Source organism: Dendrobates tinctorius, unplaced genomic scaffold, assembly GCF_039654945.1.
Source record: "Dendrobates tinctorius isolate UK_male_01 unplaced genomic scaffold, ASM3965494v1 ptg000250l, whole genome shotgun sequence".
In the NCBI taxonomy this organism is placed as follows: domain Eukaryota; kingdom Metazoa; phylum Chordata; class Amphibia; order Anura; family Dendrobatidae; genus Dendrobates; species Dendrobates tinctorius.
The window spans coordinates 52,620,461-52,908,818 of NW_027361917.1; the positions used below are offsets into that span (position 1 = coordinate 52,620,461).

At 44.5% G+C, this 288,358-nt stretch overlaps 1 protein-coding gene across 1 annotated transcript; it reads left to right on the forward strand.

Annotated features, from left to right (window-relative positions):
* Window positions 1–20,357: 20,357 nt before the first annotated feature.
* MYCT1 (MYC target 1) lies at window positions 20,358–163,384 on the forward strand. Its single transcript, XM_073557691.1, has 2 exons — window positions 20,358–20,568; window positions 158,505–163,384. The coding sequence occupies exons 1-2, from the start codon at window positions 20,478–20,480 to the stop codon at window positions 159,032–159,034; spliced, it is 621 nt and encodes a 206-aa protein (XP_073413792.1). The 5' UTR covers window positions 20,358–20,477; the 3' UTR covers window positions 159,035–163,384.
* Window positions 163,385–288,358: the final 124,974 nt, after the last annotated feature.

A 288,358-nucleotide genomic window follows, 5' to 3' on the forward strand; every position in this document is an offset into this window, starting at 1 on the left:
CCCTTGCTATGACCTACCCAGTCGTCACTTCTTTTCTCGAAAAGCCATCCCTGCCCTACCGGCATGTGAAAGACCGCATTGTCCATGCACTAAAACAGTCAGTGAGTGGAAAGGTGCACCTCACAACGGATGCAACCAGTAGGCATGGCCAGGGCCATTACGTGTCCATCACTGCACACTGGGTTAATGTGGTGGATGCAGGCTCCACTGGGGACTGCGGCGGTGGAACAGTGCTGCCTAGCCCACGGTATAGGAAACAGTTGGCTGTAGGCTTTCGCTCATCCTCTCCCTCTATCAGCGAAAGCTCGTCCACAGAGCGCAGTCGTACGAGCACTACATCCGCATCTGGCAGTGTTGCACACGAGGTGTCCCACTATCTAACAGCTAGTGGTAAGCATCAGCAGGCTGTGTTAAAGATGATGTCTTTGGGCTACAAATGACACACTGCGGAGGTACTGGCCGACTACTTGCAGCGACAAACAGAGTCATGGCTGGGCAGTCTACATCTTGAGGCTGGCAAGGTAGTCAGTGATAACGGCCTTAATTTTGTGGCAGCCATAGCGGTGCAAAACTCACACACATACCTTGCCTGGCTCACACTTTGAACCTGGTTGTGCAGTGCTTCCTTAATAATTATCTGGAGTTAACATCCCTGCTCCATAAGGTGCGAAGACTGTGCTCGCACATCCGTCGCTCGGCCGTGCACTCCAGTCATATGCAGAAGCTGCAGCGATTGCTCCACCTCCCCAAGCACCGCCTAATCATAGACGTTGCAACAAGGTGGAACTCCACCCTGCACATGGTTGAGAGGCTGTGCGAACAGAGGCAGGCTGTAATGCATTTGTGGGAGGATACATGGGCAGGCAGTTTGAGAGAAGACATGGAATTGTTGGGTGTGCAGTGGTCAAAGCTGAAAGACCTCTGTAAAGTCCTTCAGTGTTTTGAGGAATGCACACGGCTGGTAAGCGCAGACGATGCCATCATAAGCATGAGCATCCCACTTATGCGTCTGCTCATGCAAAGTTTGACGCACATTAAGGATCAGGAGTCTGCAGCTGAGGAGGAGGAGGAGGGAAGCCTTGATGACAGTTAGCCATTGTCTGGTCAGGGAACTGTACTGGACGAGGTGGAGGAATAAGAGGAAGAAGAGTAGGATGAGGGGGATGATTATTTTGGGCAGGAAGATGTTTCTGAGGGGGCAAGAAAAAATGTTGGCATTCCAAGGCCAGGGGCAGTGTTTGTGCGTGACTGTAGGGATGTGGATTTGCCAGAAACTGCTCCTCCACCCACCATGGGTAGTGCATCATTGACACCTGGAACATTGGCCCACATGTGCGATTATGCCTTGCGGATCCTAAAAAGGGACCCCCGCATTGCCAAAATGATGAGGGATGATGACTACTGGCTGGCCAGCATCCTTGATCCACGCTACAAAGGCAAATTACACAACATCATGCCACAGGAGAACCTAGAGATAATATTGGCAAACTAACAAGCAACTCTGGTAAACCGTTTGTTTGAGGCTTTCCCAGCACACAGCAGCAGTGCTGGTTCTCCCACAAGCCGTAGTGGGCACAATGGAACAGGTGTTTGAGGTGCACACAGCAGAAGTGGCGTCGGAGACAGGGGTTTAATGACCATGTTGTGGAATGATTTCTCAAGTACCGCTCACACGACTGCTAATACTGCATCGATTAAAAGTGACAGGAGGCAGCAGTTGTCAACTATGGTTACAAACTACTTTTCCTCCCATATCGATGTTCTCCCTCACAGGTCATTCCCCTTTGACTATTGGGCCTCTAAACTGGACGCCTGGCCTGAATTGGCACAATATGCCTTACAGGAGCTCGCTTGCCCTGCTGCTAGTGTGTTATCTGAAAGAGTCTTCAGTGCTGCTGGATCAATCCTGACAGAAAAAAGGACCCGTCTGTCGACCCAAAATGTGGATGATCTAACCTTCATTAAAATGAACCATGCATGGGTTTCAAAGGATTTTGTACCACCTTCCCCTGATGACACATAGGTTACCAGAAAAGTGCCTCGGTTTTTCCCTCCTCTTCCTCGGACTTGCCCAATTACGCCCTTTGCAGCAGCTGAATGTCCAGCCAACACATCTACATATGCCAATTTTTAAACCTTCATAACTGCGCTGCCCACCCCTCCCCCAACGGCTGGGGTCAAGACCTGGTGCACCCGGGCAAGTGCCGTTGCTCTGAACAGGCGGATGGGCCCACTGATGGCTGACGGCAATGGCACAGGGCCCCTCATAGTACAATACAGTGTCTCAGACGGTGGGAGGGCCCACTCACCGTCAGACACACCAGCGTACTATGAGGGGCCCTGTGCCAGTACCGTCGACCACAATTGTGCCCCCTCTGCTTGGTCATGGCCACAGCACTTGATAGTTGCAATACTTACCTCTCCCTGCTCCACCGCTGTGTAGTCTGGGCAGTTAAATCCTTCACAGGGAAGGCCACTAGAAATTTGGTGTATTGATCAATGATGGTTAAGATGTAGCTATGGCCTGTCCTGCTGGCCTCTACCTTCAGATGATCAATGGCTACCATTTGAAATGGACGTCAACTTACAAGCGGATGCAATGGTGCTTTATGATCACCTTTCATAGTTGTGATAGTCACAGACGTGTGACATTCCTGCCACCATTTTTCAATGTGTCCTCTCATGCCAATCCAATACAATCGCCTATGGCCTGTGGCTTCTGTTTTTTGTACTCCAAAATGACCAGACACATCATGATAGGCATTGAGAACCATGGGTACATCTTTCCCTGTGATCACAATTTGATGGAGACGAGTAACGGTGATGTGATCCACGCTACTGCGATAAAGCAATCCTTTCTTCACAAAGAACCTTTTTTGCTTTCTCCACAGACACAGTAATTGAGGGTCTGCATCGCCTCTGCAACATATACCGGGAGGTTTTCCCATGATGAGTAATTCCAAAATTTCTGCTAACACTCGACTTTGCATCTATACTTTTATCCATGTAGTTTCCAGTAGCGGAGATTCTTAACTGGCTTACTGAGATTGAAATATATACGAACATTTAAAAGTACCACAACACTGTATACTGGTGTATGCTATGAATACCTTTCCCTTTTTCTACTTTTTGAATTTTGGTGTAATACATAGTGAGCCTGTGAGTGTCTGTGTCTGACTCATGAAGTATAGACGGAAATTAAACCCTAGACTGGACACACCTGGTATGTGCTGATACAGTACCTTTTTTCAAAACTTTGTATTAAGGTATCATCTGTAGGATAACCAACTGTGGGGGGGGACCCTCTTCTTGCCGCAGACAAACATGAGACTGAGACAGAGTTTGTATTAAACAGGTCCGTTTTTAGTGCCCATCCTTCTGTCGACAACAGCAATTCACCACAGCCGTTTCACATTTCTCTGTACACAGGCCCAGGTACCTTCACTTCCTTTTTAACTATAATCGTGGCGTTCTCTGTGGCTCTTCCACTGTGGCTGGCCTAGGCCCAACCACCACAGCGCTGCACCAGTCTGAGCACATCGTCCGTATGATAGCCCCAGGCCGTCTTCATCTGCGGCTACCGTCCTCTGGGCCACCCCCCCGTGACCGCCTCAACTGTCAGTCCTCTCTGGAGCCTTTCCACTGTCTCTATTTCCTCAGCAGAACTTCCTCTTTACTGTGCTCCCTTCGCTGACTGACTCTTCCAGAACCTTCCCTCAGCCTTTTATACTTCCAGTTCGGGTAACCCCGCCCACCATCACCTAACAGTTTCTCTGACCAATGGCAGTTATTCAGTCCCACTCCTACACTCTCCACTGCCCTCCAATGGGCAAGCTAAAACACTGCACCCTTTCTCTTTATCTTTGTGTTTTCACACCTACACATCTGCTTCTCACTACAGGCTGGTTTGTCTGCCAGTCCACCTTCCCTACATCATCCATAGTGAGTGAGCGTGTGTGTGTTACGCCTTCTATATATACGGTGAATCGGAGAAACCAATTTTTATACTATACTCGATACAGCTTGTATCTTGTTATACAGTACCTTTGTTCGACATTTATCATTACGGTCAAATCCATACTGTGTAAGCGTCTGAGAGTGACTACGGGACTATTTATGCGGAGATTTCAGTTGTACCCAAAAAAATATATACGTGCTATCTTGTTAGCCAGGAACTTTTTTACAACATTTTTTATTATGGTGAAAACCAAACTGAGTGAGCGTCTGAGGCTGACTACGGAAATATATACAGATATTTTCAATTTGGCCAACACTGTATACAGCAGAACGCTTCTGATACAGTAACCTTTTTAGCTATTTAGATTCTGGTGAAATCCATAATGAGCCTGTAAACGTCTGTCTGTTACTCCGGCAATATATTTGAAACTTTAAGATTACATCAACTCTGTATACAGCTATACACTTGTGTTACATAACCCATTTACAGTTTTTCATATTCTTGTGTAATCCATACTGGGCCTGAGAGCATTTGTGTCTGCCTCCTGAAATGCATACGGAGAATCAGAATGTTTACACTATACTATATATACCTTGTATCTGGTGATACTATACCTCTTTTTCAACTTGTTATTTTATTGGGTAATCCATACTGAGCCTGTGAGCGTCTGTGTATGCCTCATTAAATATATACGGAGATTTACTGTTATCCGTTTACTGTATAGAGCTGTATGCTTCTGATACAGTACCATATGCTGTTATTTTGGATCCATTTTAAAAAACATGAGGAAGTATGGTGGAAGAGGACGCGGATGTGGGCATGGAGGGCCACTTGGTACTGATGGTGGTGGTGGTGCATCTGCTGGTAGTGCCAAAAACACAATAGCAGCTAGGGCAGGAGGTGATGAGCCAGCGTCATGGTGTAGCTCTGGAAGGCCTGTAAGGCTCCCTTTTCTGGAAGTAGGTAGACTGCTTTCAAAGCCGGAGTATCAGGAACTGTTTGTGGCTTAAATTGCTGAAACAGCCTCCAGCTCTATCGCCTCCTCTTCTGAAGTTGTAAAAAATACAAGCACTGAGTCATAACTGCAGGCTTCTGGTCAGGAGTAACCCCTTTCCTTGTGTCCTTCACCCACACTGAAAGTGAAGGATGTGGAAGCACACACCTCAGATTACTCCATGGAGCTCTTTTCACATACCATGCCTGGGTTAATTAAAAATAGGGCCCATCATGTACTGGAGCAATGTAAATGGGGCAGATCACACACTGGAGCAGCATCTAAGGGGCACATTATACACTAGAGCATTACAAATGGGGCCCTTTATATATGGAGCAGTATTAGAGCCCATCATACACTGGAGCATCATCCATGAGGTCCATCATGTACTGGAGCAATTTAAATGGGGCAGATCACACAATGGAGCAGCATCTAAGGGGCACATTATACACTGGAGCATAACAAATGTGGCCCATTATATATGGAGCATTATTAGAGCCCATCATACACTGGAGCATCATCCATGAGGCCCATCATGTACTGGAGCAATGTAAATGGGGCAGATCAGACACTGGAGCAGCATCTAAGGGGCACATTATACATTGGAGCATTACGAATGGGGCCCATTACATATGGAGCATTATTAGAGGCCATCATACACAGGAGCATCATCCATGAGGCCCTTCATGTACTGGAGCAATGTAAATGGGGCAGATCACACACTGGAGCAGCATCTAAGGGGCACATTATACACTGGAGCATAACAAATGTGGCCCATTATATATGGAGCATTATTAGAGCCCATCATACACTGGAGTGTTATGATGAGTCACCGAAGGAGGAAAAAACAAAATACCAGCTAAGTCTAGAAAAACCAGAGAGGTTGGCAGCTATCGGATTGCAGACCCCTGGACCTATCCACAACAACTAGCAGTAGCCGTGGGGGATTCCTACGGTGCCCTAGACCCCTCGATCACAGCCGGAGAACTACATAGCCTAAAGACAGAAAGGGGAAAAACTAAACTGCCCCAGAGCAGACCCCAAAGCAATAGGCAGCCCCCAACATATAATGACGGTGAAGCAAGATGAAAACACTAACACAGATAGAAAGATAGGTTGAGCAAATGATGGGGCCCAAGCTAACTACATAGGACAGGATAGGAAAGCTGCTGTCTGCCATCGGCAAAAACCCTATCAAAATGAGCCAACCGACTGATAGGAAAAACAGGCCCTGAAGCCGCTAGGCTTCAAAAGACTATATCAGCACTCAGGTATATTCTGAAGACAGAGCAAAAGATCAACAGATCAGAGACAAAAATGGAATTCAGCTCACCCCCGGCCGGGGATGGCAGAACTCCCAAAAAACAAGGCAAAACAAAAACAAAACAGAAGAGTACAAAGCAGAGCAGAAAAACTTAGCTTTGAGATGCAGGAATCAGACTGGTCTCCAAGAATCCAGCAGGAAACTCACCAGCCAGGAAGAAGGGCGTCGGCAGCCTTATATCCAGTCCTCAATTCCAGCCACCCAGTCATCATCTAGCTGCCCAGGTGTTTGATAATCAGCCTCACTACCTTCCTTCACCAGAGGAGGGAGTTCATCAGACCTCAATGGTAAAGGGAAAAATGAACTCACAACACTGGAGCATCATCCATGAGGCCCATCATGTACTGGAGCAATGTAAATGGGGCAGATCAGACACTGGAGCAGCATCTAAGGGGCACATTATACACTGGAGCATAACAAATGTGGCCCATTATATATGGAGGATTATTAGAGCCATCATACACTGAAGCATCATCCATGAGGCCCATCATGCACTGGAGCAATGTAAATGGGGCAGATCAGACACTGGAGCAGCATCTAAGGGGCACATTATACACTGGAGCATAACAAATGTGGCTCATTATATATGGAGCATTATTAGAGCCCATCATACACTGGAGCATCATCCATGAGGCCCATGATGTACTGGAGCAATGTAAATGGGGCAGATCAGACACTGGAGCAGCATCTAAGGGGCACATTATACACTGGAGCATTACAAATGGGGCCCATTATATATGGAGCATTATGTGGAGCTCATCATATACTGTATGGAACATTATATGTGACTAATTATTTGGTATGGAGAAATATATGGGGCTCATTATTCTGTATGGTGCACAATGTGGTGGCCATAACACTGTATGGAGTAATATACAGTTATGGCCAAAAGTTTTGAGAATGACACAAATATTAATTTTTACAAAGTCTACTGCTTCATTTTTTCTAATGGCAATTTGCATATACTCCAGAATGTTATAAAGAGTGATCAGCTTAACAGCAATTACTTGCAAAGTCAATATTTGCCTAGAAAATGAACTTTATCCCCCAAAACACATTTCAACATCATTGCAGCCCTGCCTTAAAAGGAACAGCTAACATCGTTTCAGTGATTGCTCCATTAACACAGGTGTGGGTGTTGATGAGGACAGGGCTGGAGATCAATCTGTCATGATTAAGTAAGAATGACACCACTGGACACTTTAAAAGGAGGCTGGTGCTTGGCATCATTGTTTCTCTTCTGTTAACCATGGTTATCTCTAAAGAAACACGTGCAGTCATCATTGCACTGCACAAAAAAGGCCTAACAGGGAAGAGTATCCCAGCTAGAAAGATTGCACCTCAGTCAACAATCTATCGCATCATCAAGAACTTCAAGGAGAGAGGTTCCCTTGTTGCCAAAAAGGCTCCAGGGCGCCCAAGAAAGACCAGCAAGCGCCAGGACCGTCTCTTAAAAGTGTTTCAGCTGCGGGATCAGGCTACCAGAATGCGGAGCTTGCTCAGGAATGGCAGCAGGCAGGTGTGAGTGCATCTGCACGCACTGTGAGGCGGAGACTCTTGGAGCAAGGCCTGGTCTCAAGGAGGGCAGCAAAGAAGCCACTTCTCTCAAGGAAAAACATCATGGACAGACTGATATTCTGCAAGAGGTACAGGGAGTGGACTGCTCAGGACTGGGGTAAAGTCATTTTCTCTGATGAATCCCCTTTTCGATTGTTTGGGACATCTGGAAAGCGGCTTATTCGGAGAAGACCAGGTGAGCGCTACCACCAGTCTTGTCTCATGCCAACTGTCAAGCATCCTGAAACCATTCATGTGTGGGGTTGCTTCTCAGCCAAGGGAATGGGCTCTCTCTCAGTCTTGCCTAAAAACACAGCCATGAATAAAGAATGGTACCAGAATGTCCTCCAAGAGCAACTTCTCCCAACCGTCCAAGAGCAGTTTGGCGATCAACAATACCTTTTTCAACATGATGGAGCACCTTGCCATAAAGCAAAGGTGATAACTAAATGGCTCAGGGAACAAAACATAGAGATTTTGGGATCATGGCCTGAAAACTCCCCAGATCTTAATCCCATTGAGAACTTGTGGTCAATCATCAAGAGACGGGTGGACAAACAAAAACCTTCAAATTCAGACAAAATAAAAGCATTAATTTTGCAAGAATGGACTGCTATCAGTCAGGATTTGATCCAGAAGTTGATTGAGAGCATGCCAGGGAGAAGTGCTGAGGTCCTGAAGAAGATGGGTCAACACTGCAAATATTGACTTGCTGCATTAACTCACTGTCAATATAACCTTTTGCTACTCATAATATGATTGCAATTATATTTCTGTATGTGATAAAAACATCTGACAAACACACATAAAAACCAGAGGCCAGCACATCATGTGAAAATATAATATTTGTGTCATTCTCAAAACTTTTGGCCATGACTGTACTGTCCTTTTTTTTGAGCTATTGTACAATTTAAAATAGATCAGTCATGTCATATAAGCAGTGAAGTATGTGTCATTGTACTATACCTATATTTCTGTGGGGAATCGGAGCATCATGAGTTGTGGTATGTGTTAAAGGGTTGCACTGACACTCTTTGGCCCAGGGCACACGAAAACCTGGAGCCAGCCCAACCCCCCCACAACTTTAGCCAAATAACCCCCAGTTTTCAATGTGTTACTATTCTTAGGAAGTAAATTAAGGTTGACAAGCTTCAGTTATAAGAATTGATGTTTTTGGCATTGAAATGGGCACTGTAGGTATGTTTACGGCCTTCCACTCCCTGCCAACTTTGCTTCCCCATTGACTTGCATTGGGTTTCGTGTTTCAATCGGCCTCCGACTTTTCCCTATAGTTGGTCGATTTCGTTTGACCTGACTTCTGCGAAAGTCGGGTTTCATGAAACCTGACTCGACCCGAAAAAAGGCAAAGTCGCTCATCTCTAGTGGTTACATTCTTACACAGTAACAATGAGTTGTCAATAATTATGATTATGATTTTTTTGTGTGCAGCAAATAGATAATTTCACCTGACTAAGGGGTATTTTGCTCTTTAATTGCGTGCACGGCAGCCTGTTTAAACTCCTAGATCATTCTGAAAAGAGCGTTCCTAGGAATGTCTCTTTACAATAATCTTGCAGTGTAAATGGACCTTTAATTTACACCACCTAATAGTTGTCTTACTTCAGAAAATGTGGTCCATCTTTTGGCACAATTTCCACATGTGAAGCCATACCTTTTTTTTTCAGACCAGCCCCCCTTTTACAGTCAGGCCCTGTCAAGGGCCAGACAAGTCCTAAAAACTGTTGAAAGCACATTATATTGTGCAGGTCATGAAACACTTTTTTGATACAAATTACAACAGAATGTTCCTTGCTAAAAATTATTTGTTTTTGTTGCGCCCAACAGTGACACACGTGGACCCATTGTGCCACAGGGCTGGGCCTGCCTAGGAAGGGACATAGCTAAGTGGCTACCTGGTGTTCACTGGAGCTTTTGATGGTGGAAACTGGCTGGGCTGGAGGTAGACGCCAGGTACCACTACTAGCCACATCCCGATACTGCAGCGGCTGACCTCATGGCTGAGGTTTGCTGACAGCATGTAAACATGCACTGACAGTTCAGTGCAGACAGGTGAGCGACATGGGAAGAGGTGTGGGGACCTATGCGGAAATTTGGCAAAAATTTTGAAAATTTTGCAATTTTCCAACTTTGAATTTTTATGCTCTTAAATCACAGAGATATGGCACTCAAAAAACTTAATAAGTAACATTTCCCACATATTTACTTTACATCAGCACATTTTGGGAACCCCCCACAGGTGACCCCATTTTGGAAACTAGACCCCCCAAGGAAATTATCTAGATGTTTGGTGAGAACTTTGAACCCCCAAGGGCTTCACAGAAGTTTATAACGTACAGCCGTACAATTAAAAAATCATATTTTTTCCACAAAAATGATCTTTTCACCCCCAATTTTTATTTTCCCAAGGGTGACAGGTCCCCAAAAGTTATTGTGTAATTTGTCCTGAGTACGCTGATACCCTACATGTGGGGGTAAACCACTATTTGGGCGCATGGCAGAGCTCGGAAGGGAAGCAGCGCCATTTGACTTTTTTGGCTGGAATTGAGATCGGACGCCATGTCGCGTTTGGAAAGCCCCTGATGTGCCAAAACAGTGGAAAAACCCCAATTCTAACTCCAACCCTAACCACAACACACCCCTAACCATAATCTCAGCCCTAACCCTAGCCCTAACCCTAGCCCTAATGGGAAAATGGAAATAAATATATATTTTTTTATTTTATTATTTTTCCATAACTAAGGGGGTGATAAAGGGGGGTTTGATTTACTATTTATGGCAGGTTTTTATATTTGGCAGCTGTCACACGCTAAAAGACGCTTTTTATTGTAAAAACAGTTTTTGCATCACCAAATTTTGAGAGCTATAATTTTTCCATATTTTGGCTCACAGTGTTATGTGAGATCTTATTTTTTGCAGCACGAGGTGACGTTTTTATTGGTATCATTTTCGGGTAAGTGACATTTTTTCATCGCTTTTTATTCCGATTTTTGGGACACAGAATGCGTTTACACCGTTCCGCGTGTGGTAAAATTGATAAGGCGGTTTTATTCTTCGGGTCAGTACGGTTATAGCGATACCTCATTTACGTCTTTTTTTATGTTTTGGCGCTTTTATACAGTGAAAACAATTTTATATAAAAAATAAGTATTTTTGCATCGCTTTATTCTGCAAGCTATAACTTTTTTATTTTTTCGATGATGACGCTGTTTGGTGGCTCGTTTTTTGCAGGACAAGATGACGTTTTCAGTGGTACCATAGTTATTTATATACGTCTTTTTGATTGTGCGTTATTCCACTTTTTGTTCAGCGGTATGATAATAAAGCATTGTTTTTGCTTTGTTTTTTATTTTTATTTTTTAAGGGGTTCGCTAAAGGGATTAACTAATGGGACAGTTTTATAGGACGAGTTGTTATGGACGCGGTGATACTAAATATGCGTACTTTGCTTTGTTTTTTTTTTATTTCCAAAAAATGAATTTATTACAGAATTTTTTTTGATTATTTATTTAGCGATTTTTTATAAATTATTTTTACACTTTTTTTAATTTATTACATTGTCCCAGGGGGGGGGGACATCACTGTCATGTGTCAGATCGCTGATCTGTCACATCACAGATCGCTGTGACAGATCAGCGATCTGACACAGGCACTGCAGCAGGTTTCGTCATGTCTGCGCTCTGGCAGGGGCTTATCTACAGCATTCTGTAATGCTGTAGATAAGCCCCCGATGAAACCTGAAAGATAAGAAAAACACATTAGATTATACTCACGGGGGGGCGGAGTCGGGTGCGATGGGTGTCGCGGTCCGGCGCCTCACATCTTCATACGATGATGTCCTCCTCCTTGCTTCTCCCTCGACTCCTGCGCAGGCGTACATTATCTGCAAATCCAAAGAAAAAAAGAGGGGGTCTCCAGCACCAAAATTAGTGAAAAAAGATAAAACTCACATTTATTAGGAAGGTTTTAAAATCATATTAATAAGCCACCATGACAGGCAAGGCTACTTACACATTTCAGAGAGATATTACGTGTCCTTATGTAATATCTGTCTGAAACGCGTAAGGTAGCCTTGCCTGTCATGGTGGCTTATTAATATGATTTTCAAACCTTCCTAGTAAATGTGAGTTTTATCTTTTTTCACTAATTTTGATGATGGGAGGCGCCGGACTTAACCGCAACACCCATCGGATCGGACCGGACCGAACGCGGGGGTGATTATAATCTAACTCTTTTTTCTTATCTTTCAGGTTTCATCGGGGGCTTATGTACAGCATTACAGAATGCTGTAGATAAACCCCTGATGGCGGTGGCTGCAGTTGATGGGGCTAAAATGGGGTGACAGATCCCCTTTAAGTGATGAAGAGAATTGTTGCCAATTTTTAAGTCCAGTAACATTTTTTATGTTTACATTTATGGAGCTGTATAAGGGTTCGTTTTTCACAGCAAACTTACGCTTTTAATACGATTTAGGGTACATACGTTTTTATGACTTTTAATTGCAGAATTTTAGGAAGGTATGACAACTAAAATTCCACGTTTAACTTTTTGATTTTTTGTCTTTATGGCATTTACGGATTTTATGGATCTGGTCATACCAAATCTGAATAGTTAGTTGGAAGTATAAAGTATTGGTAAGAAGTTTGAACACACCTGTTAATGCAGTTGTTTTCCTTGTTGTTATTGGAATGTGCACATTGTAAATTTAGACTGAAGGAAGCAAAATCACAAAAGGATATATGGTACATGGTAGCTAGGAGTAAATTAACAAATGGGAAGCCAACCAGAATATGTGTTTAACCTTAGATTACTTCATCTAGCCCCCTTTTACTGCGATGACTGCTTTACAGACTTTTGACTTTCTTTCAAGCAACTTTATCAGATAGTCAACTGGAATGGCTTTAAAACAGTCTTGAAGAAGTTCCCAGATGTGCTTAGCACTTATTAACTGCTGGTCCAACTCATCCGAAACAATGTAATTTGATTTGAAGCCATGTAATGTGATGCAGCTCTCTATTCTTTTCCTTCTTGGTCAAATAGCTCTTACATACCCTGCAGTTATATTTTGGGTCATTCTTGTGTTGCAACTCAAATAATAGTTCACTAAGTGCAATGGGATGTCTGTTATGAATGGGTCACCGAGGAGGAAAACAAGTCCAGGCCAAGTCACAGAAAACCAGAGAGGTTGGTAACTATGCGGATTGCAGACCCCTGATCCTAACCACACAACTAACAGCAGCCGTGGAGCGTACCTACGATGATTCTAGATGCCTCGTCACAGCGGGAGGACTAAATAAGCCTAAAGCAAGAAAAGGGGAAATATAAAACGGCCCCAGAGGAGACGCCAAAGGAATAGACAGTCCCCACACATGTATTGAGGGTAAGACAAGATGAAAACACGAACACAGGTAGGAAAATAGGCTGAGCAAATGATGGGGCCCATACTAGCTAGAAAGGACAGGAAAGGAAAGATACTGTCTGCAATCACGCCAAAAAACCCTGCAAAAATGTCCAACACTTCTGATAGCAAAAAATACCCTGAAGTCACTAGCCTTCTCCCACTATATCAGCACTCTGGCATATTCTGAGAACAGAGCAAAAGGAGGCCAATCTAATAAGGGGCAAAAAGCAAACTGGCACATACAGTGACATAAGAGTGGAAATTCAGCACAGCCCCAGCCGGGGCTGGCTGACCACACAAAAAACTGAATAGACCAAACCAAATCAAATGTGAACATTAGTAAAGACAACTTAGCTTGAGAAGGCAGGAACTGAGCTGGAAACTAAGACCTTAGGGGGCAGGAAAAAATCACCAGCATGGGAATAGAGAGTTGGCTGTCTTAAATCCAGTCTGAGATTCCAGATGTCCAATCCTCTTCCTCATTATCAGGTGGCAGGTCTCTGTTAATTAGATCAGCTTCACTACCTCCTGCCACCACCAGAGGGAGCCCGGAAAGAGAACTCACAACTCCTCTGTCAGCACAACCAGCTCCCTCACCAGAAACCAGAGGCAGACCAGAAAATTAGTTCTCAACAGATGTCGTTGCAGAATGAGGTGGTAGCCTTGCTGGATAAGTGTGCCTGATTTTGAGTAAATCACCAAAAGTATACTAGCAAAGCACCCTAACACCATCAATGCTTCTTGGTGGTGCTGCACATATAGAAACAAGCTGCTCGCCTTTCTGCATCTCAGGAAATTAAGACATTTGGTACCAAACATCGCAAATATTGATTAATCAGACCACAGTACAGATTTCCACTGATCTTATATTCAGTCCTTGTGTTTCTTGGCGCAAACAAGTCTCTTCTTTGCGGTCCTCAGTAGTGGCATCTGTGTAGCAATTCGATCATCAAGGCCTGCTTCTCACAGTTCTCTCTGAAAGATTGATGTTGAGATGTCTGTGCGCCATTTATGAGGGCTGATATCTGAGGTGCTGATGATGAACTTAACCTCAGCAGAATAGGTCATGTACAGCAGGGGTTGTTTGTACAAGCTTCCCCTTTTTGGGCTGTTCATTTTGCTTATATAGCCTTCCATGGGAAGGTGTCTGATCAATCAGAACCCAGTCCTGCTTTGCCCTTATCTATTTTGATGTCTGATGATGACACATAGTGAGGTGAACTACAAGAGTTTGGAACTTTCCCGATTGGGTACACCTTGTGGGATGGCTTTTACGCTTTTTTGATTAAACAATGTGAACTAAGTACCTTATGTTATGTACTACTGTATATATTAATTTACTTTCTACAGGGTATTTTCTCATTTTCTATTTATCTTAGGTTCTGTCTGTTAAAACGTCCACAGTGTGAATGCTTTTGACATGAAATTCTTCCCAGATATCGGTAACAACCCATTCAATCCACACAGGCAAAGAAGCAAAGAAATCAAGCCATAGATGTGCATAAATAAAGATATAATATACCAACTTCCCTTTGTCAAGACAATTATGCAAGAACTAGAGAGCTAACAAGTTTTAGCAAAAAACAAATATATTTTATTATAAAAGAATTAAAAACAGAGCATCATTGCTAATGCAGGCATAAGCGGGCATAAGTAACAACAACTGCACCTTAACAGATGTAAGCAATCAGTAAAACATCTTATTATAGCACACAAAAGAAGTAATGACAAAAAATCCCCTATTTAATATTATAGCTTACTATGGGCAATTTAACAACAAGTGAAAAACAGGGGATAAAGTATCTGTGTGCTAAATAAAGTGCATCTGTGCTATATTATATATGTAGCTCGCTAATTAACAAGATTAACATAAGTAAAGAGTGCACACAAATGCAGGGATTAACCCACTATTATAAATGTAAAGGCAAAAATGCCATAGACAAGGAGTGCATAACATAGTGGGAATTATCCACCATCAAAAACATAAGATGCATAGTGAAAGTCAAATAATTGAGGTGCTAGAGTTAACTTACATGAGATAACAGAGAGTGCTGCCCCAGCCTCCCATGACTGGGGGATATTTTTGTACTTAAAAAATAAAGATATGTATAATAATGAGAAATGACACAGGAAAAAAAAGCATTTTTGGTAATGACAGCTTCAAGATGCCTCCTGTATGGAGAAACTCGTTGCATCCATTGCTCAGGTATGATTTGTCCCATTCTCTAACATAAACACTCGTCAAATCCTGAAGGTTCTGTGAGTTCCTTCTGTGGCGCCCCTGAGGGTTCAGTTGCCACAGAGGTACTGCACCTCCTCCTGAGGTGTGGTACCCCACCATTCAGGTAAGTTGGAGGCTCCTGACCACACTCCAACACCTGTACCCATCATCACAAAGTAGTGTAGCAAAGCCACATTGCGGCTCCCTGCTTGGAGTGTAGCAGAGCACCTTTGGTGGCTCCCTGCTTGGAACACGAAAGGTGCTGGGAGGCGGGTGGAGTTAGAATACATAAAAGAGTGGGAAGGGTTAGGAGTTCAGTCAGTCAGTCAGTTCAGTTCAGTTCAGGAGAGTGGAGTGGAGAGAGGAGATCCCTGAGAGAGGGATGAAGGAAGGAAGTGCTGCAGCAGATCACAGTGACCTGGGTCTGCTGGCACGGGAAAGGAAAGAAAGAGAAAGACATTGAAAAAAAACCTGATCTTCGATAAGGAGGAAAAGACTAGTATGGAACGTAGGAGTAAAAGGGAACAGAGGACGTGGGTTAGAAGAGAACCCTGCCTAGAAGTTCTAAGTGCAAGGCCGAGCCCGATCCCCGAGGTTGTATGGATACTAAGGGTCCTACAGCAGACACCGGTGGAGTATTGGGCTGTAAATGTACTACTCCCATCTAAGACTTGAGGGCACAACAGCAACTTGGATAGTGAGCCGGGACTTAGGAGTAAGGAGTCCCCGAAGCAGGCTACAGCTGTCTGCCGTACAAGTATATTTCTTGGGGACATCTGACAGGAGGAACTCCAGTGTAACTCAGTACTGGGAGTACTTCACTCAAAGGCGCTTTAGAGGAGACGTTCAGAAAGGCACATGTTGGCGGAGTGTTGGAAGGGAGCATTCCATCTTGCTTGGAGGTTGACTGAGCCCCTGACCCGGAGGACACAGCACGGAGGTAGGCACCTGTTTGCACAACAAACTGTGAGTAAAGCTTTGGAACTACAAGCCCTTGTGTCCTCTACTCATTCCAGCACCAACATCCCCAACACTGCTACATTGCTGCACCATTCACGTCTACCAACCATCATTTCCTTTACACTGCCCTGGGACTACAGCTCCACCTGTGGGGAGCTTCAACATCTTTGCTGCACCACACCACCAGTCCCAGAGGATCTGCATGCAGCGTCAGCTTAACATCTCAATTGCCGAACACCACAGGTGGCGTCACAAACTATTCATCTAATCCATTGCATTTACACCATTCAATCTCCCCTATTAATTGGGCGCCCAGGGCCACGGACCAGGTCACTGCTGCCGTGCAACCTCCCGCTGATACCGGCCCGGTACCATGTACCCCACAGCCCTGGGAGGGCGACACACTTCTATGACCTCTGATCTAGAGGTCCTTCCATAAATTTTCTGTAGGTTTCAAATCAGGTGATTGGCTAGGCCATTCTAGCAGCTTCATTTTCTTTTTCTGAAACCAATTGAGAGTTTCCTTGGCTGTGTGTGTGTGTGGAAACATTGTGTGGATGAGATGTTCACCCTCAATTCATTTTTGTCATCGTGATAGGTGGCAGATTTTTATCAAGGGGACAGTACAAAGACGTTTCTAATGATCTTTTTACTCTTAGACCTGTGACGGGGACAAGGGGGCATCCTCTACATCTGGAGGAAAGAAAGTTTAATCATAATTACAGATGCAGATTCTTTACTGTAAGAGCAGCGAGACTATGGAACTCTCTGCCGTATGATGTTGTAATGAGTGATTCCCTACTAAAATTTAAGAAGGGGCTAGATGCTTTTCTTGAAAAGTGTAATATTACAGGTTATTATATACAGTAGTTTCCTTGATATTGCGTTGATCCAGGGAGCTAGTCTGATTGCCATATGTGGAGTCGGGAAGGATTTTTTTTCCCCAATTTGAAGCTTAGTGATTGCCACATGGTTTTTTTTTTGCCTTCCTCTGGATCAACATGCTAGGGAAGGTTAGGATAGGATATGGGTTGAACTAGATGGACTTAGTCTTCCTTCAACCTTAATTACTATGTAAGAATGTCTGTGGACATTTGTCCATTCATCCTTCCAGTAATGCTACTGCCTGTGCCTCTGCATGGTGACCCCTTCCCCCCCATGCAGGGACGCTAGCTTACTCACCACCCCAGCCCCTCGACGTGGTCTGCTGGAATGTCCCTCCTGCTTCCTGGTGTATGCACCACAGTTCACGGTGGAGTGCCTACCCTGTTCTTAAAGGGGCTTGTTGCTGAGAGACATTTAGTATAATGTAGATCACCTGCAAGATGTCTCCCACCCAATAGCTGGGAGGCAGCTTGTATAAAAGGCACACTCCCGAATAGTCAGGTGCCTGAGCAAATCCTATAGTTACTGTTAGGTTGTTTAGCATGTGCATCTGTATGATGCCAGGTCCCCCGTCCCTAGTCGGTTAATGTTTCCCGTATCCTGTGTCCCATTAGTCCAGTATAGTTTTTGCTCCTGTCAGCTTGGTGGTGGCAGTGCCTGAACTGTTTCTTGAGATCAATTTGTCTAACCTGTGCCTGTGACCGTCGTGTCAGCACAGTCTGAAAATGTGCCTGTGGCCGCCCTGTCCACTATATGATGACTGCACAGTCTAAACCTGTCTCAAGTGGCCCTCCTGTCCGCACAGTTTGAACCTATCCTAGTAGCTGTCCTGCCCTGTCAAGGAATATGACTAAATGGCTTAGGTTCTTGGGGTCAGCTGCTGCTGCCGGAAGTCGCATGAGAGTGGTATCTTGCCGCTACCAGTCGCACAAGCTTGACCTTATCACTAGAGGCTCCAGTGAACAACAAAGTTAGATGCTTAGTCACGCCACTCCAGGGTAGGTCTGGTTTGTGGCACAGTGGGTCCACCTTTGAGTGTAACACTTCCTTCAATTATATGGAGTTTACCCGTGCCATATGCTGAAAAGCAGTCCTACACCAACGGCTTCTCACCTAAAAATTTCAATGTTGGTATGGTGTTTTGGGGTGATATTCCATGGTGTGTATTATTGCATCCAGAGAGTTCACTTTTGGTCTCATCTGACTAGGCTATATTCTCCAGATCTCACAGGCTTCTCTAAATGTTGTTGAGAAAAAACTTTAAATGCACATGAATATTATTTTGGTTCAGCAATGGAGTCTTGAGTGGTGAATGTGCCATGGAGGTTGAGCGAATTACTAATAGTTTTCTTTTAAACAATTGTACTTGCTGATTCCAAGGCTTTCTGTAGCTCTCCACATGTGGTTCTTGGCTCTTGGCCAACTCTTCTGATAATTATTTTCACTCCTCTATTTGAAATATCGCGGGTAGTGCGTGGTTGTGGCCGGTTAATGGTGAAATAATGTTCTTTGCACTTCTGAATTATGGCCCCAGCAGTGCTCACTGGTACCTTTAGTATTTTAGAGATTCTTCTGTAACCAATGGCATCAGTATGTTTTGCAACAATAAGGTTTCAAAGGTATTGGTATAGCTCAATGGTTTTACCCTTCATGAGATGTTTCTTGTGTGGCACCTTGGTACTGAAAGACCTTTTTATAGGCCATCAGTTGAACCAACTGGTATTATTTCTTGTCAAAAGAACCTTTAGAAATACATTTACTTAGAAAATTGGTGACATGTTCAATAATGAGTCCTGCTCTGCCCTTATCTATGCTGACACACAGAGAGGTGAACCACAAGCGTTGGGTACCGTCCCAATTGGGTACACCTTGTTGCAGTAGGATGGCTTTTACGAATGTTTGATCAAAACGATGTTAACTATTTTATTTACAAGTACTATTACTATTTATTAATTTACTTGCTACATGGTATTTGCTCATTTTGTTTTTATCTTAGATTCTTTCTCTTTAGTTGTGTTTTTTCCATATTCTGTCTTTCAATAATTGTCGAATAAGCCTCAACAGTCAACAGTGATCGTCGAAAACACTTTTTGAAGGCCGATGGGTCCACAAATTAACTCCTAATTAGTCATACCTATTTAGTCAAAGCATTTCAAGGTGACTACCTGATGAAGTTGCTTGAGGGAATGCCAAGGTTATGTAATTCTGCTATCAGAGTAAAAGAGGGGGTTCTTTGAGGAACCTATGGATTAACACTTAATTTGGTACACATATACTGATGTGTTTCTTTACCACTTGTTTCCTTCATAAAAAGGAAAACCACTGCATGAACAGGTGTTTCCAAACTTTTGAACAATACTGTAGTCACCCTTTAAATATATTTAGTTTTAAAATAACATTATATGTATTTAATTTAGCAATGAATAGTAAGTGGTTTCTCAAGCCTTTTCAAGATTTGTTTGCCAATCAATAAAAATGAAAATAAAAGTTGAAAAGACTATTTGTATACAAAATATTTGTAGTAATATAAAAATTTTGATAGTAATAAATGGTAAATGGTTATTTTGAATTTACAATTAGTCACATATGAGATAAGAGAAAGTTAACATTTGTAAGGAGACGTGATAAGGAAGAGATATGTGGGAACACTGGAATATACAGTAAACAAAGGAAGCTGGTTATTTCGGGAATGGAATTCTGTAGGTCATCCATTGTAAACTTTCACACTGCACCTCCTTCATCTCATGTACTCAATCTCCTCACTACAGTATTGAGGGCCACTTCATACACCCAGAGAAAAGACACTAAATTAGAGTCGTGCTCCAGGACCTTAGAGATCACAGCCTAGTGTAAGTCCAGCATGTTTGAGAATGCCGTGGAATTATGCATTGTTTAGAGTCCAGTGCAACTGGGGAAATGACGAGAAGGAAATTGTTCCATGTCTCAGGAACTGAGTGGTGTCCTGAGATAAGAAGTGGCTTGTTCACTCTGAGTATAAATGCAGGAAATGTGCTACACTCATGCTTCCTTTGACACAACCAAAGTGCACTAGGGATGTAGACTAACTCACTCAGTCTGCCACTGAAACCTACTCACCTTCTCAGTTCTTGCATGATTGACTTGGACCTACTTGTCATACAGTAGATTCCTACGTTGGATATGGGTAACATCACGGTTCATCAGAACTTCACGTGTTATGCTGAGCCAAAGAACATGACGTGCTTTACGACCCTACCGGACAACTTTGTCGGTAAGAGCATCGATGCAGGTTGTACGTGTAGCTGCTAGATTGTCCAAAGATCAGATCCAGGCCTCAGATGTGCTTTGTCCTTTAGTGACTGGTATTACTAATACTGTATAAAGCTTGAATTATAGTCTGGCAGGAATGGATGGAGTTCTGGTTCATATAACTACTTTGCCTTAACCGAACTGATTTACCTTTATTCTAAGACTTTACCGTATATTTATATGTATCCATAGTTTCCTATTTGACCACACTGTCTGTATCACTGATCTTCATCACGTCTTTTCATTGGATAAGAAGAGTATATTGACATAATAAGAATAAGTCAGTAAATATTGTCATTGATAGTCATTAATATAACACTGATTGGTGGAGTTGTGTGCAATATTTATATATGTTAATAAAAAAGAAGAAGCGGGCGGCACCGCTGTTACCGTGCTAGGATCCGTGGCTTGCAGCAGGCGGTGAGCTCACATGGAGGATTCCCGGGTGCTTGACCTCATAACAAATCACTTGTGGTTTCCAAAGAAAGAAGGTCGCACTCTGCGAGATAATAGTGAAGATTTATTGACACATAATTACATGTCACGTCGGGGATGTGATAACAAGAGTGTCAAATGGCTGACAACGGCCGTTTCGCGCTACTCGAGCGCTTCCACGGGTCCGTGATTTCTAACTTTCCATGATTTGGAAAACTTCCTTGTTGCAATAGTTATAGTTTGGCAAAAAAAATATTTTCTTGAATCTTTTTTTTAATACATACCAGAAACAAATATTGACTATAAACTATCAATGCAAAGAACTTAAAATAATATTCCTCTTGGTATATTCTTCTCACCTTGTAAATGTGTTGCAGGAATTCATGCTCATGCTGAAGAAACAGCTCAGTTGTATTGAATGGATTTTCTGAATTGCTATATTCCATTTTGTCCTCCTATGGGTTATGGTAAATAAAATGGCACATATAGGGCAAGCTGTGGTAAAAACAGAAAAAATCCAGAATGCTCAAAAATGGTAACATCACTGGAACATCACTGCAATAACAATGCAGTGTGTGTGTGTGTGAATGTTCACATAGGCAGCATGGTGGCTCAGTGGCTAGCACTGCAGCCTTGCAGCGCTGGAGACCTGGGTTTGAATCCCACCAAGGACAACATCTGCAAGGAGTTTGTATGTTCTCCCCATGTTTGTGTGGGTTTCCTCCCACTATCCGAAGTCATACTGATAGGGAATTTCGATTGTGAGCCCCATTGGGGACAGTGACAATAATGTGTGCAAACTGTAAATCGCTGCGGAATATATTAGTGCTATAAAAAAATAAAAGATTATAAAATAAATTGTCCCTCTTAAGATAAAAATTGCAGCAATTAGTGTGAGCAAAGAACAATGTCCCCTTAATATTCTTTAAGTTTTTTTTGGAAAGAATATACAATTAGTTTTATACTGTATCTAACTCATAAACATTTTGACTTTCCTTTTTTTTTATTTTAAGATGTATTTGGAATGTTCTCTTAAAATTAAATTTGGCAGATTTTTCAAGAAGCAACTTGGAAAAAAATAGTTTCCTCCATTTGCCATGTAAGAAAAAAAATGAATGCAGTTGATTTTCTTATCAGGTATTTAATCTGGATTTTGTCAGCCGGTGTCTGGTGCTTCAATAGTAACTCGTGACTGATTAAGACCATGATCAAGGCACTCACAAGATCGTATAGAAAGACAGACTCCTTGGCTAAAAGCACTAGACTTACCTGCAAGGAACAGTAGACCATAGGCCATGTTCACACGTTTTCACATGAGTGCGCATGAAACATCAGACTGCACTCGGATGTCATCTGAGTGCAATCTGATATACCCGCATAGAGGCAATGGAGAAGATGGAGGGATTACATCCTCCATCATCTCAGCACCTGTGCTGTGATTCTCTCATGCGAGAGAATAGGCTCACACTCAGATGACAGAGTTTGAGCTGAGTGTCAGTAGCATAATTGGCCCGATTCTCTTGTATGAGAGAACATACGCCAGTGTGAGTGAACTCTTACCCTGCAAATTCATTAATAGCCAGTGCTACATAGGCAGAAATTTAGACTGCTAATGGCCTAGAATTTATATTCTCCGGAGCATTAGCAAATGTATTTTGAAAAGAATTTAATTTACTGCAATAAATCAAAGAATATTCATGTATTTGGGATGCGGCACCGGTCGTGGAATGCAGGGCATTGTAGTAGTCTGTGATTTTGTATTGTTCTATAATCTATTTGTTAACCTTTAGCTTAATTTTTTATGATTCTGCTTAAACAGGATGCTTAATATGAGTCTGGTTTGTATTGCAGGAAACCAGGGAATTAGAATGAATACTTATGTGTAGAACCTAGAATTCTTAACCCCTTCACTACCAAGGGTGGTTTGCACGTTAACTCCCGGGCCAATTTTTACAATTCTGACCACTGTCCCTTTATGAGGTCATAACTCTGAAACGCTTCCGTGGATCCCGGTGATTCTGACATTGTTTTCTCGTGACATATTGTACTTCATGTTAGTGGTAAAATTTCATTCATATAACTTGCGTTTATTTATGAGAAAAACGGAAATTTGGCGAAAATTTTGAAAATTCCGCAATTTTCCAACTTTGAATTTTTATGCCCTTAAATCACAGAGATATGGCACACAAAAAAGTTAATAAGTAACATTTGCCACATGTTTACTTTACATCAGCACAATTTTGGAACCAAAATTTTTATTTGCTAGCAAGATATAAGGGTTAAAAGTTGACCAGCGATCTCTCATTTTTGCAACACCATTTTATTTTTACGGACCACATCACATTTGAAGCCACTTTGAGGGGTCTATATGATAGAAAATACCCAAAAGTGACACCATTCTAAAAACTGCACCCCTTAAGGTGCTTAAAACCACATTCAAGGAGTTTATTAACCCTTCAGGTGCGTCACAGGAATTTTTTGAATATTTAAAAAAAATTAACATTTAACTTTTTTTCACAAAAAAAATTACTTCAGGTTCAATTTTTTTTATTTTACCAAGTGTAACAGGAGAAATTGGACTGCAAAAATTATTGTGCAATTTGTCCTGAGCACGCTGATACCTGATATGTGGGGGGAACCACTGTTTCGGCGCATGGCAGAGCTCAGAAGGGAAGGAGCGCTGTTTGACTTTTTCAATGCAAAATTGGCTGGAATTCTGATCGGACGCCATGTCGCGTTTGGAGAGCCCCTGATGTACCTAAACAGTGGAAACCCACCACAAGTGACCCCATTTTTGAAACTAGACCCCCTAAGGAACTTATCTAGATATGTGGTGAGAACTTTGAACCCACAAGGGCTTCACAGAAGTTTATAATGCACAGCGGTACAATTAAAAAATCATATTTTTTCCACAAAATGATCTTTTCACCCCCAATTTTTATTTTCCCAAGGGTAACAGGACCCTAAAAGTTATTGTGCAATTTGTCCTGAGTACACTGATACCCCATATGTGGGTGTAAATGACTATTTGGGCACATGGCAAAGCTCGGAAGGCAAGCAGCGCCATTTGACTTTTTGGGCTGGAATTGAGATCAGACACCATGTCGCGTTTGGAAAGCCCCTGATGTACCAAAACAGTGGAAACCCCCCACAATTGACCCCATTTTGGAAACTAGACCCCCCAAGGAACTTATCTAGATGTGTGGTGAGAACTTTGAACCCCCAAGTGCTTCACAGAAGTTTATAACGCCCAGGCGTGAAAATAACAAAAAAAATTTTTTCCACAAAAATGATATTTTTGCCCCAAAATTTTTATTTTCCTAAGGGCAACAGGAGAAATAGGACCCCAAAAGTTGTTTTGCAAATCGTCCTGATTAGGCTGATACCCCATATGAGGGGGTAAAACACTGTTTGGGTGCATGGCAGGGCTTGGAAGGGAAGGAGCACCATTTGACTTTTTCAATGCAGAATTGGCTGGAATTGAGATCAGATGCCATGTTGCGTTTGGAGAGCACCTGATGTACGCAAATAGTGGAAACCCCCAATTCTAGCCCTAGCCCTAACCCTAACCCTAACCCTAACCCTAGCCCTAGCCCTAGCCCTAACCCTAGCCCTAACCCTAGCCCTAACCCTAATGGGAAAAAAGGAAATAAATACATTTTTTAAATTTTATTATTTTTCCCTAACTAAGGGGGTGATAACGGGGGGTTTGATTTACTATTTATGGCGGTTTTTATGTTTGACAGCTGTCGCACGCTAAAAGACGCTTTTTATTGTAAAAATAGTTTTTGCATCACCACATATTGAGAGCTATAATTTTTCCATATTTTGACCCACCGAGTCATGTGAGGTCTTATTTTTTGCGGGACGAGTTGACGCTTTTATTGGTATCATGTTCGGGCATGTGACATTTTTTGATCGCTTTTTATTTCGTTTTTTGGGACGCAGAATTTACAAAAACCAGCGTTTCATGAATTTCTTTTGGGTGGTGCGTTTACGCCGTTCTGGGTGCGGTAAAATTTATAAGGCGGTTTTATTCTTTGGGTCAGTACGGTTACAGCGATACCTCATTTAGGTCGTTTTTTTATGTTTTGGCGCTTTTATGCAATGAAAACAATTTTATATAAAAAATAATTATTTTTGCATCACTTTATTCTGCGAGCTATAACTTTTTTATTTTTTCGCTGATGATGCTGTATGGTGGCTCATTTTTTGCGGGACAAGATGACGTTTTCAGCGGTACCATGGATATTTATATGCGTCTTTTTGATCGCGCGTTATTGCACTTTTTGTTCGGCGGTATGATAATAAATCATTATTTTTTGCTTCGTTTTTTATTTTTATTTTTTAAGGAGTTCGCTTAAGGGGTGAACTATTGGGACAGTTTTATAGGGCGGGTCGTTACGGACGCGGCGATACCAAATATGTGTACTTTTATTGTTTTTTTTGTTTTTTTATTTCCAAAAAATGAATTTATTGGGGAATATTTTTTTTTTTTTTTAATTTATTTGGCGATTTTTTTAAAATTATTTTTACACTTTTTTTTTATTTTTTTTTTACTTTATTACAATGTCCCATGGGGGACATCACTGTCCTGTGACAGATCAGCGATCTATCACAGGCACTGCACAGGCTTCCTCATGCCTGCGCTTTGCAGGCACTGAGGAAGCCAGCTTCCTGCAGGCCCCCGGAGGTCCCCGTCGCCATATTGGATCCGGGGACCTGCAGGAAAGGAGTCCCCCGCAGCAGCGCTGCACATTGCGCTGCCGTGGGGGGCTCAGGGAAGCACGGAGGGAGCCCCCTCCCTGCCGATGCTTCCCTTTAACCCCCGGTACACCGCGATCAAACACGATCGCGGTGTGCAAGGGGTTAACGTGACCGCCCCTGACACATTGTGCCGGGTGTCAGCTATGATAATTAGCTGACACTCGGCCGCGATCAGCGGCGCTCACCACGTGGGCGCCGCTGATTGCGATGACGTAATATTCCGTCCATGGTAATTAGGTCCATGGTCACATGGACGGAATATTACGTCAATTGTAGGTAAGGGGTTAATAGGAGAGCACGTTTCCATACACAATGCAAAATAGATAGTTACCCAATGACGTTGGAGAAAACAGCCATAATAACGGCTTTAGGCCTGTTAAAGCAAAAAAGCTCATATATAAAGCATACATCCTGTGAATGCACCAAACTGTGTAATACTGAACCATGAGGACTCACAATTTTAGGCACAAGTAATTTGCATAATTGCTTTGCAATTTTCTGTGTTCACACACTCAGGCAAGGGCTTACTGCTAATAGCGGCACACTACCCAACTGCTATGGGGCCAATGAGTTCGGTGGATGATGCCTGCAGGTCCAGTCATTCGATTTCAATGGTACAGTTAGGATGCATATACCGTTGCAATGGCAAAGCACACAGCCATTGACTCCCGCTTTCACCATTCGGCCTGCGCATCTTAGTCTCAGCACAGCAGATGTGAAGACATCACCAGATCGCGCCTGCAACGTAGAACCTCCATCCATACAATGCACAGAGTCAAGTAGCATATTGGAAGAACAGGGCGAGAAAAGTAGTTTTTGTTTTATCATTCAATACTTGTGGGGACTGTGGGAATTCATAGTGTGGCGTGGTGTGGCTGTGCAGATCCATCCTATTGTGTGTACAATGCGGGAAATAAGTATTTGATCCCTTGCTGATTTTGGAAGTTTGCCCAAACTGACTAAGACATGAACAGTCTATATAATTTTAAGGGTAGGGTGATTTGAACTTTTATATTTTTTAATTTTTTAAACATTTTTAAAGACATTCTTTTTCTACTTTTGGCACGCTTCTAGAAGCTGCCATAACCCGACCATCGGGTGGCGCTCACAGCAAGCCGGCGCTGACAACCATAGATGTCTCCAGGAGATTTCTGGCTGTCATGCCAACGAACCGGTGACCCACGATCACGTGACGAGGGTCACCGGTGGGCGGGTTTCCAGCCTATGGCTGGAAGTGCAAGATAAATGCTGCTTTCACCGTTTGACAGCATCATTTAATTAGTTAAAGATGTGAGCACAGCGCGGGAGCTCACATGAAAGGGAGTTCGACGTTGGTGTACTATTACGTCGGAAAGGGGTTAAAGTGCTTCTTTTTGAGCCACTCCTTTGTTGCCTTGGATGTATGTTTTGGGTCATTGTCTTGCTGGAAGACCCATCCATGACCCATTTTTAATGTCCTGGCAGAGGGAAGGAGGTTGTCACTCAGGATTTTACGGTACATAGCTCCATCCAATCTCCCATTGATGCGGTGAAGTAGTCCTGTGCCCTTAGCAGAGAAACACCCCCAAAACATATTGTGTCCACCTCCATGCTTGACAATGGGGATGGTATTCTTTTGGTCATAGACAGCATTTCTTTTCCTCCAAACACGGCGAGTTGAGTTAATGCCAAAGACCTCAATTTTTGTCTCATCTGACCACAGCACCTTCTCCCAATCACTCACATAATCATCCAGGTGTTCATTGGCAAACTTCAGATGGGCCTGCACATGTGCCTTCTTGAGGAGGGGGAACCTTGCGGGCACTTCAGGATTTTAAACCTTTACGTCGTAATGTGTTACCAATGGTTTTCTTGGTGACTGTGGTCCCAGCTGCCTTGAGACCATTAACAAGATCTCCCGCTTAGTTTTAGGCTGATCTCTCACTTTCCTCATGATCAAGGATACCTCATGAGGTGAGATTTTTCATGGTGCCCCAGATCTATGTCGATTGACAGTGATTTTGCATTTCTTCCATTTTCTTGCTATTGCACTATTGTCTCCTTCTCACCCAGCCTCTTACTTATGGTTTTGTAACCCATTCCAGCTTTGTGCAGGTCTATGATCTTGTCCCTGACATCCTTATAAAGCTCTTTGGTCTTGCCCATGTTGTAGAGGTTAGAGTGTGACTGATTAATTGAGTCTATGGACAGGAGTCTTTTATAAAGGTGACTGTGTAAGACACCTGTCTTTAACGCAGGTAACAAGTTGATTAGGAGCTTCTATCTTGTCTGTAGGAGCCTGAACTCTGAATGGTAGGTAGGGGATCAAATACTTATTTATCATTGCAAAATGAAAATAAATTTATATAATTTATACAATGTGATTTTCTGGATTTTATTTTTGATATTCTATCTCTCGATGTTAAAATGAACCTATCCTTAAAATTGTAGACTGTTCATGTCTTTATCAGTGGAAAAACTTGCAAAATCAGCAGGGGATCCAATACATATTTCCCCCACTGTAGGTCAACTTGTACTGTGAGGCTATAATACTGTGGGGGGGCATCATACATCTGTGTGAATCATATTATGTGGTGGCATAATGCTGAGGGGACATCATAATGTGGGGGAATCTTACTGTGTTGAAGTATAATACGGTGGGGGAGGAAGTGAGGTGACACACTGTGATTGCGTGGGGGTCATTTTAGGCACAATACTATGGGAATATTGGCGGCAAAATGTTGGAAGTGTGTCACTGTGGAGGCAATCATACTTTGGGGGTAATCATGCTGTGCTCAGGGTCACTGTGGAAGCCTTATGTGTGTGGGGGGGTATCGGGACATTATAGTGTGTGTAGGTTCACTGTAGGGGCAACATAATATGTATAGGGGAATTGTAGGAGCATAATATCATGTGGGAGACACTGGTAGGGATTCATGCTGTGGTTGGAGCACTGTGCATTTAGCATACTGTCTGTGAGGGGAACTTTTAAGGAACTCACTATGTGGGGTTACCATACAATTTGTGGGGTGAATTCCGAAAGAAGAGGTGATCAAACTCTATGGGGACCATGAAAGGATATAGTAGTGAGTGACACTGACACACGCAATAAGAACCTCTCCCTGGCTTTAAAAGTTGGGAGGCATTCCCTTCTTTGACTGTGTCAATGTATCGTGACCCCGCCATTTTTTTTCTTGGTTTCTTGGAGGATGGGGGAATTAAGAATTTTGCTAAGGGGTTCTATTATTTTTAAATATGTCCCTGCATTCAGGATTTTCTTATAGGAAATTCAACATGTTATTATCAAGTGGATCTGCTTGCGATTTCGCCCCATTATAATTTAATTTGGCCTATCCATATCTCTTCTGTACTTACTGTAAAATAAGCACGGTGCATATTTTAACATCTTCTTTGATCTGACTATTTTGTATGTTTTTTATTGCATGTGATTGGGATTTGAAAATTTGTAATTAATTTGCATTGCCTGCAGAACACCAGCAGATTGGAGGAGGAATTAAGTACCAAATTACCAGTAAATCCTGGAATCTCGACGTTCCATCAATGACTGTATGTACTGCAGGCCTTGTGCTTCCAGGTGCAGTATGTGGACTATCGTCATGAAAAACATCCTGTGTTTTGTACAAAATATGGGAAGTTGTATATCTTTTAAAACTTACAGCTAGCATTGAAGTCAGTGTTACGGAATCCTGATCCCATAGCTGTGTCATTTCCAATTAGGTGGATGGACGTTATAAAGGATTGCACATATTATTTGCCTGACAGTGACACAGTTTTCTGCTCTTTAGTTTTACAACTTTCCATTAACCCTGGAACATATAATGGTCTATAGTTCAGGGCCGGACTGGGACTAAAATTCAGCCCTGGCATTTGAAGTTACACAGGCCCACTAGTCACATGGTGACTATATAATATCTTTGTACACTTGTAGGTTACAAGAAGTGAGAGGAGATTACCACGACTATATAACATGTAGTCACAGCTGTGCCCAGTATTTCAGCTCAGTCCTATTTATTGCTTTTAGGTACAGTACTCCTCCCAAAGCTCTGTCCCCTTTTGTACGCACGGCGACAGAATTCCTGGCAGAACTGCTATCCATTGGGCAACCAGACCCCCTGGTCATAGCTGCCCTTATCATACCTACCAACTTTTGAAGACGGGAAAGAGGGACAAAGACTGCGGCGCGCAGCGCGCCGTCTGCAAATTTTAGGCCACGCCCCGGCCACACCCATTTCGCAACTAGTCACACCCATGTCCACGCCTAATCGCACCCATTTAGCACTGCTGATCACACTGACTGTTACTGAGGGCACAGTGGCTGGCATTATTGGCACCAAGGAAGAGAGAAAACAGAGAGAGAGAGAAAAAAGAAAAAAGAGAGAAAGAAAGGAGAGCAAGAGAGAAAGAAAGAACAGAGAGAGAAAGAAGAAAGAACAGAGAGAGAAAGAAAGTAGTAAAGAAAAGAAAGAAAAAACAGAGAGAAAGAAAGAGGAAAGAAAAAGAAAGAGGGGAAAGAAAGAACAGAGAGAGAGAGAAAGAAGAAAGAAAGATTAGAGAGAGAAAGAAAGAACAGAGAGAGAGAAAGAAAATGAGGGAAAGACAGAACAGAGAATGAGAAAGAAAGAACAGAGAAAGAAAAAGAGAGAAAGAAATAAAGAAATATTCTATAAAGATACTATAGCAGCCCGGCTCCCATTGTAGTGCCCACCTGAGCCTCCAGGTGCAGGACATATCATGATCCGCTCACATGGCCGGCATCCCCGATTCCAAGGCGATCCTGCTGTCTGCGCTGTCAGAGGAGGACACGGTGATGGATCTGAAGCATTCCTGGTTCCGTCACAATCTCCTCAAGAAATTATCTAATTTCCGGTCAGCTTCCAGCACATCACTTCAGGTGAAACGTCATGTGTGAGTTTTAAAATGCTCCTCGGGGCTCTGCCATGTACTCCTGCGGCCGTGGGAAAAGCCCACTTTGTATGCTTCGTACACACTTGGCTCCGCTCCGTACATTCCGTATACATATGGCTCCACTCCGTACACACACGGCTCCGCTCGGGATACCCCATACACACGCGGCTCCGCTCCGTACACCAAGTACACACACGGCTCCGCTACGTACACCTCGTACACGCGCGGCTCTGCTCCGTACACCTCGTACTCATGCGGTTCCGCTCTGTACACCTTGCACACGCGCGGCTCCGCTCCGTACACCTCGTACATGCGGCTCTGTTCCGTATATCTCGTACACACACGGCTCCGCTCCGTACACCTCGTACACACACGGCTCCGCTCTGTATACCCCATACACACGCGGCTCTGTTCCGTACACCTCGTACACGCGGCTCTGTTCCGTACACCTCACACACACACGGCTCCTCTCCATACACCTCGTACACACACACGGCTCCGCTCCATACACCTTGTACACACACGGCTCCACTCCGTACACCTCGTACACACACGGCTCCGCTCCGTACACCTCTTACACACACAGCTCTGCTACATCTACCCTGTTAACTCCTCCTGACCCCACACATACTTACCTCATCCAGCACCATGACAACGGCACAGCAGAGTCTTGCAGACACCAAGGCTGAGCGCACAGGACCTGTGATGAGGTCACAGGACTGGCGGAGTCAGCAGTCACATGATCAGGGGTCTGGACAAAGGCTCCTGATCATGTGACCCCTGAGAGAGAGAGCAGGCAAGCGACTCTGTGAGTGGCTGCGGGGGGGAGGTCTCATGCTACGGCGAGGATGGGGTGTGTGGGGGGGGCGTGGCGGCTTATCTCCCTGCAGTGCGGGAGGGTTGGAAACTATAACCGCCATGCCCGCAAAGGGCAGGTGGCAGGAGCAACAGCCAGGCCAGTGGCCGCATCAGCTGGCAAGCGGCCAGATGATTGGGCGCTGCCGCCTGTGGCCCACATGACAGCGGCCCAGCGGGAAAATGCCCGGTTGGTTATATTACCAATCCGGGCCTGCTACAGTTTGTACAAATATGTTTAAAAATAGATAAAGGGCAGATTTGTTAGCAGTTTTCTGTCAATGTACAGTGTACATATAAAGCTAATAGTCAGTGGTGTGGGCAGGATTATACAGGGATCAGCATTCTGGGCCCTGCTATATCTGCAGCATCAGGGGCGTACACAGAAATCACGGGGCCCCATAGTAGAAGTCCTAGCCCCTCCCAAAAAATAAAAATAAATTATAATATTCTCATGGTTAACAGAAGAGTATATCTCACAACTTTGCAGTCCTTACAAAGTAATTTTGCTCTTACAGTGGGGAAAAAAGTATTTAGTCAGCCACCAATTGTGCAAGTTCTCCCACTTAAAAAGATGAGAGAGACCTGTAATTGACATCATAGGTAGACCACAACTATGAGAGACAAAATGAGAAAACAAATCCAGAAAATCACCTTGTATGATTTGGCAACATTTATTTTGCAATTTATGGAGGAAAATAAGTATTTGTTCATTAACAAAAGTTCATCTCGATATTTTGCTATATATCTTTTGTTGGCAATGACAGAGGTCAAATGTTTTCTGTAAGTCTTCACAAGGTTGACACACACTGTTGGTGGTATGTTGGCCCCAGGGCCGGCTCCAGGTTTTTGAGGGCCCCGGGCGAAAGAGTCTCAGTGGACCCCCCCCTTTAACACATACCACGATACATGATGCACAGATACAGCAGAGAAATATAGGTATAGTACAATGCCAGATTTCACTTCTTACATGAGTGATAGCTATTGTAATTTATACAATACCATACAGCAGAGGGACTTTATATAAGTCAACCCCTTATATGCCAGGTTCCACACCAGTTCCGCCTCCACCGTCCCACCGCCCACTTTTGGAAAAACTCACCACCACATCCTCACCGATCAGATATTAACAGTTCCCATCAAACGCCAGGTCACATTCATAACCAGCAGCTTCTGTTCTGGCCAAAATAATTTTTAAGCTGATACCACGACACGGTAGACTCTTTCGGCCGGGCTCTACTCTACTCTAAACTATTAAAAATAAATGTATATTTATGTATTTTTCTTTAAGGGAATGAGTCACATACATTTACATTTTTTTAAACAACCATTAATACCACCTACAAGATACAAATATCATCACACCATGACCAGACCACATATTACCACCACGTAGTCACCGAATAATACCACATACAAGGAACAAATAAGGCCACACCATGACCAAACCACATATTACCACCACATAGTGACTGAATACTACAATACTGATCATTAATTGAAAAAACACAATACTAAGTGCCATTGTATACAGGAACTTTGTATTCATCATTTGCAGTCCCCCATCCTCTCCCCACATAATTTGTAGTCCCCCCACTTTGATTTGAAGTCCCCTTACTTCATCCGTTGCAGTCCCCTATCACCCCTCACTTCATCTGCAGTGCCCCTTCATCATTTGCAGCCCCCTATCCCCCTTCCATTTCATCATATGCAGTCCCCCTTACCCCCACTTCATCATGTGCAGTCCCCCTTACCCCCCACTTCATCATGAGCAGCCCCACTCCCCCATCATCACGTGCAGTCACTCTTACCCCCACATCATCATGTGCAGTCCCCTTTACCCCCAATTCATCCTGTGCAGTCCCCCTTACCCCCCACTTCATCCTGTGCAGTCTCCCTTACCCCCCACGTCATCATGTGCAGTCCCCCTTACCCCTCACTTCATCATGTGCAGCCCCACTCCTCCCACTTCATCATGTGCAGCCCCACTCCCCCCACTTCATCATGTGCAATCCCCCTTACCCCCAGTCATCATGGGCAGCCCTACTCCCCCTTCATCATGTACAATCCCCCTTCATTATGTGCAATCCCCCTTACCCCCATCTTCAAGTGCAGCCACACTCCATCATGTACAGCCCCATTCACCCCACTTCATCATGTGTAGCCCCACTCCATCATGTGCAGCCCCACTCCCCCCACTTCAACATGTTCAGCCCCCGCACCCCCCTCCATCATGTACAGCCCCATTCACCCCCCTCCATCATGTGCTGCCCCCTCAACCACTGAATTCATTTTAGAAAAAAAAAGTTTCCCATACTTACCTCACAGCCTCTCCCCAGCAGCGCCTTGTTATGAATGAGTCACCGTAGGAGGCAAAAACAGAAATACTAGCTAAGTTCAGAAAACCAGAGAAGTTGGCAGCTATCGGATTGCAGACCCCTGAACCTAACAACAACTAGCAGTAGCCGTGGGGGGTTCCTACGGTGCCCTAGACCCCTCGATCACAGCCGGAGAACTACATAGCCTAAAGACAGAAAGGGAAATCTAAACTGCCCCAGAGCAGACCCCGAAGCAATAGGCAGCCCGCAACATATAATGACGGTGAAGCAAGATGAAAAAACACTCACACAGATAGAAAGATAGGCTGAGCAAATGATGGGGCCCAAGCTAACTAAATAGGACAGAATAGAAAAGCTGCTGTCTGCAATCCACCAAAACCCTCTCAAAAACAAGGGCAAACAGACTGATAGGGAAAAAAGCCATGAAGACGCTAGGCTTTAAAAAGACTATATCAGTACTCCGGTATTTTCTGAAGACAGAGCAAAAAGGAATTCAGCTCACCCAGCAGGGGAAGGCAGAAATCCAGAAAAACAAGGCAAAACAAAACCAAAACACAAATGCAAAAAACACAGCAGAAAACTTAGCTTTTGAGGAGCAGGAATCAGACTGGTCTCCTAGAATCCCTCAGAGAAATCACCCGCAAGGCAGAAGGGTGTCGGCTGCCTTATATCCAGTCATCAATTCCAGTCACCCAGTCATCATCATTCTGCTCAGGTGCTTTGTAATCAGCCTCACTACCTTCCTTCACCAGAAGAGGGAGTTCATCAGACCTCAATGGTGAAGGGGAAAACGAACTCACAGCAGCGCCTCTCTGCATCCAGTGTCCAGGTACATGTCAGCATGTCAGCGCCTGAGCAATGACATCATCGTACAGGCCCGACACCTGACCCGGAAGTAGAGAGGGAGCGGGAGCTGTGCACCCATCAAGGTGACGGCTGTGCACAGCTCCTGGCCTCGGCGTGATACACTGTGACGTGGGGGGCTGTGTCTGCTGCCAGCCGCGTCACAGTACAGAGGGCACTGCCGCGTACAATTTGCTGTACGGCCGGGCCGGCCCTGTCCAGGTGCTGGGGAGCGGCCCGGGGGGCATTTGCCTCTCTGCCACACGGCCCAGCCCGCACCTGGTGGGCCCCCTGTCTCGCCAGGGCCCAGGCAGTTGCCCAGGTGCGCCAGGTGCTGACGGCGGCCCTGGTTGGCCCATTCTTCCATGCATATCTCCTCTAGAGCAGTGATGTTTTGCAGCTGAGGGTTGCACAACAAGGTTGCAACCCTCAGCTGTTAGGTTCAGCAAGTTGGTTATCAAGAATTCAGGAGTCCCCATGCCATTTTTTATTATATAAATAAATAATTTAAAAAAACAGTGCTGATTCCCCTCATTTTTTGATGACCAGCCAAGCTAAAGCAGACAGCTGGGGGCTGGTATTCCCATGAATATTGGCCCAATCAGCCTAAAAATAGCAGCCCAAAGCTAGCGCTTTGCCCAGCTCTTCCCACTTGCCCTGTCATGGTGGCAAGTGGGGTTTCATATTTGTGGGGTTGATGTCCCATTTGTATTTTCCGGTGGAATCAAGCCCACAACTTACTAATGAAGAGTGGTCAATAAGTTGAAGGACTTTCTGCTGAAGTAATTCCAGAGTCTTTAAGGTCAGTCACATGACCTGAAGGTGTTTGAGTTAATTCAGTGGAAGGTCCTGTAACTGCTCAACTCCTGCAACCTCCATGGAGGTCCTGACCAGAAATTGCAAGATGTGGTAATTTATAGTGTGTATCAATATGTCTATATGCATGTAGTGTGCATGTAGCAGAGCTGTGTATATCTATGGACATGTAGCAGAGCCATATATGTCTATGTGTATGTCTATGAGCATGCAGCAGAACTGTGTATGTCTATATGTGCATTTAGTGTGCATGTAGCAGAGCAGTGTATGTCTCTGTCCATGTAGCAGAGCCATGTATGTCTATGTGTACGTAGTGTTCATGTAGCAAAGCCACGTATGTCTATGTGCATGTAGCAGAAATGTATATCTATGTGTATGTATTGTGCATTTAGCAGAGCTGTGTATATCTATGGGTATGTAGCAGGGCTGTGTGTAATACACACTGCAGACAATAGATTTATTGCCCGCCTATTTGACCGTAATACATTAAAATTAGTGATAATGACTAGAGATGAGAGAACTTGTTTGGAAAGCTTTCGCCAATGTCAAATTTGGCATGAACGTTGCACATTCGCACATTTGGATATTTGTTCAAATTCTCGAGCTTTTTCCTAAAAATCTGGAAAAGTCTGCCAAAGTTCAGTAAATGATCGAGTTCACTAAGGGCTCTTTCATATGTCAGTGTTTCTGGTAGCAGCACTGGCCGCAAAACATCCCGCACACGTGCACACTGATAACACTCGTGTGTCATCAATGTGACACGTACCGGGTACCTGGAAATAAGCGGTACTGTTTGCGCTGTTTTCCGGCGCCGTGTGCTGAAGTGAAGACAGCTTACATCAAAATCCCCTGCTCGTGCTCCGATCAGTGCTAGCAGGGGACAATGTTGAGAGTTCTAATCAACTGTTAACAGTGAGAGCAGGCGGCAGCTGATGGGAGCATTCATTTGCCGCCGTCTACACTATAAATAAATAAATAATAATAAAAAATAACGTGGGTTCCCCTGTATTTTTGAGAAAACCGACAGCTGCAGGCTGCAACCCTCAGCGGTCAGCTTCAGCAAGGTTAGTTATCAAGAATAGAGTGGTCCCCACACAGTATTTTTTAATGAGTTAAATAAATAATAAAAACACGGCGTGGGTTCCCCCTCATTTTTGACAACCAGCCATGGGTAGTGGTTGACATGTTTAGCAAAAACAAGTGCATTTTGTTCCCTTGGCAGGAATACCTAATGCTGAAACACTATCTAAATTGTTTATTGAGTACATTGTACGGTTGCATGGCGTGCCTCTGAACGTGGTGTCTGCTGACAGAGGGGTGCAATTCGCACCTAAGATTTGGAGGGCGGTTTGCAAGAGATTGTGGATTAGTTTGACTTTCTCCTCTGCCTACCATCCCAAGACCAATGGTCAGATGGAGAGGACCAATCAGACTCTGGAACAGATTTTGCAGTGTCTTGCCACATCTCAGCAGGATGATTGGTGTTCCTTGTTACCCGTGGCTGAGATTGCATTCAATAATCAGGTTAATCAGTCCACTGGCACCTCTCCGTTTTTCTGTAATTACGGTTTTCACCCCCACTTTTGTGAATTTTCCAGTCTGGATTCGGGGTGTCCAGGGGCTGATTCGGCGATTCAACAGTTGGGGGAGGTTTGGAGGGAGGTTCAGAGGAACATTGGGGTGGCCCAAGGCAGACAGAAACATTTTGCTGATAAGCAACGATCTGTAGGACCTAAGTTTCTGGTAGGAGATAAAGTGTGATTGTCTACTAAGAACATTCGTCTGAAACTTCCTTCCGTAAAGCTGGGTCCCAAGTTTATTGGTCCATACGAGATCATTGAGGTTGTCAACCCAGTTGCCTTTCGCTTACGCTGGCCTCCGTTGCTTCGGAACCCCAATATATTTCTTAGTAACCTTCTTAAACCGTTTGTACCTGCCTTTGCTGAGTCTCCACCTCCTCCACCTCCTGTTTCTGTGAATGGTCAAACTGAATATGAAGTTAAACGTATTGTCAACTCTCGGATTGTTCGTAGTTTGCTTCAATACTTGGTACATTGGAGGGGTTACGATCCGGAGGATCAATCTTGGGTCCCGACGTGATCAGTCCATGCTGATCGGTTGGTTCACGCTTTTCATATGCAGTTTCCTGGGAAACCTGGGGGTCCAGTGGCCCCCCTTGAAAGGAGGGTACCTTCATGATCCAGTTCGGGTTTTGCTTTGTCTCTCCTTTCCCTGGTCTGGTCATGTCAAAGGTTAATTTTCCCTGCCTCGTTTCTTTGTCAGGTCTACTATATATTTGTGCTGCAACCTGTGTGCAGTGTCAGTGATATTGCTTGCCTTTGGTGTGTGTAGCTGGCTCTGGTGAGTTCCTGATTTGTCCTGCTGCGTACTTCTGACTATACCGGTGTCTGTTTACCTTCCTTCTGCCATCCTCTGCTCCTTATCTCTCTGTGTGTTTGGATTCCCTGGTATATGACTTTGGCTCGTCCCTGGCTTGATTTGTCTCTACCTTCTGATACCTCTGCTACTGACCGGTACTGACCTGTTGCGCTCTCCTGACACAGTGTTTTGGATTCCCCCTTTGTACTACGTTATTTCCTGATTACTATTTGGCTCTCTGACTATTCTGTTGCCACCTAGTGGTTATTTCGCTGTATTACTACTGGTCAGCTTGTGAGCTGGACATTCAACTCTCATCTCTGCTGCCATCCTGAGGCGTTGGTGTACTCTGTTTAACTCTTTGTAATACAGCTTTTAACAATGGGTTATCCTAGGCACCACAGTTCCCAGAAAAATGGAAACAATTTTAGTTGCAAATAGGGTACCAACACCATGTTAATGCCTACAGATTGAGAATGGGAAGTCATAAAATTACAGGTGGGTGTAATGTGTTGCTGCCCCACTGTACGTTTGACCATACAGTGTATTATAGCATTCAGCTCTCTGGTAGCCGCTCGGATATGCAAAGGGTGTTTATAGCAAACTAGCATAAAGTGTATTGTCATAAACTTTACAGCTCCAAAATGAAAACAGCTTTCTCCAGTACAAATGAATAACATAAACAGTCCTTTCTTCAGGCACAATGAAGCAATGTAAATGTAGCAGCCTCCTCTATGTCGTTATCCCAGGTAGTATCAGCTCTTGCACTTTTAAATGTATTCATCAACCATATACACTGTTTTTCCTTAAAAGCAATGTTTTTAGGTAATAATAGCAAATACATAAGATAATCCTAATGAGCTTTGCCATAAATGTTTTTATTTGGATTTACTGTATATAAAATCCTTCAAAATTGAAATTGACTGCAGTATGTGGTAGTTAGTTATCCACATGCAATACTAGGTTATGGAATGCATTGAAAATAACAAAATCAAAATGGCAGAGTAATCAAGGAAATACATAAAGGCCATGTCAATAATAACAAAATAAAATGTCAGGATACTTTAGCGTTCTCTTTTTGCTAGTTTTTTCAGCAGTTTTTGTTGCTTTTCTAATTGATGTACATGTGTTTTTTTGTTTGTCTTTTTTAACATCACAAGTCGTGTGAATTATAGATCATGTGATTTCAAGGTTCCTAAAAGAATCAAATGAGCTGTCATTTCAGAAAGGCAACAAAAAAGGCTACTAAAAAGCAGCATAGAGTAACACATGAAGAGGAAAAAATGTCTAAAGTAAAAAAAAGCCCACAAACTGGCTGAAAAAATGTAATATACAGAATATATTAGCAAAAAATCCAGAAAACATATAGGACTGGCACTTCAAATGAACTAATAGGGTATGTGCACACGCTGCGGATTACCCTGCGGATTTTTCCGCGTGGATTTTTCTAAATCCACAGGTAAAATGACTTGCGTTTTACCTGCGGATTTAGTGCAGATTTCCTGTGGATTTTCTGCAGATTTTGTGCGGATTTCACCTGTGTTTTTACACCTGCGGATTCCTATAATGGAGCAGGTATAAAACGCTGTGGAATCTGCACAAATAATTGACATGCTGTGGAAATGAACCCGCAGCGTTTCTGCTGCGGATTTTTCCGCAGCATGTGCACAGCGTTTTTTATTTTACATAGGATATAATGGTACTGTACACCGCGGGGCCAAATCTGCTGCGGATCTGCACCAGAATCCGCAACGTGTGCACATACCCATATATCCCACAATCTGATGATAGCAATCAACAGACAAAAAGAAGAGATCCAGAATATTAAAATTTAAATATTTATTGATAGTCTATTAAAAAAGCAGTGAAAAATGTAAAAAAGCAGTAATGTCTCGACAAGAGAGCCGCCGCTAAAGAACATGAAACTTCATAATAATAAGCAGGTATACAATATTTGGATAAAGATTATATATCATATAAGAAAACAATCTGGCACAAGAAGTGTCCCCTAATGCTGTACTAGCATATAGAAAAATAATATGAAAATAATATGTAATTATCCAAGGAAACATACTAGCTTGGCACCACAAAATTCCCAAAATGTTATGTTAGCATGTAAACTTATCAATGAAGTGGGAAACCTATGAGTTACCAGAAAATGGCCATAGAATGACAATTATGTAACAACCAGGCATAAAGATACCTAATGTGCCGTGATCGTCTGCATAGTGAAAAGGGGAAAGCACATAAGTAGCCAGAAAATGTCCATAAATAAGCAACCGGGCATTAGGAATCCCCAAAAATGTTGCACTAGCATAACAACTTAACATTAAATAGGAAAATACCCAAATGGCCAAAAAATATCCATGAAAATAATGTATAACTACCTGGTAATCAGTCAAGTGACAGCTCCCCACCCCGACGCACATTTCACTGCTGGCTTCTTCCAGGGGCGTCAACCTATACACTATACACTATAGTAGTGTAGAGCAATAACACGCTGCCGTATATGCCAAGCTGAACAGTACCTGCTATGAAGTGGAAAGGGGGGGTCATCAGCTGTCCTGTGCCTGCGTCCACCCCAACGCACGTTTCGGCATCTGCCTTCATCACCCCTAATGAAGGCAGATGTCAAAATGTGTGTTGGGGTTGACGTATCCACGGGACAACTGATGACCCCTGTGGCATGTAGTTCCAAAGCTTTACTCACAGTCTGTTGTGGTATAGGCACCCGCATCCGTGCCGTGTCCTCCGGGTCAGGAGCTCAGTCAACCTCCAGGCAAGATGAAGTACTCCCTTCCAACACTCCGCCAACATATGTGCCTTTTCTGAACGTCTCCTCTTATAGCGCCTTTAAAATGAAGTGCTCCAGCACTGAGTTACACTGGGGTTCCTCCTGTCCGATGTTCTTATGAACTCTACTTGTACGGCAGACAGCTGTAGCCTGCTTCGGGGACTACTTGCTGCTAAGTCCCGGCTCACTATCGTTGCTGTTGTGCCCCCAAGTCTTGTGTGGGAATAAAGTGGTCACTACTTCTATTCCTCCGGTGTCTGCTGCAGGACCATTAGTATCCATACAACCTCGGGGACCGGACCCCGGCCTTGCGCTGTGAACTTGGGAAGGGTTCTCCTCTAACCCTAATCCTTAGTCTTCCTTTTCTCCTTACGTTCCGTACAATCCTTTCTTTCATATGGAGAATCAGGCTTCTGTTCTAATGTCTCTTCCCTGTGCCAGCGGACCCAGATCACTGAGGTCGGCTGCATCACTTCCTTCATCCATCCCTCTCCCGGGGATCTTACTGACTGACTTCCCTGTCAGACCTCCACTCACTGACTGAATGACTGAATGACTCCTAAACTCTTCCCGCTCTTTTGAGTGCAAACTAAACTCCACCCACCTCCCAGCACGCTTCGTTTTCCAAGCAGGGAGCCACCAAAGGGTGCTTTGCTACACTACTATGTTATGTGGGATGCAGGTGTTGGAGCGTGGTCAGGTGTCTCCATCTTACCTGGATGGTGGGATACCACACCTCAGGAGGAGGTGCAGTACCTCTGTGGCGACTGAACCCTCAGGGGCGCCACATATACATGTGTACTTTGTCTTTGAGATTTCTTATTGAGATCCATAGGTGTGCATAGCATTTGATTTTTATGGATACATTTCAATCCCTTAATATAGAAAACTATTTGTTCTTTCAAATTTTAATAACTGCTGATGTATGAAAATAGATTATAGATGACAATACAGATGAAATTCGTCCATTTTATTCTGGATGAAAAAATATCGCCATGTGTGAAGGCACCCTTAGTATGTATTTTGTGGAAATTAATTAATATCTGATTTTCTTTTGACTTTTCCTACACCATGTTTGCAGCATAGACTTGTTTTGTTCTCCATTAATTTCATTTTCAGCCCACAGTGTAGAGATGGAATGCGAGTGCTCCATAGTCACGTCTATTGTGCGCTAATTATAGAGAAACAATTTGCCTCCAATCTTGTTGAGCTGCAGGAAAGGGCAAGGTTGGTAAATAATCCTATATTTGGTGATCAGTGATATCGCGTCTGAAGTTCTTCACATTATAGATACAAGCATTAATCAATTTCCTGTTTGGAAAATAAACATTGCTTTGGTGTTGATAATCTTTCTGTATTAAATCTAGTCGCTTTTTTTTAGCGAGATAATTTAAACATCCTAATAGTTTCCATCCACTTATCTTTTAACTTGTTTTCTTTTTAACCTTCGCCCTATGGTGGGTAGAACTGTACCTCCACCACACTGTTAGCTAATTGCTGCCATTTGTTATCGTGATTGGAAATTTCCATCTGAACCAGGGAAAAATGTCCAAAGCAATAAAAGCCGCAGAGATTATTTCCGATCAATATTGGTTTATTAATGGGTGTAATCCTATCTAAATATATTACTCGTGTCAATGCTTAGAAGTTTTAGGTCAGGTTCAGAAAAGCGTAGTACGGATACAAGTCCCATCTTGACTAAGGATAGTTGCACACGCAACGTTTCCAGAAAAAACGCCACATTACTGATGGTGTATTTCATGCTGATTTTGTGTATTTATTTTAATCTTTCAGCTTTAAAAGATGTGGCCTGCTGTTACATTATAGGGGTTTTCCATCACCTCTCACCAGAGAAGTAAGAGGAGCTGAAGACCTTTTTTTTGTTGGCCACCTGGCTGTCCTGTATCGTTCATTTATGCTATTAGTTAAAATACGATTCATACATGATATCTTCTGACACCTGGAGGTTTTTTCTATAGTCCTCCGTATGGGACAATAAAAAGAACCCATAAATATGAGTAAAAATTCATATTATTCTCATAGATTTATAAATTAAACTCCGGCGTTAATCTGTTCATTTTTCCTGCATGTTAAGGGGGTTCTCCAAAAATTAGATAAATGGAGTCCCTTATAGAATTCAAACTGCAGGCAGACCTATTGCTTTGTTAGTGTGGCCTGCAGACTTAGACATACAGCTCCCGAGACCTGAGTCTCAATGACAAGAGCTGTATCACACATAACCTGTCAGAAGCACGGCTGCAATATGGGAAAAAATATATCTCTTCCTCGCAAAGGGGGTTATCTACAGCTGTCTTTGGTACAGAGCCTCATATAGTAATAGGTTGGTACAGAAAATGACAACAATGAGCCTAGGGGAAAATATGTTTTGTTGTGTTAACAACTAACTCAGTAATAGGAAAGAGAAGTTGGTTATTAATGGAAGACACTCTGATGGGTCGTAGGTAACTGTGGGGGCACTATATCGCACAACCTCCCTCTGTTAATTGGGCTGACAGCTGGAATCTACTTTGATTTACAAGCCCTTAAAACCTCAGGATTCTGAGCCTGGGAATGTAGCAGGCATGTTGGTAGATTAGATCTTTGTGCAGATTTATGATCACCAGTACTACAAAGATATAGTGACAATCAGCAGCTATTTTATACAGTATTAAATTAGCAGAAGAAAGGAAGAAGGAATCTACGTATTTTGCTCTCAGCTTTTGTCTGAGATTATGTGAAAGGTGAGTTTTGTAATTTTCTTACATCCTTTCACTTGATGTTGATGCAAAGTAGTAGCCTAACAACGGCGTTAGGGCACAGTCTGAATGCTGTATAAATCGGACCACAATGCTGGACTGGCCGGCAGATCACCCAACCCGAGAATGACAGCTTCATATATTTCTATGCATGGAGAGAAGCTGGCCAATCCATGTGCTGCATTATGATATTGGTCTGATTTATGCGGCCATCTGACTGTGCCCTTACTCTGGTGCTTAATCTGTGGTCTGAAGTGACCTGGACGTATCGGGCTGTGCCTTGAAGCATGGGTACTGTGGGGCACTTGGGTCGTCCCCTTTTCTGGTGCGGTATCGGTATGGTGTAGGTTTGCACACGTTGCTACTCATATAAAGTTTGGTATCCACTATACGTGGAAATGGGTTTCATATATGGATTCATATAGTTTGATTAGGAAAGATGCATATCTTTGTACCGTGTTAGCCAGTAGATAGAAAAATATTCAGAATTGAGAGTCGTCAGTGGTTGATACCTTTTTATAGCTAACTGAAAAGATGGTAACACATTGCAAGCTTTCGAGACTACTCAGGTCTCTTCATCAGGCATAGACTAATACAAAATCTGAAGAGTCACATATTTATGCACAATACAGCACAGAAAAAATGCAATAGATGAGACAAGTGACGTGAAGCAGAAATGATTATGGGAGAGGGAGAAACATAAATATTGGACCAGTTCATTGATAAGGAGTTCGGATGTTTTATTGTCCTCTAATTGGGGTCTCCTAATGTGTTGTGATGCCCCCACAGGATCTTAGGAGCAAATTCCTTAATTGATGTAAAAAGACATAATTCATGCGACACATTCATTCCAGCATTGAGAGAGTCAAAGGTCGTCATAAATTTATACTCACAGACTCTTCTCTCTCTCTGAGTTGTGAAGTTACCTTTCAATACCAGTAATTTCATATCCATGGTGTTGTGGTCCATCATACAAAAATGTTTTGCCACAGGTAGATCCATTCTTTTTTCTCTTATTGTGTGACGATGAGCATTCATCCTTGTTCTAAGCTTTTGCCCTGTCTCCCCCACATACAGACCCCCAGTTGGACATTTAGTACAAATAATTAAGTACACCTCAATAGATGTAATGCAGCTGAAAGTACCTGGGATCTTGTAGTCCTGATGTGAATTGGGGATCTTTATCTTGTCCGTGGTCATTATAGATGGACAGGTTTTACATTTTTTCTGGTTCCAAGGAAAGGTTCCTCCAGCTGTTGGGGAGGACAGGGAGCTTCTGACAATGATGCTTCTTAGATTTGGGGGCTGCCTAAAGCACAGTAGTGGGGGGTCTGGAAAAATGGATTGTAATCGGGCATCTTTTTGTAGTAAAGGTTGTAATTTCCGTGCAGCTCCCCTTAGCACTTCCAGATTTGGGTTGTAGGTGACTACTCGAGGCACCCGGTTATTTTCTTCCTTAGCTTTGTAAGGTAGCAGGTGATTCCTTGACATTCTGGTGGCTCTTGTAATTTGGTTTTCAATTGTTCTTGGATGGTAGCCCTGATCCAAAAAGGTCTTTTGAGGTGACCAAGGTGTTTGTCTCTATCCATGGGGTTGGAACATATACGATTGTATCTGATGGCATGGCTATAGATAATAGAGTTCTTTATGTGTTTTGGATGGAAACTGTCCCATTTAAGGTATGTTGGATGGTCGATTTGCTTCTGATACAGGGATGTCTCTATTTCATTGTTCTTTAGCTTAATGATGGTGTCCAAAAAGTTAATCTCAGTGCTGGAGTAGCTGAGTGTTAAATTGATGGTGGGATGAAATTGATTAAACTGTTCGTGGAACGTCTTTAGCTGTTGCTCAGACTCCGTCCAGATGATTAAAATATCATCAATGAAGCGGTAGTGGGCCAGGGGCCTGATGGGCATGAGGACAAAAAGTCGCTTTCAAGTTTGGCCATGAAAAGATTTGCATACTGTGGAGACATTCTACATGCTTCCCAAAATCCACAAATCTGGAAATCCAGGAAGACCAATTATTTCATGTGTGGGCACCCTCACTGAGCAGGTATCCGGATGGGTAGAGGGTATTCTTAAACCACTGGTGAAGGATACACCTAGCTACATTCAGGACACAACTGACCTATTGAATAAACTAGGAGCAATAGGTCCTCTACTAGAAGGAACCATCCTGGCCACCATGGATGTGGAATCTTTGTACTCTAATATCCCACACCAAGATGGTTTAATTGCCTGCAAATTCTTCATGGAAAACACAGGGACTGATGCTGATGCTGTGGTGAAGCTTATAAAATTCATCCTCACCCACAATTACTTTGAATTTGACAAGATCTATCTACAGGAGATTGGCACAGCTATGGGAAGTAAAATGGCTCCACAGTATGCAAATCTTTTCATGGCCAAGCTTGAAAGCGACTTTTTGTCCATATGCCCCATCAGGCCCCTGGCCTACTACCGCTTAATTGATGATATTTTAATCATCTGGACCGAGTCTGAGCAACAGCTAAAGACGTTCCACGAACAGTTTAATCAATTTCATCCCACCATCAATTTAACACTCAACTACTCCAGCACTGAGATTAACTTTTTGGACACCATCATTAAGCTAAAGAACAATGAAATAGAGACATCCCTGTATCAGAAGCCAATCGACCGTCCAACAATCCATTTTTCCAGACCCCCCACTACTGTGCTTTAGGCAGCCCCCAAATCTAAGAAGCATCATTGTCAGAAGCTCCCTGTCCTCCCCAACAGCTGGAGGAACCTTTCCTTGCAACCAGAAAAAATGTAAAAACTGTCCATCTATAATGACCACGGACAAGATAAAGATCCCCAATTCACATCAGGACTACAAGATCCCAGGTACTTTCAGCTGCATTACATCTAATGTGGTGTACTTAATTATATGTACTAAATGTCCAACTGGGGGTCTGTATGTGGGGGAGACAGGGCAAAAGCTTAGAACAAGGATGAATGCTCATTGTCACACAATAAGAGAAAAAAGAATGGATCTACCTGTGGCAAAACATTTTTGTATGATGGACCACAACATCACGGATATGAAATTACTGGTATTGAAAGGTAACCTCACATCTCAGAGAGAGAGAAGAGTCTGTGAGTATAAATTTATGACGACCTTTGAAACTCTCAATGCTGGAATGAATGTGTCGCATGGATTTATGTCTTTTTACATCAATTAAGGAATTTGCTCCTAAGACCCTGTGGGGGCATTACAACACATTAGGAGACCCCAATCAGAGGACAATGAAACATCCGGACTCCTTATCTATGAACTGGTCCAATATTTATGTTTCTCCTTCTCCCATAATTATTTCTGCTTCACGTCACTTGTCTCATCTATTGCATTTTTTCTGTGCTGTATTGTGCATAAATATGTGACTCTTCCGATTTTGTATTAGTCTATGCCTGATGAAGCGACCCGAGTAGTCTCGAAAGCTTGCAATGTGTTACCATCTTTTCAGTTAGTCATTAAAAGGTATCAACCACTGAGGACTCTCAATTCTGAATATTTTTTTTATAGTTTGACTAGAAGGTTATTTATGAACCTCATGTTTCATTGTGTAAATTTTTGCTTAGCTGTAATAGATCAGTGCATAAGTTTTAAACATCTGGTCCTTGTCTTTTTTCTATTGTTACGCTACATTATACACCAGCAGCACAGACTTGCGCCTGCCTCTTATTGTCTGAGCTGCTACTGTTGACCACAGCCTCTGAGTATATTGCTCTATTGCTGCTATTAATAAATCATTGAGCGCACAGGCAGACTCAGTTCTCACTAGTGAGCACAGTTCTACCTTCTACTAACATTGGAATCAGAGTAAAGCATGTCTGCTGTTTCTAAAGCTTTTTCTATCCTCCTATGATACTCTGCTCCCTCAGCCTGACATAAGGTGATGCCAAGGTGGCAGCCTATTCCTAATGACCCATCCTCTTCGCCCTTGTCCCAGCCCCAGTTGAAGGCGAATTTATATACAGTATATACTTATTGTGAGGTAGCGCTGTCATTCAGATAGGGGATTCTCGCTTAGCCGCCACAAAACCAGATCCAACATGGGTTTTCATCAACCATAACATAGTCCATGAGGTTTATTCATCCATCATAAACACACAGAAGCAACATAAACGGCATATAATAGCATAGCGTCCATTATAGCTTCACTCTGGTAGCAATGTCCAGCATACAGGCTCTCTTAGCCTCATTTATCTCACCCACGTCCGGGTCTCCTCATGGCTGCTTCAGCTTACTGCAGACGTTCATTCCCTCCCCTGGGAACTCTCAGACACGTGCAGCCATTCACCACAGCCACTTCACAGGCTGTTAGCCAGGAAGCTCCATCTCAGCGGGACCTTCCACACTGGACCAATCGGGTCCCAGCATTCACCACCTGTGACCTACCCTGGCCACATTATATGGTTCATAGCCACGCCCAACGGGTCACATGACTCTGACCTCATCACAGGTCCTTCAAGCGTTTACACACTCTTTCCAACAGTGCTTTAAACACACCCCCTGGGTGAGTTTGTAGGTAACCAGACCCGCCAATCTCTCTAGTTACCTGGAGACTTCTCCCTTACACATTGAAACATCACCTCAGCAATATCATTGCTGAACAACACATAAGTCTCCATTTCAAAGCCACCCACTTTGGAATACATAATGGCCATTCCATATTCTGCCATTCATCCTTTCTCCTGGGACATCCACACAGTGCCCCCTAGCGGACTCAGTGGTTACTACACCACATTATGCAAACATATATGTACATACATATATATACAATTTTTTACATACATATACAAAAAATGTATATATTGAGATGTTCCCCAATATTCTTCTACCATATGAGAGGACTCAGAGGAGGGGCAAAATGTGTGAAAGAAAAGAAAAATATTCAGGATTGAGAGTCCTCAGTAGTTGATACCTTTTAATGGCTAACTGAAAAGATGGTAATACATTGCAAGCTTTCGAGACTACTCAGGTCTCTTCATCAGGCTAGACTAATACAAAATCTGAAGTCACATATTTATGCACAATACAGCCTAGAAAAAATGCAATAGATAAGACAAGTGACGTGAAGCAGAACTATCAATATGGGAGAGGGAGAAACATAAATATAAACATTGGACCAGTTCATAGATAAGGAGTCTGGATGTTTTATGGTCCTCTGATTGGGGTCTAGTTCTGTGTTGCCCTGCAAGGTTTTAAAAGGAAATTCCTTAATTGATGTAAAAAGACATAAATCCATGCGACACATTCATTCCAGCACTGAGAGTGTCAAAGTTCGTCATAAATTTGTACTCCCAAACTCGTCTCTCTATCTGAGATGTGAAGTTACCTTTCAATACCAGTAATTTCATATCCATGCTGCTGTGATCAGGGATACAGAAATGTTTTGCCACAGGTAGATCCATTCTTTTTTCTCTTATTGTGTGACGATGAGCATTCATCCTTGTTCTAAGCTTTTGCCCTGTCTCCCCCACATACAGACCCCCAGTTGGACATTTAGTACAAATAATTAAGTACACCACATTAGATGTAATGCAGGTGAAAGTACCTGGGATCTTGCAGTCCTGATGTGAGTTGGGGATCTTTATCTTGTCCGTGGTCATTATAAATGGACAGGTTTTACATTTTTTCTGGTTGCAAGGAAAGGTTCCTGCAGCTGTTGGAGAGGACAGGGAGCTTCTGACAATGATGCTTCTTAAATTTGGGGGCTGCCTAAAACACAGCAGTGGGGGGTCTGGAAAAATTGATTTTAATCGGGCATCTTTTTGTAGTAAAGGTTGTAATTTCCGTGCAGCTCCCCTTAGCACCTCCAGATTTGGGTTGTAGGTGACTACTAGAGGCACTCGGTTATTTTCTTCTTTAGCTTTGTAATGTAGCAGGTGATTCCTTGACAATCTGGTGGCTCTTGTAATTTGGTTTTCAATTGTTCTTGGATGGTAACCCTGATTCAAAAAGGTCTTTTTGAGGCGACCAAGGTGTTTGTCTCTATCCATGGGGTTGGAACATATACGATTGTATCTGATGGCTTGGCTATAGATAATAGAGTTCTTTATGTGTTTTGGATGGAAACTGTCCCATTTAAGGTATGTTGGACGGTCGATTGGCTTCTGATACAGGGATGTCTCTATTTCATTGTTTTTTAGCTTAATGATGGTGTCCAAAAAATTAATCTCGGTACTGGAGTAGTTGAGTGTTAAATTGATGGTGGGATGAAATTGATTAAACTGTTCGTGGAACGTCTTTAGCTGTTGCTCAGACTCCGTCCAGATGATTAAAATATCATCAATGAAGCGGTAGTAGGCCAGGGGCCTGATGGGGCATGAGGACAAAAAATCGCTTTCAAGCTTGGCCATGAAAAGATTTGCATACTGTGGAGCCATTTTACTTCCCATAGCTGTGCCAGTCTCCTGTAGATAGATCCTGTTGTCAAATTCAAAGTAATTGTGGGTGAGGATGAATTTTATAAGTTTCACCACGGCATCAGCATCAGTCCCTGTGTTTTCCATGAAGAATTTGCAGGCATGTAAACCATCTTGGTGTGGGATATTAGAGTACAAAGATTCCACATCCATGGTGGCCAGGATGGTTCCTTCTGGTAGAGGACCTATTGCTGCTAGTTTATTCAATAGGTCAGTTGTGTCCTGAATGTAGCTGGATGTATCCTTCACCAGTGGTTTAAGAATACCCTCTACCCATCCAGATACCTGCTCAGTGAGGGTGCCCACACATGAAATAATTGGTCTTCCTGGATTTCCAGATTTGTGGATTTTGGGAAGCATGTAGAATGTCCCTATTCTTGGAGTCTCTGGTATCAGGTCATCGCCAGCTCTTATGGACTGGTCAGGCAGACAAGAAACCAACTTGTTTAGTTCCTTGTAATAGTCCTGTGTAGGATCCGACTCCAATTTTCTATAGTAGCATGTGTCCATAAGTTGCCTGTTTGCTTCCTTCATGTAGTCTGACGTATTCATCATGACTATTGCACCTCCCTTGTCAGCAGGTTTAATGATGATTTCTTTGTTGGTTTTTAAAGACTGTATGGCCTTTCTCTCCTGGGCACTGATGTTGGATGCTTGTCTCCTGTTAGTGTCTATGATTGTGGATTTTATCAAATGTCTGAAGGAGTCTATATATTTATCCAAATGAGGGTTGCGTCCAGGTGGAGGTGTCCAGTCTGACCTTTTCCTAGTTGTTACGATCCCTTTTCCTTCGGTCTGAGTGTTTTCTGAATCTTCTGTATCATTGAAATATTCCCTCAGGCGCAGTCTCCTGAAATACTGTTCCATATCACTGCAGAGTTCAGTTTTATCTAGGGCCTTAGTGGGACAAAATGAGAGTCCTCTAGAAAGCACGGCCAGTTCCACTTTGTTGGGTTTATAATCTGAGAGATTGATGACACAGTTAGATGCTTTTGTGTCTGGAATGGAGTGGTTGTCCAAGTTGTCAGGTTTTGGATTTGTTTTGTATCTGTTTGTATAGAGTCCTGAATTGAGACGCAGTCTGTGTAGTTTCTTTTCCTTGTTATGAACCAGAAAGGTCCGTAGTTTGTTGTAGTATTGTTGTAATTTTTGCTCTGTGCTTTCTGTAAGTGTTTTCCTCAGAGTTTCAAATTGCCCCTGGACTTTACTCCTTATGCTGTAGCAGACATGTAAAAGGTGGTTCCTTAGTCTCTCAGAAGTCCTGTGACAAAGGTTTTGTGCATAATGGGTATTGTAGGTATGAAGAATTGGGTTTGTAATCCAGAGTCCTTTGGGAATTAGATTCTCCTTTTTGCATTTAGATAAGAAAAAAATGTCGCTGTCCATTTGTGCACGTTTCTTCAGAAGTGGTTTTAGTTCCATAAAGATGCGGTACATTCTGGTATCCTCCATTTTGATACAGGAAAGATGTATATCTTTGTACCGTGTTAGCCAGTAGATAGAAAAATATTCAGGATTGAGAGTCCTCAGTAGTTGATACCTTTTAATGGCTAACTGAAAAGATGGTAATACATTGCAAGCTTTCGAGACTACTCAGGTCTCTTCATCAGGCTAGACTAATACAAAATCTGAAGTCACATATTTATGCACAATACAGCCTAGAAAAAATGCAATAGATAAGACAAGTGACGTGAAGCAGAACTATCAATATGGGAGAGGGAGAAACATAAATATAAACATTGGACCAGTTCATAGATAAGGAGTCTGGATGTTTTATGGTCCTCTGATTGGGGTCTAGTTCTGTGTTGCCCTGCAAGGTTTTAAAAGGAAATTCCTTAATTGATGTAAAAAGACATAAATCCATGCGACACATTCATTCCAGCACTGAGAGTGTCAAAGTTCGTCATAAATTTGTACTCCCAAACTCGTCTCTCTATCTGAGATGTGAAGTTACCTTTCAATACCAGTAATTTCATATCCATGCTGCTGTGATCAGGGATACAGAAATGTTTTGCCACAGGTAGATCCATTCTTTTTTCTCTTATTGTGTGACGATGAGCATTCATCCTTGTTCTAAGCTTTTGCCCTGTCTCCCCCACATACAGACCCCCAGTTGGACATTTAGTACAAATAATTAAGTACACCACATTAGATGTAATGCAGGTGAAAGTACCTGGGATCTTGTAGTCCTGATGTGAGTTGGGGATCTTTATCTTGTCCGTGGTCATTATAAATGGACAGGTTTTACATTTTTTCTGGTTGCAAGGAAAGGTTCCTGCAGCTGTTGGAGAGGACAGGGAGCTTCTGACAATGATGCTTCTTAAATTTGGGGGCTGCCTAAAACACAGCAGTGGGGGGTCTGGAAAAATTGATTTTAATCGGGCATCTTTTTGTAGTAAAGGTTGTAATTTCCGTGCAGCTCCCCTTAGCACCTCCAGATTTGGGTTGTAGGTGACTACTAGAGGCACTCGGTTATTTTCTTCTTTAGCTTTGTAATGTAGCAGGTGATTCCTTGACAATCTGGTGGCTCTTGTAATTTGGTTTTCAATTGTTCTTGGATGGTAACCCTGATTCAAAAAGGTCTTTTTGAGGCGACCAAGGTGTTTGTCTCTATCCATGGGGTTGGAACATATACGATTGTATCTGATGGCTTGGCTATAGATAATAGAGTTCTTTATGTGTTTTGGATGGAAACTGTCCCATTTAAGGTATGTTGGACGGTCGATTGGCTTCTGATACAGGGATGTCTCTATTTCATTGTTTTTTAGCTTAATGATGGTGTCCAAAAAATTAATCTCGGTACTGGAGTAGTTGAGTGTTAAATTGATGGTGGGATGAAATTGATTAAACTGTTCGTGGAACGTCTTTAGCTGTTGCTCAGACTCCGTCCAGATGATTAAAATATCATCAATGAAGCGGTAGTAGGCCAGGGGCCTGATGGGGCATGAGGACAAAAAATCGCTTTCAAGCTTGGCCATGAAAAGATTTGCATACTGTGGAGCCATTTTACTTCCCATAGCTGTGCCAGTCTCCTGTAGATAGATCCTGTTGTCAAATTCAAAGTAATTGTGGGTGAGGATGAATTTTATAAGTTTCACCACGGCATCAGCATCAGTCCCTGTGTTTTCCATGAAGAATTTGCAGGCATGTAAACCATCTTGGTGTGGGATATTAGAGTACAAAGATTCCACATCCATGGTGGCCAGGATGGTTCCTTCTGGTAGAGGACCTATTGCTGCTAGTTTATTCAATAGGTCAGTTGTGTCCTGAATGTAGCTGGATGTATCCTTCACCAGTGGTTTAAGAATACCCTCTACCCATCCAGATACCTGCTCAGTGAGGGTGCCCACACATGAAATAATTGGTCTTCCTGGATTTCCAGATTTGTGGATTTTGGGAAGCATGTAGAATGTCCCTATTCTTGGAGTCTCTGGTATCAGGTCATCGCCAGCTCTTATGGACTGGTCAGGCAGACAAGAAACCAACTTGTTTAGTTCCTTGTAATAGTCCTGTGTAGGATCCGACTCCAATTTTCTATAGTAGCATGTGTCCATAAGTTGCCTGTTTGCTTCCTTCATGTAGTCTGACGTATTCATCATGACTATTGCACCTCCCTTGTCAGCAGGTTTAATGATGATTTCTTTGTTGGTTTTTAAAGACTGTATGGCCTTTCTCTCCTGGGCACTGATGTTGGATGCTTGTCTCCTGTTAGTGTCTATGATTGTGGATTTTATCAAATGTCTGAAGGAGTCTATATATTTATCCAAATGAGGGTTGCGTCCAGGTGGAGGTGTCCAGTCTGACCTTTTCCTAGTTGTTACGATCCCTTTTCCTTCGGTCTGAGTGTTTTCTGAATCTTCTGTATCATTGAAATATTCCCTCAGGCGCAGTCTCCTGAAATACTGTTCCATATCACTGCAGAGTTCAGTTTTATCTAGGGCCTTAGTGGGACAAAATGAGAGTCCTCTAGAAAGCACGGCCAGTTCCACTTTGTTGGGTTTATAATCTGAGAGATTGATGACACAGTTAGATGCTTTTGTGTCTGGAATGGAGTGGTTGTCCAAGTTGTCAGGTTTTGGATTTGTTTTGTATCTGTTTGTATAGAGTCCTGAATTGAGACGCAGTCTGTGTAGTTTCTTTTCCTTGTTATGAACCAGAAAGGTCCGTAGTTTGTTGTAGTATTGTTGTAATTTTTGCTCTGTGCTTTCTGTAAGTGTTTTCCTCAGAGTTTCAAATTGCCCCTGGACTTTACTCCTTATGCTGTAGCAGACATGTAAAAGGTGGTTCCTTAGTCTCTCAGAAGTCCTGTGACAAAGGTTTTGTGCATAATGGGTATTGTAGGTATGAAGAATTGGGTTTGTAATCCAGAGTCCTTTGGGAATTAGATTCTCCTTTTTGCATTTAGATAAGAAAAAAATGTCGCTGTCCATTTGTGCACGTTTCTTCAGAAGTGGTTTTAGTTCCATAAAGATGCGGTACATTCTGGTATCCTCCATTTTGATACAGGAAAGATGTATATCTTTGTACCGTGTTAGCCAGTAGATAGAAAAATATTCAGGATTGAGAGTCCTCAGTAGTTGATACCTTTTAATGGCTAACTGAAAAGATGGTAATACATTGCAAGCTTTCGAGACTACTCAGGTCTCTTCATCAGGCTAGACTAATACAAAATCTGAAGTCACATATTTATGCACAATACAGCCTAGAAAAAATGCAATAGATAAGACAAGTGACGTGAAGCAGAACTATCAATATGGGAGAGGGAGAAACATAAATATAAACATTGGACCAGTTCATAGATAAGGAGTCTGGATGTTTTATGGTCCTCTGATTGGGGTCTAGTTCTGTGTTGCCCTGCAAGGTTTTAAAAGGAAATTCCTTAATTGATGTAAAAAGACATAAATCCATGCGACACATTCATTCCAGCACTGAGAGTGTCAAAGTTCGTCATAAATTTGTACTCCCAAACTCGTCTCTCTATCTGAGATGTGAAGTTACCTTTCAATACCAGTAATTTCATATCCATGCTGCTGTGATCAGGGATACAGAAATGTTTTGCCACAGGTAGATCCATTCTTTTTTCTCTTATTGTGTGACGATGAGCATTCATCCTTGTTCTAAGCTTTTGCCCTGTCTCCCCCACATACAGACCCCCAGTTGGACATTTAGTACAAATAATTAAGTACACCACATTAGATGTAATGCAGGTGAAAGTACCTGGGATCTTGTAGTCCTGATGTGAGTTGGGGATCTTTATCTTGTCCGTGGTCATTATAAATGGACAGGTTTTACATTTTTTCTGGTTGCAAGGAAAGGTTCCTGCAGCTGTTGGAGAGGACAGGGAGCTTCTGACAATGATGCTTCTTAAATTTGGGGGCTGCCTAAAACACAGCAGTGGGGGGTCTGGAAAAATTGATTTTAATCGGGCATCTTTTTGTAGTAAAGGTTGTAATTTCCGTGCAGCTCCCCTTAGCACCTCCAGATTTGGGTTGTAGGTGACTACTAGAGGCACTCGGTTATTTTGGAATTAATAAATAAAATGCTGCCGTTTCTAACCCTGCCCTCATTCAGACATGTGTCTGATATATGTGGCGCCCCTGAGGGTTCAGTCGACACAGAGGTACTTCAACTCATACAGAGGTGCAGTATCCCACTACCCAGGTAAGATGGAGACACCTGACCACACTCACACACCTGCATCCTACACACACTTAGAACAGCAGTGCACCCTATATGACCCCAGCTTGGTACATGAAGGGTGTTGGGAGGTGGGTGGAGCTTAGGTTTAGAGCAGGAGAACTGTAGGAAGTTAGGACAGTTCCCTTTAGGGGGAGGAAGTGAGAGGACATGTCTGCAGCAGCTCCTAGTCAGGAGGAGCTGCTGGACGGAGTAGCTTTTGAAGGACGTTCATTGAAGGGAAAAGGGGTTCTCCCAGAGGCACGGGTGGAGAGTGCTCCACGTGGGGCTCGTTCCACGCTGACAGACATCAGGTGGGGGAGAATCCAGGTCGCAGAAGGGTCTCAGCCCCTAGCCTAGTGGAGTGGACAACAGGACTCAGCTAGAAGCCAACAGCTGTGGCAACTTTAGGGGCCACAGCCAACTACCACAGTTATCTTCTCCGGAAAGACAGCCAGAAGGGATCAAGGAAATGTAGTGGGTCACGTTGTCTGAAAGGATCCACGGCAGTTGGCCTGGGACACTGACTGTGAGGTGTGTTGTGAATTCTCTCTCTGGCTTCCCTCTGGTGATTACTGTATGAAGTGGAGCTTATCAGATTGACAGAGGGGTTGCGAGTTCTCTTTCTGGGCTCCCTCTGGTGGATACTGGAGGTAGTGGAGATGATCTGATTGACAGATGTGTGCCACCTGATAATGAGGAGGACAATTGGCGATCTGGGGTTTCTGATTGGGATTTAAGACAGCTGACTCCCTCTATCCCTGCTGGTGATTTTCTTCCTGTGCCTTCTGAGGTCTGATGTCTCCTGCTCTGTCCCTGCATGGTTCAGCTAAGTGGTTAATTTGCTATTCTGCTTGCATTTGATCTGGTTTTGTCTATCTCTGCTTTGTGCTGGTCAGCCAGCTCCGGCTGGGGCTGTGCTGAATTGTGGGAGATAGGGTCCCCGTCGAGTGTCCGGGTCGGCGGTGGGTGCACTAGGGATGGAGATTGTCAGGGACAGAAGGGTAATAGCTGGGAAAGATAGACAAGAGGATGCAGTACCTAGAAATAACCACAAGATGGCAGGGGGGAGTAGTTCAGGACTCAACAGCAACTTAGAGATAGGAACCCAGAAGGGAAATTCCCGGGACAATGAGTCAGCAGACAGACAAGGAGGCAGCTGGAGACGGTGGGAGCGACTGTTAGCAAGTGTAGATTACCAGGGCGAGATGAGACACTTACCGAGGACTTCAGGGGGACGGCACCAAGACAAGCAGCCGAGACCTGTTGCCCCGCTCCAGCCCGTGGCCGCTGCCGCCTCCACACTTCAGCTAGCGGCTGCAGCCTATCCGCGGTCACCCACGGCCGCTGCCTCCACACTCCAGCACGAGGCCGCTGCCGCCTCCACACTTCAGCCAGCGGCTGCAGCCTATTCGCGGTCACCCACGGCCGCTGCCTCCACGCCCCAGCCGGCCACAGCCGCCCCGCTCCCACCACTGGCCGCAGCTGGTACAGTGCTGTTGGCGGCCACTGCCCCGCCCCGGTCCACACCAGGGGTCGGTCCTCTGCTGGTCGCGAACTCTCCGTCGCAGCCGTTAGCTGCGCAGGTGGCCTGCCATTTGCCACCCCTCACTGCCACTGCTTGCCCCAGTCCGGGGACTGCGGCCTATCCAGCCAAGGACTCCGCCGAGGTCTGCGGGGCCCCCCTGTCATCAGCGCGCCGGAACGCGCAAAGCTTTCGTCAACGCTTCAACAACTGGGCCCAGCAACTCTTCCATCGAAAGGTCAGCAGCCAGAATGGCGAGGGACGTCGGGACAGCTAAGTGGACTTTAAACTTAAGGACCCGTAGTCGGCCACACCGCGGCCCTATAGTGACCAGCCGTTGCCGGGAGTAGTCGTGTTCTACATTACCGTGTTTGCTTGTTTAGAACCCCTGCGTGGGCAACCTGTGTTACCCCTGTTTTGGTGATCAGGCCGTGACTGAGGGAAGTCCCCTCAAGTCCCTTAAATGAATCTTTAAAAAGCACCGCAGTTGTCTTGTGACTCGACGCTGCATCCTCCGTACCTGCTAGCACCACAGAATCACCGCCTATATGTTACTGCTTGTGCCAGTTTGTTTTGTCCCCTGTTATATTGGTCTCTTTTTGCTTTGCTTTAAGAATATACCAGAGTGCTGATATAGTGGGGGCGAAGTCGTGTGACTTCAGTGTTTTTTGTGCATCAGACCTTTAGCAGGGTTTTTTGCATGAATGCAGACAGTGTCTTTCCTTTCCTGTCCTGTCTAGTCAGTGTGGGCCCCATCATTTGCTCAGTCTATTTTCCTGCCTGCGTTTGTGTTTTCATCTTGTCTCACCGACAATATATATTTGGGGGCTATGTATTCCTTTGGGGTCTGCTCCGGGGCAGTTTAGATTTCCCTTTTCTTGATTTAGACTTAGTTAGCTCTCCCGCTGTGCCGAGGCATTTAGGATCATCGTAGGTACGCTCCATGGCTACTGCTAGTTGTGTGGATAGGATCAGGGGTCTGCAATCTGCTTAGTTACAAACCTTTCTGGTTTTCTGTGGCTTAGCCTGGGCCTGCTATCCTCCTCGGTGGCCCATGCATAACAGAATCACCAGCCTAACTGTAGACTCTAGGGTACTCTAAAAAAGGAAAGAATTAAAAAAAAAAAAAAAGGGTCAGAATTTTTTTTATATATTTTTTCCTCTTTTTTTTCTGGGGCAGTAGGGGATTTTCTTTGTTTAAATGGAGACTAAGCAATTGTCTGATCGTGTTGAGCAGCTCGCTGCTGAAGTGCGGGGAATTTCTGCCTATCTCGCTCAATCATCTGCTGTTGAACCAAAAATCCCTACTCCTGATGTGTTTTCTGGGGATCGGTCTAAATTTTTGAATTTTAAGAATAATTGTAAACTATTTTTTGCTTTGAAACCTAACTCATCGGGGAGCTCTGTGCAGCAGGTTAAAATTGTCACCTCCCTGCTGCGCGGTGATCCCCAGGATTGGGCCTTCTATTTGACACCCGGAGATCCTATTCTGGCTAATGTGGACGCGTTTTTTCACGCCTTGGGGTTGTTGTATGATGAACCTAATGCTATTGATCAAGCTGAGAAAATCTTATTGGCATTGAACCAGGGTCAGGATTCTGCAGAATTATATTGTCAAAAATTCCAAAAGTGGGTGGTCCTTACTAAGTGGAATGACGATGCCCTAGCAGCTCTCTTTCTGTAGGGTTTGGCAGAAACCGTAAAAGATGTTATGGTAGGATTTCCTGTTACCTCTGGTCTGGACGACTCTATGTCATTGGCCATTCAAATTGATCTGCGTTTACGTGAACGTAAAACTACACGAGAGGCGTTGCCGCCTTTCGAACAAACTTCTGAATCCATGCAATGCGATAGGGTTTTGTCTAGGGTGCAACATCAGGAGTTTAGAAGGCGTAATAAGTTGTGTTTTTTCTGTGGGTACACCTCTCATACTATTTCTGTCTGCCCAAACGAGAAAAGCGTTTTGCTCACACATTTGTGGTGTGCAGTGTACAGCCTAAGGTCCTTTTGGCGATTACCCTGATCTGCTCCTTGTCTACATTTTCCGCTAAGGCTTTTGTTGCTTCAGGAGCAGCTTTGAATCTGATGGATTTGGACTTTGCTAAACGTTGTGGTTTTACCATGATACCCCTGCGGACGCCTATCCCTTTGAGGGGTATTGATGCTACTCCTTTGGCGGAGAATAAACCCCAATTTTGGACCCACGTGATAATGCGGGTCGCCCCGGACCACCAGGAAAATTGTAAATTTTTGGTGTTGCACAATTTGCATGATACTATTGTTCTGGGTCTTCCTTGGTTGCAAACTCATAACCCTGTTTTGGATTGGAAATCTGTGTCTGTGGTGAGTTGGGGTTGTCAATGTGTTCTTAGTGACACTCCTGTTTTCTCCACCTCTCCCCAGTCTCATGATATTCCTGACTATTTGGCTGATTTTTCTGATGTATTTAGTGAGAGTAAGTCTGCGTCTTTGCCTCCTCATAGGAGTTATGACTGTGCAATTGAGTCAATGCCCGGGTGTAAATTTCCCAGGGGTCGGCTTTTCAACTTATCGGTACCCGAAGATGATGCTATGCGATTTTATATCAAGGAGTCATTGGAGAAGGGTCATATTAGACCATCCTCTTCACCTTTAGGTGCTGGGCTTTTTTGTGACCAAGAAAGATGGTTCATTAAGGCCATGTATTGACTATCGTTCCCTTAAAAAAATCACTGTTAAATATCAGTACCCGTTACCCCTGATTTCTGATTTATTTTCCAGAGTTAAAAGTGCCTGTTGGTTTACCAAGTTTGACCTCAGAGGGGCGTATAATGTTATTTGCATCAAGCACGGGGATGAATGGAAGATGGCATTTAATACTACGGAGGGATATTTTGAGTACCTGGTAATGCCTTTTGGGCTCACTAATGCCCCTTCCGTCTTCCAATCTTTTATGAACGATATTTTCCGGGACTTTGTGGATAAGTTTTTGATCATTTATCTGGATGATATTTTGATCTTTTCCAGTGATTGGGATTCTCATGTGGAACATGTCCGGACTGTGTTCCGGATTTTGAGGGAAAATTCTCTGTATGTTAATGGATCGAAGTGCCTCTTTGGTGTACACAGGATTTCATTTTTGGGATTCATCTTGTCCCCGTCTGCTTTTGAAATGGACCTGGCCAAGATACAGGCCATTTATGACTGGGTTCAGCCCACTTCTTTGAAGGCTCTCCAGAAGTTTTTGGGTTTTGCTAATTTCTACCGTAAATTTATAAGTCATTTTTCGGGTATTGTTAAACCACTGACTGATTTGACCAAAAAGGGCGCTGATGTGGTGAATTGGTCTCCAGAGGCAGTTTAGCCATTTCAGTAGCTTAAGCAGAGATTCACTTCAGCTTCCGTTCTACGGCAACCTGATGTCTCACTCCCATTTCAGGTGGAGGTAGATGCTTCCAAGATTGGTGCAGGAGCTGTTTTGTCCCAAAGAGATCCGGTGACTTCTAAGATGAATCCATGTGCCTTCTTTTCTCGAAAATTCTACCCATCTGAACGTAACTATGACGTGGGGAATCGGGAATTGTTGGCCATGAAATGGGCATTTGAAGAGTGGAGACATTGGTTGGAGGGAGCTAGACATCAAGTTGTGGTCCTCACCGACCACAAGAATTTGATTTACCTTGAATCAGCCAAACGCTTGAATCCTAGACAGGCTAGGTGGGCCTTGTTTTTCACGCGTTTTAATTTTGTGGTCTCTTTTCTTCCGGGCACTAAGAATGTTAAGGCGGACGCTTTTTCTAGGAGTTTCTTTGCGGATTCTTTTGATGTGACCGAGTCTACTACCTTTATAAATGAGGGTGTAGTTCTTTCCGCCATCTCACCCGATTTGAGATGTGCCCTGGAGAAGTTTCAGGAGGACAAGCCTGAGCATTGCCCTATGGGAAAATTGTATGTCCCTGACCAGTGGAGGAACAGAGTAATGTCTGAAATTCATTGCTCCGCGTTGGCTGGTCATCCAGGTATTTTTGGTACCAGAGATTTGGTGAGTCGTTCTTTTTGGTGGCCTGCCTTATCTCGTGATGTCAGGAATTTTGTGCAGTTCTGTGGGACTTGTTCTCGGTCCAAGCCCTGTTCTCGCTCTAGTGGGTTGTTGATGCCCCTGCCGGTGCCCAGGAGGCCATGGACCCATATCTCAATGGATTTTATCTCTGATCTTCCTGTCTCTCAGAGAATGACTGTTATCTGGGTGATCTGTGATAGATTTTCTAAGATGGTCCATCTTGTACCACTCCCAAAGTTGCCATCTTCTTCTGAGTTGGTGCCCTTGTTTTTACAACAAGTGGTTCGGTTGCACGGAATTCCTGAGAACATTGTGTCCGACAGAGGTTTCCAGTTTGTCTCCAGATTTTGGAGAGCTTTTTGTTCCAAACTGGTAATTCAGTTATCTTTCTCCTCTGCATTTCATCCTCAGACCAATGGGAAGACTGAGAGAACAAACCAAAACCAAACTTTGGAGTCCTATTTAAGATGTTTCAAAATTGCTGATCAGGATGACTGGGTCTCATTTTTGCCCTTGGCCGAATTTGCGCTAAGCAAGGGGACTAGTTCAGCCACTTTGATTTGGCCCTTTTTCTGTAACTTTGGGTTTCATCCTCGATTTTCTCCAGGGCAGGTGGAATCTTTGGCCTGCCCAAGTGTGAATTCTGTGGTAGAGAGAATGCAGCAGATTTGGGACCAAGTGGTGGATAAGTTGTCCCACTCTCAGGAAAAAGCCGAACGGTTTTCCAACCGGCATAGGACCATTGGTCCCCAGTTTAAAGTGGGTGATATGGTTTGGTTGTCTTCAAAGAATATTCCTATGAAGGTTGCGTCTCCAAAATTCAAGCCAAAATTCATTGGACCTTTAAAGATTATGGAAATCCTTAATCCCGTTTCTTTCCATTTGGCTCTTCCAGTTACGTTTAAGATTCATAACGTGTTTCATAAATCTTTGTTGAAGAGGTTTGTGGAGCCAGTAGTTCCCATGGCGGCGCCTCCTAACCCTATATAGGTTAAAGGTAATTTGGAGGTAGAGAAAATATTGGATTCTCGTTTGGCTAGATGAAGACTCCAGTACTTGGTCAAATGGAAGGGTTAGGGCCAGGAGGATAATTCTTGGGTCTCTGCTTCTGACATTCATGCCGGAAGATTGGTTCGTGCTTTTCACCGGGCCCATCCTGACCGGCCTGTTGGCATGGATGAGGGTTCGGTTACCCCTCCTCAATGGGGGGTACTGTTGTAAATTCTCTCTCTGGCTTCCCTCTGGTGATTAATGAAGGTAGTGGAGCTGGTCAGATTGACAGAGGGGTTGCGAGTTCTCTTTCTGGGCTCCCTCTGGTGGTTACTGGAGGTAGTGGAGCTGATCTGATTGACAGAGGCTTGCCACCTGATAATGAGGAGGACGATTGGAGATCTGGGGTTTCTGATTGGGATTTAAGACAGCTGACTCCCTGCTGGTGATTTTCTTTCTGTGCCTTCTGAGGTCTGATGTCTCCTGCTCTGTCCCTGCATGGTTCAGCTAAGTGGTTCATTTGCTATTCTGTTTGCATTTGATCTGGTTTTGTCTATCTCTGCTTTGTGCGGGTCAGCCAGCTCCGGCTGGGGCTGTACTGAATCACCGCCCATATGTTACTGCTTGTGCCAGTTTGTTTTGTCCCCTGTTATATTGGTCTCTTTTTGATTTGCTTTAGGAATATACCAGAGTGCTGATATAGTGGGGGCGAAGTCGTGCGACTTCAGTGTTTTTTGTGCATCAGACGTGTCGGACCTTTTGCAGGGTTTTTTGCATGATTGCAGACAGTGTCTTTCCTTTCTTGTCCTGTCTAGTCATTGTGGGCCCCATCATTTGCTCAGTCTATTGTCCTTCCTGCGCTTGTGTTTTCATCTTGTCTCACCGACAATATATGTTTGGGGGCTACGTATTCCTTTGGGGTCTGCTCCGGGGCAGTTTAGATTTCCCCTTTCTTGCTTTAGGCTAAGTTAGCTCTCCGGGCTGTGCCGAGGCGTCTAGGATCATCGTAGGTACGCTCCACGCTATTGCTAGTTGTGTGGATATGATCACGGGTCTGCAATCCGCTGTTACCAACCTTTTCTGTGGCTTTGCCTGGGCCTGCTATCCTCCTCGGTTACCCATTCATAACAGAGGTGCTTGAAGGGAATGCAAGTGGAAAGCAGCATTGTGGAGATGGCCAGGGAAGGCACATATTGAAGGGAGTGCTGGAAAGGTGTACTTCATTGATCTAGGAGTTGACTGAGCCCCTCACCTGAAACCACGGTACTGAAGCGGGCATCTGTGTGCACCAGAAACTGTGAGTAAAGCTTTGGAACTGCACTCCACTATGTCCTTTGAATTTTTGCCTCTACACTCATTCAGCACTGCTGCATCTAACAGCAGCCATTACATCTTCAATCAACCACAACTGCCCTTGGACAACAGCTCTGCCTGTGGAGAGATATTCCAACACTTCTGCATCATGCCATCAGTCTCAAAGGATCGGCACTGCAGCGCTGGTCACTATTGATCAGATACCACAGGTGGCGTCACAAACACTTAATACAAAAACTCTTTACTTCTTATTCCCCTGTAACTACACCCCTTTCATTGGACGCCCAGGGCCACGGACCGGGTCACCGCCGCTGTGACACTGCCCCTTTAAGAAGCGGCCCGGTACCGAGTATACTCCACTTACCCTGGCGGGCGCTCCATATACAAAAGTAATTGTTATGGAAAGAGGATCAAAATTTAAAATATGGCTCAGTGGTCTTTTAAAGTCATTAAAACATTTTGAAAAACAGACATGTATTTCCTTTCCTTCTTTATATCTTTCCTCAATATGGAAAAAAAATGATAAAAATAGCATAAAAATTGGGCCCCATGTATCATGAAAACAAAGGCAAAAATGATTTGAATATCTAAATAAGAAACAAAGGGGGAAAATGACCCTGTTTTGAACTGGGTAAACAAGTTCAAGGAAGGCTTGAATGTGGTTCTTAAAAAAGAGCGAGTATTAAAGAAGAGTGGTAGACTCTGTGAGGGGACATTGATTTAGGGGACTAGTCTGGTTGCCATGTATGGAGTCAGAAAGAAAGAATTTTTCCCCTACTAGGCCAGTTTCAGTCTGCCGTAGATACTCTCATCCGATAGAATCTGACTGATTATGCTAATCACACTCTGATCAAACGGTTCAGAGTTTGATTAGTGTGTGATCATAATGTGCTCTGATTCTCTTGAATGACAACATAGCAAGAGTACAATCCGATAGTTCCCACGGACTTATTGACTAGCATGGTTGAGTGTGAATATCGGAGCAAGCTCGTGCATCCAGCCAGTTTCTGTCCAAGACAAAAAATCAGAAAAGTGCGTCCCTCCGTAAACTAACATTGGTCCATGTGAGATCCAATGCTTTATCTGCTAAAAGAACTGACTGGTGCATTCTTCTGGTGGCCTCCACTTGGAAGCTGCCATTATGCTATACATGGAATTAAAAGCAAACTGAAGCAAAAGGGAGCGAGGAGGACATCAGAAAAGACGATTCAGGGAAGGGGAAACACTGGCTGTATTTTCCTGAAGCATATTCTGCTTCAAAAACTATACAGTTACGTTGGTGTCTAAAAGACTTCATGTACACATAACCTTAGGTTTTAACTCACCACTTTCAGGATTGCCTACTGTGCTCATTGAGTTGACTGAATATTTGTTTTGGCGAAAAGAAGGTTAAAGTTAATATGGGCTTATACCCTTTTTAAAAGATGTAGGAAGAGATAATGGTCCCTAAAATATGACTAATGCCACTGTGCTGGCTGATCCATTTTTAAATAGTAGTGAATGTCTGTAACCTGAAATATCAATCACATAAGGTCAAATAGGAAACAATATCTCATTAATCAGGGCAATCTTGGACATTCTTATAATTAGATCTCCTTTGACCGCAGAGTCGAAAGTTAATTTTGTTTATTATTTTACCAGTGGAGGACAATAAATCTTTACTAATCTGGAGATATTTTCATCCTTGCAGTGACAATTTAATATATACTAAGAAGGAGATATGAATCAGCTAGTGTAGAAGGGAAGCATCTGGCAGTAGAACATATAATGAGACAGAAACCTGAATGTTGCTGGGTTCTTATGTCTGCAAACAGAACATTAGAACTTAGTCTAAAAATAGCATGAATGGCATATATACATTGTGTGGTGAGTGTACAGTATATATACAGTGGTTGAAATGGGAAGTTAGTGATGTGTTCAATGCCTAAGTAAATATATTTCTAAAGATGCTATTACCATGAAATTCTCACCAGATGTAAATTAAACGTATTCTTCCACCCAAACACTCTTCAAATCCTGAAGATTCTATGAGCTCCTTCTAAGAATTCTAAGCTTTAGTTGATTCCATATATTTTCTATTGGATTCAGGTCAGATGATTGGCCTGGCAATTCTAGCAGCTTTATTTTCTTTCTCTGAAACTGTGAGGCTGTGTGCCCACGTAAGCGTTTTTTTCACGTTTTTAAGCGTTTTTACTGCCCAAAACACTTAAAAATCGCCTACAAGAAGCATCCCATTCATTTTAATGCATTTTGCACTTTTTGTGCATATTGATGCGTTGTTTCCGTGAAAAAAAATGCTTTGCGGTAAAAAACGCAGCATGCTCATTAATTTTGCAGAAAAGTCAGCGTTTTTAGCTATTTTTATGTGTCTGGGGACGCGCTGAAAAAAACGCATCAAAAACGCGTGTTTTTTGTGCAAAAAACGTGCAGAAAAAAACGTGCGTTTTCTGGGAAGGAGTCCGGTTTTGATGCAGAAATTTTCTGCATACGTGGGCACATAGCCTGAAGAATATTGGAGAAATAATTTTGTGTCAATCATTTGTATCCTATTTGGCATGGGATTATAACCCCTCCGTCCAATGTGCAGCTTTAACAGGACACCTAGCTCAGCAAAGAGTCAAGCCTCGAAAGGAGGTGAGTGCCAGATCTCACAGTGTGAGCCGTCTAAGCTCAGAGCAAAAGGCTTGCTTGCAATTTTAATATCATGCGATGTAGCTGCTTTTGTTCAGACAGCTAAGATTTTATAAGGAGAATATGGAGTTATCATATATCATAGCCACACATGGGTTACATTTTCTAGTTCTCTGGAAATGACCGAACGCCTTGCAAGACTCTGGACTAGAGTTGAGCGAAACGGGTCGAAAAATTTCAAAAGTCGCCGACTTTTGGCAAAGTCGGGTTTCATGAAACGAAACCTGACCCTAGGATGAGGTCGGCCACGAAGTCGGCGACTTACGCGCCAAAGTCGCGTTTCAAAAGTTTGTTTTGCGCTCTTTTTCAGCCAATCAGGATCCACGGACACTGTGGGCAACATGATGACATAGGCAGGGGTCACCACCATCTTTCAGAAGGGCATGCAAGTGATTGGCTTGCTTTGGTGGGCGTCACAGGGGGTATAAAAGGGCGTGCACGCCGACCGCCATCTTACTTCTGCCGATCTCAGTATAGGGAGAGGTTGCTGCTGATTCTGTAGGGAGAGCGTTAGGCAGGGAAGAAGACAAAAAAACTGCTTCTGCTGCTAACGATTTGGCCTGCACAACACACCAGTCACTGTGTGTGCAGTGCAAGGGGAGGCTATATAGTGGTGTATCAGTGGTGTTGGTTGTTGGGCTGCCTTCTAAGGCATCCTGACATTCCTGCATTGCTGTTTACCCACTGCTCCGCAAACTGCTTTTTTAAAAGCAATCCCAATTTTTTTTTTTTGTCCTGCTGAGAAGAAAAAAAAACTGCTTCTGCTGCTAGCAATTTGGCCTGCACAACACACCAGTCACTGTGTGTGCAGTGCAAGGGGAGGCTATATTGTGGTGTATCAGTGGTGTTGGTTGTTGGGCTGCCTTTTAAGGCTTCCTGACAGGCTGGCATTGCTGTTTACCCACTGCTCTGCAAACTGCTTTTTTAAAAGCAATCCAATCTCCCTTATCCTCTAGTCACTTTTGTCACAGCTGTGCCATCGAGCCTGTGACATAGCGCTCAGATATCAGTGGGCCTCACACAATCCAAAAGTGTCCAGTGTCCAAAAGTGTGTGCAGAGATTCAAAATCTCCCTTATCCTCTAGTCACTTTGGTCACAGCTGTGCCATCGAGCCTGTCACATAGCGCTCAGATATTCATTGGGCCTCATACAATCCAAAAGTGTCCAGTGTCCAAAAGTGTGTGCAGAGATTCAAAATCTCCCTTATCCTCTAGTCACTTTGGTCACAGCTGTGCCATCGAGCCTGTCACATAGCGCTCAGATATTCATTGGGCCTCACACAATCCAAAAGTGTCCAGTGTCCAAAAGTGTGTGCAGAGATTCAAAATCTCCCTTATCCTCTAGTCACTTTGGTCACAGCTGTGCCATCGAGCCTGTCACATAGCGCTCAGATATTCATTGGGCCTCACACAATCCAAAAGTGTCCAGTGTCCAAAAGTGTGTGCAGAGAATCAAAATCTCCCTTATCCTCTAGTCACTTTGGTCACAGCTGTGCCATCGAGCCTGTCACATAGCGTTCAGATATTCATTGGGCCTCACACAATCCAAAAGTGTCCAGTGTCCAAAAGTGTGTGCAGAGATTCAAAATCTCCCTTATCCTCTAGTCACTTTGGTCACAGCTGTGCCATCGAGCCTGTCACATAGCGCTCAGATATTCATTGGGCCTCACACAATCCAAAAGTGTCCAGTGTCCTAAAGTGTGTGCAGAGATTCAAAATCTCCCTTATCCTCTAGTCACTTTGGTCACAGCTGTGCCATCGAGCCTGTCACATAGCGCTCAGATATTCATTGGGCCTCACACAATCCAAAAGTGTCCAGTGTCCAAAAGTGTGTGCAGAGATTCAAAATCTCCCTTATCCTCTAGTCACTTTGGTCACAGCTGTGCCATCGAGCCTGTCACATAGCGCTCAGATATTCATTGGGCCTCACACAATCCAAAAGTGTCCAGTGTCCACAAGTGTCTGCAGAAATTCAAAATCTCCCCTGTCCTATAGACACCTTGTACCTTGTTTTACATTACTATATAGTTTGTTGGATTTTGTCTACATTTCTACCAAAAATGAGGAAGGCTGGTGGAAGAGGCTGTGGAATTGGGCGGGGGTTGGCAGCTGGTAATGATGGTGTTGGTGGTGGATCTGATGGTAGTGGCAAGAGCAAAATAGGACCGAATGCAGGAGGTGTTGAGCCTGCGTCATCGTCTGGCTACATAAGGCCTCGAACGCTTAGTTTTCTAGGAGTTGGCAAACCGCTTTTAAAGCCAGAGCATCAGGAAAAAGTTTGGTCTTACATTGCTGACTCAGCCTCCAGCTCTATCGCCTCCTCTTCTTCAGTTGTAAAAAGTAAAAGCACTGAGTCGTCATTGGAGGCTCATGTTCATGAACCACACCTTTCCTTGTGCCGTTCACCCCAACCAAGATTGAAGGATGACGCAGGCCATACTACTGATTACTCCATGGAGCTGTTTTCACATACCATGCCTGGATTATCAAGTGAAATGGTGAATTACCCAGGCCAAGATGAATCTGACATGGAGTGCACTGATGCACAGCCGCTGATGGATGATTCTGCTGGTACATTCACTCAGAGCACTACATTGTCCTCGCAGTGTACAGAGCCAGATTCTGACCCTGATGAGACTCAGGTGCCCCTTCCCGCACACTATACCACCATACACGGTGACACAGAGGAAGGTGCACATGACATAGAAGAGGAGGTGATGGATGACCCAGTTGTTGACCCAGATTGGCATCCATTGGGGGAAGAGGGTGCTGCTTCCAATAGCTCAGATGAGGAGCATCCACAGCAGACATCGACATCGCAACAGCTGTTATCTGGCAGGCCCGGAGCACTCCAAAGACAGGTTCTAAACATCAAAAGAGTTGCTGGACAGCTTGTCCAGAGGGTCAAAAGATCACAGCGTGCTAGGCCGCAAAATGTCTGCCAAAGTAGGAAGAGTGCAGTGTGGCACTTTTTTGAAAAAAATCCTCATGATGAGGCCAAGGTTATCTGTAAGAAGTGCGCAAAGACCTTTAGCCGAGGGAAAAATCTGAAAAATTTGAATACCAGTTGCATGCTTAGACATTTAACCAGCATGCACTTGCAAGCGTGGACACAACACCAAACCTCAAGTGCCACATGTGCAACTGATCACAACGAAGGTAGTCAGCAACGCTACATTGTTTCCCCCACTGTAAGCCCACCGGTTAGCACAGCAGCAAATGTTGAGGTGTCGTTGCAAGGCCACAGCAGTCAGGGAATCCCACTGTTATATCAACGAAAGACTGATTCTAGGCCATCAGAAAGAACACCAACTCCATCACCATCATCAACCCTCTCTCTGTCCGCCCTGTCCACCGCTACTTCCACCATATGCAGCTCTCAAGTCCAGCTCACCCTCCCAGACACTATGAGTAGGTCAAGAAAGTACTCAGTCTCTCATCCGCGTACACTGGGTTTGAACGCCCACATTGCCAAACTAATCTCGTTTGAGATGATGCCCTTTCGGTTGGTGGAAAGCACAGCTTTCCGCGAACTCATGGCCTATGCAGTACCACGCTATGACCTACCCAGTCGCCACTTCTTCTCTCGCAAAGCCATCCCAGCCCTCCACCATCATGTGAAAGACCGCATTGTCCATGCACTCAAGCAGTCAGTGAGCGGAAAGGTGCACCTCACAACTGATGCATGGTCCAGTCGGCATGGCCAGGGCCGTTACGTGTCCATCACTGCGCACTGGGTTAATGTGGTGGATGCAGGGTCCACAGGGGACAGCGGAGGTGGGACAGTGCTGCCTAGCCCACGGTATAGGAAACAGTTGGCTGTAGGCGTTCGACCCTCCTCCTCCTCCTCCAGAAGCGAAAAGCTCGTCCACAGAGCGCAGTCGTACGAGCACTCCATCTGCAGCTGCCACTGTTGCACACGATGTGTCCCCCTATCGAGCAGCTAGTGGAAAGCGTCAGCAGGCTGTGTTGCAGATGATGTGTTTGGGCAACAGACACACCGCCGAGGTGCTGGCCGAGTACTTGAAGCGACAAACTGAGTCATGGCTGGGCAGTGTACATCTTGAGGCAGGCAAGGTAGTTAGTGATAACGGCCGTAATTTTGTGGCAGCCATAGCCCTTTCAAAACTCAGCCATATACCTTGCTTGGCTCACACCTTGAACCTGGTGGTGCAGTGCTTCCTCAAAAATTATCCGGAGTTAACAGCCCTGCTCCAGAAGGTGCGAAGACTGTGCGCGCACATCCGCCGATCGCCTGTACACTCCGTTCGTATGCAGAAGCTGCAGCGATTGCTCCACCTTCCCAACCACCGCCTCATTATCGACATTGCAACAAGGTGGAACTCCACCCTGCACATGGTGGAGCGGCTGTGCGAGCAGAGGCAGGCCATAATGCATTTGTGGGAGGATACATGGCCAGGCACTTTGAGAGCAGACATGGAGTTGACAGGTGTGCAGTGGTCGAAGCTGAAAGACCTCTGTAAAGTCCTTCAGTGTTTTGAGGAATGCACACGGCTGGTAAGCGCAGACGACGCCATCCTAAGCATGAGCATCCCACTTATGCGTCTGCTCATACAAACTTTGACACACCTTAAGGAGCAGGCGTCTGCAGCCAATGTTGATGAGGAGGAAGAGGAGGAGGGAATCCTTGATGACATTCAGCCATTGTCTGCTCAGGGACCTCTCCTGGACGAGGTGGAGGAAGAAGAGGAGGAGGAGGAGGAGGATGATGGGGATGATTACTTAGGGGAGGAGGATGCATCTCATGGGGCAAGTGAAAATGTTGGCGTGGCAAGGTCTGGTACAGGGTTTGTGCGTGACTGGAGGGATGTGGATTTGCCAGAAAGTGCTCCTCCAACCAGCACTCGCCGTGCATCATTGACACCGGGAACATTGGCCCACATGTCAGATTATGCCTTGCAGATCCTAAAAAGGGACCCACGCATTGCCAAAATGATGAACGATGACGACTACTGGTTGGCCAGCATCCTGGATCCACGCTATAAAGGCAAATTACAAAACATCATGCCACTGGAGAACCTTGACCTAATATTGGCTAATAAACAAGCAACTCTGGTAAATCGGTTGCTTGAGGCATTCCCAGCACACAGCAGCGGTGATGGCTCTCACACGAGCCGTACGGGCCGGGGGCAGCTTGGCAGAGGTGTTCGTGGTGCACACAGCAGAAGTGGCGTTGGAGACAGGGGTTTCATGACAATGTTGTGGACTGATTTTTCAAGTACCGCTCACACAACTGGTAATACTGCATCGATGGAAAGTGACAGGAGACAGCAGTTGTCAACTATGGTTACAAACTACTTTTCCTCCCATATCGATGTTCTCCCACACAGATCATTCCCCTTTGACTATTGGGCCGCTAAACTGGACACCTGGCCTGAATTGGCACAATATGCCTTACAGGAGCTCGCTTGCCCAGCTGCAAGTGTGCTATCGGAAAGAGTCTTCAGTGCAGCTGGATCAATCCTGACAGAAAAAAAGGACCCGTCTGTCAACCCAAAATGTGGATGATCTAACCTTCATTAAAATGAACCACGCATGGGTTTCCAAGGATTTTGTCCCACCTTCCTCTGATGACACATAGGGTGACAGAAAAATGGCTTGCTTTGGTCCACCTCTTCCTGGGACTTGACCTATTTCACCTTTTGCATCAGCTGAATGTCCAACATCAACATATGCCACTTTCTAAAACTCCCTAAGGCTGGTTTCACATTAGCGCTTTTTAAGCGCACGCACGGCCGGGGGTAGCTCCGCCCCCGAGCCGGCTCTCTGCCCGGCGTGCCAGCCCCTTGCTTGTAGCGCCGCCTCCTAGCGCACAGAGGCGCCTGCGATCGGCGCACCCTATCTTTAGCATAGGGTGCGCAGATCGTGCGCAGGCCGTGCGCTAGTTGCGCTTTGACCTGCGCTGCGCACTTTTGACGGTGCGCCGTGCGCGCCAAAATCAAACTTTCCGCCGTACTATGAGGGGCCCAGTGCCAGTACCAACGCTCACAAGTGGGCCCCCCTTGCTTGGGCAGGGCCCCAGCATTTGCAATCTTTACCTCTCCCTGCTCCTCCGCTGTGTAGTCTGGGCCGTCAAATCCATACTGTGCCTGACACCGTCTGAGCCTGCCTCCTGATGTATAGACATATATTTTGAATGTGTACGCTATCCATACATGTTATCCGGGGAAACGGTACCCTTTCTAACCTTTGTGCAATCACGTGCAATCCATACTGGGCCTAACACCGTCTGAGCCTGCCTCCTGAGACATATATTTTGAATGTGTATGCTATCCATACATGTTATCCGGGGATACGGTACCCTTTCTAACCTTTGTGCAATCACGTGCAATCCATACTGGGCCTAACACCGTCTGAGCCTGCCTCCTGAGACATATATTTTGAATGTGTACGCTATCCATACATGTTATCCGGGGATACGGTACCCTTTCTAACCTTTGTGCAATCACGTGCAATCCATACTGGGCCTAACACCGTCTGAGCCTGCCTCCTGAGACATATATTTTGAATGTGTACGCTATCCATACATGTTATCCGGGGATACGGTACCCTTTCTAACCTTTGTGCAATCACGTGCAATCCATACTGGGCCTAACACCGTCTGAGCCTGCCTCCTGAGACATATATTTTGAATGTGTACGCTATCCATACATGTTATCCGGGGATACGGTACCCTTTCTAACCTTTGTGCAATCACGTGCAATCCATACTGGGCCTAACACCGTCTGAGCCTGCCTCCTGAGACATATATTTTGAATGTGTACGCTATCCATACATGTTATCCGGGGAAACGGTACCCTTTCTAACCTTTGTGCAATCACGTGCAATCCATACTGGGCCTAACACCGTCTGAGCCTGCCTCCTGATGTATAGACATATATTTTGAATGTGTACGCTATCCATACATGTTATCTGGGGATACGGTACCCTTTCTCACCTTTGTGCAATCACGTGTAATCCATACTGGGCGTGAGAACGGCTGGCGAGCTGTTAAGCAAGCTACAGCACCTGTGGTTTGCACACGTAAGTTTTTAATTTTTTCAGGAATGACGGTTAGGCCTAATTCCGGAACTGCGGTTGACCTGCACTTACTGGGAAATCATTGTTCGCGGGTAATAATTGTAATCAGTGATCCCCATCACTAACGTTGTTCAGCGGGTTATCTGCACCTATAAGCGACAAACGCTGGCCTTTTCAGTGTAGCGCACATGCAGCCACGGACATGTAAGGGCATGACACACCAGTTATTGGCCAATCTCATGTGCCAGAGCCTCACGTGTCCCTCTAGTAAGCCGGACTCGGACCGCGGGGCATGACGGAGTCTCGTTCGTTAACGGAATTAAGCTTGCAATGTGTGCATCTGTTCTGTAGCTGGCATGGTTGAGGTTTCCCAGGTGGAGTCGAATTTAACCGTAGGCTCCACTCCTGGTGGTGCCCTTCTGGACATTCCTTTAAGGTTCAGCTTTGCAACCATACTGCCCACGTAAAACAAACACTTTGCCTTCATGAATGCTGTTTGGAGGGTCATGACTCGTGGGAATAACGCCGCCCAATCAGTTAACCTGCTAGAGAGATCCTTCGTTGCTCCCAAGCATGACATCACACTCCCTAGGAAGAAGGTAATGCCACTGTGGCGACCGTACTCCTGGGGGCGACACAAGTGCACTGATGCCCAGCCACTGCTCGATGAATCTGCTGGTACATTGACCCAGACCACTACATTCCCCTTGCACGCTACACGACCTGAATCTGACCCTGATGAAACTCAGGTTACCCTTCCCATATACAGTTCCATCTTACACGGTGACAAAGAGGAAGCTGCAGATGAAAGTGCAGGTTCGGCCCACCCGCCATCAGACACACCACTGTACTATCAGGGGCCCTGTGCCAGTGCCGTCGCCAACGAGTGGGCCCCCCCTGCTTGCCCAGGATCACAGCACTTGCAAAGTTGAAATACTGTGCAGTGAGATGGAAGATGGGGACGACGAGGAATCCAGACAAGTACAGGGATTCCCTAGCGAGGAGACTTATTTGATTGTTTTCAATGTTGGGACAGCAATTTTTGGGGAGCACTATACTCTGGAGAATGATAGATGGGGCCCACCATACACTGGAACATTCCAAAGGTGGACATCAGACACTGGAGCAGCATTTACAGGGCCCATTATACACTAGAGCATTAGAAATGGGGCCCATTATGTTTGGAGCATTATTTGGGCCCATAAGACAGTGGAGCTTCATCCATGGGGACCAACATATACTGTAGCATTATGTGGAGCTCATCATATACTGTTTCAAACATTATATGGGACCAATGATTCTGTATGGAGAAATAGATGGGCCTCGTCATGAGATGTAAAAAGTGAGGTATTTTTCATTGTACTATACCGCTATTTCTCTGCCGTATTGGAGCATGATGAGTTGTGGTATGTGTTAAAGGGGCGCTCTTTCGCCCAGGGCACATGAAAACCTGCAGCCAGCCCTCCCCCCCCACAACTTTAGCCAAATAACCCCCATTTTTCAGTGCATAACTTGTATTATGAAGTTAATTAAGGTTGACAAGCTTAAGTAAGAAGAATTGATGCTTTTGGCATTCAAATTGGCACTGTAGGTGTGTTTCCTGTCCTCCTCTCACTGCCGACTTTTATTCCCCATTGACTTACATTGGGTTTCGTGTTTCGGGACGACCCCGACTTTTCCCTATAATCGGACGATCTTGCTCGACCCGAAACGAAACGCGACCCTAAAAAAACAAAAGTCGCTCAACTCTACTCTGGACCTTTTCTATCATCTCAGGATGGAGAGATATGTAGAATGGCTAGTAGCAGTCTCAATGCGTAACACGCGTCTGACCAGATCCAATGGCACCAAAACCACGTCCCTAGGACCATCCATTAAGAAGTTATGTCCCATCTTAGGGTTTGGAGTTTTCAGCTGCTATAGGCAAGGGGATGAGATTTAGGTTCAGCCCAGAGGGCAGTGATCCAAAGTGAATAAATGTTGGTGTAAGGCCATGTGGTCTTTCTCTCTGTTATGATTGCAGTCCACTTCGAGTAACATGCTGTGAAGGACCTAGGAACCAGCTGGCAGCCCATGCCCCCTGCGGCCTAGCACATGGTCAAATACGAACATCAACCTGGTATTTGACATGAGCCATCTGCTTAAATCATTTCTGCTCCCACTATTTGTATTTCCATATCTGACCATTGTATATGTAGAACCATTGTGTATATAATGTATTGTCTAGTATTCCCTTAAGGTGATTAAATAAATAATTTAACCTTGAGCTGCTCTTTTACCTTGATCCATGAATCCACACATCCATTTCTCAGCTTAACTTACCATGCTACAAGGCTGGTTTGTAGCCCAATATAATCCCGTTAACACGTCAGATTTATATCTGATGAGGAACTTGTTGCAGTCCTACTGGGGTGACCAGACACTGTTTAACTGGTGCTACTGAAAAGAGCCTCTCAGCCTGTCAGGGTTATGAGCAAGTGTGGTGCCACGTCAGTGACTGTGTAGACCATATCCTCCACTTCCCGTGTGTCATTGGGTCTGTGTGCACAGCGAGTGTCTGTGTAAAACTGTACCAAGCTGACCTTACACGGTCCTAGGGGATGCGGAACGTCATGTTTGTGATAGTGCGGAGACTGCATTACGTAATCCTTCTGACATAAATGTGACGTCAGGTGGGGTGGCGAGGTGCAGGTTCATCACAGAAACCTGAGAGTTTCCTTGGCTGTGTGCTTGTCATCATTGTCTTGCTGAAATGTCCACACTCATTTCAATCTCATCATCCTGGTAGATGGCAGCAGAAGAATGGTTTGGTTCACTTGCCCATTTATCCTCCCTTCATTTTTGGAGTTTTGTGTGAAATTATGTCCAATTTGTCTTTTTTTTCCAGCTTTTTTTGTGTTGTACTGATGTTTACACGCACATATATTATGGGTCAGTAATGGTGTGGGGTGGCATTCCTTTCGAGGGACACACGGTGTTGGGCTGTGAGCACAACCCCCTATGTGGACATCAGGCACTCAGACCATCCTCATGGAGTCGGTTTCTAACCATTTGTGCAGACATATGCACATTTGTGGCCTGCTGGAGGTCATTTTGCAGGGCTCTGGCAGTGCTCCTCCTGTTCCTCCTTGCACAAAGGCTGAGGTAGCGGTCCTGCTGCTGAGATGTTGCCCTCCTACGGACCCCTCCACATCTCCTGGTGTACTGGTCTGTCTCCTGGTAGCACCTCCAACCTCTGGACACTACACTAAAAGACACAGCAAACCTTCTTGCCACAGCTTGCATTGACGTGCCATCCTGTATGAGCTGCACTACCTGAGCCACTTGTGTGGGTTGTAGAGTGCATCTCATGCTACTACGAGTGTGAAAGCACAACCAACATTCAAAAGTGACCAAAACATTAGCCAGAAAGCATTGTGTCATGTCGGACACTGTTCACACCAGGGTGTCCGGCAGACAGCGGTAATACCCTGTTGGGTATTCTGTTCCAGTCGGGATAGGGTTAACCAGGTTGTCATGCTGGCTGAGGGCTGGGCCACGCCCTTGGTCTTTAAATAGTTCGTCCTGACTATGGGCGTCGCCGACTATAGCTTTAGCCTAGTGCTAGCAATACCGGTCAGCAGTGGTGGTGTTGGAGCGTCTGATATCTGGTGCAGTATATCCCTCAGTGGTTCTTTCTCCAATCTGTTATATATATATTTGGTTGCCCTTGCACTTTATTGTATTCCCTTGTGTATTAACTGTGTGGTGTTTCTTTTACCCCTGTCCATACGTATTTGTGGGGTCTGGTGTCTGGTCCCCTCACTGGGTGGAGGGAGGTGGGTTCAGCTTAGGGCTGGACAGGAGACAGGGACAGGGTGGAGGCTCAGGCAGGCACACCTTCAGTGTAAACCCTGGGTAGAGGGACAGACAGGGTTCCCCTAGTCTGAGGGACATCGCAGGGGTCCCGGGGTTTTTGCCTAAAGTAACCTAGGCATACCATGACTTTATAGTCGGCCCAAATAATAAAGTGAGAGAAAAAAAAAAAAAAAAGGTATAGATAGGGAATATAGGGGTTACTTACTATGGATCCTATACTTTCCCTAACCAAGCAGCTGGAGGCTCTATCCATACAGGTCACTGAACTCAGGGGGGCGGTCCAGCAACAAGGCCTGTCAGCTCCTGCAGTACCTGCTGAGGCTGCAGCCAGGGCAGCTGAGCCCAAGTTTCCCCTTCCTGAACGATTTGCTGATGATCGTGGTAAGTTCACGGTGTTTCGTGAATCATGCAAATTGTATTTCCGTATGCGTCCACATTCCTCAGGTAATGAGGCTCAACGCGTGGGCTTGGTGATTTCTTTGCTGAGTGGTGACCCACAGGCCTGGGCCTTTTCACTCCCTTCAGACTCACCGGCATTTGAATCTGTAGATTTTTTTTTCTCTGCTCTGGGTTTGATCTATGACGATCCGGATAGATTAAACTTAGCAGAGTCTAAGATACGCTCACTGCTACAGGGTGATCGACCAGCTGAGGATTACTGCACGGAATTCCGGCGCTGGGCGGTGGACACGCAGTGGAATGACCCTGCGCTTAGAAGTCAATTTTTGCATGGGGTTTCTGGAAGGGTTAAACAGACTCTCCTAATGTACGAGACTCCCGCCTCTCTGGAGGCTGCGATGGCACTTGTAGTACGCATAGACCGACGTCTCCGTCAGGGGGCGCTGGTTTCGTTGCCTCCGGGAGGTGGGGGAGTGGTCGGTGAGGTTGCCGCGGGTGAATCCGTGGAACCCATGCAGATCGCTGGTATAGCACAGTCACCGAGTAACAAGCCTAAACGTCCTTGGCACAGAAGGCAGGGGCTCTGTTTTTTTTGTGGCAAAGGAGGACATTTTATTAACGCTTGCCCCCTGGTACCTAAGAAGGGCGCGCCGGCAGAAAACTGATAGGCTCAGAGGGTTTGGAGGAGTCTAGTCTGAGCCTTTGTGTATCCTCTGTCATGGTTTCCCAGTGTATGCTCCCTGCTAGGGTGGTACTTGGGGGGCAAATGCTCTCTATTACAGTATTTATTGATAGTGGCTCAGCTGCCAATCTCATTGATGAGAGGTTCGCGCATACAGCGGGATTTCCGGTGGAGAAATTGCCGAACCCCATCCGGGTGGTTACCATCAATGCTTCCCCGTTGTCTCAAGGGGAGATCACAGAGTGTGTGTTGGATATACAACTCCACATCGGAGTATTACACTCAGAGCGGGTAACTTGTAAGGTGCTTAGTAACTTACCGGCTCAGATGGTTCTGGGCTTTCCATGGTGGTCAATGCATAATCCTGTTATTGATTGGAAGACCCAGGACATAATTCAGTTGAGCAGGGAGTGTCAGGAGAGGTGCCTGGCCACATGTATCTCTGCTTTGACCCCCAGTATCCCGGAGCCGTTGCTGGATTATGCGGATGTATTTTCTGAGAAGGGTTGTTCGGAACTACCACCGCATCGCCCCTATGACTGTGCTATTAGGTTGAAACCAGGGGCCAAGTTACCTAAAGCTAGAATGTTTAATATCTCAGGTCCCGAGAGGCTAGCTCTCAAGGAATACATTGCGGATAGCCTGAGCAAGGGTCATATTAGACCTTCCTCTTCTCCTCTGGCTGCTGGCTTCTTCTTTGTTAAAAAGAAGGATGGCGGTTTACGCCCATGTCTGGATTTCAGAGAACTCAACCAGATTACGGTCCGTGATCCTTACCCTATGCCACTTATACCCGATTTATTCAACCAAGTGGTTGGTGCCAGGTGGTTCTCCAAACTGGACCTCAGGGGGGCGTACAATCTTATATGAGTCCGTCAGGGGGATGAGTGGAAGACAGCGTTCAATACCCCTGAGGGTCACTTTGAGAGTTTGGTAATGCCGTTTGGGTTGACTATGGCACCGGCGGTCTTTCAACACTTCATTAATGATGTCTTCTCTCAGTTGTTGAGGAGGTTCGTTATAATTTATCTTGCCGACATCCTCATTTTCTCTCGCGACCATGATACACATATAGAGCATGTTAGACAGGTTCTGCAGTTGCTCAGAGAGAACAGGCTCTATGTCAAGCTTGAAAAATGTGTGTTTTTCGTACAGGAGCTACCGTTCTTGGGTTATATAATCTCCGCCTCAGGTTTTAAAATGGACACCGCAAAGGTGCAGGCGGTACTACATTGGGATCGGCCTGATAATCTTAAGGCGCTTCAGCGATTTCTTGGCTTCTCCAATTACTATAGGAAATTTATTAAGAACTTCTCTATGATTGCCAAACCACTGACTGACATGACTAAGAAGGGTACCGACTTTTTTGACTGGTCTGAGCCTGCGGTACAGGCGTTTGAATTCCTCAAGAATAGTTTTGCCTCAGCGCCCCTTCTGGTGCAGCCCGATGTCTCCTTACCGTTTGTCGTGGAGGTGGATGCGTCGGAGGTTGGAGTGGGGGCTGTACTGTCTCAGGGCCCTTCTTGGGCCAAGTTGCATCCGTGTGCCTTCTTCTCCAAGAAGCTGTCGCCTGCGGAGCGTAATTATGATATTGGCAACAGGGAACTATTGGCCATCAAATTGGCATTTGAGGAGTGGCGACACTTCTTGGAGGGGGCTGTTCATCAGATTACTGTGATAACCGACCATAAGAATTTGCTTTATTTAGAATCTGCTAAGCGCCTGTCCTCCAGACAAGCTCGCTGGGCATTATTCTTCACCCGGTTCAACTTCATTGTTACCTATCGACCTGGGTCGAAGAATGTTAAGGCAGACGCTTTATCCAGGTGTTTTCCTGGTGGAGAGTTATGTGAAGAGCCGGTGCCTATTCTCCAAAAGGGTGTGGTGGTATCTGCCATCACGACAGAGATTGAGGCAGAGATTGCGGAGGCTCAGGAGGTGGTACCGCCGGGGTTGCCTGCTAATAAATCTTTTGTGCCGCTACATCTACGCTCTAGAGTGTTGGGCGAACATCACGACACGGTACTGGCAGGTCATCCAGGGGTTAAGAGCACTCTGGAACTGGTATCGCGTCATTTTTGGTGGCCTAAAATCCGGCAGGATGTGGCCTCATATGTGGCTGCCTGTACCACGTGCGCACGGGCCAAGACTCCTCGTTCCCGTCCCGCTGGTAGCTTGCAGCCTCTCGGGGTGCCCAGTAAGCCATGGACTGAGATTTCCATGGATTTTATTACTGACTTGCCCGCCTCGGCAGGGAACTCGGTCATTTTGGTAATTGTTGATAGGTTCTCCAAAATGTCACATTTCGTTGCTTTACTGTCTTTGCCCAATGCTAAGACTCTTGCTCAGATATTTATTCGCGAGGTGGTCAGACTTCATGGTGTCCCGTCTGACATTGTGTCTGATCGAGGTACGCAGTTTGTGGCAAAGTTTTGGAGAGCTTTTTGTTCTCGCCTTGAAATCAAATTATCTCATTCATCGGCTTTCCACCCTCAGTCGAATGGACAGACTGAGCGGATGAACCAAAACCTGGAGCAATACTTGCGCTGCTTTATTTCCGACAATCAGGAAGAGTGGTCAGCGTTTCTTCCTCTGGCAGAATTCGCAATAAACAACCATTGCCAGGAATCGTCTGGGGAATCTCCTTTTTTTTGTGTGTATGGTCAACATCCTCAATTTTGCACCTTGCGTCAGGGGTGCTCAGTTGGCGTCCCTGAGGAGGACCAGTTGGGAGCTCAATTGTCGTCTGTTTGGAGGAGAGTCAAGCAGCGCTTGTTGAAGGTGGGTTCCAGGTACAAACGGGTGGCTGACTGCAGACGTGTGCCAGGTCCGGACCTGTGTGTGGGTGATTGGGTGTCGTTATCTACTAGGAACATTAAGCTCAAGATACTGTCACTTAAGTTGGGTCCCAGGTTCATTGGCCCATTTAGAATCTCCGCAATGATCAACCCCGTGGCATTTCGTTTGGAGTTGCCGGCTGTGTATAAGATACATAATGTATTTCACAAAGCATTGCTAAAGAAGGTCGTGGGTTTGGTGGATGGTTCCCCCGGGCCACCACCTCCCGTCTTGGTGGATGGCGCGTTGGAATTTGAGGTGTCCAAAGTGGTGGACTCTAGGGTTGTGCATCGCACTCTACAGTACCTGGTCCACTGGCGTGGCTATGGTCCTGAGGAGAGGACATGGGTGCCGGCCTCTGACATTCATGCTGATCGACTGGTTACTGTGTTCCATCGTCGCCATCCGGACAAGCCAGGTCCTCGACATGGTGAGGTTCCGGAGGTCCCTCGTAGAAGGTGGGGTACTGTCATGTCGGACACTGTTCACACCAGGGTGTCCGGCAGACAGCGGTAATACCCTGTTGGGTATTCTGTTCCAGTCGGGATAGGGTTAACCAGGTTGTCATGCTGGCTGAGGGCTGGGCCACGCCCTTGGTCTTTAAATAGTTCGTCCTGACTATGGGCGTCGCCGACTATAGCTTTAGCCTAGTGCTAGCAATACCGGTCAGCAGTGGTGGTGTTGGAGCGTCTGATATCTGGTGCAGTATATCCCTCAGTGGTTCTTTCTCCAATCTGTTATATATATATATTTGGTTGCCCTTGCACATTATTGTATTCCCTTGTGTATTAACTGTGTGGTGTTTCTTTTACCCCTGTCCATACGTATTTGTGGGGTCTGGTGTCTGGTCCCCTCACTGGGTGGAGGGAGGTGGGTTCAGCTTAGGGCTGGACAGGAGACAGGGACAGGGTGGAGGCTCAGGCAGGCACACCTTCAGTGTAAACCCTGGGTAGAGGGACAGACAGGGTTCCCCTAGTCTGAGGGACATCGCAGGGGTCCCGTGGTTTTTGCCTAAAGTAACCTAGGCATACCATGACACATTGGTAGTGAGATGTGGTCTGTGGTCCCCACCTGCAGAACCACTACTTTATTGAGTGTGTCTTGATAATTGCCAATAATTTCCATCTGTTGTCTAGTCCAGTGGTCCCCAACCTTTTTTGCACCAGGGACCGGCTTGAACCAAGACCATTCTTCCATGGCCCGGCAGGGCGGGGATGGAGGTGTGACAGGGGCGGGGCTTTGGTCATAAGGGGGCGGGGCTATGGACGCGGTTGTAGTTTAGCAGTGCATATTTATCATTTAATTATAACATTTTTAATGTGACTCAACTCACCATAGGTTTTGAATGAGTGGGAGCACCTGGCTTGTTTCTGTTTCAGTGGGAGCACTGGGCTACTTCTACTGATGACCGTCACTGCTAATGATGATTGGAACCTACAAGGAAATGGAGCATTGAGCACTTAAGAAAAATTGTACTGGAGTACTGTACATGCTGATTATTTTCTAATCATCAGAAAATGTATGTGTGGTCCCCCCGTCCAGCTCTGTGTGGCTCCCCCTGTTGTATGCATGGCTCCCCTGTCCCATCCTGTATACATGGCTCTGCTCCCACTCTCCCATCCTGTATACATGGCTCCGCTCCCATCCTCCCATCCTGTATGCATGGCTCCGCTCCCACCCTCCCATCCTGTATACATGGCTCCGCTCCCACTCTCCCTCCCTTGTATACATGGCTCCGCTCCCACTCTCCCGGCCTCCCTTGTATATATGGCTCCGCTCCCACTCTCCCTCCCTTGTATATATGGCTCTGCCTCCACTCTCCCTCCCTTGTAAATATGGCTCCGCTTCCACCCTCCCTCCCTTGTATATATGGCTCTGCTCCCACTCTCCCTCCCTTGTATATATGGCTCTGCTTCCACTCTCCCTCCCCTGTGTATATGGCTCCGCTCCCACTCTCCCTCCCCTGTGTATATGGCTCCGCTCCCATTCTCCCTCCCTTGCATATATGGCTCTGCTTCCACTCTCCCTCCCTTGTATATATGGCTCCGCTCCCAGTCTCCCGGCCTCCCTTGTATATATGGCTCCGCTCCCAGTCTCCCGGCCTCCCTTGTATATATGGCTCCGCTCCCAGTCTCCCGGCCTCCCTTGTATATATGGCTCCGCTCCCAGTCTCCCGGCCTCCCCTGTATATATGGCTCCGCTCCCATTCTCCCTCCCCTGTATATATGGCTCCGCTCCCATTCTCCCTCCCTAGTATATATGGCTCCGCTGAGAAATACTTCGTTTTCTGGAACAATTTCAAGGGTACCAACACTTTTGGATATGGAAGCATGAATGAAAAGCAGTGTCTGACTTTCATTTGTTCATTATCATAGATTTTTTAGTTATTAGTAGCTGAAGAGCCCAGCGTTGCCTGGGCATAGCAACTAACTGTGGTTAGTTACTGTATAACAAATTATAATGATTATATTGCACATAAAAATATTTCACATCATATATTCAACACTACAGATTTGCAACACAAATAAACTTAACGATTACCCAAGTATTGAGAGTATTTTATTTTCAACTCATTCAAGAGCCTTTTAATAAACAACATTTTTGGTTTTTCCTTTCGGTGCAAAGATGAACAGATTTTTGGCAGTTCCAACTCTTGAACAGACCACTTAAAGTTGACCATGAGAAAAGCATGGAAATTGCAAATCGATCCCTACTACTTTCAAGGACTGTCCCTGAGCATTGCTAATGGACATTGCAAATAGCAGTTGAACTGGAAACTGGAGGCGTTTAAAATAAAAAACAAATCAGATGGAATGAGTGGAATTCTTGGAATGAAAATGTCCTCTCCTTTGGCACATCCTGTTTCTGAGCTGTGTATCTAACCCTATCCTGTGTGATAAAGTCTGCTGAGCTGTGTACCTAATCCTCTCCTGTGTGATACTTTCTGCTGAGCTGTGTATCTAATCCTATCGTGTGTTACTGACTGCTCAGCCGTGTATCTAATCCTATCCTGTGTGATACCGTCTGCTAAGTCGTGTATCTAACCCTATATGTATATTTTTTAGGGAAATTATGTTTTAGGATGATTTATTAGCATAACAATTGGTTTTATTAGTATAACTAAATTTTTTTTTAATGCATTTAGTCTATATATTTTATATGTATATTTTTTAGATGCGACTTTTACTATTTTTTAAGGTGTGACTTTTATTTTTAATCAGCCCTGAGTAGATATGTTAATTGTATGTCCTAACAGCCTTCTTTGTTTAATTCCTTTGCTGTGGATTTATGTCTGTGTGGGGAGCGATCCTGCGGCTCACCATAATGCTTTTATTATTTCAGTGTTTATCGGGTTCCTATTGTCGGTGCCACACTCTCCTCTGATGTGCTTCACTTGTAGCGATTTTAGTATGAAGCTAGAGAGATATATTTATATTGTTCTTTTTCAGCGATCTTATTTTGAAGTGATATATTTATATTTTATATTTAATTTGCTGCATAGTAAAACTAATTTCCTCCGAAATCCAGTGACATGATCAGCTTTTTCGCTTCTCTCCTTTTTTATACAATTTTTTTCTTTTCTTTTTTTCCTTTTTTTTATGAGATAATGAGATTTTAATCAATTGAATCAACACACAGTTTTTTAAAATATATATATATTTTTATTAAGATATTTTTTCATTAGACATATATATTTTTTTTACTTTTCTGAGGTTATTTAACTGATGAGGATTTCTTTTTTGACAATTGGTTCAGCTGTCCGCGATCTGGTCCAGTGGACTGACTGTCCTGTTGGTTCTTTGTTGGATTTTTCCCGATTGGTTCGTGTTCCCCCTTTTTTCCTTTTTTTCTTCCCCTTTCTTCTTTTTTCGTTTTTTTGATATATATTTTTTTGATATACCTATCATATATATTTTATCTGTAAATGAAATAAAGAAACAATGTTATTTTATATAAAATGGAATGATTGATTGTAATCATGTGATAAGTGTATATGTCACAGTATGAACTTTGACTTTTTTCCAAAAACATGTGACTATTGGTGCCAGTTTTTTTTCAAATGTCAAGTGTATTTAACTTGCAAGCAACGCTATTTTCTCCTGTATATCATCCCCTGAGGAAGAAGTGAATTGAACTTCGAAACGCGTTGGTAAAATGAATAAAGCATCGATTTGTTAATGCACGAGTATTTGTGTGTCATGTTAAGCAGTGCACTAAATCCATAAAAAAGTTCCATTTAATTATATGTTTCGGCAGTCACTGATTCCACCTGTGGATGTGTGGCAGCTGACTGATAATTTCATATGCTATACCTCTCCTATATCAGGTGAGTAGAATTTCAATACGTTTCCCTTAGGAACGGCGGAACACACTAAAATAAAAATAATAATAAAGTGCGCTCGCCGCTCGGGGTCCACCGTGCAGTAGGTGGTATAACCGTTACTAAGTGGTGGCAGAAGCAATATGGCGGTATTGTGCACAGGGTTAACCATCACCCAAGTGCACAGAGCAATCTTGTCGGGGTAGCTATTTAGGGAGGGCTAAATTAACCCTTCACGGTTGATCCAGTGATTTCCAAATTAGTTCATTGGGCATTGCTAGCAACTCAAATGACCACACGGAGACGGGGTCTCTGTACGGGAGGATCCAGGCAGATCACTAAGCCCCTTTATTTTAGTCACTTCTTTTATAACATTTTGCTTAATTATGCGAAGTTCTCAACTACATCATTTCACTTTATAAGCCAATAATATTGCAAGAAAACCAGAATCTACATATATGTCCGTATCCAAATAGAAAGTAGTATAATGGCATATTTTTCAGATTATTACACCCCCCCTCCCTTATCTTGCACCTGATGGGAACAGTCTAGTTTCATGACAGCCCATACCAATTACCAAAATTTATCTTACAGCAACAAAAATGAAGAAACGAAACCTTCAGGAAATGGACAAAACGAAACTTCAGCTCTAATTTTAGTATTAACCCTTCACATTCCCCCCTAGATAAATTTTGTTAAAACATATGCAGCATCAGAGGTGCTATCCCAAGCTAACAGCTTGAGGGGTACTGGTCTTCACATGACTAATGCCGTGTTACCAGTCATGGCTGTCACGGCGCACCCATCCCCTCTGTATACTGCAGTTCACGAATAATAAATCTCTCGATTTGCTGCCATTTGCCTGTAGAAAGCAATGGGGGAAGTCTCTGGATTGGGTAATTGATTGCAAAGGGTGTCTATTTGGGATGGGGTGAAGGGAGTATACTCATAACCACTAGCAATATTAGACATAGCGGGGACTGAGGCTAGCGATGGATGATATAGGTACCGTCAGCGTCTCCCAGTCTCTTTGTACAATTATCATCTAGCAGGGAGACCTCTTTTTTCAAATCATCTCTTTTAACTATTTGCCTGCCTGACACATTAGTCTCGATCTCATTCCTTCTTTAATCACTTTCTGACATCACAGTCACTTTCTTGAACCACAATACATCCAGTCCTTGCCATAATAATAGACAATTTTTCCTTCTTCAACATAGCAGTAACAGAAACAATCAGAATTCACTTTCTCTGTTCTTCCTAACACCTTCGTCACACAATTCACGTGCCAAGCCACAAAATTCTTCTTTTCCTTCCACGGATTCTCTCATTTAGAGCTAAATATCCTTACTTCAGTTGTGCCCAGATCTGGAGCAGCCGTATCAGTCTGTTCCACAGGGTCAATAATCCCCCTCTGGGAAGCCCAAGATTTGCGGTACTCAGTGAAAGGAGGAGGGCGTCTCAGACTATCCCTCCGGACACCTCTGGTTATATATATATACTGTATATCTATATATACCTGAGTTACGTATCCTACCCAGTCTTCGATTACTTCACCACGCCCGATTACTAACAATGATCAGGAATTTCAGGATATTTTGACTATAAAGAGAGCCACAATCACTGGTCAATCCGGGGTGTCCGTCCCTTATGAGGTACGGTTCGAGCACTGGGCCCCCAATGGTACTGCACCTCTATATGATTCCACCCATGAATCACCCCACCACGGGGACAAACCTCAGATCCTCTTTGCAGCAACAAGCACAGGAAAACCACACCAACGGTCAGTCTGAACAGTATGGCTGCCAACTTACCGTGGTTGTTGTGGGGGATGATCAGTCCCAATTTTCCAGCACCCGTGTCCGCTCCGAGGGTCCTTTGTCTTGTTGTCCTCCAGATCCTCTTTGCAGCAACAAGCACAGGAAAACCACACCAACGGTCAGTCTGAACAGTATGGCTGCCAACTTACCGTGGTTGTTGTGGGGGATGATCAGTCCCAATTTTCCAGCACCCGTGTCCGCTCCGAGGGTCCCTTGTCTTGTTGTCCTCCAGGGGCAGAGGCATCCCTATTCGGGGTCCCCACATTGGGCGGCCAGCTGCCGGGGTAGCTATTTAGGGAGGGCTAAATTAACCCTTCACGGTTGATCCAGTGATTTCCAAATTAGTTCATAGGGCGTTGCTAGCAACTCAAATGACCACACGGAGACGGGGGTCTCTGTACGGGAGGATCCAGGCAGATCACTAAGCCCCTTTATTTTAGTCACTTCTTTTATAACATTTTGCTTAATTATGCGAAGTTCTCAACTACCAATAACATCATTTCACTTTATAAGCCAATAATATTGCAAGAAAACCGGACACTACATATATGTCTGTATCCAAATAGAAAGTAGTATAATGGCATATTCTTCAGAGTTTTACACCCCCGCCTCCCTTATCTTTCACCTGATGGGAACAGTCTGGTTTCATGACAGCCCATGCCAATTACAAAAATTTATCTTACAGCAACAAAAATGGAGAAACGAAACCTTCGGGAAATGGACAAAACGAAACTTCAGCTCTGATTTTAGTATTAACCCTTCACAATCTCTGTTATATCACAGAGATGCCTATGAACAAAAACAAAAGAGCTGAGCCTGTTAAGGTCACAAGTACTCAAAGTAGTTACGCACACGGTATAAGATCACAGGAATAGGCAAAGATGGCGGTACTAAGTCCTTCTAGACCTACCGTGTGTGTGGCGTCGCAGCAGCGAATGCTTAAGTGGGCTGTTACTGTAGCGCGGCGTAGGACACTGCCGCTATACGACAATGCTAGACGCAAGCGCAATGTCGGACGCTAGCAGCTGTGGACAATGAAGCAGAGGCGCGCAGCCGCTAGTACTGAACTCAATCCCTCACACAAGCCTAATATCAGAGGGTTGGGGTTTCCAATGAGTCATTCACCAGAATCATGCATCCATCCTCATTCACACAGCAACAAGTATGACTATACTAGCGCATGGTGGAACAGCCATGCATGCCTTTTATAGCAGCCGGGACCTTCTGCACGCCTCCAGATCTCTGAGATGGACAAATGAGATTTGGAGCAGGACCTGAGCACATGACTCCCGATCTCCAATGGGAGATCGTCCCATGAGCATGCTCAGTAAGAGGACAGAAGGACTTAGCCTCAGGAGAGATTTGCTGCAAGGCAATCTCCTCTGCAATCTCTTCTGCAGTGGATAAAGAGCAGTAGACTGCAGAATGTGAGGGTGTGGATTCCTGCATAGCGACCGCAGAAACCTGACTCCTAACAGTTTCTTACCTGTTTATCGGATCCTATTTGTGCTTCTTTCCACTCCTATAGTGTGAATCAGTTAATCCTCTCCAGTGTGATACCATTTGCTAAGCCGTGTATCTAACCCTATCCTGTGTAATACTGACTGCTGAGCCGTGTACCTACTCCTATCATTACTGACTGCTTAGCCGTGTATCTAATCCTATCCTGTGTGATAGACTGCTGAGCCGTGTATTTAATCCTATTCTGTTTGAACTGGAAACTGGAGGCGTATTCTGTGTTATACTGTCTGCTGAGCCGTCTATCTAATACTATTCTGTGTGATACTGTGTGCTGATCTGTGTATCTAATCCTATCCTGTGTGATACTGTCTGCTGAGCTGTGTATCTATTCCTCTCCTGTGTGATACTGACTGCTGAGCTGTGTATCTAATCCTGTCCTGTGTGATACTGACTGCTGAGCCGTGTATCTAATCTTATCTTGTGTGATACTGGGCTCCCCCTGCAGTCTGTGTCAGAGGGTGGTCTGAGTTGGCACGGTAATAAATTGTGTTATTTCCAGCTTTACAGAAGGACGATAACACCATAGAAATGGTAAGAATAATAGGCAAAATTGTTTGGTGAATTGGAACGCGCGGGGTTAAAATTTCACCTCACAACATAGATGATGCTCTCGGGGTCCAGACGTGTGACTGTGCAAAATTTTGTGGCTGTAGCTGCGACGGTGCACATGCCAATCCTGGACATACACACATACATACATACATACATACACTTGTTCCCCATTATGTACCTAGGGGCAAAATTGTTTGGTGAATTAGAATGCGCGGAGTTAAAATTTCGCCTCACAACATAGCCTATGACGCTCTCGGGGTCCAGACGTGTGACTGTGCAAAATTTTGTGGCTGTAGCCGCAATGGTTCAGATGCCAATCCCGGATATACACACATATATACTGTATACAAACATACACACACACACACACATTGAGCTTTATATATTAGACTAGCTGAAGAGCCTGGAGTTGCCTGGGCATAGTAACCAACTGTGGTTAGTTATAACAAATTATGATTATATTGCACATAAAAACCGTGCATCTAATCCTATCCTGTGTGATACTGACTGCTGAGCCGTGTATCTAATCCTATTCATGCATAGCAGAGTGCAACGACTCAATAGACAACCCTGGCACAATAACACCACTAGGCCAGTCTGAATAAATGAGTTTTCAGGGCACACTTAAAATTGTAGGGATTGGGGACTACTCGTATTGACCTGGGAAGTGCATTCCAAAGAATTGGCGCAGCACGTGTATAGTCTTGGAGGCGGGAATGGGAGGTTCTGATTTTCGAGGATGCTAAACTCAGGTCATCAGCAGAACGGAGGGCACGGGTATTGTGGTAGACTGAAACAAGGGAGGAGATGTAGGGTAGGGCTGAGCCATGGAGTGCTTTGTGGGTGAGGGCAATAAGTTTGTACTGGATTCTGGAGTGGATGGGTAGCCAGTGTAAGGACTGGCACAAGGTAGAGGCATCGGTGTAACGATTGCCAAGGAATATGATCCTGGCTGCAGAATCCAAGACAGATTGGAGGGGGGAAAGTTTGGTAAGATGGAGACCGATTAGAAGAGAGTTACAATAGTCCAGACGAGAATGAATAAGAGAAACAGGAAGTAAGAGTTTTTGCAGAGTCAAAGGTAAGAAAAGGTCGAATTCTAGACACATTCAGTGTCTCCCACTCCCACACTACCTCCTCATCCCATCCTCTCTCTGTTGGACTCCTCCAAGGCTCTATTCTAAGACCCCTACTCTTCTCAATCTATACACTTGGCCTTGGGCAACTCATAAAGTCCCATGGATTTCAGTACCACTTTAATGCCGATGATACTCAGATCTACCTCTCTGGTCCAGACGTCACCTCTCTGCTGTCCAGAATCCCAGAGTGTCTATCAGCCATATCCTCCTTCTTCTCCTCTCGCTTCCTCAAAGTCAATGTAATCAAATCTGAACTGATCATCTTTCCCCCATCTCACAGATCTTCCTTACCCATCTTATCTATAACAATTGACGACATCACACTTTCCCCCGTTCCAGAGGTCCGCTGCCTCGGAGTAACCCGTGACTCTGCCCTGTCCTACAAACTTTACATTCAAACTCTCTCCACCTCCTGTCGCCTCCAGCTCAAAAATATTTCCAGAATCCGTCCCTTCCTCAACCCTCATTCTACTAAAATGCTTGTACACGCCTTCATCATCTCCCGCCTCGACTATTGCAGCATCCTTTTCTGTGGCCTCCCTGCCAGCACCCTCGCACCTCTCCAGTCCATCCTTAACTTTGCCACCCGACTAATTCATCTCTCTCCTCGCTATTCCTCCGCTTCTCCCCTCTGCAAATCTCTTCACTGGTTCCCATTCCCTCATTCAAATTACTCATACTGACCTACAAGGCCATCTATAACCTGTCTCCCCCATATGTCTCTGAACTAATCTCCCGATACCTTCCCTCACGTAATCTCCGGTCATCCCAAGACCTCCTTCTCTCCTCCACACTTATTCGCTTCTCACCCAACCGCCTCCAAGGCTTCTCCCGAATAGCCCCCATCCTTTAGAATTCTTTTCTCCAACACGTCCGACTATCAACCACAATCGGATACTTCAGACTGAACCTGAAAACCCATCTCTACAGGAAAGCTTACAGCCTGCAATGATCCCCGCTGCCTCCTCACCACTACTGGAGTTACTGCCTCACCACTGGAGCTGCTGCCCCCCAACCTACTGTCTCCTTCCCCACCATCCTGTAAGAATGTAAGCCTGAAAGGGCAGGGTTCTCTCTCCCCTTTATATCTGTCTGTGATTGCTAGTTTGTTTACTGTAAGTGATATCTGTACTTTGTATGTTACCCCTTCTCATGTACAGCACCATGGAATCAACGATGCTATATAAATAAATAATAATAATAATAATAATAATATTCTGTGTGATACTGTCTGCTGAGCTGTGTATCTAATACTATTCTGTGTGATACTGTGTGCTGAGCTGCGTATCTATTCTCTCCTGGACTCGGAGGTGTGCAGACGTGCCTGTCTGCTCTCTGCCAGACTGTGGAGACAATAGGGCGCCTTGCTAGTGGCAGCCCATTGCAGCAGCTATTATTTTATTTTATTTTGTTTGTTACAGTCTTTTATACCTTTCCTGATGTCTTTTTGGACCTCTAATTTCAACCTTGGATCTATGCAACGTTTTCATCTCGTGGATTGCGACGTTCCTGCACGCTGGTCTGCTGTGGGATGGAAAATGCAGCACACCCCCACACTTTCTACTGCTGCCGGGCACACTGCATATGGTTTTTACCCGGATCCTCCACTACCACCCACAAGTCCCCTGCTGGCATGGCCACTTTGGGGTACGCAATATGGTCCATCTCAGCTAATACTACCGACGGATGTATGCTGCTGCCCACAGCCTGTGTCAGTGATACAGCCATATGTGCTCAGCGGAGAGCACCGTATACAGTATGCCACGGAGAGGTCTCCCGGGATGGATGGAATCACTGATCGGATGGTTGTCCCTAGGTCTGTCGCTAATCGAGTAGTGTATTCAAGGAGTCGTCTTCTGGAAATGCGCAGGACAAAGTCTTCTCCAGCAGTTGCAATACCACATGTTCCACGGGAAATGAGGAGACCTTTCAGAGGTTGCAGAGCAGGCAAGAAGACCAAGTCCTGGAGGAGAAGATTTAAACCTGCAGTCCCATCCATCATCATGGGTAATGTACGATCGCTTGGTAACAAGTCGGATGAACTGCTGGCTCTGAGTAAGACCCAGAAGGAGTTCAGGGAATGCAGTCTCATGTGCTTTACAGAAACCTGGTTGCATGAGGACGTCCCGGATTCAAGTATATCGGTACCGGGGTTTCAAATGGTTCGGGCTGACAGGGACAGAGTGAAGTGCGGTAAGAAGAAGGGTGGAGGAGTGATACTGTACATTAACAACAGATGGTGTAATCAGGGGCATGTAACAGTAAAGGAGAGACATTGTTGCCCAAACATTGAACTATTAGCAGTGGGCCTCAGGCCTTACTATCTGCCTAGAGAATTCTCTCTTGTTATTGCAGTGGTGTCGTATATACCACCATCTGCAAATCCAGAGGCAGCTGGGGATGTACTGTCTGGGGTGATTGCCCGGCTTCAGACGAAACACCCTAACTCTCTAACTGTCATTTCTGGGGATTTTAATAGAGCCAAGATCTCATTACCAAAATTCTATCAATATGTCAAATGTTCTACAAGGGACAATTATATATTGGATCTCCTCTATGCCAGTGTTAAGGATGCTTACTCATCATCTGCATTGCCCCCCCTGGGGAAATCTGACCACAATCTCATACTATTGTCTCCAGCTTATCAACCAGTTGTCTGCAAACAACCAGCGACAATTAAACGGATAAGGAAATGGTCTCCGGCAGCTGAAAAGACTTTACAAGACTGCTTTGAATGCACAGACTGGGAGGTGTTATGTGCCAGGGAACCTAATGATGATGTTAATGAGGTTACCAGGAGAGTTACTGATTACATCAACTTTTGTACTGACAATATTGTACCTATTCATGAGGTTCGGTGTTTTGCAAACAATAAGCCTTGGATTACAAAAGAATTGAAACATCTACTAAACAGGAAAAAAAAAGCTTTTGAAAGGAAGGACAAGGAGGAAATGAAAATTGTTCAGAGAGACTTAAAGGGGAAAATTAGGATTGCCCGTGAAGCATTCAGAATTAAATTGGAAAATAAATTGTCACATAACAACTCCAGAGAAGTGTGGGCTGGAATGAAGCTTTTGACTGGGTTTAAGGCAAAGTCAGATCAGGGGGGTGGGGGGCTGATCATGGCTAATGAAATGAATGTTTTTTTCAACAGATTCAACAATAATTGTGCCATGTCAACAGAGGAGAGGGCCGGGGAGAGACGAGCAATATCAACTGGGGGGAGGAAGTCGGAGTCTTTCTTGATCTCCGAAAATGATGTGAGGGAACAGTTTAGTAAGCTGGTCATGGGTAAAGCAGCAGGGCCTGATGGTATCTGTCCACGTGTCCTCAGAGTGTGTGCGAATCAGTTGTGCACTGTCTTCCAGCACCTGTTTAACTGGAGCTTACAATCACAGAGAGTACCAGTTCTATGGAAGACTTCTTGCCTGGTGCCGGTTCCCAAGACTACCTTCCCGAGCTCCCATAATGACTATAGACCGGTGGCCTTAACATCGCATGTGATGAAGTCCTTGGAGAGAATTGTACTTGCCTACTTGTGTCCGAGGGTGTCTGCTTTTACGGACCCCCTTCAGTTTGCGTATCGGCAGAGTCTGGGGGTGGACGATGCTGTAGCGTATCTACTACAAACAGTACATTCCTTTTTGGACAATGATAGAACCACTGTGCGTGCCATGTTCTTCGATTTCTCCAGTGCATTCAACACCTTACAGCCACTATTATTACGTAAAAAGCTGGTTGAAATGGTGGTTGATGAGGGACTAGTGAATTGGATCATTGATTATCTGTCGGACAGGCCACAGTTTGTGAGGTTGGGGGCGGCCGTATCGGATAGTGTGCGGAGTAGTGTTGGAGCCCCTCAGGGAACGGTGCTGTCGCCATTCCTTTTTACGTTATACACAGCTGATTTTCAGTATAAATCAGACCTTTGTCACCTTCAGAAGTACTCTGATGACTCAGTGATAGTTGGAGGTATTGAGAGAGACCGGGGGGAGGAGGAATACAGAAGGGTGGTTTTGGACTTTGTTGACTGGTGCCAGGCTAACCATTTAGAACTCAACGTAAAGAAAACCAGGGAGCTGGTGTTGAGTTATGGAAGGTGCATGAAGGATTGCTTACCTATCACTATTGATGGTCAGGATGTGGAGATGGTGGAGAATTTCAAATATTTGGGGGTTCACCTGGACAGCAAGCTTGATTGGAGGTGCCATATGGAGAAGGTTTGCAAGAAAGGGATGAGTAGACTTTACTTCCTAAGGAAGTTAAGGTCGTTTAATGTGTGTAGCAAAATGCTTGAAATGTTCTACCAATCCATTGTGGCGAGTGCAATCTTTGATGCAATTATATGCTGGGGTAGTAGTGTGCGCACAGCTGACGCGAATAAGCTGAATAAACTTATCAAGAAGGCTAGTGCGGCGGTGGGTCTACAACTCAGGACTTTCGAGGAGGTATTAGAGGATAGAATTACTAAGAAATGCAAGGCTATAATGAGCAACAATACACACCCGCTCTATGAACTGTTTGCGAAACAAAAGAGCACATTCAGCAAGCGTCTACTCCAACTAATGTGTAAAAAGGAAAGATATAGAAAATCGTTTGTTCCGACAGCTGTGGGGATGTTTAACAAATGTATAAGTGTAAAGCATCCCAAGACTAAATGAAGTTCAAAGTGTATGGGGGGGAATTGGTGAGTTACAAGTACCAGTCTATCCGCATCTGCTGTCCATATAGACTTATTTTGTAAAGTGTGTATTGTTCTTGTAATGTTCTTGATCTTTGTTCTGCTGCTGTAATACTGTAATTTCCTCCGGGATCAATAAAGTTTATCTAATCTAATCTAATCTAATCTAATCCTATTCTGTGTGATACTGTCTGCTGAGCTGTGTATCTATTCCTATCCTGTGTGATACTGACTGCTGAGCTGTGTATCTAATCCTATCCTGTGTGATACTGACTGCTGAGCTGTGTATCTAATCCTCTCCTGTGTGATACTGACTGCTGAGCTGTGTATCTAATCCTTTCCTGTGTGATACTGACCGCTGAGCCATGTATCTCATCCTATCCAGTGTGATACTGGGCTCTCCCTGCAGTCTGTGTCAGAGGGTGGTCTGAGTTGGCACGGTACTAAATTGTGTTATTTCCAGCTTTACAGAAGGACGATAACATCATAGAAATGATAAGAATAATAGGGCTCAGTTACCACAACTGTCTACAAAGAAAACTGTTGCTGATAGCAACCAATCACAGCTCATTTTTCATCTTTTAAACAGCTCTGGGACAGCGTGGCGAGCTTTGAGTGGTGACTTTTGTGTTTGGACTTTTATGTGGCGAGGTTGGTGTATGTGTGGTGAAATGTGTGCTGAGGGTGGTATATGTGTTGATGCACGTGGTAGTGTGTGGCGCATTTTGTGTGTGTGTTCATATCCCCGTGTGTGGTGAGTATCCCATGTCAGGGCCCTACCTTAGTAACTGTACGGTATATACTCTTTGGCGCCATCGCTCTCATTCTTTAAGTCCCCCTTGTTCACATCTGGCAGCTGTCAATTTGCCTCCAACACTTTTCCTTTCACTGTTTCCCCATTATGTAGATAAGGGCAAAATTGTTTGGTGAATTGGAACGCGCGGGGTTAAAATTTCACCTCACAACAGCCTATGACGCTCTCGGGGTCCAGACGTGTGACTGCAATATTTTGTGGCTGTAGGTACGACGGTGCAGATGCCGATACATACACTTTTTCCCCATTATGTAGATAGGGGCAAAATTGTTTGATGAATTGGAACGCGCAGGGTTAAAATTTCGCCTCACAACATAGCCTATGATGCTCTCAGGGTCCAGACGCATGACTGTGCCAAATTTTGTGGCTGTAACTGCGACGGTGCGGATGCCAATCCCGGACATACACACACACAAACATACACACCCATATTGAGCTTTATATATTAGATTACTTTTGTCAGATTCAAGTTATTTCTGTGACCATTGTGGGTTTTTCTGTCATTAAACGAGGGGTACCAACAATTTTGGCCACGTGTGTGTGTATATATATTTTAGGGATTCTACTCGCTTAGGTGCGACGGGAGACAGGAGGCAGGTTCCCTTAAAGTTCATGCGGTTTATTACGTCATAAACCAAACAGCAAGTCACCAAAATAAACAGCCTTCAGTTCAGGAGGCAAAGTAACATCAGATGTCCTTTCCTTCAGGCTCAGTCCGCGAGCCTCAGCGCACACAGGAGGTGTATACCCCTCACATACAGCTGCCTGGTTCAAGAGCAGGCCACATTATAAGGGTGTAGCCACACCCACGAACCCAGCAGCTAACTGGTGACATGACTGTGACCTCACCACAGGTCCTTCAAACAATAATAACACAGCAATATTTGTTATGCCTTAGGGTACCGTTACACCTAGCGATGGAACAGCGATCCCGACTAGCGATATGACGCGGTCAGGATCGCTGGTGCATCGCTAGGTGGTCGCTAGTGAGCTGCCACACAGGCAGATCTCACCAGCAACATAGCTGGGGACGGGGATCGCTACTTACCTGTCAGATGCGGCGATCCTGCGTCCTCCCGCCCGGCTCCACGCGTCGCTCGTCGGCGCCACAGGAAGCGCCGCAGGAAGTGACCGATGAGGAATGGTCCAGGAGCTTCTCGCGCGATCAGCGATAACCAGCGGGGGAGCCGGTCGGAGGCAAGTATCACATGCAGCGATATCGCTAGCAATATAGCTGCAACGTCACAAAATCTGTAACTTTACAGCGATATTGCTAGCGATATCGCAGTGTGTAACGGGGGCTTTACATTATGGAGACAAGCCATTTATGAAACACATATCTCCCATCGATTACACGACCCTTAGCCCTGCCACATACCTCCCCCCTCTGCCTAAAGCCGTGGAGCTTGGCACTTTCACCTACCAGGCAAGGGATTCTGGAGAGGGCATCGGCATTTTATGCAGGGGGCATTTATGCACATGTAATCTAAGTACATGCATCAAAGTACTGGCAGTTATAACATGGATGAATGTGACACGCATCTCTATTCTCTTCATACAGGTAACCAGCTCTTTCAGTCTCTGCTCTGAATCAACCTGTGTTTCTCCACTCCATTCATTGTCAGCAAGCAGTTAATCCTGAATGCTATATATGTGTTTTCAACTATGCAAGCTTATATCTGGTATATAGTTTTTTCAACTTACTCTACTTGTCCCCTTATGTTGTGAGGTCAAGAAACTTTTCAAAGTGCTTTATGATCCATGTAGTGCTTGACATCTGTTTATCTGACTACAACATTTTATTGGGTCCTGCTGTCTCAATTTAGTTTGATTAACAAGAAGAGAGAGCCCCCCCCCCAAAAAAAAAAAAATCTAAGCATTAGCCTCCTATATATTCAGACATAGCTTGGGGAAGGCATTTATGCAGGGGGCATTTATGCACATGTAATGTAAGTACATGTATCAAAGTACTGGTAGTTAGAACATAGCAGTTAGACAGGGCAGGAGACAGGTAAGACATTTATATACATCTGCTCCCTGTACATTTGGAGTACAACAAATACATACCATATGCATTTGTGTAATTTATATCCTGGCTGCTGCATTCACACACATCCACCGCCCTGGCATTAACTCTATACACTCCATCCATATCGGCCCCTCGCTCCTTTCCTCTCCTATGTATAGCACTCACGCTCTTTTCACATTGTTAAATTGCACAGATCCAGTCAGTCCCACTATTCAACAAAAGAGACGCGCTCACAAATCACTTAACCATCTGCTCACTCTTTCTATCCTCCTTCTCCTAGTTGCAGGAGACATTGCTCCCAACCCTTGTCCCCCATGTTATGGAAAGTCAAACCCCCCAACTGCTACACTCAGAAACCCCTCTAATCTTATTAATATTCCCTGCATGCCATCTTTCTCTCTTAATTGTGCACTTTGGAATACTCGCTCAGTGTGTAACAAACTCTCCTTCACTCATGACTTTTTCCTTTCTAATTCTCTTAACCTCCTGGCTCTTACTGAAACCTGGATCCAGCAGTCAGACACTACCGCTGCTGCTGCTCTTTTATACGGGGGACTACATTTCTCTCATACCCCTAGATCAGACAATAGAGCAGGTGGAGGCGTTGGTCTGCTCCTATCACCAAAATGTACCTTTCAGGTTATCCCTCAACTATCCTCACTAGTCTTCCCTTCTTTTGAGGTCCATGCCGTCAGACTCTACACCCCCTTCTCCATGTGAGTGGCGTTGGTGTATCGTCCTCCCGGCCCCTCCCATCAGTTCCTGGATCATTTTGCCACTTGGCTCCCACATTTTCTCTCCTGTGACATCCCTACCCTCATCATGGGAGATTTCAACATCCCCATTGCTCTTCCCCTCTCCCCATCTGCTACTCACCTTTTATCCCTAACCTCCTCATTGGGCCTTTCGCAGCTTACTAATTCTCCAATGCATGAAGACGGAAACTCCCTCGACTTGGTCTTCTCTCGGTTTTGTACAGTGGATGATTTTGCAAACTCCCCTCTCCCGCTCTCTGATCACAATCTTCTTTCATTCGCTATCAAGAACTGCCAGGCTGCTCAGGTCACCCCCACTGTCCATATTTATAGAAACATACAGGCCATTAACACCCAAAAACTTATGAAGAACTTGCAGTCTTCATTGGACCCTATTTCCTTCCTCTCATGTCCTGATTCCGCATTGAAGCATTACAATCAAACACTTCAAAGTGCCCTGGATGAATTTGCACCCCCTATAAATAGAACACCACAACACAGACGGTGACAACCCTGGCACACCCTGCAAACACGTTTCCTTTAGTATTATCATGGAAAAATAACCCATTAATAAGTAGTAAAACAAATACACTTATATATATATAAATTACCAACCAAAGGGATGTAGTTTATACAGACCTAGAGGACAATCGCAAAGAAATGTATAAAATATGTAGAAAAAATAGCGAAAAAGGAAGTCCAATACAGATTTAGCAAATTTGTAAACAATTTTATTCAAGTATATCAGGATAATCAAAAAAGGGAGGAAGTGAGACAATGATGACCATAAAAGGTACATGGGCAAAAACAATAGGGCACACAATGGTGTCAGGACATGGGAAGGCCATCTAGCCAAAACGTGCGTTGGGGAGGGCACACTTGGGTGGACTCATTTTACTGACCGGTCTAAAGGTAATATGATGTTGTGTGACTATTTTGTGTTTAACTTGTTGTTAGCACTTACCATGAGTGGTGGCTGGTTCCACAGCCTATGTTAGTGCTGTCTAGCCCGGATTAGGGGTCATTATGACTGGTTTTTAACATTTTCTACATTTGGGATTATGATGTATGTTCTAATTTTGTATGATATACTTGTAATACTATGTATATTCCCATGTCTTGACACCATTGTGTGCCCTATTGTTTTTGCCCATGTACCTTTTATGGTCATCATTGTCTCACTTCCCCCCTTTATTGATTATCCTGATATACTTGAATAAAATTGTTTACAAATTTGCTAAATCTGTATTGGACTTCCTTTTTTCGCTGTTTTTTCTACATATTTTAAACACGTTTCCTGCAGCGGTGCTCCAGGTGCGCCGAACGTCAGTGGAGAAAATCCAATCTACACGAAGATTTCATCCTTTATAAGTTTATGCTTAGAACATACAACACTGCCCTTCACCTCTCAAAACAAACCTATTTCAACACCCTCATCACCTCACAGTCCAATAACCCTAAACGTCTCTTTGACACTTTTCATTCTCTACTCAACCCAAGAGTACAGGCCCCAACCACGGAGCTCCGAGCTGACGATCTGGCCAATTACTTCAAATAAAAAATTGACCAGATTCGACAGGAAATGATCTCCCAATCACCTCATACCATGCACTGTCCTCCCTCCCCCACTGCATCTAGCTCACTCTCTGATTTTGAACCAGTCACAGAAGAAGAAGTAAGCAGGCTCCTTGCATCTTCTCGTCCAACCACTTGCACCAGTGACCCAATTCCGTCACATCTCCTCCAGTCCCTTTCCCCTGCTGTCACCCCTCACCTAACTAAAATATTTAACCTCTCTCTCTCTTCTGGTATCGTTCCCTCCTCATTGAAGCATGCCATCATATATCCACTACTTAAAAAACCATCTCTCTAATCTTCTCTTCATCTCTAAACTCCTGGAACGCCTGGTCCACTCCCGTCTTATCCGCTATCTCTTTGATAACTCTCTTCTCGACCCTCTCCAATCTGGTTTCCGCTCTTTACACTCTACTGAAACTCCCTTCACTAAAGTCTCTAATGATCTACTAACAGCTAAATCAAATGGTCATTACTCCATGCTAATACTCTTGGATCTCTCCGCAGCATTTGACACTGTGGATCATCAGCTCCTCCTCACTATGCTCTGTTCCATTGGCCTCAAGGACACCGTTCTCTCCTGGTTCTCCTCCTTTCTCTCTGACCTCTCCTTTACTGTATCTTTTGCCGGTTCCTCCTCCTCTCACCTTCCCCTTACTGTTGGGGTTCCTCAAGGATCGGTTCTAGGCCCCCTCCTCTTCTCCTTGTGCACTGCCCCTATTGGTCAAACAATCATTAGATTTGGTTTCCAGTACCATCTCTATGCTGATGACACCCAATTATACGCTTCTTCTCCTGACATCATGCCAGCCTTTCTAGAAAACACCGGTGATTATCTAAACGCTGTGTCTAACATCATGTCCTCATATATCTGAAACTGAACCTGTCAAAGACTGAACTCCTTGTGTTTCCTCCCTCTACAAATGTACCTATACCCGACATTACCATTTCTGTGTGTGGTTCCACTATTATTCCCCAGCAACATGCCCGCTGTCTTGGGGTCATACTTGATGCCGAGCTTTCCTTTGCGCCCCACATTCGATCACTGGCTCGCTCTTGTCATCTACACCTCAAAAACATTTCTAGAATTCGACCTTTTCTTACTTTTGACTCTGCAAAAACTCTTACTGTTTCTCTTATTCATTCTCGTCTTGACTATTGTAACTCTCTTATAATCGGTCTCCCTCTTACCAAACTCTCCCCTCTCCAATCTGTTTTGAATGCTGCAGTCAGGATCATATTCCTCACCAATCGTTACACCGATGCCTCTACCTTGTGCCAGTCATTACACTGGATACCCATCCACTCCAGTATTCAGTATAAACTTATTACCCTCACCCACAAAGCCCTCCATGGCTCAGCACCACCCTACATCTCCTCCCTTGTTTCAGTATACCACCCTACCCGCGCCCTCCGTTCTGCTGATGACCTGAGGTTAGCATCCTCAATAATCAGAACCTCCCACTCCCGTCTCCAAGACTTTACACGTGCTGTGCCAATTCTTTGGAATGCACTTCCCAGGTCAATACCATTAGTCCCCAGTCCCCACAATTTTAAGCGTGCCCTGAAAACGCATTTATTCAGACTGGCCTATCGCCTCAACACATTAACCTAATCTATCCCTGTGTGGTACAGCCAAAAGTTTTACCATAACCAGGTTCCCCGCATCATGTTCCCACATGCTTTATGCATCCATTAGCCCTCTGTGTCTGTACTGTTACACACTTAAGATTATGGCTGGTCCATACAATCAGGGCAACCGTTACCACCCACCTTTCGTGTCTACCTCTTTCCTCATAGACTGTAAGCTTGCGAGCAGGGCCCTCATTCCTCTTGGTATTTGTTATAATCTATGTGATTATTGTTATGCTGTAATGTCTATTGTCTGTACAAATCCCCTCTGAAATGTAAAGTGCTGTGGAATATGTCGTCGGTATAGAAATAAAATTTGCTATTATTATTATTATGTAGCTTCCCGGCCCTTTGCTCTACATGGAAGCTGAAGTCTTGTAGGGCTAAGAACCATCGGGTGACCCTAGCATTCTTACCCTTTGTTTCCCTCATCCACCTGAGTTGGGCATGGTCGGATATTAATCTAAACTTCCGTCCCACCAGTTAGTACCGTAATGTATCCACTGCCCATTTTATGGCCAAACACTCCTTCTCTACAACTGAGTAATTTCTCTCACAAGAAGTCAACTTCCTACTCAAGTAGAGAACAGGATGCTCCTCCCCACGTATCTCTTGGGAAAGGACTGCTCCTACCCCGACATCTGAGGCATCTGTCTGGAGAACAAATTCACGTTTAAAGTCTGGGGCCACCAAAACGGGTTGCTTGCAAAGAGCTCCCTTCATTTCTAGGAAGGCTGACTCTGCTTCTTCGGACCAGCTGACCATCACTGACTTTGTCCCCTTAAGCAGATCAGTTACAGGTGCAGCCATTGTGGCGAAGTTTGGGATGAACCTCCTTTAATATACCACAATCCCCAGGAAGGCTTTAACTTGCTTCTTTGACAGAGGTCTCGGCCATGTTTGAATTGCCTTCATTTTATTGATTTGGTGTTTGATCTCACCACTCCCCACTACATATCCGAGGTACTTGGCTTCCTCCTTACCCAAGGCACACTTTTTTGGGTTTATTGTAAACCCCGCCTCCCTTAAAGCATCAAACACTGCTTGGACCTTTTCCAGGTGAGACTCCCAGTCCGGGGTAAAGATGACGATATCATCCAGGTACGCGGCAGCGTATAGCTTATGAGGTGCAAGGATTCTATCCATAGCCCTCTGGAAGGTTGCCGGAGCTCCCTGCAGGCCAAGCGGCATCCGGACATACTAGAAGCACCCGTCTGGTGTGGAGAATACCGTCTTCTCCTTGGCTTCCTGTGCCATGGGGATTTGCCAGTATCCCTTTGTCAGATCCAAAGTGGTTATGTACCTGGCATGTCCAAGTCTCTCGATGAGCTCATCAACGCGTGGCATGGGATAAGCGTCGAACTTGGAGACCTCATTCAGCTTCCGGTAATCATTGCAGAACCTCCATTCACCATCAGGTTTTGGGACCAGGACAATCGGGCTTGACCAGCCGCTCTTGGATTCCTCATTGACCCTGAGTTTCAACATATGCTGCACCTCCTTGGAGATTACCTCTCGCCGGGCCTCAGGAATACGATATGGTTTCACGTTCACCCGCACATGTGGCTCGGTCAGAACTTCATGCTCCACCACCTTCGTGCACCCCGACAACTCTGAGAACAGGTCCCTGTTTTTCTGGAGTAACTCCCAACACTGCTGTTTCTGGGCCTTTGATAGCGTCTCCGCTATGGTAACCACTCCAACCTCCCCTTCTAGGTTGCCCAGCAGGCACGGAGTTACCGCTGGCTCTCTATCTTGCCACGGCTTGATGAGGTTGACATGGTAAACCTGGTATGGCTTCCATCTTCCAGGTTGGTGGATCTTGTAGTTTATGTCTCCCAGCTTCTCCACCACCTCATATGGCCCTTGCCACTAGGCAAGAACTTACTCTCCACCGTCGGGATTAGCACGAGAACTCGGTCTCCCAGATTGAACTGCCTCACTCTGGCTGACCGGTTGTAGACCCTGGTCTGAGCCTCTTGTGCCTGGCGGAGATGTTCTTTAACAATGGGCATCACCTTCGCAACCCGCTGTTGCAACAGTGCCACATGCTCAATGACGCTTCTGTGGGTCGCGACTTCGGCTTCCCAGGTTTCCTTGGCTATATCTAGGAGACCTCGCGGATGTCGGCTGTACAGAAGCTCGAAGGGCGAGAACCCTGTGGAAGCCTGGTGGACTTCACGGATAGAAAACAGCAGATATGGTAAGAGACAATCCTAGTCTCTACCGTCTTTCACTATGGCTTTTCTTAGCATGCTCTTCAGTGTCTTGTTAAACCTCTCAACAAGGCCATCTGACTGCGGATGGTACACTGAAGTCCTCAACTGGGAGATTTGAAGGACTCTGCACAATTCCCTCATCACCTTGCTCATAAAAGGTGTGCCCTGGTCAGTCAGGATCTCCTTCGGTAGACCCGTCTGGGAAAACACATGGACCAGCTCACGGGCTATAGTCTTCACGGAGGAGTTTCTCAGGGGAATGGCCTCAAGATAGCGTGTAGCATAGTCCAGGATGACTAAAATATACTGATGGCCCCGAGCTGATTTAACTAAGGGACCGACAAAATCCATGGCAATTCTCTCAAATGGCACCTCAATAATGGGCAGTGGCACAAGAAGGTTCCGAAAATGAGATGTGGGGGCAATTAACTGACATGTCGGGCAGGACCTGCAATAGTTTGCTATTTCCCGGTGACACCCAGGCCAATAGAACCTCTGTACAATCCATTCCTGCGTTTTTTCCAACCCCAGGTGTCCCCCCAAGATGTGTGAATGGGCCATGTCCAACACTTTCCGTCTATAGGGGCCTGGTACTATTAACTGCTCTACCACCTCCTCCCTTATTTTCGTGACCCGGTACAGCAATTCCCCACTCAACATAAAATAGGGAAACCTTGTGTCTGCTCCCGGTTCTTGTGCAACCCCATTAATGACGGTGACATTGTTAAAGGCTTCCCTCAGCGTGGGGTCCCTATGTTGGGCAGTCCCAAAATTCTCCCCGTCCACCCCTAACTCCGGGATGTCAGGTACAGGGGACCCTTCCTCTTCATCTCCAACAAGGACACATAAAGGAAACCCGTCTGCCTCTGGTGGTGGCGATACCTCATTGGGGTGGATTGGTTCCCTGCTCTTGCTAGCACACTCAGAACCCTTCCCCCACAGATCCCAAAACAGACAGAAATCCTGGCCAATAATTATAGGATGCAACAAATCTCAAACAACGCCAACTTCATGCGACTCGGTGCCATGCGCCGTTTCAATGTTCACCCTGGCCATAGGGTAGTCCTTTGCATTGCCATGTGTGCACCGAACGCCAATTTTTTCACCCGGGAGTATGTTGAGAGGAAAACTGGCCCTCACAAGGGTCACCAAGCTCCCGGAGTCTAGAAGCGCCATTGCTGCTCGCCCGTTCACCTTCACGGGACATGCTTGTGGTCCCTCATTAGGTGGCGAATTCACACTGCAAGCTGGATATGCATAGTATGAACTACGGCGTCCCATGCTGCAGTCCATCTGCTCGGTGGTCTGGGAACAACGGGCAGCTATATGTCCAGGCCCGTGGCACTTCCAGCAAATAATATCACCCGTGGGGACCTTGGGCACTGCCTCCCCCGCCCCTTTTGATCTTGGATGACCCACCCCTTTTTTGGACTCCGCCCCTTGTTGAGACCCCCAATACGGAATGGGCTACTTCCCCAAGGAGCCTTCCATCCCCTGGTATCTCTCAACCAGTCCTACCAGTTCATCGGCATTCTGGGGATCACTGTTGTGAGTTCATTTTTCCCTTCACCATTGAGGTCTGATGAACTCCCTCCTCTAGTGAAGGAAGGTAGTGAGACTGATTACCAAACACCTGGGCAGCTAGATGATGACTGGGTAGCTGGAATTGAGGACTGGATATAAGGCTGCCGACGCCCTTCTTCCTGGCTGGTGATTTTCCTGCTGGATTCTTGGAGACCAGTCTGATTCCTGACTTTTCCTCCTTCGGTGACTCATCATAACAGAATCACCAGCCATACCGCAGATCCTAGGGTACTCAATAGCAGGAGAGAATTGTAAAAAAAAAAAAAAAAAAGTGTCAGAATTTTTTTTTTGTGTGTGCATATTTTTTCCTCTATATCTCTGAGGCCGTAGGGGGAATTTTTCTCTCAATGGAGATGAAGCAATTGTCTGATCATGTGGAGCAGCTCGCTGCTGAAGTGCGGGGAATTTCCGCCTATCTTGCTCATTCACTTATCTTGCTGCTGAACCAAAGATTCCTACTCCTGATGTGTTTTTTGGGGATCGGTCTAAATTCTTGAATTTCAAGAATAATTGTAAATTATTTTTTGCCTTGAAGCCTAACTCGTCGGGGAACTCCGCGCAGCAGGTTAAAATTGTCATCTCTTTGCTGCGCGGCGATCCCCAGGATTGGGCGTTTTCTTTGAAACCTGATGATCCTATTCTGAATAATATGAATGCATTTTTTCAAGCCTTGGGGTTGTTGTATGATGAACCTAATGCTATTGATCAGGCTGAAAAGACCATGTTGGCATTAAGCCAGGGTCGGGATTCGGCAGAGTTGTACTGTCAAAAATTCCGAAAGTGGGCGGTCCTTACTACCTGGAATGATGGTGCCTTGGCAGCCCTCTTTCGGAAGGGTTTGTCAGAAACTGTAATAGATACTATGGTGGGATTTCCTGTTCCCTCTGGTCTTGACGATTCTACGTCATTAGCCATTCAGGTGGATCGGCCTTTACGTGAACGCAAAACTACACGAGAGATGTTGCCACCTGTTGAACAAATGTCTGAACCTATGCAATGTGATAGAGTTTTGTCTAGGGCGCAACGTCAGGAGTTCAGAAGGCTTAATAAGCTGTGTTTTTTTTGTGGAGATGCCTCGCATATTATTTCTGTCTGCCCTAAACGATAGAAACGTGCACACACGTTTTCTGTGGGTGGTGTTCAACCTAAGTTTCTTCTGGCAATTACTCTGATCTGCTCCCTGTCCACATTTTCTGCCAAGGCTTTTGTGGATTCAGGAGCAGCTCTGAACCTGATGGACTCGGATTTTGCTAAACGTTGTGGATTTCCTATGACACCTCTGCGGACGCCTATCCCTTTGAGGGGTATTGATGCTACTCCTTTGGCGAAGAATAAACCTCAGTTTTGGACCCAGGTGGTAATGCGGGTCGCCCCAGACCATCAAGAAAATTGCAGATTTTTGGTGTTGCATAATTTGCATGATACCATTGTTCTGGGGTTTCCCTGGTTGCAAATCCATAATCCAGTTCTGGATTGGAAATCTTTGTCTGTGGTGAGTTGGGGTTGTCGGTGTGCCCTTAGTGATGCTCCTGTTTTCTCCACCTCTCCCCAGTCACATGATGTTCCTGACTATTTGGCTGACTTTTATGATGTATTTAGTGAGAATGAGTCTGCGTCTTTGCCTCCTCATAGGAGTTATGACCCAGGATGTAAATTCCCCAAGGGTCGGCTTTTCAATTTATCTGTACCCGAGCACGAGGCTATGCGATCCTATATTAAGGAGGCATGGGAGAAGGGTCATATTAGACCATCCTCTTCACCCTTAGGTGCTGTTTTTTTTTTCGTGGCTATAAAGGATGGTTCATTAAGGCCTTGTATTGACTATCGTGCCCTCAACAAAATTACTGTGAAATATCAGTATCCGTTACCCCTGATTTCTGATCTATTCTCCAGAGTTAAAGGTGCTTGCTGGTTTACCAAGCTTGACCTCAGGGGGGCGTATAATCTTATTCGCATTAAGCATGGGGATGAATGGAAGACGGCGTTTAATACTCCAGAGGGACATTTTGAGTACCTGGTGATGCCTTTTGGGCTCACAAATGCCCCTTCTGTCTTCCAGTGCTTCATGAACGATATATTCCGAGACTTTGTGGATACATTTTTGATTATCTATCTGGATGATATTTTGATCTTCTCCAAGAATTGGGACTCTCATGTGGAACATGTTCGGACTGTGTTCCGGATTTTGAGGGAGAATTCCCTGTATGTCAAGGGATCAAAAGGCCTTTTTGGGGTACAGAGGATTTCATTTTTGGGATTTATTTTGTCTCCGTCAACTATTGAAATGGACCCGGCCAAGGTACAGGCCATTTATGATTGGGTTCAGCCCACTTCTTTGAAGGCCCTCCAGAAGTTTTTGGGTTTTGCTAATTTTTATCGGAAATTTATAGCTAATTTTTCTGGTATTGCCAAGCCATTGACGGATTTGACTAGGAAGGGTGCTGATGTGCTGAATTGGTCTCCGGAGGCTGTTTCTTCCTTTCAGGAGCTGAAGCGAAGATTCAATTCTGCTCCGGTTTTGCGGCAACCTGATGTCTCACTTCCGTTTCAGGTGGAGGTGGACGCTTCTGAGATTGGTGCAGGAGCGGTGTTGTCCCAAAAAGATCCTGTGACATCTAAAATGAATCCTTGTACTTTCTTTTCCCGAAAGTTCTCCCCATCCGAACGTAACTATGATGTGGGGAATCGGGAACTGTTGGCCATGAAATAGACATTTGAGGAGTGGAGACATTGGTTGGAGGGAGCCAAACACCAAGTCGTGGTCCTTACTGACCACAAGAATTTGATTTACCTGGAGTCGGCCAAGCGCTTGAATCCTAGACAGGCTAGGTGGGCCTTGTTTTTCACACGTTTTGATTTTGTGGTCTCTTTTCTTCCGGGCACTAAGAATGTCAAGGCAGACGCCCTCTCTAGGAGTTTCCTTGTTGATTCTCCTGTTGTGACTAAGCCTGCTACCATCTTAGGCGAGGGGGTAGTTCTTTCTGCCATCTCGCCCGATTTGAGACGTGCTCTGGAAGTTTCAGGAGGACAAACCTGAGCGTTGTCCCAGTGGAAAGTTGTATGTTCCTGACCAGTGGAGGAAGAGAGTGATGTCTGAAGTTCATTGCTCTGCATTGGCTGGTCATCCAGGTATTTTTGGTACTAGAGATCTGGTGAGTCGGTCTTTTTGGTGGCCCGCCTTGTCTCGTGATGTCAGGAATTTTGTGCAGTCCTGTGGGACTTGCTCCCGGTCTAAACCTTGTTCTTGCTCTAGTGGCTTGTTGATGCCTTTGCCGGTGCCCAGGAGGCCATGGACCCATATTTCAATGGATTTTATCTCTGATATGCCTGTCTCTCAGAGAATGACTGTTATTTGGGTGATTTGTGATAGATTCTCTAAGATGGTCCATCTTGTACCACTCCCTAAGTTGCCATCTTCCTCTGAGTTGGTGCCCTTGTTTTTGCAACAGGTGGTTCCCTTGCACGGGATTCCTGAGAACATTGTGTCTGACAGAGAAGTTCAGTTTGTGTCTAGATTTTGGAGGACTTTCTGTTCCAAGCTGGGAATTCAGTTGTCCTTCTCCTCTGCGTTTCACCCTCAGACCAATGGGCAGACGGAGAGAACAAACCAGACTTTGGAGTCGTATTTGAGATGTTTTATTTCTGCCGATCCGGATGATTGGGTTTCATTTTTGCCCTTGGCCGAATTTGCTTTAAATAATAGAGCTAGTTCTGCCACTTTGATGTCACCTTTTTTTGTAACTTTGGTTTTCACCCTCGATTTTCTTCTGGGCAGGTGGAGCCTTCTGCCTGCCCAGGTGTTGACACTGTGGTGGAGAGAATGCACCAGATCTGGGACCAAGTAGTGGATAAGTTGTCTCTCTCCCAGGAAAAGGCCCAGCGGTTTTCCAACCAGCGTAGGACCGTTGGTCCCCAGTTTAAGGTGGGTGATATGGTTTGGTTGTCATCAAAAAATATCGCTATGAAGGTGGCTTCTCCTAAGTTTAAGCCTAGATTTATTGGACCTTACAAGATTTTGGAGATTATTAATCTCGTCTCTTTTCGGTTGGCTCTTCCTGTCACATTTAAAATTCATAATGTGTTTCATAAGTCCTTGTTGTAGAGGTTTGTTGAACCAGTAGTTCCTGTGGTGGCACCTCCTGACCCTATATTGGTTGAAGGTAACATGGAATATGAGGTAGAGAAGATACTGGATTCCCGTCTGGCTAGACGGAGACCCCAGTATTTGGTTAAGTGGAAGGGTTATGGTCAGGAGGATAATTCCTGGGTCTCTGCCTCTGATATTCATGCCAAAAGATTGGTGCGTGCCTTTCATCGGGCTCACCCGGATCGCCCTGGTGGCATGGATGAGGGTTTGGTGACCCCTCCTCAAGGGGGAGGTACTGTTGTGAGTTCATTTTTCCCTTCACCATTGAGGTCTGATGAACTCCCTCCTCTAGTGAAGGAAGGTAGTGAGACTGATTACCAAACACCTGGGCAGCTAGATGATGACTGGGTGGCTGGAATTGAGGACTGGATATAATGCTGCCGACGCCCTTCTTCCTGGCTGGTGATTTTCCTGCTGGATTCTTGGAGACCAGTCTGATTCCTGCATCTCAAAGCTAACTTTTTCTGTCTGCTTTGTACTCTTCAGTTTTGTTTTTGTTTTGCCTTGTTTTTTGGGAGTTCTGCCATCCCCAGCCGGGGGTGAGCTGAATTCCATTTTTGTCTCTGATCTGTTGATCTTTTGCTCTGTCTTCAGAATATACCTGAGTGCTGATATAGTCTTTTGAAGCCTAGCGACTTCAGGGCCTGTTTTTCCTATCAGTCGGTTGGCTCATTTTGATAGGGTTTTTGCGGATGGCAGACAGCAGCTTTCCTATCCTGTCCTTTGTAGTTAGCTTGGGCCCCATCATTTGCTCAACCTATCTTTCTATCTGTGTTAGTGTTTTCATCTTGCTTCACCGTCATTAAATGTTGGGGGCTGCCTATTGCTTTGGGGTCTGCTCTGGGGCAGTTTAGTTTTTCCCCTTTATGTCTTTAGGCTATGTAGTTCTCTGGCTGTGATCGAGGGGTCTAGGGCACCGTAGGAACCCCCCACGGCTACTGCTAGTTGTTGTGGATAGGTTCAGGGGTCTGCAATCCGATAGCTGCCAACCTCTCTGGTTTTTCTGGACTTAGCTGGAATTTTGTTTTTTCCTCCTTCGGTGACTCATCATAACAGATCACCCTGGGCAACCCAAGTCTGTAGAGGTCTCGGCAGAGAATGCACAAACCGATCCATCACGACTTGCTCTACCATCTGTGCAGGGGAAGCCGACTCTGGCTGCAGCCATTTCTGAACCAGGTGCCACAGGTCGAACATTTGGGAGCGTGGGGTTTGTCCTGGTTATAGGCCCAGCGATGAACTCGCTGTGCCCTGGTAGTCCTTGTTATCCCCAAGCGTGTGAGAATTTCCGCTTTTAATTTGGGATACTCTCTGGCATCTTGTACAGTCAGGTCAAAGTACGCCTTCTGGGGCTCCCCCGTTAGGTATGGGGCCAGTACCTCAGCCCACCGCTCTGGCTGAAGTTTTTCCCTCTCAGCCACCCTCTCAAACACCGTCAGGAAGGCCTCCACATCATCCTCGGGGGTCATTTTTTGCAATGCGCGTCTTACCGCCTTTGTGACGTGGGTGGCATCAGCCGGACCTGGGGTTGGGGCGCTCGTCCTGCCCTCCTGGATGGCGGTTGCCAGAAGCTGCATCAGCAGCCTGTTGGTCTCCTGTTGCTGTGTCTAGACCTGGACCAGGTGTTTCAGCAGGTCCTCCATTATTCCGGGTAGAGCCTGCTGCCTCGCTGAAAACTTTACCCAGGACATGCAGCAACGGTCTCAAGTTTCTGCTGGGAACTCTGCCCGCACGTCTAGCACCAGTTGTAGGGATTCTACTTGCTTAGGTGCGACGGGAGACAGTCAGGAGGCAGGTTTCCTTAAAGATCATGCGGTTTATTACATCATAAACCAAACAGCATGTCACCAAAATAAACAGCCTTCAGATCAGGCGACAAAATAGCATTAAAAATGTCCTTTCCTTCAGGCTCAGTCCGCGAGCCTCAGTGCACACAGGAGGTGTATATCCCCTTCACACACAACTGCCTTGTTCATGAGCAGGCCACATTATAAGGGTGTAGCCACACCCACGAACCCAGCAGCTGACTGGTCACATGACTGTGACCTCACCACAGGTCCTTCAAACAATAATACAGCAATATTTGTTATGGCTTACATTATGGAGATAAGCCATTTATGAGACACATATCTCCCATCAATTACACGACCCTTAGCCCTGCCACAATATATATATATAGTATGAAAAAGAGTTTCCCCCTTCGTAATTCCCTGTTCTTTTGAATGTTTGCCACACTTAAATGTTTCAGATCATCCAAAAATTTTGAATATTAGACAAAGATAACGCAAGTCATCACAAAATGCAGTTTTTTTTTATAGAGGTCTTTATTATAAAGGGAGAAAGAAATCTGAACCTACAGGGCCCTGTGTGAAAAAGTGATTGACCCCTAAACCTAATAACTAGTTGGGTCACCTTTAACAGCATCAACTGCAATAAAGCATTTGCGATAACTGGCAATGAGTGTTTTACAATGCTCTGTAGGAATTTTGTCCCACTTATCTTTGCAGAATTGTTGTAATTCAGCCACATTGGAAGGTTTCCGAGCATGAACCGCCTTTTAACCTTCAGCTTGCACCTTTTGAGGCAGTCTATTGTGGATTTTTACATGTGTTTAAGATCATTATCCGTTTGTAGAAGCCATCCTCTTTTCCACTTCAGTTTTTTATCGATGTTGTTATATTTGCATCAAGAATTTGTTGAAATGTAATTGAATCCATTCTTCCCTCTATCAGTGAAATGTTCCCCCTGTCTAGGGGCGAACACTGACAGCTTGAAGTCCCTGTGCAAGAAATGTGTCTGGGCCCCCTCCTTTTATGACGACAAAGGAACAGACATGTATACATTATAGTCATTTTATATCTAAGAAGAGAGGACTAGGTAATAAAAGAAGGGCGCTTTGAATAACAATAATAGCAAGAATATGTTATGTAAGGACAGTATTTAGGAAGACATAATATTATGTAATAATTGGATAGCATTCTACATAGTAGCAGTGAAAGCTATATAATAAGGGAAGGTCCTATACATAACTAGAAAGTATAGTACATAATACGGGACAGTGTTATACAGTGGGGAAGAAAAGAATATAGCCAGCCACCAATTATGCAAGTTCTCCCACTTAACAAGATGAGAGAGGCCTGTAATTGACATCATAGGTAGACCACAACTATGAGAGTCAAAATGAGAAAAAAAATCCAGAAAATCACCTTGTCTGATTTGGCAAGATTTATTTTGCAAATTATGGTGGAAAATAAGTATTTAGTCATTAATAAAAGTTCATCTCAATATTTTGTTTTGTATCCTTTGTTGGCAATGACAGAGGTCAAATGTGTTCTATAAGTCTTCACAAGGTTGACACACACTTTTGGTGGTATGTTGGCCCATTCGTCCATGCAAATCTCCTCTAGAGCAATGTTTTGGGCCTGTCACTGGGCAATACGGACTTTCAAATCCCTCCAAAGGTTTTCTATGGGGTTGAGATCTGGAGACTGGCTAGAACACTTCAGGACCTTCATATGCTTCTTACAAAGCCACTCCTTTGTTGCCCTGGTGGTGTGCTTGGATCATTATCATGTTGAAAGACCCATCCATGTTTCACCTTCAGTGCCCTTGCTGATGGAAGGAGGTTTGCACTCAAAATCTCACGATACATGGCCCCATTCATTCTTTCATGTACATGGATCAGTCGTTCTGGTCCCTTTGCAGAGAAACAGCCCCAAAGCATGATGTTGCCACCCCCATACTTCACAGTAGGCATGTTGGTCTTTGGATGCAACTCAGCATTCTGTCTCCTTCGAACACGACGAGTTTTGTTTCTACCAAACAGTTCTACTTTGGTTTCATCACATCATATGACATTCTCCCAATATTCTTCTGGATAATCCAAATGCTCTCTAGCAAACTTCTGACAGGCCCAGACATGTACTGGCTTAAGCAGGGGGACAAGTCTGGCACTGCAGAATATGGTGGCGTAGTGTGTTACTGAGGGTAGCCTTTGTTACGGTGGTCCCAGCTCTATGCAGGTCATTCACTAGGTCCCCCATGTGATTCTGGGATTTTTGCTCACCGTTCTTGTGATCATTTTGACCCCACAGGGTGAGATCTTGCATGGAGCACCAGAGAATATCAGTGATCTTGTATGTCTTCCATTTTGTTATTATTGCTCCCACACTTGATTTCATCACACCAAGCTGCTTGCCTATTGCAGATTCAGTCTTGCCAACCTGGTGCAGGGCTACAATTTTTTTATTTTGTTTCTGGTGTCCTTCGACAGCTCTTTGGTCTTCACCATAGTGGAGTTCGGCGTGTGACTGTTTAGGTTGTGGAGAGGTGCCTTTTAGACTGATAACAAGTTCAAACAGGTGTCATTAATACAGGTAATGAGTAGAGGACAGAGGAGCCTCTTAAAGAAGTAGTTACAGGTCTGTGAGATCCTGAAATCTTGCATGATTTTAGGTGACCAAATACTTATTTTCCAACATAATTTGCAAAATAAATCTTGCCAAATCAGACAAGGTAATTTTCTGGATTTGTTTTCTCATTTTGACTCTCATAGTTGTGGAGCACTTATGATGTCAATTACAGGCCTCTCTCATCTTCTTGAGGAGAACTAGCACAATTGGTGGCTGACTAAATGCTTTTTCCCCACTGTATATAATGAAAGAGGAAACTGTAATTAAAGATGACACTATACATAATAAGTGAGTACACTATATACTAAGGCAGTGGTCCCCAACCTTTTTTGCACCGGGGACCGGTTTCAAGCAAGACCATTCTTCCATGGCCCAGCAGGGCGGGGATGGAGGTGTGGCAGGGGCGGGGCTTTGGTCATAAGGGGGCGGGGCTATGGACACGGTTGTAGTGTAGCAGTGCATACTTATAATTAAATAACATTTATAATGTGACTCAACTCACCATAGGTTTTGAATAAGTGCTCCATCACCCCCTTCTCCCCATCATTGCCTTCACCCCATCACTCCCTTCTCCCCATCATTGCCTTCTCCCCATCACTGCTGTCTCCCCATCATTGCCTTCACCCCATCATTCCCCTCTCCCCATCATTGCCTTCACCCCATCACTGCCATCTCTCCATCATTGCCTTCACCCCATCACTGCCATCTCTCCATCATTGCCTTCACCCCATCACTGCTGTCTCCCCATCATTGCCTTCACCCCATCACTGCTGTCTCCCCATCATTGCCTTCACCCCATCACTGCTGTCTCCCCATCATTGCCTTCACCCCATCACTGCTGTCTCCCCATCATTGCCTTCACCCCATCACTGCTGTCTCCCCATCATTGCCTTCACCCCATCACTGCCGTCTCTCCATCATTGCCTTCACCCCATCACTCCCCTCTCCCCATCATTGCTTTCACCCCATCACTGCTGTCTCCCCATCATTGCCTTCACCCCATCACTGCCGTCTCTCCATCATTGCCTTCACCCCATCACTGCCGTCTCTCCATCATTGCCTTCACCCCATCACTCCCTTCTCCCCATCATTGCTTTCACCCCATCACTCCCTTCTCCCCATCATTGCCTTCACCCCATCACTGCTGTCTCCCCATCATTGCCTTCACCCCATCACTCCCTTCTCCCCATCACTGCTGTCTCTCCATCATTGCCTTCACCCCATCATTCCCCTCATGGCCTTCTCCTCATGTCCCCATCTCCTCCAGGGCCAGGCTACACAAACACAGACCAACACACACACACACACAGACATACATGTACACACATTATACACACACACACAGACAGACATACACATACACACAGACACCACCTCTCACCTCTCACCTGCCCGCCGCCCGCGCTTCCTCGCACTGACACAGCAGCGGCGCGCTCCTCTCTGTGTCAGTCAGAGACAGGAAGCGCGGGCGGCGGGCAGGAAGCTGGACGGGTCCTTGCAGCTCCGCTCCTGCTATTCCCTCTTGCAGGCAGTGGAGCTGCTTGATCGCTCCCTGCCCGCCGCTAAGAGCTGCTGCGCGCCGCCCCAGCCCCCGCTATGCCACTGACCGCCCCTGGCTCACCTTGTGTCCGCGGAGCGGCAAGGGCACTGCAGCGGCCCGGTGCTGGGCCGCGGACCGGCGGTTGGGGACCCCTGTACTAAGGGACTGTGCTATACATAATAAGTTGAGTACACTATTTAGTAAGGGACTGTGCTATACATAATAAGTGAGTACACTATATACTGAAGGACTATGCTATACATAATAAGGCTACATTCCTTTATCTGTGTGCAGTGTTGGTGTGCTGCCTGCTTTTACAGGCGCATTGAGCATGTCCTATTCTGATCCTCAAAATTGAATCAGAACAGAACATTCTCTGACCCTCACGAATTTCATTCTCAGATCCATGATTTTTAAGGATGTATTAATGGCCTGTAAAACTCTACGAGTCTGTATGTTGCCCGATAAAAAAACCTGAAAACACATGGACATACCACCTACTGTATATATACAGTATATATATACTGCTCAAAAAAATAAAGGGAACATTATTCCATTTGCAACAGGCTGTTTGTGTTCCCTTTATTTTTTTTGAGCAGTATATATGTCAGTGAGACGCACATACATTATACTGTGTATATATATATATATATATATATATAAATATTTATGTTTCATACAGAGCTAGATGGCAGAATAGGTGAAAATTCAATTGTCGCCATCTATAAAATCATTACAGAACCTGACAAGATATGAGACATGGTTTACATGCAGTAAACCATTGCATAATCGTTATTTTTTTATATGTCCCTCACTAATAGTGTTTTGGAGCTGTGGGTTTTAAATTAAAGGATTAATTCATGGAAAAAACTGGTGTGGGGTCCGGCCCAATTTTCTCCGCCAGAGAGGGCAAGCCAGTGACTGAGGGCAGATATTAATATCCAAAAGAAGGGCCATTGTTTTTGGCCCCCCCGACTAAAAAAAGCTGCCCCCAGCCACCTCAGAAAAGGCGCATCTGTAAGATGCGCCAATTCCGGCACTTACCCACACTCTTCCCATTGCCCTGTAGCGGGTGGCATATGGGGTTAATAATAATAATGAGTTTCTGAACATCTTCCCATGCTGTCAGTTCACCACGGGTCAGGCGGGGAGTCAGCGCAGTCTCAGTGACTACCGCTGATGTCAGTGAGGCTGCGCAGACTCCCCGCCTGACCTGAGGTGAACTCACCATGGTGGGAAAATGTTCAGAAACTATCCCACGCTAATGAGTTCATGTCCGGTCAGGCGGGGAGCCTGCGCAGGCAGCTTCTCGGTCATTCCTCCGTGGTTTACAGCCGGGCCGGTCGCATTAGCATCAGTCCCGGTTGTAAACTATTTAACCCCTTCAGATGGATTGTGGTGTGTGGGACTTGACTGTACGGTGGACAGGTATGGGATATTGTTGCTTTTTTCTCTTGAATTTTTTACAGGAGAACCATGGCTTCGAATGGATTGGGAGTGTAATAAAGATGGAAAAAATGTGTTTATTTCATTAAAAGTCTTTTTTCTTAATGTGTGTGTTCTTTTTTCAACCCCTTTCACACTAGTGGATTAATAATGGATAGGTGTCTTAATAACACCTCTCCATTATTAACCAGGCTTAATGTCACCTTACAATAGCAAGGTGACATTAACTCCTTATTACCCCATATGCCACCCACTACAGAGCAATGGGAAGAGAGCAGGTAAGTGCCAGAATTGGCGCATCTTAGAGATGCGCCTTTTCTGGGGTGGCTGGGGGCAGCTTTTTTTAGCCAGGGGGGCCCAAAAACAATGGCCCTTCTCTTGGCTATTAATATCTGCCCTTAGTCACTGGCTTGCCCTCTCTGCGAAAATTGGGCGGGAGCCCACGCCAGTTCTTTCCGTGATTTAATCCTTTAATTTAACACCCCTATTCTGCTATCTATATCTCTATGAAATATAAATATATATATATGTGTGTCAATGACATACATATTTATATATATTATATATATATATATATATATATATATATATATACCTATACTATGTGTATACATGTATTCTATCTATTCTTTATTAACCTGTCAGTGTGAATTTACAGTATAGTGCACTGAATTGCCGGCTTTTCTAAAGGACACCGGTGCGAATTTCTCGCAAGTCACACGCATAGTCAGTGTGTAATCTGTTTTTTTTCTCGCACCCATAGACTTGTGATTTTTTATCGCATAGCACTCATCCGTATTTCTCTCTAGTGTGATAGTTGTATTGTGGACAAATTTTCTCACCTGGTGTATTGATCTCTGCAACTCCTCCAGAATGACCATGAACCTCTTGGCTGCTTCTCCAATTAGTGTTGTCCTTGCTTGGGATGTCAGTTTAGGTGGACGGTCGTGTCTTGGTAAATTTTCAGGTGTGCTATGCTCCTTCCATTTTTGAATCATGAATTGAGCATGGATTGAGCTCTGCAAGATATTGAATATAAGATAAGTGTTGTCACCCTTAGTGAATTAAAACAAATGGAAAGTGCTGCATGCTCAGTCAAAATGCCTGTATACAAAGTGAAGCTGACACAATACTTTAGGATACAAATACTGTATGAACCACTTAGACAGTCACTGGAGTAGTATCAATGTGTTCCAGGATACATTAAAAGTTATGTTTTACTTTCACCTTTGGTATCTATCATTAATTTCTGGCTTTATTGTACTCTGCAAGATATAGGGCTTTTTTTACAACCTAATTCTGCTTTTTTTCTTTTCTATAACTTTACTCCCGACCTGTCTTGTGCGTTCCTTGGTTTCATGATGCTGTGTGAGCTCTAATGTTCTGAAACAAATCTCTGAAGCATTCACAGAACAGCGGGAGTTATATTGAGAATAAATTACGCACAGGTGGACTCAATTTACTAGTTATGTGACTTATGGAGGCCATTGGTCACTCAGGATTTATTCAGGGGCATCAAACAACTGGGGGCCTGAATAAAAATGCACGTTACAATTTCCAGTTTCACATTTTTAAAATAATTAGAAAATCATGAATCATTTCCTTTACACTTCACAAATACTCACTACTTTGTGTGGCTATATCACATAAAAATCCCAATTAAACACATTTAAGTTTGTGGGTATAACATGGAAAAATGTGGAAAATTTCACAGTGTATGAATACTTTTTAAGACACTATACCTTCTTCTTGATCAACATGGAGTAGGTTGAACTCTACACATTTATGTCCAAATTCAAACTTAAAAACTATGATATATATATATATATATATATATTTATTTATTTATCTATATATACACTCACTGGCCACTTTATTAGGTACACCTGTCCAACTGTGTGTTAAGACTTAATTTCTAATCAGCCAATCACATGGCGGCAACTCAGTGCATTTAGGCATGTAGACATGGTCAAGACAATCTCCTGCAGTTCAAACCGAGCATCAGTATGGGGAAGAAAGGTGATTTGAGTGCCTTTGAACGTGGCATGATTGTTGGTGCCAGAAGGGCTGGTCTGAGAATTTCAGAAACTGCTGATCTACTGGGATTTTCACGCACAACCATCTCTAGGGTTTACAGAGAATGGTCCGAAAAAGAAAAAAAATCCAGTGAGCGGCAGTTCTGTGGCCGGAAATGCCATGTTGATGCCAGAGGTCAGAGGAGAATGGGCAGACTGGTTCGAGCTGATAGAAAGGCAACAGTGACTCAAATTGCCACCCGTTACAACCAAGGTAGGCAGAAGAGCATCTCTGAACGCACAGTGCGTCGAACTTTGAGGCAGATGGGCTACAGCAGCAGAAGACCACACTGGGTACCACTCCTCTCAGCTAAGAACAGGAAACTGAGGCTACAATTTGCACAAGCTCATCGAAATTGGACAGTAGAAGATTGGAAAAACGTTGCCTGGTCTGATGAGTCTCGATTTCTGCTGCGACATTCGGATGGTAGGGTCAGAATTTGGCGTAAACAACATGAAAGCATGGATCCATCCTGCCTTGTATCAACGGTTCAGGCTGGTGGTGGTGGTGTCATGGTGTGGGGAATTTTTTCTGGGCACTCTTTGGGCCCCTTGGTACAAATTGAGCATCGTTGCAACGCCACAGCCTACCTGAGTATTGTTGCTGACCATGTCCATCCCTTTATGACCACAATGTACCCAACATCTGATGGCTACTTTCAGCAGGATAATGCGCCATGTCATAAAGCTCGAATCATCTCAGATTGGTTTCTTGAACATGACAATGAGTTTACTGTACTCAAATGGCCTCCTCAGTCACCAGATCTCAATCCAATAGAGCATCTTTGGGATGTGGTGGAATGGGAGATTCGCATCAGGGATGTGCAGCCGACAAATCTGCGCCAACTGTGTGATGCCATCATGTCAATATGGTCCAAAATCTCTGAGGAATGCTTCCAGCACCTTGTTGAATCTCTGCCACGAAGAATTGAGGCAGTTCTGAAGGCAAAAGGGGGTCCAACCCCTTACTAGCATGGTGTACCTAATAAAGTGGCCAGTGAGTGTATATATCTATATATAAAAATGAATGTGTGTGTGTATCACCAACCAATCACGAAGCATCTTTCATTTCACCAGCGCTGTTCAAAAGAAGCTGAGCTGTGATTGGTTGCTATGAGCAACAGTTTTCCTTGCAAACAATCACTAAGCATCTCTCATTTCACCAGAGCTGGTTAACAGTAGCTGAGCTGTGATTGGTTGCTATGACCAACAGTTTTCCCACTTGACAACACCTCAGCAGACACTGACATGGTGGGAGAAATATAGCATCCCTGGGAACATAAGCTCCCAGCCATTGTCTGTCCCCCTGAAAGGAGCACAGATCACATGACAGAAATGAATCCCCCCTCCCATGCCTATATCCCCATCACATATTCTACATCTCGTAGGCACATCTTCCCTCTTAAAGGGAGCATTTGTATGGAAGTCAGAGCAAATCCATCCAGCGCTTTGGTACTGACACCAGGGTCTCTTAAAGGGATCATTGGTATGGAATTTAGGGCAAATCCACACTGCGCTTTGGTACTGACCCCAGGCCTTTCTTAAAGGGATCTCCGGTATGGAAGTCAGGGCAAATCCATCCAGCGCTTTAATTCTGACCCCAGGCCTCTCTTAAAGGGATCCCCGGTATGGAAGTCAGGGCAATTGCCTTCAAATGCTCTGATACTGACCCCAGGCTCTCTTAAAGGGATCCCCGGTATGGAAGTTAGGGCAAATCCACTCAGCACTCTGGTTCTGACCCAAGTCGACTCTTAAAGGGATCCTCGGTACGAAAGTGAGGGAAAATCCACTCTGCGCTTTGGTACTGACTCCAGGCCTCTCTTAAAGGGATCTCTGGTATGAATTTTAGGGTAAATTCCTCAGTGCTCTGATTCTCACCTCAGGCTTCTATTAAAGGGATCATTGGTATGGAAGTCAGGGCAAATCCACTCAGCGCTCTGGTTCTGACGCCAGGCCTCTCTTAAAGGGATCCCCAGTTTGGAAGTTAGGACCGTTCCACTCAGCGCTTTGGTTATGACTCCAGGCTGACAGGATGATGTGGGATATTAGTGGTAGTTGTCGGGTGGCTCTGGCTGATGGGATGATGTAGGATATTAGGAGTAGTAGTCCAGTGGCTCTGGCTGATGGGATGATGTGGGATATTATGGGTAGTAGTCCTGTAGCTCTGGCTGATGGGATGCTGTGGGATATTAGTGGTAGTTGTCTGGTGGCTCTGGCTGATGGGATGATGTGGGATATTATGGGTAGTAGTCCGGTTGCTCTGGTTCATACACTACACTCATCTTCTATGCTGCAAAATTAGGTAGTCAGTTCCTTTATTCCACAGATCCTACATGAAGTTCACTCCTGCATCCCAAGAGAGCCAAAGAGGAGCTCACCCACATAGATAATAGAACAGCTGGCAATCACCCAGCACCCTGCTCCTGCCATGCAGATCCATGCTGTGACCCTACCACCACCCTGTAATTTTCAACCAGACATTGCTGGTTAATGGTGTAAGCAATTGGTGCTAATTAGGTCACAATGCACTATACAGTGAATGAAATAATTATTTGATCCCTTGCTGATTTTGTAAGTTTGCACACTGACAAAGCCATAAACAGTCTATAATTTTAAGGGTAGGTTGTCATGATCCAGGCTGGATCTGAGAAGTTAAATGGACAAAATGAGTTTTTTTTCCGTTGGCTTGGTGTCAAAGTGGGTTGATTGCCCCTGGTGGCCATTAGAATTATTATACGTGGTGTCGTTTGTTCTAAGTTGCCCCGGTGGTGGTGAGCGGTAGTGCACTTTAGTGTCTTTGGTTTAATGTGCACGTAATTATAAAACAGGTGTTAGGCTCTATAAAAGAGTGCCAGGTGTGTTCAATCACTGTTGGTGATATTGTGAGTTCGTCATTTGGGAAGGAAGCCTGGGTGATGAAGGAGTCCTGCGCAGCCTAGCCAGAGGGGACGAGTGGCAGCTAGGTGGTCTGCAAGAAGGGCTGGCATGGCGTGGTGGAGTCACAGTTTATGGTGTCGGCAGGAAGTGCTTGCATGGCTTGGTAGAGTGACGACTATGGAGAGAGTTGCAATCAGCATGCGGGACTTGGTTGCTGAGAGCTGGACTCAAGCATGCTTGACTTTTTGGGCAGGAGCTGAACTCATCTTTGGGACTCTGCTACTGGACAGCTGCAACTGGTGGTGGACTCTGCTCCAAGGCTGCACTATGGTGAAGGATTCAGTTATGGTGATGGATCCGGGTGGAGGAGAAGATGCACACAGGTGGTGGGCTCTGTTGCTAGGAGCGTACGCAACAGAGCAAAGCTAAGTGGTGTTTCCCCTGTTTTGTCATCTTTCCTCATGTGTGTTTTAGTGCAGTGGTGGGATTAGTTTCCACACCGACCAATTCCCTAGTGAGGGTTTAGGTCAGGGCGAGCTAGGGTTTTTAGGTTCCTGTTGCGCGCCCGGTGCAGAACCGGCATAGGGAACGTTAGGAGTGCAGGGAGCTCAGGAGGTCTCCACTTCCCTATTCCCTATCGCAGGGCCCACCATTGTTAATGTTTTCCAGGTTTCCCTTATTGTTTAAATTCGCCTTACTGGAGGCTGGGTTTCCAGACTTGTATATATGTGTAATGTCTAAATTCGCCAGTTGGAGGTGTGTCTTATGGGTTCGCCTTGCGGTACTCGCTGCGTCTAGACACATGTGACCTTGACAAGGTTAATTTGACCATTGAGGGATAGAATATCAAAAATAAAGTCCAGAAATCACATTATATAAATTATATAATTTTATTTGCATTTTGCAGTGAGAAATAAGTATTTGATCCTCTACCAACCATTAAGAGTTCTGGCTCCTACAGACAAGTTAGGCGCTCCTAATCATCTCGTTACCTGCATTAAAGACAGCTGTCTTACATAGTCACCTTTATAAAAGACTCCTGTGCAGAGACAATTAATCAGTCACACTCTAACCTCTACAACATGTTCAAGACCAAAAAGCTTTATAAGGATGTCAGGGACAAGATCATAGACCTGCACAAAGCTGGCATGGGTTTCAAAATCATAAGTAAGATACTGGGTGAGAAGGAGACAACTGTTGGAACAATAGTAAGAAAATGGAAGAAATACAAAATGACTTTCAATGGACATCGACTGGGGCACTATGAAAAATCTCACCTTGTGGGGTATCCTTGATCATGAGAAAGGTGAGTGATCAGCCTAAATTTACCCAGGTGGAACTTGTTAATGATCTCAAGACAGCTGAAATCACAGTCACCAAGAAAACCATTGGTAACACATTAAGCCGTAAAGGTTTAAAATCCTGCAGTGCCCACAAGGTCCCTCTACTCAAGAAATCACATGTGCAGGCCTGTCTGAAGTTTTCCAATAAACATCTGGATGATTCTGTGAGTGATTGGGAAGAAGAGAAATGCTGCCTATGAAGTAAAGATCACCGTCCCCACTGCCAAGCATAGAGGTGGAAACATGTTTTGGGGGTGTTTCTCTGCTATGTGCCCAGGACTACTTCAATGCATCAATGGGAGAATGGATGGAGCCATGTACCATAAAATCCTGAGTGACAACCTCCTTCCCTCCAGCAGGACGTTAAAAAAGGGTCGTGACTGGGTCTTCCAGCAAGACAATGACCCAAAACATAAGGCCAGGGCAACAAAGGAGTGGCTCCAAAGGAAGCACATTAAGGTTATGGAGTGGCCTAGCCAGTCTCCAGACCTTAATCCCATAGAAAACTTATGGAGGGAGTTGAAGCTCCGATTTGCCAAGTTATAGCTTCAAAATCTTAATGATTTAGAGATGATCTGCAAAAAGGAGTGTACCATAATTCCTCCTGACATGAATGCAAACCTCATCATCAGCTGCAAAAAACTTCTGACTGCTGTGCTTGCCAACAAGGGTTTTGCCATCAAGTATTAGGTATTGTTTCGCTAGAGGGATCAATTACTTATTTCTAACTGCAAAATGCAAATAAACTTATATAATTTATACAATGTGATCTTATTTTCGATATTCTATTTCTCAGTGTTAAAATTAACCTATCCTTAAAATTATAGACTGTTCTTGTCTTTGTCAGTGTGCAAATTTACAAAATCAGCAAGGGATCAAATAATTATTTCCTTCACTTTATGTGCAGCCTTTTTTATTATGTGAATCACATGCATGTGCACTACTACTGTACTTGGCTTGATGATCAAAATGTGTAGCCTGAGTATTTTAGCAAGAAAAGGACTTTAACTATATCTTCTCTTTGTGGTTACTAATAGCATTTATGCTGTATCATTGACTTCGGTGAAAGTGTCATGTCCTTTGGATATATTTCACGGTTCCATCCCTCAGTGTGTCTGGGATGCAGTTACTGACAGCTCAGAATTCCAATCTGGTACAGGGGCATGCTGGTACTGTCAGTACTTTGACAGCTTAGCCATCCAATCTGGTACAGGGGTGTGTTGAGCTGTCAATGTGTTGTTTGACAGCTCAACTATCCAATCTTAGACTGGAAGGCGTCGGATGTCTCCAAATGTTCAGTATGACAGGTGACTGCCATGCTACTTAACTGAGCTGTTTCTTACAGACCTCTGCCAGATGTACATTCAGCTAGTGTGGCTTGTTTCCTCTGTGCCTCAAGTTCTGTATGTTGATCTTTTGTTGCCTGAGCTTCGACCTTGTTCTGACTATCCGTCTGTTTAACCCCTTTTGCACCGATACCCTATCCTCCTGGTATTCTAACCTCGGAACGTACCTGACTACTCTTTTGTCTCTTCCTTCTGTTTATGATGTACCCTCCTGGCTTTTGACCTTGGACTTCTTGACTATCCTGAGTCACTAGCATCACTATATAAACTGAGAAAATTGCTTCTGCTAATGAACTTCAAATTGATATCTAGAAAATGGTGAGAAATTGAAATACAACTTTATAGAAAGCTGCCCAAAGATAGCTCTCCACTAAAGGGTTTTTTTTCATATTATTAAATTGCTATAGTTAGATAGCATGAAAAATGCAGCTTTGCAACTGACTTACTATTTCTTTCTACTTTTATTTTCATACTATCAGAGTTTTTATGTTACATAGTATACAGCTTGTTCGCAAGGAGACTGACCACCACAGCTTGGACATGTGTGAGTACAAGCTAAATTTCACAACAGGAGTTAACTTTTAACATCCCTCTATCCAGCCCTTTGATTTTTACATAGCACTTAGCTGCTAATGTCCCTCCGATCACTCTCAGCTGCTTGGGTCAACATTTTACTCTCAAATCTCAAAATTCAATGTTTACACATTTTTAGGAATAATTACACTTAGATGTAAGATTACATAGAATTGACTGTGTAAAAAGTGCTGAGTGGCATTATGATAGTGTGCCATGTATTTACCTTCACAAAACATATAGGTAGGTGGTTTTAAGGCATTTTTTATTTTGTAGTTTAGTTTTAGTTAAGGTTTAAAGGGTTAAAAAAGACATAAAGCACACAAGTAAGAAGTAAATAAAATTTATCATAATTATATTGTGTTGTATCTTTCATACAACAGGAAGGAGTGAAATTTTGATCTTGCTTTGTGGTCTGACTAGTGTATATTACTTTTAACACAATTTAAAAATAATTATATTGTCTCAGACAGAACTAACCTAATTATCAATCAACTTACATAAAGTAATAAAAAATGATGATGTTAGAATTTTAACCCCTTTCTGCCACCAGACGTACTATCCTGTCCATGTGACCTGGGACTTAATTCCCATGGACAGAATAGTACATCATCGCCATCGGCCGCGCACACTGGTGGTGTGTGGCCGATCGTGGCCGGGTGTCAGCTGATTCTCACAGCTGACACCCGGCACTAAGTGCCATGAGTGGTCACAGACTGCTCCCGGCACATTAACCCCTGGAACACTACGATCAAACAAGATCGCAGCATTCCGGAGCCTGCACAGGGGCTAACAGCCCCTCTGCCTTTGGATCAGGACCCGCGGCATGACGCGGGGTCTCCGATCGCTGCCATGGAAACCTGATGCCGTCATGACAACATCCAGGTCTCCAGAGCTGAGAAACTTCCTGTCATATGCAATGCATGATCAGGAAGTCTCTCAGGTCAGTGTAAATTACATGCAGCGCTTACATCTTCTATAGCATGCAGATGCTGCTTCATCTGCATGCAATAGAAGCGATCAGCCTGCACAAAATGAGTGTCCCATATTGAGACAAAGTATAAAACATAGAATGAAGTAAAAAAAAATTTTTGAAATAATTATAAAAAATATTTTAAAAAATAAAAAATAATAAAAAATCAATATTTATTCTATCAATAAATAAATATTTGAATGAAAAAAAAGCTAAACAATAAAAGTACACATATTTGGTATCGCCACATCCATAATGACTCGACCTATAAAACTGTCCCACTAGTTAATCCCTTTATTGAACATCATGAAAAAAACCAAGGCAAAAAGCAATGCTTTATCATCATATCACCGAACAAAAAGTGGAATAACACGCAATCAAAAAGATGGATATAAATAAACATAGTACCGCTGAAAACATCAGATTGTCCTGCAAAAAATAAGCCACCATACAGCATCATCAGCAAAAAAATAAAAAAGTTATACAGTGGGGAAAAAAAGTATTTAGTCAGTCAGCAATAGTGCAAGTTCCACCACTTAAAAAGATGAGAGGCGTCTGTAATTTACATCATAGGTAGACCTCAACTATGGGAGACAAACTGAGAAAAAAAAATCCAGAAAATCACATTGTCTGTTTTTTTTTCATTTTATTTGCATATTATGGTGGAAAATAAGTATTTGGTCAGAAACAAAATTTCATCTCAATACTTTGTGATATATCCTTTGTTGGCAATGACAGAGGTCAAACGTTTTCTGTAAGTCTTCACAAGGTTGCCACACACTGTTGTTGGTATGTTGGCCCATTCCTCCATGCAGATCTCCTCTAGAGCAGTGATGTTTTTGGCTTTTCGCTTGGCAACACGGACTTTCAACTCCCTCCAAAGGTTTTCGATAGGGTTGAGATCTGGAGACTGGCTAGGCCACTCCAGGACCTTGAAATGCTTCTTACGAAGCCACTCCTTCATTGCCCTGGCGGTGTGCTTTGGATCATTGTCATGTTGAAAGACCCAGCCACGTTTCATCTTCAATGCCCTTGCTGATGGAAGGAGGTTTGCACTCAAAATCTCACGATACATGGCCCCATTCATTCTTTCATGTACCCGGATCAGTCGTCCTGGCCCCTTTGCAGAGAAACAGCCGCAAAGCATGATGTTTCCACCACCATGCTTTACAGTAGGTATGGTGTTTGATGGATGCAACTCAGTATTCTTTTTCCTCCAAACACGACAAGTTGTGTTTCTACCAAACAGTTCCAGTTTGGTTTCATCAGACCATAGGACATTCTCCCAAAACTCCTCTGGATCATCCAAATGCTCTCTAGCAAACTTCAGACGGGCCCGGACATGTACAGGCTTAAGCAGTGGGACACGTCTGGCACTGCAGGATCTGAGTCCATGGTGGCGTAGTGTGTTACTTATGGTAGGCCTTGTTACATTGGTCCCAGCTCTCTGCAGTTCATTCACTAGGTCCCCCCGCGTGGTTCTGGGATTTTTGCTCACCGTTCTTGTGATCATTCTGACCCCACGGGGTGGGATTTTGCGTGGAGCACCAGATGGAGGGAGATTATCAGTGGTCTTGTATGTCTTCCATTTTCTAATTATTGCTCCCACAGTTGATTTCTTCACTCCAAGCTGGTTGGCTATTGCAGAGTCAGTCTTCCCAGCCTGGTGCAGGGCTACAATTTTGTTTCTGGTGTCCTTTAACAGCTCTTTGGTCTTCACCATAGTGGAGTTTGGAGTCAGACTGTTTGATGGTGTGCACAGGTGTCTTTTTATACTGATAACAAGTTTAAACAGGTGCCATTACTACAGGTAATGAGTGGAGGAAAGAGGAGACTCTTAAAGAAGAAGTTACAGGTCTGTGAGAGCCAGAAATCTTGATTGCTTGTTTCTGACCAAATACTTATTTCCCACCATAATATGCAAATAAAATGAAAAAAAAACAGACAATGTGATTTTCTGGATTTTTTTTTCTCAGTTTGTCTCCCATAGTTGAGGTCTACCTATGATGTAAATTACAGACGCCTCTCATCTTTTTAAGTGGTGGAACTTGCACTATTGCTGACTGACTAAATACTTTTTTTCCCCACTGTAGCTGTCAGAACAAAGTGATGCAAAAACAATTATTTTTTCTATAAAATACTTTTTATTATAGAATAATGCAAAAACTTAAAAAAAGCTATAAATGAGGTATCGCTGTGATGGCACTGACCCGAAGAATAAATTTTACCACACGCGGAATAAAGGCCTCCCCAGTCAAAATAAATTCATGAATTGCTGTTTTTGCTCATTCTGTCTCCTAAAAATTGCAATAGAAAGTGATCAAAAAATGTCATGTGCCCGAAAATTATACCAATAAAAAATATCAGCTCGTCCCGCAAAGGACCAAGAACTCATGTAAATCTGTTGGCCAAAATATGGAAAAATTATAGCTCTCAAAATGTGGTGATGCAAAAACTATTTTTTGCAATAAAAAGCGCCTTTTAGCGTGTGACACTGCCAAACATAAAAACCCGCTATGAGGCCTCTTTCACATGTCCTGATATCTTTGGTACCAGAGATGTCAGTGTCTGTGTGTGTAATGCTTGCAGCATCTATGTGCCATATCAGTACCACACGGACAGGCACCAGGGAAGAAGTGTTTCAGTAAGTGGTGTTCCCCAGCGCCGGGTGCAGAACACTGCTCTCATCATTCTCCTCTGCTCTGCCAGCCATCGGCACGAGCAGGGGAGAATGATGAGAGTTACATTTAACCCCTTAACGACCGCCGATATGCCTTTTAACGGCGGCAGTTAAGGGTTCTTAAACCACAGCGCTGCTTTTTAACGGCACTCAGGTTTAAGGTTATAGCGTCGTCCAGCGTCGGAATTTCTCCAGGGTCTTGGTTGCCGGGGGTAGTTAAGACCCCAGAGAACATGATTCATTGAGGTTTAAGGTTATAGCGCCCCCCAGCGTAAGAATTTCTCCAGGGCCTCGGGTAGCTGAGACCCCAGAGAACATGATTCGGATTGGTTTTTACCGACCCCATTGTTGCGATCGCCTTTATTAACGGTATAACGGTGACCGCATAAAAAAGTCTGATTTTCCATTCAATTTCTCTCTCTTGGGGCTAAAGTTAGGGTTAGGGTTGGGGCTAAAGTTAGGGTTAGGGATAGGATTGGGGCTAAAGTTAGGGTTAGGGTTGGGGCTAAAGTTAGGCTTAGGATTAGGGTTGGGGCTAGGATTTTGATTAGGGTTAGCGTTGAAAATAGGGCTAGGGTTGGGATTAGGGTTAAGGGTGTGTTAGGGTTAGGTTTGTGGATAGAGTTATGGTTGGGGTTAGGATTAGGGTTGGGGTGTGTTGGAGTTAGGGTTGGAGTTAGAATTGGGGGGTTCCACTGTTTAGGCACATCAGGGGCTCTCCAAATCCGGCATGGCGTCCGATCTCAATTCGATCCAATTCTGCATTGAAAAAGTCAAACAGTGCTCCTTCCCTTCTGAGCTCTGCTGTGCACCCAAACAGTGATTTACCCCCACATATGGGTATCGGCATACTCAGGACAAATTGAACAACAACTTTTGGGGTCCAATATCTCCTGTTACCCTTGTAAAAATAAAAAATTGGGGGTGAAAAGATCATTTTTGTAAAAAAATATGATTTTTTATTTTTACGGCTCTGCATTATAAACTTCTGTAGAGCACTTGGGGGTTCAAAGTGCTCAGCACACGTCTAGATAAGTTTGTAAGGGGGTCTATTTTCGAAAATGGAGTCATTTATGGGGGGTTTCCACTGTTTAGGCACATCAGGGGCTCTCCAAAAGCGACATGGCATCCGATCTTAATTCCAGCCAATTTTGGTTTGAAAAAGTCAAATGGCACCCTTCCCTTCTGAGCTCTGCTGTGCGCCAAAACAGTGGTTCACCCCACATATGGGGTATTATTGTACTCAGGACAAACTGGAAAGCAACCTTTGGGGTCCAATTTCTCCTGTTACCCTTGGGAAAATAAAAAATTGGGGACTTAAAGATCATGTTTGTGGAAAAAATATGATTTTTTATTTTCACACCCAGGAGTTATACAATTTAGTGAAACACTTGGAGGTTCAAAGTTCTCACCACACATCTAGATAAGCTCTTTTGGGGGTCTAGTTTCCAAAATGGAGTCACTTGTGGGGGGGGGTTTCCACTGTTGAGGCACATCAAGGGCTCTCCAAATGCGACATGGCGTCCGATCTTAATTCCAGCCAATTTTGGGTTGAAAAAGTAAAACGGCGCTCCTTCCCTTCTGAGCTCTGCCATGTGTCCAAACAGTGGTTTACCCCCACATATGGGGTATCAGCATACTCCGAACAAATTGCACAACAACTTTTGGGGTCCAATTTCTCCTGTTACCCTTGGGAACAAAAAATTGGGTCGAAAAATCATTTTTATAAAAAAATATGATTTTTTATTTTTACGGCTCTACGTTATAAACTTCTGTGAAGCACTTGGGAGTTCAAAGAGCTCAGCACACATCTAGATAAGTTTCCTAGGGGGTCTAGTTTCCAAAATGGTGTCACTTGTGGGGGTTTCAACTGGTAAAGCACATCAGGGGCTCTTCAAGCATGACATGGCGTCCGATCTCAATTCCAGCCAATATTGCATTGAAAAGTCAAACCGCGCTCCTTCCCTTCCGAGCTCTACCATACGCCCAAAAAGTGGTTTACCTCCACATATAGGGTATCAGTGTACTCAGAACAAATTGTCAAACAACTTTTGTGGTCCAATTTCTTCTGTTACCCTTGGTAAAATGAAAAAAATTGGATCTGAAATAATTTTTTTGTGAAAAAAGATAAATCTTCATTTTTTTAAACATTCCAAAAATTCCTGTGAAGCACCTGAAGGGTTAATAAACTTCTTGAATTTGGTTTTGAGCATCATCAGGGGTGCAGTTTTTAGAATGGTGTCACTTTTCTGTGTTTTCTATCATATAGACCCCTCAAAGTGACTTCAAATGTGATGTGGTCCCTTAAAAAAATGTGTTGTAAAAATGATAAATCGCTGTTTAAAGTTTAACTCTTATAACTTCATAACAAAAAAAAATTTTGGTTCCAAAATTGTGTTGATGTAAAGTAAACATGTTGGAAATGTTAACTATTAAGTATTTTCTGTGACATATCTCTGTGATTTAAGGGCATGAAAATTCAAAGTTGGAAAATAGCGAGATTTTCAAAATTTTCACCAAATTTCCATTTTTTTCACAAATAAAAGCCAGTCATATCAAAGAAATTTTACCACTGTCATGAAGTACAATGTGTCACCAAAAAATAGTCTCAGAATTGCCAAGATCTGTTGAAGTGTTCCAGAGTTATTACCTCATAATGGGACAGTGGTCAGAATTGTAAAAATTGGCCCGGTCATTAACGTGCAAACCACCCTTGGGGTAAAGGGTTTAATTCAAGTAGTTCCAATGTATAGTATATGCTTTATGGAACTCAAAGTCTTATACTTATCAGACTGATATATCCCAGATATACGGAAGATTTTTTTGTAACAGTTTTTGCCATGGCGAACGCTCTATGTAAAATTGCGTGTTTTTTGTTGCGTCTTTTTATAACAGATTGACATGCTGCAGCTTGAGTTACTGAGCATTGAAAATGTGCAATGTAGACACTGTTTCCTCTAAGATGCACTCTGGAAATTATAGTTAAAAAATACCACACTAAACTAATACCACTACTTTGGAGGCACAGTGCAAAACTCAGAAGGGAACGAGCATCATATTATAGTGCATATTTTACTTTTATGGTTTGCGGGTGCCACTCACTGGGAGAATGGAATTTGAGGGGCATTTACATATTGGAAACTCCCCAAAAGTGATACCATTTTAAAAACCGCGCCACTCGAATACTTTAAAACTATTGTCAGAATTTTTTTTAACCCTTCAGAAAGTAATGCAAAGTGGAATGAAAAGGAAATCCCCTTAATATCTTGCTGTAGTACAAAATTTCTCACTTTTTCAAGAGGCAACACCAAAAAGTGGACCTCAAAGTTTTTTACCCACTTTTTTTTACCAGTGCGTCAATACCTCACATGTAATCAAAAAGTTCTGTTTGGACAAATGGCAGGTCTCGGAGTAGAAGAAGCAGTATTTGAATTTTGGAGCACAAATTTGGCTTAAAGAAATGGTGCACACCACATCGCGTTTATAGGGAACATGCGGGGTGGAGACTCGAAGATGTCATTTGCGCACCCGTGATACTCGGTGCATACACGAACACTGCGATGCAAACTCAAGTGGCAAGCACTTGGGCTCAACACTGGTAGTCATAAAGCCATCATTTTTTATTTGAACTTTTGAAAAAAACCCTAACCCAATCCTTAAAACCATCCTTAAGCCAAACCAAAACCCTTAGCCAAACCGCAACCCTAAGCCCAACCTCAATCATCATACCAACCCAAACACTAAGCAAAACTGCAACCCTAAACCCAAATCTAACCCTAAGCCCAACCCTAACCCTATAAGCCCAACCCTAACTGCAAAAAATGAAAGAAATGTAAATTATGAAATGAAAATTAATAATCTGACTAAGGGACTGACACATGGGGATGACATACTAATTATTGGATTTTGATCACTGTGGTAGGGTCTATCACAGTGATCAAAAGGAATCAATAGAAAAAAACCCTGTTGCCGGGTGTCGGTCAGCAGATCTCAGTGGGCTCATTTTGCATGTGCTGCCATTTTTTAATGAAGCAGATGAGGAAGGCCCTGAGACATCGCAGGAGGGCCTGGGGGATAATGGAGCTACTGGGAGAGGCTTGAGGACATAATGTCTCTCTCCTCTGGCATGTAGATCATGTCAGAAGAGAGAGAAATGTTTTATTAGCGGGTACACTTTTTTATGTGATTGCCGTTATTCATCGAATATGATTATGGACTGGAAAATGTGTTCCTGATTGTGTACTCCAGGGTCTCAGCTACCCCTGGGAGGTGTATACCGAAACGCGCATTGGGGTATGCACTACACTCACTGTTTGGACCACACAGTTATTGGGCACATTTACTTACATGCTTCATGTGTATCTCATTGCTACTACCTATTGATTGTGTTATGTGAGTGTTTCCACCATACAATTATTAGTGCTTACTAGTGTTGAGTGATACCATCCGATACCCTAAAATATCGGATCGGATGGTATCGGCCCGATACGAAACAAGTATCGGGTATCGCCGATTCCGATACCGGAAGTCCCATTCAAGTCTATGGGACTTATGGTATCGGAATAAGAAAAACCCTTTTCTGTCCTTGTACAGCCTCTCGGGGGTGTGTACGGGTCTTCCAGGGGTCTGTGCCGGCCTGCCGGGGGTCTGTGCGGACTGCCTGGGGGTCTGTGCGGACTGCCGGGGGTCTGTACCGGCCTGCCGGGGGGCTGTGCCGGCCTGCTGGTGGTCTGTGCCGACTGTCCGGGGGTCTCTGCGAACTGCCGGGGGTCTGTACCGGCTGCGGGGGCCTGTGCCGGCTGCCGGGGGTCTGTACCGGCCTGCCGGGGGCCTGTGCCGGCCTGCCAGGGGTCTGTGCCGACTGTCCGGGCGATGCCTGCTACCAAGATGGTGATTGACACATTAGCCAATGATGGGACAGTGAGAAGGCTGGTAGTGCAATAAGAGACTGCGCTGCTGTGGTAGAATGCAAGGCATCTTTATAAAGATACCTTGCATTCTACCACAGCAGCGCAGTCTCTTATTGCACTACCAGCCTTCTCTTTGTACCAAGTCCTTGGACCTCGTGCAGACTGCTGCAGCTGTTTTATGCGATTATAGGTGTTGTGACTCTCACAACCCTATCAGGTGAGCCTAACACTTGCTGTGCACTCATCTACTTTCCATACTGACCTACGCATTGGAAGCGCCCTGTCTCCCCCTTTTCTTTTCAATGATGGGACAGTAGTAGTCCCATCATCCGGCTAATGTGTTGAATGTAAAAAAAAATAAAAATAAATAAAATAATACATACTACATGCTACATACATACTACATACATGCTACATACATACTACATGCTACATACATACTACATACATGCTACATGCTTGCAACATACATACTACATATATACCACATGCATGCAACATGCATACTACATATATACTACATGCATGCAACATGCATACTACATATATACTACATGCATGCAACATACATATATACTACATATATACTACATGCAACATGCATACTACATATATACTACATGCATGCAACATACATACTACATATATACCACATGCATGCAACATGCATACTACATATATACCACATATATACTACATGCATACTACATATATAACACATGCATGCAACATACATATATACTACATATATACTACATGCATGCAACATACATATATACAACATATATACTACATGCAACATACATACTACATATATACTACATGCATGCAACATACATATATACTACATATATACTACATGCAACATGCATACTACATATATACTACATGCATGCAACATACATACTACATACATACGACATATATACTACATGCATACTACATATATACCACATGCATGCAACATACATATATACTACATGCATGCAACATGCATACTACATATATACCACATATATACTACATGAATGCAACATACATACTACATACATACTACATATATACTACATGCATACTACATATATACCACATGCATGCAACATACATATATACCACATATATACTACATGCATGCAACATACATATATACTACATATATACTACATGCAACATATATACTACATATATACTACATGGATGCAACATACATACTACATATATACCACATATATACTACATGCATACTACATATATACCACATGCATGCAACATGCATAATACATATATACCAAATGCATGCAACATACATATATATTACATATATACTACATGCATGCAACATACATATATACCACATATACTACATGCATGCAACATGCATACTACATATATACCACATATATACTACATGCATGCAACATACATATATGCTACATATATACTACATGCATGCAACATACATATATACCACATATATACTACATGCATGCAACATGCATACTACATATATACCACATATATACTGCATGCATGCAACATGCATACTACATATATACCACATATACTGCATGCATGCAACATACATATATACTACATGCATGCAACATACATATATACCACATATATACTACATGCATGCAACATGCATACTACATATATACCACATATATACTACATGCATGCAGCATACATATATACTACATGCAACATACATACTACATATATACCACATGCATGCAACATGTATACTACATATATACTACATGCATGCAACAAACATACATACTACATACTACATATATACCACATACATGCAACATGCATACTACATATATACTACATATATACTACATGCATGCAACATACATATATACTACATACAATACATTCATACAATACATACATATAGACATACAGTACATATAACATAGAGTACATACTCACCATCACTTGTCACTTTGTTCCCCGAAGCCATTGTCATCTGTGGAAAAAATATTAAAATAACAAACCACTAATATACTTACCCCTCCACGAGTGTCCCACGACGATCTTGCGTGGAGAACAGCAGCATCAGCTGATGCTACCATTCTCTACGGGCTCCAGGAATCCAATGACGGGAGGTAGGTATTCTTCCGCACTGTATTCCTCCTCCACTGTAATAAAAAAGTCCCTAGTCTCACTTTATAGCATTGCTGTGTGAGAAATTTCCCATGTAGTATATATGTGGTATATATGTAGTATGTATGTTGCATACATGTAGTATATATGTAGTATGCATGTTGCATGCATGTGGTATATATGTAGTATGTATGTATGTTGCATGCATGTAGTATATATGTATGTTGCATGCATGTGGTATATATGTAGTATGCATGTAGTATATATGTAGTATGTATGTATGTTGTATGCATGTAGTATATATGTAGTATGTATGTTGCATGTAGTATATATGTAGTATGCATGTTGCATGTAGTATATATGTATGTTGCATGCATGTAGTATATATGTGGTATATATGTAGTATGCATGTTGCATATATGTAGTATGTATTTTGCATGCATGTAGTATATATGTAGTATGCATGTTGCATGCATGTAGTATATATGTTGTATGTATGTATGTTGCATGCATGTTGTATATATGTAGCATGTATGTATGTTGCATGTATGTAGTATATATGTAGTATGCATGTTGCATGTAGTATATACAGTATGTATGTTGCATGCATGTAGCATATATGTGGTATATATGTAGTATGCATGTTGCATGCATGTGGTATATATGTAGTATGTATGTATGTTGCATGCATGTAGTGTATATGTAGTATGCATGTTGCATGTAGTATATATGTAGTATATATGTATATTGCATGCATGTAGTATATATGTGGCATATATGTAGTATGCATGTTGCATGCATGTGGTATGTATGTTGCATGTAGTATATATGTAGTATGCATGTTGCATGTAGTATATATGTATGTTGCATGCATGTAGTATATATGTAGTATGCATGTATGTAGTATATATGTAGTATATATGTATGTTGCATGCATGTAGTATATATGTGGTATATATGTAGTATGCATGTTGCATGCATGTGGTATATATGTAGTATGTATGTATGTTGCATGCATGTAGTGTATATGTAGTATGCATGTTGCATGTAGTATATATGTAGTATATATGTATATTGCATGCATGTAGTATATATGTGGTATATATGTAGTATGCATGTTGCATGCATGTGGTATATATGTAGTATGTATGTTGCATGCATGTAGTATATATGTAGTATGCATGTTGAATGCATGTAGTATATATGTTGTATGTATGTTGCATGCATGTAGTATATATGTAGTATGTGTGTAGCATGTATGTAGTATGCATGTTGCATGTATGTAGCATGTACGTAGTATGTATGTAGTATGTATTTTTTTTACATTTTTTTACATTCAACACATTAGCCGGATGATGGGACTACTAGTGTCCCATCATTGGCTAATGTGTCAATCACCGTCATGGTAGCAGGCATCGCCCGATGGGAGTTGTAGTCCCATCGGACGATGCCTGCACAGACCCCCGCAGCCTGCACAGACCCCCGGACAGTCGGCACAGACCACCGGCAGACCGGCACAGCCCCCTGGCAGGCCGGTACAGACCCCCGGCAGGCCGCACAGACCCCCGGCCAGTTGGCACAGACCCCCGGACAGTTGGCACAGACCCCCGGACAGTTGGCACAGACCACCGGCAGGCCGGCACAGACCCTCGGGCAGTCGGCACAGACCCCCGGACAGTCGGCAGAGACCCCCGGACAGTCGGCACAGACCCCCGGGCAGTTGGCACAGACCACCGGCAGGTCGGTACAGACCCCCGGCAGTCCGCACAGACCCCCGGACAGTCGGCACAGACCACTGGCAGGCCGGTACAGACCCCTGGCAGTCCGCACAGACCCCCGGACAGTCGGCACAGACCACCGGCAGTCCGCACAGACCCCTGGACAGTCGGCACAGACCACCGGCAGGCCAGCACAGACCCCCGGGCAGTCGGCACAGACCCCCCGGAAGGCCCAAACTGACGGCGCATCATGATGCGCACAGACCGCGCATCATGATGACGTCATTTCGGCAGCCAATCAGAGCCACAACAGTGGCTCATTGCATTATGGGAACTTCCGTTTCCGATATTGAAAAATTATCGGTACTCGGTATCGGAATTCCGATACAGCGAATATCGGCCGATACCCGATATTTGCAGTATCGGAATGCTCACCACTAGTGCTTACCCTTGCCATATATTTCTGTGTATATAATTCCTTGCCGATTCATATATCTCTATACACAAGACATACTAGCTTATAACCTGGATAATATGTTTAACTGAGACAAGATCTTCCTTGTATTCTAACATTTTTTTCATACTTTAATATCTATCTAGATGTTATATAAAGTCACCTGTAGGCTTTATTTCTACTCATATATATTACTTACATATGAGAACATAATAACATTATTTCATGGACCCCTTTGCGTTACATAGTGTTGGTACATTTATCTTTTCGAAGTGCCATATTTGTTTATAACAAACTACTAGACATGCATGTCAGTGGTAGTACTACAATACGTTTAAACATACATACCTTGAGAGTGCATTTCAGTCTTAGAACTATAGTATTTTATTGAGACATTAATTATTATTATTATTTATTTATATAGCAACATTGATTCCATGGTGCTGTACATGAGAAATATACATACCTCGAGAATGCATTTCAATTTTTGTACTATAACACTATATTAAGAGATATCTTGAGAATGCATTTCAGTTCTGTGCTAGAACACTGTATTGAGACATATGAATTTACATACCTTGTATACCTATGTAACTTTGTCACTGAGTCATATATACAGCTCTGGCAAAAATTAAGAGACCACCACATCAAATCCCATTCATGGGTAGCCCATTCTCCAGACCTGAACCTCATTAAAAACCTCTGCAATGTAATCAAGATGGTGATGGACTGTCACAAGCCATCAAACAAAGAACTGCTTAAATTTTTGCCCCAGACGCAGTGTGAAAGACTGGTGGAAAGCATGCCAAGACGCATGAAAGCTGTGATTAAAAATCATGGTTATTCCACAAAATATTGATTTCTGAACTCTTCCTCAGTTAAAACATTAGTATTGTTGTTTCTAAAAGATTATGGACTTGTTTTATTTGCATTATTTGAGGCCTGAAAGCACTGTTTTGTTTTTTTTTTGTTTTTTTTTTAAATTTTGACCATTTCTCCATTTCAGGAAAAAATAAATAAATTATTGCTTGGAAGTTCGGAGACATGTCAGCAGTTTGTAGATTAAAAGAACAATTTACATTTTACTCAAAAATATACATATAAAGAGAAAAATCAGCCAAACTGAACATTTGGAAGTGGTCTCTTAATTTTTGCCAGCGCTGTATATTTTTAGACGTGATTTTATCATTCTTTTATTATAGTCTGTATACTTTTCATGTAATGTGTGTGCACCCGTTTTCTTCAGTGCCACCATAGAATCAACCTTTATTGTTTAATAAAAGTTTTTTATTCTTTTGTTATGTACGTGATTATTTAAGATTATTTAAGACCATATCATTCGGGACCTTTCTCTAATTGGTTTTATCATCTGAGAGCAACCTAATGTAGGCAAAGAGAAACTGAATTCAACGATGTATCGCTTAAATTACTGGGAAGCAGTTTTCACACTGAGTTTTTAGATTTAGTGTGAAGCAGAGCTGAGAAAGCTAACTCCGCCCACACTAAGCTCCCCATGTACAAAGTCCATAGACAGAGAGGTGCCTATCATGGGAGAGGTGTGTTGGACCAAAGCTCACATGACCAGCTAGCCTCCACAATGATAAGCTTCTGGTGCAAAAAAAAATCATTATAAGCAAACAAGACCTCAAAGCTTGATATGGGAGGCATCCCTGAAATCTATGTTTTATCCCCTACCTCATGCTGTTTTAAGATTACATAGCAAAAACCTGCTGACAGATTCCCTTTAATAAATGACTAGATGATGCATTTCTCTGTAAGTTTAAATCAAGTATTTTTGCACTACGCATTTGCACAACTTCACAGTGGCGGCCCAACAGTAGATTCACCAACTCTCCTGTCGGCCAGTCGAAGCCTGCTGGTAGACAAGAAAATGGATCTTCTATACTCATATTTTGCCAGATCGTTATACAATATTAGTCATGTGCCAAGAATAAGATAGTATAACGTATGGTTATGACAAAACTGTCTCATAGTATGTTATCTTTAGAGTCTTGGATACACTGGAGCAAGGGTACAAACTATTGCATATTCATTCTGTACATGGCATCCTACACAATTTGTAATAATGGTAATCACCTATGAGGCAAAAAGGAGCTTTAAAAAAGATAACAATTCTAAATATAACAGGTTTATTAAAAAGCAATGACCTTTCATTATATTAATAGCAATTCTCTCTAACTACTCTCTCTAATTTCATTGGTGCATAAGAATTCCAGGATTTCCTTTACTAAGATTTATTTGAGCAAACTTAGGAAATTTTCCTAATGATCTTTATTATCGCTGATGGTTTAGTGATCCATGCTTGATCATCATTTTTCCCGTGATGTAATGGAAACCAGAGACCCAAGCACTGACAGTGAGTCTATCATAGACTTAGCAGTATAAGTGTAAGGGGGTGGCAGGTCCCCTCAGTTGCGCCCTCCTCTCCTTTCATGTGACCACCGTGCACCTTATATAAACGTGTTCTGATTGTATGTGCTAAATCTGTTATGCAGTGTATAATGTTATGTGTTTGCAATGTGTGTACCAACATATGTTGCACCCGTTTCCTGTGTATTGTGATGTTCTCCTTTAAATCATCTATGTGTATTTGCTGCATGTGTATAGTTAGGAGTAGGGAAAGAGTTAATGTGGGCTGGACTTGCAGTCTCCAGGAAAGAGGAAGCTGTTGCTTCCCGATCAGAAATTCCCGGGTAGTTAGTAAGACTCCCGGATGGGAGAGATCTGCTTCCCCGGATCAAGGAGTTATACGGACTGAAGGCTTACAACACAGGTCTCCAGGACTTGGGAAGGACCTTCGCTGAAGGGGTCTCAGGTGCCCAGATGCCTGCGATTGGACGACTGTGAATCTCGGCCACTGTGGACGTTGTGGGAACGGCCGCTGCAAGTGTCAGGGAGAGAACAGGACGCCAGTGTTGAAATTGTCTTTTCATCCATCCTTTACCATTGTTTAAATGAAGTAACTTTTCTCTGTTGGAGTACAGCTGCTTTCCGGACCCTTAATTGCCTGCACTGCTGTAACCAGAGGAAGAGAGGGTAACTTGTGGGTAAAAGCTGTGTTGGCCCCATTTATCTAAGTACAAGGGCCCGGGGGTGCTCTTGGACTCTGTCTAAGTACTGCACCTTTAAATAACTCGCCACGACTACCCCCCCGGTCACACTTGTTACGCTTGGCGTAGTGAGGCAGGATGGACCCCCACAGCCTAAAGATTGACGGATGGAATATGTGAGACTTGTGATTTTGGAATGCTGTCTGCCCTGAGAAAATTAAAGATGGTGGCCAACTGTCATTTTGAGGTGTCCGCCATAGAAGAATTAGAGATGGTAGCTGACTGGGACTGTGAATCTTAAATATGTGATGTGCTGCCTGAATGGGAAGAGATGGAGCTGTCGGGTGACAGCGATTCTGAGATTTGTGTCTTTCAAATTGGGACTTGTAATGTGTTGCCCGCCGTGACAGGATTGCGGATGGCAAATGTTGTGAACTCAGAATCGGCATGGACCATGGCCAAAAAGATGCCGGCTGTTGGTGCGAAAAGTAAAGACAAGGCTGCTGGTGCTTTTGTGTCACCCAGGAAAGTTGGTGCTAGAAGAAAGAAGGTTGCACCCCGTTGTGACAGAGGCCTGTCCAAAATGGGTGTGGGCAAAGACAAAGCTCTCGCCCCTGCGACCAAATCTAGAGAAACGAGTAGAGCAGCAAGGAATGACTCAAATGGGTGGAACCTGAAAAAAATGGACGAGATGCCATTATCTGCTGAAATGGAGAGTGAGGAACCTGTGGAACTGGAGGAGCCAGAACCAGAAGGAGCTCGGAGGACATTAGAAGCTGCTCTGAGGGGGATCTTTGCGGCTACAGTCACTGCCTTCTGCAGCCACACAGGAGGACTGTCATTGGATGCGGCGACAGTGAGTAAGTTTCCATCCGAATGACCTACCTCCCCACCTGCTGCCCCTGCACCTTCTGTGGCCCCATCGTCCTCACCGGAAATCTCCCATCTTCTGACCCTGCCATCGTCCCCTGCAGCGATGGAATCTGTGTCTCCCCAGCCCGCACCTGTCCCGTCCAGCGTGTATGTGGAGGAGCCCGGGACACCCTCGACAGGAGAGGCCCAGTGGATGCGGTATGTGATCCAGGGGAAGAAGCGGCTAGAGCGCCGCCATGTCAAAGAATTGCAGCACCCCGGGGGGGTAGTTGTAGCTGGCCGGATGACCAGCGCTGTGGTCCGGCCCCTAGACCTGGCCAGAGGATATGGCTTCATCCAGAAGGCCAGAGGAAAGATTTATGTGAACGTGGATTTGTTGTTTCTGGAGGTCCCCTTCAATTATGGGACCATGTTACCTTTGTTAAGGAGCAAGGATCCCAAGGTCCACATGCGGTGGCTGTGTAGAAGGCGTCCAACCTGGAGGATGATCTACCACAGGGGGCCCAACATGGTGAGCGGCCGATTGCCGTGGCCACAGTTCCTGCCACTAAACAGCAGAGAGCGGCGCCTGGACCTGATGTGGCAGCCAACAGTGAGTTGCCAGAGCCGGCAGATCTGGGAGCAGTGGATCATCATCTAAAGTGTATGTGGTGGTGCAAGGCCCGAATGCGGCCCATTATGCAACAAACTGACCTGCCCCTTTAAACACTGATGTTTAATTGGATGTCAGTTGCACCCAGAGTAAGGGACTGTTCCGTGTCCCTAAGAGGGCAGTAAGCCCTAGATGGCGCTGCAAGACAATGGTGTCTAATGTGGACATCGACTGACGGCCATGTTTGTATGTTTTCCCCTCCTCCCAGTTTGTTTTGCACCCATTGGTGCCTCCATTACTGGATCACAGGACCAAAATCCCATGGGGGTTAGTAGCGGTGAACTCCGGATGTGTCTGCTGGACTGTGTGCTCCAGAACTTTGCCCCCACTTTAACCCTTGGACTAGCCCCTTGGACTATGGCTACAACAAGGACTGTCGGGTATGAATGACGCCTACCTCAATGACTTTGGCAGCTCGTGTTAAAGGGCCCATCGGCTCTTATTGAACTATGTGTGGACTATAAACTGTGACTTGTTTCCCCATGTTCATATGGACTTGACCACAGAGAGACTGGGACCCTGATGCTATGTAATGCCAAGGTTGCCATGGCCGGGGACAGCTATGTTTAAGGAGAGCGGAGTGTAAGGGGGTGGCAGGTCCCCTCAGTTGCACCCTCCTCTCCTTTCATGTGGCCCCCTGTGCACCTTATATAAACGTGTTCTGATTGTATGTGCTAAATCTGTTATGCAGTGTATAATGTTATGTGTTTGCAATGTTTGTACCGCGATATGTTGTACCCATTTACTGTGTATTGTGATGTTCTCCTTTAAATCATCTATGTGTATTTGCTGCATGTGTATAGTTAGGAGTAGGGAATGAGTTAATGTTGTGGGCTGGACTTGCAGCCTCCAGGATAGAGGAAGCTGCTGCTTTCCGGTCAGAATAACCTGGGTTGTCGGCCTGGTCAGATGTCTGCTACAGTAGGGGCTTTGCCAGACTCCCAGATGAGAGATATCTGCTTCCCCAGATCAAGGAGTTATACGGACTGAAGGCTTACAACACAGGCCCCAGGACTTGGGAAGGGCCTTCGATGAAGGGGGTCTCGGGCGCCCAGATGCCAGTGATTGGATGACTGCGAATCTCAGCCACTGTGGACGTTGTGGTTTCGGCCGCTGCAAGTGTCAGGGAGAGAGTAGGAAGCCAGTGTTGAAATTGTCCTTTCGTCCATCCTTCATCACTGTTAAAATAAAGTTTCTTTTCCCTGTTGGAGTACAGCAGCATTCCTGAACTTTAGTTGCCTGGACTGCTGTGACCAGAGGAAGAGAAGGTAACCTGTGGGTAAAAGCTGTGTTGGTCCCATCTATCTATTTACATGGGCCCGGGGGTGCTCACTGACCATTTGCTCAGTGGACTCTGTACTGCGCCTTTAAATAACTTGCCACAACTGCCCCCCCGGTTACCCTTGTTACATAAACATCAGCCAATCTGAAAAGTAAGAGCTGCAGAAAGGAGGGAAAATTCAGCAGCGTGAACCAGTGATGACATAGTGAGTGTATACCAGACTACTCCAGAATTCACGTAAGCATTACACAACTCCAAATTCAAAAAGTTGGAACACTGGGTAAAATGTAATGGTATCAAGAATGCAATGATTTGGAGATGTATTACAGCCATAATTTATTCACAATAGAACACAGGACAAGCATCTGAAGTTAAAACTTTGTCCATTTCATTTAAAAAAATAATTCACTTAGAAATTGATGGCAGCAACACATTTCAAAAAAGTTGGGATAGAGTTTAAATAAGACTGGAAAAGTAAGTGGTACTAATGAAAAACAGCTTGAGGTAAAATTTTTAACTAAGTCACCAGACTGTGAATAAAAAGATAATTTTACAGAGGCAGAGTCTCTCAGAAGCAAAGCTGGTCAGAGGTGAACAGCTGCACCTAGAAACTTTGAAACAATTTCAGAAAAATTGCAAAGACATTTAGTATCCCACCATTTACAGTTTATAATATCATAAAAAAAAATCAGAATTTAGATGAAAACTATGGGTGCAAAGGAGAAGACTGGCAGCCAATGTTAAATGCTTATGATCTACAAGTGCTCAGGAGGCAATCGCATAAAAACACAGGCAAGATTCATTCATGAAAATCATTGCATGGCCTGAGGAATACTACCAGAAATTATTGTCAGTGAACACAAATCACTGTGCAATCCCCAAATGCAAGTGAAAGTTCTATCATGCAAAGAATAAGCCATATTTTAACACAATCCAGAAATGCTGGTGTTTTTTTCTGGGTAGAAGCTCACTTAAAATAGACTGAGGCCAAATAGAAAACTGTTCTGTGGTCACATGATTCGAAATTTGAAATACTTTATGGAAACCAATGATGTTGTGTCCTGTGGACTCAAGAGGAGAGGGACTATCCAGCTTGTTATCAGTGCACAGTTCAAAAGCCTGTATCTGATTGTCCTATGGCATGGACAGCTTACACATTTTGAAATTAACTATTAGGGATGAGCATTTTATAGCGGTGTTAGAGCATCATATGCTCCCATCCAGACAACATCTATTTCATGGAAGTCCTAGTGTATTCAGCAAGACAATGTTAAACCACATGCTGCAACCATAGCAAACTTTGCAGAAAAAAAGTTTGGGTGATGATCTGGCTGCCTGTAGGCCTTTCACCAATAGTAAACAATTGATCAATATAAATAAAAAAAATCCTGCAACGAAGACCAAGGACAACTGAGCAGCAGAATCCTACATCAAACAAGGATGGACAACATCCCTGTTCCAAAACTTCAGCAATTGTTCTCTTTACTTCCCAGATGTTTACAGATCGTTGTATAAAGAACGGTAGACATAATTTTGTCTCAACGTTTCTGAGATGTGTTGCTGATATCAATTTCTAAATGAAGTAATATTTTTCAGATGAATTAAAAAATGTCTTCTGATCTGTGTTCTATGTTATGTTGTAAATAAAATATGGCTATAAAAGATTTCCAAATAATTGCATTCTTGTTTTCTTTACATTTTACACAGCATCTTAACATTTTTGGAATTGGCGTTGTAGATAAGCTTTAGTAATAGTTTAGATCTCTGAGTTAATAGACCAGAGTAAAAAAGGACCCAAGTTGTAAGTATTGAAGCAAATAAATAGAAAGCAATAATTATGGTAGGTATTGATGTACACTTTAAAGAGAATCTGTCACCTCATTTTTGGCCTATGAGATGCGGCCACCGCCATCAGGGGCTTATCTACAGCATTCTGTAATGCTGTAGATAAGCCCCTGATGTAATCTGAAAGATAAGAAAAAAGAGTTAGATTATATTCACCTGGGGGTCCGGTCTGGTCCGATGGGTGTCGTGGTCCGGCGCTTCCCATCTTCTAGCGATGTCGTCCTCCTTCTTACTTCTGCCGCGGCTCCTTCGCAGGCATACTATATCTGCCCTGTTGAAGGCAGAGCAGAGTACTACAGTGCGCAGGCGCCGGGAAAGGTCAGAAGTCCAGGGCCTGTGCACTGCAGTACTTTACTCTGCCCTCAACAGGGCAGATATAGTATTCATGCGCAGGAGCCGCGGCAGAAGTAAGAAGGAGGACATCATCGATAGAAGATGGGAGGCACCAGACCTCGACACCCATCGGACCCAGACCGGACCCCCGGGTGAGTATAATCTAACTCGGTTTCCTTATCTTTCAGGCTACATCGGGGGCTTATCTACAGCATTACAGAATGCTGTAGATAAGCCCCTGATGACAGTGGCCGCATCTCATAGGCCAAAAATGAGGTCACAGATTCCCTTTAAAAAACGAGGGACATTTTATCCTAGACTTAGGAGACTATGCGAAGGATTTTATATATAATGCTCAAAAAAATAAAGGGAACACTTAAACAACACAATGTAACTACAAGTTAATCACACTTTATGGGATATTAATTTTAATTTACAATAATCATTTTTGTTTAATTGCTCCCAATGCATTACATGTGTAATGAGTAGTGTTGAGCGATACCGTCCGATACTTAAAAGTATCGTATCGGATGGTATCGGCCGATCTAAAAAAAATATCGGGTATCGCCGATTCCGATACTGGAAGTCCCATTCAAGTCTATGGGACTTCCGGTATCGGAATAAGAAAAACCCTATTTTTGCCTTGTACAGCCTCTCTGGGGTCTGTACGGGCCTTTCGGGGGGCTGTGCCGGCCTGCCGGGGGGTCTGTGAAGGCTCCGGTGGTCTGTGCAGGCCTGCCGGTGGTCTGTGCAGGCTCCGGTGGTCTGTGCAGGCCTGCCGGGGGGCTGTGCCAGCCTGCCGGTGGTCTGTGCAGGCTCCGGTGGTCTGTGCAGGCCTGCCGGGGGGCTGTGCCGGCCTGCCGGTGGTCTGTGCAGGCTCCGGGGGTCTGTGCCGGCCTGCCGGGGGGGCTGTGCTGGCCTGCCGGTGGTCTATGCAGGCTCCGGGGGTCTGTGCCGGCCTGCCGGGGAGCTGTGCCGGCCTGCTGGGGAGCTGTGCAGGCTCCGGTGGTCTGTGCCGGCCTGCCGGGGGGCTGTGCCGGCCTGCCGGGGGGCTGTGCAGGCTCCGGGGGTCTGTGCAGGCATCGTCCGATGGGACTACAAGTCCCATCGGGCGATGCCTGCTACCATGACAGTGATTGACACATTAGCCAATGATGGGACAGTAGTAGTCCCATCATCCGGCTAATGTGTTGAATGTAAAAAAAAAAAAAAAAAAAAAAATTTACATGCTACATACATACAACATGCATACTACATGTAACATACATACTACATATATACTACATGCAACATGCATACTACATACATGCTACATACTACATGCATGCTACATACTACATACATACCACATACATAATACATATACAGTCATATGTTAATATGTTAATATGTTGGGCACCCCTATTAAAGTTAACCTTTTTTCTTTGTAACAATTTTGGTTTTTGCAACAGCTATTTCAGTTTCATATAACTAATAACTGATGGACTCAGTTATAGTTCTGGATTCAAATGAGGTTTATTGTACTAACAGAAAATGTGCAATCTGCATTTTAACAAAACTTGACCAGTGGAAAAGTATGGGCACCTCAACATAAAAGTGACATTAATATTTCGTAGATCCTCCTTTTGCAAAAATAACAGCCTCTAGTCGCTTCCTGTAGCTATTAATGAGTTCCTGGATCCTGGATGAAGGTATTTGTGACCATTCCTGTTTACAAAACAATTCCAGTTCAGTTAAGTTTGATGGTCGCCGAGCATGGACAACCCGCTTCAAATCATCCCACAGATGTTCAATGATATTCAGGTCTGGGGACTGGGATGGCCATTCCAGAACATTGTAATTGTTCCTCTGTATGAATGCCTGAGTAGATTTGGAGCGGTGTTTTGGATTTTTGTCTTGCTGAAATATCCATCCCCTGCGTAACTTCAACTTCATCACTGATTCTTGCACATTATTGTCAAGAATCTGCTGATACTGAGTTGAATCCATGCGACCCTCAACTTTAACAAGATTCCCGATGCCGGCATTGGCCACACAGCCCCAAAGCATGATGGAACCTCCACCAAATTTTACTGTGGGTAGCAAGTGTTTTTCTTGAAATGCTGTGTTTTTTAGCCTCCATGCATAACGCCTTTTTGTATGACCAAACAACTCAATCTTTGTTTCATCAGTCCACAGGACCTTCTTCCACAGTGTAACTGGCTTGTCCAAATGTGCTTTTGCATACCTCAGGCGACTCTGTTTGTGGCGTGCTTGCAGAAACGGCTTCTTTCGCATCACTCTCCCATACAGCTTCTCCTTGTGCAAAGTGCGCTGTATTGTTGACCGATGCACAGTGACACCATCTGCAGCAAGATGATGCTGCAGGTCTTTGGAGGTGGTCTGTGGATTGTCCTTGAGTGTTCTCACCATTCTTCTTCTCTGCCTTTCTGATATTTTTCTTGGCCTGCCACTTCTGGGCTTAACATGAACTGTACCTGTGTTCTTCCATTTCCTTACTATGTTTCTCACAGTGGAAACTGACAGGTTAAATCTCTGAGACAACTTTTTGTATCCTTCCCCTGAAAAGCTATGTTGAATAATCTTTGTTTTCAGATCATTTGAGAGTTGTTTTGAGGAGCCCATGATGCCACTCTTCATAGGAGAATCAAATAGGAGAACTACTTGCAAGTGGCCACCTTAAATACCTTTTCTCATGATTTGATACATCTGGCTATGAAGTTCAAAGCTCAATGAGGTTACAAAACCAATTTAGTGCTTCAGAAAGTCAGTAAAAAGTAGTTAGGAGTGTTCAAATCAAGAAAATGATAAGGGTGCCCATACTTTTGCACCGGTCAAATTTTATTTAAATGCAGATTGCACATTTTCTGTTAGTACAATAAACCTCATTTGAATCCAGAAATATAACTGAGTCCATCAGCTATTAGATATATGAAACTGAAATAGCTGTTGCAAAAACCAAAATTGTTATTAAAGAAAAAAGGTTAATATAAATAGGGGTGCCCAAACTTTAACATATGACTGTATACTACATGCATGCAACATACATACAACATATATACTACATGCATGCAACATGCATACTACATATATACTATATATACTACATGTAACATACATACTACATATATACTACATGCTACATACATGCTACATACTACATACATACTACATACATAATACATATATACTACATGCATGCAACATACATACAACATATATACTACATGCATGCAACATGCATACTACATACTGTATATACTACATGTAACATACTTACTACATATATACTACATGGTACATACATGCAACATACATACTACATACATGCTACATACATACTACATACATAATACATATATACTACATGCATGCAACATACATACAACATATATACTACATGCATGCAACATGCATACTACATATATACTGCATATATACTACATGCATGCAACATACATATATACTATATACAATACATACATATAGACATACAGTACATATAACATAGAGTACATACTCACCGTCACTTGTCACTTTGATCCCCGAAGCCATTGTCCCCTTGAGGAATAAATATCAAAATAAAAAAACACCAATATACTTACCCCGATCCGCAGAAGTCCACGAGGGTCCCACGTCCATCTTGCGTGGAGAACAGCAGCATCAGCTGATGCTACCGTTCTCTACCAGCTCCAGGAATACAATGACGGAAGGTAGGTATCCTTCCGCACTGTATTCCTCCACCACTTTAAAAAAAAAAAAGTCCCTAGTCTCACTTTATGCCATTGCTGCGTGGGAATCAAAGTGACAAGTGACGGTGAGTATGTACTCTGTGTTATATGTACTGTATGTCTATATGTATGTATTGTATGTAGTATATATGTATGTTGCATGCATGTAGTATATATGCAGTATATATGTAGTATGCATGTTGCATGCATGTGGTATATATGTAGTATGTATGTAGCATGTATGTAGTATGTAGCATGTATGTAGTATGCATGTTGCATGTATGTAGCATGTAGTGTGTATGTATGTAGTATGTATGTTGCATGTATGTAGCATGTAGTGTGTATGTTGCATGTATGTAGCATGTAGTATATATGTTACATGTAGTATATATGTAGTATGCATGTTGCATGCATGTAGTATATATGTTGTATGTATGTTGCATGCATGTAGTATATATGTAGTATGTATGTAGTATGTATGTAGCATGTATGTAGTATGTATGTTGCATGTATGTAGCATGTAGTATATATGTAGTATGTATGTTACATGTAGTATATATAGTATATATGTAGTATGCATGTTGCATGCATGTAGTATATATGTTGTATGTATGTTGCATGCATGTAGTATATATGTATTATGTATGTAGTATGTATGTAGCATGTATGTAGTATGTATGTTGCATGTATGTAGCATGTAGTATATATGTAGTAAGTATGTTACATGTATTATATATGTAGTATGCATGTTGCATGCATGTAGTATATATGTTGTATGTATGTTGCATGCATGTAGTATATATGTATTATGTATGTAGTATGTAGCATGTATGTAGTATGTAGCATGTAGTATATATGTAGTATGTATGTTACATGTAGTATATATAGTATATATGTAGTATGCATGTTGCATGCATGTAGTATATATGTTGTATGTATGTTGCATGCATGTAGTATATATGTATTATGTATGTAGTATGTATGTAGTATGTAGCATGTATGTAGCATGCATGTAGTATGTAGCATGTATGTAGTATGCATGTTGCATGTAGTATATATGTAGTATGTATGTTACATGTAGTATATATGTAGTATGCATGTTGCATGTATGTAGCATGTAGTATATACAGTAGGGCAAAAAAGTATTTAGTCAGTCAGCAATAGTGCAAGTTCCACCACTTAAAAAGATGAGAGGCGTCTGTAATTTACATCATAGGTAGACCTCAACTATGGGAGACAAACTGAGAAAAAAAAATCCAGAAAATCACATTGTCTGTTTTTTTTTTAATTTTATTTGCATATTATGGTGGAAAATAAGTATTTGGTCAGAAACAAAATTTCATCTCAATACTTTGTGATATATCCTTTGTTGGCAATGACAGAGGTCAAACGTTTTCTGTAAGTCTTCACAAGGTTGCCACACACTGTTGTTGGTATGTTGGCCCATTCCTCCATGCAGATCTCCTCTAGAGCAGTGATGTTTTTGGCTTTTCGCTTGGCAACACGGACTTTCAACTCCCTCCAAAGGTTTTCTATAGGGTTGAGATCTGGAGACTGGCTAGGCCACTCCAGGACCTTGAAATGCTTCTTACGAAGCCACTCCTTCGTTGCCCTGGCGGTGTGCTTTGGATCATTGTCATGTTGAAAGACCCAGCCACGTTTCATCTTCAATGCCCTTGCTGATGGAAGGAGGTTTGCACTCAAAATCTCACGATACATGGCCCCATTCATTCTTTCATGTACCCGGATCAGTCGTCCTGGCCCCTTTGCAGAGAAACAGCCCCAAAGCATGATGTTTCCACCACCATGCTTTACAGTAGGTATGGTGTTTGATGGATGCAACTCAGTATTCTTTTTCCTCCAAACACGACAAGTTGTGTTTCTACCAAACAGTTCCAGTTTGGTTTCATCAGACCATAGGACATTCTCCCAAAACTCCTCTGGATCATCCAAATGCTCTCTAGCAAACTTCAGACGGGCCCGGACATGTACAGGCTTAAGCAGTGGGACACGTCTGGCACTGCAGGATCTGAGTCCATGGTGGCGTAGTGTGTTACTTATGGTAGGCCTTGTTACATTGGTCCCAGCTCTCTGCAGTTCATTCACTAGGTCCCCCCGCGTGGTTCTGGGATTTTTGCTCACCGTTCTTGTGATCATTCTGACCCCACGGGGTGGGATTTTGCGTGGAGCACCAGATCGAGGGAGATTATCAGTGGTCTTGTATGTCTTCCATTTTCTAATTATTGCTCCCACAGTTGATTTCTTCACTCCAAGCTGGTTGGCTATTGCAGATTCAGTCTTCCCAGCCTGGTGCAGGGCTACAATTTTGTTTCTGGTGTCCTTTGACAGCTCTTTGGTCTTCACCATAGTGGAGTTTGGAGTCAGACTGTTTGAGGGTGTGCACAGGTGTCTTTTTATACTGATAACAAGTTTAAACAGGTGCCATTACTACAGGTAATGAGTGGAGGAAAGAGGAGACTCTTAAAGAAGAAGTTACAGGTCTGTGAGAGCCAGAAATCTTGATTGCTTGTTTCTGACCAAATACTTATTTTCCACCATAATATGCAAATAAAATGAAAAAAAACAGACAATGTGATTTTCTGGATTTTTTTTTCTCAGTTTGTCTCCCATAGTTGAGGTCTACCTATGATGTAAATTACAGACGCCTCTCATCTTTTTAAGTGGTGGAACTTGCACTATTGCTGACTGACTAAATACTTTTTTGCCCCACTGTATGTAGTATGTATGTTACATGTAGTATATATAGTATATATGTAGTATGCATGTTGCATGCATGTAGTATATATGTTGTATGTATGTTGCATGCATGTAGTATATATGTATTATCTATGTAGTATGTATGTAGCATGTATGTAGTATGTATGTTGCATGTATGTAGCATGTAGTATATATGTAGTATGTATGTTACATGTAGTATATATAGTATATATGTAGTATGCATGTTGCATGCATGTAGTATATATGTTGTATGTATGTTGCATGCATGTAGTATATATGTATTATGTATGTAGTATGTATGTAGTATGTAGCATGTATGTAGCATGCATGTAGTATGCATGTTGCATGTAGTATATATGTAGTATGTATGTTACATGTAGTATATATGTAGTATGCATGTTGTATGTATGTAGCATGTAAAGTTTTTTTTTTTTTTTTTACATTCAACACATTAGCCGGATGATGGGACTACTACTGTCCCATCATTGGCTAATGTGTCAATCACTGTCATGGTAGCAGGCATCGCCCGATGGGACTTGTAGTCCCATCGGACGATGCCTGCACAGACCCCCGGAGCCTGCACAGACCACCGGCAGGCCGGCACAGCCCCCCGGCAGGCCGGCACTGCTCCCCGGAGCCTGCACAGACCACCGGCAGGCCAGCACAGCCCCCCGGAGCCTGCACAGACCACCGGCAGGCCGGCACAGCCCCCCCGGCAGGCCGGCACAGACCCCCGGAGCCTGCACAGACCACCGGCAGGCCGGCACAGACCCCCGGACAGTCGGCACAGCCCCCCCGAAGGCCCGAACTGACGGCGCATCATGATGCGCACAGACAGCGCATCATGATGACGTCATTTCGGCAGCCAATCAGAGCCACAAAAGTGGCTCATTGCATTTTGGACTTCCGATTCCGGTATCCGATACGAAAAAAGTATCGGTACTCGGTATCGGAATTCCGATACGGCAAATATCGGCCGATACCCGATACTTGCGGTATCGGAAAGCTCAACACTAGTAATGAGTAAAGATTTGCAACTGGAATTTTTCATTCAGTGATATCTAGGATGTGTTCCCATTATGTTTTTGAGCAATGTGTATATATATATATATACACACACACACACACAGTCAAAATTGTTGGTACCCATCATTTAATGACAGAAAAACCCACAATGGTGACAGAAATAACTTGAATCTGACAAGAGTAATAATAAATCAAAAATCTATGAAAATGAACAAATGAAAGACAGACATTGCTTTTCAACCATGTTTCCACAGAATTAAAAAAAAAGAAGAAACTCATGAAATAGGCCTGGACAGAAATGATGGTACCCTTAACTTATCTAGTGATTGCAATCACTGCAATCAAACGATTCCTGTAGCTGTCAATGAGACTTCTGCACTTCTCGACAGGTATTTTGGCCCACTCTTCAAGAGCAAACTGCTCCAGTTGTCTCTTGTTTGAAGTTTGTCTTTTCCAGATGGCATGTTTCAGCTCTTTTCAGAGATGCTCAATAGGATTTATGTCAGGGCTCATAGAAGGCTACTTCAAAATAGTCCAATGTTTTTCTCTTAGCTAGTCTTGGGTGTTTTTAGCTCTGGTTTTGGGTCATTATCCTGTTGCAAGACCCATGACCTGCGACTGAGACCAAGCTTTCTGACACTGGGCAACACATTTCTCTCTAGAATCCCTTGATAGTCTTGATATTTCATTGTATCCTGCACAGATTCTAGAAACCCTGTTCTAGATGCAGCAAAGCAGCCCCAGAACAAAACAGAGCCTCCTCCATGTTTCACAGTAGGGACAGTGTTCCTTTCTTGATATGCTTCATTTTTCCATCTGTGAACATAGAGCTGATGTCCCTTGCCAAAAAGTTCAATTTTGTCTCATCTGTCCATAGGACATTCTCCCAGAAGCTTTGTGGCTTGTCAACATGTAGCTTCCAGTATGACTTTTTTGTGATTTTTTTTTCAACAATGGTGTTCTCCTTGGTCATCTCCCATGAAGTCCAAATTGGCTCATACAACAATGGATGGTGCGATCTGACACTGATGTTCCTTGAGCTTGAAGTTCACCTTTAATCTGTTTAGAAGTTTTTCTGGGCTCTTTTGTTACCATTCATATTTTCCGTCTCTTTGATTTGTCATAAATTTTCCTCCTGCGGCCACATTCAGAGAGGTTGACTACAGTCCCATGGAGCTTAAATTTCTGAATAATATGTGCAACTGTAGTCACAGGAACATCAAGCTGCTTGGAGATGGTCTTATAACTTTTACCTTTAACATGTTTGTCTATAACTTTCTTTCTAATCTCCTGAGACAACTCTTTCCCTAGCTTCCTCTGGTCCATGTTGAGTTTGATACACACCATGACAGCAAACAGCACAGTGAGTATATGTAGCCCTCTATATAGGCTCACTCATTGATTCCAAGATTGTACACACCTGTGATACTAATTAGTGGACACACCTTGATTTAACATGACCCTTTTGTCACATTATTTTCAGGGGTACCATCATTTCTGTCCAGGCCTATTTCATGAGTTTTATTTTTTTTTAAATTCTGTGAAAGCATGGTTGAAAAGCAATGTCTGACTTTCATTTGTTCATTTTCATAGATTTTTATTTCTTTTGTCAGATTCAAATTATTTCTGTGACCATTGTGGGTTTTTCTGTCATTAAACGAGGGGTACCAACAATTTTGACCGTGTGTATATATATATATATATATATATATATATATATTTAAAATACCAGGCTTTGCAGTGTTGAGACTCTCTCACCCCATGTACTTGCCCACCTATCCACTCTCTCTTTCCCCATGTTCTGACTTCTCCCGTCTGTGCTCTCTTCTTTGAACTGTCTACCCCATGTGCTATCCCCCTTGTCTGCTATCTCTCTCCTTCCTGTGCTGTGTTGTCCCGTTTGAGCTGTCTCCCCCCCTTTGCTCTGTCTCTCTCACCCCAGTGCACTTTCTCTCTCCCCATCTGCTGTATTCTCCTCTCATGTCATCTCTTCTTTGACCTGTGTACCCCATGTGCTCTCCCCCTTGTCTGCTCTCTCTCTCCACCACTGTGCTGTCTTCTTCCTTCAGGTCTTCTCTCGTTTCAGCTGTCTCCCCCCTGTGTGTCCTCTTTCCTATGTACACTCACCTCTTCCCCTGTGTTAAAATGAATTTGCGCAGGTGCAGTAAATCAGACCGCCGCCATCTTTGTGCAGACAGATAGCGGCGGTCACATTAAAACTGCGCATGTGCTCCTCTTGTACAAAGATGGCGGCAGTCAGTGAATCATTCAACTGATCCCAGCGGCGGCATGTTCGCAACGGTGTTTCGCTGGTGGTACTGCGCAAGAGGCTGCATACAGAATATACAGTGTGTGTGTGGTGCATACGGCATATATACAAAGTGTGTGTGTGTGTGTGTGTGTGGAGCGTATGGCATATACAGTGTGTGTTTGTGTGTGTGTGGTGCATACGGCGTATACAGTGTGTGTATGTGTGTGTGTGGTGCGAGTTTGTTCCGCTGGTGGTATTATGCAAGAGGCTGGTACCACCAGCAGTTTCCATATTGAGACACCCATCACTTAGCTTGTTTTTATGATGCACTAATAAGGGACAAGATTTTTATTCTATTTTCATCTCCTCCAGTCAATATTTGCATGAGCTGGACAAGTGAGTGATTTGCATTTTCACCGGGAGTCGGTCGGCAGGAACTTGATGGTGATCCGTGCTCTGCACATGTCTAATGAGACTTGGATTCAAACACGTCTGGTTGAGTGAACTGATGAAATCCTAGTATCAGCAAGTAACTTTCTACTACAGGCTTTGCTGGAAAATCTTACTACATTTTACATGCAAAAGTCAATTGTATCTCAATTATAATTACAAAACGCTAAGAATAATCAAAAACATAAAGCTGACGTCAGTAATAGTTGGCTAATAGGGTATTATACAAGCAGCAGCAGGTAATATGAGTTATTTGTGTGACGTAGCTCTAGATAATAATGTCTTATTAAATGTCTCACTGACCATACAGCAAATAACATTACCAAAGCACGGAATTGTGGAAACACTATATGATTTAGATGCCAATGTCACTAAACATCGTTTCTTCATTTTCTTGTATGTTTCCTTAATTCATTCACTATTCTTGGAGAAGCTATTATTTAGCAAATGCGTAAATACTGCCAAAGTATGAGGAAGGCTGAAAATATTAGTCACTCGGTATTAATTCATAAATTTTGTTTTTATTGACTTCTTGGTTTAATTTTATCATCTTCATGCTCATTGAAATACTGTACAATGAGCCTGTGGATCTCTTTTTGCAATTTTGCACCCTATGAGATTACTTTTAATGTAGAATATACTGTAGAGCTCCACAGCATATAAATACATTGCCATACACATTAGTCTACTTTAACACCTTCAAAGAAACAAACATATTTGTATGTGTAGATCTCAGGTGGCTGCCCCCAGCCGGGCGTGCAGTTACATCTCAGGCATGACAAAGGCTCAGGAGTTGCGCCCATGCCATCTGCGGCAGGAGTTGGCTGTTATAAACAGTTACGCTCCTGCTGCGTGTGCTGGGACCAGACCCAGGTCCTATGTTGGCAACTTAACTCATCAGATGTTGGTGTCAGTAGTGACAGTGGCAATAATGAGTTTAACAAAGGGAGATCGCTCCCTCTGTCATCCCTGAGGCAACCCTAACCACCTGTACTAAAAAAACTACCTGTATTTTATCATGTATTGTGCATTATGAATGCCATAAAAAATTAAAAGCATAAAACTAAGCAAAATTGCTATTTTAGTTCATCTTCACTCACAAAAAAAATGAAATAAGAAAATCATCAAAACATCATATCCCAATGCGGTACTGAAAAACAGCTCTGTTATGCTAAAAACAGTTCTGTATTCAGAAAAAGAAAAAAGTTATAACTCTCAAAATATTATAACTAAAAAAAAGGATTTATGTAGAAAGAGAATTTATTGTAAAAAAGTAGTAAAACATAAAAGATAAATTGGATATCACTCAAAATGCATCGACATGCAGAATAAAGCTAACATGTCAATTACTGCACGGTAAACGCCATAAAGAATAAAGTGAAAGAAACAATTTTAGACTTAATTATAAAGTGATCACAATGTAATATTGTATGTGAGATGCTGTGAGAGGGGCTGGGAAACATCTGATTGAGTAAAACATCTCCTCTCTTCCTAACCATTTGTAATTGCCAGTTGAACTTCCCATCCCAATTTCCCTATTGATTTAAGTGTTCCTGTGGGTGTTCTCTATGTAATCGGCACCCATTTTGGGGATTTAAAAACTCTCTGTTGTCACGTTTTGCACATTTGTTTTTTTCAATTGATAAAGACGTCAATACGGCATTGAAAGGCATTGTGAATAAAAAATCTTTTGCTGATCATCATTTCTGAAGAATTGATTTACTCCAGCAGTGCAGTCCACCTACATGTTCATCCAACTGGATCCATTTTTTTCAATAAGTCAACATTTAAAATGACTTTATATAAATTTAGGTAGAATCATATAATTGTTTATATAACTGAACTCGGCATTTTTCTGCTTATCATATACTGCCGACGGGTTATCTGACAGTATCTTCAAATCGGCTAAATAACTCAACAAGGAGATAGGATAACTTATTTTGCTTTATATTACATGCATACTGTTTGGAATAATATTATTTTATATTTTGCAGGTGGATTAATACTATCCTTTACAGTATCCATTGCTATTGGCTTGATAATTGGAGGTATAATATGGATTCTACTCACATGCTTGTCCCGCCGGCGTGCCAGTGCAGTTATTTCCCCAAGAATGACCAGCTTATCAAGTCGGCGTCCTAGAACTTCCTCTCAAAATCACGCACTAAATAGATCTGGATTTTATCGCAACAGTAGCTGTGAACGTAGGAGCAACCTCAGCCTAGCCAGCCTAACTTTTCAACGACAAACTTCACAAGAACAGCCGGATCCATTTGCAAGAAAACCTAGCTTCAGAGCATCTACCTTTCATCCGTTTTTACAATCTCCTCCTCTTGCTGTTGAAGCTGATAGTCAACTTGTTACTCTACCTCGTGCCAACAGCACATCACCAACAATTAACACTACTAACAACTTTAGCCGTCCAGACTTCCATTGGTCTAGTAACAGCTTACGTCTTGGTCAGTCAACTCACACACCACCTCCAGCCTATGAAAGCATCATTAAAGCATTCCCGGACCCTTGAAAATTGTTGGATTAAGCAGTACCTGTAAATTAATCCCTTAAAGTGTCACTAAACCTTTTAAAGATTTGTTTATATATTGTGGCCTCTAAAATGTTTTGTAGCATGGTGGGTGATCCAGCAATTTGAATTTTAAATGATCCGGTCATCTATACTGTCAGGCAAATCATGCTGGCCAAACCACAGGCAGCATGAATCTCTTGGCACTTAGAAAAAGCAAGCAACCCATCAAAACGTGTCAGGGACAAGAGTCCCTTTGTGCAGTCCAGGGATAGAATTAATGAGGGGTAGTGAGTATTCTTGATGGCAGTCTTGGCATTTAAGTGAGCACCTAGGTACTCAGAACATAAATGCAGTGCACTGACCGCAAATAGTTCACATGTGGAACCGTGACAGCATCGTATCCATGAATTAGGTAAATTGTATCAACGCTGCTTATACAGCATCCAGTGCATGCTAGAATATAAAGAGTATAGACATGATACTCCTGTAACAAATCCTATGTATATCCTCTTAATGAGTGATATAGAGCATACAGTATCCACCCATTATTGAATTTCTACTGCCACCGTTCGCTTATTTCAAATAATCGGAACGCAGTGGGTTTCCTGACTACAATACAAACTGAGTGGCATTGATTGTACTTACATTATCAAGCTTTTTGCACCCAGTTGTTATGGTATAATAATGGCTGACATTCATAGCCCCACACTGTAGTCATTTGAATTCATTAAGGGATCTTGACTATAGTTTTATTAGATAACATAAAAACCCCAGTGTACTGCACAAGGGGACCTTGGTGGATCACAGTCATGTGCTGAATTAAAAAATAATTTGGCGCTTGACAGTGATCCATTGTATACATTTGCTGAGTGTGTGGTCTGTAAATTCAACCACTTACACATAAAAGTAAATCTATATAAACTTAATTTGCAATGCTGGTGATTTTGCTTTAATAACTACAGCATGAATCTAAGCTTAGCCACACAATTGTAGCTAGGTATAGTATTCTCTACTGTAAAGCGATCCAGCATTTCAGGGAAAATTTACTTTGAAAATCTGGTTGGGAACCATAGGCAAAGAGCAGACTAGTCCGGCTCCACCCTGTGATGGCACTTCCCAGCACTACCAGAAGTGATTGACAGGTCTCTCCCCATGTACATGTAAGGAAGAGATCTTGTAATCACCTGCAGCGGCATTGGTAAGAGCCGGACTAGTCTGGTCTCCAGCGAGATCTTCAAATGATATTTTTTCTGAAACTCTATAGCATTTTAGAGAATAATATTCCTGCAGTCAGGCTGTGATTCATGTGCCTGAGATTTTGGCATCATGAATCACTTGACAGGTTCTCTGGAAGTGACTTCATTATATCTTAATACTTCTAAAGGTTTGCTTATACTGTACTTTAAAGATATACTCACACAAAGAACAAGAACTCACACAGTTCATTACAAGGACCAGATTTTTAAATTCATTTGCTCCTGTATTTTTTTTTTTTTTTTAACGCCGGAATATTTTGGGCAAATGATATAGATGCATACGATATTTTAACCAAACATGCAAATGTTTACTCAAAAAAAAGAAGAGCAATAAATCTTTAGGCTATGTGCACACTTGCGGAATTCCGCATCTCCCTGCCGCGGGAAATTCGCGGGAAATACGCATGCGGAATTCCCACAAAAAAATAGCGTTTTGCAAGTGTAACTAGCTTGCAGAATGTTAGCGTTTTCCAAGCGAACTGTAGCATCGCTTGGAAAACTGATTGACAGGTTGGTCACACTTTTCAAACATAGTGTTTACAAGTGTGACCAACTTTTTACTATTGAGACTGCCTATGCAGCATCAGTATTAAAAAGATATTATGTTAAAAATAATAAAAAGAATAAAGAATCGTGATATTTTCACCTTCCGGTGTCCCCCGCAGCCTTCTCGAGCCTCAAGATGCTCCCGGCAAGTCCCGCTCCAAGCGAAGCCTTGCGACAATGAACCCAGTTGACGTAGCATCACACGAGACCGCTACGTTATCACAGATCATTGATGCAAGGCATCGCTGAGGCCTGGAAATGCTGTGGGGGATCCCAGGAGGTGAGAATATCACAATTTTTTATTTTAATCCTTTTTTAATAGGGATATGGTACCCAGGGCCTGAAGGAGAGTCTCCTCTCCTCCAGACCCTGGGTACCATCGCGCATTTTCTGCTTACTTTCCGCATGTTGGGCATAGCCACATGCGGAAAGTAAGCAGAACAATGCATTCCTATGTGTACAGAATCCCCGCGATTCCGCAAAAAGAATGAGCATGCTGCGTATTTTTCTGTGATGCGATTCCACAGTGGAAAAATTCGCAGCATTAGCATAGCACGTACAGAATGCCATTGAATACAATGTGTTGCTTATTTTATGCATTTTCGCGGCGATAAAACGCGGCAAAAACGCATAAAATCCGTGGCAATTCCGCACGTGTGCACATAGCCTCAAAGGTAAAAGCTTAGAGCATTTTTTAATTTGCTCGAAATTATTGGATGTTTTATTTTGCCCAAAATACATAATTAACATAAGCCAGTTTGGGCGCAAAAATGTCAACAAATACCACTAGACAAAAAAGAAAAGTGACAAAAAATGCAAATAATGAATAGGGCACTGATAGTTAAAGAAAATAAAAAACAAAATTAACATAATACCGGTATTCAAGAAATAAGAAATAGGTCACTTTAAACTTAAATGTTGGGTCAATATTTGACTCACTTTATAAATTGTGCAGTGTATATCTACTATGTACATGGACACTGAATCACCATTATATTGCTTGTAGCTGCTTGTTTGAGTGGATTGTTTTTTTTCTCTTGTTACTATTTTTATTGCATGGTAAAAGCTTCATCTGTAATATTGTATTGCATTGTTTTCCTCATGTCTATCAGCCATTTTTATTACTTATTAAATATACCTTAGTTATCCACATTTTCATATTTTTTTTTTTCCTAGAAATGCATGTATGTCTAAATTCTTTTTGGTTTCATATCACAGGTTTTAAAATACCTTTTTCATTATTTTGGACCATCCACTTAAAGTCACGTTTTCATATAAACTTCATTGGGTTAAATAGTTCATCCGTTCAAAATTTAATATTCCCTTCTGATGCCATTCCACTCAAAAATATGATGCTACCTTTTTGTTAGCCTGTACAAAGTGATTTAACAACTACCAAAACAATTGGTACCATGACCAGGTTAGTACACAGCCAGAATGTGGTCCAAAGACAGGACTTATCCACAACAGACATGTCCAAAATATTCTTTGCATAATCTCCAACAGTTAAAAATGGAAAAGAAGTACAACACCTATGCCCTATAAAATGAATGATGGTTTTATTACGCCTCACCAGTACAAACCTTGCGCACAAAACACACGTTGCGAGTCCACAAAAATTGATGGTTAAACCTTGGGCAGTTTTGCCTTGCAGTGCTTAGCCACATGGACACTAATGCTATGTATACAGACAGCCCTTAGTTAGCACAGATATTATATATTTGGCATCTTAACGTTGATGTACAATATTAACCATTTTATTTATCTTTTCATTCATAAAAACATAATGCATGTCAATTGTCAAGCCTTGTGTATTTCTCTTTAATTTTTTTTCTCTTATATAGCAATTATATGCAATATATTGCTCTTCTTATTTTTATGAAGTACAATGTACAATAGTAACATTCATGTATGTCTTTTATGATGATTTGCAAAATGCTAGTTATAATTTTCAGATTAGCTGTGTAAATATTGCATGCAGTGTTGTAATTACTTTTCAGATTTGTAATAAAATTGCAGAAAACTTCAGTTAATTAAATTAAATAAATTGCTTTTAACAATTAAGTAGTTACTTTGGAAATATTAAATTTAATAGATTTTGCCACCTTTAAAAGTGATGTTATAACACTATGAGATGTTGATGCAGTCACAGAGGTAGGATAACTCCCAGCTACCCTAAGATTTTCCTTTCAGGGTGTCACTCTATATACTTGAGCCAAAAATGAAATTACCGTTTTTGTTCTTTGGATTGGCACTGGGTCTCTACAGTTGGGCCTCTATCTATTAAATTATTTTGGGATATCTTGGCGATAATATTACTCCTTTATTCCTCTAATGTAAATTCAAATGGACACAGATAAAACAATTTTGATAACAATAGACCTAGGTCCAAATTGTTACATTATGTATCATCCAGTAGTCCTGGACCCGTAGTAGCGAGTAATCGCGAAACGGCCGTTGTCTGGCACCTCCCTCCCCTAGCATTCCTCTAACATCCTGCATGTCCACACATTTGATGGAATTTATGTGAAATAAAGACGCACAGTTTTTCAGCTATATCGGTGAGTGCTGCATATTTCTTCTTTTTTCGCTTCACATTGTATCATCCAATAGACATTGGAAATGAAATAAATTTGCATATACATTTTTTTTTGGGGGGGAACCCTTTACAATAAATATAGTAAAATAGCAGAAAACAAGTTAAAGTCTAAGATGTTATGAACAGCAGTAACACTTTTTTATTTGAAATTTGTATGCATCTTGAATTCTTTTTAAAGGGTCTATTCTAAATAAGGCAAACCTCTTTTAATCCCTTTACCCCAAGGGTGGTTTGCATGTTAACGACCAAGCCAATTTTTACAATTCTGACCACTGTCCCTTTATGAGGTAATGTGAAGCAACAAAAAAAGCGGTCTATAGGAGCGCTAAAGGAGAGGCAGAAACCAGAAAAAAAGGAACTCAGCTTTTATACTTTCTCCATTACCCACAATGCGTTTCTACGGTCACAGCCGTCTTCCTCAGGTGGAATGAAGGAAGCATCAATTATTACAGCCTTTATAGGTAGCCCTAGTTGGAACGACCCACAATCCTATGCGACCTCCCCTTGATGTTGCGCATTAGCCCTTACATCCCCAATAAAAACATTGTGAAAAAACATTCATTAAGCAATCATTATACATTTTGCAGGTTACGACATTCAACCTCATCAATATTCCATAAAAAACTGATGATAAACCCTGTCCAAGTGATAAAAACCCCCCAACAAAAGGGAGAAACTTTTCCAAAAGAAAAAAAAAAATCATTTTTTTTAAATTTAAAAAAAAAATCTTTTCTTTTTCTTTTTCTCTTTTCTTTTCCTTCCCTTTCTTTCTTCCTTCCTTCCTTTCCAAAAAAACTACATAATAATTGATGCTTCCTACATTCCACCTGAGGAAGACGGCTGTGACCGTAGAAACGCATTGAGGGTATTGGAGTAAGAATAAAAGCTGAGTTTTATACCCTTTTTCTGGTTTCTGCCTCTCTTTTAGCGCTCCTATAGACCGCTTTTTTTGCTGCTTCACATTGAATTTTCCTCTCTGAGGATTAGTGGCAGTAGCAGCTTGGAGGGCAGTTGTTTGTGGGAGAACCTGCGTTTGCTGGGCAGTGCTGGGAAGCTCCGGGACCCTTTGTGTTCACTTACGGCTGGGATCGGTCTCAACATCACGTCCGGAAGCCGGTGAGAGATGGACTGACCAGGAGAGCGGAGGTTGCTGACAGCCACGTGCAGTGCCCTTCTGGGTTGCGAGGACACACTCCCCAACTACCATTCACGTTCACACCGTGGTTGTGCAAGGGTGGCACAACCCTGTAAGGTGAGCACCCTGTCGATTCAGTTAGGGAATTTAATTTTAACACAGGTACACTCATTGCGCCTCTATTTGCATTTTATTTTTCACCTTTATGAGGTAATAACTCTGGAACACTTCCATGGATCCCGGTGATTCTGACAATATTTTCTCATGACATATTGTACTTCATGATAGTGGTAAAATTTCTTTGATATGACTTGCGTTTATTTGAGAAAAAAATGGAAATTTCTCAATTTACCAGCTTTGAATTTTCATGGCATTAAATCACAGAGATATGTCACATAAAATACTTAATAAATAACATTTCCCGCATGTTTACTTTACATCAGCACAATTTTGGAAGCACATTTTTTTGTTAGGAAGTTGTAAAGGTTAAAAGTTGACCAGCGATTTCTCATTTTTACACCATTTTGTTAGGGACCACATCACATTTGGAATCACTTTGAGGGGTCTATATGATAGAAAATACATAAAAGTGATACCATTATAAAATCTGCACCCCTGAAGGTGCTCAAAACTACATTCAAGAAGTTTATTAACCCTTCAGGTACTTCACAGGAATTTTTGGAATGTTTAAATAAAGAAATGAACAATTAACTATTTTTCACAAAAGATTTACTTCAGATCCCATTTTTTTAAGGGTAACAGGAGAAATTGGACACCAAAATTTGTTGTACAACTTGTCCTAAGTACGCTGATACCCCATATATGCAGGTAAATGACTGTTTGGGTGCATGGCAGAACTCGGAAGGGAAGGAGCACCGTTTGACTTTTCAATGCAAAATTGGCTGGAATTGAGATCGGATGCCATGTCGCATTTGGAGAGTCCCTGATGTGCCTAAACAGTGGAAACTCCCCAATTCTAACTCCAACCCTAACCCCAACACAGCCCTGACCCTAGTCCCAACCATAACCCTCACCATAAACCTAACCATAGCACACCCCTATCCCTAATCCCAACCCTAACCCTAATCCCAACCCTGACCCCAACTCCAGCCCCAACCCTAACCCTAAATTTAGCCCCAACCCTAACTCTAACTTTAGCCCCAACCCTAAGCCGAACTTTAGCCCCAACACTAACCCTAACTTTAGCCCCAACCCTAAAACTAACGTTAGCTCAACTCACTTTAGCCTCACTCTAACCCTAATGGGAAAATAGAAATAAATACTTTTTTTTATTTTATAATTTTTTCCTAAGTAAGGGGGTAATAAAGGGGGGTTTGATTTACTATTTATTTATTTTGATCACTGTGATAGGGTCTCTCACAGTGATCAAAGTGAACCAATAGGAAAAAATCTCCTATTGTTGCCAGGTGCTGGCCTGCAGATCTCTGCAGGCGCACTGCGCATATGCCCGCCATTTTCTCCTGGAAGAAGAAGACAGTTGCCCAGGGGACTTCAGGGGGGCCTGCAAGGACAACGATCACAACAGAGGAGAGAGAAATTAAATGGAAAATCAGCCTGCAGGGACAACAGAGGTACCAGGAGGGTGATTGTGGGACCATATTCTCTCTTCTCTGATGTGCGATCACATCTGAGAGAAATTAAATGGAAAAGCTGACTTTTTTTTGCTGTTGCCGTTATACAGTTAATAACGGCGATCGCAACACAGGGGTCGGTAAAAACCAACCCGAATCATGTTCTCTGGGGTCTTAACTACCCCCGGCAACCAAGACCCTGGAGAAATTCCGACGCTGGAGGACGCTATAACCGTAAACCTGAGTGCCGTTAAAAAGCAGCGCTGTGGTTTAAGAACCCTTAACTGCCGCCGTTAATAGGCGTATCAGCGGATGTTAAGGGGTTAAATGTAACTCTCATCATTCTCCCCTGCTCGCGCTGATCACTGGCAGAGCAGGGGAGAATGACAAGAGCTGTGTTTTTTATTTTTCTTTAATATTTTTACAATTATTTAATTTTTTTTATTTCATTCTTACTTTTACACTTTGTCCCACTATGGGACACTCATTTTTTGCAGGCTGATTGCTTCATATTGCTTCATCATCTGCATGCTACAGAAACTGTCAGTGCTGCATTCTGTGCACACTGACCTGAGAGACTTCCTGACATGCACTGCACAAAACAGGAAGTTTCTCAGCTCTGGTAACCCAGATGTCGTCATGACGACATTGGGTTACCATGGGAGTGATCGGGAACCCGCGTCATGCCGCGGGGTCTCCAATCCAAAGGCAGAGGGGCTGTCAGCCCTTTGCCTGCTCCCGGAATGCTGCAATCATATTCGATCGGAGTATTCCAAGGGTTAAAGTGTCGGGACCTTAGTGCCAGGTGTCAGCTGTGAGAATCAGCTGACACCCAGCCACGATCTGTCGCGCACCCCCTATGTGCGCGGCCGATCGCTATGGCGCACTATCCCGTCCGTGGTCAAATTGGCCCAGGGTAAATGGACAGGATAGTACGTCAGAAGTCAAAGAGGGGTTAAGGACAGTCTGTCGGCAGTTTTTACCATGAAAAATTGCTCATAGTGCTACATTATAAAGATGTATATGTGTTTGAACATGCCTTGTTGTAATGTTTTAGCAGTCGCATTAATGAGAAAATGACGTTTTAGTCCGGTGTGTACCACTTCTGAACGTGCCTGGAAAGCAGTTCCTGAAATTAAAGTGCCCTTGGTTCTAATTTCTTTAGGAATTGACAAACCCCCCGCACTTCAAGTGAAAGCTGAAGTATCTAAAGGAGAACTTTACAGTCAATTACTATGAACAGAGGCGTAGACTTGTGGAGTGTTTGCAGGAGAGAGAACTCCAGCATTAGGGACCACCCTTTGAACACTTAAGAATGCCAGAATCAAGCTGCTTTTTTTTGCTTATTACTGTTGAGTCAGTGATGGTTGAACCCATGGATGTTCGCATCTGATGGGTTCTGCCGAATATCTAAAAAAAAGTTTGATTTGGGTACCAAAACGCTACCCGAGCTCAAACCTTGACCCCATTCAGATTAATTGTGGGCAAAAACATCTGTTGTTTGCCACATTGTCATCTGCATGACAGCACCGCAAACAAGGGCTCTGATTGGCGGTGCTGTAAGTGAGGTCACCGTGGTTCATCAGCTTTGAATTCTGGGGAACATTCTCACATAAGCTCAGCACAAGACACTGCAGGAGAGATTGCACTCCTGTCTCAGTGTGAGCAAGATGTCGGAGAGAGTGATGATATCATCTGGATTGTTGTAGACATGTTTAGAATAGAAACAGTTAATGTGTTCAGGAACAGCTCCAGTGTGAGAGAGGCAGGGCCAGTTAGAGGAACACTTTCTGGTGAATGCAGCAGAGCAAAAGATTAGATGGAGAGATAAGAGTATTTGGAGGTCTGAGGGCATGAGAAGCATGGGCTGTTCAGCAGCAAGAGAACATCAGCCATAAACTCAGAGTGGACATTCCTGGAATGTCTGGGACCTACAGTCCAACTAAGGCACTGAGAAGTGTTTTCAACTCTGCAAACTTATATCTGGTAACCAGCTTTTCCAATCTCTGCTCTGAATCCACTCCTGTGTCTCCATTCAATGTCAGCAAGCAGTTAATCCTGAATGCTATCTATGTGTTTTCAACTCTGCAAGCTTATATCTGGTATATAGTTTTTTTCAACTTACTCTGCTTGTCCCCTTATGTTGTGAGGTCAAGAAACTTTTCAAAGTGCTTTATGATCCATGTAGTGCTGGACATGTGTTTATTTGACCACAACATTTTATTGGGTCCTGGTGTCTCAATTTAGTGTGATTGATTAACGAGCAGAGAGAGCCACAAAAAAAAAACAAAAAAAAACAAAAAACTTAGCCTTAACCTCCTATATATTCAGACCTAGCTAGGGGGAGCATTTATGCAGGGGTGGCATTTATGCACATGTAATCTAAGTACATGTATCAAAGTACTTCTGGCAGTTATAACATGGCAGTTAGACAGGGCAGGAGACAGGTAAGACATTTATATAGATCTACTCTCTGTACATTTGGAGTACAACAAATATATACCATATGCATTTGTGTAATTTTTATCCTGGCCGCTGCATTCACACACATCCACCGCCCTGGCATTAACTCTCCACACTCCATCCATATTGGCCCCTCGCTTCTTTCCTCTCCTATGTATAGCACTCATGCTCTTTTCACATTGTTAAATTGCACAGATCCAGCCAGTCCCACCATTCAACACCAGAGACGCTCTCACAAATCACTTAACCATCTGCTCACTCTTTCTATCCTCCTTCTCCTAGTTGCAGGAGACATTGCTCCCAACCCTGGTCCCCCATGTTATAGAAAGTCAAACCCCCCCACTGCTAAACTCAGAAACCCCTCTAATCTTATTAATATTCCCTGCATGCCATCTGTCTCTCTTAATTGTGCACTTTGGAATTCTCGCTCAGTGTGTAACAAACTCTCCTTCATTCATGACTTCTTCCTTTCTAATTCTCTTAACCTCCTGGCTCTTACTGAAACCTGGATCCAGCAGTCAGACACTACCGCTGCTGCTGCTCTTTCATACGGGGGGCTACACTTCTCTCATACCCCAAGATCAGACAATAGAGCTGGTGGAGGCGTTGGTCTGCTCCTATCACCAAAATGTACCTTTCAGGTTATCCCTCAAGTACCCTCACTTGTCTTCCCTTCTTTTGAGGTCCATGCCGTCAGACTCTACACCCCCTTCTCCATGCGAGTGGCGGTGGTGTATCGTCCTCCAGGCCCCTCCCATCAGTTCCTGGATCATTTTGCCACTTGGCTTCCACATTTTCTCTCCTGTGACATCCCTACCCTCATCATGGGAGATTTCAACATCCCCATTGCTCTTCCCCTCTCCCCATCTGCTACTCACCTTTTATCTCTAACCTCCTCATTTGGCCTTTCGCAGCTTACTAATTCTCCAACGCATGAAGACGGAAACTCCCTCGACTTGGTCTTCTCTCGGCTTTGTGCAGTGGATGATTTTGCAAACTCCCCTCTCCCGCTCTCTGACCACAATCTTCTTTCATTCTCTATAAAGAACTGCCAGGCTGCTCAGGTCACCCCCACTGTCCAGACTTATAGAAACATACAGGCCATTAACACCCAGAAACTTCTGAAGAACTTGCAGTCTTCATTGGCCCCTATCTCCTCCCTCTAATGTCCTGATTCTGCATTGAAGCATTACAATGAAACACTTCAAAGTGCCCTGGATGAATTTGCACCCCCTATAAATAGAACACCACAACGCAGATGGCGACAACCCTGGCACACGGTGCAAACACGTTTCCTGCAGCGGTGCTCCAGGTGCGCCGAACGTCTGTGGAGAAAATCCAATCTACACGAAGATTTCATCCATTTTAAGTTTATGCTTAGAACATACAACACTGCCCTTCACCTCTCCAAACAAACCTATTTCAACACCCTCATCATCTCACTGTCCAATAACCCGAAACGTCTCTTTGACACTTTTCATTCTCTACTCAATCCAAGAGTACAGGCCCCAACCACGGAGCTCCGAGCTGACGATCTGGCCAATTACTTCAAAGAAAAAATTGACCAGATCCGACAGGAAATTATCTCCAAATCCCCTCATACCATGCACTGTCCTCCCTCCCCCACTGCATCTAACTCACTCTCTGATTTTGAACCAGTCACAGAAGAAGAAGTAAGCAGGCTCCTTGCATCTTCTCGCCCAACTACTTGCACCAGTGACCCATTTCCGTCACATCTCCTCCAGTCCCTTTCCCCTGCTGTCACCCCTCACCTAACTAAAATATTTAACCTCTCTCTCTCTTCTGGTATTTTTCCCTCCTCATTTAAGCATGCCATCATACATCCACTACTTAAAAAACCATCCCTCGACCAAAACTGTGCCGCTAACTATAGACCTGTCTCTAATCTTCCCTTCATCTCTAAACTCCTGGAACGCCTGGTCCACTCCCGTCTTATCCGCTATCTCTCAGAAAACTCTGTTCTCGACCCTCTCCAATCCGGTTTCCGCTCTTTACACTCCACTGAAACTGCCCTCACTAAAGTCTCTAATGATCTGCTAACAGCTAAATCAAATGGTCATTACTCCATGCTAATTCTCTTGGATCTCTCTGCAGCATTCGACACTGTGGATCATCAGCTCCTCCTCACTATGCTCCATTCCATTGGCCTCAAGGACACCGTTCTCTCCTGGTTCTCCTCCTATCTCTCCGACCGCTCCTTTACTGTTTCTTTTGCCGGTTCCTCCTCCTCTCACCTTCCCCTTACTGTTGGGGTTCCTCAAGGATCGGTTCTAGGCCCCCTCCTCTTCTCCTTGTACACTGCCCCTATTGGTCAAACAATCAGTAGATTTGGTTTCCAGTATCATCTCTATGCTGATGACACCCAATTATACGCTTCTTCTCCTGACATCACAACAGCCTTTCTAGAAAACACTGGCGATTGTCTAAACGCTGTGTCTAATATCATGTCCTCACTATATCTGAAACTGAACCTGTCAAAGACTGAACTCCTTGTGTTTCCTCCCTCTACTAATGTACCTACACCTGACATTGCCATTTCCGTGTGTGGTTCCACTATTACTCCCCAGCAACATGCCCGCTGTCTTGGGGTCATACTTGATTCCGAGCTTTCCTTTGCCCCCCACATTCGATCACTGGCTCGCTCTTGTCATCTGCACCTCAAAAACATTTCTAGAATTCGACCTTTTCTTACTTTTGACTCTGCAAAAACTCTTACTGTTTCTCTTATTCATTCTCGTCTCGACTATTGTAACTCTCTTCTAATCGGTCTCCCTCTTACCAAACTCTCCCCTCTCCAATCTGTCTTGAATGCTGCAGCCAGGATCATATTCCTCACCAATCGTTACACCGATGCCTCTACCTTGTGCCAGTCATTACACTGGCTACCCATCCACTCCAGAATTCAGTATAAACTTATTACCCTCACCCACAAAGCCCTCCATGGCTCAGCACCACCCTACATCTCCTCCCTTGTTTCAGTATACCACCCTACCTGCGCCCTCCGTTCTGCTGATGACCTGAGGTTAGTATCCTCAATAGTCAGAACCTCCCACTCCCGTCTCCAAGACTTTACACGTGCCGCGCCAATTCTTTGGAATGCACTTCCCAGGTCAATACGATTAGTCCCCAATCCCCACAATTTTAAGCGTGTCCTGAAAACGCATTTATTTAGACTGGCCTATCGCCTCAACACATTAACCTAACCTATCCCTGTGTGGCAGAGCCAAAAGTTTTACCATAACCAGGTTCCCAGCATCATGTTCCCACATGCTTTATGCATCCATTAGCCCTCTGTGTCTGTACTGTTACACACTTAACATTATGGCTGGTCCATACAATCAGGGCAACTGTTACCACCCACCTTTCGTGTCTACCTCTTTCCTCATAGACTGTAAGCTTGCGAGCAGGGCCCTCACTCCTCTTGGTATTTGTTATAATATACTGTATGTGATTATTGTTATGCTGTAATGTCTATTGTCTGTACAAATCCCCTCTGAAATGTAAAGTGCTGCGGAATATGTCGGCGCTATAAAAATAAAATTTATTATTATTATTATTATTATAAGTGTGCCTTAATATCTTCCTATGAGAGGAAGTCAGATGTAGAATCACATAAGGGAGCTGGGACGGGACTCATGGAAGCTGCAGAGCTGGATGGAGTATCACTGGGTTCAGAGATGCCAGAGAGGAAAGCGATAGCTTAGTGTGAGGGAACACTGGACATCAGAAAATGCTGTTCTTTGGACTTTGTAAACAGACAAGTTTGTGCCCAATACAGAGTATTTCAATTTGATGAAAATGGACAGTTAAGTAAGCTTCTTCATTATAAAATGAATTTGAGGTCCCCTAATGTGTGTGCGGCACTTAGTGTTAAAGAACTGGAGATAGCTGAGGCCTGTGCCCAAAATGTGTTACACACCACACACATAGCACAGGAGAATCGGAACACTGTTTACTTGTAGGGTGCCAGGGTGTGGGAACACAGCAGCCTCTCCCTGCGCACCTTACAAGCCCACAAATGGCCAAGACACGGCTGCAGAGCAGAATTATTTTTTAGACACAAATGGCAAAGATACGGTTGCAGAGTAACATTTATTGCTTTAGCACACTACTCGTATAGTCACAGCGGTAAAGTAAAATTATTTTTTGGGCCCATAAATGGCAAAGACACAGCTGCAGAGTAGAATTATTTTTTAGACACGGTAGTTGCAAAAAAATGGCTGCAAAGTAGAATTATTTTTTCAACCAAAAATGCCAAAGACACGACTACAAAGTAGAATTTTTTTTTTTTTGCAAACTACTAGTATAGACACAGCGGTAGAGTAATATTATTTTTGGGCCCACAAATTGCACAGAGACAGCTGCAGAGTAGAATTATTTTTTGGCAAAGACACGGCTGCAGAGTAGAATTATTTTTGGCACAATAGTCATATAGTCACAGTGGTAGAGAAAAATTATTTTTTGGAAAACAAATGACAAAGAGACTGCTGCAGAGAATAATAATTTTTTGGCCCACAAATGGTAAAGACAGAATTTATTTTTACAGACATTTTTGCAGGAAGGGTCACAAGGTGTGCCAACCAATCACAGCCACCCCAATACTTTGCATGGCTGTGATGGCTCCGCTGCAAACTTTCAACAACCTTTATTAGGCATCTGAACCCAAACAGCAAACCGGACAAAAGTCCGTTCATTAACGGACACTGGGTGTCCGGTACGAACCCCGAACTTTACAGTTCTGGTTCATTCATCCCTAATTGTTGGTTGAGTTCAGAAAACTGAGTAACATTAACTAATGTAAATAATTATTTCTGTGCCCTGCTGTTTATAAATATATGACTTCAGATTTTGTTTTATTCTATGCTAATGAATAGACCTGAGTAGTCTCGAAAGGTCGCAATTTATTACCATCTTTTCAGTTAGTCATTAAATGGTATCCACCACTGAGGACTCTCAAATCTAAATATTTTATATCTACTGGCTAACAAGGTACAAAGATATACATTTTTCCTGCACGATTATTATATTTAGATTTTAAACTGGTATTATTATTTCTGTGATACTACTAAGCTAGACCACTAGAGGTCACCACAGATATACATAGAATACAGTAACATAATAATGCTATAACTAAGTAGAACCTGAATCATTGCATTGATATGACCAATAGTTGGGAGTGGAGTCTCAGTTATTGTGTTTTCTTACAAAACCCCTAAAAGACTTCTAAAGATAAAATCCAAACCTAGAAAAAAAAAAGAAACTTCAAGTAATATTCTTTTTTGATTTTATTTTCTCTGATGTCACAATTTAAAAATCTAAAAATTAAAATGAAAAAGATGAGAATTTGTCTCATCAGAGGCAACCATATTTCTCTAAGTTCTTTATGTCATTTATCAGAGTTCTACATTTTGTTACCTGGCTTTTCTAGACTTCAGAATGTCAGATCTGCCTAGTCCTACATCAATAAATCCACATGGCTCGTGTGGCGCCCCTGAGGGTTCAGTCGCCACAGAGGTACTGCACCTCCTCCTGAGGTGTGGTGCCCCACCTTTCAGGTAAGGTGGAGACTCCTGACCACGCTCCAACACCTGCATCCCACACAACATAGTAGTGTAGCAAAGCACCCTTTGGTGGCTCCCTGCTTGGAACACGAAGCGTGCTGGGAGGCGGGTGGAGTTTAGTCTGCACCAAAAGAGTGGGAAGAGTGGGAAGAGTTTAGGATTTAGGCAGTCTGACAGAGTCAGTGGGGGAGTGAAGATCCCCTGAGTGAATTGGATGAAGGAAGCGCTGCAGCCGACCTCAGAGACCTGGGTCCGCTGCCACAGGAAAGAGACATTGATGGGAAGCCTGACTCTCTCCATAACAAGGAAGGATTAGTACGGAACGTAAGGAGAGGAGGACTAAGGATCAGGGTTAGAGCATGTGCCAACACACTCAGCACTGCTACATCGTTGTGCCTGACACCGCACCATCTAGGTCTCCTCCCTATCTCTTCACCTACACTGCCCTGGGAATACAGCCCTACCTGTGGAGGGCCACACTATCATTGCTGCACCACACCATCTGTCCCAGAGGATCTGTCTGCAGTGTCGGCTTAACATCTTCATTGCCGAGCACCACAGGTGGCGTCACGAATCATTCACTCATAAACTTTAATCAGCATTCTCACACTCAACATTTCCCCCTTTTACAATGGATGCCCAGGGCCACGGACCGGGTCACAGCTACCGTGACAACTCCCATTGACATCCACTGGGCTCGGCTCCGAGTACCCCGCCGACCTGGCGAGACCCTGGGGGCGCTCCACTCGTATCACAGTCATATTTGCATTTCAGGAGCCTTTAAAACCTGTGTCACAAATCGTATGAGGCACATTAGAACATCCATCTTAAAAAATAAGTCCTGATGCTGTGATGCAGAGCAATCATTTCGGTGAGGTGAACTCCAATATGTGTGGGTCTAAGATACCCTGTGCGCAAGCTGTAAGCAATAAAGCTGGGTCCTTAGTCCCTTAAAATCCTCAGGTATCCGCCGTGTAGCGTTGGGATTGAAACCAAGGGGACCATGGCCAGTAGCCACACATGGAGATCTTGAGAAGGTGTATAACATAACTGGCTGCTAGGTATGCTAGGGGCCAAAAACCAACGAGTTTCAAGTAAAGTTCTTCAGGATCTGGCTGATCTTGATTTCCTTATACATAGACAGCATTGGGGGGGGGGGGGGACTGGGTAATAGCCCAGGGTCACCACTTAATTAGGGACTCCCAGCTTTTAGAGCAGAAACTACATTGATAATAGCAGTTTTGCAGTATCAGTTTCGAGAGTGCATCAGGACTTTTGATGACATCACGTTCAAAACCGGAACTAGAAGAAGAAGAGATAGACCTCTATAGTGTGTGGGAATGTATGTGTGTAAGTATGTAGTCTGTGGGTCTGTGTATGTATGTGTTCTGTGTATGCATATGTCTCTATGTATGTGCTCTGTGTACACATATACTGTATGCATGCATGTATGTGCTCTGTGTACACATATACTGTATGCATGTATGTATGTGCTCTGTGTATACACCTTTTTGTATATTCTCAGTGTATGCATGTGTCTGTATGTATGTGCTCTGTGTACACATATACTGTATGCATGTATGTATGTGCTCTGTGTACACATATACTGTATGCATGTATGTATGTGCTCTGTGTATACACCTTTTTGTATATTCTCAGTGTATGCATGTGTCTGTATGTATGTGCTCTGTGTACACATATACTGTATGCATGTATGTATGTGCTCTGTGTACACATATACTGTATGCATGTATGTATGTGCTCTGTGTATACACCTTTTTGTATATTCTCAGTGTATGCATGTGTCTGTATGTATGTGCTTTGTGTATGTATGTGTCTCGTATATGTACTGTTTTGTATACATGTGTGTTTGTATGTGTTCTGCGCATGCATGTGTCTGTATGTATGTCGTCTGTGTATACATATGTGTGTATAGCATACAGAATTTGTGTTGCATATCATGTGTATGTACAATCCAAAGTTATAAATAAGTTAAAAATGCTGGCAGCACAGATGAGAGTTCATAAGTGTAAACATGTTGGCAATCGCCAAACATGAGAGCAAAATTCTGCTCATTCAACAAGTTATTGGATGGTTTATGTCAAAACAAAAATTATTGTTACATGATACTGTATAGAGACAAATTGATCTACTGGCGATCGCTTTGTGCCCATCATTCTTTGTTAGCCTGTGTAAAGAGGCCAGTAAACAAGTGCTGAACAACTTGAATACTGTATTGTCAATCGTGCTCATTTAATTGCCTAAACTCAGCTCATGTAAACGCAACCTAAATGTGTGTGATGGTGCAATATGTTAGCATTTGGGGTCTCATTTTTAACTTTTGTTCAGGGCCCACTTGTCTAAAACCAGTCCCTCTTATATAACCAACACCAGTTTACAATACCAAAGCCCAATAAAATGCTTTGGTATTGTAACCTGGTGTTGATTATATAAGGTAATCAGGGACTAATAGCAGCCAGACCCTGACGAAGAAGAGCCATGTTCTTCAAAATGCTTTGGTTTTTGGCTCCTTCTGGACATCTAGCAGACAGTGATGACACATGCCTTCTCATGATTGCTTCTTGTAGTTACCAGAGATGCTACCTGACAGAGCAATCAGGTATCAACCACAGACGCTGCACGGAAGATACCTGTGGATTTAAAGGACCAAGGACTCAGCGTTATTGCACTTGCCTTGTGCACAGGATTTCATGTACCCACACATGCTGAAGCTCCACCGACTGCACCACAGCATCAACACATTACTCTCATATTGAGCGTTTCTTTCAGGAGCTTGTTTTTGGGACATTTATATAACACATGTTTTCATCTAGTACATTCATATCTCACTTTATGCATCATTATCTGCTTTAGTGTTTAGGCCAGTGCATTGCTCTAATAGCATGGCAATACCATATACAGTGTCTCCTTTCTTTATACCTTGACAGGTCATTACACAGAACCTATTTTGGACAGACAGCGGTTTTTTTCAGTGTAGTTTTATCTACACTTCAGTAAGTGGGCGATAGTGTTTTTATAAATTTTATAAGATTAGAACATCCATTCTGACCAGTAATGTAGTAAGGATTCTGTAGCTCCTTCCCTGAAGGTACAGTTAGTGTATAAGGAGCCTGGCATATCTCCCAAATGTGCTGGATTCTGCATGACAGGCCCAAATTTGAGGCGCTACTATCCCGGGAGGTCATGTGTATGTCCTAATCTTCAACTGCTTCTGTATCCTTGGGACAAAGATACAGTTTAATATAATGGTGGAACAGGAATCATCAGGTCCTTGCTCAACTGTTCAGTCTGGGTAAGGAGGGAAGAACCTAGAAAGCTGAAAGCAGAACATAAAGGCATGTTCGATGCTTGTGTGGAGGCATCATAATGTGTGGAGTACAGTGGGTACATCATACTGTATGGTAGTGACTTGTGGCTGCATAAAACTGTGTGGGATGGATGTGAGGGAATCATATTGTGTGTGGGGATTGTGGTAGCATCATAATGTGTAGAAGGGACTGTTTGGACATGCATATGGAGGGTGTGTGGGCACATCACACTATGTGGTGGGAATTGTGGGGGAATATTCTGTGTGTGACACTGGGGGCATATTGTGTCAAGGGCTGTGGTGGCATGTGGGAGGACTTGGGCATAACACAGTGTTGGCTTGAACATGGAGATCAGGAGACATGACTAAGTGCTTAAGGATGGCTGGGTAGAGAGTTACGTGGCCCACCTGGGGCAAGATTTTGGTTAGAAAACAATTTGGCTGCTTCACTGAGTAATACCTGGTTGTCACAGAGCAAACAGAGGACTAATTACTGTGATGACCAATTATAAATAATGGAGCTAGGGAGGCTGTCCATAGAGAAGGGTGGTTTCCAGTGATCTATGCAGTGGTCACTATTTAAGCTAAATCAGTTGAGTCAACTGTAATACCTGAGTGGGGTTAGCTTTTGAGAGAAGTCTACTGCGGCATCTTATAGGTTGTTTTGGTTTTACCATATTCTTTGGATTGGTTGAAGACATTGATATGTTGGTCCTGGCTTTGCTTCATTGGAAGGCTTTTTCTACAGCCTTCATGTTAACAAATCAATGACCACAGATATTCATAGAATGAAATATGGAATGAACCAGAGAGGAGTTAGTCATTCTTAGTCCACCTCAAGGGATATTGTATGTAGATAGATCCAGTTATTGTTGCAAAACAGAAGTTCTGTGGGGACTAAGGACAGGTTCAGAGACTATTAAAATGATTGGGTCAGTTAGTTGAGGAAGGATGTGACTAGGTCATAGTGCAGCTCTTTGAGCTAAGGTGCAAAACCTCCCTGTCACTACATGCACTCTTCTTGACTGTAAAATTTACGAGAATAGTGCATGCTGTTTTATTTTTCACAGAGACTTCTATATAGTAAATTACTTATAAACATTTGCACCACCTCTGGTGGTTCCCTGCTTGCAACACTGGATGTGCTGGGAGGTGGGTGGAGTTGAGATATATAAAAGAGTGGGAAAGTGTAGGATTAGAGGTTCAGTCTGGCAGAAGGTCAGGCGGGTAAGAAGTCACTCAGACAGGAGTGAGGATCCCTGGAAGAAGGGATGTAGGAAGGAGTGCTGCAGCTGCCTCAGTGATCTGAGCCAGCTGGCACGGGAAAGGAACAGGAGAAAGACGTAGAACTGCAACCTAAGCTTCAATAAGAGAGAGAAGAAACTGCGTGGAATGAAGGAGTAGGAGAACAGAGAGGAGTTGTGGGTTGGAAGAGGAACCCTGCCTATAGGTTCTCAGCGCAAGGCCTGGGCCCGGTCCCCGAGGTTGTATGGACACTTATGGTTCTGCAGCAGACACCGATGGAGTAGTTGGCTGTAAATGCACTACTCCCATCAAAGACTTGGGACACAACAGCAACTGGATAGAGAGCCAGGACTTCTGAGAAGGGAGTCCCCGATAGAGGCTACAGCTGTCTGTCATACAAGTAGAGACTAGGAACACCTAGAGAGAGGCATTCCAGGGTAACTAAGTACTGGAGTGCTTCGCCCTAAAAGGCGCATTGGAGGAGTCGTTCAAGAAAGGCACATGTTGGCGGAGTGTTGGAGAGGAGAATCCTGACTTTCCCGGGAGGTTGATTGAGTCTCTACCCTGGAGGACACGGCACGGAGGCAGGCACCAGTAGGTACCACGAACTGTGAGTAAAGCTTTAAAACTGCAAGCCCTGGAGTCCTCCATTCATTCGCCACTAACACCTTCAGCACCGCTACATCTGGGTACCAGCATCTATACCATTCTGCGCCTCTCCTCATCCATTGCACCTACACTGCCCTGGGCCACGGACCGGGTCACTGCTGCTGTGACACATCCTCCTGACACTGGCCCGGTACCGAGTACCCCGCTGCCCTGGGTGTGAGGTCGACCCATTAGTGTTTGCCACTATGTGTATGACAATGTGGTAAACGCAGTTTCTGATCGGCGGTAAAATCTTCTAAAGACAGCATGAACCAGCAGCTGTGATCGGAGATATAAAGTTTACCTCTGGTCACTGCTGTCCGCTGACAGGACTACTGCTCCCATCAATTGGCGCCTGCACTGTAAATAAATAATAAAAAAAACGATGTGAGTTCCCCATATCCATGGCCCCTTACTAGCCTGAGAATACCAGCCCCCAGCTGTCTGCTTCAGCAAGGCTGGTTGTCAAAAATAAAGATGACCCCAAGCCGTTTTTTAAAATTATTTATTTAAATAATTTAAAAATACGGAGTGGGGAAACCTCTATTCTTGATAACTAAAGCTGATAGCTGAGGGTTGCAGCCCCCAGCTGTGAGTTTTGCCTGGCTGGTTATCAAAAATACAGGGGAACCCATGCCGTTTTTTTTTTAAATTATTTATTTACAGCGCAGGAGCCGTCTGATGAATACTCACATCAGCTGCTCTGCTCTCACTGTTATTAGCAGCAGCAGGCGTCAGCTGATAGAAGTAATAGTCCCATCAGCCGACAGCAATGACTGGAGGTAAACTTTATATCTCCAATTGCAGCTTAGGGTTCACACAGTCAGATGACAGCATGGGAACCGCGACTGTCTGACTGGTGGTGATGATTTTACCACCGATCAGAAGCGGTGTTTTCTGTGCTATCATGCACATGACAGCGTGAAAAACATTCAGTGTTCGGGGGGGCCGAACCTGAACAGTAACACAAACGTCCTGGTGAAGTCTGTGTTTGGTGTCCATGCCCGAACAGTAGGTGTTCTGTATGGACACCAAACTTTACTGTTCGGGTTCACCCATCTCTAATCAGCACAGCTCACTGACTTAAAGTATTCTAACCTGAACCCTAACTAAAATGAAGCTGTAGTGAAGGTCAACTTGCCTGGAGATCTTAATGACAAGGCTTGAAGGACATCAATGACCAATCACTAATCTCAGTAGTCACTTTTCCTCCATACCAAGGTTACCATGGAGGGCAATATATGGTGCTTATATTGACATGATGTTGTTACAGTCTTCAAGTGATGCTTTTTGAGTCTTTTGCTGATTTTAACCTCTTCACGACATGTGCCGCACTAGTACAGCACATGTCGTGTCTCTCCCTTTGATGTGGGCTCCGGCGCTGGGCCCTCATCTTTCCCGAAACATGTCAGTTGTTTTGAACAGCTGACATGTGCCCCTAACAGCCGGGGGTGGAATCGTGATCCACCCGTGGCTGTTAACCTGTTCAATGCCGCTGTCAGTTTCTGACAGCAGCATTTAATGTGATTGCGACGGAAGCGTGTCCCTAATCCCACCCATCGGCGTCTGTGTCACATGACCGTAGGTTGTCGATGGGTTGGTATGACAACTCGGGGTCTGCTAGAGACCCGTGTGGTTGTCATCGTTGGATTGCTATGAGCACCACCCATCTGATCATCGCCTGTGTGTAACAGAGGTGCTCAGACAACTGCAGCTTCTAGCCTCCCACGGAAACAATTGAAGCATGCAAAAAGTAAAAAAAAGTTTCTAAAAATATAAAAAAAATTAAATTTCAAATCACCCCCCAATCACCCTGTTCAAAAAAAAAATACACATATTTGATATCAACCACAAGGAGCCCTACTACAATTAAGCAGCAGACAACATGAAGAGAACCATTAATTTCGAAATAAGATAAACTTTTATTTATAAATACTTAAAAATACAGGTACAGAACAATACTTTCTGAAAACACCGAGTAGAGGGCATCGAACCACTTATCCCAAGCTTAAATTTCCAGGAAAAGAAATTGTATGCTAATAAAAAATATATTTATTTTTTTGTAGTCATACAATGATAATGTTCAATATAATCATTTTTGCAAAAAGATGGCAATACTCATAAATGTAACCAGATCTAGCCAGATATACTAATATATATAGTGGCAATTCATAAATTTTCCAAAGGAATCAAAAAGTGGAAGCGTTCTCATCAATTCCAACACAACATTTTGATTGGCCCCATGTATGTATATAATGCCCTTCCCACACCACTTGTGCACGCCCCCGGAAGAAGCTAAAGGGCGAAACGCGAGTCAGGGCAAGGGGGACACCATTGGACCACCCACATTCGTTCATTATCAACTGAATCCTGGTATAATACTTTGATTGGATATGTATTTGGCTATACTTTCTATGTAGGACTACCAGTTCTACTTAAGGATTAAGGCTTCCACTTTTTGATTCCTTTGGAAAATTAATGGATTGCGCCACTAGATATATAAGTACACCTGGCTAGATCTGGTTACATTTATGAGTATTGCCATCTTTTTGCAAAAATCATTATATTGATCATTATCATTGTACGGCTACAAAAAATATATATATTTTTTATTAGCAAACAATTTATTTTCCTGGAAATTATAGCTTGGGATAAGTGGTTCGCTGCCCTCTACTGGAAGTTTTCAGCAAGTATTGTTCTGTACCTATATTTTTAAGTATTTATAAATAAAAGATTATCTTTTATTTTGAAATTAATGGTTCTATTCATGTTGTCTGCTGCTTAATTGTAGTAGGACTCCTTGTGGTTGGTATTGTTTTGAAGTGCCATTCTTCTTATTTTTAGGACTAACAATTTTCCTGAGTAAATACATATTTTGTTTTGCCATGTTCAGAATCGCCCGATCCATCAAGCTATAAAAAGAATGAATCTGATCGGTAAATCATGTAGAGAAAAAAAGTCTAAACCGCAGAATTCCATTTTTTTGGTCGCCACAACATTGCATTAAAATGCAATAACAAAATGGTAGTATTACAAAAAAATCACACCAAAATGGCATCATTAAAAACACTAGGTTGGCACGCAAGAAATAAGCCCTCAACCGCCCCAAATCACGAAAAATGGAGACACTGCGGGTCTCAGAGGATAACGCATTTTTTTAAAAACAAAATTTGGATTTTTTTCCCACCATTTAAATAAAAAACAACCTAGACATGTTTGGTGTCTAAAAATGTATACTAACCGGGAAAATCATCATAGAAGGTCAATTTTAGCATTTGCTGAACATGGTAAAAAAAAATCCCCATTTTCGAGTACAAGATATGGAAAAACAATGGTGTTGTTCAAAAGTACAACTTGTCCTGCAAAAAACAAGCCCTCACATGGCCATATTGACGGAAATATAAAAAAAGTTATGGCTCTGGGCAAAAGGGGAGCAAAAAAGGAAAACGCAAAAACGAAAAAGGGCTGCGGCGTGAAGGGGATAAAGAAAACTCTCCCTCATGGGTTTCGTCTTATACCTTGCAAGCTGAAGATATTTTGACTGGAGATTTATGTTGTAAATCAACCTAGGAAAATTCAAGAAAGCGGATGGGTTATATTAGACATTTTGTAGATGAGGACATTTTTCTTATCATTATTATCTTTGGAAGGAGACGCCAGCATTCATCTTCACTCACAGTTTGCCTTCTATCCAAGTTTAGCAGTTTAAAGGGAAACTGTCACCTGTTTTGGCCGCTATAAGATGCAACCACCGCCTTTCAGGGCTTATCTACAGCATTCTATAATTCTATATCAAAATCCACAGAGGAAAAGACTTTGAAAAAGTCTATTTCTGTGAGGCCAGTAGTGTCAAATTTGATTCCTGCTTGCGCCACAAAATCAGGAATCTGTGGTTCATATCTTGGAGGGATGAGGTTCTTACGGGGTCAGTAACAGTGGGTGCTGGTTCTATTTCTGTCCTGGGGTGTCTGCGTAGTGATTCAGTATCACTTGAGAAAGAGGCGGAGGATGAAAAGTAAAGGAAGGTGGCATCCTCTCCCTCACTATTACAGTCAGAGGTAAGGAAGGTGTAAGCCTCCTCTGTTGAATACTTTGATTGAGATGAGCGGGACATTTTTTCACATATGCGGTGTTTGTGTATGTACCAAATTTTAATCAGGTGTGTGTGAGTGTTTAGTGTAAACTTTATTTATAAGAAAAAAAAAAGAAGAAAAGAATCTAGAAGGAAAAAGATAGAAATAAAATAAAAAGAATACAAAAATCTGGTAAAATAAAAAACTTACTAAACAGACATCAGTAAAAGAAAACTGCTTAGGGCCCACAACTATCTGACACTAACATTGACTATTTTCAGTAAAAATACTATAGTAGATGTTGACTAGTACGATATATTTTTGATGTCCCTAATCTAATCCTATCAATTCATCTAAATTTTATTTTTATTCTTTTTTCACAACTAAAAAAGCTAACAACCAGGTGCTAACCAGTGATGTGCATCACCGAAAAGCACTCAATGACTGTAGGATGCACTAATGGATGCGATTCTTTTTTTCTGCTTTGTTATCTAGCACTAACCCTGACTAAATTCAGTAACATATACTGTAGCAGACGCAGTCCTAGCAACTAATCACATTTTTAATCACATTTTTTCTTTTTTCACACCAAAAACAGACAACTGGATGCCGATCAGTGATGTGTCGCTGATCAGAGCTTGATGGCTGTAGGATGCCAGCGCAAATGTGATTCTTTTTCCACTTTGCTATCTGACACTAACCCTGACTAAATTCAGTAAAACATACCATAATAAATGTATTTTTACTGTCTCTAATCTTGTCCTCTCAACTAATTTAAATTATTTTTATTTTTTTACATTCTACTTTCTGACACTAACCCTGACTAATTTCAGTAAAATATTCTGTAGTAGACACAGATTACTATGGTATATTTTTATTTTTATTATTCTAGTCCTATCAACTAATCTCAAAACATTTTAATTATTTTTTACACAAAATGACAACAACATCCAGATGCCGATCATTGATGTCTGTCACCAATGGCTGTAGGATGCATGCATGGATATGGTGCAAAAAGAGAATAAAAAAATAGGAAAAAAAGTTTTTGCTAAAAGTGAGCACAGAAAATGATCAGTGGTCTGTATTACTGACCAGCAGCTTGGTGGCTGCAGGATGTTCGAACAGAGGTAGTACTAAGTTGGCAGTGAGAGAAAAAATAGACCAGCAAAAAAAGTCCTAGAAACCAGCAAGCACGGTTGCCGATCAATCATTTGTGTCACTGAGCAGCCGCTCGGTGGCTGCAGGATGCATGCATAGAGGTGATGCAAAGGGGGGAACAGGCATGGTCAAAAAATTCCTGGTAAAGAGCGAGCTTGGATGCCGATCAGTGATTTGTGTCAATGATCAGCACTTGGCAGCTGCAGGACGCACAACCAAAAAAACAACTGCCAAAAATCGATCAAGCACATACTAATCAGTGATCAAATACTGATCAATTCTAGGCAGCAGAAGAGGGTGATGGGGAAAGGGTTGGGGAGAGGGTGATTGGGGTAGATTAGGAAAAAACTAGGAACATGAACGGATCAGAAAGGATCAGGAACCTCTTTTTTCATGAATAGCATCAGCAACACCAACAGTGATGGCACAGGCTTGAAAAGTCTGTGGCATCACAAGGCCCAGCACAGCACAATGACTGCTCTGCATTGATAAATTTTGTCCCAGTTACAAGCATACAAGAGATTGCTGTAATTTGACTTTCAAGCACTTAAACCAGGCGTTTGCTATCCAATTTTTTATCAGATAGCACACTAACCGATGTTCTGCAATGAAGCAGTGCAGATAGACATGGTTTTCTCATATCGATTTAATGTGACAAAAAAAATCATTGTAAGCTACAATTTGACTCTGCAATTAGATGAGACTCAGCTCATATGTGTATAATTGCAGTATCACATATGTAATTTATACAGTGGCATGTAAAAGTTTTGACAACCCTGGTCAAAATTACTGTTATTGTGAACAGTTAAGCAAGTTAAATATTAAATGATCTCTAAAAGACCTAAAGTCAAAGATTACCCATTTCCATTGTATTTTAAGCAAAAAAGATATTGTCATTTTTTACATTTTAAAAATTACAAAAGTGGAAAATGGGCTGATGCCAAAATTTTGGCACCCTGCATGGTTAGTACCTAGTAATGCCCCCTTTTGAAAATATCACAGCTTGCAAACGCTTTTTGTAGCCAGCCAAGAGTCTTTCAATTCTCGTTTGAGGGATTTTCATCCATTCCTCCTGTCAGATTGCTGGGTTGTCTTGCGTGAACTGCTATTTTGAAGTCTAGCCACAGATTTTCAATGATGTTCAAATCAGCAAACTGTGAAGGTCATTGTAAAACCTTCAGCTTGCGCCTTTGGAGGCAGTTTACTGTGGATTTTGATGCATGTTTAGGAGCATTATCCATTTGTTGAAGCCATCCTCTTTTCAATTCCACCCTTTTTGCAGATGTTATGTTTGCATCAAGAATTTGTTGAAATTTCATTGAATCTATTCTTCCCTCTACCCGTGAAATATTCCCTGTGCCACTGGCTGCAACACAACCACAAAGTATGATTAACCCAACCCCAATTAATATTTGATGAGATGTTCTTTACCTGAAATTCTGTGCCCTTTTTTCTCCACACATATCTTACCTTTGATCATTGGTCAAAGAGTTCAATTTTAACGTTAATGGTCCACAGGACTTGTTTCCAAAATGCATTAGGCTTGTTTAGATGTTCTTATGCATATTTCTGATGCTGAATATTTGGGTGAGGACTCAGGAGAGGGTTTCTTCTGATGACTTTTCCATGAAGGCCATATTTGTACAGAAGAACAATGTATCGCAACTCCAGAGTCTGATAAATCTTTCTGAAGGTCTTTTGCAGTCAAGCTGGAGTTCTGATTTGTCTTGCTTGCAATCCTACAACTACTGTAGCTCTCACTGAAGTCTTACTTGGTCTTCTAGACCTTATCTTGACCTTCACTGTTCCTGTTAAATGCCATTTCTTAATAACATTTCAAACTGATAAAAGGGCAACGTGAAAATGCATTGATATTTACTTATAGCCTTCTCCATCTGTGTGGACCTCTGACATTTTAATTTTTTTGAGAAAGAACACTGTTGAGTGTTTGAAACGCAAGGCTGCTACACATGCCAGTGTGAACACTTTTCTGCCATGACTCTTTTTTATACATTTCAATAAATTTTGGACTTTAATCAGAAGCTGGAGCAATTTCTTTTTTCGTCAATTGATTGCACGTGAGACTACATGAGTTCCATGCTTCTGCACACCACATGCCGCTACAGGTGAGCTGGTTTTGTTTTTCTTTGTTTATTTTAAAGGATTGGTGGCCCACTTTGCAGATCAGAGCCGCCAGTCCACTGGGCATATGGCTGCCTTAGCAGATTGCCACTCTGGGCCTGCCTAGGGTCACCAGATGACCTCAGGGTTCCATGGCTATAATGGACACCTATGATTACAACTGTGGCTATGTTCTTTTTCTCCAAATAAATATATGTAAAATATATGTAAAATAGTGGGCAGGTCATTGAGGGATCAGTGACCTGTCATAAGCCATACAGATGAATATTTGAGAAAAGCACAACATAAAGACCCCTCCATAGGCCCACCTCAAAGTACGAGAATCTCATTAACTGAAAACTACATATACAGATTAAACAACAACCGCAAGAAAAATTTCATCAACCCAGGTATCATTTTAAGGCCGGGATTATAAGACAAATTTCATCAACCCAGGTATCATTTTAAGTCCAGGATTACACATGCGAGAAACTCGGACGAGTCTCGCATCTTAATACCTGGCACTGCTGCCGGCACTCGGGATTGGAGTGTGCAGCAAGGTATTCAGGTGATCCATGGCCATCATGGCAACCCATCAGCACCCCATAATCACCTCACAGATGCGCCAGTGGGCGCATATAATGGATTGAGGGCGGTATTTGTCAGGTTTTCAGCTCCGCTCCACCCGTGGCTGTTACAGGCAGATGATGGATGATTATTACAGAGATCATCTGTGTGTAAAAGATGCGGATTCAGCTTGTCCTGTATGTCATATGTCGTTGAGGGTTTATTATTGTCGTGTCTGTAAATAAAAATAATAAAAGATATCCATATTTTATATTGTGTCTGTTAGTAAAAAATAAAATTAGTTAAACAATATAATAAATGTAAAAAAAGAAAAATAAAGGCATAATTGGTATTTTCTGGTTACTACACGTCCTCCTTAAATTGGAAATCAAATCTTTGCATGTGCCCCCAATTGGTATTAATGAAAATATCAGCTCAGCACAAAAACCTAGCCTGATTGTCTCATTGACTAAAAAATAACTTATCTTTGTTGTCTTTTCTGTATTTGTACTGAAATAGCAACAAATGATATAACACATTATGTAACTTGTTTTATATATGTCAACACAAATAGAGATATAGCAGTATTTCGATCCCTGGTATAAGTTTTGCGTCTTTATCAAGCTGCCGAGCTTGACAAGGACCCAGATTTATACTTCTTGTCAAAATATTGCTGCTGTTTCTGTATTTGCGTTGAAAAGATGAAGCAAGGTGATCATTATTGGACACTGAAGGCACCTCCTTTTGCTTGGAATTTTTTTGGGAAAAGAGATTTTCCTACAATTGATATTTGTGTGTCCACACAGTGTTAAAGCACGATGCTCTTAACAACACTGCTAGGCCTATTGCAACCAATCAGATCACTGTAATTCACAAAATGGGAGCAGAAATCTCCCCACTTGCTCCAGGTCTAAAAAATGAATCCCAATGTTCACCAAAACAATCTTTAACAGCTGATATTGTAGTTGTTGATCTTTTATTCAGTCACGACTGATAGTCTATATTTGTTAGAAACCGCTTGCCCCCCGTTTTACGTCATTGTTCTCTGCAATAGAAAAGCTAATGCTTGCAGAAGGAGTTTGTACCAGAACATCAATATGATTCAGAGTCACTACCAATGAATGACCTAAATGGGGTTTGCCATATTCACTTCTAAAGTGAATGTTGATTTCTATGGATTTTTGCAAGTAGTTTTGTAATTTGTTTTTTATTGATTTTACTGGCATTCTCTTAACTTGAAGAAGTTTGTTATTAACTTGGGTGTATAGCAGATGTGCAGTGTACAAAATAGAGCAGGTGGTAAGTAAATGCACCTGCATGACAGCCGGTATTTGCTAAGATCAGCACATCACTAGTCACATATTTGACCTAGTCATGTTTGACCTTTTGCAATGGATCTTGGCAAAATGTATTTACCTTCTTTGGGTCTCATTTCCCATAGTGAAACTTTTTTTATTTAATTAACAAAAAAATAATAATTGTGATGTCATTTCCTTGTCCAACCTCTTCTTTTACATTCTCCATTGAAGACCATAATATCATTACATACCATGTTCAAATATAATGTTTACACACACACAAAACAAATGTAAGTAAATATATTATACAGTTCTCAAAAAATAAAGGGAACAATTAAACAACAGAACATAACTCTAAGTGAATCAAACTTCTGTGGAATCGAACTGTCCACTTTGGAAGCAACACTGATTGACAATCAGTTTCACATGCTGTTGTGATGTACAATACAAAATAATATTGTAGAACCGTGTTAGTCAGAAAAATAGATGTAAATACTTATGTCCCCCCAAAAAAATTTGAGAAAATTATTCAAGGTGTGATACCTTTATTGGCTAACCAGAGAAATTATATTTGCAAGCTTTCAAGGCAATTTCATCAGGCAATTACTGAGAAGAGATGGCAACATTTATATAGGAATTATATAAGGACATGAGAGATGCTTGCTAGCGATAGGCCAAGGAAATCAAATTAAGGTTTTTGTTATACAAGTAGATAAGGTGGAAGTGTTCTATTAGACATCTGAAGATCTTCTTGTAGAGGTGTGAACTGGAAGTGTTCTGTCAGACAACAGGAGACCTTCTTGTGGAGGTGTGAACTGTGTCCAAGTAGTGAGTCATGAATCCAGGTGTCAAATTGAGTCCTATTGTTAGAGATTAAAATATATGTATACATTTGAACTCCCATATTTTTCTTTCTCTGTCACTATTGAAATGACCTTTCAATATTAGGACTTTTAGATCTGCCATATTGTGTCCAGATCTAGTCAAGTGTATCCCTACAGGTGTGTCCAGCTCATTTTTTACTAGCTATGAACCCGTTCTATGCCCGGGTGGCGAGCATTTTTATTGGTATATGGTCTCCTATCCTGCTATGTGCTGCCACCCTCCTATCCTGGTATGCATGGCACCCCTCATTCCTATCCTGGTATGCATGGTACCCTCCCTCCCCCCAATCCTGGTATGCATGGCACCCCATTCTTCATCCTGGTATGCATGGTCCCCTCATCCCCAATCCTGGTATGCATGGTACTCCCTCACCCCTATCCTGGTATGCATGGTCCCCTCACCCCCTATCCTGGTATGCATGGTACCCCTCATCCCCCAATCCTGGTATGCATGGTCCTCTCACCCCCAATCCTGGTATGCATGGTACTCCCTCATCCCTACCGTTATGCATGGTCCCCTCACCCCCTATCCTGGTATGCATGGTACCCCTCATCCCCCAATCCTGGTATGCATGAAACCCCTCATCCCCAGTCGTGGTATGCATGGTCCTTTCACCACCCTATCCTGGTATGCATGGTCCCCTCACCCCCTATCCTGGAATGCATGGTCCCCTCACCCCCTATCCTGGAATGCATGGTACCCGTCATCTCCCAATCCTGATCCCCTCACCCCCTACAAGTGTGTCTTCATTAAAATGGCGCCGGATCGTGCATGCGCAGCGCGATTCCAGCCGCACTCCAGGCCCGGTCTCCGGCCGAAGAGAAGCGCCACGGCAATGCTCCTCCCTGTCAGATAAGTATGTAAGTATGGCGTCAGAGATGGCGGTATGCAGTGTGTACGGTACCGCCATCTCCGCCCCATACACACTCCTCACCGCTGGCTGCCTCACCCTGTCTGGAGCCAGACTGCGCAGGCGCGTCACGCTTGCGCAGTCTATAAAGGCTTCAGACAGAGTGACGCTTACAGCATTATATTATAGATCATATGTCTATGCAGAGTCATCCTTGTTTGAAGTTTTTGTTTAGTTTCTCCGATGTATGTCCCTGCATTGCACCTTGTAGATTGTATCATGTACACGACATTGGAGGATGTACATGAAAAATAGTCCATGATCTTATAGTCCTGATTTGTGTTGGGTATGGGAACTTTATCTGTTGGTGATATCTGGGTGCAGGTCTTGCATTTCTTATTGTTACAAGGGACGGGCACATGTATAACAAAGACCTTAATTTGATTTCCTTGATCTATCTCTAGCAAGCATCTATCATGTCCTTGTATAATTCCTATATAAATGTTGCCATCTCTTCTCAGTTACAGCCTGATGAAGGGGCCTTTTGAGCCTTGAAAGGTTGCAAATATAATTTCTCTGGTTAGCCAATAAAGGTATCACTCCTTGAATACTTTTCTCAAATTTTTTGGGGGAGACATAAGTATTTACATGCTGTTGTGCAAATGGAATAGACAACAGATGGAAATTATTGGCAATTATCAATACACACTCAATAAAGGAGTGGTTCTGCAGGTGGGACCACAGACCACATCTCAGTACCAATGCTTTCTGGCTGATGTTTTGGTCACTTTTGAATGTAAAGCCCCCATCACACACAACGAGATCGCTAGCGAGATCACTGCTGAGTCACAAGTTTTGTGACGCAACAGCAATCTCACCAACGATATCGCTGTGTGTGACACCTATCAGCGACCGGCCCCCCGCCAGGTATCGCTGATCGTGCTCAAATGCCCTGGACATATTTTGATCGTTGGTCTCCCGCTGGCCAGCATGCATCGCATGGCAGGCGGGAGACCAGCGATCAGCGGGCCGGAGCCTAGTATCCAAGGTAAACCGCGGGTTACTAAGCGAGGGCATAGCTTAGTTATCCGCTGTGTACCTTAGATACCAGCGCGCTGGTGCAGGGAGCTGGTAACCAAGGTAAACAGCGGGTTTCTAAGCGCCGCGCAACGCTTAGAAACCCGCTGTTTACCTTGGTTACCAGCTCCCTGCACCAGAGCGCTGGTATCTAAGGTACACAGCGGGTAACTAAGCGATGCCCTCGCTTGTTACCCATGTTGTCACTGCTCCTCATCGCTGGTGAGATCTGCCTGTTTGGCAGCTCACCAGCGATCATGTAGCGGCACACCAGCGATCCTGACAAGGTCATATTGTTGTTGGGATCGCTGGTGCCTCGCTATGTGTGACGGGGCCTAAGTTGTGCTTTCCCACTCGTGGTAGCATGAGACAGACTCTACAACCCACACAAGTGGCTCAGGTAGTGCAGCTCATCCAGGATGGCACATCAATGAGAGCTGTGGCAAAAAGGTTTGCTGTGTCTGTCAGCGTAGTGTCCAGAGACTGGAGGCGCTACCAGGAGACAGGTCAGTACAACAGGATATATGGAGGAGGACGTAGGAGGGCAACAACCCAGCAGCAGGACCACTACCTCAGCCTTTGTGCAAGGAGGAACAGGAGGAGCACTGCCAGAGCCCTGCAAAATGACCTCAAGCAGGCCACAAATGTGCATGTGTCTGCACAAATGGTTATAAACCGACTCCATGAGGATGGTCTGAGTGCCAAAATCCACAGATGGGGGTTGTGCTCACAGCCCAACACCATGCAGGACGCTTGGCATTTGCCACAGAACACCAGGATTGGCAAATTCGCAACTGGTGCCCTGTGCTCTTTACAGATGAAAGCAAGTTCACACTGAGCACATGTGACAGACATGACAGAGACTGGAGATGCCATGGAAAGTGATCTGCTGCCTGCAACATCCTTCCGCATGACAAGTAATGGTGTGGGGTTGCATTTGTTTGGAGGGCCGCACAGCCCTCCATGTGCTCGCCAGAGGTAGCCTGACTGCCATTAGGTACCGAGATGAGATCTGGGTTCCTCCTAATGCAGGACAATGCCAGACCTCATGTGGCTAGAGGGTGTCAGCAGTTCCTGCAAGATGAAGGCAGTGAAGCTATGGACTGGCCCACTCATTCCCCAGACCTGAATCCGATTGAGCACAACTGGAACATCATGTCTCGCTCCATCCACCAACGTCACGTTGCACCACAGACTGTCCAGGAGTAGGCAGATGCCTTAGTCCAGGTCTTGGAGAGATCCCTCAGGAGAACATCTGCCGCCTCATCAGGACCATGCCCAGGCATTGTAGTGAGGTCATACAGGCACGTGGAGAGGCCACACACACTATTGAACATAATTTCCTTGTCTTGAGGCATTTCCACTGAAGTTGTATAAATCTGTAATTTGATTTCCACTTTGATTTTGAGTATCATTCCAAATCCAGACCTTCATGGGATATTAATTTGGATTTACATTGATAATTTTTATGATTTATTGTTCTCAATACATTCCACTATGTAATGAATAAAGATTTGCAACTGGAATATTTCATTCAGTGATATCCAGGATGTGGTATTTTAGTGTTCCCTTTATTTTTTTGAGCTGTGTATACAGTATATATATACAGCTCTGGCAAAAATTAAGAGACCACTGCAAAATTTTCAGTTTGTCTGATGTTTTCTCTTTATAGGTATACTAGCTTGGCCCATGCGAGGGGCGCAGGCAATTTCAGAAAAAGTAAGCTGGTCAAATTTAAATGTATTTCATGAGCTGATGAACACAGACAGGTATTTATATATGTAGATTGGTAATACAATAAATTGTTTTGAAAAGTAGAGGCCAAAAAATGTTTTCAGGTTGAGGTGCCACCTGCAGGGCATTGTGTCTTTCTGCAGGTTTATGTAAATGAATGTTTAAACTGTATTTAGTGATAAAATCGTGAATGTGTGGTTTGTTTGGCTGTTTTCTTGCTGAAGGGAGCAAGTTTACCTGTCAAATAGTGTATCATGTGTGTGGGGCAAAGTAATCCCTGGAAAAGCAGTGCATGTATACAAATGTGTTGGTAGTGTGCTTTGGGATACTGTGGTGCCACCTGCAGGTCATTTTTCCTTACTGCAGGCTTATGAAAATTAATGTTTAAACTGTATTTTGTGATCAAATCGTGGATGTGTGGTTTGCTTGGCTATTTTTTTTGCTGAAGGGGGCAAGTTTACCCTTCAAATGGTGTATCATTTGTGTGTGTGGGTGCAGTATGTGTGGGGAAGGTGACTTGATGGACGGACTTGACTGGGGGAGGAGGGGATGGTTTGTGCACTGTAGATGGAGATTGACAATGACAGAAGGGTAACAACTAGGGAAGATAAAAAAGGGAGTGCAATACCTGGATTTGACCACAAGATGGCAGGGGGAGCGTAGTTTAGGACTTGACAGCAGCTTATGGCTATAGAAACCGCTTAGGCTGGTTTCACATTAGCGCATTTTACATGCAGTGCACGGCGCCGCTAAGCCCCTCCCCCTGCCCGCCCCATCCGGTCATCGCCTCCTACTATCGCACACGGCTGCATGCGATCTGCGCACCCTATCTTTAGCATAGGGTGCGCAGACTGTGCGCTAGTAGGATTTTGGCGTGCGCTGCGCACTTTTGAAGGTGCGCCGGTGTGCGCCGAACGCACCATGTTGCATTTTGGCGCACTTGGCGCATCTTCAAAAGTGCGCAGTGCACGCCAAAATCCTACTAGCGCACGGCCAGCGCACCCTATGCTAAAGATAGGGTGCGCAGATCGCATGCAGCCATGTGCGATAGTAGGAGGTGATGACAGGATGGGGTGGGCAGGGGGCGGGGCTTATCGGCGCCGTGCGCTGCATGTAAAATGCGCGAATGTGAAACCAGCCTTAGTCAAGGGGGGCGGGGAGATAGGAACCCAGGAGGGAAATTCCCGAAGGAGGGGATAAATAGGACAGGACAGGGTTCCAGGGGAGTCTAGTCCCGGGAGGAGCTCAGGAGCAGAAGACTGATAACGGAGGAGAGCTCGACCAGGGGACTGACAGGAAGACAGTCAGGGGGGTGGCCCTGGCATCAAGAACCGCAGGACAGGTGAGGCCCCGGGGGTACTGATTGGACGACGACCTCGGGCAGGTGAAGCGCTGGCGGTAGATAGGTCTAGGACAGCACCAGCGAAAGATCCGCGAGGAACGTCACTACGACAGAAGGAAGGTGAAGGTACCCGGGCCTGAGTACGGAGGGCTGTAAAGGAACTGCGGTGTATGACTACGGTCGTCAGGAGGACGGCCAATAAAACCCGGACCTGTTGCAACTGAAATCTGCCTCCGTCTTGTCTCTGTGTCGGCTGTACGCGGTAAGCAGTGGACCACCCCCCAATCTGGGCCACTACCACATATGAACAGGGATACAAAGGAATCACCAAAAAACAGTGTTTAGAAATAATAGAATAGATTTTTGAGTAAAATGTAATTTGCTCTTTTATTCTATAAACTACTGACAACATGTCTTCGAATTACCAAGCACTAAATTTTGTATTTATTTTCAGAAAATGAGAAATGGTCAAAAGAACAAAAAATGCAGTGCTTGTAGACCTCAAATAATGCTAAGAAAACAAGTACATAATCATTTAGAAACAACAATACTAATGTTTTAACTCAGGAAGAAATCAGAAATCAATATTTTGTGGAATAACCATGATTTTTAATCACAGCTTTCATGCATTTTGGCATGCTTTCACCAGTCTTTCACACTCCTTTTGGGTGACCTTATGCCACTCCTGTTACAAAAATGTAAGCAGTTCTTCTTTGTTTGATGGCTTGTGACTATCCATCTTCCTCTTAATTTCATTCCAGAGGTTTTCAATGGGGTTTAGGTCTAGAGATTTGGCTGGCCATGACAGGGATTTGATGTGGTGGTCCTTCATCCACAAATTTATTGACCTAGAAGTGGCATGGTGCATTGTCCTGCTGGAAAAAAACAGTCCTCAGAGTTGGGGAACATTGCCTGAGCAGAAGGAATCAACTATTTTTTAAGGATAACCTTGTATGCGGCTTGATTCATATCCTTCGCAAAGAATAACCTGCCCAATTCCAGCCTTGCAAAAGCATCCCCAGATCATCACCGATCCTCCACCAAATTTCACAGTGGGTGCAAGACACTGTGACTTGTGTGCCTCTCCAGGTCTCCGTCTAACCATTAGACGACCAGGTGTTGGGCAAAGCAGAAAATTAGACTCATCAGAGAAGATTACCTTACTCCAGTCCTATATGGTCCAATCCTTATAATCTTTGGCAAACTTCAGCCTGGCATCTCTTTGCTTCTCATTGATGAAAGACTTTTTTCTAGCTTTACATGACTTGAGCCTCGCCTCTAGGAGCCTGTTACAAACTGTTCTTGCAGTGCACTTCACTCCAACTGCCATTTGCCATTCCTTTTGTAGGTCACTTGATGTCATCCTGCGGTTGCTGAGTGACATTCGAATAAGATGACAGACATCCCGGTCAGTGGAGAGTTGCTTTTGCCCTCTGCTGGTCTGTAGCTTTGTTGTCCCCAATGTCTGCTGCTTGACCTTGTTGTAATGGACTGCCATCTTAGAAATTTTAAGGATGGAGGCAACATGACGTTCACTGTATCCCTCTGCTTGTAAAGTCAGAATTGAGCCCTTATTTTCCTCACTCAAAACTTTTCTTTTCAACTCTTTTCTTCTTTCAAAGAAAAATAAAGAAAAGAACTCCTTTGGCATGGTTAAAATTTATTTTTTCATTCGTCTTACTTTTGAGATATTACTAGCACTTGTTTTGCCATCCAGTTTGTCCTATTGCAAGAGGATTGTGAACAACATAGCAGGGTATTTTATACTTTCCTTCGTTAAATAAGATTTGGTTCAGGTGATCACCTAATCAGAAGCACATTAAGTAGAAAAAGGAATGGAATGGCTGTCAGACATGTAGAGAGGCTGATTTTTATAAAACCGTGCAGTGGTCTCTTAATTCTTGCCAAAGCTGTATATATACATATATACTATATATATATACTGTATATGTATCTATAATATAACGCTGTAAGTGTCACTCTGTCTAAAGCCTTTATAGACTGCGCAAGCGCGATGTCCCTGCGCAGTCTGGCTACAGAAAGGGTGAGGCAGCCAGCGGTGAGGAGTGTGTATGGCGCCAGAGATGGCGGTACCGTGCACACTGCATACTGCTATCTCCGACGCCATACTTACATATTTACCTGAACGGGAGGAGCATTGTCGCTGCGCTTCTCTTCGGCTGGAGACCGGGGCTGGAGTGCGGCTGGAATGCACTGCGCATGCGCGATCCGGCGCTATTTTAATGAAGACACACTTGCAGTGTGTCTTCAGCAATATGGCGCCGGACAGCGCTATGGGCATACGCGATTCCGGCCGCACTCCTGCCCCGGCCTCCAGCAGAACAGCGCTAGAGCACAGGAAAGAAGGGTGAGTATAAATGGTTTTTTTTTGTGTAATTTTAATAGGAGTGAGGGGACCATGCATACCAGGATAGGGGAGGTGAGAGGACCATGCATACCAGGATAGGGGGATGAGGGGGCAATGCATAACAGGATTGGGGGGTGAGGGGGCCATGCATGCCACGATTGGGGGAGGAGGGGTACCATGCATACCAGGATAGGGGGGTGAGAGGACCATGCATGTCAGGATTGGAGGGTGAGGGGGCCATGCATACCAGGATTGGGGGGTGAGGGGTAGCATGCATGCCAGGATTGGGGGATGAGGGGTACTATGCATACCCGTATGGGTGGGTGAGAGGACCATGCATACCAGGATTGGGGCCATGCATACCAGGATTGGAGGGTGAGGGGGCATGCATAAGACGATAGGGGGGTGAGGGGACCATGCATACCAGGATTGGGGGGTGAGGTTTACCATGCATACCAGAATTGGGGGTTGAGGGGTACCATGTATACCAGGATAGGGGGGGTGAGGAGACCATGCATACCAGGATTGGGGGGTGAGGGGTACCATGCATACCAGGATTGGGGGATGAGGGGTACCATGCATACCAGGATTGGGGGATGAGAGGTACTATGCATACCAGGATTGGGGGATGAGGGGTGCCATGCATACCAGGATTGGGGGATGAGTGGTACCATGCATACCAGGATAGGGGGTGAGGGGACCATGCATACCAGGATAGGGGGGTGAGAGGACCATGCATACCAGGATTGGAGGATGAGGGGTACCATGCATACCAGGATAGGGGGTGAGAGGACCATACATACTAGGATAGGGGGTGAGGGGACCATGCATACCAGGATTGGGGGATGAGGGATACCATACATACCAGGATTGGGGGATGAGGGGTACCATGCATACCAGGCTTGGGGGATGAGGGGTACAATGCATACCAGGATAGGGGGGTGAGGGGTAGCATGCATGCCAGGATTGGGGGATGAGGGGTACCATGCATACCAGGATGGGGGGGTGAGAGGACCATGCATACCAGTATTGGGGGGTGAAGGGGCCATGCATACCAGGATTGGAGGGTGAGGGGGCATGCATAAGAGGATAGGGGGGTGAGGGGACCATGCATACCAGGATTGGGGGGTGAGGGGTACCATGCATACCAGGATAGGGGGGTGAGGGGACCATACATACCAGAATTGGGGGTTGAGGGGTACCATGTATACCAGGATAGGGGGGGTGAGGAGACCATGCATACCAGGATTGGGGGGTGAGGGGTACCATGCACACCAGGATAGGGGGGTGAGGGGACAATGCATACCAGGATAGGGGGATGAGGGGTACCATGCATACCAGGATTGGGGGATGAGGGGTACCATGCATATCAGGATAGGGGGTTTAGGGGACCATGCATACCAGGATTGGGGGATGAGAGGTACTATGCATACCAGGATTGGGGGATGAGGGGTACCATGCATACCAGGATTTGGGGATGAGTGGTACCATACATACCAGGATAGGGGGTGAGGGGACCATGCATACCAGGATTGGAGGATGAGGGGTACCATGCATACCAGGACAGGGGGGTGAGGGGACCATGCATACCAGGATTGGGGGATGAGGGGTACCATGCATACCAGGATTGAGGGATGAGGGGTACCATGCATACCAGGATAGGGGGGTGAGGGGACCATGCATACCATGATAGGCGGGTGAGAGGACCATGCATACCAGGATTGGGGGATGAGGGGTACCATGCATACCAGGATTGGGGGACGAGGGGTACCATGCATACCAGGATAGGGGGTGAGGGGACCATGCATACCAGGATAGGGATGAGGGAGTACCATGCATATCAGGATTGGGGGATGAGGGGTATCATGCATACCAGGATAGGGGGTGAGGGGACCATGCATACCAGGATAGGGGGTTGAGAGGACCATGCATACCAGGATTGGGGGATGAGGGGTATCATGCATACCAGGATTGGGGGATGAGGGGTACCATGCATACCAGGATAGGGGGTGAGGGAACCATACATACCAGGATAGGGATGAGGGAGTACCATGCATACCAGGATTGGGGGATGAGGGATACCAGGATAGGGGGTGAGGGGACCATGCATACCAGGATAGGGGGGTGAGAGGACCATGCATACCAGGAGGGGGGGATGAGGGGTACCATGCATACCAGGATTGGGGGATGAGGGGTACCATGCATACCAGGATAGGGGGTGAGGGGACCATGCATACCAGGTTAGGGATGAGGGAGTAACAAGCATACCAGGATTGGGGGGTGAGAGGACCATGCATACCAGGATTGGGGGATGAGGGGTACCATGCATACCAGGATAGGGGGTGAGGGGACCATGCATACCAGGATAGGGGGTGAGAGGACCATGCATACCAGGAGTGGGGGATGAGGGGTACCATGCATTCCAGGATTGGGGGATGAGGGGTACTATGCATACCAGGATAGGGGGTGAGGGGACCATGCATACCAGGATAGGGATGAGGGAGTAACATGCATACCAGGATAGGGGGTGAGGAGACCATACATACCAGGATATGGATGAGGGAGTACCATGCATACCAGGATTGGGGGTGAGGGGACTATGCATACCAGGATAGGGGGGTGAGAGGACCATGCATACCAGGAGTGGGGGATGAGGGGAACCATGCATACCAGGATTGGGGGATGAGGGGTACCATGCATACCAGGATAGGGGGTGAGGGGACCATGCATACCAGGATAGGGATGAGGGAGTACCATGCATACCAGGATTGGGGGATGAGGGGTACCATGCATACCAGGATAGGGGGTGAGGGGACCATGCATACCAGGATAGGGATGAGGGAGTACCATGCATACCAGGATTGGGGGGTGAGAGGACCATGCATACCAGGATTGGGGGATGAGGGGTACCATGCATACCAGGATAGGGGGTGAGGGGACCATGCATACCAGGATAGGGATGAGGGAGTACCATGCATACCAGGATTGGGGGTGAGAGGACCATGCATACCAGTACGAAGAATGGGGTGCCCATACCAGGATTGGGGGGAGGGAGGGTACCATGCATACCAGGATAGGAATGAGGGGTGCCATGCGTTCCAGGATAGGAGGGTGGCAGCACATAGCAGGATAGGAGACCATATACCAATAAAAATGCTCGCCACACGGGCGTAGAACAGGTTCATAGCCAGTATAGGTATATATACATATATATATATACCAAGAAAAAACTGGAACAGCACCAAAGTAATACCTTGTTGAAGTGCACACTTCCCCAACCAGTGTTCAATTGGCATAGCAGGATAAGTAGCAAGAAACAGGGAAATAGCACATTAAGTAAAAAAAAAGTGAACTTTAATGCCCAATGGCATGGCATATATACATATATAATCCAATGAAGAAAAGAAGGACCGCACTCACCGGGCTAGTGAAGAAAAACTTGCTGCTTTATTGGTACATGTGAAACATTCTGGCCTGGGGAGTGAGAGCAACGGCCGGAGCTGACAAGGAGCTGACAACGGCCGTTTCGCACTGAACCAGCGCTTCAACGGGTCCTATATATACATATAAATATATATGTATATATATATACATATGCATATATTGTGAGATAGCGCTCCCTGAGTGTGTTGGGGGACACTCGCTTGGCAACGGAATTAAGGCACACAGGAACGGTTTCTCACAATAAACAGTCTATTTAATTTATTTACTCAGCATAAATCGCATAGCGTAAAGTCCATTTCATTACATCCACGAACATATCATGATCATGAGTCTGTTCATGTAGCAGATAAACCTCTCTGCCGTTTCTTACAACACCCTTTGTCTGAGGTTACCTTCCAGGAGCTCTGCTACACATGCTGACTCCTTGTCAGTCCTGACCTTAACACAGTTAGCCGTCACAGGCTCTGCAGGTACATGGTCTCACCCTGTGCTCTTCAGGAATCTGGTCCACTCCCAGGACCTTACAACACAGACCATGTGATCACACCAAAGTCTCCATTACATAGACCATAACCACACCCACAGGTGAGGTACCTATCACATGGGATGATCACGTGATTGTGACATCACTGCAGGTCCTCAACCTTAGGGAAAACTCAGGCCAAATCTTATCCTGCTGGGAGAAATATATCTTCTGTCCAGCACTACCCCTTTCACTGCACCTCATACCTCCCTCTTTGTTCAACCCTATGGGGGTAGACACATGTCATAAACCAGGGGCCCCGAGACCGGGCACCCTTGTCACCTTGCCCTACCAGTCAAGAAGGCCTTCTCCATCACTGTCACTAAATTCCTGTCTGTGAACAAGGCACTGTCAGACTTTGTACCCTCATGTTTCGGAATCATAACTTTGTTAGGCCTTCCCCTCCCCCAATGGTCAGTAGAATCATAGAATCATAGAATCGTAGAGTTGGAAGGGACCTCCTGGGCCATCTGGTCCAACTCCCTGCTCAAAGCAGGATTCGCTAAATCATCCCAGTCAGATGTCTGTCCAGCCTCTGTTTGAAGACTTCCATTGAAGGAGAACTCACCACTTCTCGTGGCAGCCTGTTCCACTCATTGATCACTCTAACTGTCAAAAAGTTTTTACTAATATCTAATCTGTGTCTCCTCCCATTCAGTTTCATCCCATTGCTTCTAGTCTTTCCTTGTGCAAATGAGAATAAAGATGATCCTTCTACAATGTGACAGCCCTTTAGATATTTGTAGACAGCTATTAAGTCTCCTCTCAGTCTTCTCTTTTGCAAACTAAACATTCCCAAATCCTGCAACCATTCCTCATAAGACAGGGTTTGCAGACCGGTCACCATTCTGGTCGCTCTTTTCTGAACATGCTCCAGTTTGTTGATGTCTTTTTTAAAATGTGGTGCCCAAAACAGTATGGTGCCCAAAATGTGTATGCAGCTACAATTCTCTTGCACCCATAACTACTGTCTGGCCATGGGCTTCAGCCCTTGAGTCATAGCCTGTCCGTATCACTAGACCCTTTTTAATCACCACATATCTCACTTACAGTCAAGCTTACTGTCTGGTCTGAATCTGACCCATCTAGTGCGCTACATGAGATACTGTTCAAGTCCCTCAACTTTGTACTGAGAGTAGGTCTGCCACTTTCAGATTCTCACCATCCTTGTCTTGCTGAACTACCAAGGCTTCTTGTTGCTAGATGTCTTTGGCTGTCAGCAATTCAATTATCTGGAGGGCCTCTTCTGTTCCTTTTTCTTTGGGTTGAAGGAGGCCTCCATCTTCCACTGACTTGGCAAAGCAGTCCTGCAAGGTGCACTCTTTCAAGCTTTAACTGCTCTATCTCCTTTCGATATGCCACACGATACTCCAGCAGAGTACATATATCTCCAAGACTCTCCACCGTACCCAGAACGAAGAATGGAACCATACCCTTTTCCCTAGGTATCTTCATGGTCACCTGGAATTCTTAATCTCACCACTCTTCAGATTTATCCACCATCTCTTGCATGGCTCGACCATTTCTTCCAATAACTTTTTCCATCATAGGAATAGGTACCTGCATTGCATCTTCCAGAAGACTCTGAGCTTTCTTCATCTGCTCCAGCTACCTAGCAGCGTCTTCATTCCATAATTGGATCATCCACCTCGTACGCATGTAATAACGTGCAGGAAGGATATATGTCACCACGGAGCAGGCAGACCAACAGTAAAAGGGGAGGTTTATTTACAGGGAGTAATACTGGTAAACATACAGTATAACAGAGAAAATTCTGTATAAGGTTATATCAGAAACTGGAGAAATATAAGAGGTGCAAAACAACAAGAAGTTATTCTCTTATGGGGAAGAAACTTATCAGTTCCTGGAGATCTTGATTGCAGAGATCACTCTTCTCCAATGTAGGCACCGAGGCACAAGCGGTGCTTGATGTCCTCTGTCTCTGGGGTCCTAGGTATAGTCCAATTGGAGTATGGGGGGTTAATGTGGGAGCCCAAAAGGGTCTGAGGCCGATGATATGCCCCTTTTGCTCCAAGTCCTTCTCGCTGCTTTGGCAGAGGTGTTCTCTCACCAGCATCAGGGGCTCTATATTAACACATGAATCACAGCCCCCAGTACGTGGCTAAGTCTCTCTAGACAGGTCTCAGCTCAGCTACTCAATGCAGCCTGTCTGCAAGGGAGCGTCTTGCAACTTGTCACAGCCTCTCTAAGGTTCACAGGGAAGTCTCTAAACACAGCATACAGCCCTTGCTCTGGACACAGACTTCACACGGGGATCAGGATGCATCTCCTATGTCACTGCAGACTTTAACTGTTCGTAGTCATGGGCTACGGTCTCTGCTTCTCTGCAGGTCTCAGTCTGTCCACGGGATCAGGGCGCAGCTCCACAGTCTCCACAGTACACAGTCTCACGTACTCACGTTCTGCTGTCCCTATGCATGATACCCCGGACTTTCTCTATGACCGGGAGCTCTGTCTCTTCTGCAGTTGGTCAGCGTCCTCCCCCTTCAGCTCCCCAGGTTGTACTGAGAGAAAGCCCGCGCAGATCTCCCACTCACTGCTCTCCTCTCCTGGCCCCCTGTGCTCAGCCCCTCCCCTATCCAATGGTTCTGTGCATGGAGCAGAGGAGGCAGCCCTCCCCCAGCTGCTCTTGTACTTCACCTCCTTACATTCCCCCTCTCTTTTAGCTCGCCATTCCACGGGCGAGGGGTCTTTGCGCTTCTCATTTCTCTGTTGCGGGTAGACAGATAACAGTAAACCTCGCATCTGCTCCAGTCTTTCTTCTGCTAAATACTCCCGAACTAACTGATTTAGGAGTAGCTCATCGGTTAGGTGTGGATGTTCTTTGTCTACTTCTTCATCAGCCGTAGACGAAAATTCCTCAGATGCCTCTTGAGTAGTGTTGAGCATTCCGATACCGCAAGTATCGGGTATCGGCCGATACTTGCTGTATCGGAATTCCGATACCGACTTCCGATATTTTTTCAATATCGGAATTCGGCATCGGAATCGGAAGTTCAGTTGATTGACAGCCTGACGTCATCATGATGCGCGGTGTGTGCGCATCATGATGCTCCGTCATTTCGGGCCTTCCGGGGGTCTCTGCCGGCCTGCCGGGGGGCTGTGCCGGCCTGCCGGGGGGCTGTGTGGACTGCCCGGGGTCTGTACCGGCCTGCCGGGGGGCTGTGCCGGCCTGCCGGTGGTCTGTGCACCCTGTGGGGGTCTGTACCGGCCTGCCGGGGGGCTGTGCCGGCCTGCCGGTGGTCTGTGCACCCTGTGGGGGTCTGTACCGGCCTGCCGGGGGGCTGTGCAGGCTCCGGGGGGCTGTGCCGGCCTGCCGGGGGGCTGTGCTGATGTCCGGGGGTCTGTGCAAGCATCGTCCGATGGGACTACAAGTCCCATCTGGCGATGCCTGCTACCATGACAGTGATTGACACATTAGCCAATGATGGGACAGTAGTAGTCCCATCATCCGGCTAATGTGTTAAATGTTAAAAAAAAAAAAATACTACATACATACTACATGCATGCTACATACATACTACATATATACTACATACATACTACATACATGCTACATACATGCTACATACATGCTGCATGCTACATACATACTACATACATACTACATACATGCTACATGCATGCTACATACATACTACATGCATGCTACATACATACTACATGCATGCTACATACATACTACATGCATGTTACATACATACTACATGCTACATACATACCACATACATACTACATACTACATATATACTACATGCATGCTACATACATACTACATGCTACATACATACCACATACATGCTACATACATACTACATACATACTACATACATACTACATGCATGCTACATGCATGCTACATACATACTACATGCATGCTACATACATACTACATGCATGCTACATACATACTACATGCATGCTACATACATACTACATGCTACATACATACCACATACATACTACATACTACATATATACTACATGCATGCTACATACATACTACATGCTACATACATACCACATACATGCTACATACATACTACATATATACTACATACATACTACATACATACTACATACATACTACATGCATGCTACATACATACTACATGCATGCTACATACATACTACATGCTACATACATACCACATACATACTACATACATACTACATACTACATATATACTACATGCATGCTACATACATACTACATGCTACATACATACTACATGCTACATACATACCACATACATGCTACATACATACTACATATATACTACATACATACTACATACATACTACATACATACTACATACATACTATATGCATGCTACATACATACTACATGCTACATACATACCACATACATGCTACATACATACTACATATATACTACATACATACTACATACATACTACATACATACTACATGCATGCTACATACACACTACATGCTACATACATACCACATACATACTACATACATACTACATGCTACATACATACTACATATATACTACATGCATGCTACATACATACTACATGCTACATACATACCACATACATACTACATACATGCTACATACATACTACATATATACTACATGCATGCTACATACATACTACATGCTACATACATACCACATAAATGCTACATACATACTACATATATACTACATGCATGCTACATACATACTACATATATACTACATGCATGCTACATACATACTGCATGCTACATGCATGCTACATACATACTACATACATACTACATGCTACATACATACCACATATATACTACATACATACAATACATTCATACAATACATACATAGACATACAGTACATATAACATAGAGTAACATACTTACCAATACTTGTCACATTGTTCCCCGAAGCCATTGTCTTTTCCGGAATAAATATTAACATAACAAACCACAAAAATACTCACCCACGATCCGAAGCAGTCCACGAGTGTGTCCCACGACGATCTTGGGTAGAGAACTGCAGCATCAGATGATGCTGCCGTTCTCTACGGGCTGCAGGAATCCAATGACGGAAGGTAGGTATCCTTCCGCACTGTATTCCTCCGCCACTTAAAAAAAAAAAAGTCCCTAGTCTCACTTTATGCCATTGCTGTGTGGGAATTTCCCGCACAGCAATGGCATAAAGTGAGACTAGGGACTTTTTTTTTTTTAAGTGGCGGAGGAATACAGTGCGGAAGGATACCTACCTTCCGTCATTGGATTCCTGCAGCCCGTAGAGAACGGCAGCATCAGCTGATGCTGCAGTTCTCTACCCAAGATCGTCGTGGGACACACTCGTGGACTGCTTCGGATCATGGGTGAGTATTTTTGTGGTTTGTTATGTTAATATTTATTCCGGAAAAGACAATGGCTTCGGGGAACAATGTGACAAGTATTGGTAAGTATGTTACTCTATGTTATATGTACTGTATGTCTATGTATGTATTGTATGAATGTATTGTATGTATGTAGTATATATGTGGTATGTATGTAGCATGTAGTATGTATGTAGTATGTATGTAGCATGCATGTAGCATGCAGTATGTATGTAGCATGCATGTAGTATATATGTAGTATGTATGTAGCATGCATGTAGTATGTATGTGGTATGTATGTAGCATGTAGTATGTATGTAGCATGCATGTAGTATATATGTAGTATGTATGTAGCATGTATGTAGCATGTATGTAGTATGTATGTGGTATGTATGTAGCATGTAGTATGTATGTAGCATGCATGTAGTATATATGTAGTATGTATGTAGCATGTAGTATGTATGTAGTATGTATGTAGTATGTATGTGGTATGTATGTAGCATGTAGTATGTATGTAGCATGCATGTAGTATGTATGTAGTATGTATGTAGTATGTATGTAGTATATATGTAATATGTATGTAGCATGTATGTGGTATGTATGTAGCATGTAGTATGTATGTAGCATGTAGTATGTATGTAGCATGCATGTAGTATATATGTAGTATGTATGTAGTATATATGTAGTATGTATGTTGCATGTAGTATTTATGTAGTATGAATGTAGTATGTATGTAGCATGTATGTAGTATGTAGTATGAATGTAGCATGTATGTAGTATGCATGTTGTATGTATGTAGCATGTAATTTTTTTTTTTTTTTTTACATTCAACACATTAGCCGGATGATAGGACTATTACTGTCCCATCATTGGCTAATGTGTCAATCACTGTCATGGTAGCAGGCATCGCCCGATGGGACTTGTAGTCCCATCGGACGATGCCTGCACAGACCCCCGAAGCCTGCACAGACCACCGGCAGGCCGGCACAGCCCCCCGGCAGGCCGGCACAGCCCCCCGGAGCCTGCACAGACCACCGGCAGGCCGGCACAGCCCCCCGGCAGGCCGGCACAGCCCCCCGGAGCCTGCACAGCCCTCCGGCAGGCCGGCACAGCCCACCGGAGCCTGCACAGACCACCGGCAGGCCGGCACAGCCCCCCGGCAGGCCGGCACAGACCACCGGAGCCTGCACAGACCCCCTGGCAGGCCGGCACAGCCCCCCGAAAGGCCCGTACAGACCCCAGAGAGGCTGTACAAGGGCATGAAAGGGTTTTTCTTATTCCGATACCGGAAGTCCCATAGACTTGAATGGGACTTCCGGTATCGGAATCGGCGATACCGATACTTTTTTTAAAGATCGGCCGATACCATCCGATACGATACTTTGAAGTATCGGACGGTATCGCTCAACTCTACTCTTGAGTTATCGCATTAACGCTTCCGATGGCTTCTACTGTCTTCTTCTTTTTCTTCTTCTTCTTGACTTTGCCGCTAACAGCCATTTCGCCCTTTACTTCACCATCAGCAGGAAACGCAGGGACTTCTTGCCCGGGCTCCTCAGTTTGGGGACTTAGCCCTGGCAATTCTTCACCATAGCTCCCCCCTCTTTGACAGGAGTACTTTCGTCCAAACTAGAACCGGAGGGATCAGGGTCATTCAAGCGGGAATCTTCAACATCCACGTCGGGCGTCACTTTCCAGGACTTTTCAGCCACACTCCCTGCTTCACACCGCTGTTCTATCTTATTTGCCCAGTTGGAATCTTGTGAGCCAGCAGCCGGCACAGGCCCCACCTCAGGGGATGACACCAGTGGCTCTTTCTCCTCATTGACCGGAACCTTCAGGAATGGGTATTTCAGAAACTCTCTTCTCCTTTTCTCCTTGGCAGGTAGCTTGTGGCGGGTCCAATAGTAACTCATCTCGGTGGACCACTCGGGCAATAGTCTCTTCCTCCTCTATGGGTCGAACTTTCCCGTTGGGGCCTCCAGACCCAGGTTGGGGTTCTTCCAATCCCACCTCCATGTGCCTGGACAGTACAGACATACGTTCGTGGACAGTCGACATCCTCTCCACCTCTTCATGGTGTCTGATACCAGAACACTGTCTTGCACTGCGTGGGGCTCTCCTTCTCCCGCCATACCTTTCCTTCCAGGGGCGACGCTCTCTCCAATTAGCAGGACCCTCAGAGGGGTGAGTGGATCTCTGCCACCGCCGTTCTCGGGTAGGGCAATTTCTGGACAGGTGTCCCACTCTTCTGCACGCCCAACACTCACAGCTGCATCTATCTGTTGGGCGCTTTGGCCTGTATCGCCGACCTCGGTGGGAATCATCACTCATCGATGGTTGCTCTTCACTCCTGGACACATGATTACGCTCTGGAGCCGTTGCTGAAGTCTTCTTTATGCTCCACACTTCTCCTCTATCTTTCTCTGTGTGCTTCCACACGTCCCCTCGGGACATGCCGCTGGTCCCCAAGACAGCAGTAAGGGCTTCTCCCAGACTGTCAATCTCCTTCCAGATTCTTCTTATCTTCAGCTGGGAATCCTGGGCCCATGCCGTCTCTTCTTCATTCGGGCTGAGTACTCCACAGTTGCAGCATGTAGACGGTCTTCTTCACTGAGCAGCACTAGTCTCACGTTGGGGGAAGTTTCTAAAGCAGGGGCCCTCTTATACTCAGCTATTTCCTCACAGATCCGCTTAATCTCTTCTTTCAGGGCTTCCACCCATTGAAGAGCAGCTACCAACCTGCTCCATACCTTCCCCACTGGTGCTAACACTCCCTGCTCCTACTCATGCGTGCGCACCTCAATCCCAACCTGAGAGAAAGTCATGTCTGGTTTCTCCCACATGCGCTCTCGCAAGGCCTGCTTCATCAACACGTCTCCCAAGCCCGTCACCAGCTGGTCTCACAGCACAACATCAATTGACCCTACGCCTACACTGTCCTTCCATTTAATAGCAGTGTGAAGCTCTTGTAGGGCATTCATAAACTGAGTCACGGTCTCCCCCTCTCTTTGTACCCAGCAAAACAGTTGTATGCGCAGCTCCCTTACGTCATTGGGGTCCCCATGCGTCTCCTCAAGTATCCGTAATACTTTGTCCAGGGTATCGCTCTCCCGGGGGACCTATGCATAACAGAATCTCGTGCCTCTCCCTCCAGGGCCATCAATGCTATCTCTGCCTCCAGGGCTGGTGTCATGAGATGCATCCGCATCATTCCCTGGATATGCTCCATCCAACCCCACAACATCACATTGCTCCCATTTAACCTCAGCATCTTATTCAACATGGCTCCCAGTGGAATGCTAGTCCTGGGGCCTTCCCTGACTGCTTGGTCTGCCTCGTCCGTGCCTGCGTGTGACATCCTGTCGACTACGCCAAGTGTAATAACGTGCAGGAGGGATATATGTCACCACGGAGCAGGCAGGCCAACAGTAAAAGGGAGGTTTATTTACAGGGAGTAATACTGGTAAACAATCAGTATAATAGAGAAAATGCTGCAAAAGGTTATATCAGAAACTGGAGAAATATAAGAGGTGCAAAACAACAAGAAGTTATTCTCTTATGGGGAAGAAACTTATCAGTTCCTGGAGATCTTGATTGAAGAGATCACTCTTCTCCAACGTAGGCACCGAGGCACAAGCGGTGCTTGATTTCCTCTGTCCTTGGGGTCCTAGGTATAGTCCAATTGGAGTATGGGGGGTTAACGTGGGAGCCCAAAAGGGTCTGAGGCCAATGATATGCCCCTTTTGCTCCAAGTCCTTCTCGCTGCTTTGGCAGAGGTGTTCTCTCACCAGCATCAGGGGCTCTATATTAATACATGAATCACAGCCCCTAGTATGTGGCTCAGTCTCTAGACAGGTCTCACCTCAGCTACTCAATGCAGCCTGTCTGCAGGGGAGCGTCTTGCCACTTGTCCCAGCCTCTCTAAGGAGGTTCACAGGGAAGTCTCTAAACACAGCATACAGCCCTTGCTCTGGACACAGACTTCACGCGGGGATCAGGATGCATCTCCTCTGTCACTGCAGACTTTAACGGTTCGTAAAAACCAAAAAACTGGCACTTCCATATGCAGAAAGAAGAAAATTCGTTTTATTCACAGCTTATTTCTCCACAAGACATGTACTCTTAATGTGACGTTTCGGTCCTTACAATGGACCTTCTTCAGACTAAATGTCATGTAATAAAGACAAAAAAAAAAAAATCAAAAAACAAAACAATATTAATACATAAAAAAATGTAATACATGTTATAGGAAAAAGCTGGTTTCCCTAGTGGGACAAGAACCAACTAAATCACTTTAAAGATAATGCTACATAAAATACATGAAATAACAAGTTACTCAAAGGTGGATATTAACCACGATTAGATCAAAGTACACAAGTGATCAACACAAAAATATACTCATAATAGACAGAAAAATATGTAGAACTGCCATATCAATACATTCAAAACAAAATAGTACATTGGATACGAGATGCAGTGATATACAACAGAAAAGGAAAAAAAAATAAATACAAAAATCATGGAACAACCACTATATGGGAAAAAAAGAAGTGATCATGATCGATAATTGAATACCACATGTATGATATCCCTGAAGTGCATTTCTTTAGCTTACATTCCAATGGTAGATAAAAAATAGATCATAATCTCTGAAAAATAAATCCCATAAACCTGCAGAACATCACAGTAGCAGGATGAAAAGGGAAACCAAAAATAAAAGACAAGGGGTATGGAACTCAATTCACACTGTTGGTAGGATTTGTCAGAGAAAGAGAAAAAATAAAAAATAAAAAATAAAAAATTATAACTACTAGAAATGTGAAAAAACCATGTGCACACTAGTGAATGAAAAATGGACTGACAAAGCAAAAAAAGAAAAAAAGAAAAAAAGGAAGAAATGAAACCAAAGCCTTACCATGAACATAATCTTGTTAAAGCTCATAAATGACCTGGTGGGCCAGAGTAGCAGGAAAACAAAAAGGCATTCTGTTAAAAGACAAACAGAACCGTTTCCTTAAGTACACATAGTAAGGCATGAAAAAAACAAGTGGTGCTGCCACAGAATTGAAAATAGAATCGCTTACCAAGTGGAGCTGTGAAGAGACACTAAGAGAAAAAGTCGGTGCTAGCTTGTGTGTATTATTCCATTATGGAGAGGAGCGCTGATGACTAGTATCCAGAGCCGGGATTAAATATCCTGCTTAAGTGCGTGCTGCATCGCACGTGTGTGAGCTAGCAGGAGAAGACCGGGGGCGGAGAGAGTGAACCGCCCCGTAAAGCGCAAACCGGAAATGTGTCATCCAAAATGGCCACGGACAGGAAATGGTCAGTGAGGTGTTCAGTGAAACATAGCGATACTGCGTTAGTGTCAGTCCCGGTGTAAATATAGCTCCAAACGGCGTGAGGTACTAAAAGGATACACTGTGCAGTCTCAGTTAGTGAATTCAAAGGTGTCCAGGTATATATAGGCAGCGTAATTGATACGTGAAGATACACTAAGAAAGAAAAGGAAAAAAAACATAATAAATAAATAATATATATACGGAATAACAATTGTTATGAATATACCTCATCAAAATAATAAGAACTCAGCTTGGCAAAAACCAAAACCCAGAAAAAATAAAAAATAAAAATAAAAATGAAAAAAAGAAAGAAAAAATTAGCAAAAACTAGAAAAATAAGATATACAAAAATAAAAAAAATTGGAAAAATTAAAAAAGAAAAATATATAATATAATATAATACTTAGTTAACCATACCCCTTCTCAGGAACTATTTCTAACGTGGTTGTTGTTGCTGTAAAAAATGAGAGAAATACACATCAATGATACGAATCAAGAAATTAACATAAACCCATGACATCATACTCTCTATTCAACCCTTTGGGTTCCATGGTTTGCAGAGAATGAATCCAAAATGCCTCTCTAAGTTTTAAATTCTTAACCTGATTACCTCCCCTCCTATGTGCCAGGACTTGTTCGAGGACAAGGAACCTCAACTGAGCTATGGTGTGCCCCATAGTATGAAAATGTATCGGAATAGGTAGATGGTGACACCCACACCGAATATCAGACTTATGATGCGATATCCTATCCTTGATACTTTGTGTCATTTCCCCCACATAAACTTTGCCACACGGGCACTTTATTGCATATACAACAAATTTAGAATCACAGGTGTAGAATCCCTTAATAGGGATATCTGCACCAGTTTGTGGATGGGAAATAAAAGGACCTTTTAAAACATTAGCGCATTGTGCACATTGTAAACAAGGAAAGGTCCCTTTTCTCTGTGTATGGAGAAAACTCTGTCTGGAAACTTTCGTTAATGAGCCAATATCTGCTCGAACAATTTTATCTTTTAGATTATGAGGTCTCCTAAAACACGGGAGAAAAGGAACCTGAAATTCGGGAACATCTGGGAAACTATTCCCAAGGATAGACCAGTGCTTACGAATTTTTTTATGAAGTCTGTACATAAACGGATGAAATGTGTGGACGAGGGGAATCCTAGAACCCTTCTTGGACCTATTCTGGGGTCAGTCGTCATCACGACATTTCTTGAGTAGATGACGGGGATAACCTCGCTCCACGAACTTCCCTTCCATGTTGTCCAGTTGTTCAGAACATTTACTGGGGTCGCTAACAATCCTTTTGACTCTATCAAATTGTGAAATTGGAATAGATTTCTTAACTGCCTTTGGATGGCAACTTTTGTATAGCAATAAGTTATTACGGTCTGTTGCCTTCACAAAAAGATCAATCGAAAGATTACCTGAGGGATCTTGCATGACTTTAGTATCTAAAAAACTAATCTCAGTTGTGTGGTAGTCCAAGGTAAAAGTCAATTCAGGCCAAATGCTATTAAGATAAATATGAAATTCCTCTAATGAGTTTAATGAGCCATGCCAGAGGCAGAACACGTCATCGATGTATCTACGCCACAGTAGACAATGAGATTGATACCCTCTATCTGAATATATAAACTCAGATTCAAAACGAGCCATGAAGCAATTGGCATATGGAGGGGCCATGTGTGATCCCATGGCTGTGCCTTGTATCTGGAGAAAGAAAGAGTCCTCAAAGAGAAAAATTTTTTCCGTTAATACCAAATTTAATAACTCCCCAATTCCGCTAGGGACGATAGAGCAAACTAGGACACCGGTCAATATATCTGATTTGGGCCTCAGACTACAGAGTACCTTTAATCCACCTAAAAATAATCCACCTATTGAAACTTTTATTTCATTAATAGAAAAGGAAGTTTCTCTATACACTAGTCAGATTACCAGAGGCGAGCTGAAGTGTCGTACCAATCTCAGCCAAGCAGAACGTGACGCTCTACAGACTTTAATTGATGATCGTGAGATAATCATAAAAACAGCCGATAAAGGCGGGGCGACTGTTGTTATGGATCGCTTGACTTATCATAATGAAATTTTGTCACAACTTATGAACAGGGAAGTCTATCTACCTCTACCCCACAATCCTACAGTATCTATTCGGGTTAAAATTGAAGGTATTTTGACAGGTGCTTTGAAGGAGGGAATTATAGATAAAAAAACGAAAGAATTTTTAACTAAGACAGAACCGATCATTCCCGTTTTCTATACACTACCTAAAATACACAAACGGCTCAGTAATCCCCCGGGTAGACCAATAGTTGCATCAACTGATTCCATATTATCCCCATTGTCCCAACTGTTAGAGAAAGTACTTACTCCACTTGTTAAGAACACTTCTTTCTTATTGGACACAGGGGCTTTTCTGGACGTTATTCATAGCATTGGTCCTTTACCGGAGGGCACCTTTCTTGTGACCTTTGACGTCAATAGTTTATACACCTCAATACAACATGAGAAGGGTATGAGAGCGACCAGACTATTGTTAGAAGAGTCCCGAATAGAACCAGATGCTATTAATTTCCTGATGGAGTTATTAAATTTGGTATTAACGGAAATTTTTTTTCTCTTTGAGGACTCTTTCTTTCTCCAGATACAAGGCACAGCCATGGGATCACACATGGCCCCTCCATATGCCAATTGCTTCATGGCTCGTTTTTAATCTGAGTTTATATATTCAGATAGAGGGTATCAATCTCATTGTCTACTGTGGCGTAGATACATCGATGACGTGTTCTGCCTCTGGCATGGCTCATTAAACTCATTAGAGGAATTTCATATTTATCTTAATAGCGTTTGGCCTGAATTGACTTTTACCTTGGACTACCACACAACTGAGATTAGTTTTTTAGATGCTAAAGTCATGCAAGATCCCTCAGGTAATCTTTCGATTGATCTTTTTGTGAAGGCAACAGACCATAATAACTTATTGCTATACAAAAGTTGCCATCCAAAGGCAGTTAAGAAATCTATTCCAATTTCACAATTTGATAGAGTCAAAAGGATTGTTAGCGACCCCAGTAAATGTTCTGAACAACTGGACAACATGGAAGGGAAGTTCGTGGAGCGAGGTTATCCCCGTCATCTACTCAAGAAATGTCATGATGATGACCGACCCCAGAATAGGTCCAAGAAGGGTTCTAGGATTCCCCTCGTCCACACATTTCATCCGTTTATGTACAGACTTCATAAAAAAATTCGTAAGCACTGGTCTATCCTTGGGAATAGTTTCCCAGATGTTCCCGAATTTCAGGTTCCTTTTCTCCGGTGTTTTAGGAGACCTCATAATCTAAAAGATAAAATTGTTCGAGCAGATATTGGCTCATTAACGAAAGTTTCCAGACAGAGTTTTCTCCATACACAGAGAAAAGGGACCTTTCCTTGTTTACAATGTGCACAATGCGCTAATGTTTTAAAAGGTCCTTTTATTTCCCATCCACAAACTGGTGCAGATATCCCTATTAAGGGATTCTACACCTGTGATTCTAAATTTGTTGTATATGCAATAAAGTGCCCGTGTGGCAAATTTTATGTGGGGGAAACGACACAAAGTATCAAGGATAGGATATCGCATCATAAGTCTGATATTCGGTGTGGGCGTCACCATCTACCTATTCCGTTACATTTTCATACTATGGGGCACACCATAGCTCAGTTGAGGTTCCTTGTCCTCGAACAAGTCCTGGCACATAGGAGGGGAAGTAATCAGGTTAAGAATTTAAAACTTAGAGAGGCATTTTGGATTCATTCTCTGCAAACCATGGAACCCAAAGGGTTGAATAGAGAGTATGATGTCATGGGTTTATGTTAATTTCTTGATTCGTATCATTGATGTGTATTTCTCTCATTTTTTACAGCAACAACAACCACGTTAGAAATAGTTCCTGAGAAGGGGTATGGTTAACTAAGTATTATATTATATTATATATTTTCCTTTTTTAATTTTTCCAATTTTTTTATTTTTGTATATCTTATTTTTCTAGTTTTTGCTAATTTTTTCTTTCTTTCTTTTTTTCATTTTTATTTTTATTTTTTATTTTTTCTGGGTTTTGGTTTTTGCCAAGCTGAGTTCTTATTATTTTGATGAGGTATATTCATAACAATTGTTATTCCGTATATATATTATTTATTTATTATGTTTTTTTTCCTTTTCTTTCTTAGTGTATCTTCACGTATCAATTACGCTGCCTATATATACCTGGACACCTTTGAATTCACTAACTGAGACTGCACAGTGTATCCTTTTAGTACCTCACGCCGTTTGGAGCTATATTTACACCGGGACTGACACTAACGCAGTATCGCTATGTTTCACTGAACACCTCACTGACCATTTCCTGTCCGTGGCCATTTTGGATGACACATTTCCGGTTTGCGCTTTACGGGGCGGTTCACTCTCTCCGCCCCCGGTCTTCTCCTGCTAGCTCACACACGTGCGATGCAGCACGCACTTAAGCAGGATATTTAATCCCGGCTCTGGATACTAGTCATCAGCGCTCCTCTCCATAATGGAATAATACACACAAGCTAGCGCCGACTTTTTCTCTTAGTGTCTCTTCACAGCTCCACTTGGTAAGCGATTTTATTTTCAATTCTGTGGCAGCACCACTTGTTTTTTTCATGCCTTACTATGTGTACTTAAGGAAACGGTTCTGTTTGTCTTTTAACAGAATGCCTTTTTGTTTTCCTGCTACTCTGGCCCACCAGGTCATTTATGAGCTTTAACAAGATTATGTTCATGGTAAGGCTTTGGTTTCATTTCTTCCTTTTTTCTTTTTTTCTTTTTTTGCTTTGTCAGTCCATTTTTCATTCACTAGTGTGCACATGGTTTTTTCACATTTCTAGTAGTTATAATTTTTTATTTTTTATTTTTTATTTTTTCTCTTTTTCTGACAAATCCTACCAACAGTGTGAATTGAGTTCCATACCCCTTGTCTTTTATTTTTGGTTTCCCTTTTCATCCTGCTACTGTGATGTTCTGCAGGTTTATGGGATTTATTTTTCAGAGATTATGATCTATTTTTTATCTACCATTGGAATGTAAGCTAAAGAAATGCACTTCAGGGATATCATACATGTGGTATTCAATTATCGATCATGATCACTTCTTTTTTTCCCATATAGTGGTTGTTCCATGATTTTTGTATTTATTTTTTTTTCCTTTTCTGTTGTATATCACTGCATCTCGTATCCAATGTACTATTTTGTTTTGAATGCATTGATATGGCAGTTCTACATATTTTTCTGTCTATTATGAGTATATTTTTGTGTTGATTACTTGTGTACTTTGATCTAATCGTGGTTAATATCCACCTTTGAGTAACTTGTTATTTCATGTATTTTATGTAGCATTATCTTTAAAGTGATTTAGTTGGTTCTTGTCCCACTAGGGAAACCAGCTTTTTCCTATAACATGTATTACATTTTTTTATGTATTAATATTGTTTTGTTTTTTGATTTTTTTTTTTTTGTCTTTATTACATGACATTTAGTCTGAAGAAGGTCCATTGTAAGGACCGAAACGTCACATTAAGAGTACATGTCTTGTGGAGAAATAAGCTGTGAATAAAACGAATTTTCTTCTTTCTGCATATGGAAGTGCCAGTTTTTTGGTTTTTAGATTGTATTGGGACTGGTACCCTTTTTCTGTGCACCCCTCACTCAAATTCGGAGTGACGTGCCCCTTTTGTAAGACTGTTTTTAACGGTTCGTAGTCACGGGCTATGGTCTCTGCTTCTCTGCAGGTCTCAGTCTGTCCACGGGATCAGGGTGCAGCTCCACGGTCTCTACAGTACACAGTCTCACGTACCCACGTTCTGCTGTCCCTATGCACGATACCCCGGACTTTTTCTATGACCGGGAGCTCTGTCTCTTCTGCAGTCTGTCAGCATCCTCCCCCATCAGCTCTCCAGGCTGTAATGAGAGAAAGCCCGCACAGATCTCCCGCTCACTGCTCTCCTCTCCTGGCCCCTGTGCTCAGCCCCTCCCCTAGCCAATGGTTCTGTGCATGGAGCAGAGGAGGCACCCCTCCTCCTGCTGCTCTTGTACTTCACTTCCTTACACGCACATATCTCAAGTGCATGTCACCCAGGATAGCTACTCACCTCGCTGTGACATCATTTGTGCACAGTACCACTAACTGCTTAGTTTCCAGGGTCCAGCACTCTATACACGCCCCCACAGCCTTCTTAAATTCTTCATGTACAGACTCCCTGGCACACGCCTCTCTCAGGTCTTCAGGAACATCTAGCAAGCATTTAAACAGAGAAGTCTCTTTCTCTCCTGCTGTCATTAGACAACCATCTTGTTTAGCTCCAAGAACCATCTTCCTCTGAATGTCACCTGCTTCCACATGTTTGACCAGGATAGACACCTGTTGCTCAATCTTCTCCCATTGACTGGATTTCTGCCAGGCAACCTCTGAGCTCAGAGACTTCCTTCACCAGCTCATCCACTCTGTGCTTGGCTGCTTGTCTCAGGACCTTTTCTTGTTCAACATGCTCTTTTACTGTCTTTAGGATCTTTACTGGGCTATATGAAGAATCACTGTTCTTGTTCTCAGACTCCAAAGCTGCGATTTCTGTTCTTGCGCTTCCTTCTTTCCTAGCTGAGCCTTGAATGCCGAGAGCTCGGACTCCAGGTGACGCACCTGATCCAGCTGTGCAGAGTTGGCAGCTTCCAGTCTCGACACCTTCAACCTCTCTTGAGTCTCTCCGGTCATCCTTAGGTACCTCTCTACTCTCTGGTACTTCAGAGAATTCCACACTCTCCAGCTCTTCAGCATCAGATTCTCTGGAGCCTTCACCATACTCAGCCCTAGCGGCTGCTACTGGCAGTGACACGTCACCTTCCTTCCAGATCTCTTCAGTGTCTGGAAGAGGACTCATATCTTGACTAAAAGCACAAGTCACTGATTTTCCTTTATTGATATCCTCAAAGGGTGCAACTTGTTCAGTCTCTTTGCGCCCTTTATGTCTCCGACAATGGGAAGACTTGCCATTTGTACCCGGGTCCATCTTACTGTACTCCCTTTCCCTTGCGTTAGAATGACAGTCTGAATGGGAGTCACCACTACTCACCCTGTCACTCTAGCACAACAAGACCCCACTTAAACAGGTGTCAGACCCCTTTCCTAGAATTACCCCGTTTTCAACTGTCACACTGTTGGTCACCTCTGCTAAGTCCCAGAGTTGGTCAGACTCACACTTTCTTCCAGTTACTCCTATGTCTGACCTGTCCATTTTGAGTGGTGCTACTACCTTAATGTACACCACCCCAACATTAGAGAACCCTCCATCCTTCTGCTGTAGAGGGACTTTCCTCCTCTCACAAGTCTGAGAAAAGTCTGAAGTCCCGGCCTAATATCACTGGACAGGTTAAGTTTGGGACTCTAGCACCCTCATGGTCTGCAATGTCCCTGACTGTCTCGAGGATCACCAAGGTCACTGAGTAGTCTTTAGTGCCCCATGGATGCAGATGACCTTGATCTTCCTCTTGGATATTACATATTTGTCGGGCACAGCGCTCACTAGGGTCACCGAGCTCTCAGAATTGACCAGTCCGAATACATCTTTGGCGTTCATCTGCAGGGCACACCCACATAGCCTCTTGCCAGGAGGGTAGTTCATAAGGCAGACTGGGCACATATAGTACCACTGTCCAGTCCATCTGCCCCACACCTTTGACTTCCGGGTGCTCCACCCTCTTTTGGGACTTCAACCCCTTTTGGGTAACCATCCTTGTTTGGGTCACCACCCCCTTTTAGCACTCCACCCCTTTTGGGGACACCACCCTTCTCTGGGGTACACCCAGTTCTTGAGGCTTGCAGTGGCCCTTTAAGAGTTTGTGCGACCTGGGTCACCAATGTCCTTTTACGACACCTCACCAGCTGCTGCTGGCACTGCCACAGATCCTGGTGCAGCCACTGACTCTCCTGGCACCTCCCGCTACCGAATACACCCTGCTGCTGTTCCTGAAGTCACTCCACAAGGCTCCACACCACTCTACCAGGTTCTGTCCGGCTCCACAAGGCTCTGCACAGCTCTGTACAGTGAAGCTCTGGACCACCTCTGCCAGGTTCTGCATGGCTCGGCAAGGTTCTGCAACTCTCCGCACAGTTCCAAACAGCTCTGCAGACCTTCAGACGGCTCTGTGGTCCTCCAAATGGCTCTGTGGACCACCTCTTCCACAAGAAACTTCGTAACTCTGCCTAGTTACTGCCAGAATATTGTAATCTTCGTGGCCCACGTTGACTCCTTGTCAGTACTGGCCCCACACAGTTAGCCGCACACAGGCTCTGCATGTACATCGTCTCACCCTATGTTCTTCAGGAATCCGGTCCACTCACATGACCTTACAATAAAGACCATGTGATCACACCACAGTCTCCAATACATAGACCATAGCCACACCCACAGGTGAGGTACCTATCACATGAGCTGATCACGTGATTGTGACATCACTGCAGGTCTTCAACCTTAGAAAAAATTTGATTCAGGCCAAATCTTATCCTGCTGGGAGAAATATATCTTCCGTCCAGCACTACCCCTTTTACTGCACCACTATATATATATATATATATATATATATATACAGGGTGGGTCATTTATATGGATACCATACCTCCCAACTTTTGAAGAAGCGAAAGAGGGACAAAGGCTGCAGCCATGCTCCAACCACACCCATTTCACAACCAGTCACACCTATGTCCATGCCCAACCGCACCCATTTAGCACTGCTGATCGCAATGACTGGTACTGAGGGCACAGTCGCTGGAATTATAGGCACAGTGGCTGGTACTGTGGGCACTCTGACGGGTACTAAGGGAAAGAAAGAAAACAGAGAGAAAGAAAGAAAGGAGAGCAAGAGAGAAACTAAGAACAGAGAGAGAAAGAACATAGAGAAGAAAGAACAAAGAGAGAAAGACAAAAGAACAGAGAGAGAAAGAAGAAAGAACAGAGAGAAATAAAGAGGGGAAAGAAAGAACAGAGAGCCGAAAGAAAGAACAGAGAGAAAGAAAGAGGGGAAAGAAAGAACAGAGAGCGAAAGAAAGAACAGAGAGAAAGAAAGGGGAAAGAAAGAAAGAACAGAGAAAAATAAAGAGGGGGAATAAAGAACAGAGAAAAAGAACACAGAGCGAAAGAAAGAACAGAGAGAGAAAGAGGAGAAAGAAAGAAAGAGGGGAAAGAAAGAACAAAGAGAGAACAGATAGAAAGAAAGAAGAGAGAGAAAGAAAGAACAGAGAGAGAAAGGAAGAACAGAGAGAGAAAGAAAGAGGGGAAAGAAAGAACAGAAAGAGAGAGAAAAAGGGGTAAGAAAGAAATAAAAAAGAGAAAGAAAGAAAGAAAGAAAGAGGGGAAAAAAAGAATGGACAGAGAGAGAAAGAAAGAAGAGAGAGAGAAAGAAAGAGGGGAAAGAAAGAACAGAGAGAGAATGAAAGAGGGGACAGAAAAAAGAACGGAGGGAGAGCAAAAGAAAGAGGGGAAAGAAAGAACAGAGAGAAAGAAAGGGGAAAGAAAGAACAGAGAGAGAAAGAAAGAAGTAAAGAAAGAAAGAGAAACATCGGAGAGAAAGAAAGAAAGAGGGGAAAGAAATAGAAAGAAAGAGGGGAAAGAAAGAACAGAGAGAGAGAAAGAAAGGGGAAAGAAAAAAAGAAAAAGAAAGAAAGAAAAAGGGGAAAGAAAGAACAGAGAAAAAGAAAGAAAGAGAAAGAACAGAGAGAGAAAGAAAGATGGGACAGAAAAAAGACCAGAGAGAAAGAAAGAACAGAGAGAGATAGAAAGGGGAAAGAAAGAACAGAGAGGAAGTTATAAAGAAAAAAAGAAAGAGGGGACAGAAAGAAAGAGCAGAGAGAGAGAAAAAAACAAAGAAAAGGGAAAGAAAGAACAGATAAAGAAAGAGGGGAAAGAAAAAAAGAAAGAACATAGAGAGAAAGAAAGAACAGAGAGAGAGAAAGAAGGGAAAGAAAGAACAGAAAGAGAAAGAAAGAGGGGACAGAAAAAAGGAGAGAGAGAAAGAAAGAGAAAGAAAGAAAGAAAAAGAAAGAAAGAACAGAGAAAAGGAAAGAAAAAAAGAAAGAAAGAAAGAAAAAGAAAGAGGGGGAAGAAAGAACAGAGCAATAGAGAGAAAGAAAGAGGGGAAAGAAAGAAGAGAGGGAAAGAAAGAAAAGAGAGATTGCGAGAAAGAAAGAGGGGAAAGAAAGAACAGAGAGAGAAAGAAAGAAGTAAAGAAAGAAAGAGGGGAAAGAAAGAACAGAGAGAGAAAGCAAGAACAGTGAAAGAGAAAAAGAAAAAAAAGATTAGAGAGAGAGAAAGAAAGAACAGAGAGAGAAAGAAAAAGAGAGGGAAAGACAGAACAGAGGATGAGAAAGAAACAGAGAGAAAGAAAGAACAGAGAAAGAAAGAAACAGAGAGAGAAAGAAAGAAAGAAAGAAAGAAAGATTCTATAAAGTTACTATAGCAGCCCGGCTCCCATTGCAATTCCCACCTGAGCCTCCAGATGCAGGACATAGCATGATTCGCTCACATGTCCGGCATCCCCGATTCCAAGGCGATCCTGCTGTCCGCACTGTCAGAGGAGGACATGGTGATGGATCTGAAGTATTTTTGGTTCCGTCACAATATCCTCATGAAATTACCTCATTTCCAGTCAGCTTCCAGCACATCACTTCCGGTGGACCATCATGTGCGAGTTTTAAAGTGCTCCTCGGGGCTCCACCGTGTACTCCTGTGTCCGTGGGAAAAGCTCGCTTTGTATGGCTCGTACACACTTGACTCCGCTTCGTACATCCCGTACACATATGGCTCCACTCTGTACACATATGGCTCCGTACACACCAAGTACACACACGACTCCGCTCCGTACACCTCATACACGCGTGGCTCTGCTCCATACACCTCGTACATGCTCCGCTCCATACACATGCGACTCCGCTCCGTATGCCCCGTACACACGCGGCTCCACTCCATACACACGCGGCTCTGCTCCGTACACCCTGTACACACAAGGCTCCGCTCTGTACACCCCATACACACGTGGCTCCGTACACCTCGTACACATGCGGCTCTGCTCCGTACACCTCGTACACATGCGGTTCTGCTCCGTACACCTCATACACACGTGGCTCCGTATACCTCGTAACGCACGGCTCCCCTCCGTACACCTCATACATGCGCGACTCCGCTCCGTACACCCCGTACACACGCAACTCCGCTCCATACACCCCCTACATATGCGGCTCTGCTCCGTACACATGCAGCTCCACTCCGTACACCCCATACACACGTGGTTTTGCTCTGTACACCTCATACACACGTGGCTCCGTACACCTCGTAAACACGTGGCTCCACTCCATACACCTCGTACACACGCGGCTCCGCTCCGTACACCTCATACACGAGTGGTTCCGTACACCTCGTACACATGTGGCTCTGCTCTGTACACATCAAACACACGTGGCTCTGCTCCATACACCTCACTCACACGTGGCTCCACTCCATACACCTCGTACACACGTGGCTCTGCTTCATACACCTCGTACACCCGCGGCTCCGCTCCATATACCTTGTACACAAGCGGCTCTGCTCAGTACACCTTGTAGACACACAGTTCCGCTCCGTCCACCTCGTACACACACGGCTCTGCTACATCCACCCTGAAAACCCCTCCTGACCCCACACATAAACTTCCCCTCATCCAGCACTATGACAACCAGCACAGCAGAGTCCTGCAGACTAGTGATGGGTAGTTCGTGAGTGAGTAGTTCAAAATGAACTAATCTTCAGAGTGAACTAGTTTATCTAGTTCACCATCCTGACAGAGATTAGTGATCCCTCCTCCAGCTCCAGGACGCTCCCTGCTCTGTCTCACACTTGCTCTTTATAGCACCTGATGCTGGAAAAGGAGGTAGTAAAACACTATACCACACATCAAATACAAATATAATAGTAATAATAATATTATTAATAAAAACGGAAATTGCACAGTAGACAGACACAGCTGTGGTGTGTATGAGAGAGAGAGAGTTTCTGTGTGTGGTTCATGCCCCTCACCTGTCTTTGTGACAAGACTAGCCTCCTGTAGAGGATCAGCCTCCTGTAGCCTAGAAGATCAGTCTTGCTAAAATCTTTACCACTTGCTCCTGTTCTGTTCTCAAAATGGTGGATGCTGAACTGCTTCTCAGCTCCCTCATACACAGTCCCTAGGAGTCAGTACTCTATACTACCACAGGGGGCGCTGCTTGGCTCAGTGAGATGCATCAGCTTGAACTAGACTGTCCTGATTCATTCTCAATAGAACATTTAGTTCACCGGTCACATGATGCATTTCCTATCAGCTCCTCACAGGATAGGGTGGAGAATGATCAGGCTGTCTATAGGAAGATTTTCTTTGCCCCATAGCAACCAATCACAGGTCAGCTTTCTGATATTGCTCTTGCAAGTGAAATCTGATGAAAGTTATACATTTAAAAAAAAAAGTTAGCTTTCCAGTCCTTATCAGCTGCTGTATGCCGGAAGTCATGTAACCTTCCCCGTCTGACACAGAGCTCCTTGCAACCTGACATTCTGTGGGACATACAGCAGCTGAGAAGGACTGGGAGGCTTGAAGATTTAAAAAAGAAAAAAAAGGAAATTACTAACTTGAATAAATAACTTTTGAACTTTTTTCTCGACTGAGTACCCCTTTAACAAGAGTTTGTTATATAGTGATCAGATGTATTAACTATTTCTGATCTTTTTAACAAAACTATAACTCATCCTAGGAGCCGCAGCTTCTGTGTAACGAACTAGAACTGATCAATCTCTTCTCAGCAGAATCCAGAGAAATACTGAACTAAAGGAACTAAATGAACTAATCTTTTGAACTAATCTTTTCAGTGAACTAGTTCATGGTGAACTAATCACCAAAATGAACTAGATTGCCCATCACTATGTGCAGACACCGAGGCCCCTGATCATGTGACCCCTGACTCCTCCCCTCCTGTGACCTCATCACAGGTCCTGTGTGTGCAGCCACAGAACAGCCCAGCCACATCATTGCAGGCTGTGGTGGGTCTATCTAGGAGGGCGAGGATGAAAAGTTTCCCCCCTCCCATATACTAATGTGCCACAAACAGGAAGTTGACATCACCAACCCTTCCCATTTTATTTAGATGTATCCCTATACATGGCCCACCCAGGTGTATCCATATAAATGGCCCACCCTGTATATATATATATATATATATACACTCACTGGCCACTTTATTAGGTACACCATGCTAGTAACGGGTTGGACCCCCTTTTGCCTTCAGAACTGCCTCAATTCTTCGTGGCAGAGATTCAACAAGGTGCTGGAAGCATTCCTCAGAGATTTTGGACCATATTGACATGATGGCATCACACAGTTGGCGCAGATTTGTCGGCTGCACATCCCTGATGCGAATCTCCCGTTCCACCACATCCCAAAGATGCTCTATTGGATTGAGATCTGGTGACTGAGGAGGCCATTTGAGTACAGTGAACTCATTGTCATGTTCAAGAAACCAATCTGAGATGATTCGAGCTTTATGACATGGCGCATTATCCTGCTGAAAGTAGCCATCAGATGCCTGTTCTTAGCTGAGAGGAGTGGTACCCAGTGTGGTCTTCTGCTGCTGTAGCCCATCTGCCTTAAAGTTCGACGCACTGTGCGTTCAGAGATGCTCTTCTGCCTACCTTGGTTGTAACGGGTGGCAATTTGAGTCACTGTTGCCTTTCTATCAGCTCGAACCAGTATGCCCATTCTCCTCTGACCTCTGGCATCAACAAGGCATTTCCGGCCACAGAACTGCCGCTCACTGGATTTTTTTTCTTTTTCGGACCATTCTCTGTAAACCCTAGAGATGGTTGTGCGTGAAAATCCCAGTAGATCAGCAGTTTCTGAAATACTCAGACCAGCCCTTCTGGCACCAACAATCATGCCACGTTCAAAGGCACTCAAATCACCTTTCTTCCCCATACTGATGCTCGGTTTGAACTGCAGGAGATTGTCTTGACCATGTCTACATGCCTAAATGCACTGAGTTGCCGCCATGTGATTGGCTGATTAGAAATTAAGTCTTAACACACAGTTGGACAGGTGTACCTAATAAAGTGGCCAGTGAGTGTATATATATGTATGTATGTGTCAGCCAGAGATAGAGTTAAATAAAAGACACACACACAAACTTTGCATGAAACGCAATATCTGTTTATTTTTCAAAAACATTTTAAAAAAAATTGCGTGGGCTCCCTCATAATTTTCATAACAAGTAGAGGGAAATCTTACAGTTGATGGCTGATATTAACATTCTGGGAAGGAGCCAATAGCCATAAAGGTTCCCAGGCTATTAATATCAGCTCACAGATGTTTGCTTAGCCTTTACTGGCTAGTTTACAGGGGAACCCCAGAAAAAATGGCTATGGAGTCCCCCTATAAAATCAAACCAGCAAAGCCTAGGTAGGCAGCTGTGGGCTGATATTAATAGCCTGGGAAGGAGCCATGTATATTGGCACCCCTCCTAGGCTAAAAACATCAGCTCTCAGCTGCCCCAAAAATGGCGTATCTTATATATGCACCAATTTTGGCACTTAGCCTCGCTCTTCCCACTAGCCCTGTACATTGATGTCACCTTTGTATTGTCCGGACACATCAAGCCCACAAATTAGTAATGGAGAAACATCAATAAGACACCAATCCATTACTAATCCTATATTGACATGGTAAATAAAGACACAGCCAGAATAAAGTCCTTTATTTGAAATAATCACAGAGACTCCTTTATTCAACCCTAATTAACCTTACTTACTGCATCTCCTAATTCCCGAATCCCTCGATCTCCGGCCACAAAAATAAAATAATAAACCAACACAAATACTCAATGTCCGACGTAGTCCAATTACCGAGTTCCCCATGACTATCTCACTTGAAGAACAGTCACATCGGCCTCCGATGATACACTGAGAGTTCAACGGAGTTTGTGCTCTCACAGCACTACCACTGTATGAGAAATTTCTCATGCATCGGTGCCACAAGTGACAGCGCGAACTCCAGTGAACTTTGACGGCGGCGCAGAGATACACTGCGGGAGGATCACCTCCTGTCAGTCTATCACCGGAGCCGTGTAGAGAGGTCACATCTACCGATATGACTGTTCTATACGTGAGATCGTTGTTTGACACTTGTTATAAAAAAGGACTACGGTGAAAACGTAAGTTTATGTTGGTTTATTATTTTATTTTTGTTGCAGGAGATCGAGGGTGTCGGGGATTAGGTGTTTGGTGAGTATGAATGTTTTTTTTGTTTTACAATTGCTGTTATATGTGACAGCAGACATAGCCGGATGGGAGTAGTAGTCAAATCAGACGATGCCTGGCTACATACGGACATCCGCAGACAGACACCCACAGACTGACGTGCACATATTCTCCGCACACACAATCTCCACCCACACACTCTTCCTCATTCCTTTCTGCAGTGTTTATGGCAACGCAGATCCACAGCTAATCCTCAGATCTTTTTACACCTGCTGTTTAGCTGCAGATTTGACTGACTCAATGTGTAAATAGGTGCAGAAATGCTGCAGATCCGCAAAAAGAATTGACATGCTGCAGAAAATGAAACGTGAATCAGTGTGGAATTTTCTGCAGCATGTGCACACCAATTCTGGATTCAAATTGATTAATGTGTGCAAACTGTAAAGCGCTGTGGAATATGTTAGCACTATATAAAAAATAAAGATTATTATTATTATCCTCTCTGTTCTCTCACTCCTCGCCATGAGAGTCACCCTCCTCCTTTTCCTGCCCTGACAGCACAGTACAGTATGAGTGTGCCTCAGGTATTTGAGTCTCATGAGTATCACATCCACCATGCGGTTAGCGTCTGGTGACGATGTACTAGATACTGCTCGGACCATACAGGAAAAAAATTTTGCAATCGGTGCAGATGCTTTCCTCCTCTGGATTCTGTGAGTCTTTGGAGCAGACCTCTGATGCCCATGGAATAGAATGTGTGAACAGATATGCAGATTCACCCATCTGTGGTTCCCCACTGTCAGTTGAACTGTTGGAGATTTGTGACATGGGGGAAACAGGGGTAATTGTGGTGCCACCTCTGAGGACTGTACTGTGTGTGATGTTCAGGTGGAGGAAGAGATGGAGAGGCCACTTCATAAAGCGCTTGCCATCCACTGGATCACATGCTCTTTCTGTTCCTCATCTACAAAGTATGGTGCTGTGCAGGCTGCCAAAGAAAGGGAATAGAGTAGCCCTTCCAGTAACAGAATTTTTCAGCTGTCTTTGGATAAGATGAGCTGGTGTTTGTTCAGTAGAGCGTTCAGTAACATTACCACCTACCTCACGTACACCTCGAACACCAAGCCTATTCCTCCTTCCACCACGACCTTGATTTCCCCTTCTTTTAACCAGCTGTTTCACAACCCTAGGCCCAGACCTGTCAGTCACCTATCGCTAAATTAAGAACTAGTATTTATTTCTTGAGATATTGTGGCTGTATGACAGAATTAGCACAAAAGATTTATATGCTGAAATGTGGCCAGATTGCTGGACCACACAATTAGCACAAAGGAATTATATACTGAAGTGACGATTGGTGGTGGGACCACACAATTAGCACAAATGATTTATATGCTAAAATGTAGACTGGTGGCTGAACCACACAATTAGCACAGAGGATTTATATGCTGAAGTGGCGACTGGTTGCTGTACCACAGAATCGACATCTCTATGAATTTATATGCTGAAGTGGTGACTTGTGGCTGCACCACAGATTTGTATGCTGAAAGGTCTAATTGAACTAGCGGAGAATAAACAGCTAGCTAACTATCTGACTACTTGCAGCAGCAGCCTCACTATGCTGTGGCACTCACAAAATAGCACTGAAGCCACATGTCTGCTTTTTAGTATATGGAGAGGGACACATGACTTTGGCAGCCAATTACACAAGGCCTTGTGAATGGTTTCTGCACCATGATTGGCTGCTGGAATCTACATACATTAGGTTAATTAAAAAAATAAGAATAACAGTCTGCAGCTTCTCTGACCTCGCCCCACGCCCTCCCCTCATCAAACACGTTCCCCCAAATTATCATACAGCACCACTATCCTAGGCAAAGCCCTAACAAAAGCACTAGTGGAAACTCGATCATTTACCGAACTTTGGCCGAATTTTGCCAATTTTAAGGAAAATGCTTGGGAATTGGAACACAAATCCAAATGTGCAAGGTTTGTGCCGACTTTGAGATTGGAAAACGTTTTCCGAACAAGTTCTCTCATCTCTATTCATAGGTACATAGTGACCTTTTTTATGTGCATATTATTTTTGTTATGAAAAATCTCTTTCTCTCTCTTTATCCTTTATCGTGTAGAGGGTAAGCTCTTAATATCAGCGGGATCATCTCTCTCTTCTGTAGTGTGTAACCTTTTATGATGAGCAGGGTTCTTTCTCCCTCTTTGTCTTGTCCACCACGTGCATTTTCTGAGCTTTCCAGCATTGAGATTTGCACACATCTAGTTGCGTGAATTTTGGGTGAAATTCAGAGAGGCTGGCAAATTCGGATTTCAAAAGATCCGCCTCCTTTTCTCTACTTAGGGTGATATTTTTATAGTTAATATTGTTTTACACTTTGACTTTAATCCTATGCACTTGTTTCCAATCATTATCATGCGTTCTGTAGTCCTCCTTGACATTTCTTCGTTGAAGAATTCTCGGCGGCTCGCAAATAATCATTTTTGCTTAACGGCAAGACACACTATTCATTTTTCTCTAAATCTAATCTAAAAAGTTCCCTAACAATTTAACATGAGTCATAGAACCATCTTTTCTTTTTCTTTACAAAGCAAAACTGCATTTGCAGGAACTATTGTCTTTCAGGAAGGATATGATGCATGCCAGATCTCAGACCTATGCTAACCTGATGAGATTAGGACCGAAAGCATGACACAAAGCAGCTTGACCAAACAGCTAATTACTCATTTTCCTTTCCCTCTGTGCTACAATGTTTAGCTTGACTTTTTTTTTCATATACAGGTATTTATAGATGAAATGTATTTACTGGGATATTTCCTCTCCAGTATTTTATGTTTGTCACATATATGTAATAGAAAACAGAATAAAAAATGTAAACTGTAGTGGAATGGTGAAAATAAGGCATATTCGGTCATTGTCTTGTGGGTTTTGTTTTTATGGTCTTTATTTCACAGTAAAAGTGATCTGGTAACATAATTCTATAGGGCAGTATGATTCCAAACTTCTATAGTGATTTTTTTTTCATTTGTAAAAAATTATTTGGTGTGAGCTGCCATTTTCTGAGATATAACTTTCTTATTTTTCTATCTCGTTTTTTGCGTGTCAAACTGACGTTTTTATTGATAAGATTTTTGAGTACATATCATGTTGTGGCAGCCCCAGGAAGGTGTTAAAGTGTGTATGTCAGTTTTTCAAATTTAGACCGGGGTCACACTAACCGACGCAAAATACGGTCAGTATTTTACATGCGTAATATGGATGAATGGCCCCTAAAGAGTGCTCCGTATGTCATCCGTAAGCAAGGTGTGGTCGCGTATTTTGCGCATGTAAGCATCCGTATGGCATCCGTATGGCGAGATTTTCTCGCAGGCTTGCAAAATGGACATATAATGGAGCCCTATGACAGGGTTTCTAACAGAAACCAAAGAATAGATATAGACACATAGAATGCATATATTATATATATATATATATATATGTATTCTATGTGTCTACATCTATTCTTTCGTTTCTTTATTAAAACTGTCAGTGTGAGTTTACTGTATAGCGCACTGAATTGCCGGCTTTGCTAAAAGACACCGGGTGCATATTTCTTCCTAAGTCACATGTGTGGTCCGTGTGTAATGCGTATTTTTTGCGCACCCATAGACTTGCATTGGCGTACTACGGCCGTAGTACGCTGACAATCGCAGCATGCTGCGATTGGCACGGAGCGTAGAATACTGATGAGAAATATACGGCTGGTGCGAGGGACCCCATAGAGAATCATTTGTCCGTGTCTAATGCGTGCTTTTAGCGTCTCTCACTCGGCCGTATTCCTCGCCAGTGTGACCCCAGCCTAAGTCAATTTTTCTATGGCAAGCTGATGCTTTTATTAGGCCGGAAGCACATATACGAGAAACTCAGATGAGTCTCACATGTTAATACCCGGCACTGCCACCGGCACTCAGGAGCGGAGCGTGCGGCTCTATGTATTGCTATGCGGCCGCATGCTCTGCTCCCGAGTGCCAGCGGCAGTGCCGAGTATTAACATATGAAACTCGTCCGAGTTTCTCGCATATGTGATCCTGGCCTTAGGCTGAGTTCACACGTGGCGTTTTTTTTTTGCGTTTCCGCAGCGGTTTTAAACGTGCGATTTTGCTGCGAAAACGTGAAAACTAAGCATCCCATGCATTCCTATGGGATTCCGCAATGCTGTGCTAATGCTGCGTTTTTTTCCATGGCAGAATCGCTTCGTGGTAAAAAAACGCAGCATGCTCATTAATTTAGCGGAATCGCAGCGATCCCGCAGCCATAGGAATGCATTGTTCTGCTTACTTTCCGCATGTGTCTGTGCACACCATGCGAAAAGTAAGCAGAGCATTTGCGGATGGTACCTACGGTCCGGAGGCGAGGAGACTGTCCTCCGGGCTCTGGGCACCATATCTTTGTAAAAAATAGAATTTAAAATAAAAAATATTGTTATTCTTACCTTCCGGCGTCCCGTGCAGCCTCCCCGTCGTTCTCCACGCTCCGGTCCCAGTAATCCTTTGCGAGAATGACCGCGATGGTGTCCGCTCTCGCGGGATCGCGACGTCTCGCGGTCATTCGCGATGACGTCCGAGCGCGACGTCATCACGAATGACCGCGAGATGTCACGATCCCGCGAGAACGGACGCCATCGTGGCCATTCTCGCAAAGGATTGCTGGGACTGGGAGCGTGGAGAGAGGTGGGAAAGCTGCGCGGGACACCGGAAGGTAAGAATAACAATATTTTTTTAATTATTTTTTACATCCTATCTTTTACTATTGATGCTGCATAGGCAGCATCAGTAGTAAAAAGTTGGTCACACTCGTCAAACACTATGTTTGACGAGTGTGACCAACCTGTCAATCAGTTCTCCAAGCGATGGAAAACGCTAGCATTCTGTAAGCTAATTACGCTTGCAAAACGCTAGTTATTCCGCGGGAGAATCGCGGGAATTTAAAATGCGATTTTCCTGCAGAATGGAATCCGGAATTCTCGCATTAATTTCCGCGAGAGTTCCGCTGCATGTGAGCATAGCCTTAATACCATTTTGGGATGCATAGAGTCATTTGATTAACCCCTTAACGACCAGGGGTATTTTTGGTTTTGAATTTTCACTTTTTGCTCCCCTTCTTCCTAGAGCCATAACTTTTTTATTTTTTGGTCAAAATGACCATGCGAAGGCTCATTTTTTGCGGGACAAGTTGTAATTTGGTTTTACCATGTCGTGTACTAGAAAATGGGAAAAAAATTGCAAGTGCGGTGAAATTGCAAAAAAATTGCAATCCCACACTTGGTTTTTGTTTTAGGCCGGGGTCACACTAAGGCCGGAGTCACACTGGCGAGGAATACGGGCGAGTGAAAGGCGCTAAAAGCACGCATTAGACACGGACAAATGATTTTCTATGGGGTCACTCGCACCAGGCGTATATTTCTCATCCGTATCCTATGCTCCGTGCCAATCGCAGCATGCTGCGATTGTCAGCGTACTACGCCCGTAGTACGCCAATGCAAGTCAATGGGTGCGCAAAAAATACGGATTACACACGGAACACACGTGTGACCTGCGAGCAGGTCTTTTGGCTGGTGACAGGAAATGGGCCAATCCATCATCAGGAAGCCTAGACATGCAAATGAGCTCAAAAACCGCTCCAGACATCCAGGAAGTACGCCTCCACAGAGTACAGCAGCAGCATGGCGTCCACATATATTAATGTTGAGATGCTAATTGTGCTGTGCAGGAGCGTCCCGAAATATGGGATCCACGCGATGCAAATTATGCGAACCGGACAAGAAAGGAGGCGTCATGGAGGCGCATCTGTCGCCAGATGTACCATGACTTTGGTGACAGACCACGTGATAAGCAGCATAAAATTCGTAAGTGCAACCATAAAAACATCATTAACCTTAGCGCGCGCTAAAAAATGAATCTACAATCAGCACCCCCCTTCCTGTGCATGTACTTTTATTAGCCTCATGAGGCCGTTACATTTGAATGTGACACGTGGCTTCACACAGCCATAATTAGGGGTTAGGCCACAAGCTCCTTATCCTCCTAGCCAATAAAATTAGTTTAAGTGTAGCTAATGAGACCCTGTGTATCGGCCCAATTACATATGCCACCATGGGTAGAACGCACACCTCAGAAGGCCCCATGCCTAGACTACTGTTAGAAAATGTGACCTCTCAAATATGTGATTTTGACAATCTTTCCTGTCACATTGCAGTGGAAGATGTGATGAAACGCTGGCGAAGCATCCGGGACCAGTTCCGCCGGGAAGGCCAGCAGCAGTCCAGGAATGGGGATGCTGGACATGTGAAAAGAAAATATATATACTATGACCGGCTGAACTTCCTCGCCCCAATTCTGGATCTGAGACCGTAAGTACATACCTCACACCACATTACACAAATACATTACACAAATACTTTACAGGGACAAAAATATTGATGTATTTTTGCCTCTGTTCTATTTCATAACAGAACTCAATCCAACCTTACGGATCGAGGAACGGCCTCAGAGGCAGAGCCCATTATAGATCCTGTAGGGGATGAGGTGGCTGGCCCATCTTCTCCCCCTACAAGAAGGATGGCTGAAGATGAGGCATCACAAGACCACACAATGGCTGGCCTACACACAACACCACCAGGACGGTCTGCTGCTGCCACCTCACCCATCCTGGAAGAGCCGGGCAACTTGAGCAGCAGCCCAACTGCCCAGATCAGGTCCTCCCCACAGGTTGCTCTAGCATCACGGCGAACAAGAAGAAGGCGCCAGGTCACTATTCAAGAGAGCAGGACCAATGTGGACACAAGGGTGCTTAATTATTTGTCGAGAGCAACTACAGATGATGGTGAGGAGGCCTATGCACGTAGCCTCACCCTTTATCTCCGTGCCCTTACCCGTGAGGTCCGGCTCCGTATTAGGGGATGTATTCAGATCCTGCTTGATGCAAGCACCCCCCCAATACCCTATATGAGGTTTTTGAATTTCTGGAGAGGTGGCAGCTCTCACCACAAAATTTAATGCGCATGAGACCATCCACACAGATGCTTGCTCAAGCAGGGTCTGAACAGCCCCTAATACGTGGGCCAACACCTCAACCCCTTCCTCCCCCTACCCAACCTTCTATTCCGCAGCCCCAAATGTCTTCCTCAAGCCAACCCCACCAATATGGCCACTTGTACCCACCCAGTGTTGGAGGCTGGTCCCAACCTGGTTGGGGACGATCTGGCTATCTTGGTGGCTATGAGCCACGGGCCTACCAGAGCCAACAAGAAGCCCCTCACCATCATCATTACTCTGGCCAGTATCCCCAACAGTCCCAGGAGGCTGGACAATTCCAGCATCATGGGCAACAGTATGGCCCCACACAGGGCGATGATGGCCACAATGTCCAGCAGCACCCACAGGCTGTTCTTCCACGTTCCCCTTCCCCAACCTATGAGGATTTATGATTCTGATGGGTGGAGATGTCCAGTGAGATGTAACTGGTGCTCCTAATATAAATGAAAAAACAGGTGTTCTCCTTCACCAACATTTAGAACATAATTTAACATTCACATTTTTAAACAATGTTTTCCAAACATATGAAACAATCCATCATGACAGGCAACGCTACCTCACGCCTTTCAGACAGATATTACATGTGTGTCGAAAAGAGAATATTTAAATGCGCTATACTGTAAAATGAAAGGATGAAAATACACTACTCACTTGCTAACGCCTAGGAAAGGCGTGCTCACCTTAGTTAAGTAGTCACCTTTTTTGTTAGCAATCTCTAGTAAAAAAATTCAAGGCGACCAGCATTCAGAATATCACGCTCTCTCTATGTCTTAACAAGTGAGTTTTGTATTTTCATCCTTTCCAGTATAGCATGCTTAAATATTGTCTGTTATACAGACAGGTAATATCTGTGTGAAAGCTGTGAGGTAGCCTTGCCTGTCATGGTGGAATCTTTCTATGATTGGATAACATTATGAGGAAATGTGAGTGTTATCTTGTTGCCTTTATTTTGGTGATGGAGCTCACCTTTTGTTGGCAAATCTAGTTTAATCTAGTCATGCAGCAATGTTGTTATTGCCTAATGTTTGTTGCTGTTTTGTTATGTAATGTTAATTTTACAACAAGTTAAAGAAGGCACAAAGGGTCATTTTGGCCATTGCCAAATTTGTCTTATGGCAATATTATGTTTGCCTTTAAGCAAAACAAAAAAAAAAGGCAAAACTAAAAATTTGTCTACTCTAGTTAACGTCTATGTGTGATTTTTCACAATCCCTCACAACATACTAACAGACACCAACCAATGCAATGAAACACTCATAGAATCATAAAGGCTTGAGTAATATATATTTAGACTCACTTAGGCTGGTTTCACATTTGCGTTTTTTAGGCTGGTTTCACATTTGCGTTTTTTAGCGCTGGAAAAAAACGCACATGTGCGCATGCGTTTTTTCCCCTATATTTAACATGGGTGCGCATACCTGCGCGCTTGTAAGCGCATGTATGCGATTTTCATGCGCTGCGGTTTTTTTGGGTGTGCGATTGGATTTTCCAGACGCAGCATGTTGCATTTTTTGGCCCTGCAAAAAAGCGCATGCGCACATATGCGCACGTTTTGCGCTAAAAATGGCCATTATAGCCTATGGATGCGCATATGTGCGCACTGGCATGCTCATGTATGCGTTTTTTTGCATATGCGTTTTTTTTTTTTTAACCATGGAATTTATGGGTTTGGGTTAGAGTTAGGGTTAGTTAAGGGGGTTTAGGGTTAGGGTTAGGGTCAGGGTCAGGGTTAGGGTTGGGTTTTGGGTCAGGGTTAGGGTTAAGTATGGTTTGGTTAAGGGTTAGGGTCAGGGTTAGGGTCAGGATTAGGGTTAAGTATGGTTTTGTTAAGGGTTATGGCCAGGGTTAGGGTTAGGGTTAGGGTCAGGGTTAGGGTTAGGGTTAGGGTTAGGGTTATGGTTAGGGTCAGGGTTAGGGTTAAGTATGGTTTTGTTAAGGATTAGGGTCAGGGTTAGGGTCAGGATTAGGGTTAAGTATGGTTTGGTTAAGGGTTAGGGTCAGGGTTAGGGTTAGGGTTAGGGTTAGGGTCAGGGTTAGGGTTAGGGTTAGGGTCAGGGTTAGGGTTAGGGTCAGGGTTAGGGTTAAGTATGGTTTTGTTAAGGGTTAGGGTCAGGGTTAGGGTCAGGATTAGGGTTAAGTATGGTTTTGTTAAGGGTTATGGTCAGGGTTAGGGTTAGGGTTAGGGTCAGGGTTATGGTTAGGGTTAGGGTTAGGGTCAGGGTTAGGGTCAGGATTAGGGTTAAGTATGGTTTGGTTAAGGGTTATGGTCAGGGTTAGGGTTAGGGTTAGGGTCAGGGTTAGGGTTAGGGTCAGGGTTAGGGTTAGGGTTAGGGTTAGGGTCAGGGTTAGGGTTAGGGTTAGGGTCAGGGTTAGGGTTAGGGTTAGTTAGGGTTTAGGGTTTGGGTTAGGGTTAAGTATGATTTGGTTAAGGGTTAGGGTCAGGGTTAGGGTTAGGGTTAGGGTCAGGGTTAGGGTTAGGGTCAGGGTTAGGGTTAGTAAAGTCATGGTTTGGGTAGTGTGAGGGGCCACCTAAAAATGTTGTAAAAAAACGCAAACGCGGTAAAAACGCACTAAAAACGCATACAAACGCTTAAAAACGCTGCGTTTTTTTCATGCATGCTCATAAAAATGCTTGAAAAAAACGCAGCAGTTGTATGCTTTTGTATGCGTTTTTTCAATGCGTTTTTTTGCGGGAAAAACGCGCTGCAAAAAAAAGCAAGTGTGAAACTAGCCTTAGCGCTGGAAAAAAACGCATATGTGCGCATGCGTTTTTTCCCCTATATTTAACATGGGTGCGCATACCTGCGCGCTGGTAAGCGCATGTATGCGATTTTCATGCGCTGCGTTTTTTTGGGGTGTGCGTTTGTATTTTCCAGACGCAGCATGTTGCATTTTTTGGCCCTGCAAAAAAGCGCATGCGCACATATGCGCACGTTTTGCGCTAAAAATGGCCATTATAGCCTATGGATGCGCATATGTGCGCACTGGCATGCTCATGTATGCGTTTTTTTGCACATGCGTTTTTTTTGTTAACCATGGAATTTAGGGGTTTGGGTTAGAGTTAGGGTTAGTTAAGGGGGTTTAGGGTTAGGGTTAGGGTCAGGGTCAGGGTTAGGGTTAGGGTCAGGGTTAGGGTTAAGTATGGTTTGGTTAAGGGTTAGGGTCAGGGTTAGGGTCAGGGTTAGGGTTAAGTATGGTTTGGTTATGGGTTAGGGTCAGGGTTAGGGTTAGGGTTAGGGTTAGGGTCAGGGTTAGGGTTAGGGTTAGGGTCAGGGTTAGGGTTAGGGTTAGGGTCAGGGTTAGGGTTAGGGTTAGGGTTAGTTAGGGTTTAGGGTTTGGGTTAGGGTTAAGTATGATTTGGTTAAGGGTTAGGGTCAGGGTTAGGGTTAGGGTTAGGGTCAGGGTTAGGGTTAGGGTTAGGGTCAGGGTTAGGGTTAGTAAAGTCATGGTTTGGGTTAGTGTGAGGGGCCACCTAATGTTGGAAAAAAACGCAAACGCGGTAAAAACGCACTAAAAACGCATACAAACGCATAAAAACGCTGCGTTTTTTTCATGCATGCTCATAAAAATGCTTGAAAAAAACGCAGCAGTTGTATGCTTTTGTATGCGTTTTTTCAATGCGTTTTTTTGCGGGAAAAACGCGCTGCAAAAAAAAGCAAATGTGAAACTAGCCTTAAAGAAACAAATTATAACATAGACACAGCATGCTCTTGCCAAGAAGTTGCCCCCTCAGGTGAGATAAAGTAATTAGTGAAAATATCACGCACTTTTAGGCCAGAGAGCGGTCTACGTTGAGGGTTCATAGGTGGTCTCACCCTGCGCACATTGTCCGGCCTACGCACAACACCATCAGAGGAGGAACAATCATGTATCCTGGTGAAGTTATGCAGAACAACACAGGCTTTCACAACTTCATTCACATTTTGCTCACTCAACTGAATGGCAGACTGGAGTACCCGCCATTTGGCACAAAGAATCCCAAAGGAACACTCCACCAGTCGCCTAGCACGTGATAGGCGCAAGTTAAAAATTCTGCGCCTGTGGTCAAGGTTGCGCCGGGGATATGGCCTCATGACATTGCGCGATAACTGAAAGGCCTCATCTGCCACAAGGACATAAGGGACTGATTGTTCGGGGGAGCCTGGTAGCTGGCGTGGTGGTGGTAGATCCAACTGGTTGGTGCGTAGCCGCCGAGCCATTATGGAAGTATTGAAGACTCTAGAGTCTCCCGTCCTTCCATAGGCCCCAATGTCAACAATTATAAACTTGTATTGAGGGTCTACCAGAGCCAACAATACAACAGAAAAGTATTGTTTATAATTGAAGAATTGGGAGCCTGAGTTCGGCGGCATACGCACCCTGATATGTTTGCCATCCAGGGCCCCAATACAATTTGGAAACTGGCAGTCCTCGTCAAAGTCCATTGATATCCTTAACCAGTCTTCCATCATGGGCTCGGGCATGACCACTTGATGGAGTCTTGTCCAGATTTGTGCACATGTAGACCTCACTATGCCTGACTTTCCAATGAGAAACTCATGGTGGAGGGCGGCATAAGACAGGCCAGTGGACAGGAAGCTGTAGAGCAACAGAAATAGTAAAGTTTAGAATGGCTAAAGTCAAAAAATATCAGTTACATGCCGACCAAACTTGGTAGGAAATGAGAGAGAAGAACACACACATATTTGGTGGCACAATGACTAAGTGATATGCAGGACATATTAGATGTAACATTCTGCTGTGTCAGGTGAAACATATTTGGAGTAAGATGAGGGCATTAAACTTTGTCCAAGAAGGCCAAAAAATATAATTTAGCACACACATTAGGAACATAGAGAATGTGGTTGTGTAGTACATACCGTATTGTGAGTAGAAGTCGCTCCTCTGCAGATATGGCTTTGCGCATCCTTGTGTCCTGAAAGGTTATCCCAGGGCGCACTGTGTCTCCAAGAGTCGATCAAATGTGGAAATGCTCATGCGACAGTACTGGTAAAATTTCTCCGGATGCTCCCGCAGAGAAGAATAGAGGCGGTGAAAATGACCTCTTGTGAGTCGTTGCCTCAAAAGTGGATGGACCCACATGCGTCTCCTCCTCTGCGGATCCACTATCACAGGATATGGTTGCCCAAAGCGCCGTGACAAAAGCCAGGTAAAGAGAACCTGCTCAGTTGTATTGAATCGCAGACCCTCTGCCATGCTGCACAAAGAACACCAACACACCTCGTGAAAGCAAGGTGACAAATGTACAGAAAGTAGGCATCCACCTGTTTCTGAGTGTCTAAATAGGGTGCAGGCTAATGATTTAAATTGTTTGCAGGCCTCAAAACCGTTAAATGTCCATTTTGCAAGGCTGCGAGAAAATCTCGCCATACGGATTGCATACGGATGCCACACGGATTACATACGGATGCAGACATGCGCAAAATACACGACCTCACCTTGCTTACGGATGACCTAAGGAGCACTATTTAGTGGTCATTCATCCGTATTACGCAAGTAAACTACGGACCGTATTTTGCGCAGGTTAGTGTGACTCCGGCCTAACTGACGCATAATACGGTCCGTAGTTTACATGCGTAATACGGATGAATGACCCCTAAATAGTGCTCCGTATGTCATCGGTAAGCAAGGTGTGGTCGCGTATTTTGCGCATGTCAGCATCCGTATGTAATCCGTATGGAATCCGTATTGCGAGATTTTCTCGCAGGCTTGCAAAATGGACATTTAACGGTTTTGAGGCCTGCAAACTATTTAAATCATTAGCCTGCACCCTATTTATTGCATCAGGAACAGGTGGCAGCCTCCATTCTGTCCATTTGTGACCTTGCCTTCACTAGGTGTGTTGGTGTTGTATGTGCAACATGGCAGACAGTCTGAGTTTCAACACAACTGAGCAGGTTCTCTTCAGCTGGCTTTTGTCACGCCACTTTGGTCAACCATACCCAGTGATAGTGGATCCGGGGAGGAGGAGACGGATGTGAGTCCATCCACTTTTGAGGCAACGACTCACAGGAGGTCATTTTCACTGCCTCTATTCTTCTCTTCAGGAGCATCCTGCAAAATTCTACCAATACTGTCGCATGAGCATTGCAACATTTGATGGACTCTTGGAGACAGTGCGCCCTGGAATAACCTTTCAGGACACAAGGATGCGCAAAGCTATATCTGCAGAGGAGTGACTTCTACTCACATCACAGTATGTACTACACAACCACATTTTCTATGTTCATGATGTGTTGCCCAAAGTCTGTATTTATTGCTTTATGGACTAATTTTAATGCCCTCATCTTATTCCAGATATGTTGAAACTTACAGACCAGAATGTTATGTGTAATATGTACTGAATATCACTTAGTCATTGTGCGACCAAATATGTGTGTTAGTAGATTTGAAATCCTAACAAGTTTAGTATGTATGTACCTGTTTTTTGGTTAATTTGTGCATTCTAAAGTGTTCCTTTTCTGTTGTTCTTCAGCTTCCTGTCCACTGGCCTGTCTTATGCCGCCCTCCACCATGAGTTTCTGATTGGAAAATCTACCATTTCTGGCATAGTCAGGTCAACATGTAGTGAAATATGGTCAAGACTACATCAACTCGTCATGCCCGAGCCCAGGATGGAAGACTGGTTGAGGATATCAAGGGACTTTGAGGAGGAATGCCAGTTTCCTAATTGTATTGGGGCCCTTGATGGCAAACATATCTGGGTGCATAAGCCGCCGAACTCTGGCTCCCAATTCTTCAATTATAAACAATATTTTTCTGTTGTATTGTTGGCTCTGGTCAACCCTCAATACAAGTTTATAATTGTTGACATTGGGGCCTATGGAAGGACGGGAGACTCTCGAGTCTTCAATACTTCCATTATGGCTCGGCGGCTACGCACCAACCAGTTGGATCTACCACCACCACGCCAGCTACCAGGCTCCACTCAAGAATCTGTCCCTTATGTCCTTGTGGCAGATGAGGTGTTTCAGTTAACGCGCAATGTCATGAGGCCATATCCCCGGCGCAACCTTGACCACTGGCGCAGAATTTTTAACTTGCGCCTATCACGTGCTCGGCGACTGGTGGAGTGTTCCTTTGGCATTCTTTGTGCCAAATGGCGGGTACTCCAGTCTGCCATTCAGTTGAGTGAGCAAAATGTGAATGAAGTTGTGAAAGCCTGTGTTGTTCTGCATAACTTCACCAGGATACATGATTGTTCCTCCTCTGATGGTGTTGTGCGTAGGCCGGACAATGTGCGCAGGGTGAGACCACCTATGAACCCTCAACGTAGACCGCTCTCTGGCCTCAAAGTGCGTCATATTTTCACAAATTACTTTATGTCACCTGAGGGGGAAACTTCTTGGCAAGAGCATGCTGTGTCTATGTTATAATTTTTTGGGTTTATGTGTGTCTAAATGTATATATTTCTACCCCTTCTGATTCTATGACTGTTTAATTGCATTGGTAAGCGTATGTTAGTATGCTGAAACTGTTTTTTAGAAATGAGACAGAGACGTAAAATGTAGTAGACAAATGTTTAATTTTGCCTTTTTTTGTGTGTGTTTTTTTTAAGCAGAACATATTATTGCCATATGAGAACTGTGGCAATGGGCCAAATTGGCCTCTGTGGGTACTGGCCAGAGTGAAAATGAAGAGGGGCATCTTGTTGGGTCTGGTAGGCCCGTGTCTCATACCCACCAATATATCCATGTCGTCCCCAACCAGGTTGGGACCAGCCTCCAACACTGGGTGGGAACAATTGGTCATATTGGTGAGGTTGGCTAGAGCCAGACATATGTGGCTGCTGTTGGGAAGATTGGGTAGGGGGAGGAAGGGGGTGAAGTGCAGGCCCACGTATTTGAGGATCCTCAGAGCCTGCTTGAGCAAGCATGTGTGTGGGGTGTCTAAGGCGCATTAGATTTCTGGGTGAAAGCTGCCACCTCTCCAGTTATTCAAATAATTCATATGGGGTTTGGGGTGTGTGCAAGCATCAAGCAGGATCTGAAAACATCCTCGAATACGGAGCATCACCTCACTGGAAAGGGCACGAAGATAAAGGGCCAGGCTGCACGAGTATGCCTCCTCGCCATCATCCTTATTGACTCTAGCCAAATAGTTGAGGACCCCAGTGTCCACATTTGTACGTGTATCTTGGGCAGGGATCTGGCGCCTTCTTCTTCCTCACCGGGATGGTCCAGCAGGCTGTGGGGAGTCCCGGAACTGGGCAGTTGGGCTGCTGCTCATGTTGCCCTGCTCCTCCTGTATGGCTGATGGTGCAGCAGCAGACGGTCCTGGTTGTGGATGTGGTCCTGGTGGTGGGGTTTGTGGCGCAGGCACTGGGTTTTCCTGAGAGGATTCTTCACCCATGCTTCTTGTAGGGGGAGAAGATGGGCCAGCCACCTCATCCCTTACAGGATCAATGATGGGCTCTGTATCTGAGCCAGTTCCTCTCTTCGTAAGGTTGGACTGAGTTCTGTTATGAAATAGAACAGAGCCAAAAATAAATCAATATTTTTGGCCCTGTAAAGTATCTGTGTAATGTGATGTGAGGTATCTACTTACGGTCTCAGATCCAGAATAGGGGCGAGGAAGGAGAGGCGGTCATAATATATGTATTTCCTCTTTAGGTGGCCCGCATCACCACTCCTGGACCGCTGCTGACGTTCCCGCCTGTATTGGTCGCTGATGCTGCTCCAGCGTCTCATCACATCTTCCACTGCAATGTGACAGGAAATATTCTCAATTTCACATATTTGATAGGTCAAATTTGCTACCAGTAGCCTAGGCATATGGCCTTCTGGGGTGTGCTTTCTACCCAGGGTGGCATATATAATTGGGGCATCCAGGCCAGATACACAGGGTCACAGTAGTTCTTGTATCAAGTAATTACACTTGCTAACTTGGTTGGCTAGGAGGATGAGGAGCTTGTGGGCTGGGCCAAATTATGGCAGTGTAAAACCATGGGTGACATCAAAATCTACCCGCCTCATGAGGAAAAAGTACAAGCAGAGGAAGGGGGGGGGCATTTTTTGATGTGAGGTAATTTTAAACAGTTTTTGGGTTGTACTTACTCAGTTACTGCTGCTCCTCACGTGGCCGATCACCAAAATCGTGGAACATCTGGCGACATATGCGCCTCCATGACGCCTCCTTTCTTGCCCGGTTGGCGTAATGGGCATCACGTTGGTCCCAGATTTCTGGCCGCTCCTGCACCAACACAATAAGCGTCTCCACATTGAGAAAATATGGCGCCATGACGCTGATGTACTCCATGGAGGCGTACTTCCTGGTTGACTGGAGCGCTTTTTGAGCTCATTTGCATGTCTAAGCTTCCTGATGATGGATTGGCCCATTTCCTGTCACCTGCCAAAAGACGTGCGCATTTCTTGCAAGTCACACGTGTGGTCCGTGTGTAATCCGTATTTTTTGCGCACCCATAGACTTGCATTGGGGTACTACGGGCGTAGTATGCTGACAATCGCAGCATGCTGCGATTGGCACGGACCGTAGAACACGGGCGAGAATTATACGGCTGTTGGGAGCTGCCCCATAGAGAATCATTTATCCGTTTGTAATGCGTGCTTTTTACGCCTCTCACTCGTCCGTATTCCTCTCTAGTGTGACCCCAGCCTTACTTTTTTACTAGGTTCAATAAATGATAAAACTGACCTGCCATTATGTTTCTCCAGGTCATTATGAGTTCATAGACACCAAACATGTCTAGATTATTATTTATCTAAGTAGTGAAAAACCTTCCAAAATTTGTAAAAAAAAAAAGTTGCCATTTTCCGAGACACGTAGCGTCTCCATTTTTCGGGATCTGGGTGAGGTTTATTTTTTGCCTGCTGATCTGATGGTTTTATTTATACTATTTTGGTGCAGATACGATCATTTAATCGCCAGTTATTGGACTTTATTGCAATGTTGCAGCAACCAAAAAAACATAATTCTGGTGTTTCGAGTTTTTTTATCGCTACACCGTTTACCGATTGGATAAATTATTTTTATATATTGATAGATCGAGTGATTCTGAATGTGGTGATACCAAATATGGGTATATTTGATTTTCTTTTATTGCTTTATTTTGAATGGGGCGAAAGGGGGTGATTTGAACTTATATTTTTTTAATATTTTTAAAACCATTTTTTTTTAACTTTTTACTTGCTTCATTAGTCTCCATGGGAGGCTGGAAACTGAAGTTGTCTGATCGCCTCTGCTACATAGAGCAGGGCTCCAGCCCTGCTCTATCTAGCAGATATGCTCACTTGCTATGAGCGCCGACCAACAGGCAGCGCTCATAGCGATCCAGTAATGACAACCACAGGGGTCTCCTGCTGACCCCGAGTTGTCATGCCAGCCCATCGGCGATCTGTGGTCATGTAGTGGTCAGGCAGGGTCATAGTCGTGGCTGAGTTCATCAGGCCTTGTGTGCCCTGGCCTTCCAATACATAAAAATCACGCTTCACTGTCAGCTTACTTGCCTCTCTGTCCCCTGCGTTGTCAAGGTCTGTTCTCCATTCTTTATGGTTACCACCAGCCGCTTCTGAATAAACAGAGGCACAGTCCAGGTGCAACTCAAAATGTAAAACTTTACTTTCATGACTTCGCAGCACATCCAGATTAGTTACAACATTTTCGACAGCTGGTACGTTACTTCTTCTTTCTCTGCACTCCTCTCCCTGTCACACTTCACATTCCTGGGTCAGACCATTTTCCATTTCCAACGGCTCCTCAGCATCCTCCCTGGCCAGCCTCACTGCATACGGGTGTTCTCCCCAGTTCTGAGGGCATCAGCCCAAGCAATGACCTGCCACATGGTGAGCGACCTGCCCTGCTGTGCTGCCGTGACTTCTCCTGTATCCCAAGTCCCTGTCGATGCTGCCGCTGCTATATCTGAGGCTATGATGTTGCACTGACTCTGGAAGGCTGGGTTCCTCCTTAAATGTTGCGAGGCACTGAGTAGCTAGGGCATTTACCAGGAACTATTCCAGCCTTTCACCCAGCTAACTCCCCCTACGGTTAACTATTTACACGAATGAACTCTTGTCCTACACTATGTCCCTGTCCCTATAATACCCCCATCTAGTGAACAAACTTGTACACTACACTTTCCCTAATCATATACATATCTACATAACAGATTTTGTACACATCATTACGAGCCAACAATATATACACAATTGTACAACTATACACACTAAAGCAGTGCAAGTTTGGAGGTCCAGGACAGTTTCTGTAACCCTCTCACAGTCATGTGACTCAGGCGCAATGAAAAAATAACTTTTCACAATGCCAAAGGAATTGAAAAGAAAAGTCTTGAGTGAGGAAAAGAAGAGCTCAATTCTGGCTTTACTAGCAGAGAGATACAGTGAGATTCATGTTGCCTCCATCCTTAAAATTTTTAAGATGGCAGTCCATTACAACAAGGTCAAGCAGCAGAAATTTGGGACAACAATGCTATAGACCGGCAGAGGGCGAAAACGACTCTCCACTGACTGGAAAGACTGTCATACTGTTATACTGTAGTATTTTTTCTTAGTCTACTTTCACACTTGCGTTTTTTTGCGCTGCGTACGCAGTGCAAACGCGCATAAAAACGCATCATGCGTTTTTTAATGCGTTTTCTTGTTTTTTGCGCATGGTTTTTGCAAAAAAGCATGCTTTTTTTGCGCTGATGTGCGCATGACCATGCGAACGTCAGCGCTCCCATAGACTTTAATGGGTTTTGGGTGAATTTCATGCACATGCGTTTTTTTGAGACAGATCGGACTCACAAAAAATGCAACAGGATGCATTTTGTGCGCCCGGGCGCACACTACAAAAAAACGCATGCGCATACAAACGCGTACAAACGCATGACAATACGCACCCATGTTAAGTATAGGAATAAAAATGCATGCGTATGTATGCGCAAAAACGCAGCGCAAAAACGCAGCTCAAAAAAACGCAAGTGTGAAAGTAGCTTTACATGGCTTTTTTTATGGTATTTTACCATTATTGATTTTGTCTTTGATTTATAGCACTGTGCACTTTAATACCCTTTGCACATTTATTTGCCTTTATAATCAGTATATTCAAATTGACTATATTGGGGTTATTTAGTCATATTATGGATATATTTTATTTCCAAGAACTACTAGAGTATTCCTTGCGTCGTGATGTCTTCCTTTATTAAGACATCTTGTTTTTTATGTGTATGTTTTTTTCATTATATTGAAATAAACTTATATCTTTTAATTTGTGGATCTCTTCTTTGTCTGGGATGTCATGCGTCCTGACTTTGGTGCATAAATTAAGTGAAGTGCCATTTGACCTTTTTTGAGGATGATTTTTGTTAGTTTATTATTTGAGGTCTGCAAGCACGCATTTTTTTGGTTATTTTGAACATTTCTTATTTTCTGAAAATAAATACAAAATGTAGTACCTAGAAATTCGAAGACATGTCGTCAGTAGTTTATAGAATAAAGCAGCAATTTACATTTTGCTCATAAATATACCTATTAAGAGAAAAATCATCAAACTGAAAATTTTGCAGTGGCTTCTTAATTTTTGCCAGAGCTGTATATATATATATATATATATATATATATATATATATATATATGTAGCTTTGTCGTCATAAAAGGAGGAGGGCCCCAAACACCTTTCTTGTACAGAGGCCCCAAGCTGTCATTGTCCGCCCCTGCATCCTGTTGTGCCCATATCCCTGACATAGCTCTGCTATGGCACTGTAATGCCTCTGAAAGAGGCATACACTTCCATAGTAGAGCTATTTAATTTAATCATTACACCTGTCAAACAACTTAAAAAAAGAGGATGCCTTACTTACAGCATCCTCCCCTTCCCTCCATGAGCAGGGCTACCTCTAATGTCAGATCAGCCAGAAAGGGGAGGGGCGGAACTTGCAAGATGATTGCACAAATATCTGTTGAGTGTTATGCCATCTGCCAGCACAGTTCAGGTAACCTGTGCAGCTGGTTTCTAACTCATACGTTGTGGTATGAAGGAAAGGGGGAATTTGACAAATGATTGACCATAGCAGTGTAAGGAGGTGGCAAGGATCTCACGTATACCAGGCACATGTAGCCTGTGCGGCACCTCAGTGGTTGACTTGTTTTACACTGTTCCGCCATAATATGTAATGTACTGTGTCTATTGTCATGTGTAATGCTTTGTACATCCCACGTTATTGCTATGTAGGTTAGGGATAGAAGAGGTTAATTAAGGGGGCTGGGTTAGCAGCCTCAAAGAAGCAGAAAGGGCCTGCTTCCAGAGCAGAGCCCAGGCAGGACAGCCTGAGGCAGGGTGTGTGGCACCGTCTGGGGCACAGATGTGTCCCCGCCTGTGACCTAGTGGACTCAGCTATAACTACCACCCTGTGCCATCTTGTTACAGTAGGTTAGAGTGTGTGTATTTTCCTGTGTGTATGAGTGTACATGTGTATTTTCCTTAGTGTAAGAGCATACATGTGTATTTTCCTGTGTGTATAAGCGTGCATGTGTATTTTCATGTGTGTATAAGCATGTATGCGCATTTTCTTTGTGTATGAGTGTGCATGTGTGTTTTCCTGTGTATGAACGTAAATGTGTATTATCCTGTGTATGAGCGTTCGCGTGCATTTTCCTGTGTGTATGAGCCTGTGTGTGTATTTTTTCTGTGTGTGTATTTTCCTGTGTATGAGCATGTGCATATTTTTCTGTGTATTCCTGTATGCAGTGCATGGGTGTGTGTATTTCCTGTGTATGTGCGTGCATGTGTATTTCCCTGTGTGTATGAGTGCGTGTGTGTATGAACGTGTGTGTATGATCTTGTGTATGTATGTACAGTACTTGTGTTTGTATTTTCCTGTGTGTATGAGTCTATATGTGTATTTTCCTGTGTATGAGTCTACATGTGTATTTTCATGTGTGTTTAGGCGTGCGTGTGTATCTTCCTATGTGTGTGAGTGTGAATGTGTATTTTCCTGTGCGTATGACAATGAATATGTTTGAGCGTGAGTGTGTATGAGCCTGTGTGTGTATTTTCCTGTGTGTATGAGTGTGTGTATTTTCCTGTGTATCAGTCTATGGCCGGGGTCAGACTAGCGTATGGCATCTGATGCGAGAGCATCGGATGTGATATGCTAATGACCCTTGGCTTCTGCTCTGCTGCGAGTGGGAGCAGAGTGTCATGCATCTGTGCTCCGAGCCTATGGCACAGAAAGGATCGGAGCACAGCTGAGGAGGTTAGCGTATATCTCACATCACTCGGATGATATCCGAGTGATGTGCGTTGTCTCACTCGCACTCATAGGCTTATATGGGTTCAAGTGAGCCAAGACTCGGCCTAGTGTCATTGACAATCGCAGCATGCTGCGATTTCACTCACACGTTGAATGGGAAATAAAAGTCGGCATTGAGCGGATGCCATTCATCCACTCAATGCCGACTTTTATTCCCCATTGACTTGCATTGGGGTCGGGTTTCGGATGAAACTCCGACTTTTTTTGCCCTAGTCGGACCAGTTTCATCCGACTCAACTTTTGTTTCATTCGGGTTTCACGAAACCCGATCCGACCAGAGTCGCTCAACTCTACTGGACAGCTCTGTCCTGCCTGCAGTTGCAGATAAGCTTAACCGCTCCATTACTGGAGACTACTCCGGAAGACCACCCGTTGCCATGGTCTGTGAGCGTGCCCACGGTTCTTGTCCGATGCCATTCTCCTGAGGAATCTACACAAAGGACAGTTTCCATGTTCCAGCGCATTCAAGCCAAGCCAAACCGGATACATTAGCACTGTTGGGAAACAGTGCTTCTTGTTCCTCCGTAATAGAGCCAGAGACTTTGTTCATGACTTGCGACCCTGTCGGGAGATTTTCCAGTCTTTCCCTTGCAAGAACTGCAAGCGATAAGTTACCTTGTTTTTTTGTATATCTTTCTCTTGTGCATTGTGTTTGTGCGTGATTCCCGTCATTGCTGTTACGTCTGGAGTATTACTTGTTCAATTGCCTGTTCAGTAAATTCTGTTAACCCCTTCTCTGTCTCCAGCTCTCCACTGCATCCAACGAACCTCACTCCTTTACATTTTGGCGTAATCGGCAGGATGCAGTCTGATAGCACAGAGGCGGTAGAACAGGCAGCTGGGCCAGAACCGGTATCTCTCTGGGGGCCATGCTGAGTAACTTGCCGAAATTTACGGGGTCTAATACCATGTTATGGAGTTGGACGGAATGTATGAGGGGCATGATGAGAATGCACCCTATGACCCCTGCACTTGAGACCGAGGTGACCAGTATGGATTTGGATGGGAAGGCTTAAGATTCTGTGATGCTGCGTACCCCTCAAGACCGTGATACATTTACTAAAGTGCTCTAAATCCTGGAGGTGACCCATGGGGACCCCACTGATATAGGAGAACTTAGGACTCGCTTGTTAAGCCGTATGCAATGAGAGGGGGAGACGGTTACGCAATATATGAATGCTTTACAAGAATTACTCACCGCCATTGTCAGAAAAGATGGAATCGGGATAGGGCCGACAGATGTGGTGTTGCGTGACCTGTTGGTGACTGGCCTGCGGGACGCTCTGCTCAAGCAGACCCTGAGAGAGCGGGTGCTGGCAGACCCCCGTATCACTTTTGCTGACATAGAGAGAGGCCTGCTCACATGAACAGGAGCAGGAGTGACAGTCCCAGTAGGGAAGGTCCAGAGTGGTGAAGCAGCAGTGCAGTAGGTAGCTGACCCCTAATGGGTAGAAGAGATGAGAAAAGAACTGCTTCATATTCAAAGTGAACTGACTCAGGTGAAAGAGAAAGTTGATGCCGGCCACTGCACCGCTGGAAGCCAAGGTGAAGCAAATGTCCATAATGGGGCCTGAAGGATCCATCGGCAGAGGTCCTTTGCTGGTTAAAACTGTGGGGAAATAGAATATAAGGCTAGGGAATGTCTGCGATGGGCCAGCCCTTGCCACGCCGCCCGTTAAACTAGAGGGCTCCAAGCCTGGGGGACGTCGCCCAGAGCCAGAATGGAAAGGAAGGAGTAGTGAAAATCCCACGAATCTAGTGTCTACATGCCCGCTGGTCTGGGCTGAGTTTGATGGCTGGGCCGAGTGTTGCCTGGTGGATACCGGGTCTCAAGTGACCATGATGCCAGAAGCATATTTCCGTTGGCACTTCCCAGAGACTCTCAGGTCTGAGTGGGGCCTGGTAGTAAAACTGACGGCGGCAAATCACCTGCCCATCCCGGTCGCAGGGGTGGTGTGGATGCAAGTCTCCTTGTGTGGGAAGGATCTTGGACAGAGGGGTGTCTTGCTGACCCAGGGAGAGGCTGGCCACGGTCATATCATTACACTGGGGATGAATATCTTGAAAGAATTCGGAAAAATGCTGAGTGATGAGCCATCTCACTTGTCTTTAAACCAGTGGAGTCCGCACACCCCCCAGCTGCGGGTGTTCCAACAGTTAATCTGAACAGCTCGGGTGCAGGAAGTCTCCAGTCAAGGAGAACATTAGAAAAGTGGTTGTGCCGGCCTCCACCCAACTCATCCTACCACCGGGGCAGACCGTACTAACCCTGCCCATCCAGGCACATGCCCCTCTGGAGGAGGTGGAAGTCCAATAGAAGCCTTCGGTGGTGGAACAACTGCCTGCAGGACTCTTGGTGGCCCTAACGCTGGCCGTGGTACGAAAAGGGACGGTGCTTGTGCGCTGTGTGAATTTGACTGACCAGGAGATTGTCATCCCACGCAGGGCTGAAGTTGCGCAGATAGTGGGCATGCCCGAAAAAGTCATACCGCCCCAGCTCATACAGTTGGCGGTGAAATCAGAGGACACATGGTTGGTAAAAGTCACTACCTCTGTACATCCAAGAAGGTCGGCGCATTCTGGAACAGATGCGTGCTGAACTGTCTGAACTCATGCCCACACAAGTGCAACAAGTAGAAGCATTACTGGGTCGATATGAGTCCATTTTTGCGAATCATGAGGATGACTTCGGCTGCACCACGGCGATCACTCACGAGATACCAAAGGGAGATACAGCACCCATACGAGAACATTATCAGCAGATTCCCCCACAGTTATATCAGGAAGTGAGAGAAATGCTCAGTCAGATGCTACAGGCAGGTGTCTTTAGAGAGAGCCAGAGTCCATGGACAGTTCCCGTTGTGCTGGTGCAGAAAAAGGATGGGTCACTGAGGTTCTGTGTAGACTACCGCATGCTTAATGCCTGTACTGTGCGGGATTCATACCCTCTGCCTCGGATTGAGGAATCTGTGTCCGCGTTGGGAAAGGCCAAATTCTTCTCGATGTTGGATTTCGCCAGTGGCTACTGGCAAGTGCCCATGTCAGAAAAGGACCAGGGAAAACGGCCTTTATACTTCCCATGGACCTCTGTGAATTCAACAGGATGCCATTCGACCTGGCCAATGCCCCTGGTATGTTCCAATGACTGATGGAGAGGTGTCTAGGTGATTTGAACATTGAGGCCATGCTCATCTGTCTGGATGACATTATCGTATACGCTGCCTCATTTGAAGATCATCTGCGGAATTAGAGCAAGTGTTGAGCCGTTTACAGAAGTATGGGCTAAAAGTGAAACCCCAAAAATGTCACTTGTTCTGGACCCTGATTGAGTACCTAGGTCATGTCGTTTATGCCGAGGGAGTGAAGCCACCACAGGAGAAAATTGCGGTTATTCGAGATTGGCCGACCCCGGAGAGCGTAAAGGATGTCTGTGTATTCCTGGGATTGACGGGGTACTACCGTCGATTCGTGAAGAATTTTGCCTGGGTGGTTTAACTGTTACTTGAACTCCTAAAAGGGGTACCCCCAAATGCCAAGGGTCAATCTTTCCGTTGGGAGAAGAGGCAAGAGAAGGCGCTTTGTGAATTGAAGGAGGCGCTGACTGAAGCTCCAGTACTAGCTTAGGCGGACTTCTCTATACCGTTCATTCTCCACACCGACGGTAGCTTGCACGGACTTGGGGCTGTTATCACAGGTGCAGGACGGGAGAGAAAGGGTGATTGCCTACGCTAACCGGTTCCTTCACAATGCTGAACGCAACCCGGTTAACTACAGTTCTTTCAAACTGGAGTTGCTGGTGTTGGTGTGGGCTATGACGGAGAGATTCGCAGAATACCTGTCTGGCTCAGAGGTGCTGGTACGCACCGATAACAACCCTTTAGCGCATCTGGAGAATGCTAAGTTAGGGGCCTTGGAATAGCACTGGGTGGCCAGGATGGCGAAATTCCGATACAGAATCGCTTATAAAAGGGGGCGGAGAATATCCTTGCTGATGCCCTATCCAGAGCGAGACATGCACTGCCAGGAAAGAGTAAAGATGAGATGCTGGAGGAGGTTTCCCGGTTCAGAAAGACCTCTAGGATGATGGTGGCCACGCTGAACCTAATACAAACCCCCCATCATGAAGGAGTGTTGGGAAGATCTCGGGATGAGTGGGTTCAGTTGCAGCAGGAAGATTGTGAACTTGCTCTTTTCAGACAATGGGTGACACTGAATAAGCTGCCTAGTCAGGAACAGCGGAGTGCTCTGACTCCAGAAGCATTGAAGATGCTCCGGCAGTGGGAGCACTTCCAGATGAGTAATGGGCTGTTGTATTGGAAGATTCAACTACAGTGAGAACTTGGGGCTTTCTGGCAGGTAGTAATTCTAGAGACGTGCTGTCTACTGTGGCCACTGAAGCTCACGAAAAAGGGGCTCACTTCGGTTCTGAAAAAACTTTCCAGTGGCTACAGCGGTTCGTTTACCACCCATGGCTAAAAGCAGTGGTCGAAGAGGCCTGTAGACTCTGTTCGTCCTGTGAGTTGGCCAAGTCCCCGGAACAAAGAGCTCCTACTCAGACGATAGCAACCTCAGCCCCCCTGGAACTGTTGACCATCGGGCCGGCCCACCAAGGATGCGACCACTGTCTAGTGATGGTAGATCATTTCACAAAGTTGGCGGTGGTGACGCCCATTCAGGATCAGACGGCTGAGTCCGCTGCATGCACCATCTGTAAACATTTAATTCAAGTATATGGATCCATTCGGACCAGGGAGCCTGTTTCTTGGGAAGAGTAATGGATGAATTACAGCGGATCTATCAGTTAGACAGGTCACACACCACACCGTACCATCCACAGGGAAACAGGGCCTGTGAGCGATTTAACCGTACTCTAATTCAGATGTTATTGACCTTGGAAGAAGATAGGAAGGCTAGGTGGCCAGAGTATGTCTCTGAACTCGTGTGGATCTACAACAATCGAGTCCATTAAACCACCGGTTACACACCTTACTCCTTGTTGTTCGGCTGAATGGGAAAATAAGTCACTGAACTGGAGCTGGATCCAGGAGAGGACTACCCACGAATGGGGGTGTCTACCTGGGTCCAAGAACATCGCTACCATCTACAGACCTTACATCATTTGGTTCAGACACGGCTTCGGGAACTGGAGCACCCTGAGAAGCTTCCTCTGCGGGGGACAGATCTTCAGGTTGGTGATCGAGTGCTGGTGTGGGAGAAACATCCATGTGACAAGCTGGAAAATCGGTGGGAGAGTAAACCATACAGAGTGAAGCATCGGGTCGTTACGGAAGGGCCCATATACGAGATCTATCCAGAAGGGGAAGAGAATACGCCCACCCGAGTGGTCCACAGGAATGTGCTCCGATCTATAAGGAAATGAGGAGAGGTTCCCGCTGGATTGCTGAATCAATTTGCCTGTGTAGATGTCTGTACTGAGACCGGTGTAAAAATATACCTGTAGAAAATGTCCGTACTGAGACCTGTAGCAAAAGGCCCGTATGGAATATATTGCATCTAATTGAATTACCAGCACAGCACACCTTAAGGGTAGCTGGAAGCCTGCTATATGCCTACACCATATTTGGAAGCAGGAACTTACAAAAAAAATTATTTTGCTCGTGGACATACATTTGTTCATACTATATAGACAGCAGTTGGACTGACGAAGGCCAAGTGTAGGCCGAAACGTCTTTTTGTAGGACTGCACATAAATAAAAACTTCACTTAAAAAGGACAATTAAGTTGAGTGCCAAGTTACTTTATTACAGATGGAACAGAGGCTGGCCAGCTTGGAAGCAACTTAGGAATCTCTCTATGCAGATGGGTTGTGTAGTCGCCTTTCTAGCGCTTTCTGAGGTACTTGCAGTACTGTGTTACACTGAAGTTCCACTTGCATGTTCTCTTTTAGAACTCCCTCGTATGGCAGACAGCTGTAGCCTCCTTCTTCTGGCTCACCCGTTGCTGTTGTGCCTCTGAGTCTTATGTGGGAACAAAGCATTTACAGATTCCTATTCCTCCGGTTTCTGCTGCAGGAACATCAGTATCCGTACAACCTTGGAGACCGGACTCTAGATCATGCGCTACAGCTAGAATTGAGCCTGAACTCAATCCTCCAGCTCATCTGCTCACGTCCACACATGTTTCCCTCCTCTCACGAACTAACTAATTTCCCCTTCCTGGCCCCCAGAGAGCAGCTCCTCCCCCAGTTTTGGTTCAGAGCTCCCTCTGCTGGCTTGGAGTGGGAACTGTGCTGTGTGTTGTGTTTAACTGATAGAGAGACCCTTTATTGCTTCCAATCATGACATCACACTCCCTAGGAGGAAGGTAATGCCACTGTGGCGACCATACTCCTGGGGGCACCACATTCCCCCTAGTGCAATTCAGTACTCCCGGACTGAGGAGAAACATGCAAACATATAAACAAATGAACAATTGTAACTGTTACAAGATTTCAAAAAATGAAAAATTACAAAAACCAAAGCTCAAAAATAGTCCTTGTGATGATTATTCCATTCGTCAATGTCCATGGTTCATTTCCTGAGCAATTGGTAACTATATACAAGGATAGTTTTGGCCACACATAGTCCTGTGGCCCAATTGTCCATCAAAAACAAACTGATATTTCCAAAAGGTTCTTACAGAGTCTCTGTAGGCACATAAGCTTGAAAAGGTGGCATTTTTACAGTTTACCATTTACATAACTTATTTATATACGAAACCTTATGGGTGGTATACCTTGGGTACTACGGACAGACCTACGTTGCACTGGTGTTGTTGTGGACCTTACTGGATGCCTTGTGTTAACTACTACTGGTGTAGTGTGTGTTGTACTGGGTACATTACTGTTGGTTCTGCATAGCACAGGGATGCTAGATTTCCTAGGACCACTTCTACTCACTGTGGGCATGACAGATTCACCACTGGCAGGGTGAGAATTCTGTTGTTCCACTGCTGGTGTAGCATCTGCTACTTGTACTTGCTGGTTTTCAGGGTGGTCTTGAGTCACTTCTTCTTGCACTACCAGTTGGGGAAAAGGTCAAAACTGGCACCACTATGGCTTGATTCGCTCTAGTCCAATTTGCAGGGAATTCTCTGAGTACAGTGCTGACCTTTTCTTCTTCTTCCTCTATGGGCTGAAGGTTGTTTTGCTCTTCCATTCTGTCCTTTAGTTGGTCATGTCACAGTTTCAGATGATCCCTCGACACTGCTGATGAGGTTTCTCCTCCATCCTTACTGATAAGGCACACTTTGGTGTTGTCAAAGTTTGATGGTAGGATGGTGTAGTTTTCAGCTTCCCATTGGTCATCCAATTTATGCATCCTTCTTTTCCTCTTTAGGACTTGTTCTCCTGGTGACAAGGGAACTGCAGGTGCATGTTGATTGTGGTTCTTTTCCTGCTTTTGTCTTGCCTGCACTAGACTCTTTTCTACGCACTCTTGTACTCTTCGATATTGCTGCTGCCGCTCTGTATCCCAGTCAGCATCTGGTGATGTTACCTCAGGTGTAAGGACTCCCATATCCAAATCAATAGGCAACTTGCCAGGCCTCGCTCTCATTAGGTAGGCTGGAGTGCAGTGGGTGGAATTCACAGGAATGTGATTGTAGAGGTTTACCAGATCTGGCAACTTCTCTGGCCACAGATTCCTCTCTTCCAAAGGCAAGGTCTTCAGTAGATCGATCACCACTTCATTCATCTTTTCACACATGCCATTGGTCTGTGGATGGTACGGTGTTGTCCTGACCTTGATCTGTAAGCACTCGCTCGGGATATCCGTGTGGTTGACAAAAGTGCTGTTGGAATGCTCTGGCTGCTGTCCTGGCTGTTTGATCCTTGACAGGCACGACTACCAGGAATCTCGAGTAGTGGTCAACGATGGTAAGAGCATAAACGTAGCCTGAACGGCTTGGGACCAGATTCACATGGTCCAGGGCGACCAACTCAAGTGGTTGTTTGGTTATTATTGGCTGCAAAGGAGCTCGCTGGCTGTTACGGTCCTTCCTGCGCAGTTTGCATTGTCCACACTCCCGGCACCAATTTTCAATGGCCTTCCTCATACCAGCCCAGTAGAATCTTTCCCGGAGCAAGGCCTCCAACTTCTTCCATCTGAAGTGTCCAGCTCCTTTGTGGTATGCTTCCAAGACCATTGATGCCTCCCTCTTTGGGACTACCACCTGCCAGACCAGCTCATGAGTGTGGGCATTGATACTTCTCCGACACATCTTTCCCTCATAGATGAACAGCCGGCCTCTTTCCTTCCACAACTGCTGGGTTTCTTCAGGAGCATCTGGATCTGGGAGTGAGTCAGCTTGTGACAGTAGCTCCTTTACCAGGCAGACTGCGGGGTCGCTATCCTGGGTTTCTGCCCAGTCATGATGAGGCAATGGATTTAGGGTGGCCTCTTTCACGATAGATCGTCTGTTTCTCACTCCTTGAGCATGATGGGCCGCAGTTGGCCGGTGGAAGGCAGGTAACTTTATTTCTTCGAGTGTCTCAGGGTCTTCTCCTGCATCTGGCAGATTAGGCATTCTGGACAGCGCATCAGCATTGTCATTCTTGTGCCCCGCTCGGTACTTGATGGTGAATTCATAGTTAGACAGCCGGGCCATCCATCGCTGCTCCAGTGCACCTAGTTTGGCAGTTTCCAAGTGAGTCAACGGGTTGTTGTCCGTGAAGATGGTAAACTTGGCTGAAGCTAGGTAATGCTTGAATCGTTCAGTCACAGCCCAGACTATGGTGAGGAACTCCAGTTTGAAGGAACTGTAGTTGTCAGGGTTCCTTTCAGTGGGGCGAAGCTTCCTGCTGGCGTAGGAGATCACTCTTTCTTTGCCATTCTGTACCTGTGACAGTACTGCTTCCAGTCCCACATTGCTGGCATCAGTATACAAAACAAATGGTTGGTCATAATCAGTATAGGCCAGAACTTGATCTCCTGTGAGAGCCATTTTCAGTCGAGTGAAGGACCTCTCCAGTTCCTCATTCCAATCAAATGTAGGACTCTTCTTCCTGGCTTCCTTGGGTTGGCCCACCAGAAGATTTTGCATCGGCGTGGCTATCTCAGTGAAGCCTTTGATGAACCTTTGGTAGTAGCCTACCAACCAGAGGAATTGACGTACCTCATGGAGGTTGCTGGGCTTCTGCCAGTCACGGATGACAGTGACTTTGTCAGGATCCGGTTCCACACCTTCTGCACTCACTACATGACCGAGGTACTGTACCTTGGGCTTCAGGAGGTGGCATTTGGATGGCTTCACTTTCAGGCCAAAGTTGGACAAGGCTTCAAACACCTCAGCCAGGTGCTTCAGATGGTCTTCATAAGTCTTGGAGAAAACAATGACATCATCAAGGTACAACAGGACTATCTCGAAGTTCTTGAGTCCAAGATCGCACTCCATTAGTGGTTGAAATGTCCCAGGGGCGGTGCAGAGCTTGAACGGCATGTAGTTGAACTCGCAGAGACCCATTGGTGTAGTAAACGCTGTTTTCTCCTTGTCTGCCTCTGCCACGGGAACCTGCCAATACCCACTAGTGAGATCTAAGGTGGAAAATTAGTTAGCAGTTTTAAGTGCAACTAATGACTCTTCAATTCTCGGTAATGGGTAGGCATCCTTATGTGTAATGCTGTTAATTTTTCGGTAATCAACACACATTCTATTGGGGCTGCCCAGGGGCTACAACTGTATCTGATCACCCCAGCCTCCTTCATTTACCGCAACATACTGTTAGGAGTCTGATTTCTTCCTTCCCTATAATGAAATCTAGACCCTTACATGCTGCAGTCTCCTGCGTTTCATCTGCGGTAACTCTCTCCAGAGGCTAAGTCCTCTGTTCCTTCAACTGAGCATGCTCATGGGACGAGCTCCCATTGGAGTTCGGAAGTCACATGCTCAGGTCCTGTCTCTAATGCTTCCAGAAGGTCCCGTTTGGTATAAAAAGTGCGCATGGCTATTCCGCCATGCGCTAGTATTTCTTATTGCTGCTGTATGTATGGTGATGGATGCTTGGACTGGTGACTGACTTATTAAGAAACCCCTTCCCTCTGATAATACAATTGTGTGAGTGTTTGGGTTCAGCCAGTAGCAGCGCTAGCGCCAGTGCGCTTGTGCTCCATCTTGCTCAGCAGCTTAGCGTCTGCATTGCGCCAGCGTTATTGCAGCGCCTTGCCAGCGGCTCAGTTCTTGCTGCGCTGCCGTTGCAGCTTTCTCTGCGTCCGCGGTTGCAATGCTTCGCACCTTATTTGACGGTAGGTCTAGACGGAGTAGTCCTGCTGTTTAAGGCTACTCCTGTGACCGCGAATACCACGACTGTATCGCTGTGTGTCTGTGACTCTTAACAGACTCAGTGTTTAATTTGAGCTTGTTTGCCTGCAGCTCTGAGAGTATAACAGAGCTTGCTTTTGTGCACTGGGTGCCGTCTAACCCATGTGCATATGACCGCCTTGTGCTCTGCCTCTCTAGCAGCAGTTTTTCCATCCACCGCACGGTGGACCCCAGGTGGCGAAGACACTTTATTTATTTTTTATTTAGTGTCTTCCGCCACTCCTAACACATACTTTTGGCACATTGATATTGTGTTGGGGGTATAGGCTGTACCTTTCTTTAATGGGTGGATGATCTCCAGTAGGGATATGGTGTTGAACCCCTTTTGCCTTCCCAAAGTCTAGAGGGTGTTTACTGAATACCCGCTCATACTCCTGAGTCACTCGGTAATCCCCACTCTTCTGATATGAAGGGGTGGAGTCAGTTCCCACCTGCAGCTGCTGACAGCACTCCTCCAGCTGCTTTACAGAGCCATTGTCCTCCACCTGGTCAGATAAGACCAAGGGCTCTGCTGCCTGTATTGCATTGTTACTGACAGTAAGCAGCTTAGCAACTGTGGCATACCGAGGTATTGTGGCCTCCTCTTCCCCACAATTCAAGAGGCGTACAGGTATTCTCCCTTTGCGGACATCAACTACCCCTCTGGCTGTCAGGACAGTGGGCCGGCTATCAGAGTACACTGGCTCTACCAATGCTTGGTAATCTTTTCCTCTGAGGCTGATGGCTGCCCGACACCAAATTAACATTTCACATCTGGGGGGTATCGCAATGGGGAAAGAATCACTCACTCTGACACTGCCAATTTCTCCACCAGACAGTTCTACCTGCTGTCTTTGCATCAGGGCCTTGATGTCCTTCTGCAGGACTCGTTGTTCACTGGAACCAGCAGTCTCGGCTACCTGTTGCAACAAAACAATAACCTCGGCAAGACAATTTTCAATCACATTAGTGCCTAAGGACATCATTGGGTTACATTCTTGTTGATCAATGTCTACAACTATCAGACCTTGAGATTTTAACTCTACTCTCCCCACTTTAATGGTAATCTCTTTACATCCTTCTTGCGGCAAAGACTGACCATTGCTGGCAACTACTGTCAGTTCATCACTTGGGCCACGGGTAAGTTCGGAGTCAGCCCAATACCGCTTGTAAAGGATATATGGCATAGTTGTCACCTGAGAGCCAGTGTCCAGCAAAGCGTTCATGGGGATGCCGTCAATCACCACTGTGAGGACCGGTCGCCCTCCAACATACTTGGCTCGCCAGTTCTTTGGGCCTTGTGGTCCTACTCCTGGGGGTTGGCCCTCTGCCCCAGGGGTTGCTCGCTTAAATAACAGAATCTTGCGATGTGGCCTTCCTTGTGGCAGGGACGACAGATGGGATGTCCGTCCTGGTCATAGCGATCGTTGTTTCTCCTTCGGAGTGGCGGGATCCTCTTCTTCTGTAGCCATGGGACATCCTCTGGACTGGAGGCCAGCTGGATCTTCTCCTTTGAGGACACCTGCATGGACTGCACTAGAGTTGAGCGAAACGGGTCGAAAAATTTCAAAAGTCGCCGACTTTTGGAAAAGTCGGGTTTCATGAAACGAAACCCGACCCTAGGATGAGGTCGGCCACGAGGTCGGCGACTTAAGCGCCAAAGTCGCATTTCAAAAGTTTGTTTTGCGCTCTTTTTCAGCCAATCAGGATCCACGGACACTGTGGGCAACGTGATGACATAGGCAGGGGTCACCACCATCTTTCAGAAGGGCATGCAAGTGATTGGCTTGCTTTGGTGGGCGTCACAGGGGGTATAAAAGGGCGTGCACGCCGACCGCCATGTTACTCCTGCTGATCTCAGAATAGGGAGAGCTGCTGCTGCTGATGATTTTGTAGGGAGAGCGTTAGGCAGGGAAGAAGACACCAAAAACTGCTTCTGCTGCTAGCGATTTTGCCTGTACAACACACCAGTCACTGTGTGTGCAGTGCAAGTGGAGACTATATTTTGCAGGATCAGCGGTGTTGGTTGTTAGGCTGCCTTCTAAGGCTTCCTGACGGCTGCATTGCTGTTTACCCACTGCTCTGCAAACTGCTTTTTTAAAAGCAATCACAATGTTTTTTTTTGTCCTGGTGAGGTACTGAGCGTGCATTTTTTCACACCATACAGCAGTGCACACTCCTCACACAGTACCGTGTAACGGCTGTTATCACAGCCACAGTGAAGCTATCTGTGTGTCACTCTGTAAGGATAAGTCGAGGACATGTTCTGTTCTTACAGACCTGCACCTTCTAGTTTTGTCTAGTTTTCAAACAGTTAAATATATTTGCTGTTTGATCACATTCAAAACTATAGAGAGACAGCGTGTGTCAGTCCGTATACTTAAAAAACACGGAGCTTGACAATTTTGCGTACACCGGACAGCCGTGTACGTGCACGCTCCTCTCTCAGTACCGTGTAACGGCTGTTATCACGGCCACAGTGAAGCTATCTGTGTGTCGCTCTGTAAGGATAAGTCGAGGACTTGTTCCGTTCTTACAGACCTACACTCTAGGGAGATTCCTATTCTGCCCAATTCTATATACACCTTGTAGTTTGTCATACACTAGCCAATTTCTGCCTGTGACATAGCACTGTGATCTTCACTGGGCCTCACACAATCCAAAAGTGTCCAGTGTCCACAAGTGTGTGCTGAAATTCAAAATCTCCGTTATCCTCTAGTGACATTTTTCACACCTGCGACATCGAGCCTGTGACATAGCGCTGTGATATTCAGTGGGCCTCACACAATCCAAAAGTGTCCAGTGTCCACAAGTGTGTGCAGAAATTCAAAATCTCCGTTATACTCTAGTGACATTTTTCACACCTGCGACATCGAGCCTGTGACATAGCGCTGTGATATTCAGTGGGCCTCACACAATCCAAAAGTGTCCAGTGTCCACAAGTGTGTGCAGAAATTCAAAATCTCCGTTATCCTCTAGTGACATTTTTCACACCTGCGACATCGAGCCTGTGACATAGCGCTGTGATATTCAGTGGGCCTCACACAATCCAAAAGTGTCCAGTGTCCACAAGTGTGTGCAGAAATTCAAAATCTCTGTTATCCTCTAGTGACATTTTTCACACCTGCGACATCGAGCCTGTGACATAGCGCTGTGATATTCAGTGGGCCTCACACAATCCAAAAGTGTCCCGTGTCCACAAGTGTGTGCAGAAATTCAAAATCTCCGTTATCCTCTAGTGACATTTTTCACACCTGCGACATCGAGCCTGTGACATAGCGCTGTGATATTCAGTGGGCCTCACACAATCCAAAAGTGTCCAGTGTCCACAAGTGTGTGCTGAAATTCAAAATCTCCCCTGTCCTATAGACACCTTGTACCTTGTTTTACATTACTATATAGTTTGTTGGATTTTGTCTACATTTCTACCAAAAATGAGGAAGGCTGGTGGAAGAGGCCGTGGAATTGGGCGGGGGTTGGCAGCTGGTAATGATGGTGTTGGTGGTGGATCTGATGGTAGTGGCAAAAGCAAAATAGGACCGAATGCAGGAGGTGTTGAGCCTGCGTCATAGTCTGGCTCCACAAGGCCTCGAAGGCTTAGTTTTCTAGGAGTTGGCAAACCGCTTTTAAAACCAGAGCTTCAGGAAAAAGTTTTGGCTTACATTGCTGACTCAGCCTCCAGCTCTATCGCCTCCTCTTCTGAAGTTGTAAAAAATAAAAGCACTGAGTCGTCATTGGAGGCTCATGTTCATGAACCACACCTTTCCTTGTGTCCTTCACCCCAACCAAGATTGAAGGATGACGCAGGCCATACTACTGATTACTCCATGGAGCTGTTTTCACATAACATGCCTGGATTATCAAGTGAAATGGTGAACAGCCACTGATAGATAATTCTGCTGGTACATTCACTCAGAGCACTACATTGTCCTCGCAGTGTACAGGGCCAGATTCTGACCCTGATGAGTAGTGTTGAGCATTCCGATACCACAAGTATCGGGTATCGGCCGATACTTGCTGTATCGGAATTCCGATACCGACTTCCGATATTTTTTCAATATCGGAATTCGGCATCGGAATCGGAAGTTCAGTTGATTGACGGCCTGACGTCATCATGATGCGCGGTGTGTGCGCATCATGATGCGCCGTCATTTCGGGCCTTCCGGGGGTCTCTGCCGGCCTGCCGGGGGGCTGTGCCGGCCTGCCGGGGGGCTGTGTGGACTGCCCGGGGTCTGTACCGGCCTGCCGGGGGGCTGTGCCGGCCTGCCGGTGGTCTGTGCACCCTGTGGGGGTCTGTACCGGCCTGCCGGGGGGCTGTGCCGGCCTGCCGGGGGGCTGTGCTGATGTCCGGGGGTCTGTGCAAGCATCGTCCGATGGGACTACAAGTCCCATCGGGCGATGCCTGCTACCATGACAGTGATTGACACATTAGCCAATGATGGGACAGTAGTAGTCCCATCATCCGGCTAATGTGTTAAATGTTAAAAAAAAAAAAAAAAATACTACATACATACTACATGCATGCTACATACATACTACATATATACTACATACATGCTACATACATACTACATACATACTACATGCATGCTACATACATACTACATGCATGCTACATACATACTACATGCATGCTACATACATACTACATGCATGCTACATGCATGCTACATACATACTACATGCTACATACATACCACATATATACTACATACATACAATACATTCATACAATACATACATAGACATACAGTACATATAACATAGAGTAACATACTTACCAATACTTGTCACATTGTTCCCCGAAGCCATTGTCTTTTCCGGGATAAATATTAACATAACAAACCACAAAAATACTCACCCACGATCCGAAGCAGTCCACGAGTGTGTCCCACGACGATCTTGGGTAGAGAACTGCAGCATCAGATGATGCTGCCGTTCTCTACGGGCTGCAGGAATCCAATGACGGAAGGTAGGTATCCTTCCGCACTGTATTCCTCCGCCACTTAAAAAAAAAAAGTCCCTAGTCTCACTTTATGCCATTGCTGTGTGGGAATTTCCCACACAGCAATGGCATAAAGTGAGACTAGGGACTTTTTTTTTTTAAGTGGCGGAGGAATACAGTGCGGAAGGATACCTACCTTCCGTCATTGGATTCCTGCAGCCCGTAGAGAACGGCAGCATCATCTGATGCTGCAGTTCTCTACCCAAGATCGTCGTGGGACACACTCGTGGACTGCTTCGGATCGTGGGTGAGTATTTTTGTGGTTTGTTATGTTAATATTTATCCCGGAAAAGACAATGGCTTCGGGGAACAATGTGACAAGTATTGGTAAGTATGTTACTCTATGTTATATGTACTGTATGTCTATGTATGTATTGTATGAATGTATTGTATGTATGTAGTATATATGTGGTATGTATGTAGCATGTAGTATGTATGTAGCATGCATGTAGTATGTATGTAGCATGCATGTAGTATATATGTAGTATGTATGTAGCATGTAGTATGTAGCATGCATGTAGTATATATGTAGTATGTATGTAGCATGTAGTATGTATGTAGCATGCATGTAGTATATATGTAGTATGTATGTAGCATGTAGTATGTATGTAGCATGCATGTAGTATATATGTAGTATGTATGTAGTATGTATGTAGCATGCATGTAGCATGCAGTATGTATGTAGCATGCATGTAGTATATATGTAGTATGTAGCATGTAGTATGTATGTAGCATGCATGTAGTATATATGTGTTATGTATGTAGCATGTAGCATGCATGTAGCATGCATGTAGTATGTATGTAGTATATATGTGGTATGTATGTAGCATGCAGTATGTATGTAGCATGCATGTAGTATATATGTAGTATGTATGTTGCATGTAGTATTTATGTAGTATGAATGTAGCATGTATGTAGTATGTAGTATGAATGTAGCATGTATGTAGTATGCATGTTGTATGTATGTAGCATGTAATTTTTTTTTTTTTTTACATTGAACACATTAGCCGGATGATGGGACTACTACTGTCCCATCATTGGCTAATGTGTCAATCACTGTCATGGTAGCAGGCATCGCCCGATGGGACTTGTAGTCCCATCGGACGATGCCTGCACAGACCCCCGGAGCCTGCACAGACCACCGGCAGGCCGGCACAGCCCCCCGGCAGGCCGGCACAGCCCCCCGGCAGGCCGGCACAGCCCCCCGGAGCCTGCACAGCCCCCCGGCAGGCCGGCACAGCCCCCCGGCAGGCCGGCACAGCCCCCCGGCAGGCCGGCACAGCCCCCCGGAGCCTGCACAGACCACTGGCAGGCCGGCACAGACCACCGGAGCCTGCACAGACCCCCTGGCAGGCCGGCACAGCCCCCCGAAAGGCCCGTACAGACCCCAGAGAGGCTGTACAAGGGCAGGAAAGGGTTTTTCTTATTCCGATACCGGAAGTCCCATAGACTTGAATGGGACTTCCGGTATCGGAATCGGCGATACCGATACTTTTTTTAAAGATCGGCCGATACCATCCGATACGATACTTTGAAGTATCGGACGGTATCGCTCAACTCTACTGATGAGACTCAGGTGCCCCTTCCCGCACACTATACCACCATACACGGTGACACAGAGGAAGGTGCACATGATATTGAAGAGGAGGTGATGGATGACCCAGTTGTTGACCCAGATTGGCATCCATGGGGGAAGAGGGTGCTGCTTCCAATAGCTCAGATGAGGAGGAGCATCCACAGCAGACATCGACATCGCAACAGCTGTTATCTGGCAGGCCCGGAGCACTCCAAAGACAGGTTCCAAAAATCAAAAGAGTTGCTGGACAGCTTGTCCAGAGGGTCAAAAGATCACAGCGTGCTAGGCCGCAAAATGTCTGCCAAAGTAGGAAGAGTGCAGTGTGGCACTTTTTTGAACAAAATCCTCATGATCAGGCCAAGGTTATCAGTAAGAAGTGCGCAAAGACCTTTAGCCGAGGGAAAAATCTGAAAAATTTGAATACCAGTTGCATGCTTAGACATTTAACCAGCATGCACTTGCAAGCGTGGACACAACACCAAACCTCAAGTACCACATGTGCAACTGATCACAAAGAAGGTAGTCAGCAACGCTACATTGTTTCCCCCACTGTAAGCCCACCGGTTAGCACAGCAGCAAATGTTGAGGTGTCGTTGCAAGGCCACAGCAGTCAGGGAATCCCACTGTTATATCAACGAAAGACTGAATCTAGGCCATCAGAAAGAACACCAACTCCATCAAATGGGAAGGTGCATGGCAAGGGACGGGGAAGTGGACGTGATGTTGATGGTGCATGCAGAGGTCAAGGCCATGGGCAAGCTGAAAGTGGGCCACAACAAACACCCACATCTTATCGCTTAACCTTAATGTCCTAATTACTAGGGGACCGCAGCAGCACACCACTTTTGAACCCGGAGCAGGTTGAAAAGGTTGTTGGACCCAGATTGGCATCCATTGGAGGTAGAGGGTGCCGCTGCCAATAGCTCAGAAGAGGAGGAGGAGCATCCGCAGCGGGCATCGATATCGCAACAGCTGTTATCTGGCAGGCCCAGAGCAGTCCAAAAACGGGTTACAAAAACCAAAAGAGTTGCAGGATAGCTTGGCCAGACGGTCAAAATAGCACAGCGTGCAAGGCCTCAAAATGTCTTCCATAGTAGGAAGAGTGTAGGGTGGCACTTTTTTGAACAAAATCCTAATGATCAGGCAAAGGTTATCTGTAAGAAGTGCGCAAAGACCTTTAGCCGAGGGAAAAATCTGAGAAATTTGAATACCAGTTGCATGCTAAGACATTTAACCACCATGCACTTTCAAGCGCGGACGGACTACCAAAACTCAAGTACCACATGTGCTACTGCTCCCAAAGAAGGTAGTCAGCGACGCTACATTGTTTCCCCCACTGTAAGTCCACCGGTTAGCACACCACCAGCAGCAAATGTTGAGTTGTCGTCGCAAGGGCAAATCAGTCAGGGAATCTCACTGTTATTGCAACGAAAGACTGAATCTAGGCCATCAGAAAGAACACCATCTCCATCACCATCATCAACCCTCTTTCAGTCCGCCCTGTTCACCGCTACTTCCACCATATGCAGCTCTCAAGTCCAGCTCACCCTCCCAGACACTATGAGTAGGTCAAGAAAGTACTCAGTCTCTCATTCGCGTACACTGGGTTTGAACGCCCACATTGCCAAACTAATCTCGTTAGAGATGATGCCCTATCGGTTGGTGGAAAGCGCAGCTTTCCGCGAACTCATGGCCTATGCAGTACCACGCTATGACCTACCCAGTCGCCACTTCTTCTCTCGCAAAGCCATCCCAGCCCTCCACCATCATGTGAAAGACCGCATTGTCCATGCACTAAAGCAGTCAGTGAGTGGAAAGGTGCACCTCACAACTGATGCATGGTCCAGTCGGCATGGCCAGGGCCATTACGTGTCCATCACTGCGCACTGGGTTAATGTGGTGGATGCAGGGTCCACAGGGGACAGCGGTGGTGGGACAGTGCTGCCTAGCCCACGGTATAGGAAACAGTTGGCTGTAGGCGTTCGACCCTCCTCCTCCTCCAGAAGCGAAAGCTCGTCCACAGAGCGCAGTCGTACGAGCACTCCATCTGCAGCTGCCACTGTTGCACACAAGGTGTTCCCCTATCGAGCAGCTAGTGGAAAGCATCAGCAGGCTGTGTTGCAGATGATGTGTTTGGGCGACAGACACACCACCGAGGTGCTGGCCGAGTACTTGAAGCGACAAACTGAGTCATGGCTGGGCAGTGTACATCTTGAGGCAGGCAAGGTAGTTAGTGATAACGGCCGTAATTTTGTGGCAGCCATAGCCCTTTCAAAACTCAGCCACATACCTTGCTTGGTTCACACCTTGAACCTGGTGGTGCAGTGCTTCCTCAATAATTATCCGGAGTTAACAGCCCTGCTCCAGAAGGTGCGAAGACTGTGCGCGCACATCCGCCGGTCGCCTGTACACTCCATTCGTATGCAGAACCTGCAGCAATTGCTCCACCTTCCCAACCACCGCCTCATTATCGACATTGCAACAAGGTGGAACTCCACCCTGCACATGGTTGAGCGGCTGTGCGAGCAGAGGCAGGCCATAATGCATTTGTGGGAGGATACACGGCCAGGCACTTTGAGAGCAGACATGGAGTTGACAGGTGTGCAGTGGTCGAAGCTGAAAGACCTCTGTAAAGTCCTTCAGTGTTTTGAGGAATGCACACGGCTGGTAAGCGCAGACGACGCCATCCTAAGCATGAGCATCCCACTTATGCGTCTGCTCATGCAAACTTTGACGCACCTTAAGGAGCAGGCATCTGCAGCCAATGTTGACGAGGAGGAAGAGGTGGAGGGAATCCTTGATGACATTCAGCCATTGTCTGCTCAGGGACCTCTCCTGGATGAGGTGGAGGAAGAAGAGGAGGAGGAGGATGATGATGGGGATGATTACTTAGGGGAGGAGGATGCATCTCGTGGGGCAAGTGAAAATGTTGGCGTGGCAAGGTTTGGTACAGGGTTTGTGCGTGACTGGAGGGATGTGGATTTGCCAGAAAGTGCTCCTCCACCCAGCACTCGCAGTGCATCATTGACACCGGGAACATTGGCCCACATGTCAGATTATGCCTTGCAGATCCTAAAAAGGGACCCACGCATTGCCAAAATGATGAACGATGACGACTACTGGTTGGCCAGCATCCTGGATCCACGCTATAAAGGCAAATTACAAAACATCATGCCACAGGAGAACCTTGACCTAATATTGGCTACTAAACAAGCAACTCTGGTTAACCGGTTGGTTGAGGCATTCCCAGCACACAGCAGCGGTGATGGTTCTCACACAAGCCGTACGGGCCAGGGGCAGCTTGGCAGAGGTGTTCATGGTGCACACAGCAGAAGTGGCGTTGGAGACAGGGGTTTCATGACAATGTTGTGGACTGATTTTTCACGGACCGCTCACACAACTGGTAATACTGCATCGATGGAAAGTGACAGGAGACAGCAGCTGTCAACTAGGGTCCAACTACTTTTCCTCCTATATCGATGTTCTCCCGCACAGGTCATTCCCCTTTGACTATTGGGCCGCTAAACTGGACACCTGGCCTGAATTGGCACAATATGCCTTACAGGAGCTCGCTTGCCCAGCTGCAAGTGTGCTATCGGAAAGAGTCTTCAGTGCAGCTGGATCAATCCTGACAGAAAAAAGGACCCGTCTGTCAACCCAAAATGTGGATGATCTAACCTTCATTAAAATGAACCATGCATGGGTTTCCAAGGATTTTGTCCCACCTTCCCTTGATGACACATAGGTTGCCAGAAAAATGGCTTGCTTTGGTCCTCCTCCTATTCCGCGAACTTGACCTATTTCGTCTTTTGCAGCAGCTGAATGACCCACATCTACATATGCCACTTTGTAAACCTCCCTAAGTGGGCGGCCCCCCCCATGGCCGGGGTCACCACCTAGCGCACAAAACCGTGCGAGTGCCGTTGCCCTGGACAGGTGGGTAGGCCGACTCTTGGGCGCGGGCACTGGCATAGGGTCCCTCATAGTGCAATCAAGTGTCTCTGACAGTGGTGGTGCATACCCGCCGTCAGACACACTGCCGTACTATGAGGGGCCCAGTGCCAGTACCGATGCCCACGAGTGTGCCCCCCTTGCTTGGGCAGGGCCCCAGCATTTGTAATGTTTACCTCTCCCTGCTCCTCCGCTGTGTAGTCTGGCCTGTCAAATCCTTCACTGGGACTGCCACTACAAATTGATTGAACTGAAAGATGATGGTTAAGATGTAGCTATGCCCTGTCCTGCTGGCCGGGCTCTAGCTCCAGATGATCAGTGGCTTCCATTTCTTATGGACGTCGACTCACAATTGCATGCAGTGGTGGTTTATCATCAGCTTTCACAGTTTTCCTACTCACAAACGTGTGACATTCCGGCGCACATTTCAAAATGTGCCCTCTCATGCCAATCAAATAGAATCGCCTACGGCCTGTGGCTTCTGTCTTTTGCACTCCAAAGTTACGTGACAGATCATGATAGCCAGTGAGCACCATATTTACATCGCTCCCTGTGATAAAAATTGGATTGAGATGAGTAACAGTGATGGAATCAACGGAAGTGCGATACAGCAAGACTTTATTCACAAAAAAATGTTTTCACTGTCTCAACACACAAATTAATTGAGGGTCAGCATCGCCTATGAGAATTGTGACGGAAGTTTTTTCTGTGAATAATAATTCCTAGATTTCTGCAATCAATAGCCTTTATGTCACTAATTGTATGCATCTCATTTCCTATTGCGGAGAGGCTGGACATACAGACATACAGACATTTACTCAGACAGAAATATACAGTATATGAAGATTTAAAAATAACACCAAAGTATATAGTTGTGTATGCCTCAAATACATTTCCTTTTTTCCACTTTTTAGATTGCTGTGTAATCCATACTGAGAACACGGAAATTTTACATGTTTAAACTATGCTATATATACCTGCTATCCAGTGATAAAGTACCCTTTCTCAACTTTGTACAATCTGGTCAAATCCATACTGGGCCTGAGAACATCTGAGTCTGCCTCCTGATCTATAGACATATATTTTTAATGTGTAAACTAGGCTACATATATACGTGTTATCTGGTGAAACTGTACCCTTTATCAACTTTCTACAATGTTGTTGAATCAATAGTGGACCTGAGAACGGCTGCCGAGCTGTTAAGCAAGCTACAGCACCTGTGGTTTGGACGCATAATTTTTTCAGGAATGACGGTTAGGCCTAACTCCGGAATTGCGGTTGACCTGAACTTACTGGGAAATCATCGTTCGCGGGGAATAATCTGAATCACAGATCCCCATCACTAACGGAGTTCAGCAGGTTATCTGCACCTGTAAGCGACAAAATCTGGTCCTTTCAGTGTAGCGTGCATGCAGCCCCGGACATGTACTGGAATGCTAGACCTGTTATTGCTCGATCTCATGTGCCACAGCCTCGCGTATCCCTCTAGTAAGCGTGACGCGTACCGCGGGGCCATGCCGGAGTCTCGGTCGTTAACGGAATAAAGCTGAGAAATCGCTAGCACAACTACAAACGGACATACCACACCACACACAGAATCGACAAAGCTTGCAATCTGTCCATCTTTTCTGTAGCTTGTATGGTAGTGGTTTCCCGGGTGCAGTCCAATTAAGCCACAGGCTCCACTCCTGGTGGTGCCCTTTTGGACATTCCTTTAAGGTTCAGCTTTGCAATCATACTGTCCCCGGAAACCAAAAACTTTGCCTTCAGAGACGCTGTTTGGAGGTTCGTGGGAATAACGCTGCCCGATCAGCAGTCGGCATATGGGTCGCCCTCCCAGGGCTGTGGGGTACTCGGTACCGGGCCGGTGTCAGTGGGATGTGTCACAGCAGTGGTGACCCAGACGGTGGCTCTGGGCGCCCATGTAAATGGCGTGGTATAATGGTAAAGAGTTTATATAGATAGTTTGACGCCACCTGTGGTGTTCGGCAACATAGATGTTAGGCCGACGCTGCATGCAGATCCTCTGGGACTGATGGTGTAGTGCAGCAAAGATGGTGAAGCTCCCCACAGGTGGAGCTGGAGTCCCAGGGAAGTGTAGATGTAGTGATGGGGGAAAGGCACAGGCGGTGTAGGTGCTGGTACCCAGATGTAGTGGTGCTGTAATAACTGTAGGACACCAGAGCGTGCAGTTCCACAGCTTTACTCACAGTCTGCAGGTTACACAGATGCCTGCCTCCGTGCTGTGTCCTCCAGGTCAGGACCTCTGCCAACCTCTGGGACCAGAATGGAAAGCTCCCTTCCAACACTCCGCCAACATGTACCTTCCTGAACGTCTCCTTTCTAGCGCTTGTGGGGGAAGTACTCACAGGACCGTGGTTCACTGAAACGCTTCCTGTCTAACAGATGTTCCTCAGACTTTACTTGTATGGCAGACAGCTGTAGCCTTTTCCTTCTGCCTCGCACACGTCGATGCTGGGTACAGAGCATTTATAGCTGCTACTTCCCCGGTTTCTGCTGCAGGAACGTCAGTGTCCCTACAAACTCGGAGACCGGAATCCGGACCATGCGCTCCAGCTAGGAGTGAGCCTTAACTCTGCTCATCCTCCAGCTCCCCTTCTCACGTCCACACACTTCCCCTTCCCTGCACAGAGTGCCCTAACTTACCTCCTCCCGACCACAGAGAGCAGCTCCTCAGCATTCAGGTTCAGAGGTCTCCCTGCTGGCCTGGAGTGGGAAATGTGTTGTGTGTTGGTTTCACTGCTAGAGAGATCCTTCGTTGCTCCCAAGCTTGACAAAACACTCCCTAGGAGGAAGGCAATGCCACAGTGGCGACCATACTCTTGGGGACGCCACAAGTGCACTGAGGCCCAGCCACTGCTAGATTATGCTGCTGGTACATTGACCCAGACCACTACATTCCCCTCGCACTCTACGCAGCCAGAATCTGACCCAGAGGAAACTCAGGTTCCCCTTCCCGCATACTATACCACCTTACACGGTGACAAAGAGGAAGGTGCAGATGAAAGTGCAGGTTCCTTGAGCAGGTGGGGGGGCATACTCATGGGCGATGGCACTGGCACAGGGCACCGCATAGTACGCAAAAGTGTATCTGCCGGTGGGGGGGCCTAAACAGCCAAGTGCAGTGAGATGGAAGATGAGGACGACAAGGAGTTCAGAGTAGTGCAGGGATTCCCTAGCAAGGAGACTTATGTAATTGTTTTCAATGTTGGGACAGCAATTTTTGGGGAGCACTATACTCTGGTGCATGATATATGGGGCCCACCATACACTGGAGCATTCCAAAGGTGGACATCAGACACTGGAGCAGCATTTACAGGGCCCATTATATACTAGAGCAGTAGAAATGGGCCCATTATATATGGAGCATTATTTGGGCCCATAAGACAGTGGAGCTTCATCCATTGGAACCAACATATACTGTAGCTGTCATGGTCCAGTCCGGAGTTTATCTTCTGCTGTCTTCACTCCGGACTGGTCATGCGGGGGTTAATCTCCTCAGCCTCGTTCTGGAGCTAGCTGGGCTATTTCAATCCCTCACAGCCTGCTGACCAGTGTTAGTGATAGCTCAAGCTTGCAGTTTAGAGCCGCTGACCCTTGTACCCTGGTGATCCTCCTGCCTTTGACTGATATTCACGTGTATGACCCGGACTGATTTCTGACCCCGTCTCTTGGTATTCGTCTCTGCTGTTACATTCCCTCTCTGGCATCTGACTCCCTGGCTTTTACCCTGACCACGTATTTCGTCTCACGTTTTGGACCCCGTGCTCATGTTCTGGCTTTCTGACTCTCAGCTTTGGTATTTTGACTACGTGTATTGCTGCTCCTTCTGGTACGTCTGCTCCTGTTAGTTTCTGACTCGGTTCGTCTGACTATTCTCTCTCGTTACCTGTGGCACCTGTGCTGTTGCTCAGGGTTGCTGCTCTTAGTGTATAACCTCTCTTCCCTCACCAGCTCCCCCTGGTGGAGGTTTCACTACATTATCACTAACCTCACATTTAAACGGGATTTTGCATTTTTTTTTCCTCTGGCCATGGATCTGCTGCATAACTTGGCAGATCAAGTGTCCAGTTTGACGCAGATGGCGCAGGACTTTTCTGTGAATCATCAGTCCCTTGTTATGTCTCAGACCCACTTACAGAAAGAACTGACTGAGACTATTAAGACCATGCATGGAAACACCTCTCATATTGTTTGTCCACCAGGTGACTCTGTAGATGTTATTTTGCACTCTCCTGAACCCTCAGTTAAACTTCCTGACACATTTTCTGGCAAAAAAGATAAATTTCATATATTCAAGGAGAGTTGTAAATTATGGTTTTCTCTTAGACCCCGATCGTCTGGGGATGAGACTCAGCGGGTGGGGATTGTTATCTCCTTACTTAGGGAGGGTCCCCAATCCTGGGCTTTTTCGTTGCCCCCTACTGCCCCTGAACGGATGTTGGTAGATAGGTTCTTTGAGGCCCTAGGACTTATCTATGACGAACTGGACCGTGTTAGGGTGGCAGAGGACACTATTTTGGGTCTGGGGCAAGGGAAGCACTCAGCCGAATGGTACAGCTCCGAATTCCGTCGATGGTCCACTGAGGTGTCCTGGGACGACTCTGCACTGAGATGTCTTCAGGAAGGGACTGTTGGATTGCTTGAAGGACGCTCTGGCTCTCCATCCACCTCCCAGTTCATTGGAGGAGGCTATGAGTCAGGCTATCCGTATGGATCGGAGACTGCGGGAGAGAGGTGTTACTCAGCGAGGGGTTCCGTTTTTCCCTGCTAACCCTGATATTTTGCTTCCATCTGAACCTACGGAGGTGGGAGCCAGCAACCCCCAGGAGAAAGAGAGGAGACGACGACGTGATGGAAAATTGTGTTTTTACTGCGGAGATCCCGGACATTGGAAAAAAGACTGCCCCTCCTGTCCTCAAACTAACAAGCGGCTGAGTCTGGGTGATAATCGTGGAGGTCACCCAGACTCTCAGGTACCTTTTTCTTCCTTTTCAAGAGTACTGCTAAAGGTGGAACTTGGTGTTGAGAACGGATTTTTCCATACTTCGGCTTTTGTAGACTGTGGGTCATCCCTGAACCTGATTGACTCTAAGCTGGTGGCTCGCTGTAGATTAGGGACAGTTAGATTGGGGACTCCCTTAAAAATTGTGGCTATTGATTCTACACCTCTCACTAAGGATGGTCTCCATTTCAGTTCTAAAGAATTTACCCTCAGGGTGGGAGCCCTACACCAGGAGCGCATGTCATGCTTTGTTTTGGATAACCTCCCTGCTGGCATAGTGTTAGGGTTTCTCTGGTTGCAACGGCATAACCCAGTTATTGACTGGGGGTCCCGGGATATTGTTAAATGGGGACCTGGGTGTTCTGAAAATTGTCTTGCTACTGTGTCTATGTCATCCGTCAACCTGGAGGGTATTCCGGAGTACCTAAAGGGTTTTAAGGATGTGTTCTCTGAAAAGGAGGCTGAGGTTCTACCACCACACCGCCCATTCGATTGTGCCGTGGATCTTGTTCCCGGTGCCAAATTGCCCAAAGCCCGGCTGTACAATCTCTCCGGCCCTGAGCGGGCTGCTATGAAGGAGTATATCTCTGAGAGCCTCCGTAAAGGGCATATACGGCCATCTGTCTCTCCCGTGGCAGCGGGGTTCTTTTTTGTAAAAAAGAAGGATGGTGGTTTACGCCCATGCCTCGATTTTCGAGAACTGAATAAAATAACCATAAGAAACGCCTACCCTCTCCCACTGATACCTGATTTGTACAATCAATTGTCGGGGGCCAGGTGGTTCTCTAAGTTGGACCTCAGGGGAGCATACAATCTCATCCGTATGCGGGAGGGGGATGAATGGAAAACTGCGTTTCTCACCTCTGAGGGTCTGTTTGAAAATTTGGTTATGCCCTTCGGTTTGACTACCGCACCAGCGGTATTCCAGAATTTCATTAACCATGTTTTTTCTGATTTTATTGGACATTTTGTAGTTGTTTATCTTGACGATATACTTATATATTCTTCTGCTAGACAAAGTCATATGGGTCATCTTCATGCGGTTCTCCAGAGGCTCAGGGAGAACTCACTCTTTGCCAAATTGTAGAAGTGTTCATTTTTTACTCAAGAAGTGTCCTTTCTAGGGGTCATCCTGTCCGCTGAGGGGTTTCGTATGGACCCTAGGAAGGTACAGGCCATTGTGGATTGGGTGCAACCCAGAGATCTCAAGGGTCTTCAGCGATTTCTGGGTTTCGCCAATTATTACAGAAAATTCATCAAGGGGTTCTCTCAAGTGGTCAAACCCCTCACTGATCTCACCCAAAAGGGAGCGGATCTTAAAAACTGGTCAGCTCCAGCTGTGGCGGCGTTTTCTTTGTTAAAAGAACGATTCATGACTGCTCCGGTACTGGTGCAACCTGACTTGTCTAAACCATTCATCGTAGAAGTGGATGCCTCTGAGGTGGGAGTGGGGGCTGTGTTATCCCAGGGGCCCACCACATTAACTAACTTAAGACCCTGTGCCTTCTTTTCTAAAAAATTTTCCTCTGCTGAAAGGAATTATGATGTGGGTAACCGAGAGTTGTTGGCCATTAAATTGGCTTTTGAAGAATGGAGGCATTTTTTGGAGGGGGCTGTCCATCGTATCACTGTCATTACAGATCACAAGAATCTGTCTTACATCGAATCCGCCAAACGTCTGACTCCGAGACAGGCAAGGTGGTCACTTTTTTTTTCCCGATTTCAGTTTTCCATCACTTTCAGACCAGGTTCCAAGAATGTGAAGGCGGATGCCTTGTCTCGCAGCCTAGATCCGGTATCACCTCCGGAGCCTCCTTCCTCCATTCTTCAGCGCGGGGTGGTGGTGGCCTTGGTGTCCCAGAGATTGGAGCAGGAGATTCGTGAGGCCCAATCTCTTGCTCCCCCGTCCATACCTGAAAATAAGCTCTTTGTGCCTGTCCAGTATCGGTTAAGGGTGCTTCGGGAGTTCCACGACTCAGCTCTGAGTGGGCATCCAGGAATCTCGGCCACTTGTAAAGCCATCACTAGGCTGTTCTGGTGGCCCTCGTTGACTTCTGACGTCACTGGTTTTGTGTCCTCCTGTGAAACTTGTGCCTGCGCTAAAGCCTCCCACAACCGGCCGGGGAAATGGTGCCACTGCCAATTCCGGATAGACCGTGGACTCACCTGTCCATGGATTTTATCACCGATCTCCCACCCTCTAATGGCAAAACCGTGATCTGGGTAGTTGTGGATAGGTTCAGTAAACAAGCACATTTTGTACCCTTAACGGGCCTTCCTAATGCTGAGACTCTATCTAAGGTATTCATTGAGCATGTGATTCGGTTGCATGGTGTGCCTGTCAGTGTGGTGTCTGATAGAGGGGTGCAATTTGTGTCAAAATTCTGAAGAGCTTTTTGTAAAAGGCTGGGCATCAGTCTGACCTTTTCATCGGCCTACCATCCCGAGACCAATGGTCAGACTGAAAGGACCAATCAGTCTTTAGAGCAGATCCTGCCGTGTCTTGTCACATCCAGACAGGATGATTGGTGCTCTATGATACCTATGGCGGAATTCGCCTTCAATAATCGTGTCAATCAGTCTACTGGTACTTCTTCTTTCTTCTGCAACTATGGGTTTCACCCTCATTTTGGTGAATTCTCCAGACTAGATTCGGAGTGTCCATGGGGCTGATTCAGCCTTTTTGCGGTTGGAGGAGGTTTGGAGGGAAGTTCAGAGAAACATTGGGGAGGCTCAGGGCAAATATAAGTTTTTTGCAGATAAACGACGCTCGGTGGGGCCGACTTATCAGGTGGGGGATAAGGTATGGTTATCCACCAAAAACATAAGGCTGAGAATTCCCTCTGCTAAGTTGGGTCCCAAGTTTATTGGTCCGTATGAGATTTTAGAGGTGATTAATCCTGTGGTCTTTCGCCTGCGGTTGCCTCCGTCATTACGGATTCCTAATGTGTTCCATAAAGCACTTCTGAAGCCGTCGGTGCCTTCCTCTGACGAGTCTCCCTCGCACCCGCCGCCTGTTATGGTAGATGGGCAGACCGAGTACGAGGTGGAACAGGTGGTGGATTCTCGTATGCTCCGTCGTTCACTTCAGTACTTGGTCCATTGGAAAGGATACGGTCCTGAGGATCGGTCATGGGTGCCGGCGCGTTCGGTCCATGCAGATCGGTTGGTCCGGGCCTTTCACGCTCGTCATCCAGGGAAGCCTGGGGGTCCAGTGGCCCCCCATTGAGAGGGGGGTACTGTCATGGTCCAGTCCGGAGTTTATGTTCTGCTGTCTTCACTCCGGACTGGTCATGCGGGGGTTAATCTCCTCAGCCTCGTTCTGGAGCTAGCTGGGCTATTTCAATCCCTCACAGCCTGCTGACCAGTGTTAGTGATAGCTCAAGCTTGCAGTTTAGAGCCGCTGACCCTTGTACCCTGGTGATCCTCCTGCCTTTGACTGATATTCACGTGTATGACCCGGACTGATTTCTGACCCTGTCTCTTGGTATTCGTCTCTGCTGTTACGTTCCCTCTCTGGCATCTGACTCCCTGGTTTGTACCCTGACCAGATATCGTCTCACGTTTTGGACCCGGTGCTCATGTTCTGGCTTTCTGACTCTCGGCTTTGGTATTTTGACTACGTGTATTGCTGCTCCTTCTGGTACGTCTGCTCCTGTTAGTTTCTGACTCGGTTCGTCTGACTATTCTCTCTCGTTACCTGTGGCACCTGTGCTGTTGCTCAGGGTTGCTGCTCTTAGTGTATAACCTCTCTTCCCTCACCAGCTCCCCCTGGTGGAGGTTTCACTACAGTAGCATTATGTGGAGCTCATCATATACGGTTTGAAACATTATATGGGAATTATGATTCCGTATGGAGAAATATATGGGCCTCATTACTCTGTATAGCGCACTAAGCGCTGGCCATAATACTGTATGGAGTTATATACTGTCCGTTTTTGGAGGTATTGGAGAATTTAAAATGGATATCAGTCATGAGATGTAAGAAGTGAAGTATTTTTCATTGTACTATACTGCTATTTCTCTGCCGTATCGGAGCATCATGAGTTGTGGTATGTGTTAAAGGGGCGCTCTTTGGCCCTGGGCCCACGAAAACCTGGAGCCAGCCCCCCCCCAACTGTAGCCAAATAACCCCCATTTTTCAGTGCGTACCTAGTATTATGAAGTTAATTAAGGTTGACAAGCTTCAGTAACAAGAATTTATGCTTTTGGCATTCAAATGGGCACTGTTGGTGTGTTTCCTGTCCTCCTCTCACTGCCGACTTTAATTCTCCATTGACTTACATTGGGTTTCGTGTTTCGGGACGACCCCGACTTTTCCCTATAGTCGGCCGATTTTGCTCGACCCGACTTTTGGAAAAGTCGGGTTTCATGAAACGAAACTCGACCCTAAAAAACCAAAAGTCGCTCAACACTAGACTGCACAGTTTTGGCAAGTGCAGCCATACTTTTGGTCAGCTCTTGGACCTGAAGACGCAATTCTGTAGATGGATCATTATCCAGAGTCTGTGCGTCAGCCCCCACAGGGCTGGGAGGGAAAGATGCTGCTTCTTGGTGGTATGTGATCGCTGGGCACCTAGGGGGTAGTGGACGGCTGACATTTGGTTCGTGTATCACCCGGATAGCACTGTCTTTAAAGTCTTCAAAGTCTAGGTCAGGCTTCTGTAGGGCTATGATGCGCAGCTTTGCTCTGTGGGTACTGGATAGGAGTCCCTCAATAAATTGCTCCTTTAACAGCCTGTCTCCATCTTTCACACTGTCTGGGTCAATCTGCTTTATGGCTCACAGCACCCCCTGCAGGTTAAGAGCATAGTCCCGTATACTGTCCTGCACTCTCTGCTAATGTGGTAGGGGCCGGGATTGGGGGGTGGACCACTGCTCACCACGACCAGATGACACGGACACCAGGCGATGTAAGGACGAGGTGGAGACAGATTCCAGTTGTAACAGTTCCGGATTTATTCGTCGTCCACCTTTGCACCAGTCGTCGTAGTAACGTCCCTTGCGGATCTTTCACTGGGGCTGTCCTAGACCAATCTACCGCCAGCGCTTTACATGCCCGAGGTCGTCGTCCAGTCGATACCCCCGGGTCCTCGCCTGTCCTGCGGTACGTCGTATCCGACCCACCGCCTCGTCTGTCCTGCGGTACGTCGTGTCAGGGCCACCCCCTGACTGTCTTCTCCTAACAGTCCCCCAATCAAGCTCTTCACCGTTTCCGACTTCCATTCTAATCTTCTATCGAGCTCCTCCCGGGACTGACCTCCTGGAACCCCAACCACTCCTACTTATCCCCTCTCTCACTGGGAATTCCCCTCCTGGGTTCCTATCTCCCCGCCCCCATGACTATGCGTTTCTCGAGCCATAAGCCGTTGTTAAGTTCAAAGCTACTCTCCCCTGCCATCTTGTGGTCATTTCTCGGTACTGCACTCTCCTATCTCCCTTTCCTAGCTATCACCCTTCTAACCTGTCAATCTTCGTCTCTAGTGCACAAACTGTCCTCACCTACTACCAATCAAGTCTGTTCATCAAGTAACCTTCCCCACACTTACACCCAAAGAATCTCATTTTGATTTCAGCTGCAGTGCGGGTGTCGAAGGTGCTTCTTAGATTAGTCAGGATCTTTTTAACAGTCTCTTTATTAGTGTCCTGCCAGGCTTTTACTTCTCTTTGCGCTGCACCAGTTAGCTGCCCAATAAGGATGTTCACTTTTTGGTTTTCAGACAGAGGATACACCTCAAACAAACTGCACAGTCTCTCTTTGAATTCACTCAGGGTATGTGATTCCCCTGAGTACTGTGGTAGCCAGGCTGCTCCCGGTATATAGGGCATGGACAGCGGTATTATGGGGACTGCTGTTATGGGCGCTTGATCCTGTTGCGCTCTGGAAGCAGCGCTGGCTGCTGGATTCTGCGGTGCCATTGGAGCCGCAGCTGCGTTGGCCCCTGCACCTTGCGGCGCTGTGGGGGGTGCGGTGGCATCCACCGCTGCATCTGCTCTTGCCTCAGACATTCTCCTCCCCCCTAGTTAACATTGGCCAAGCTCTGGGTTGCGCTGGCTTACCGGTTGCAGCTTTGCAGGCACTGTTGGAACGCATGTCTCGTTAAGGCAGAGGTTGAGGGCCCAGGTGGAGGCCCTAGAGGAGATAGAGGATGCAGAAGCAGTGAAGGAAGTGTTAAATGTAGAGGTTTGTCCTGCAAGCCTTGGAGATTCCAAGACTTGTGGAGCAGTGCCTGTCCCCTCAGCCACAAGAGTCACCTAGTGTCCAGTCAGCGAGATGTAATGCCCTTGGCCATGCTTACTCGTCCAAGTGTCTGTGGTGAAATGCACCCTGGCAGACAGATTTAGTCAAGGAACAGGTGATGTTTTCTGCAACATGCTGGTGTAGCGCAGGCATAGCTTTCTTAGAAAAGTATCAGTGACTGGGCAATTGGTACTGGGGACTGCAACGGCCATCAGCTTTCAGAAACCATCTGTATCTATCAGGCGGAAAGGCAGCATTTCTGTGGCCAATAAATTGGAGAAGTTGGAGTTCAACCTCTTAGCTTTGTCAGAGAGGTTGGAGTACGGTGAACCGAACAAACTACTAGACCGTGGGAGAGGTGCAGGCAGAGATGTTATGGTGGAGTGAGAAATTTGTGGTGTGCTCATTCACTGAGATCGATCAAAAACAGCAGGCATGTCCGCTTTCGTTACAGCTGATGGTGGACTCTCAGTCAGCGTGATTGGAGCAGTTAAAGAACCCAATTTTCTGTGGTCGAAGACCTGCGTTTCAATAGTTGGCACGGTAATAGAGGAGGAGGAAGAAGTAGCAGATGGGATTGATGGGGCGGCTGATTGTTGTTGAGGTCCGCATTTTTGCACAGTGGGATTCCCACAGTAAAGCATGTTGATTGCGCATGTGAAGGTTCATACATGTAGTAGTCAAATTATTGCACTTTTTACCTCAATTCAGTTTCCTTTTGCAAAGTTGGCAGATTACGTGAGTTGGCTCATCCTTTGCAGTGTCAAAAAAGGCCCAGGCAAGTCAACCCTTACCACCCCTGCGAGCTGCTTCCCGCGGACGCTGCTGCTCACAGGCACAGTTGTGGCTGAGGATGCATTGCTTGTCGTGGCTGCATCACTACATGTCTGTGATATACGGCGCAATGTAACCTCCTCATATTCCTCTTCCTATTACCTGCTCAGCTGTGTGACTCTATGTTCACGCCAAATAGGATCTAACACCTCATCATCAACATCCTCTGTGTTATCACATTCTTCGCCCTTGGAAACACCCTCCTCCTCTTTTTGCCCTCACAGTACAGTACAGTCTCTGTGAGCCTCAGATATCTGAGTCTCATCAGGATCACCTCCTCCCAGCTGATAACGAAGGTCAGGATTCTGTTTGGACCGTACTTCTTCCTGCCCCGGATCCAAGCTAAAAAAAATTTTGGGCATCAGTGCAGATTTCATCCTCTTGACTCTGCGTAGCTTTTGAGTATACTTCTGATGACCATGGCATAGAATGTGTAAACAGCTCTTCAGACTTACCAATCTGTGCTTCCATACAGTCAGCTGTATGGTTGGAGAGTTTGGACGTGGGGGGAAGCAAGTACCTCTCTGGACTGTACTGGGTGTGATGTTGAGGTGGAGGAAGAGGAGGAGAAGCTGTGCTTGACCTCCTATCGAGTACATGCTCTTTCTAGGCATCATCGACAAGGCGTACCGCTGTGCATCTGCCAAACAAAAGTAATCGTGTAGCCTGTCCAGTAACAGAAGTTGTCAGTTGTCTTTGCATAGGACGTGAAGTTGCTTCTCTAGTGCTTTCACCAACATTACCCTCCTACCCCACATACACCTGGAACACCAAGTCTAATTCCCCTTCCACCATGGCCTCGCTTTTTCCCTGTCATGTTGCTCAGATAGTGTGGTAGGAGCACAGTATTAGCAACAAAAAAATTAGATTTTAAATTCTATACCATCTCTGCAAACAGCTGAATTTCAGCGACAGTAAATTCCAAGTTGAAATATGGCGTGCTGTATCATGTTAGTTGCAGAAAAAAGAATTGATTGAGTGTGGATGAGGATTGTATGACAAAGAAATTATGCTACAAATTATTTAAAGTCAGGTCCCCTACTGTAAGACAGTAGGAACAGAAGAATTTTTTGGTGGCCTATGGATCAGGCCACTATAACACACTAGATGCTACAAACATATTTTTAAAGTCAGTTCCCCTACTGTATGACACTAGGAACAGAAGAATTTATTGGCGGCCGATGAATCAGGCCTCGATAACACATTAGATGCTACAAACTATTTTAAAGTCAGGTCCCCTACTGTATGACACTAAGAACAGAAGAATTTTTTTTTTGGCCTATGGATCAGGCCTCTATAACACACTGGATGCTGCAAACTATTTTAAAGTCCGTTCCCCCCTACTATATGACACTAGGAACAGAAGAATTTTTTGTGGCCTCTGGATCAGGCTTCTACAGCTTAATTTCATCCCAACAAAATGACAAAGTGTGATACGGCGGGTTGTCTAACTTTTTGCACCAGAAAAAATTATACATTTTTTTAATGTGCCATAGGTCTGCAGACAGTTTCATATCATCACAGCACTAAATGACAAGGTGGGATACAGCAGGCTGTTTCACATTTAGCTAGTGAAAAAATATTAACTAGAATGCTATACTCGTGCATGGAGCACAATAGAAGCAGTGCACAATACACTTGTAGTACATGTGTCCTGCTGGCTTTGTCTGTGGAACTCAGTAGTGGGCAAAAAAAAAAGTGCTGGAAGGTAAATTTTACAGCCACACTGGACACTAGCTAGCTACACTATCTGACTGATATACAACCGCCTAAATAACTAGCTAAAATCTTGCTGTTAACAGTGCCAAGAGCAGCCTCTCTGCACTGTTACCAGTGTCAGACTAGGGAGCCAAGTTCCCACCAGTAACATTGACTTTGGGGGCCCACTTTTCATCTGCATACAAATATTACACTACCCTTGTTCACAAATTTACCTATGTCTCTATATAATAATAAACTAGATAACTTGGTTACTGAATGATGATATGCTGCTTTTTTCTGTACAGAGTGAGTCAAGTGAATTAAGCCAAGTACTGCCCATACAGTGGGGTTGGGGGCCTAGATCTGCACATGGGCTCACCGGGAAAACTCCTGTTACCCTGTGGGCCAGCTGAGCCTGACTGTTATAGTGTCAAAATGGCACTAAAACAAGATGTCTGCTATTTATATGGCGAGCGACATGTGATTTCAGCAGCCAATGAACAACCCATTGTGTTTAAGGACATAGTGGATGTTTCCTGTGCCCTGATTGGCTAGCTGCAATGCGCACTGTGAGGCAATGACCCCTGTTACAGCAAAGGTAAACTGTATGTTCTCTCCAGAATATGCATGGAGACATATTGAGGCTATGGGAATGAATTGTGGTCACAGGCATAGCTGGGATTGCAATGGTGAAGCACTGACCGATGTCACAGGTAGGGGTCGCTGCATAGTCTCCCTAGGATATGCACAGAGCTGTATGAAGGCCATAGGTGTGCATGGCAGTCGTGGGCGTAGCTGTGACTGCAATGCAAACTGATAATAAAAGTAAGTATTAGTCTTGGACATGTTAGTGTTCAATACAGAGGTAGGGAAAACCTGCTCTAGATGTTGTGTGTGAAGTAGACTGCAGGATTGGAGTTTGTGCAGTCTGTTCCATTCCAGATCCAGGTTTTCCATGTGGCTGAAAGCCCCCCCCCCCAACTCCCCTACTAGAGGCCACAAATCACGAAGTAAAGCCCCTAATCCCTGTAACACGTTTAAATGAGATGCAGGTAACTTTCAATGCTTTCTGAACCATAACAAAAGCATATTATAAAACAATAACAAAATAAGACTATATTGTGGTCTTAATTCATATTACGTCATTTCTAAAGTTATTTCCAGGCGTTTGGTATGGACATGAGCCATGTACTACACAGTGCTGAATGTCATGGTACTGTGAAGCATCAGTTCTAATTACTTGAATGATTCATGTTAGGGATTCCCTTATCTTTTCTTTATCAACCTTGTGGTTATTTTCAAGCATATATACTTTAGACTTTGATTCCTGCTTTCTGGAATTTTGGTAGAAAAAATATACGGTACTCTTTTCCAAATTTACACATTGTAAACTACTTATTGCTCTACAGCAGTTGAAAGGATTTAAAGAGGATCTGTCATCACATTTCATAACACCAGCTGCATACGAAAATAAATAGACTGGACATATACAGAGTCCAATAAGCTTCCTGTGAGAAGAAGGTTGGTAAAGCAGATGTAATGCATAACACTGCAATAGTAAAATAGTAATGCAGTGCATTATGTAAGTGATCAATCAAAGTATGTTCAAGTCCTCCTGTGGAAAAGCATGTAAATGCTTTTTTTTTTCTTTACAATAAAACAAACTTTATTATGAAAAACACAAACAAAACATTGTCATCCTTTCATCCGTAATGAATAGAGATAAGCAATTTTATTCTACTGGAATTGAATGCCCCTCGGATATTACAAAAATGAGGATTCTCCAGAATCTATTTTTATTTTGCAATGTGCGCCACGTGGATTCAGGTCACCTGCAGTTGGGCCAGAAAAAAGTGAATTAAAAAAAATAATACCAATACTCACTGCTCATCTGTCATTCTGCCTCCTCGGACCGCAATTCAGTCCTCTGTACTTCTTCTTTGAAAGTTCCCCTGTTGCACGTGTAAGGTCGGTGGGCCGGGCTGGGGGTGGTCCCTCTGGCTACCGCGCAGAGACGTACAGACACAAGCTGGAGGCAAATTTCGGGTGCAACAGGTCCAAGTTTATTCTTTCCCTCGCCGTCCGCCAGACGGCCTCACAGCAAACTGCACTTTCCTTCACAATTCTCCGGTTACAGAACACAGGGTGACACACTTTCTCCAGGGATGTATATTTACGTACCGTCCCCTTTTACACTCAGTGATGCTCTGACAGCTCTGTCACTGTGGCTGCCTTAGGCCTATACACCAACAGTAATGTTACTGGTCAAGCGTCGGTCCAATACGGTGTCTCACACCCGGAGCCTCGTCTATACTGCGGTACTTCGTGTCAGGACCACTCCCCTGACTTCCTTTCTCCTCAGTCCTCCTGGTTGGGTTTTCCTCACAGTGCAGCAACTGTCAGTCTCCTCGTCACTTGAGCACTTGAGCTGGGGATCCCTATAACTCTGCCCCCATGACCAACGGTTTCTTAGCCCTAAGCTGATGTCAAGTCCTATGCTCACACTCCTCCCTGCCCTCTAATGTCAGTTCAAGGTACTGCACGTCACCTACACTTTCCTAGCTGTTTTCCCTTTTGAAATCTGACCAGTTAGTCCGTCCGTCACGTCACCTTCCCTACACACGCATCCTCATTAGCCCACTTGACTCTGTGCCGGGGCATTAGGTACCGACTATGCCTTTGACGTCAATGCGCACCATGCCATTGAGGGGCACATAGTGTCATTACAATGGTACAATGTGTGCTAATTGAGACTTAGTCTGCACCTTGGGGAATACATACTGTGATGTTGTAAGGAGATGGGCCTGCTACCATGTTCCCACTGAAGACATCAATGCTACTCTTCTGTAAAATGTGAATAATGTCTTGTTCCTGACATGTTTCCCCTTGTTATAACACTTGTAATACCCCTGTGGGCTGCAGTAATAACTTACGGTCACAAGACATCACTGTCTAGAATGCAGTGAAGTTTGCCTAGTAACACAACAGGCATAGAGTTATTTTAGGATTAGCAGCTAGCCCAGTTTGGGAGGGGGAACTGAGTGTTAGTGGAAAGTGCAGGAAATGACAGTCAGTCAGTGTGAGGGAAGCAGTGAGTTGCATAGCAGTAGTGAGGCTTCTAGGGACAGTGCAAAATACCCTTCTGTGCGATTCTGTCTAATGGCCTGAGGCAACCTCGATATGGACGTTGTGGACCAGAGACACACTCAACTTGTGAAGCTACAGGGAAAGATGGACTCATACTACATGAGATGGAAGGTATTGCAATCCGGATATATTGTCAGAGTTGAGGAAGATTCCCTAGGGCTAGGAAATTCAGACAGAGGGATATGCCACTGAAACGCCCCGCAGGGCCGGGGTGGTCGAAAAATTTGCCGCCCCTTTGGTCGTTGATAATCCGGAAGCATCCGAAGAGCCCACACTACACTCAAAGATCTAATTTTTAGTCTGCTACTAACCCTGCTGTTATTATTTCTACATTTCTAGACTTTCTTCTTCTTGCAGTTCTCTAGATATATGTATGTATTAGCTTGATAATGCTGGATGAAGACCTAATGGCTTTTTTAATAATAATTTTTAAGAATGTGACAGAAAAAAAAACAAAGTACAAATTATTTTCGAAACTTGGGTAAAGTTGTTTTATTATCTTAGCCCAACCCAGGGCGATTACTGGTGTCCGCCAGAGCGGTGCTGCGCACACTTGCATGCTATATCTGTAGTGTATCTACTGCTGGCCTTGCAGTTGAGGCGCCGCGCGCTTTGCAGGTCTAGAGGGACTCTAAGCCCATGTCCTTGGGGCTGAGTTCTAATAATAATAATAATAATAATAATCTTTATTTATATAGCGCCAACATATTCCGCAGCGCTTTACAGTTGAACAGTTTCAAACACAACAGTCATAAGTAACAACGTTAACAATACAATAATTAAGTTCTGTGACCATTTGTAGAGCGCTCCTCATTGCCGAGCTCTGTGAGCTTGAACAGGCTTCGGCATTTATGTTTACCGGTAGTGCGGCTCTGTGAGGTAACAGAGCCCGCTTTTGTACACACCGGGTCAGCGGTTAACCCGCCAGTGTCTAGTTAGTACAACACCATATAGTTTCCGCCATTACTGAGCAGCAGTTCTCCATCTCTGCACGGCTGACCCCGGGCTGCCAACGCACCATATACCATCTTTATTATTTGGTGTGTTTCGCCAGCCCCTAACACAATCAGCTGCTACCTGATCTCACTGTTATTAGCGTTAGTAGATGTAGACTTATGGGAGGAGTAGTCCCGTCAGTCACCCCTGCTCTCGCTATTATCAGTTCAAAACAATTATCAACATTCTCCCTTGCTAGTGCTGATCGGCAACAGAGCAGGAGAGACTCATGAGAGCGGTCGTCAGCACCCGGCACCAGGGAACAGCGAAAACAGTACCGCTGCTTCCCAGGCACTGGTACGTGTAACACTGATGTAGCACATGGGTGGCACATGTATTACACACACACACGTACACTGATATCTCTGGTACTGTTTTTTCTGGTACATGAACTGTGAGGATGTGTGGAAGATCCCTTAGACTGGTTCTGCTGCATTTCGATAAAGACTTGAGAGAATCAGAGTATCAAACGTCCTTTTATTGTCACCAGAAGCACTGAAATATTCTGTCTTATCCATGTGATGTACTTGTTGTACTTAAAAATATTCTTCATGACTGAATGAATTCAGAAATTTATAGTGAAGTTTGAACCATCACAAGTCAACAATGTCACCTTATTTTCCTCAATATGCGGACACTAGCAGGTGCATGAAGGAAACACATTTTTCCCTAAAGCGTTTTCCAATACACATTTATGACCTTCCTACAGGATAAATTATAATATGATTGCGGGGGGGGGTCTAACTTTAAGGATCCCCACTAATCTCAAGAATAAGAGTCCCAAAATCACCAGTGTGAATGTCAGGGCAGCTGAGACATAGATTTCTCTGATAATGATGCTGCAGTTAACCTTGAAGTGAAGAAAAAAAAAAATATTTCGGCATCGACTGGCGACTGCCAGTGGATGTGAGATGTCCAGAGAAAGGATTAAAAGTTTTATTGAAGCAAGCCTTTTGGAGCTGATCCAACTCCTTCATCATGTACATTTAAACAGAATCATAGAATCATAGAATCATAGAATCATAGAGTTGGAAGGGACCTCCTGGGCCATCTGGTCCAACCCCCTGCTCAAAGCAGGATTCGCTAAATCATCCCAGTCAGATGTCTGTCCAGCCTCTGTTTGAAGACTTCCATTGAAGGAGAACTCGCCACTTCTCGTGGCAGCCTGTTCCACTCATTGATCACTCTAACTGTCAAAAAGTTTTTTCTAATATCTAATCTGTGTCTCCTCCCATTCAGTTTCATCCCATTGCTTCTAGTCTTTCCTTGTGCAAATGAGAATAAAGTTGATCCTTCTACAATGTGACAGCCCTTTAGATATTTGTAGACAGCTATTAAGTC

Excerpts from the sequence above, each read along its gene's own strand:
- MYCT1 (XM_073557691.1), top strand. The coding sequence starts at position 20,478 with ATGGGTAACATCACGGTTCATCAGAACTTCACGTGTTATGCTGAGCCA. Across the intron at positions 20,569-158,504 it reads CCTACCGGACAACTTTGTCG|GTGGATTAATACTATCCTTT; the intron begins GTAAGAGCATCG and ends TATATTTTGCAG.